At 37.3% G+C, this 262,663-nt stretch overlaps 2 protein-coding genes across 8 annotated transcripts; one reads left to right on the top strand and one right to left on the bottom strand.

The window, feature by feature from the left end:
* The first annotated feature begins 23,878 nt into the window (after window positions 1-23,878).
* SERPINA7 (serpin family A member 7) lies at window positions 23,879-52,541 on the top strand. The gene is made up of 6 exons (XM_082377335.1): window positions 23,879-23,956; window positions 25,260-47,330; window positions 48,891-49,526; window positions 50,595-50,868; window positions 51,572-51,719; window positions 52,265-52,541. The coding sequence occupies exons 2-6, from the start codon at window positions 47,279-47,281 to the stop codon at window positions 52,460-52,462; spliced, it is 1,308 nt and encodes a 435-aa protein (XP_082233461.1). The 5' UTR covers window positions 23,879-23,956; window positions 25,260-47,278; the 3' UTR covers window positions 52,463-52,541.
* Window positions 52,542-91,383: 38,842 nt separating this feature from the next.
* NRK (Nik related kinase) lies at window positions 91,384-235,873 on the bottom strand. 7 transcript variants are annotated; one of them, XM_082376999.1, is made up of 29 exons: window positions 235,353-235,873; window positions 228,287-228,352; window positions 173,374-173,430; window positions 171,981-172,052; window positions 163,389-163,514; window positions 160,192-160,302; window positions 158,604-158,694; window positions 155,831-155,961; window positions 153,781-153,835; window positions 149,579-149,657; window positions 148,332-148,507; window positions 140,727-140,790; window positions 139,146-140,313; window positions 136,925-137,032; window positions 124,707-124,774; window positions 122,818-122,912; window positions 120,270-120,367; window positions 118,843-119,207; window positions 116,965-117,301; window positions 114,098-114,284; window positions 113,496-113,651; window positions 111,190-111,333; window positions 109,125-109,283; window positions 105,447-105,545; window positions 103,666-103,811; window positions 103,226-103,375; window positions 100,303-100,462; window positions 97,453-97,592; window positions 91,384-95,733 (listed from the first exon to the last, which is right to left on the bottom strand). In XM_082376999.1, exons 1-29 carry the CDS (start codon window positions 235,407-235,409, stop codon window positions 95,638-95,640), a joined length of 4,761 nt encoding a protein of 1,586 aa, XP_082233125.1. In that variant the 5' UTR covers window positions 235,410-235,873; the 3' UTR covers window positions 91,384-95,637. The 7 variants fall into 7 exon arrangements, with proteins under 7 accessions (XP_082233125.1, XP_082233127.1, XP_082233126.1 ...); XM_082377001.1 differs by having other exon boundaries at window positions 124,707-124,738; XM_082377000.1 differs by having other exon boundaries at window positions 100,303-100,438; window positions 235,353-235,872.
* Window positions 235,874-262,663: the final 26,790 nt, after the last annotated feature.

Here is a 262,663-nt window from a genome sequence, read left to right as displayed (position 1 = left end):
TGGGGGTGTTTGTGGCCTTATTATGATTTTAGGCAGCCTCTCTGCTAATGGATGGGGCTGTGTTCCTGTCTTGCTAGTTGTTTGGCATAGGGTGTCCAGCACTGTAGCTTGCTGGTTGTTGAGTGAAGCTGGGTCTTGGTGTTGAGATGGAGATCTCTGGGAGATTTTCATCGTTTGGTATTACGTGGAGCTGGGAGTTCTGTTGTGGACCAGTGTCCTGAAGTTGGTTCTCCCACCTCAGAGGCACAGCCCTGATGCCTGTCTGGAGCACCAAGAGCCTTTCATCCACATGGCTCAGAATAAAAGGGAGAAACAATAGAAAGAAAGAAAGAAAGAGGATAAAATAAAATAAAATAAAGTTATTAAAATAAAAAATAAAAAATAATTATTAAGAAAAACAATTTTTTTAAGTAAAAAAAAAAAATCAAAACGGATGGACAGAACCCTAGGACAAATGGTGAAAGCAAAGCTATACAGACAAAATCTCACACAGAAGCATACACATACACACTCTCAAAAAGAGGAAAAGGGGAAAAAATAATATATCTTGCTCCCAACGTCCACCTCCTCAATTTGGGATGATTCGTTGTCTATTCAGGTATTCCACAGATGCAGGGTACATCAAGTTGATTGTGGAGCTTTAATCCGCTGCTTCTGAGGCTGCTGGGAGAAATTTCCCTTTCTCTTCTTTGTTCGCACAGTTCCCGGGGTTCAGCTTTGGATCTGGACCCGCCTCTGCATGTAGGTCACCTGAGGGCGTCTGCTCTTCGCTCAGACAGGACAGGGTTAAAGGAGCAGCTGATTCGGGGGCTCTGGCTCACTCAGGCCGTGGGGAGGGAGGGGTACGGAGTGCGGGGCGAGCTTGAGGCAGCAGAGGCCAGCGTGAAGTTGCACCAGCCTGATACGCGCCGTGCGTTCTCCCGGGGAAGTTGTCCCTGGATCACGGGACCGTGGCAGTGGTGGGCTGCACAGGCTCCCGGGAGGGGCGGTGTGGATAGTGACCTGTGCTCGCACACAGGCTTCTTGGTGGCGGCAGCAGCAGCCTTAGCATCTCATGCCCATCTCTGGGGTCCGCACTGATAGCTGCGGCTCGTGCCCGTCTCTGGATCTCCTTTAAGCAGTGCTCTTAATCCCCTCTCCTCATGCACCAGGAAACAAAGAGCGAAGAAAAAGTCTCTTGCCTCTTCGGCAGGTCCAGAGTTTAAGGTAGTTAATGTAGTTTAAGGTATAAGTTTAAGGTATGATTTATTTACATACATCATGAAATGATTATCATAGTAAGTTTAGGTAACATCCATCATCTTATATAGATAGAAAAAATGTGCTTTTCCTTGTGATGAGAACTCTACTATGTTTATTACTTTCTTATATAACACACACCAGTGTTAACTATAGTCATCATGTTGTACATTACATTCTCAGGACTTATTTATTTTATAAGTGCGAGTCTGTGCCTTTTGACAATCTTCATCCAAATCCCCTACACCTACACACTCCCACCTCTCGTAACCACAGATCTGGTCTCTTTTTTCTATGAGTTTGATTTTGATTTTGTTTTTAATTCCACGTATAAGTGAAATAATACAGTGATTGTCTTTCTGTGTCTGACTTAGCATAATGTCCTCAAGGTCCATTCATGTTGTTGCAAACAGTAGAATTTCCTTCTTTTTTTTTTAATATGGCTGAGTAATAGCCCATTGTGTGTGTATATATACCACACCTCTTTATTCATTCATCCATTGATGGATTTTTAGGTTGTTCCCATGTCTTGGCTGTTGTAAATATTGCTGCTATGAAAATGGGGGTGCAGATATGTTTTTGTTTCCTTCAGATATGTCCCCAAAGTGGAATTGCTAGATCATATGGTAGTTCTATTTTTAATTTTTTAGGAACCTCCATACTGTACTGTTTTCCATAGTGTTTGTACCAATTACAATCCCACCAACAGTGCACGAGGGTTTCCTTTTCTCCACATCAGCTGCCTGCTAGCCCCTCCATCACCTGGTTGAAGAATCACAGTGCTGCTTGCTTCTTCCGGGTGGGGCATGAATTAGCTTCCTGGCCAGCCCCACTGACACTACCAGGTAGGGAAATTAGAGTGCAGCTAATTCCATGGGGTGGGTATATAGGATGGATAACCCACTTTCTGTTCACCCCACTGAAACTGGGAGAGGAGTGTGGTTTTATCATTTGTGTTTCACTGGAGTAGGGTGGGTATTGTCAAAAAGTTTTTCTGTTGTTAAGCCACTCTTATCCAGGATCTGGCCAGGGGGAATAGACTTTCACTGGAACTTTTATTTATTTACTTTGTCTGTGCCTGTTGGTGTTTTTGAGTTGGAGGATTCTGCAATGCACTGTCTGGGATATACAGGAGGCAATAAGGAAACCAAAGTAGCTAACTTGCTGTGTTCTTTAAATCCCAACTCCCTAGCCAATCTGTCTCCTCCTTTCTAACTTTCAGAATTTTCTTTGCTTGTTTGCTATGTTATTTCTTAGGTTTTTTAGTTGTAGGGATAGAGGAGGATGATCATCCTCATTAAATCTCTAAATATGCATGTGCAAAAATGATATAAAAATCAATGTATGCTTATCACTTTTGCTAACATTAAAAATAAACTATTACCCTGACTTAAAGTATGTAGAAAAAAGATACACTGTTGGTGGTATTATACCTTGCTACAATGATTTTGGAGTAAATATCTTTAAAAATTTTAAAGTACTTTTCACAGCTATCACTATTATAATAGTTTTTATTTCACTACAATAGATGTATTTATATACTATCTTTGGTTCTAATCTTTAAACTTGTTTAAAGAGAAAAAAATTGAGATATGTGTATCGAATGGTCGACCCATTTACATACATGAAATGTATTGATTTTAAAATCAGAAATTTTATTTTTCCAACTTTTTTCCCATTGTTTTTCACTTTTTTAGTTGAGACATACTTTTCACAAATTAAAATAAACAAATATTAATTGTACAACTCAATGTCATTTTATGTATATAAACACTCCTATAATCACTACACAGTTCAAGATACAGAGCACTTTTCCCATTGTAGAAAGTTTTCTTGGGTTTCCCTAGTGGTGCAGCAGTTAAGAATTTGCCTGCCAATGCAGGGGACACGGGTTCGAGCCCAGGTCCGGGAAGATCCCACATGCCGCAGAGCAACTAAGCTCATGTGCCACAGCTACTGAAGCCCACACGCCACAACTACTGAAGCCTGCACACCCTAGAGCCCATGCTCCACAACAAGAGAAGTGACCACAATGAGAAGTGACCCACGCACTACATCGAAGAGTAGCCCCCACTTGCCGCAACTAGAGGAAGCCCGCGTGCAGCAATGAAGACCCAACACAGCCAAAAAAAAAATTAATTAATTAATTAATTATTTTTTAAAAAAGAAAGTTTTCTTGTGTCCTTTTCTAATCAGTAACCAGACTTCCTAAGCCAACAGTTTTTCTGACCTGTATCAACATGGATTAGTTTTTTCTGCTCTTGAACATCATATAAATGGAATCATATGGCGTGTATCCTTTTGTGTATGATCTCTTTCAATAAACATATATGTTAGATTCACCCATATTGAATTTATTGATAATTCCTTCTTTTTTTATTGCTGCATAGTATCCCATTGTATAAATCTCACATATACTTCAAGAGAATTGAGGGAGTGACATAGGTCTTTCCCGACCTAGTCCCTCTCACAAGAAGATCAATTAGCAAATATCCATAGACAAGACACCATTGTGAAAATCCCAGAATCTGGGAGGTGAGACTGAAGCATACTCCTAGACCACAGAGACCAAGAGAAACTACATTAGAAGTGTCCAAAGAGCAGCTTTACTTTGACCACACTGCCCCTCCATGAGGCCAGTCCAGTGTCACACTGACAGGGCCCCCCTTGGATTTATAGTTTCTCCAGTGGGAAAAAAAGAACCAAAGATGAACATTCAGCTTCCCCAGCATTGTGGGATGCTTCTTGGAGGCCCATTCAAGTCTCACTTCATGGGGATCACTGGGGCAATCTGTGGAGTTCGACCACTGGGGATCAGATAGAGGTGGAGAAGGTGGGTGGGATTTATAGCAACCAGCACTCAATCTTGGTGGGCCATGTGCCTGCTTGCAGTGGTGCCTGAGCAGGAATCCCAGCCAGTGATTTTGCTCTACTATAGAGTCAAGCCTGTAGCTCTCTGTAGCCAGGGAGCTCTGTTGGCAGTTCTGAATGGTTTGGATCCTCAGCTAACAGATTATACCAGCTGTGGAGCCCATTCTAAGGCTCTGCTCAGGCAGGGGAGCAGATCTGCACTGCAGTCTCATCCAACTGTTAAGCACAACTTCCAGTCCTGCCACTCTGGAAAGCATGGCCACAGATGGCCAGCAGCTGTGGAACACATCTTATGGCCTGCCTGGCAGGAGAGCAAATTTGCAGTCTCACTAAGTTGTTGAGCATAACCTCCAAATCCTGCCCCTCTGGGAAATGTGGCCACAGACATCTGGAAAGTGCAGAGCACATCTGATGGCATACCTGGACAGGGAGCCAAGCCAGCAGCCCTACCCAGCTTGCCCGAACTGTTACCATGAGCAGCCTCAGAGCACAGCCTATGGTACCACCAAGCCATGGAGCTCAGCCTAAAACCCCACCCAGAATTGGAGCAAAGCCTATAGCCCTGCCTGATTACTGAACACAGCCTGTGGCTTCACCCAGGCAGGAAGCTGAGCCAGTGACTCCACCCAATGGGGAATCATGGCCTGTGAGCCCACCTGACCAGGGAGATGGGACATCAACCGAGCATCAATGTAGAACACCGTCTCCAGCTCCACCCAACTGTGGGGTACAGCTGGAGTTCCCACCCAATCAGAGAGCCTGGCTAGTGTCCTTGAACAACAGCAGAGCATAGCCAAGAGCTTACCCAATTGCAAAATCCAGCCTGTGGTCCCATTCAACTCCAGGGCACAGCCTGCAGACCCCTGCTTGATCTCAGAGCACATCTGAAGCCCCATCCAACTGTGCTGCCTGGCTTGTGGTGCCACATGAATGTAGAGTCCAGCCAGTGGCACCATCTGTTTGGTTGGGGAGCACAGCTGCAGGTCCAATCCAACTGGATGTAATTGCAGAGACTAGCTAGTGGCTTCACCTGATTGCAGAATGCAGCCAGCAGCCCTGCCCAACCAGGGAGCTCTACTTGGACAAGGAGCCCAGCCAACAGACAAACCCAACCATGGAGCTCAGGCAGTGATACCCTGCCCTCCCAGAGTACAAGCAGTGGCCTTGCCCAACTGGAGACCCTGATAGCAGGCCCTGCCTGCCTTTGAATGCTACCAGCTGACCTGTACAGTACTCCAAGTCAAGCTGACTGGTGAAGCTCTTTTCCTGCTGAAGCAAACCTGTAAAGTCTGGAAGAGGAGACTGCTCATTCAAATGTGCAGATACCAATGCAAGGATGCAAGGATCATGGAGAATAGTATAAAAATGACACCACTAATAAAGCTCTAGAATCTGACCTTAAAGAAATGGAGACCTGTGAATTGTCTGGCAAAGAATTCAGAATAATCCTCTTAAGGAAGTTCAGCAAAATACAAGAACGTACAGACGAGAAATGAGGAAGGAAGGAACAAAGGATCTATAAGACAGTCAGAAAACAATGATCAAAATAGGAATAACAAGTTCTTGCCTATCAATAATTACTTTAAAATAAAAATAGATTAAATTCTCCAATCAAAAAACATAGAATGGCTGAATGGATTAAAAAAAAAAAAACAAACAAAAAATAAAATCCAATAGTATGCTGCCTTAAACAGACACCTTAGTTTTAAAGACAGTCTGAGAGTGAAGGGATGGAAAAACAGATTCTAAGCCTATAAATAGTAACAAAAAGAAAACGGAGGCAGCTATACTTACATCAGACAAAATAGACTTTAAGCTAAAAATGGTCACAAGATACAAAGAAGGTCATTATATAATGATAAAGGGATTAATTCATCCAGAAGATATAACAGTTGCAAATATTTATGCACTCAACATCAAAGCAGCTAAATATATAAAGCAAACACTAACAGAAGTAAAATAAGAAATAAACAGCAATACAATAATAGTTGGGGTCTTTAGTATTCCACTCTCAAAAATGGATAGATCATCCAGAGAATCAATAAGGAAACAGTGGATTTGAACACTGTAGACCAAATGAACCTAACAGACATATACAGAACATTCCATTCAACATTAGCAGAATACACATTCTTCTCAAGCACACATGGAACATTTTCTAGGATAGGCATATATTAGCCTAAAAAACAAGTCTGAACATATTTAGGAAGGTAGAAATTATGTCAAGTATCTTTCCTGACTAAAATTGTATGAAACTAGAAATTAATGACAAGACAAAAGTTGAAAATTCACAAATTGACAAAATTCAACATCTATTCAAGATAAAAATTTTCATCAGAGTTGATATAGAGGGAACATACTTCAACACAATAAAGGCCATTTAAGACAAAACCACAGCTAACATCATACTCAATGGTGAAAAGCTGAAAGCTTTTCCTCTAAAATCAGGGACAAAACAAGGATGCCCAGTCTCACCACTACTATTTAACATAGTATTGGAAACCCTAGACACAGCAATCAGACAAGAAAATGAAACAAAAAGCATCCAAATTGGAAGGGAAGGGAATCCCCAAAGAAAGAAAGCAAAGAGGTGAGACCAAAATTTGGCAGGGTGTTTTCCCATAAGACATTTGTTGATTTTTAAAGTAGTAGCTGAGGTTTTGGAGCTGAGCAGAGCTTCCAGAAGCATCTTGGGGCTTGAAGAACAAAAACTGGATTTTTCTCTGATACGGAGAAAAAGCCCTTTGCATGCCCAAGGACTTTAGTAAGGAATTATGAAGGGCTAAGAACAAAAATCAGCCCTCCCAAACATTGAATCTCAGCTTTGAATCACCTGTCTGAATTAAGGTCCTCTGCCTTAACAGACATAACCACCTTGATGCAAAGGACTAAAGGATGTGTAATTGCAGTTGCAGAATGAGAGGGGATACAGAATCAATGAACGAAATATTGTAAGTAACATAGCTGGGAATTTTTAAAATATTAAAGGCATCAAAACATACATTCAAGAAATGCCACAAACACCAAAGGGAATGCAAAGGACATCACATTTAACCACATTATGGAGAAATTACTGAAAATCAAATGCAAAGAAAAAAATAACACACATCAGTTATTTAAATAGATTGAATGATGAATTGTTTTAAAAAATTGGAGGGCTTCCCTGGTGGCGCAGTGGTTGAGAGTCTGCCTGCCAATGCAGGGGACACGGGTTCGAGCCCTGGTCTGGGAAGATCCCACATGCCGCGGAGCAGCTGGGCCGGTGAGCAACAATTACTGAGCCTGCGCGTCTGGAGCCTGTGCTCCGCAACAAGAGAGGCCGCGATAGTGAGAGGCCTGCGCACTGCGATGAAGAGTGGTCCCCACTTGCCGCAACTGGGGAAAGCCCTCGCACAGAAACGAAGACCCAACACAGCCATAAATAAATAAATAAATATAAAAAAAAAGAAAAAAAAATTGGAATATTGAAAGGGACAGAAAAAGAGAAGGAAACATTGAGACAGCATACAAGAAGCAACAGCAGGAAGCAGCTACCATAATTAGAGACAGGATGAAAAGTGGGGAAGAGATTGGGGTTATTCAAATATGTTTAGGAACCTCTCTTTCTAGAACTCAAAAGTCACAAGACCATCCAATCGCAGGCCTCTGTCATCTTAAATCACAGAATAAGAGGTATATGGGCACAGCTGGAATGTCAGTCTTTTCTCAGCGGAAGCAACCGGCTTCTCCCACACAAGAGGATAGATCAGATGGCACTTATCCTGAGTTACATCCTCCCCCTCAAAAAATAGAAAAGCTCATAATAATGGTAGACAAGCAATAAGCCTGTTGTTGATGGAAGCATTCTTCCATCTATTGTAAATATGCTGCTAAATATTTCTGCTTCCGGGATATGTGGGCATAACCCAGGTATCATAGAAAGCAGAATGCCATTATAAAGTTCTAATTGTTGTTAGGTTTCTATGGAAACTGGAAAATACAAATTTATTCCCAGTGGTACCCCCTTAATCTAGACATCAGCCATTTATTGCCCACCTAATCCAATTAATGAATTAGTAAATAAAATATTAAAGGCAATATCAGCAACCCTCAAAAAAAAACATTGAAGAAAAAATCTTTTCAAATAGTGAGTTATGGAGGACACAAAGGAACAGGTTTGTCTTTTCCAGTAGACACACAGATGTAGATAAACAGGGTGGAAAAGATCTCAAAGTCCACAAAGCCCCAAATTCAATCACAACCCTCGGTTGCCATGATTGATCCCAAGACCCAAAGATGGAGAGAATGGAGGCATGGCTGAGATATGTCTGATGACCTTCCCTAAAGATCTCAGGTTTGAGTCACTTACCAAGGGGCTTTAGGCCCTTAGTTTCAAACCCCAAGCAAACACACACATTAAAATCTGCAAAGATTGGGTCTTTAGGGATTCCGGATATCATATCTTTGTATACAACATATAATTTCAATGCATAACTGTATTCAATAACTGGACCTCCAGGCATAAATTACTTCACCCCAGGCAACAGAAAAATGAAAATGCGATGGGTCACGAGACTAATGTATACATGGGTATAAATACATGGGTTGCAAGATTAACATATACTTTCTATGGCACATTCACAAGCACTGCCTTAAATACTTCTCAATGATCACACATTCCTCCCAAAGCTAGGAAGGAATGAATGGAAGAAGCAAAAGTGAAAAAGTTAGAACCTGGAGATGAAGACTCAGGCGAGAAAGGAGAACTTAAATAATATATCTAAGTTTCTTATAAGAGATCCATATAAAGAGTGAAATTTGCCCAATTATAACAGTCACCAGGACTCTAATAAGGAGGAGAGAATTTAATGAAGATAACCTCCACAGGTTCAGAGAAAATAACCCACATTGAGGCAATGCCAGGGCCAAACATGTAGCTAATCATTGGACAAACATGTACAATGATATTGGAGAAAAATCAAGCTCCCAGAGAAGAGAAACAAACTCTAAAAAGTATCTTATGTCCTTGTGACCACAGGGAGAGAAATTGAGCCTGTCATATTTGGGAAATTGCATTCCTCAGGAAATGCTAAATCGACACCCTGCAAATGTATAAAGATGCCTGGAGTTAAGGAATTTTTTTAATCATCCTATGATGAAACAAGCAGGCAAAAAAGTAAGTAGCTTTGCAGAGACCTCACATCCTCATCGTCAGAGTACATAAGGAAGGACACTCTTACACAAATTCAGGATATTCCAGTTAGAGAGACAGAAACATAGTATGGCCTTGATTGATTTGGGGAGATTAATAACAAAATTATTTTTAATTGTAATTGTTTATTAATAAGAAGATTAATAAGAAAAAGCCCTATCTGTTCAGGCCTAGATATTCTAAACAAGATGAAGCCATCTCATACCTCTGGGGCCCACAAAAGAAGAACCATCTAGGACAAGATTATACATGTAGCCAAACAGGATTGTTTTCACTTCTCTCAGAGAGAAAATGTAAATAAAAAGAGAGACGTCTTCAGAAATAAAATACTGAGAGAATAAATAGAAACGTGATTCCACATTTTAAACCTGTTTTGAATGACCTACTAGGCCATTAGCATGGGTGTGAGGAAATGGTCACTCTCAGGCATGTGCCCAAAGTCACACAGATGAGAAGCAGAGGAGCCCATATTGGACCCAGGTCTGTGTCCTCCATAGCAGTCAGTTGTACTCTCTCCACCACTCTTCCCCACATCCTATGTGAGGAATCAGGCTTTGTTTTAGCAACCAGGGTGATGTTCATCCATAGAATGATAAAATTGATGATTACAATCCCAGCATATGTTTTGTTTAATTCTATGACCCTGATGGACAGTTTTGGAAAATTCTGGCTGTTTTCAGTAAACCTATCCATATTTTTTCACTCTCCCTCACATTCTCATACTTTCATACTATCATTGTCACATTTCACACTCACTCACAGACATTCACATACTTCTTGTTTGTTTGTTTATTATGTCTTAATATCCCTCACCTATTTCTGTCATCTTCTCATCCCCTTCCCCTCTGGTGACCACCTGTTTGCCCTCTGTATCTATGACTCTGTTTCTGTTTTGTTATGTTTATTCATTTGTTTTGTTTTTTAGATTCTGCATATAGGTGAAATCATACATTATTTGTCCTTCCCTGACTTATTTCACTTAGTATAATAACCTCTATGTCCATTCATGTTGTTGCAAATGGCAAGATTTCATTTTCTATGGCTGTATAATACTCCATTGTATATGCATGCCACATCTTCCTTATCCATTCATCTATTGATGGGCACTGAGATTGCTTCCATATCTTGACTACTGTAAAAAATGCTGAGATGGATATAGGGGTACATATCTTTTCTAATTAGTGTTTTTGTTTTCTTTGGATAAATACCCAGTAGTGGTATGTAATGTCCTTCTTTGTCTCTTGTTACAGTCTTTGTTTTAAATTCTATTTTGTTTAATATAAGTGTTGTTACCCTGGCTTTCTTTTTTATTCCATTTGCATGGAATAATTTTTTCTATCCCTTCACTTTCAGTTTGTGTGTATGTTTAAATCTGAAGTGAGTCTCTTACAGGCAGCATATAGATAGGTCTTGTTTTTATATCCATTCACCACTCTATGTATTTTGATCAGAGCATTTACATTTAAAGTAATTATTGATAGGTACTTATTACCATTTTGTTAATTGTTTTGGGGTTGTTTTGTAGTTCCTTTTTGTTCTTTTCTTCTTCTTTTGCTCTCTTCTCTGTGATTTGATGATTATCTTTAGTATTATGTTTGGATTCCTTTCTCTTGTGTGTGTGTGAATCTATTATAGATTTCTTGTTTGTGGTTATCACGAGGTATATATATATATATATATATATATATATATATATATATATATATATATATTAAGTTGATGATCTCAAGTTCTAACAACCCTGAAGTTTTAATCCTCCCCACAACATTTAACGTTTTTGACACCATACTTTTTACATCTTTCTGTTTTGTATATCCCTTAACTACTTATTGTGGACATAGATGATTTTACTACTTTTGTCTTTTAACTTTCCTACTAGCTTTATAAGTGGTTGATCTACTACATTTACTGTATATTTGTCTTTATCAATATTTTTCCTTTTGTAATTTTCATATTTCTTGTTGTGGTCTCTTCTTTTCTGCTTAGAGAAATCGTTTTAACATTTCTTGTAAAGCTGGTTTAGTGGTGCTAAACTCTTTTAGCCTTTGGTTGTCTGTAGAACTCTTTATCTCTCCTTCAAATATGAATGATAACCTTGCTGGATAGAGTATTCTTGGTTGTAGGTTTTTCCTTTCATCACTTTAAATATATCAATATCATGCTACTTCCTTCTTGTCTGCAGAGTTTCTGCTGAAAAGTCGTATGGGAGTTCCCTTGTGTGGAACTAATTGCTTTTCCCTTGCTGGTTTTTAATATTCTCTATTTATCTTTAATTTTTGCCATTTTAATTACAATGTGTTTTGGTGTGGTCCTCCTTATGCTTCTTAGAACTGGATGTCTGTTTCTTTTTCTGGGTTAGGGAAATTTTCAGCTATTATTTCTTCAAATAAGTTCTCTGCCCCTTTCTCTCTCTCTCTTCTGTAAAGTGAATATTAGTATGCTTGATGTTGTGTCAGAGGTCTCTTAAACTGTCCTCATTTTTAAAAAATTCTTTTTTCTTTTCAGCTTGAGTGATTTCCACTACTCTGTCTTCCAGTTCACTGATTCATTCCTCTGTATCACCTAACCTATTGTTGATTCTTTCTAGTATATTTTTAAGTTCAGTTATTGGATTCTTCAGCTCTATTTACTTCCCCTTTATATTTTCTAACTCTTTGTTAAACTTCTTACTGTGTTCATCCAATCTTCTCCCAAGTTCATTGAGCATCTCTATGATCATTACCTTAAACTCTTTATTGGGTAGATTGCTTATCTCCACTTTGCATTGCTCTTCTTCTGGGGTTTTATCTTGTTCTTTTGTTTTTCCAAAAATTTTCCTTTGTCACCTCATTTTGCCTGATTTTTTGTTTTTTATTTCTATGCATGAGGTAGGTCAGGCATGTTTCCTGATATTGGAGAAATGGACTTATGTAGGAGATGTTCTATGGGTCCCAGCAGCACACTCCCCTCTGTTCACCAGAGTTATATGCCCTAGGGGTGACCCCTATGTGTGCTGCATGGTCCCTTCTTTTGTAGTGGGACCAACTACTGTGGGTGTTCTGCTAAGTGTGGCTAGCCCCCAACCTCATTGGTTGCCAAGTCCTGCCTAATGTGGGAGCTGCTGGCCACTAGTGGGCAGGGCTACATCTTAAGGTGGCTGGCTACAGATCCCTGGGGAATCCCAGGCCCAGTGCCAGCCCACTGTTGGGCGGATCAAGTTTCTGGGGTTGGGTCATGGGGAGGCTGGAGTGCTCAGGAAGACCTACAGCTGCTGTTGGCCTTCTGATGGGTGGAGCTATGTCCCTGCATGGCTAACTGCTTGGCCTCGTGGGTCCCAGAATTGAGGCTGACTGGCTGGTTGGCATGGCTGGGTCCAGGTGCCAATAAGATAGAGGAAGGACTCTAAAATGTCCTCATAGTAGAATAAGGTTCCCCAAATGGCTGCTGCCAGTGTCTGTGTCCCTAGGGTAAGTCCCAATTGCCTCCCACTTCTTTAAGAGGCTCTCCAAAATCAGCAAGTGGGTCGCTTAACTAGGGGTGTGGGTATTGACTATACTGTGTCTCTGACCATCCTACCCATCTCATTGTGGTTCCTTCTTTATATTGTTAGTTGTAAAAGATCTTTTTTGCTAGGTTTCAGGTCATTCTCATCAACAGTTTCTCTGTAAATAGTTGTAATGTTGGTGCACCTTTGGGAGGAGGTGAGCTCAACGTCTTCCTACTCTACTATATTGGCCACTCCTTCTGGGAGGATGACATTCACATATTTCTAAACTGATTCTCAACCTTAAACAGAACATACACTCACACCTATTTATGACCTTTCATTTAACCTTATGTAAGAGCCTTTGTCCTGATCTTAGAATGATCTAAGTCAGTGGCTCTCAGACACTTTCAGATAGACAAAACATCTTCTAAGAATCATAAAATTATAACTCAAATTAAATTATAGGATTTCTTAAAATTTCAAAGGTGTATCCTATAAGAGTCTCACAGAATTCCAAGGTAGAGAAGAAATTTCTAGGTGTGGTTTTGTTTAATGGGGTAGATTATAAATTGATATGCAGGAAGCCCCCAAAGGTTTTAAAGGAACTACCTCAGTTTGAACTGAAAAGGATAGGGGTTATACAAAATAAAAAGAGGCATTTTGGCACCCAAACTTCTCTGAGAGTGTAGAAGACTGAGGTTACTCCATTTTAAACACAGGCCACTTCTTAGGGAAAAAATAAAGATGACTCAGAGAGCAGAAGCAAGACACACAGTGCAAAGCCAAGAGCCTCAGAGAACAGATCCCAGGGAGTAGTACTACTACTTTATCAAGGAACTGCAGGAAATTACTAGTTGGATTTTAGAATTGCCATATTCAGTGGCTAAGTGCCTCTTATTTTCCCGTTTGAATGGGAGTGTCTATAGTAGTTTTCCTGTGCCTGTCTCAAATTTTATGTTGGGAGGGAAGGAGAAATTACTTGTCTCATTAATTCACAGATTTTCAGATTGAGAAGAATGGTACTCAAAGAGGCAAAATTGAAGAACAATAACCAAAGAGCATTATGTGCACAGGGACCTGATTGAGATGATGAGATCCAGGTCTTGAGCAGAATCTTTAACAGCATGAGATTCCTGGGGGGTCTTGAAGGAGATGAGTGTAATTTGCATGCTGGAAGAATATAAGTAATTGTTGCTAGAGAGCAGACTGTGGAAGATTTTATTTTCCAAAGATATCTATGACCTCGTCTTCCATCCCACATGCTGCTCAAGAACATTGCTATATCTCATTGAGAATTGGGGCCTATGTCCCTAACCCTTTCATCTGGGCAGGTTTGGGGGGAATGTTTCATTTAATAGGGTTTGGTGAAGGTGACACTATTTGACTTCCAAGGATAGACCCTGAAAGTCAATGCAACTTTCATGTGGTCTTCTGTAACACTTGTCTTTGAATTCTTGAGCTGCCATGTAATATGTCTATCCTGAGGCCAATATGCTCTAAGGAAGCCAAGCCATCTAGAGAGTTCACATGCATGCATGTGTTCTGATTGGCAATCCTAGCTTTTGCATCCTTTCAATCTGGGCATCGTATGTGTGAGTGAATGTACCTTCCTATTATTCCATTCCCCAGCTTATGAAAGACTCCTAGATTTCAGGTCTATCCAGCTGAAGCCCAAGATATAATGGAGCAGAGATAAATCTTTTCTGCTATGCCGTTTCAGAATTCCTGACCTAAAAAATCTGATAGCATAATAAAATTTTTGTATTATACCACTATTTTGGGGATGATTTGCTGTGCATAAAAATAGCCAGAACAGATATCAGGAGTGGTTCCAGAGGATCTGCTTTAAGGATGGTTTCTCTGAATTAGTTCTCTGATTTGATTATATTTAAAGACATTAATAGCTTTTTCCATTGGTAAAGGGCATAGTATAGTTTACGGTGTACAGCAGCAATACAGTTTCTTATATTATCACCTGTAGACGCCTTGAAGCAAATGCATATACATGGCAAGACTTTGAGTGTCTGAAAAACACTTGCAGCCATAAAACACTTTATTGAAATAAGGTTTAAAATGAGGTTGGTTGTTTGCTTCTACATGTTTCAGAGAACTTGGGAAAGAGAATGATGAGTTCAGGGTTTTAAATTCCCAGATCAAGTTCCTGGTAGGGAAGCAAACCACATCTATGACTGCTCTAAACAACAATTGTTATCTCATGTAGTCATAAGGCTGATATTTCTGAAAAGCAAAACTAAAGTATAATCTTGTGGGGGACTGAAGTACAATGAAAATTTATTTTCCAAACTTATGGATTCTCTTATATTAAAGTTAGAACATTGATAGGAAAGTAATTGAACAATGAAAATTTAGAGAGGAACATGCAGGAAGATCATCATGAAGCTGAAGTCCTTGAAACCATAAATTCTGCCAATCTGCCTTTGCTATTAGTAGCAGTCTTTACACTTGTGTCTGAGGAGATCAGTCTTCCTTAGTATGAAAAACCTGTAATGGCCTTACCTGAGGCAACTGACTTTCAAGGGACTACTGATCCTCCTCAGCACTTACCCACACCATGTATCATTGCTTTATTTTTACTTTCCTACCTTTATTAAGATATAATTGTCATATAATATTATGTAAGTTAAGGTATACAATGCATGATGACAAAATGATTACCACCATAGTGCTAGCTAACACCTCCATCATATCACATAATTACCATTGCTTTTAGATCTATAACCAGACTCAAGTCCTAGCAGCTTCCAGAGCATGAGGTAAAAAGTGTAGCCTATGGGAAGGTGTGATACATATCAAAAGAGTTATATGATTTTGTCCACTTATATTAATGAAATCTGGGGAACAAGTGTGGAAATAGATCCTAAAGTTGTTGGATCATGACGTAAAAAGATATGTTGGATTGGGCCATATTTATTGATATGGTCTCACTAAGTGGAGAGAATTTAATACGTCAACTTCAGTGGCAAGAGTGAACTTAGCAATTTGCTTAATTGGTTGACTGAAACACGGACCCAAAGGTATCCTATAGGAAATGAAGTCAAATTGTCAGTACTTCCTTAGAACACTGGAGATGAAGGTATCTAAAGGTTTAAGGAGTCTGAAATGGTAGAGTGGATTTATCGCTTAAGACCTACTCTCAACACCCCACTGTGACATCCAGAAAAGTCCAAAAGACTCTTTCTTTACCAAAGCTGTTAGAAAAACATCCAAGAGGGGAGCCTCAGCATCATTGAATGCTCTGTGATGTATAGTCTTTGTAGGGCAGAGATGAGAGTGGGAACTGCTGCCATCAAATTGAGCTTCCTGCATCAAAAGGGGACATTGTGTTCTTGGTTTGGAAGGAGACAAGTGGGGACATGTATTTGCTAGAGACAAGATGGGTATGGTTGCTATAATAGGTGGCAGAGCTTAAGCAGTAATGAGCATTTTCTGACTCACAGTGAGCTTTGGTGTTGACAAGTAGATTGTGGTGTCCCTAGAACTAAAATAGATGAGCAGCCTACTAAATTCTACTTCATCTGTATAAACTAAACAGCTCTATATCTAATAAATAGAAATCTGACTTGAATCGCTATAATAAAAAGTCACAGACCTTCTTGAGCTCAACTCCCACACTTAAGCCACTTCACAAATTCCATGCCCTGTGAATAAAGGGGAGGCCAGATCCCCCTGAAAAAGGACTCTGCTACCCAACCAAAAGAAATATTGTAAATCTTTATTTGGTCTTCCCTAAAGGAACTTGTATCCATTTATCAGGGAAACTGCATTGAGAAAGGAGGGAAATAATAAAATTTTTCAGAGATTACTAGACACTGACCCTGAAGTAATCCTAATTCCCAGAGACTCAAAATGCCACTGTGGAGTTTTGACTCAAGTGAGTGACACATATCCTGCTACGCTGTTGTTATTCTTATTACAGAATGCATAAATGAAATAGACGCACTCAGAAACTGAAAGAATCCCCATGTTGGTTTCCTGCTCCATAGAATATGGACTATTACTGCAGGGAAGGCCAAGTGAAAAACACTAAAACTGCCTCTGTCTACAAATACAGTAAACCAAAAGCAATATTGTACAGTAAGTCCCCTGCATACAAACAAGTTCCATTCCGAGAGCGTGTTTGTAAGTCCAATTTGTTCATAAGTCCAACAAAGTTAGCCTAGGTATTGGACTAACACAATCAGCTATATAATACTGTACTGTAATAGGTGTATAATACTTTTCATACAAATCATACATAAAAAAACAAACACAAAAAATAAAACAGTTTAAATTTTACAGTACAGTACCCTGAAAAGTACAGTAGTACCAGCTACATCACTGCTGCTTTTATGCTTGCTTCCGGACATCCTGGGCTTGAAATAAAGGTACTGTACTACTCTACTCTATACAGTAAAGTACACAAAAGCACAACTACCTGTAGAGGATGCACTCACGTGACAATGTACACCGGACACGTGAACTAACTTATGTGACTGGACATGCAAATGCACGTTCGCATCTTTGAAAGTTCGTGACTTGAAGGTTCGTATGTAGGGGACTTACTGTATTCCTGGAGGAAACTTGAGATTAACACCACCATCAAGGACTTCAAATATTCAGGGAGTGGACATTCTCATCATATCCCCATTCAACATTCCTATTTGGCCTGTGTAGGAGAAAGATGGATTTTCAAGAATAGTAGTGGATTATTATAAAAGCAGTCAAATGGTGAACACAATTGTACATGCTATTCAAGATGTGGTTTCTTTGCTGGAGAAAAGCAACATATCCCCTGGCACCTGGTGTGAAGCTTTTTTCCCTCTGTATTTGGAAATAAAGACCCTATGAAGCAGTTTGATTTTAGCTGTCAGGGCCAGCAGGTTACCTTCACCATTCTGCCTGAGGGCTCTATCAATTCTCCAGACTTATGTCAAAAACTAATCCTTCGGGATCTTGATCACTTCTCCATACCACAGGAAATTACACTGTCCCATTACATTGATGATATCATGCTAATTGAACCTGATGAGTAGGATGCAGCAACAACCCTAGACACCTTGGTAAGATGAACGTATGCCAGAGAATGGGAAATGAACCCCACAAAAAAATTCAGGAACTGGCCTCCTTGGTGAATTTTCTAGGGGTTCAGTGGTCTAGAGAACATTGAAATATTCCTTCAAGGGGAAGGACAAGTTGCTGCACCTGGTCCATACTAGTGGGCTTCTTTTGACTTTGAAGGCATCATATATCTTACTTGGGAGTGCTAATCCTACCCATTTACTGAGTATGCTAAAAGGTTGCCAGTTGTGAGTGGGGTCCAGAATGAGAAAAAGATCTGCAATATGCATAGTGGAATTTGCAGTGACTGTGGCAAATCAGGATGTTGTGTGGAGCACTTTTCATACTTTTATAAGTGATAGTTTGCTTATATTTCCTTCAACTGCCCATAGCAAATAGTTTATTTGGGTTTATACCCTTCCCCGAGATAATTGTGGCATGCTACACCTCCCACTCCTTTGTTTTTTTCTCAGAGGGGACCAATATAAAGTTATTCTCACTCTGACAATTCCTGCATTAATATTTTATTTTCCAAAACTAACAATATAACTTTTTTAAATGAAGAGGCTAAGAATTTCTAAATTCACAGAGGCACATTTTGACAAGTTTCCAGCTTTTATGTAGCTTACTTAGTATTTTGCTCTGTGAAAAACTACCCTTACAAAAATAGAAACTGTTCTGTAGCTCATCACAATCTATGATTAACAGAGAGAAATCAAATAGGATATTGACAGGTCAGATAGGAAGGCTGTCAGGGAAGCAAAATGTTCTTAAGAAGGATTGTTCTTAAGAATGATTGTTCTGTATGATCTTAAATGGGCTCCATACAAGTGTGTATGAACAAGTTGATGGCTGTAGCCTCAAGGCGACTGTTTGCATGGGGGAGAAGTGGTTTTGAGTAAGAGAATTTATGCACCCAATATGTGTGGAGAAAGTGAGATATGAATGGGAGAAAGGGTGTATGTGATTGGGCATGGAAAGGGGAGCAAGAAGATGGTTGGTGATTATACTTTAGCCTTGCCCAGGGCCTAGGTCCATAGGTCCAATCTTGTAGAATGATGGACTATGGGATCCAGCTGCAGAGACCATTTCCAAAGCAAGGAGCAGCACTGTTTCTGTGCCTAGGTAACAAAGTGTGACAGGGAGTGAGGATGGGGAAGGGGTAATAGGTCAAATATTTAAACTGGACCACCTGTAACATTTGAAATATTTAAAGGTTTAGGGCAAGAGTTTAACTGGGGGCTTACAGGCCATATATAAAAATATGTGAAAAGTTTAAATCAACTAATAGACTGTTAAACAAAATATCTTGACATTAACCTGAATGGTCAGGTTTGCATTTGAGTAGTCTGTGTATTGTGTTGTTTTTCTTATATAGTTGATTGAGGAAATTTAAAAACAAAGCTGTCAGTACAAGTGTATGTCAGGAATGGTTCGGTGGTACTCAAGATCACACATCCAGATACCTATCTCCAGGGCTGTCCTGTGCTAAATCCAGTGTATTAATTATCTATTGTTATATAACAAATTACCACACAAAGGATCTCTCTCACCTTTCCATATTCTATTGGTTAGAAGGAAGTCATTAGTCCTGCCAAACTCCAGGGCAAGGAATTTTGCAAGAGTGTTAATACCAGAAGGTGGGGATTATTGGGGGCCAGCTTTTGGTCTGTCCACTATACTTGGACACCTTTAAGTTCTGTTCCAGTGATGTGGGGAGAATAGAGCCACCACCCTAGGTCCATGGTCCTCCTCCCAGACCCCAGCCTCTCCTCTACCTCTTCTTTACACTCACTGAGCTCCATTCCTCACCTCAAGAGGCTTCATATGCATATATGCAGATAATGTAGCTAACTTGTCCTCTGTTCTCTGCCTACAGCCATTACCTCTTGGTCACTTCTCAGTCCTGGGAGTATATATCTTGGCTGTGAATTCAACTCTCAGAAGCACAGGCCCACTGAAGAGGACGATGCAGGCCTCTTGGGCCTTAGGACTTAGGGCTACATGGTGAGCAAATTTCGGGCCTCAAATAGGTAGGGAGGCAAAAGTTCTGAGCATGCACATCCCCTTAACCCCACACACTGGACTCTTGGCCGTTTGCAGAGTTGAAGCCCACCATGTAACCCTTCCCAATTAAATTTTCTTCACTTTCTCTCCGCTCGATGTAGACACTATCCTAAATAAGTTGTTTATAATTCTCATACATGACTTTTTGTGTGCTACATATGCATGCATAATTCTTATGCATTCCTTTTATTACATGTGTATTTACCCATAATCAATTTCTGACGATTGTTTTGAATGTTTTGAAACTTCGTATACAAGGCATCATAATGTTTGTATACTTCTGAGACTAGATTTTTCCTTTATCCATGTTTTGTTTCACTGTTACCACCCAATCTTTGTACCTGGTCTTTCTCTGTCTCTCCATACCTGAGAATTCTGGTCTCTTTCCCAGTTCAGCCTTTATTGTCCCGTTCAATTTACTTGAAACAGTCACAAGTCAGTGAAGTAAGACTGGTCATCACATAGATAAAGCCTAAGCCAGTGGTTTTCAAACTTTAGTGTGCTTCAGATTCACCTAAAGGACCTGTAGAACTCTGATTGCTGGACCACCTTCAAATTTCCAATTCAGTATGTCTGGAATGGGGCCTGAGAATTTACATTTCTAACAAGTTCCCAAATGACACTGATGCTGCTGCTCCATGTCAGCCCAGTACCAGCCCAGCACCATCTGGTCTCGAGGTAAGCTAAGTCATCCATCAGGTTCTTCCAATAAAATGCAGTAGGACCTAGACCTCCATGTCTCTTTACATAAATTGTTTATAACTTGATATTTCAATTAATTGAAGGATGCAATAAAAGAACTTGATCTCTTTCAATGACAGTAAGGTGGGCCAAAACAGAAAGAAAGATAAAGGTGAATCAGAGTTATTTATCTAAAAAAATCTTTCAGATTATTCATTTTAAACAAAGTTTTATTTTCAACTTGAACAAATGCTGTCAGATATATCTGAATAAAGAGAAAAATCAGATATCATTGGATGTTACTTTTTGGGTGATGAACTTTGGAACAAACCCATGTTGATAAAATTTCCCACGGACTCCTGAAAATCAGAAAATCTCAAATCCGTGAAGAACAAATTCACTGTTTCTCCTTCATCCATGTCTTTCTATGACTTCAAACTGTAGGAAGAAATAAATGAACAATTGAACACAATTAAAATACACCAGTGACTTTCTAAATCTAAGAATAGTCAATCATACATATATCTGTTGTCTCAACAAAAGAAAACACAATTTTCCTCTTGTAACCCAGACCCTTGGGTATCAGGGTGGTTGTCCATCATTTGACGCCTTCAATCATCTGATCACACCAATATCATTTCCCACTTGCCAAACACCAAAAATGCTTGTTATTTTTTTTGGGGGGGGAAGTAGGATACTACTCAGGGATATAAATATATCTTTCCACCTTAAAAGACTGTGCTCTTTCCATAAACCATAATCTCTTAATTTCCCAGACCCTCAGTGTCCATATCTGTAAAAGGAGAAAGAAAAAATAGAGGGAAATAAAAGAATAGAAGAGATGTAAGTTAAATTAACAATTCAATGATAACCAAAATCTTAATATGACTAATTTTCTTTTAAGTGTCACATGCAATACCAAAGTTTAAAACTAAGAAAATACTTAGGTATAAGTCATTAAATGTGGTCCTACTTGAAATTCTTAACTTTTTACAATTTTTAGGTAGTCACATTATCAAAGGCATTGCCTCCGAGTTAGTACAAGAGACCACATATAATTGGCCACCGAATGATGAAGTCCCATCTAATGTATGTTCCAGTCACTTTAGCTACTAGTTCTGGCAACTGTGTTCTAAACAAATAATCTCAGTTACCAGGTCTGATAAATTTCCCACCTATAGAAGTCTTATAATTACAGCTCAAAGAATGTGTGCCTGTGAAAGAAGTACAATTCAGAATAAGCTGCATTCTATATGATGTAGTATATATGTATATTATTAACCCTAAAACTGGTTTATAAAAATTTTAAGCAATTTATTATTGTTTATTCAGAAAATTTAAGACTATGACATGTGTATGGCAGGAATGGTTGGATGATATTCAACCTGGATTCTTCCAGGCTGCACTCTACTGTATTTGGATCTTTCTCAGGTCCTTCTTCTGGTTCTTCATTTTCAGCTTCTTTCTCCTCCTCGCCTTCAGATTCTTGGACCTCTTCAACAGAGTTTTCATACTGATATTTAATTGCTTCTTTCATGAAGAGTAATATGGACTTTGGGATGAGAACTTCACGGAAAAAATAGCCCAACTTATAATCAGTGGCGACATCCAGAACTCTACCCTCCGGAGAATCAGGAGGGTAGAAGTAGGTGAAGAAAGAAGAGCTGGGCACCTTCCTACTGGTTGGTACGACACCTCCAGGGCCCTCACAATTCTGCAGCTTGAGAGTTTTCACGGTGAGGTCTTTCCCGTCTTTCCAGTAGATCTCACACCCTGTGCTGCTGACTATTTCTGGCCCTTTGGAGAAGAAGGATCAGAATCATCTGGGTCTGATCGCATTTGGTATGTTTTTGTCAGAACTTTGTTGAAAAAGTATTCATTTGACTTAAAGAGAAATTCTACAGTGAAGCTCATGGGTTCCCAACCCCTGAAAATCTTATTTTTACATCTTTCAGGTGCTCCAGTACAAGTTCATCATTTCCCCAGATCACACTACTGAGAATCTTTACATTTTTACAAGCTGTCAACCAAAAGCGAGGTATGCCATTTGTTTGCCCCTTTCCTTCAGGCTCTCTTTCCATTTCCTCCCAAGCTCCTTCCTGAACACCTACTTGCCACTGACTTCGACTTCTGTGGGCTCATGTATTGCATTGATGATGTCAGCTTTCTTATCAAACAGAGGTTGGTAGAAGGCAGCATACTTTTTCTCAAGATCATAAAGGTCTTTATAGAATTGGGCTTTTACCTTGTGCATATCGTGCCTGAAGGTTTTTGAGAGCTTTGACCCGCTGCTTAACCGCCAGAGGCCAGCGCTGAGCGCGGCCTGCCTTTCAGGCCGATGCCCCAGCAGGGGCTGCAAGGGCCTGAGGACTGGGCCGCCCCTCGCCAGCCTCGGCCCCGTCGTCAGGTCCACACGCCCCAGCCTCCCAGGACTCGGAGGCATCAGCCAGGACCTCGCCCACTCAGAACTGGGCCTCCGCCGCCGGTTCCTCTGCCTTCTGGGATGCCGCCTCCTCTACAAGTTCCTTGGGCACTTGCGGGGAGGTTCCCTCTGCCAGGTCCTCGCCCTCCCGAGATATGGGTCCCTCTCCCGGATCCTCGGGCTCTGGGGAACAACTCCTGACCACTATGCGGCCTGCATGAGGGTGATTCAAGACGTGGTCATTTTAATGGATACAGCGTGTATGGGACTGGATCAGATCCCGGAAAAGGGATTGAAACCCTGCCATGGGTAACTAAAGGACCCCTACAACGACTACTGCACCCTCCTCCTGTACCTCCTCGTTATGGTCTTCCCCTTCATACTCATCTTCCTCCTCGCCATCGTAGTCCTGTTCCTCTTCCTCCTCCTCCTTCCCCTCCTCCAGGTCCTCCTCTTGCTCTGCTGACCGGACATCCCTGTCCTCCTCGACTGTGGGCTGGGAGGCCTCCTGCTCACCCTCCTCCTCCAGAAGAGCTCTGGCGACTGCCTGGGAAGCCAGAAAGGCTGCAGCCCCCACGAATTCATCTGACCCTTCTGCAAGGGGATCCACGGGGGCCTCGACGAGTCCAGGGTCACGGTCTGCCCCACCATCAGCTCTGTCCTGGTCACCTTGAGTTGGGTCTTGCTCCTCTGTGGCAAACATGGCAGGAGGGATGCACGAATCCCTGCCTGGACCTAAGCTGTGATCCTGTGCAGTGATGACTGTGGTGAAGATGGCAGCCACCAAATTGACTGCCACTGAGGGGATGCTGTTGTCATTGGGGCCACTGGGAGGTGGTGGAGGCACAAAGAAGATGACTACACAGGGGACAAGAGTCTGCGGAGGTGCCTGTGGGGGATCCGTGACAGGAAGCGTGGAGTGCAGCCCACCAAGACTGCACCTGCAGTGGCAGTGGACAAGGTGGGAAAGAATCCGAGGGGCGGTTGGTGGGAGCGGAAGCTTGACGGGTCAACAAAGGACCACTTCTGTCATCGCCGAGCTCTAAGCTCATTTGCTGAGAAGTGAGGATTGACATGCCTGTGGTCCAATGAGTGATCAAGACCCCTTGGTTCTGGATTGCTTAGAATCTCCCTTTGAACCTTAGAGTCCTTGTTCGCCCTTTAGGCCCACACGACTTCATAAGTCCTGTTAATTTCACCGTTGTCAGCAAAACTATAGTAGTCCAACATGGCTGCACCCTGCAGCACAGGAACTGTAATCCCCTCCCCCCATTTTCATCTAAGGACAGCTCATGTCAGTAGGGACAAAGTCATAAAAAATTGTATAGCTCAGATCTCAGCAGTGGCAAAAGTCTCCAAGAAGAGAGAGAGAAAAGATTTTGGATTTACTAATGTTATTAAAACTCCTTAAAAAGAACATATAAAGTTAAAATGAAATCAGTCAGAACAAAGGGTTGAAGAAATGTTAGAAACAGGAGCTGGAAGGAGTTTAATAAATGCTGCCAAAAACACATCAGTCCTCTAAAGAATAAATATAGAAAGGAGGACACTTATTTAAGGCAACCGTAAAAGGCTTTAAAAGGGCAGCCTTCTTAGGATGATCTGAGTTAAACTAAGGCTTTCTGTTGCATTCTGACCCACTAAACCAAGAAATCAAGTGTAAAAAAATTCTTAAAAAAATGGATAGATCACGTTTTTGGTATTTATTCTGAAAATTAAAATATTTTGTAACTGAAAAATATTTTAGAAAAAAGAAACATAGGAAATGAATTATGAAATATCATATATCAGAAAAATAACACTGATAAATCCCTTTCATCACTCCAACAAAATTTCAATAAATTTTAAATTAAAAATTTTAATGATTTTTATTGAAGTAATATTAGTTTATAATATTATGTAAGTTTCATGTGTGCAACATTGTATTTTTACTTCTGAATACACAACAGCATGCTCGGCACCAAAAATTTACTTTCCATCCATCACTATATTGAAACAGAGCAGGACCCTATGGGGCCTTCCCAGAACAGACCCACCCCCGCCCCCGTCCCAACCATGTCCTCTGCCTGCCTTTTGTTGGTGAAAAAAACGTTAGCCAAAAAATAAGTTTAATCTGAAAAGTGAGAAAATGCAGAAACAAAAGAAAATGGTCCAACAAGACTAAATAATAATAGTTTAGTCATTAAGCATAGTCAAGGACCTTTAGTTCCTTCTCAAGGGCTATAGATAATATTCTGAGCCATATCCTTTGAACTGTTTTATAGATACTGAATCCCCCACCAGGTGGAAGAAGTTAACTACATGATGACCAGACTGTAGCCATGACATAAGCTGCCATAATTCTGAGAAATGGCCTCAAGGAAATGGGACAAACCCACCCTGGAACCGAAGATTAACTGTATTTAAAACAATCAAGATGACACTGATTAGACCACTGCATGACCAATTTCAGGATGATTGTCAGAGCTGACTGTGCTGTTTCTGCATGCCCCCCTCTCTCTGCCTATAAACCCGGAAACTCCCCCTTAAAAGCTATTCCCCACTGATTGTCAGGAGAGAGTTGGCCTTTGAACATGAGTCTGCCTTCTCCCCCAACTGCCAGCCTCTCGAATAAAGCAAACTTTCCCTTCTGCCAATCTTGCCTCTTGAGTATTGGCTTTTGAGCAGTGAGCAGCTGGACCTGAGTTTTGTTACCCATTTTGCCCTCCTCCTCAGTGGTTACCCTCTGGTGACCACTACTCTGTTTTCTGTATCTAGGTGTTTGTTTGGATTGCTTTGGTTTGTTCATTTATTATGTTTGTTTGTTTGTTTGTTTTTTACATTCCAGCAATGAGCGAAATCATATGATATATGTCTTTCTCTGTCTGACTTATTTCACTTAGCATAATTTCACTTAGCATACCCACAAGGTGAATCCATGTTGTTGCAAATGGCAAAATTTCATTTTTTAAATGGCTGAGTAATATATATATATTATATATAAAGAAGATATATATCACATCATCTTTATCCATTCATCTATTGATTGTCACTAAGTTTGTTACCATATCTTGGCTATTGTAAATAATGCTGCCATGAACAAGGGGGTACATATATCTTTTCAAATTAGTGTTTTCATATTCTTTGCATAAGTACCCAGAAGAGAGATAGCTGGATCATATGGCAGTTAATTTTGTCTCTGGTCTCACCTCAAGAATGGAACATGTCATTGCCAAAAAACACTGATTTAAATTTGAAGGGAATGTAGCAAAGTAACTAACCAGACACAGAGAAAATCAATGTCCCAGAGCACCTAATTGGCTTGTCGAAGGTCACGCAAATTAATGGCAGAGTCAAGTCTCCATCCAAAATTTCCTGATGTCTAATCTGCATTTAAACAAGATTGCTTTTTCTATCCAGCTTGGGGGGCAACATGACATCTGAAGGTTAATTAGCCAGCCACAGAGAAAGTCAGTGACCCCAATTAAGGGAATCTGAAAGGACCAGACTAAGTTATCTCCACCACTCTCCCTCCACCTTTGACCAAAAACATTGCCAGGGACTGAGAAAGAGGTGCCACAGTCCCCCAAAATGAGAGGCTCAAAGTCTGGCTTGGAGAAAAGACTGAATGTGAATTGGATCTATAAAGTATCATTACACATAATACATTTACTACTGTGTAGCCGAAAGGATCAGGAGGGGTCACATTGGGTGGGCTTTTCTCAAGAAAGGAGGAGGAAGGACTTAAGGTGGGCACCAAAAGTAAGGCATCAGACACCTGACTTGGTAGGACAGTTTTTGCTTTGCCCCTTCACAGTGCCCTAGTCCTCTCAGAGTGTCCTTGACTTTTTCTCTCTGGAGGAAGGAAAATATAATGGAGATTTGACTTTACGTTACTGTAGGAACTGGCAAAACAATTTTGGTTCAGCTGTTACCTTCACATCTGGTGCTGATCCTCAACTCACAAGACACATGGCTGGGAAGGAAGAATAAATATGAACTGGGGAAATGCACGGAAAAATTGAAACATGCAAACAAGATGGAACCTGTATCATTCCTTTCTTTCATTGGCCCCCATGTCAGAATTTGTCTAACATCAAGCCTAAAAATTTGCTGCCATGTATGACCTGCAAGAGAAATGCAACTCCTGCCACAAAGTCCGTCTTGAACTTGGCCCAGAAGTGATAGAAGCTAGAGGAATATGATCCTGGAGGCTGGAGTTGTGAGCCTGGCTACTGCCATTGTCAACAAGTGGAACCAGCAGATGTACAAGAAATTTTGTGATCTACAACATGGTACCTGACCTGCATCATCCTTCCAACAATAAAACATGGCTACTGTTTCATTTCAGCTTTCCAGATTTTAGGCACAATTTTATGGTGACAAACCCTAACTTGTAACATGCAAAGTAAACAATTCTGGGAAATGTAGTTTGGCTTAGCCAAGTTGACACAGAACAGTGCTTTCACAGTCCAGCCCTTGTCAACTTGGCATCCATACACAATTCAACCAAAGGAAAGAGCAAAGCCATGCTTCAGCCTATCATGATGCAACTCTCCCATGTAAAAAGCAGAACATGCTAACTCTCTTCATAAAAGAAGATACAATCCCCTTTATCCATCTTGGGATCTTGGGTGATGTCCACTTTTCCTCTCAGACCACTTTGACATCTGGTAACTTGTACACCAAAACAAAAATTAACCATAAGTAGCACATGTTATATAAATAGGGAGGAATAAGGGAAAAGGAAGGTAGAAGAAAAATGGTTAATATAAAGACAGATATATTGATATCAAAATAAGGAAGAAATATTCATAACTATTACAGCCCTGGGGTTTGCAACTGGTCTGGTGATCATAACTGAGGCTTTCACCTATCTTCTTCTACTACCCATTCCATAGTCTCATTGCTGTCAGCAAGTCCCTTAGCTGGGTGAGTTTCCTTGCTTGGTGGAATGACCCAATTTTTCCTTTCTGGAGGGTCTGGACCATTAGCAGTTCTGTTTGTATGGGCTGCTATAGTTTTCCATTGATTTTGTTCACAGGACATGCGAGTGTTAATGAACCAAACTTGAGTCCGCTTGCCTGCATGCAATAAAGCCAATCTACTGACCCGAGGTTGTGGTGAAGGACAGTGTGGCGTTTATTGCCAGGCACCAAGCAAGGAGTCCAGGTAGCTAGTGCTCAAAAAGTGTGAACTTCCCTACGGCTTTCAGGGAAAGGTTTCTAAAGGTAGGGTGAGTGATTGGGGTGGGGGGGGGGGTTGTGGGGTGTGTGATCAGCTTGTGGACATTCTTCTGATTGGTTGGTGGTGAGGTAATTGGGAGTCCACATTATCAACATTCTGGTTCCAACCAGTCTGAGGTATATGTACTTGTGGGCAGCATGCAGTTAACTTCTTCCACCTAGTGGGGGGCTTTCAGTATCTTCAAAACAGCTCAAAGGACTTGGATCAGAATAATATCTATAGACCTTGAGGAGGAACTAAAGGTCCTTGACTTCGTTTAATGGCTAAAGTATTGTTACTTTGTCTTGCTTGACTGGAACTCAGGGAAGGCCTAGGAGGCTAAAGTTTTCAACAGACAAGAGGCAGGCAAAGGACATGGGGGGAAATCTGTCCTGGGAAGGCCCCACAGGGTCCTGCTCAGGTACAGGAGTAGTAAGAGGCATCCCTGGGAAACTCCTGCATTACAACCCCCCATTTTGTGTGACAATGCCATTTCTTCTTGATAGTCAGGATCTACCACCCCAAGCAGTACTCTAACCCCTCTCTTTTCCTGTTCATTCAGTGGCATGAGTAACCCAAGGTGGCCAGGTGGCAATCTCAACTACAAGTTCAGTGGACCCATTGTTGTACCCCTCAGTGGAAGCACTCATCCATTTGAATCCGGAGAGCCTAGTTCATAGGGACAGGAAGCCAGAATTGTGCTAGTGGATTAGTAGGGGAGTAATGAGAGGATCCACACTCATTTTCACTCCTTGATTCCCCAACCTGTGAATCCAGGCTATGGGAGAAACAGCACCACATCTTGGATGCTGATTTAGAGCATATACCACATCACAAAGGACATTGTCCTACCCTACAAGGTGTTGTCATCTAGCTGGCACTGTAACTGAGTTCAAAAGGCCTTTTCACTCTCTATTAGGCCAGCTGTTTCAAGGTGATGGGAAACATGGTCAGACCAGTGAGTTTCATGAATATCAACCCATTGCCACATTTAGTTTGGTGTGGAACGAGATTTTTTTGTCAGAAGTCATGCTATGTAGGGTATCATGATGGTAGATAGGGAAGTTTGTACGTCCATGGATAGTAGTTTTGGCAAAAGCATTGTGGGAAAGGAAGGCAAAGCCACATTTAGAGTCAATGTCTATTCCTGTGAGAACAAAGCAATGCCCTTTCTAGAATGTATGGGGTCCAATGTAATCAAGGTAAAACCAAATAGCTTGCTAGTTCCCCTGAGGTATAGTGCCTTACTTGAAACTCAGTGTTGGTATCTGCTGTTGTTGTGGTCGCATTGAACTTGTTGAGTGGAGGTCCTCATTTCTGAGCCCATGCATAAACTTTATCTCATTTGGCATAGCCACTTTCTTCATGATCTCATCTGGCAAGGACAGGAATATCTGGGAAAAGTCACTGATTGACATCCACAGATTGCATCATCTTTTCCACCTGATTATTAAAATTTCTACTCTGCTAATATTGCTCTTCGCTGAAGATTTGCATGGGACAGAAATATCTTCATGCTCCATGGTCATTTGCAGAGAGTTACACACATACCGCTTCCCCAGACCTCCTATCACTTGCTTTCCATTCATGTCCTTTTCATGTTCCCAATCATTCAGGCCAACCATTAACCATCGTCCATGAATTAGGGTAGATGCATAATTCTGTTCATGTTTGCTTTCAGGGAAAATGAGCAATCTGGTGCACTGCTTGAAGTCTTGGCCACTGAGAAGATTTTCCTTCATCACTGTCCTTTTAAGAGCAGCCTATTTTTTGATCTTGAACTCTAGAACAAACTAATGTTTGATGGTGGGCCACCAAACACTCATGTAACCTGAAATGCCCATTGATGAACTGAATGTTGCTTAACCCATTAAACCATAAAGTTGGGTGTGAACAATAGCATTTCATCAACACATGATAGTGGTATAGCTGGGAAGTGGAAGATTTGGCTTGAGCAAGTCCTGAAGGGACAAGCAATTTGCACAAGTGTGGTATAATGGGAAATATATATTTGGTCTTTGTCCCCAGTTCCTAACACAGAGTTCCTAAAACCCTTGGAATTTTCTGAGTCATAGGGGTGATCGAAACTTCTTTTGTTATTTATAACAAGCCTCTTTAACCTTTAAACCATACCTGAGTTTATGCTAATGAGGTGACTCTTGGCTGGACCCTAGATAGCTTCAGGATTGGGGTTGGTTGCCAGAAAGACCAAGCCATTATTAGAGGTTTAGAACTTTCAGCCCCATGTACTAATCTCTAGGGAGGGGAGAACTGTTGGAGACTGATTTCAATCACCAATGGCAAATGATTTGATCAATCATGCCCACATAATTAAATCCCCATTAAAAATCCCTAAACAACAGGATGTAGGAAGCCTCTAGGTTGGTAAACACATCAAAGTGCTGGGAAAGTGGCATGCCTGGAGAGGGCATGGAAACTCCATGCAACTACCCCATACCTTGGCTTATGCATTTCTTCCAATTCACTATTCCTGAGTTGTATCCTTTATAATAAACCAGTAAATGTTTAATTGTTATTTCGATTTCCCATCTATTTGGGTCTTTAGAAAAAGGTAAAAGGATATGGAAGGCCCTTGCAGGGTCTACTACGGAGACCAAAGTGTCAATACTATAAAAGAAGGGTACACAGTTGAAGGAAGGAAGTAGACAGTGTGATCAAACATATGGCATAAGGGCTTTTTTGGGGGAATTATTGTGTTGATACCCCAGACTACTCACTCGAGATATGTAGTCCAAGCTGGGATTATTTTGTCCCATCTTGTCAGCTGCTTAAGCTTGTCCTTTAATTATCCTTTAAATTTTCCAATTACCTCTGTGGCTTGGGCATGATATGAAGCTTGGAGATTGTGTCATATATCCCATTATTGGGTCCACTGATGTGTACTTTGGACCACAAATTTGAAGCCATTATTAGATGCAATGTGTTCAGGAAACCTGAACAGGAAAAAAAGTGTTGTTTTGTAGGTCCAGGATAATGTGACCAAGTCAGTGAAATACATATAAGTGACTAGGCCAAACCCCAGAGAAAATGTCTGCACTAGTTAGGATCCAGTGAACCCCTCCAGATGTGACCAGAGGCTCAATGTGATTAACCTGTTAAGAATGTCCTGGCCCATGGCTTGGGGAATATTGGGCAGTGTTTTAAGCTTTGACCAGGGTTTGGCAGGTGTAGTAGGTTTTCTGTGTTGTTTCAGTATTTTCTAATGGCACTGGCAGTGCATGTGTGTAGACCAAGTCTAGGATTGTGTCTGAATTTCTATGGGCTATCTCTGGTGGATCCCAGGGGCAAGGTATCACAAATCTACCTGCTTTAGGGTAGAAGACACTTCAGTCTCAGCATTTAGCAGACAATCACAGTATACTCATTGATTATGTTTTCCTTCACCATTATTAGAGGCTTTCTAGTGAGCATCTGTATGGGTAACAAAAAGTTTATTAGGAGCAAAACTGATTTTTATTTAAATGTTTCTGCCCTACAAGGGGCCTTGTTTTATAGGCCAGTCTGAGGCTTGCAAGTGGCCAGATCAAATTTACAAGCCATTAGCTATAACCTATGAGTCACATAGGTTTTTACGGTTTTCCATATGTCCCACTAAAATGGCCCTAATTGTAGCAATTCTCATCAGGGCCTGAGGGCAAAAGCTAGCAGAGATGTATGTAGACAATATGTCAATACCAATAACACATTAAGTTGTGGCAGTCATAAAAATAGAGATTTGTAGGAGCTCTAAGGGACCCTGCCATAGTCAAGCTTAGGTAAGGGTATTAGTGGTTGTGGATTTAGACTCCAAATCAGAGGTTATTATCTACTTTTCTCTCATCTTGGTGCCAGTGGTTGTGTGGAGCACAGTAACCTATGAAATGATACTTAGAAAGCCAAGGAGTTTAATTTTTTCACCTCTCTATTGAATTTTAATCTTTGCATAGGAACTCTGGTTCCCTGGTAACATAGGGACATTGGCTTGATCCCAGTCTTATTTGTATTTGAAAGCTGAGAGGTCAGATTCTGGTTCAAGATGGCTATATAGGAAGATCCTGAACTCACCCTCTCACATGGACACACTGAGTCTATAGCTAGATGGAACAATTTCCTCTGAAGGAAACCTAAAGGCTGGCTGAGCAATGACTACACATCAAGCAAACAAGAAAAAAAAAAACCTCATAGAAGTGGGTAGAAGAGACTGGGACACAATCTTCCCATAAAACCCACCCCTAGCATGGTGACCCACAATTGGGATGGAACTCAAAACCTAGAGCTTCTCCCTGAGTAGCAAAGGATTTGAACACCACATTGGGCACCCAAACTTTTAAGACCTGCACCTGAGGGGTGAACCCCCAAAACATCTAGCTTTGAAAACCAACTGAGCTCACAGCCATGAGATCTACAAGACTGTAGCAATATGAGAAGTGGCTTTAAAAGGGCTTGTGTGCTTGGGCTCACCACCCCCTAGGGCCTAGCTCAGAGGTAGCCAATTGCACTCAGAGGCTAAGTGAAAGAGGTTTGTGTGTATTAAAGTATTGGCTTTAGGGGCAGGCATCTAATTTAACACACATATCTAAGAGCCTGCTGGAACACTCTCTGGGAGCAGACTATTGGGCGCCATCTTTGTACTCTCCCTCTGCCTTACTCTAGCCAGGAGGTACCATCCTTTTATTTATTTATTTTATTTCTGGTGGGAACCATCTTTATGCTCCCCTTCTGCCTCATTACTGCTGGTGGGCACCATTTTCACACTCTCCCTCTGCCATGCTCTGAAGCACCAGTATCTCAGGGAGGGGAGCTTTTACACAAATCTGGTGCCCTGATTTTTGCAGCTACCACCCAGGGTATGCCCCTTGATTTCCTGGTTCTGGAGGCCAAGAGAAATTGTATTCCTGGGTACCATGGAACTGTATCAATCAAAGAGACAGTTCTTGGCAGTCTACCACCCCCAAGGCATTGCACAGACAGTAGACTGAAACACACCCTGATATTTATATGAAAGAGTCCTATTTGCTTGTCCAGGAACTTTGGCCTCAGGGGCAGGCTTCTGGTTTAACACACATCTGGTGCCCTAAGAAGTGATTCCCGGGAACAGGGACCAATGGATGCAATCTTTGCACTCTCTCTCTGCCTCACTACAGCTCATTGTTATCTCCCAGGAAGGAGCTTATACCCTTGCCTGGTGCCCAGATTCTTGCAACTGCCACCAGGGGACACCTCTACATGGCCTGGCTCTGGTGACCAGTGGGGCTTATGCTTGTGGGTCCCACAGGATTTTAACCAACAGAAAAATAGTTCTTAAGTAGTTACCATCCCAAGGGCACAGCAAGAGACAGCAGATCCAGGAGCTCAGTCTCTATGAAAGAAGCCTATTAGCTAATCATCATAGATGCAGACTGAGGGGCAAGCTTCTAATTAAGCACACATCTAAGGCATGACTGTAATCCTTTCCACAGACCTCAGAGGGTGGGTGCTATCCTTACACTCTCCCTCTGCTGTGCACAGGAGCAACAGTATCTCCCAGAGGGGCACTCTTATACATGTCTGGGGCCCTGATTTTTGTGGCTGCTGCCGAGGGGATGCTCCTTGACTGCCTGGGTTTGGTGGCCAGAGGAGTTTGTTTTCCTGGGTCCCATGGGACTGTAACAATCAGAGAGATATTTCTTCACAAGCTAACACCCCGATAACACTGCAGAAACAATGGACTGAAATGCACCCCCAGTCTTTCTGTGAAAGAGGCTTATTTGCTTGTCCTGGAGCATTGGCCTGAGGGGCAGGCTTCAGGTTTGGCTCATACCAAGGAGCCTATGGAACTGCTCTCAGGGAATGTAGGACAGTGGATGCCATCTTTGTGCTCTCCCTCTGTCTTACTAAAGCTTGCCAGTATCTCCCATAAAAGAGCTTATATACTTATCTGGAGACCCAACTCCTGAAACTGCTGCCCAGGGGACACCTGTAAATGGCCTGGATTTGGTGGCTAGAAGGGCACACGCTTGTGATCCCACCAGACTGTGTATACTTGCATACTTTAAAAGCTGCTGCCTGAAGGTCTGGACTTCAATCAGCCTGAATCTAGGAGCTGAATGAGACCCTCCCCTTTGGGATGTTAACAGGTCTTAGCACACCCTCAACTACTTGGAGCTATTAAAATTATAATAGGCTGCTTGGACAATCACAAAGGTTTGAGAGATAACCAAGAGCTATGGAAGGGTTGAATGACAAGGTTCATCTCCTACCTAAAACCACTACTTCAAGGCTGGGAGAGGTGCCTGGTTCATCTAATGCATTCAAACCAACACAGAGGGTCAAGCAGAATGAAGAAACAGAGGAATATGTTCCGAATGAAAAAAGATGAAATCTCAGAAAAAAAATCTTAATGAAATGAAGATAAGTAATTTAAACCTGATAAAGAGTTAAAGGTAAGGGTAAAGTAAAAGTAAAGATGTTCACCAAACTCAGGAGAAGAATGGATGAACAGAGTGTGAACTTCCACAAAGAGATGGAAAATATAAGAAATATCAAGTAAAAGAAGAAATCAAAGAAAAAATTGAAAAATACATCAACACAAACAAAAATGGAAATACAATGAATTGAAATTTAGGGGATGCAGCAACAGCAGTTCTAAGAGGGAAGTTCATAGCAATAAATGCCTATCTCAAGAAACAAGAAAAATGTCAAATAAACAACCTAACTTTAAACCTAAAGGAACTATAAAAAGAAGAAAAAATAAGCCCAAACTTAGTAGAGGGAGGAGAATAACAAAAATCAAGCAGAAATAAATGAAATAGAGACTAAAAAGACAATAGAGAAGATCAGTGAAACTAAGAGCTGGTTCTTTGGAGAAATAAACAAAATTGACAAACTTTTATCTAGACTCACTGAGAAAAAAAGAGAAAAAACTCAGATAAATAAAATCAGAAAAGGAAGAGGGGATGTTACAACTGATACTACAGAAATACAAAGGATCGTAAGAGCTTACTATACATCAACAAATCTGAAAACCCAGAAGAAATGAATAAATTCTTAGAAACATACAACCTACCAAAGACTGAATCATGAAGAAATAGAAAATCTGGACATATTACTAGTAAGGGGATTGAATCAATAATCAAAAACTTCCCAAGAAACAGAATTCCAGTCTGCACTGATAAATTCTATCAAACATTTAAAAAAAGAATTAAGAGCAATTCTTCTCAAACTCCTAAAATACAGAAGAAGAGGGAACTCTTCCAAACTCATTTTACAAAGTCAGCATTACTCTGACATAACTAGGCAAGGACATCACAAGTAAAGAAAATTATAGGCCCAAATCTCTGATGAGCATAGAGGCAAAAATCCTCAACAAAATAGTAGCAATCCAAAATCAACAATAAAGATATTAAAAGGATAATGCACCATAATCAAGTGGGATTTATTCCAGGGATACAAGAATGGTTCAACATCTGTAAATCAATCAATGCAGTACATCACATTAACAAAATGAAGGATAAACATCATCTCAATAGGTGATCCTCTCAATAGAAGATCATCTCAATAAATGCAGAAAAAGCATTTGACAAAATTAAACACCCATTTATGATAAAAATCTCAACAAATCGGGTATAGAGGGAATGTACCTCAACATAGTAAAGGGCCACATATGACAATCCCACAGCTAACATCATACTCAATGGTAAAGAGCTGAAAGCTTTTCCTCCAAGAGCAGAAACAAGACAAGGATGCCCCCTCTCACCACTTTTATTCAACATAGTAGTGGAAGTCCTAGCAAGAGCAATTAAGCAAGAAAAAGAAATAGACATCAAAATTGGAAAGAAAGAAGTAAAACTGTCACTATTTGCACATGATAAGATGTTATATATAGAAAAACCAAAAGACTCCATTAAAAAACTGCTAGAACTAATACAAGAATTTAGTAAATTTGCAGGATAAAAAAATCAATATACAAAAATATGTTGTGTTTCTATTCACTAATAACAAACTATCAGAAAGAGAAACTAAGAAAACAATCCCACTTACAATTGCACCAAAAAGAATAAAATACCTAGGAATAAATTTAACCAAAGAGGTGAAAGACCTATATAATGAAAGCTACAAGAACTTAATCAAAGAAATTGCAGAAGACACAAATAAATGAAAATCTATGCCATGCACATGGATTAGAAAAATTAACATTGTTAACATGTTCATACTACCCAAAGCAATCTACAGATTTACTGCAATCCCTATCAAAATTCCAATGACATTTTTCATAGAAATAGAACAAACCATCCTAAAATTTGTATGGAACTGTAAAAGACCTCAAATAGTCAAATCAATCTTGAGAAAGAAGAAGAGAGTTGGAGGCATCATGCTCCCAGATTTCAAAGTATATTATAAGGCTATAGAAATCAAAACTGTATGGTACTGGCAGAAAAACAGACACATAAATATCAGTGGAACAGAATAGAGCACTCAGAAATAAACCCACATATAAATGGTCAATTAATCTACAACAAAGGAGCCAAGACTATACAATGGGGAGAAGACAGTCTCTTCAATAAATAGTGTTGTGAAAACTGTATAGTCACATGCAAAAGAATGAAACTGGACCATTATCTCACACCATACACAAAAATTAACTCAAACCATATTAAAGACTTAAATTTAAGACTGGCAACCATAAACTAGAAGAAACATAGATGGTAAGCTACTTCACATAGGTCTTGGTGATAATTTTTGAATCTGACATCAAAAGCAAAAGCAACAAAAGCAAACAAACAAACAAAACCAAGTGGGACTACATAAAACTGAAAAGCTCCTGCACAGCAAAGGAAACCATTAACAAAATGAAAAGGCAACCTACTGAATGAGAGAAAATATTTGTGAATCATATATCTGACAAGGGGTTAATATCTAAAATATATAAAGAACTCCTGCAACTCAAGAGCAAAAGAAAAATGCAATTAAGAATAGGCAGAAGATCTGAATACATATTTTTTCCAAAGAAGACATACAGATAGCCAACAGGTACATGAAAAAGTGCTCAACATCACTAATCATCAGAGAAATGAAAATCAAAATCATAATGAGATGTCACCTCACACTTGTTAGAATGTCTATTATCAAAAAGAAAACAAATAAGTGTTGGTGAGTATGTGGAGAAAAGGGAATACTTGTGACTTGTTGCTGGGAATCTAAATTCGTGTAGCCACTATGTAAAAGAATATGGAGTTTCCTCAAAAAATTAAAAATAAAACTACCATGTGATCTAGCAATTCTACTTCTGGGTATTTATCTGAAGAAAACAAAAACATTAACTCAAAAAGATACATGAACCCATGTTCATAGCAGCATTATTTACAACATACATTAGCCAAAGTATGGAAACAGCTTACATGTCCATCGATGGATGAATGGATAAAAAAATGTGACATACGTACATATGTGTATATATATATATATGTATATACACACACATATATATATACATATGTATATATGTATACACATATATATTATAATTCAGCAATAGAAAAGAATGAAATCTTACCATTTATGACAACATGGATGATCCTTGAGGGCATTAAGCTAAGTGAAAAATGTCAGATAGAAAAAGACAAACAGAATGACCATCATTAAAAAGTCTACAAACAATAAATGCTGCAGAGGGTGTGGAGAAAAGGGAACCCTTTTACACCGTTGGTGGGAATGTAAATTGGTACAATCACTATGGAGAACAGTATGGAGGTTCCTTAAAAAACTAAAAATAGAACTACCATATGATCCAGCAATCCCACTCCTGGGCATATATCCAGAGAAAGCCATAATTTGGAAAGATGTATGCACCCCAATGTTCATTGCAGCACTATTTATTTACAATAGCCAAAACATGGAAGCAACCTAAATGTCCATTGACAGAGGAATGGATAAAGAAGATGTGGTACATATATAAAATGGAATATTACTCAGCCATAAAAAAGGACGAAATAATACTATTTACAGCAACATGTTGGACCTAGAGATTGTCATAATAAGTGAAGTAACTCAGAGGGAGACAAATATCATATGATATCATTTATATGTGGAATTAAAAAAAATGATACAAATGAACTTATTTAAAAAACAGAAACAGACTTAGAAAACAAATTTATGGTTACCAAAGAGGAAAGGTGGGAGAGAGCAATAAATTAGGAGTTTGGGATTAACATATACACACTAGTATATATAAAACAGATCATCAACAAGGACCTACCGTGTAACACAGGGGACTCTACTCAATATTCTGTAATAACCTATATGAGAAAATAATCTGAAAAAGAATGGATATATGTATATGTATAACTGAATCACTGTGCTGTACACCTGAAGCTAACACAACATTGTAAATCAACTATACCTCAATATAAAATAAAAATTAAATTTAAAAAGAGAAAGACAAATACTGTATGATATCACTTATATGTGGAACATAAAAACAAAAACAAAACTTAAAATAAAACAAAACCAGAAACCCAAATTCATAGATACAGAGAACGGATTGGTGGTTGCCAACAGTGGTGGGTGAAGAGTGGGAAAAATGGGTAAAGGGGATCAAAAAGTATAAACTTCAGTTATAAAATAAATAAATCATGGGGATGTAATGTACAGTATGGTGACTACAGTTAATACTCTATTTCACATTTTAAAGATGCTAAGAAAGTATGTCTCATCACAAGGAAAAAAAAATTTTTGTAACTATGTAAGGTAACAGATGTTAACTAGACATTGTGGTGATCATTTCACAATGTATATGCTGAATCATTATGTTGTACACGTGAAACTGATATAATGTTATATGTCACTTAGACCTCAATTTGAAAAATATTTCTTTTAAAGAAGAAGAAAAAAAAATGCTGAGAGGTCTAGACAAAGCTTCTGGGCCTTTTGATATATTCCCAGGTCCACAGGGAGGGGTGGACCTGCATCAGTCACAGGGGCTGACAGCATAAAGACCCCAGCAAGGCAACCTCCCTGGATTTGGCCACAGTTTCTCTGGAGCAGGAGAGGGAGAAGGAGCAGAGAGTGGGTGAAGCAACAGACTAAGGTGGACAGCTGTTTCCTGGCTAGGACTCCTGGGGGCGTGCAGGGTGGGCCTGTTCAAGCAGAGCCCAGGCTTCCCTGGAAGGGGATGGCAACCAGAAGGCTGCAGCTGCTGTTGCTGCTGCTGTTTGCATTCTGTTATCCTGGCAACGGCTGCCGTAAGGGCACTCTGAATGACAGAGTTTGTAGTAATGCACCCCACACTGTGCCACTCTCCCTTTATTAACTTTAGCTAGATTACCTCTGGTGGGATCTAATTAAGTTTCTAAGGTCTCTTTGGGGCTGCTGGACAAAGTAATCTTGAGGGGTACTACACTTTTTTTCTCTCTTGAAGTTTCAACAACTTGCTGACAGCAGGGTGTTTATTGGCACCAGGGACATAGAGTACAAGTTACTCAGCTTGCGTGACAGCACCCCCCCCCATCTCATTGTTGGAGACCCCTAAACAGTGGCTAGGATATTGCTTCCCTAGCTTTCTTTGAACCCCTCTGTTGGATCACTTGTCTGACTAGCTGGGTGAGATCTGCCAGGGAGTCAGGAACTAAGGAGGACTAGAAATTGCCCTCAGAGCTGAAAACTTTATATAAAAATACGCTAACACCCTCTAAGAATGCCCCATGGCTCCCTCTAGCATTCCCCAAAACGCATACGCATGGCTGGCAAAGTGCCCCATGGGACTTTTAGACTCTTGCAAATAATCCACTAGCAACCTTTTAATATGCCCTGCAGACTCTGCTAATACCTCCCAAAGGTACTGCGGGGGATCTTCAGGCTTTGTGATTTTCCAGGATAGCATTGTGGTTAATTGACCGCTTGGCCCTCTGCACCAATTTGTCAGGAGCTCAGTTGAGCTGGAAAGAAAGCTGATCTGCCAGATGTCAGAGTAGCTGCTTAAGACAACAAACCAAAGTGAAAGTAACACTCAAGCCTTACTTAAATCACTTACTGCAATAAGATAAGCAAAAAGCTAAACTGGGGAAATTGCTGAGTCCACTCTTTTCCATTTTGCCCATGGACCAGTACCAGCACAGGGTCAGATGGATGAACACAGACATGGAGATTGTCTCACTGTGGAAGGAGCCCTGAACAAAATGCTCCCGTGGTTTTACGGTCCGAGGAGCTGGAGAATAGGAGAGGGAGAAGAGCTAAGAGTGTAATGAGTACTGATTTAGAGAGGAGAAAAAGTGTCTTCAAGGTTCCTTCCCTCTCCATCCCCCACCCAAGGAGATTTCAGCAGAGGCACCTGAGGAAGGCCTCTGCCCAAGGCACCTGTTAAAAAGGCCCTCAAGTGGAGGCACCCAGGCTAGGAACGCAGCTATGTGTAAAAGCATGGCCAGCCAGGAGAGGCTGATTCCTTGACAGCAACGCCCTCCAGAGACTTCAGTGCATTGGTTGAACAAGACATCTGGTGTAGGGAGAGCAATGTTCTCTTGTGACGTCTGCCAGTTAAAGCCTTTGTAATTGCCTATGGTCAGGCCTGAAAATCACACATAAGTTTTTACCCACGAGCCAGACTCTTCATTTTCATTATATTTTTTAGTGGGTTTTTTTTAAGTGGATGCTCTAGGGCTCAACATATACATCTTAACTTTTTAATATCAGCTTCAGATTTATACTAACTTAATTCCAGTTAGATATACAAATACTACTTTTATATAGCTGTATTCACTTTAACCTATTTTGTGGTATTATTGTTATACATGTTAACTAATAAATGTTACAAACCCAAGAATACATTGTTATAACTATTACTTTATATAATTTTATGTTTCTTGAAGAATCTGAGAGGAGAACAAGTACATGTTTATAGCTTTTGTTACATTAACCTTCTTATTTATCATAGCTGGTTCTCTTCATTTGTTCCTGTGAATTCAAGTTACCATCTGGAGTCATTTCCTTAGTCCAATACAGCTTTGCTCCTACCTTCCTCCATTGTGCTGTTTTTGCTAAATATATTACATTTCTATATGTTATAAGCTCTACAATATATTATGTACATATTTTTAATACAATTGCCTTTTAAATCCGTTAAGAAAGGAAAGGAGAGTAAATATGCTTGTATACAGTCTTTTTATAATTACATAGTTACTGTTGCTCTTTCTCTGTGTGTATGTGTGTGTGTGTGTGTGTGTATTCAAATTACAATCTGGGGTCACCCATTGTCAGCCTGAAGAACTTCCTTTAGTATTTATTGTACATTGAATCTGTAGATTGCTTTGGGTAGTAGAGTCATTTTCACAATGTTGATTCTTCCAATCCAAGAACATGGTATATCTCTCCATCTATTTGTATCATCTTTAATTTCTTTCATCAGTGTCTTATAGTTTTCTGCATACAGGTCTTTTGTCTCCTTAGGTAGGTTTATTCCTAGATATTTTATTCTTTTTGTTGCAATGGTAAATGGGAGTGTTTTCTTAATTTCACTTTCAGATTTTTCATCATTAGTGTATAGGAATGCAAGAGATTTCTGTGCATTAATTTTGTATCCTGCTACTTTACCAAATTAATTGATTAGCTCTAGTAGTTTTCTGGTAGCATCTTTAGGATTCTCTATGTATAGTATCATGTCATCTGCAAACAGTGACAGCTTTACTTCCTCTTTTCCGATTTGGATTCCTTTTATTTCTTTTTCTTCTCTGATTGCTGTGGCTAAAACTTCCAAGACTATGTTGAATAATAGTGGTGAGAGTGGGCAACCTTGTCTTGTTCCTGATCTTAGTGGAAATGGTTTCAGTTTTTCACCATTGAGGACGATGTTGGCTGTGGGTTTGTCATATATGGCCTTTATTATGTTGAGGAAAGTTCCCTCTACAGCAGGTGTGCTAGCAACAAATTCTTTAAGCTTTTGTTTGTCTGGAATGTGTTGATTTCACCTTCATTCTTGAAAGATCACTTTGCTTGATATAGGATTATTAGTTGACAGTTTTTTTCTTTGAACACTGTATTTTGGCCTCCATTGTCTCTCTCTCTCTCTTTTTTTTAAAATTGAAGTATAGTTGACATACAAAATTATATGTTTCAGATGTATGACATAGTGATTCAACATTTATATACATTACAAATTAAAAACCACAAGTGTAGCAAACATCTGTCATTGCAATATTATTGCCAATTATTGTTACAATAACTTGTAATAATGTTATTGCAATATTATTGACAATATTCCCTATGCTGTATATTATATATCTGAGACATTTATTTTATAACTGGAAGATTGTACCTCTGAATCTCCTTCACCTATTTTGCTTAGTCCCCCACCACTCTCCCCTCTGGTGACCACCAGTTTTTTCTCTGTATCTATGAGTCTGTTTGTTTGTTTGTTTGTTTATTTATTTATAAAATATTCCACATATAGGTGAGATCATACAGTATTTGTCTTTTCTGACTTATTTCACTTAACATAATATCCTCAGCGTCCATCCATGTTGTTGCAAATGGCAAGATTTCATTCTTTTTTTATGGCTGAGTAATATGCCATTGTGTGTGTGTATATATATATATATATATATATATATATACATATATACACATATATACCACATATTTATCCATTCATCTATCGATGGATACTTAGGTTGCTTCCATATCTTGGCTATTGTAAATAATGCTGCAAGGAACACTGGTGTGCATGTATCTTTCAAATTAGTGGGTTTTTTCTTTTTCTTTTCTTTTTTTATAAATACCCAGAGGTGGAATTGCTGGATTGTATGGTAGTTCTATTTTTAGTTTTTTGAGGAATCTCCATACTGTTTTCCACAGTGGCTGCACCAATTTACATTCCCACCAACAGTGCACGAAGGTTCCTTTTCTCCACATCCTCACCAACACTTGTTTTTTGTTGTCTTTTTAAAAATTTTTATTGGAGTATAGTTGATTTACAATGTTGTGTTAGTTTCAGGTGTACAGCAAATTGAATCAATTATGCACATACATATATCCACTCTCTTTAAGATTCTTTTGTTTTTTGTTGTCTTTTTGATAATAGATATTCTGATAGGTGTGTGGTAATATTTCATTATAGTTTTGAGTTGCATTTCCCTGATGATTAAGGGTATTGAGCAGCTTTCATGTATCTGTTGGCCATCTGTATGTCTTCCTTGGAAAAATGTCTATTCAAATTCTCTGCCCAATTTTATTCAGATTTTTTAATATATATTGAGTTGTGTGAGTTTATTATATATTTTAGATGTTAACCCCTCACTGGATATACTATTTGCAAATATCTTCTCCAATTCAGTAGGTTGCCTTTTGCTTTTGTTGATGGTTTCCTTTACTGTGCAAAAACTTTTTAGTTTGATGTAGGACCATTTAGTTATTTTTGCTTTTGTTTCTTTTTCCTGAGGAGACTGATCCAAAAAATGTCACTATGACTGATGTCAAAGAGTGTACTGCCTATGTCTTCTTCTAGGAGTTTTATGGTTTCAGGTCTTACATTTATGTTTTTAAACCACTTTGAGGTTATTTGTGTAGATACTATAAGAAAGTGGTCCAGTTTCATTCTTTTGCATGTGGCTGTTCAGTTTTCCCAACACTATTTATTGAAGACACTGTCTTTTTCCCACTGTATATATATTCTTGGTTCCTCTGTTATAAATTAATCAATCATATAAGGATAGGTTTCTTTCTGGGCATTCTATTCTGTTCCATTGATATCTATGTGTCTGTTTTTGTGCCAATGTCATATAGTTTTTTTTAAAATTAATTAATTAATTAATTTATGGCTGTGTTGGGTCTTCATTTCTGTGCGAGGGCTTTCTCTAGTTGTGGCAAGCGTGGGCCACTCTTCATCGCGGTGCGCGTGCCTCTCACTATTGTGACCTCTCTTGTTGTGGAGCGCAGGCTCAGTAATTGTGACTCACGGGCCCAGTTGCTCTGTGGCATGTGGGATCTTCCCAGACCAGGGCTCAAACCTGTGTCCCCTGCATTGGCAGGCAGATTCTCAACCACTGCGCCACCAGGGAAACCCGGTCATACAGTTTTGATTACTATAACTTTGTAGTGTAGTTTGAAATCATGGAGTGTGATACCTCCAGCTTTGTTCTTCTTTCTCAAGATTGCTTTGGCTATTCGGGGTCTTTTGTGCTTTGTACAAATGTTAAGATTATTTGTTTCAGTTCTGTGAAAAAAATTTTGATGAAATTATGAAACTTTGAAATTGATTATCTAGTCTAGTAGGGGTAAAGGCAGTTGAAAACCCTATAAGGGGAATATCAAATGAAATGACAAAGTAATTAAGTGGTCCTCTGAATTATAAGGGAGATACGTATTTTTAGATTTGGTTGAGTTTACTGATATGGCTGCACTTCCTAAAGATTCTGTATTCAATGTACTAGCTCCAGCAGCTTTACACGGGACTGAAATAATTATTTTAAATATAAGAACTACCATACGACCCAGCAATCCCACTACTGGACATATACCTTGAGAAAACCATAATTCAAAAAGAGGCATGTACCACAATGTTCATTGCAGCTCTATTTACAATAGCCAGGACATGGAAGCAACCTAAGTGTCCATCAACAGATGAATGGATAAAGAAGATGTGGCACATATATACAATGGAATATTACTCAGCCACAAAAAGGAACAAAACTGAGTTATTTGTAGTGAGGTGGATGGACCTAGAGACTGTCATACAGAGTGAAGTAAGTCAGAAAGAGAAAAACAAATACCGTATGCTAACACATATATATGGAATCTAAAAAAAAAAAAAAAAAGAAAATGGTCCAAAGAACCTAGGGGCAAGACGGGAAATAAAGATGCAGACCTACTAGAGACTGGACTTGAGGATACGGGGAGGGGGAAGGGTAAGCTGGGACAAAGTGAGAGAGTGGCATGGACATATATACACTACCAAACGTAAAACCGATAGCTAGTGGGAAGCAGCCGCATAGCACAGAGAGATCAGCTCGGTGCTTTGTGACCACCTAGAAGGGTGGGATAGGGAGGGTGGGAGGGAGGGAGATGCAAGAGGGAAGAGATATGGGGACATATGTATATGTATAGCTGATTCACTTTGTTATAAAGCAGAAACTAACACACCATTGTAAAGCAATTATACTCTAATAAAGATTTTTTTTTTAAAAAAATATGTTTTAGAGAAGATCTTACACATTAACAGTCAATCCATCAATTTCATCTTAGGGAGAATGTTTTTGCAGAAAGGAGAACTGAACAGTAGTCTGGAATGGGAAGGAGGTGGAGTACAGGGACTGTGGAGACTTGGAGTGAGGGAAGAGAATCAAGATAGTAGATGAAGGGGAGGAGAATTAACAGTTTCTGGATCCCTGCTATGTGCCAGGTACTATATAGGAGCTATATATATACCACCTCTAAATTTTACTTGATACTCCTGATAACCACATGATGTGGGGATTGTTATCATTCTACTCTAGAAGAGAGGAAACTTAAGTTCAGGGATGTTAAGTAACTTGCCCCAAATTACACAGTTTTTACATAGCAAAGGCATGACAGGAGCACAGGACTCCAGAGCACAGAACAGGGGAGTCTTGGTGGGGGGGTGGAGGGCTGCCCTTCTTATTTGTCAGCAACAGATCTTGCAGTTGCTACCTGCTAGCAAAGCTCAGCTGAATCAGATATAGCAGAAAATAAGCTGTGCCATTGTCTGACTATGCCGCCAGAGGGCACAACTTTGGAAGTTTTCTTTCTAGACTGTCTGCCTGTTTCGTCTGAAGCAAATACTTATAACTGAAAGAGCAGACTGTGTGTTGTATACCAAGAGTCAGTATGGACTGACCTCAGTGTTGGGAGATCTGAACTCTCCATTGCCTTGCTGCAGGACAAATACACCCATGACCATCCTATATGTGAGGTGTGCCCTCTCCTGTTCGGTTTGGGCAGTGGGTGTCAGGTAGTTGGAAAGATCCTTTGGGTTCAGGACTGATAGCAGCAGTAGGATTTTGAAATCCCATTGTTAAGTGTGGTCATTTCCACACAGTAGGAGCTCTGTCTATGTTTGCTTGAGAAGAAACAATGTCACAGTACAATCATCCTCTATCTAGTCACTGCTTTGTCAAAATCCCCCAGCGGCTTTCTAATGCCCTCAAGGTAAAGTTTGCACTATTTAACCTGGTTTCCAAGTCCTACCATAGACTGTGATCTAAGCTTATCTCAAACTAGCTCTCATTTCCTCAACACTCACCCCAATCTTAACATACACACATCCTTAACGTAGTCCTGAAGCAGTGAGTGTCTGGAATTAGATGCTTCACATCACGCCCTGCACATGGTAAATACTCAAGAAGCAGGAGTTTCTACTACTACTACTACTAGACCTAGAAATTGGCAGAGGCAAGGTCGAACTCAGGTCTCCTGACTGAGTCCAGTGCTCTTTGCTCCCACTGCGCTTTGCAGCACACAGTTCAGTACATAGTGAATGCCGAACAATGAAATCTTTGATTCCACTCTCCTTGGCTCCTTCTGTGTTCTCTTTTGGGGTCCTGTGGCACAGGCAATGGCACAGGTGATTTTAGTGACCAGAGGACAGGACTGCTTTCCCCCTGAGCAGACGTAGATGTGTACAGCATCAGAAGTCTAGAGTTGGAAGCTACCTTTGACATCATCTCCTCCAAGCCAATGCATAAATAATTTCTACAGCACCCATTAAAAGAGATTCACCCAGCCTCTGCCTGTGTATATTTTTCCCTCAAAAGGCTGCTGATCCCAGCACTGTTTGGCTGTGATGGGGAAACTAATCTTTGCCCTGCTGCCTTTTGGCACGTTTGCCCTTGGTTCTCATCCTGCCTGGTGAAAAGACACATTTCCTAGCATGAACATGGGCACTGCCTGCTCTGACAATCTTCTTCCTCTCTTGTTATAGATGAAGGATGTGGCAGCAAAGCAATCATTCAAAGTTCCATCCTTATCATTTTTCACTTTGTTCTTTTTGGCCTTGGTTTTGTACACCAGCTTTGAAACTATCACCCCAGGGCTAACGCCTGGGGTTAATGAGTAACTAAGAACACTCTACTTTTGCAATACAGGGCATGTTATAAAAATGGAAAGATTTTGCTTTCTGAGAGATACAAGTGGCTTCTTGGGCATACGCTGTAAGTACTTTTTTTCTCTTTTGGAACCTTGAGCATCTCTATCAGCAAGACAGAATCCCAAATAACCATGAGCTCCAAATTCTTAACTCTAGAGGCCAAGGTCTAAGTGTGATCATCTTATAATTGACCTCCTACCAGCCTCCGTGACTTTTTCAGAAAAAGGACTTTGGTGACAATGTGGAGATTTGATAGAGGGGTAGAAGCAGGGGGATTGGAGTGGGAGAGATTGAAGGTCGTGTGACCTGCTAGGAGCTGGTGAAGTAGTTCAGTCCATGAACGGAGGCAGTGACAGTAGAAAGGGAGAGAAAGGAACAGTTTTGAGAGGTATTTAGAAGGTAGTACTCATAAGGCATCATGACTCATTAGATGTGGGGAATGAGAATGAAGAAGCCCCTAGGATGACTCCCAGGTTTCTGGCATGGGAGCCTCAATAGACAGTGATGTGGAATGAAGATGAAGGAGCAGCCTTGAGGGTGAAAAAGATGATACGTTTACTTTAGGAAACTGAGATTTCCAAATTGAAACTGAGGTATGTGTGGAACATTCTGGTGGCTATATGCAGTAGGCAGCGGGACAAATGGCTGGGAACACAGGAGTACACTCTGCAATACAGTATGTAGTTTTGTGCAATGGCAGTTTAGTTCCTGGAAGTGGATGAGATCACTCAGGAAGAGAATGGAGGGCTATCTCTTCCTTCCTATCACTCATGTCCATTGTCACTGGATTCCACAGCTGACTCCCTTTCTCTGCTGCCTCGTACTCTTACAGGCTCGGAGAATCTTACATCATATTTTCTGGCTTCTGCTCTAATAATTAAAAAAAACCTGAATGAGCTTAAGAATAATAGTGATAAGATGTCTTGCAACTTAAATATGACTCTTTAGATGATACTGATGGTGAAAGAGATCTGAAATGCAAAAACTATACTTTCATCTTCCTGTTGTTTAGAAATATTCCTGTGACTTCCATATGTTGCATGAATGCATTAATTTCAGATCATGACCTTGTACATGGCTCCATAAACTACCACCCTTCCATTCCAATTAAACATATCTTGTGAAAATTATTCTCCTTTTGTCTTTTATCCAAAGAAAAGTACAAGTATTCTCTCATCCCATCTCTCATAGATTTTACCTTAAGAAAAACACCAAATTAAAAAATTTTAAAATTCTTATCTATAAAAAATAATGTAAGCAGAGAGAGTGCTAATTTTATCTAAAGAGTCTTCCTTCTCCAAAAGGTTGCCTCTGGTTCAAATAAAAAGTAATTCAATTTCCATAAATTTGATTTATTCCCAGAGTTTTCATATGTCACTATTACATCTGAATGACAGTCCTTGCCATTATTTCTGTGGCCCCAGGAGGCCACTTATTTCCTGTTCCTATTAGATGTGCCATCAGTTTTTCAGGGGAGAAAGGCCTCCCCACAGGCCCTGGTGAGCACACCAGTAAATATTTTCTACAGTTTTACTAATCACGATGGGTGAATATTATATGTTTCTGGTTCAGAGTTTTCATCCAGCTAAGATCCCCAATGGTTTTCTCACCTCATCTCTTATAGATTACCCTCCTTCCAAAATGCCACTGTTCTTCTATCTGGTTGTCTTGGTACTTGGGCTTCATTGTGCACCACCTAACAGCTGTGAAGGCAAAATAACCTCCTGCCTTTCCCCCCAACAAAATGCCACTCTCTATAAGATGTCATCTATCAATGCTGACTTTGCATTCAACCTGTACCGGAGGTTCACCATGGAGACTCCAGATCAGAATATCTTCTTTTCCCCTGTGAGCATCTCTGCAGCTTTGGCCATGCTCTCTATTGGGGCCTGCTCCAGCACCCAAACTCAAATCCTGGAAAGCTTGGGGTTCAACCTTACAGACACCCCAATGGCAGAGATCCAGCAGGGCTTCCAGTACCTGATCTGTTCACTGAATTTTCCAAAGAAGGAGCTGGAATTACAGATGGGAAATGCCCTTTTCATTGGGAAGCAGCTGAAACCACTGGCAAAGTTCTTGGATGATGTCAACAACCTCTATGAGACTGAAGTCTTTTCTACAGACTTCTCCAATGTTTCTGCAGCCCAGCAGGAGATCAATAGTCACGTGGAGAGGAAAACCAAAGGGAAAATTGTGGGCCTCATCCAAGACCTCAAACCAAACACCATTATGGTTCTCGTGAACTATATTTGCTTTAAAGGTAAGGTTCTAAGATGTCCATTTCTAGTTCAGTGTTCCAATAATTTAATGGGGCACTTGGGGAAGCTCGTGGTGTCTTCTCACTGGCATCAGTAGGTGTCCCTCATACTACAGTGACCTGCTTCACTGGACATAGCTGTGTGTAGTTTTGGATCTTCCAGGAGGGACACACAGCTCGTGGATGAGCCCAGGAAATTTCTAGGGAGAGGGAACTTTCAGAGAGGTTAGTTACAATGGTATGAACACCTTGCTCACATCTAGCTACAGAATCATGGTTTCCAAAGGATTTGGTGAGGTGAGACAAGCTTGCACTTGGCAGGTAAACAGAATTAGTTTTAAATCTTAAAGTGACCCTCACTTGCTGTTCATTCTTGGGCATGTTACATAAAGACCTCTATCATGTATTATGTACCCACTATATACTAAGCACCATGCTACATGTGTGGTTTACACACATTGTCTCATCTAATCTTCACAAGTGCCCAGGTTCACACAGTTAATAAGTTTCAGAGCTGGTATTCCCACCCAGGTTTGTCTGATTCTAAAGCTGGTGCTTGTAACAACAAGAATCATGTGACTCTTTCCTGAAGGTGCTGTGCCCAAATGATTTCTGCTGGTTCTACAGCACATGTCAGCCACGTTTGGTGGAGGAGTGAACGATTCTTGGCCACAAATCACACACTTGTAGACGGATAAAACGGCAGAACAGATCTGTTGTCTCATTTCACCCTGTGTGTTGGATGTGCTTATGCCTTTTTACGGAAGAGGAAACTGTGGCTCTGATGGGTTTAGTGTAAGTATAGTGGTTCTGAACACAGATGGAACATCTGTTGAACATGGAGTCTAACAACCCTGGGTGTGACTCCTGGCTCTGCCACCAGCTACCTGGGAGAACATGTAAAGTCACTTTCTCTCCCTGATCCTCAGTTACTCATTTGTAAAACTGGTTGACAGAAGGTACCTACCTCTGTGGTGGTATTAATTACTAGATTAGATGACTGATAGAGAAGTTCATATTGGCACAAATACTGGTTTTAAACAAACAACTCTCTTCTCTTTGTATTTTAAGCCCAGTGGGCAAATCCTTTTGATCCATCCAAGACAGAAGAGGGTTCCAGTTTCTTAGTGGACAAGACCACAACAGTGCAAGTGCCCATGATGCACCAGATTGAACAATACTATCACCTGGTGGATACAGAGCTGAACTGCACAGTGCTGCAAATGGACTACAGCAAGAATGCTCTGGCACTCTTTGTCCTTCCCAAGGAGGGCCAGATTGAGTGGGTGGAAGGGGCCATGTCATCTAAAACACTGAAGAAGTGGAACCGCTTACTGCGGAAGGGGTAAACATCTTAGATGATGTGAGAAGTGGAGGGTGGGCATAATGGCACAGAGACCGAATTCAGCAGAAATCCAGAGGCAGGAGAATCACTCTGAACCACTTAAGAGCTGTGTGTTGAGCACTACAGTATAGTGAGGACATACTCTTTGCCAATCCCTTTGTTGGGCATGTTACATACTTTATTTCATCCAAGCACATCAACAAACCTGCAAAGGAGATAGTATTACAGGCATTTTTCAAATGAAGAAATCAGGACTAGAAAAATAAAATGAGCTATCCAAAGTCAGCCAGCTAGTAAATTGGTTCCTTCCCAGAGTCCAAGTGGAGCTTGGGGAATGGGTAGGATATTGATAGATATTTCATACTGAGCTGGAAGTGCTAGATGGAAAACCATGAAATTCCCCCTGGTACTACCCATTGACATTCATGCCACTGGCTTCCCAACCTTCATGAACACCCCCAGAGATTATAAGTGGGTCACATCTTCCAACTTCCATTGTTGCAGTCCCAAATGGGCTGAACCAGAGAGCATTCCTTCCAGGATAACTTCTGAGGTTTTGGTGCCACGTGTTGACCTGCATAGTAGTGGTTGTCAATACCTAGGAGAGGAGCAGCACCCAATACAATAACATGGAGACAGAGAGGGAGGGAATCATGAGCTTGGTGTGCTGATAGCCATATGTCCCCTTCCCCTTTCTCCACAGGTGGATTGACTTGTTTGTTCCAAAGTTTTCCATTTCTGCCACATATGACCTTGGAGCCATCCTTTTGAAGATGGGCATCCAGGATGCCTTTGCTGACACTGCTGATTTTTCTGGACTCACAAAGGACAATGGTCTTAAACTTTCCAACGTAAGTTGGTAAATTAGAGTCCTTTAATATCCTTTAGATGTAAGGGCCATTGAGAGTCAGTTAATTCAACTCTCTCATTTTATCAGTGATGATTCTGAAGCCTGTGGAGGCAGAATGACTTCTCCTAAGCCAGGTTTACTCCAGGGCCATTCTCATTACCCCCAAACAAGTCATTGTAACAGTTACTTCCATCCTTGACCTTCATGTCCTAAATGATTCTGTTAGAAGAACTTAATCATCAGAATTGACTCTGATGTGATACAGTTCTTGAGGAGGTGGCGGGGGCAGGGGACAGCTTAATAAGTGACTTCTAGAGGCAGAAAGCCATGGAAAGAGTGGTGGTTCCTTGACAGCTAGCTCTAAAATCACCAGAGAGTCATTAGCTACACTTAGACAAGTGTCCTTCATATTCAAGCACCATCAACACAATACAGTAAAGGGGTGGCCCCATCTTTCCTTCTTCTTCCCTGCTTCTAAACTGTTCCAAAGATGTTTCCTGTTTCTTCAGGGGATCAGCAGTGTTTATTCTCCCCCCCCCTTCACAGGCTGCCCACAAGGCTGTGCTGCACATTGGTGAAAAGGGAACTGAAGCTGTCCCTGAAGTCAGATTTCTGAATCAGCCTGAAATAGCTCTTCTTCATCCTATCATCCAGTTTGATAGATCCTTCCTGTTGTTGATATTGGAGAAAAACACCAGGAGTATTCTCTTTCTAGGGAAAATTGTGGACCCAACAGAAGTGTAGTTGGGAAAGAGGTTGTTGGCTAATTGCATGTGCTTATTGCAATGAGAAATAAATAAATAGTATAGCCTGATGTGATCGATGTGGGCTTGGATGTGCTTTCCTTTGTACAGGGGTGGAGACTGGACCCTAGCCGAACTGCATTGGGTGTGAAAGAGGCCACTCTTATGTTCAGATAGTCAATGAGTGACTCATTACCCAAAGCACAAGAAGGCCCCATGTCAATGCATTCTTCTTTGTCAGAACCCCAGTTAGTTAGCTCCCAGTTAGTTAGCTCCAACGAATTTTACTGGGCTGACAAATGTCTTGTCTTCTGCCCTCTTGGAGAATAGTTGAAATGCAGGTCAGGTCCTCCTAATCCATTATTTTCATAATAAGTACAATGAATATTAAGCAACATAAATGCAGTAGATTATATATGAACTTCTCAACCTCCTTCCTCCCACCCCATCAAAATTGTTCTCTGTGTTCTTGCCAGAACTGCCATTGGTGGGTTGTAAAAAGATATTTTCACTACAGGGCTGAGTCACAGACTGAGAGCTACTGCTAGGGATGTCGCTTTTGTGACCTAACAAGCATGGGACAAAAAAGCAAGAAAGACAGAGATGAACTTCACTGTACAAGCCCACCTCGCCCCTAAAAATGTTTCCTTATTGGTAAGCTATAAGCTGGCAGTGGAGAAGGAAAGTGATTCATTCATATTATATCTCATGGCCCTTCCTTTTCTGTATTCTAATCAGACTCCTTTCCAAATGTTGTACCTCGGTCTCACTTGCTCAAGTATAAATCTCTTGGTTAGTTTCACTGAAGTTTGATGCCTCCCTATCCTCAGATCCTTCAGCAATTTTCCCTTGTCTGTTCATGCCCTTCTACCCCCATCCACCAAACTAGACTTCATCTCAGACAATACGTATTCAAATCTCCAATATTAAAATTCAGTACACATAAATAGTACAATGACTGTTAATGATGTACTGTCTGAAATTCCAGCCCTAAGGCGAAACTCTTCAGTGATAGGGAAATAATAACAAATGCATAAGTGCTTTTGCAGATATTGTGCTTCCAGATTGAAATAAATATATATGTTTAGAAAAGTATGTAGCCCACAAACATTCTAGTGTTTTATTAGACAATTTGCACGGAGGTTTGCTTACTCCTGGTATAGTTTGCATTTTGGCTTTATGGATAAGAAACTGGAAGCCCAGGGAGGGAAAGTGATTTATAGCACAGAAAAGTCATCACTAACACGCAGTTTGGTTTCACTGAAGTTACAATACAATCCTGGCTTTGCTACTTATACTGTTTTGTGATCTTGGACAAGGTACTTAAACCTTGCACCTTGTTTTCCTCATCTGTAAAATGGGAACACTAATAATATTCGTGTCAGCAGGATTTTGTGAATATTCCTTGCTACAGAATATGTAATGTTCTCATCACAGAGTCAGACATCTGATAAAAAACCTTGTAAATATTAATTGTTTTTCCTGTTGGTCAACATCAGCCAGGAGCCTAGTGTCAGAGCCAAGGTTGTAGTGTGGGTCTCCTGGTTTGCAGATTTATGTTCTCTGGCACAGACCCTACATCCAGAGGCCAGAGTTAATGTTATACAGGCACCTTCCTAAACCTCCCCAAATGAATTGGATCAGAGGTTGTTCTCAGAGGAATATCAGTTTCTCCAGGGGGAAGTCGGGAATTACCAAGACACTGTCTTTCAAGCAGAGACTAAATCTCATTTAATCAGTCATTCCTGTAGCCAGATCACGAAGAACTACCACTATTAACCATATAAATCTCAGCTTATTCTAGCAAACTAGGACTAGAAGATAACTTCCTTAATTTCATAAATGTTAACCATAAAATACCTATACCAATATTTCAGTAGCAAAAGTTCACAGCAGAATTTTTACTAAATTGGGAAAAAGACGAGTATTTTCTCTATCATTGTTTCTATTAAACATTATACTGGAGGTCCTAGTGAATACAGCAAGATAAGAAAAAGAAGTACACATTATAAAAAATGTAGTGGAAAGGAGGAAACAAATCTCTCTACACAGAAAAACCAAGAAAAATCTATAGGTAAACTCTTAGAACAAAAGGGAGAAAACTTGTTGGGGGACAGGGTACAAAAGAGTAGTGGCATACATTGTACGAAGTTCATCAGCTCTGTTTTCCTTTCTCCATTATAATAGAATCATAGCCACAAGGCTTCCCTGATATACTGCATTTCCTAGCCTCCCTTACAACTAAGTGTGACCATGAGACTAAGTTCTCATTAATGGAATATGATGAGGTGTAGGTGTGGTGTGACATTTACTGGTCAGGGCATTACAATAGTTGGGTACCTCCTTCACTCTTTTTCCATCTCCTTTGAACTGGATTGTGAACTTACTTATGATCTAGTTTGACCACCAAGCAGATGAAGAGCTTTTTGGCAGTGTGGTGTAATGTATGTGCCTCTTTTCAGAATATTTTAAATGCCAAAAAAATTTAGGATTGCAAAGGCCATCAGTAACATTGAAATATAATTATAAAAATGATACAATTGAAATGACTGATATAGTAATATGTATGCTTCCACCACAACATATTAATTAATAAGATTTTATAGCTGGTATAATAAATACATTCTTTCCAAAGTAATAGGAAGTATAAGTGCTTTGAAATTATGTGAACTTTGTTTGTGACAAAATCACAGGTATAGTTGTCACTACTGTGGTTTGTGGCCCACAGTTATAAATGAACAAAATGCTAAATATTGGTTGGAGGCTGGCAAAATTAAAGATGAATTTTTTTCATAAACAAATTTATAGATTCTCAGAATTTTGTCCTTAGACATCCTTGAAGTTTCTTTGGACTCCAGGTTAAAAATTCTGCCTTTGCAGAAAAACAGGATGGAAAAGACCTGATATCTAAATACCCACATGGAAGAGAGGTGGCCACTGACCTAAAATTCTTATCCCAGATGATTAGGTGACCAGAAATAATTTTCTGTCTTCTTTCAGAATTAGACTTATTGCTGAGTTTATTTACTAATCAGGCTGCCATAACTATACTACAAACTGATTGGCTTAAAAAAGAAATTTATTTTGTCACTGTTCTGGAGGCTAGAAGTCTGTGATCAAGGTGATGGCAAATTCCATTTCTGTTGAAATCTTTCTTCCTAGCTGAAGCCTTTGTGCTATGCCCTCTCATGGCTTTTCCTCCCATGCATACATGTGTGTGGAAAGAGCAAGTGAGCTCTCATGTATCTCTTCTTATAAGGATACTAATCTTATCAGATCACGGTCCCACTCTGGTCACGTCATTTAACCTTAATTACTTCCTTAGTCCGTATATAGCCACACTGGGGGGGGGGGTAGGGCTTCAATGTATGAATGGGGGGAGCAAATACATTCAGTCCATAACACTAGCCTTATTCCAAGTCATACAGAAATTGGTAGCACTTGTGGAGATGTTGCCGGTTATATTCTCCAGGAAGCAGACAGAGTTCATCATACAGGATGTTTACAGGGAGTTTCTTTGTGACTGATGCAATGAAATGGATGGGCCTTCACACACCCACCTCAATCAGTCATTGGATATGGGCCAGACATCTCTCTACAGCTGAGGCTATCCTATAAAGGTCTAAAGCTGAAGACTTTCTATTGACAGGACACCTAGAATCTGGAAAAACAAGTTCTTTCCCTGAAGAGGAATATGTATGGTACATCTCCATGTCCAACACAATCTATTTCTTACGCTGCTTAAATCTACTTCTTCATATAAGTCCAAGAAGCAGATCCTCCAGAGTCCTCCACTATCTGTTCTAGATTCCTATTTTTCTCAGCTGGCCTCTGTACCTCACTTCGTGACATGACTGAGACCCTCATCCCTGACAAGTCTTGAACACTTCTCTGGCCAAGGTTGCTACATATGTCTATTTCCCATCAAAACTGGTCAAAGGAGTATCAAAAGGCACCATGTGGATTGCTTTGGTGCCAAGCATATTCAGCTTGCTCCCACTGTGTAACAACATTTCTTCCTCCTCCTGATAGAGAGGGTCAATTGCCTTTGCCTCAGATGGTGTAATAGTCTGAATCCATTTTTTAATGCTTGATTGCTAACACCTTCTAAGCCTCACCCCTCCCTATTCCCCTTGTGTACCACATCTGGGCAAGCTTATAAGAAACTAAGGTGTTCCCTTCTTTGGTGCTGATGGGAGGTTCAAATCACACAAGCATGCACAAAAGAATCTCCATACCCTACTCACCATAAAACCCCAAGCCAGTTTCATTTCCCTGATCTCTGAAGTCATTTTTGGACCAGCATAAGAAACCAGCTCTTTTGAAAAATCCTTACTATGTAAGTAATAAGACTTTAACACGTGTGTGTGTGTGTGTGTTTACCAGTCTTGACGTCTGAAACAAATTTTGAGCAGGGGTCCATTCTGTGTCTGTAAGGATGGCCACAACAGATGGTGACTCCTCTTGTTGTTTGCTATTCCCTGAACAAAAGAATCCTGAAGTGTCCATGCAACATCCATAGCTTATAGTACAATGGGACTCTTGCTGGTTGTCATGGGAGAAGTGTTTGTCTTTTGGGGATCATGACCTGCAACCCTAAAGAGCCCAGAGTTGTAGGAACAGAAAGAAAAATTTCATCTCTGGACTGCCTTTAGATACAAGACTACAACATCAACTCTTCCCTGGATCTCTGCTCTGTTAGCACGCCCTGCAGATTTTGGACTTGCCAGCTTCCACAATCATGTGATCCAATTCCATAAAATCAATCAATGAATCTCATATACATTATATGTGTTGCTCATTTCCAGCTGACGCCTCACTAAAGTCACCTTAATGTCCATATTTCTAGATTTCACTGTAAAACTCTTCCAGCCTCTACCTATTACCCAGTTCCAAAGCCATTTCCACATTTTTAGGTATTTGCTATAGCAGCACCCTATTTCTCACTAACAAAACATGTCTTAGTCTGCTTGGGCTGCCATAACAAAATGTCATCAATTGGGTGGCTTACATGACAGAAATTTATCTTATCATAGTTTTAGAGGCTAGGAGTCCAAGATCAAGGTGCAGTAGGAATTATTTCTAACAAGTATTAGCCTCCTGCCTTATAGATAACCACCTTCTCACTCTATCCTGACATAGACTTTCTCAGTGTGTGTGTGTGTGTGTGTGTAGATAGATCTCTCTCTCTTCTTCTTCTTGTAAGGCCCCCAGTGTTATCAGATTAGGACCTCACCCTTATGGCTTCATTTTTAGCTTAATTACAGTCTAAAAGCTCTATCTCCATATCCCGTCACATTGTGGATTAGGGTTTCAGCACATAAAATTTGGAGGGACACATTCAGTCCATAGGAGTGGTCCTGCAGCATTTAAAATGCCAACAGTATACTTCTGGACTCTAAATAGAAAGACTTCGGGCTGAAAAAGTCTTCAAGAAAAAAGGCTCATTACTATTTACAATAGCCAGGACATGGAAGCAACCTAAATGTCCATCAACAGAGGAATGGATAAAGAATATGTGGTACAGATATACGATGGAATATTACTCAGCCATAAAAAAGAACGAAATAATGCCATTTGCAGCAACATGCTTGGACCTAGAGATCGTCATACTGAGTGAAGTAAGTCAGACAGAGAAAGGCAAATATCATATGACATCACTTATAAGTGGAATCTAAAAAAAATGGTATAAATGAACTTATTTACAAAACAGAAATAGAGTCACAGATGTAGAAAACAAACTTATGATTACTAGGAGAAGGGGGGAAGGATAAATTGGGAGATTGGGATTGACATATACACATTACTATATATAAAATAGATAACTAGTAAGGACCTACTGTATAGCACAGGGAACTCTTCTCAACACTCTGTAATGACCTATATGGGAAAAGAATCTAAAAAAGGGTGGATATATGTATATGTGTAACTGATTTACTTTGCTGTACACCTGAAACTAACACAACATTTTAAATCAGCTATACTCCAATATCATTTTTTAAAAAGTCTCATTAAGTCTCTTCAGTTAGAGAGAAAATGGTAGAATAGAAAACCTTAAAAGCCCATTCTTCCACAAAAATAGTAAACTGGCAAAACCTGTCAGAATCAACTTTACTAAACTCTGGAAAGTTATTAATATATACACACCTAACATAGGAGCACCAAATATATAAGACAGTTATCAGCAGACCTAAAGGGAGATACTGACAGCAACACAATAATAGTAACAGACTTTAACATGCCACTTACATCAATGGATAGATCATCCAGACAGAAAGTCAACAAAAAAACTTCAGCCTTAAATGAAATACTAGAGCAGATGGGCTAATAGATATATACAGAAAATTCCAAAATGCTCAGGCCCAGATGGCTTCACTGTCAAATTCTACCAAATTTTTACAAAAGAATTAAAATGAATTATTCTCAAACTCTTGCAAAAATATAGAAGAAGAAAGAACACTTCCTAACTTATTCTATTAGGCCAGTATTACCTTGATACCAAGGCCAGACAAAGACTTCACACACACACACGCAAAACAACAAATACCAATATCATTTATAGATATAGATGCAAATATCCTCAACAAAATACTAGTAGGCTGAACCCGGCAACATATATTTATTTATTTATTTTTGGCTGTGTTGGGCCTTCGTTTCTGTGCGAGGGCTTTCTCTAGTTGCAGCGAGTGGGGGCCACTCTTCATCGCGGTGCGCGGGCCTCTCGCTGTCGCGGCCTCTCTTGTTGCGTAGCACAAGCTCCAGACACGCAGGCTCAGTAGTTGTGGCTCACGGGCCTAGTTGCTCCGCGGCATGTGGGATCTTCCCAGACCAGGGCTCGAACCCGTGTCCCTTGCATCGGCAGGCAGATTCTCAACCACTGTGCCACCAGGGAAGCCCCCCAGCAACATATAAAAAGGGTTATACACCATGCCCATGGGAGATTTATCCCAGGAAAGCAATGGTGGTTCAACATACAAAACTCAATCAATATAATACAGTATATTAATAGAATGAATAAAAAAAGCACAATATCATTTCCATAATTGAAGAGAAAGTGTTTGAAAAATTAAACACACTTTCATGATATCAACAATCAACCAGGTAGGAATAAAAGGGAACTTCCTCAACATAATAAAGGACATTTGTTAAGAACCCAAAGCCAATGCCATACTCAATAGTGAGAAACTGGCAGCATTTCTCCCCAAATCAGGAAAAAGACAAGGATGCCCAATATCACCACTTATATTCAATATTTTACTGACATTTATATCCAAAGAAATTAGGCAAGAAAAATAATAAATATACTACAGACTGGAAAGGAGGAAAAATTATTTCTATTTGTAGATGAAAACACTTAAGAATCCATAGGATACTACTGAAACTAATAAAGAAGTTCAGCCATATTGTAGGATATAAAGCAACATACAAAAATCAGGTCTATATCTATATACTAGCAATAGATAATCTTAAAGGAAATTAAGAAAACAATTCATTTACAAAAGCATCATAGAGATTTAAATATTTAGGAATAAATTTAACTAAAGAAATGCAAGACTTGCACATTGAAACTATACAATATTGTTGAAAGAAATTAAAAAATACATAAATTAATGGAAAGTCATCCGGGGTTCATGGATTAGAAGACTTAATATTGTTAAACTGGCATTACTCACCCAATATGGATCCACAGATTAAATGTAATCCTAGTCAAAATTCCGACCACTTTTTCTTGCAGAAATGGAAAAGCCGATCCTAAAATTCATAAGGAAGTACAAGAGACCTTGAGTAGCCAAAAAATCTTGAAAAAGAACAAAGATGTAGAAATTACACTTACTGATTTATAAACCTATGCCAACCTATAGTAATCAAAGCAGTGTGGTACTGGTATTGATAGACATGTGGATCAATGGAGTAAAATTTAATTCTAGAAATAAACCCATACATCTATGGTGAGCTGATTTTTGGCAAGGGTCCCAAGACCATTCAATGAGAAATTATAGTCTGTTTGACACATGATGTTGTGACAACTGGATATCAACATGAAAAAGAATGAAGTTGGACCGTTATATCACACCATATACAAAAATTAACTTCAAATAGAAAAGGTTCTAATTAACTCAAGTAGATAAAGGTCTTTGAAAGGCTTATTAAGACTTCATTTAAACTGATATACTCAGTCTTTCAGCAAAGATCAGATTATAGCTGTTTCCTTCTCACCCAACCCAACAGATTTAGATGGCCTCAATTAAGAAAAGAGGTTGGCAGAGAGTGAGGAAGCAAAGAAATAAGGTAGACTTAATTGTGTCTAGGAAAAAAGTTGGATATTGTTGCTGTCGTATGGGACTGAATGAATGAAAATAGACTGAAAGCTTATTGAGTTTTGAGGCAATTGCATTGACAGAGAAACCACAAACTTGTTGTAAAAGAGTTTATGACTGTATAGTCTGGTCCCCAAACCTGTACCATCAGGAAGAGGGGTGTGGAAAATTGTGTATCCACCAAGGAAGGAAATATCCCCCAAACCCACTTGAGATATTACTATGGATAGCAATGGACAAGGGAGTTTCTCACAGAGAGAAGATTCACTATCTAATCAGGGAACCTCCCTCACTACCAGGGCAGAGTGTCTTCAGACCTGATCAGTAAGATTCCATCATTGCTATGAACAAGTGATCACAGTATATCTTTCATTCCTCCATTTTTATAATGGAAGTTTTTATTCGGCTTACTCTGTCCCTATTCTACCATTGTCTATTGGGGACGTGGGAGAGACTGATAATTTAACTTTTAGTTCAAAAGGATCTACATGTGGACCTGATGGAGAGGACTGCACATCACCCAGAGATCCTGGATTTTGAACTGAATGTAGTAACTGTTTAGAACATTGGCTTATCTTCTTTGGAGAGGGAGTCAGTATATTCTAGATGTGAGAAGGAAGATGCATACAGATATATATAGCTAAGGAAACACTATAGATGAGGGAATAAAGGCTCAGGGGCTTAAGGAACTTTCCCAAACTTAAATGGCTTTTTTAGTGTTGAGACAGGATTCTTACTGCCATCTCACTCTGGAGCCTTTGCTCTTGGCTAGGACATTACTTGTCTCCTGGAAAAAGAGTAGAAATAAGGGCATTGCCAGTAGTACTGATATTTGTACAGTTACTTCCTGCTACAGCAGGAGGCCACCCACAGGTAAATAGAAAGCAATAAGCAAAAGCAGTCAGAAAGCTTCATCATTTTTCAACATTTCCAAGAAGTTAGTTGGAAAGTTGGAGCTTGGAATTAAAGGCCCAGAAGCAGAGGGGGACCCACAAACCTTCCTGATGCATTCATTCATTCATTCAACAGACAAAATGGGCCTATCATGTGCCAGGATCTGTTCCAACAAAACAAAAATATTCATGGAGATTACAATCCAAGTGTGGAAAGACTGACAGTAAACTAAGTAAGTAAAATATACTAGGTCTTACATAGTTGAGTATCATGGAGAACAATAAAGCAAGGAAGAAGGAAAGTACAACAGTTCAGATATAATGGTCCCTTTCTGCAGGTTGGAGAAACAAGGGTTACTCTTTCTGTTTGATATACCACACTTCCCAGAACCTGAGATGAAACACCCTCACAAGGTCTAAGTTGATTTTTGCTCCCCCCATCACCTATTTGTTTTATTTCCTTGCAAATTATTAACTTTGCAAGGTATGATTTTGCAAGGGTTTGTCTCAGTCCGCACCTCCCTTCCCCTATCCTGTGGTGGCAATTGTCTTATCTACTTTCCATCTCTCTACTGCCCATCCAACAGGCCTGTCCTTTGCTGATTGTGGGCCTATGACTCCTGATGTTGTTCCACTTATTTCCTGCTTCTTATCTCAGTCTTTTCTTATTCATTCAAGGAGCCAGACTAGCACCACAAGTGTGAGTTTTGGAATCAGAGGAACCTGAATTTAAACCTTGGTTCTATCACTTACTGGGTATGGGAACTTTGGCAAATCACTTAATGCCTGAAGAGCATGAAATGAATATAATGCTAGGAAAGCAATCTAAACTTGTTATTTAGATTGAAAAGTTGGCACCAGAATGTAAATTAATGCAACTCTTCTCTGGCAGCGCATCCGAAGGCTCAGATCAGGCAAGAATTAAAGTTTGAGTATACCACTGAACAATGAAGCCCAACTGCTAAGGTGCTGGTAAAAAGAAAAGGGTATATTAAATGGTGAGTGGAGGAAGGAAGTCATAAATGCTAAATATGATCTCAATACCAGCTAAAGAAATATGGGCTTTGCAAATAGGTCTTTACAAATAGGTTCTTTCTTCCTGGTCATGGATTTATACGTATATATTTTAATTAATATAGTCCCTTTCTTCCAAAACTGTACGTAAACTGTGTTTATGATGGTGAAATTTAGTCCACAAGTTGAGGAATATTGAAGCATAATCACAATAAATCTAGAGGAAGTATGAGCATTACCCATAGATCCTGGAATTGGAGCTCAGTGAAGTGACTGAAGAAATGTTGGAAAGTGACATAATTTATTTTGGATTATATATAAGATAATTGTATCTTTTTGGGCAAGAACATTTTTGGAAGAAGGTATTTGGGAAGAAGGGGATGTAGATGTTGGGTAGCCCTAAGCATGGATTCTAATAGACATGTATTACTTTTTAGCAACCCAGCATCAACCTTCCCAGTCCTTATTGTACTCCAGTTTCCTTTTAAAGAAGTACCCTTGCCTTTTATATTAAATCTACTTAAATCAATGGCACTTCTCTCCTCTAATGAAGAGGCAGGCATATCTTGACCTAAGTTAGAATAATCTAATGCTCTGTGGCTAGATTTTGGATCTTAATAACAGGGACACAAGAATGAAAATGTCTGAGGTCTAAGCAAACCATGTGTCAGTATCCTCATCAGACCAATCATGCTACATCACCACTTTTGGTTATTCCTAGCCCAGTTGTCCAGTTTCCTGTTGGTTCTCTGAGCTCTTAATATCATTATAGCAAATTCACTTTTTAAGTTTGCCTGAGTTATTTTCTATTTTTTCTAACTTTAAAAAATTTAAAGAATTTCAATATGATAAACCAATGATGTACATGGGTACTATCATTAGAGAATGGGTTTAAATTCTGGTCCCACAACTTATTTAAACTCTCTGGGCCTCAGTTTCTTTAGTATTTGTAGAAAGGAGATGATAAAAATGGCACCTACGTCATAGTTATTGTGTGATGTGTCCAATAAATGTTAGCTTTTACTATCATGTAACTGACTAAATTTTCTTAAATTAAGTATTCCTACCCTTTTGTCCTTCATTGCCATGTTATAAGGAGGAATGCCCTGTTGCGTGGGCAGCTCCCAGACATGGGATTTTATTGTGCTGATTGGAATAATGAATAGAGCTGCAGAACTGAAGGACCCTAAAAAGATTAGCTCAGTTTACCTTTGAAAGGGAAAGGTAAACTGAGCTAATTCTTAGGAAGAGGTGACTATTCAAAAGACTGGAGTCTTTTGAATATAACATTGTGATGTAACTAATCAGAGACAACAAGCTTTACTTTGTATTAATTAAAATAAATTAGGTGTGTGTGCGATGTTATGGGGGAGGTTCTTCTCCTGATATGTTCCTGGGAGTTTCAGCTGAAGCATTCTGTCTTGCCCCCTCTGCCACATAATTTCTTTTTAGGCAATGTCGATCAATACTTCCTCTATCTGTGCTCATTTTCCGATTGTCTTCTATAATTAAGTCTTCATCACCAACATGCATATAGTTAAGTTTTTGACCTGAATATTCCCTATGGTTCATAATATTCCCATTGGCCTGCCTCAGAGTTCTAAAACACTTTGTCAATATTATTTAACTAGTGTTTACTTTGAAAACACTGAGGACCTTTAAACTCTCCCCATTAAGTACTTTACCTTTTCCATCTGTCAGCAACAAGTTTTGCTAAAGACAGGGTTCAAATGTCTCTTTCCCTGGTGCTAGAGCAGGACTACTTGAGAAAAATCTCTGCTTTTAATAAAAGTGACTTTAACTATGAGAGGAACATCTTTTCCTATTGCTTATCCTAAATTATATTCCCAGAATTTGCTAATTCTGTGGGAGCTTGGATTTATTTATTTGTTTATTTATTCATTCATTCATTCAGCCGTGAATCTTCCTTTTTATGGGAATGTAGCCCTTTTACTCCCCAACAATGCTGCATTTGTAGGGAGAGGCTTTGAAAATCAACTACATTTTTGATGTTCAGGCATACATACAAAACATTTAATAGTAGTTGGCCCTTAGTAGTGGGGGGTGGAGGTGTGGATTTTGGGTATTTAAATTTTTATTTTATACATTTCTTTTTTTAAACAAAAAGGATCATGTGATGCTTTTATAATTACACATTTTCCTAAACTATAGATCCTTCCTTATGAAGCCATTTTCTAAGGAAATCTATTATAATAATAGTCTCTATATCTGGGTATTTTATCCAGCTCAAATTCATGCTCAATCATGAAAATTATTTTCTTGCATATGCCCTTGACTCTCTTGCTCTTCTTTCATTTTGGCACACTTACTTGGGAAACTGGAACCTTGATTAAATCCACCTTTCTCTCATACTTGCACCTGAAAAGCTGACCATGACTGGAGAAAAAATTGCACAACAATAAATTAATGACCACATACCTAAACTACGCTTTTAATGCTGCCAGATACCTTGTTATTTGTTTTAAATCCATTAAATCTCCCATCCACAAAGGTGACTATTTCACAGCTTCTTCTCTCTCTTCAAACCTCTAATACCATCTCCCCCATCTTCTATCTCAGCTGATTTCTTTGCTTCCTACGTTGGAGATAAATTGAAACAAAGGGGAACTTCCACATACTCTTATCACTACTTCTATCCACTTAGCAGCATCTGCACCCATATACGCTAACTTCCTGCTTGTACAAAGATGATCTTTCCTTACTTTTCTCTAAAATCAATCTTTTTTGCACTAGATTGCATATTCTTTTAACCACTTTTGCTTAAGCCCCAGAGATTCTTTCTTCACTCTCCTATAAATTCTTATTTTTTGCTCTCTAGTGGATCATTCCAATAAACATATAAATTTCCTATTACTTCTTCCTTCATAAAAGAAAAGTTCCCTGATATCACTTTCCTGTTATCTGGCACCAAATTCTTTTACTCACTTGCACAGTAAAACAAAAATTTTTACTAATACTTGACATATACAATTTCTCTCATCCCATTCTCTGTTCTCTCTCTCTCTCTGCCCCCTCTCTCTCACACATGTGCATACACACTCATCTTTAATATAATTCACATGTAGTGAAATAATTATATTGAAAGTGTACCGTTCAATGAGTTTTCACAAATGTATACACCCTCAAAATCCATCCTCAAATGGAGACATAAAATATTTGCATCAATCCAGAAAGTTTCCTCATGTCCCTTTGCAATGTCTCCACATCATTTATAGTTTCCATTTCTATTGCTATAGGCTAGTTTAATCTGTTCTTAAATATAAATGTACTTAACAGTCCATAGACAGATGCTTTTATGTCTAGCATTTTTACCTCTGTATTGTAAGGATTGAAATTCCATGCACTGCCTTGACATCTTTGAGACTCACGTAGCCCCAAATGGTTAGCTGTGAGTTCTCCTGCTCTCACCATGTATGCTCCACATCCAGCAGGGAAACCTTCCCACCTAGTTAGTCTCTTTATCAGTGGGTTCAGCGGCACCCAATCTGGTCCTGAACCTAAGGTGTTTTACTTCCATGGCAACCCGTGAAACTATTCAAACAAATTACAGGTTTCTTTAAAGGTACTGTTTTTCACACTTCTGTATTTTTTATATGCTTCATTATAATATTTATATAATTTTATAGTAATGATTTGGGATTTGGGCAGAATTATAAATTTCTGTAATGGATGAGAATATCTTGTTTACTTTGTACCACCAGGCCTCAAGACTGGATATAAACAAGGGAATGAGTATAGACAGAGAAGGGAAATAAGGACTGAACCCTGGGGAATGCCAGTGTTAAGGGGTTAGCTAGAATAGGAGAAACTAGAAAGGGCAGTGAGAAGAAGCTGTCAATGAGGTTGGAGCAAAAAACATAAGAATGCCATTTCTGGAAATCAAGGAAAAAAGGTTTATCAAAGAGAAGGTGTAATCAACTGTGTCAAATGCTGTTGCTAGGTTAATTAATATGAAGTCTGAGCCACATATGATGCACCTCAGCCCTGGGGTCTGACACTGGGAACACAAGCCCCCTTAGCTGCTTGAAAAACAGTGGGACTTAGTAAATGGCTGTAAGAAGCCAAGACTCTTCTTGAAGAGCATGTGCATAGACTTGCACACTCACAGTCACAGCTCAGAGGCAGCAGATTGAAAACTGCCTAGAGCTCTGGCCAGTTTGCCAGGACTGCTCCAGCACACACCCAGCCCACACCAGGCTCCTGCTCCAGCCCCTCTTGCTCCGGTGTTGCTCCCCACTGAGACGGAGCCTACCATTGCCAATGAGAATGCACACACTTGAAGGGAATAGAGGCAGCTCAGACCTGGCCCTGCCTCTGACCAGAGCTGGGCAGCCATTACCAGCTTGCATGTCCCTGTACACACTCCAGAGAAAGTGAAGCTAGCTCCAGGGCAGAGACAGCCACTGCAGGAGCATGCATTCCTCTACACACTTGGGAGAGGGTGGGGGCTGCTCAGTGGTGTAGTACCCATCCCTCTGGCCAGGACCCAGCCTCTAACTAAGGTATGCATACCAGGGGAAAAGTGAAACCAGCACCAAGCCCTCAAGCCCCAGTCATGTCCCAGATGTCCAAGATGGAGACTGCCTTTATACCAAGGAGAAACCCAGTTCCCTGAGGGCTCCTGCTCCAGCTCCTCACCCATGATAAGGGGGTGATGGCCACTAAGCTTAGGAAAAGTCCTGACTTGCACCTGGCTTTGGCTCTAGTCCCTCTGACTCCAGCCCTACCTCCCACCAAGGTGGTGGCTGTCAGCACACCCCAGGGAAAGATGCAGCCCATGCTCATTTCAGGTCCAGCTCTTCCACCAAAGCCACTGTGCACAAGCAGATTGCATAGAGATACTCCCACACAAGGGCACGCCTTGAAGACTGGGATGGGTAAATGTTTCACCTAATTTCACAGAGACAGAGAAAGTTAAACAAAATGAAAAGACACAGGGACATGTTTCAAATTAAAGAACGGGGGGGAAAATCACTGAAAAAAACCCCTAATGAAACAGAGATAATTACCTGATAAAGAGTTCAAAACAATAGTAATAAGAATGCTAACTGAAGTGAGGAAAAGACTAGATGAACATAGTGAGAATTTTAACAAATAACTAGAAAATATATAAAAGAAACAGCCAGAGCTGAAGAATACAATAACTGAAATGAAAAATACTTTAGAGGGAATTAATAGCAGATTAGGTGATACAGAAGAGTGCATAAGTGATCTGCAAGATAGAATAATGGAAATCACCCAATTAGAACAGTAAAAAGAAAAATAAATTTTAAAAATGAGAACAGTTTAAGGGACTTCTGGAACAACATCAAACATATTTGTAAAAATTTTATTTCTTTATTTTTGGCTGTGTTAGGTCTTTGCTGCTGTGAGTGGGCTTGCTCTAGTTGTGGCAAGGGGGGGGGCTACTCTTCATTGCGGTGTGCAGGCTTCTCATTGCGGTGGCTTGTCTTGTTGTGTAGCATGGGCTCTAGGCATGAAGGCTTCAGTAGTTGTGGCTCGTGGGCTCTAGAGCACAGGCTCAGTAGTTGTAGTGTATGGGCTTAGTTGCTCCATGGCCTGTGGGGTCTTCCCGGACCAGGGCTCAAACCCGTGTCCCCTGCATTGGCAGGTGGATTCTTAACCACTGAGCCACAAGGGAAGCCCCATTAAACATATTAACATTCACATTATAGGGGTCCTGGTGGGAGAAGAGAGAGAAAAAGGGGTAGAAAATTTATTTGATGGAATTATGGCTGAAAATTTCCTGAACCTGAAGAAAGAAACATATATATCCAGGTACAGGAAATACAGAGTTCTAAACAAGATGAACCCAAGAGACCCACAACAAGACATATCATAATTAAGATGGCAAAAGTTAAAGATAAAAAGACAATTCTGAAGGCAGCAAGAGAAAAACAAACAAGAGTCACATACAAGGGAACCCCCATAAGTCTATCTGCTGAGTTTTTAGTGGAAACTTTGCAGGCCAGAGGGGAGTGGCATAATATATTTAAAGTGCTGAAAGGGAAAAGCTTACAACCTAGGATACTCTGCCTAGCAAGGTTATCATTCAGAATTGAAGGTGAGATAAAGAGCTTCTCAGACAAGCAAAAACCTAAGAGTTCGTCAATACTAAACTGAACTTATAAGAAGTGTTAAAGGGTCTGTTTTAAGTGAAAAAGATAAGGCTATAACAAGAAAAAAGAATTATAGGAAGGGAAAAATTCTATTGGTAAAGGCAAATGTATAGTAAAGGCTGTGGATCAGCCACTTAAATAAGCTAGTACAAAGATTAAAAGACAAAATTGTAAAATCAAATATAACTACAATAAATAGTTAATAGATAGACAGTAAGATGTAAAATATGACATCAAAAACACAAAACATGGAGGGGGGAGTAAAAAATGTAGAGCTTTTAGAATGTGTTTGAACTTAAATGACTATTAGTTTAAAACAGGTAGATATGGTTATAGGTCAACACATATGAACTCCGTGGTAACCACAAATCAAAACCCAACAGTAGATAAGCAGAAACTAGAGAGAAGGAAACCAAAACATAACACTAAAAAAAAATCATCAAACCACAAGGGAAGAGACTAAAAGAAGAAAAGAACAGAAAAGAACTACAAAAACAACCAGAAAACAAATAACACAATGGCAATAAGTACTTACTTGTCAATAATCACTTTAAGTGTCAATGGACTAAATGCTCCCATCAAAAGACACAGGGTGGCTGAATGGATAAAACAACAAACCATCTATATGCTGTTTACAAGAGACTCACTTCAGAGCTAAGGCCACAGACAGACTGAAAATGAAGGGATGGAAACAGATATTCCATGCAAATGGAACTGAAAAGAAATCTAGGGTAGCAATACTCATATGAGACAAAGTAGAATTTAAAACAAAGAAGTCTATAATGAAAGACAAAAAAGGGCATTATATGGTGATAAAGGGATCAGTACAAGAGGATATAACTTTAGTAAACATATATGCACCTAATATAGTAGAACTTACACATATAAGGCAAATATTAATAGACATAAAATGAGAAACTGACAAGAATACAATAATAGTAGAGGACTTTAACACCCCACTTACATCAATGAACAGATCATCCAGACAGAAAATCAGTAGGGAAACAGTGGCTTTAAATGACACACACATTATAGCAGTTGGACTTAATAGATATCTACAGGACATTCCCTCCAAAAACAGCAGAATACACATTCTTTTCACATGCACATGGAATGTCCTCCAAGATAAATTACATGCTAGGCCACAAAACAAGTCTCAACAAATTTAAGAGGACAGAAATTATACCAAGCATCTTTTCTGACTACAAGGATATGAAAATAGAAATCAGTTACAGGAAGAAAAATGGGAAAAACACATAAATGTAAATACTAAACAACTTGCTACTAAACAACCAATAGGTCAATGAAGAAATCAAAGGAAATCAGAAAATACTTCGAGACAAAAATAAAAACACAACTTTCCAAATTCTATCTGACTCAGCAAAAGCAGTTCTAAGAGGGAAGTTTATAGTGATAAAGGCATACCTCAAGAAACAAAAAAACCTCAAATAAACAACCTAACGTACCATCTAACGAAATTAGAAAAAGAAGAACAAACAAAATCCAAAGTTAGCAGAAGGAAGGAAACAATGAAGATCAGAGGGGAAATAAAATAGGGACCCCTGCCCAAATAGAAAGATCATTGAAACCAAGAGCCGGTTTTTTAAAAAGATAAACAAAATTGATTAGCCTTTAGCCAGGTTCATTAGAAAAAAAGAGAGAGGACCCAAATAAACAAAATAAAAAATGAAAGAGGAGAAGTTACAACTGATATCACAGAAATACTAATAATCATAAGAAAATACTATGAACAGTTATAAGCAAACAAATTGGACAATCTAGAAGAAATAGATAAATTCATAGAAACATACAATTTTCCAAAACTGAATCAGGAAGAAATAGATAATCTGAACAGACTGATGACTAACACTGAAATTGAATCAGTAATCAAAAAATTCCCAACAAACAAAAGTCCAGGATGAGATAGCTTCACAGGGGGATTCTACCAAACATATAAAGAAGAGGTAATACCTATCCTTCTCAAACTATTCCAAAAAATTAACAGAAGGGAACACTCCCAAATTCATTCTATGGGGACACCATTACCCTGATATGGAAACCAGAGAAAGACACTACAAAAACCCAAAATTATAGGCTAATATACCTGATGAATATATATGCAAAATATCTTCAACAAAATATTAGCAAACTGAATTCAACAATATATACAAAGGATCATACACTGTGATCAAGTGGGATTTATTCTAGGGATGCAGGAATGCAAGATCAGTATCTGCAAATCTATGTGTGACACATATTAACAAAATGAAGTGTAAAAATCACACGATCATCTCAATAGATGCAGAAAAAGCATTTGACAACAGGCAACATCAATTTATGATTGAAACTCTCAACAAAGTGAGCATAGAGGAAATGTACCTCCACATAATAAAAGTCATAAATGACAAACCAACAGTTAACATCATACTCAATGTTAAAAAGCTGAAAGCTTTCCTCTAAGATGAAGAATAAGACAATGATGACCACTTTCATCATATCTATTTTACATAGTATTGGAAGTACTAGCCACAGCAATTAGACAAGAATAATACATAAAAAGCATCCAAATTGGAAGGGAAGAAGTAATACTATCACTATTTGCATATGACATACTATATATAGAAACCCATAAAATCTCCACCAAAAATATTAGAACTAATAAATTAATTCAGTGAAGTTGCAAGATGCAAGATTAATATACAGAAATCTGTTGAATTTCTATACACTAATACCAAACTATCAGAAAGAGAACAATCCCATTTACAGTAACATAAAAACGAATGAAATACCTAGTAATAAATTTAATCAAGGAGGTAAAAGAGCCATGCTCTGAAAACTATAAGATATTGATGGAGGAAGCTGAAGGTGATAAAGTAAATAGAAATATATCCCGTGTTCATGAACTGGAAGAATTAATATAGTTAAAATGTCCATACTACCCAAAGCAATCTACAGATTTAATGCAACCCCTATCAAAAAACCATGAAAATTTTCATAGAACTAAAACAAATAATCCTAAAATTTGTAATGGAACCTCAAAAGATCCCAAATAGGCAAAGCAATCTTGAGAAAAAAGAAGAAAGCTGGAGGTATCATGCTCCCTGACTTCAGACTATACTACAAAACTATAGTAATCAAAACAGTATGGTACTGGCACAAAAACAGATACATAGATCAGTGGAACAGAATAGAGAGCCCAGAAATGAACCCACACAATATGGTCAATTAATCTATGACAAAGGAGGCAAAAATATACAATGGAGAAGATAGTCTCTTCAATATGTGGTGCTGGGAAAACTGGATAGCTACATGTAAAAGAATGAAATTAGAACATTTTTCACACCACGTACAAAAATAAACTCAAAATAGATTTAAGACCTAAATGTAAGAGTAGAAATCATAAAATCCCTAAAATAAAACATAAAGTGCACAAAGTACACTCTTTGACATAAATCTTAGCAGTATTTTTTTGGACCTATCTCCTCCACCAAGGGAAACAAGAGCAAAAATAAACAAATGAGATCTAATTAAACTGAAAAGCTTTTGTGTAGCTAAGGAAGCCATCAATAAAACAAAAAGACAAACTACTGAATGAGAGAAGATATTTGTAAATGATATGCCTGATAAGGGGTTAACAGCCAAAAAATATAAAGAGTTCATCCAACTCAATATAAAAAAAAACAACAACCTGATTAAAAGTTGGCAGAAGATCTGAATAGACATTTTTGCAAAGAAGATATACAGATGGCCAATAGGCACATGAAAAGATGCTCAACATCACTAATCATAAGAGAAATGCAAATCAAAACCACAATGAGATATCACCTCACACCTGTCAGAATGGCTATCATCAGAAAGACAGCAAATAATAAATGTTGGTAAGGATGTGGAGAAAAGGGAACCCTAGTACACTGTTGGTGGGAATGTAAATTGGTATAGCCACTTTGGAAAACAGTATGGCGATTCCTCAAAAAAAGTAAAAATAGAACTGCCATATAATCCAGCAATCCCACTCCTGGGCATATACCTGGAGAAATCTCTAATACAAAAAGATACATGCACCCCAATGCTCATAGAAGCACTATGCACAATAGCCGAGATATAGAAGCAACCTAAGTGTCCATCAATAGACGAATGTATAAAGGAGATACACACACACACACACATACACACACATATATATACACACAATGGAATATTACTCAGCCATAAAAAGAATGAAAATTTGCCATTGTGACAACATGGGTGGCCTGGATGGTATTATGCTTAGTGAAGTCAGACAGAGAAAGACAAATACTGTATGTTTTTACTTATATGTGGAATCTAAAATATAAAACAGTTCTTGCTCTCCTACAGTCTATTTTCAAAAAGTCAGAGTAATCCTTTTAATATTTAAGTCAGTTCATGTTTCTTCTGCATAAAACCATCTAATGACATCCTCTCAGAATAAAATCCAAAGTCCTTTAAGTGGTTTAGACTTTAACTTTATGTATTCTTCTTCTACTATTTGTTATCTCCATCAACTACAGCAACTCTAACCTCCTTGCTCCTTGAACATACTAGGCATGTTCCAACCTCAGAGCCTTTGTACTTGCTATTTCCTCTCCCTGTAATGCTCTTTGTTGAAATAGACACATGACTTGTTCCCTCACCTATTTCAAATCTTTGCTCAAATATTAACTCAGTGAGATTTACCCTGACCACCCTCTTTAAAATTGCAGCCAACAATTCCAGCACTCCTCCCCTTCAGCATGTTTTATTTTTCTGTAATATTTCATCTTCTAAAATACTCTATACTTTACTTATTAATTTTCCTTATTTAGTGTCTCACTCTCCTAGAAAATAAGTTCCACGAAGACAAGGATTTTGTCTCTTTTGTTCACTGCTATGTCACCAGCATCTAGAAGAGATACTAAAAAAATACTAGATACTCCAGAAAAGCTGGTAAATTTTGAATCAAGCTCCACCTGGACTGCTTTTAAGGCTATTCTTAACTTGACATGTGTCATATCTTGAATTCATCCATTCTCACCATTGTTATCTTGCTGCCACTGCACAGATGCAGGTGATTCCTATTGCTGATTGACACACTCCACCTATAAGTGCTAGTTACTGCTGCTACCATTTGGGGCAAACTTGACCAATGTCCAGCTTCATGGATCTCCTGTCCAAATGCCACTGGTCATTTATGAAACCTCAGTACTCCAAACTACAACTTAGAGTTTGCCTGAGTCATTATCTTCACCATCACAATGTGCTTTTGATATAATCATTTGTTATAATCATCTCTTGGACTTAAACTTCTTGGAACTATAAGGAAATGCCTTTTTATCACATCTCTGTGCTGGTTTAGAAAGGTCTAACAGTAAATATGCAATAACTCTTGTGCTATAACGCATTTTGTTTTATGCTCACAGCTATTTTTTCTCCTAGGACACAAGGGTGCTTCTTGGGAGTGGGGTCAAGGTGAGTTCAATCGTCTTGGACTGAGTATGCCTTAATGTTGTCAGAAGGCCACATACTGTACTGATACTTACTGTTCTCTAACTTCTGTCTCTGTTACGTGGGTGACTCATGTTGCTAGACTGGGTTCATTTGCAGGGCCCTGAAGTCTCTTCTGTCATACTCTCTGCATATAGTTTGTCAGATATACTTCTATACAGGGCACATAAACCTTTAGTGTTCAAGGTTAAGTTCTTTCCTAGGAGATGAATTGCATCTAATAAGGGCCTTGATCAAAGATGGCACTGCTATGGTCTAGTCAACACAGACTCAATCTCCTCCACATATCTGTCAGATGTGTTTAGAAGGGTGTTTATATGACAAAATGAAATCAGATTTAGTTTTATGGAGTCAAGATTCTTTTACTGAGACTGTGTATCTCTTCAGCTGTATCTGGGGCAATATTGTTGGGGAGAAGACACCATAGATTTGAAGACTGGGTGATCCTGTCTGGGAAAGCAGTGCTCTGATATAGTCGATAGGGCCTAAGGCCTGACTGCATTCCTGGCCTTTAGTTCTCGTTTTGAAAAATACTTTATCCTTATGATGTTTAGGATTAGAATCTGCGGCCAGTGACTAAAAAATTCAAAATTTCCATTGCTTAAATATTTTAGAAATGTATTTCTCTCATGTAAAATCTGGAGTTTCATATGTCAGGGGTGATATGGCAGCTCTGACCAATGAAATCTTAGAGAACTTAAGCTCCTCCAGTTCATTTTCTACCTTGCTGAGCGGGGCCCTTACCCTTAGGTCTAAAGCGTCAACCACATTCCAGGCAGCAGGACAGAGGAAAAGATGAAGAAAAACGTGCAACATGCAACCTTCAGCACTTTTATAAAGAAGGTTGTTGGAAGATGTCATGTGACACTTCTGCTTTCATCTCATTGGCCAGAACTTAATCACATGTCATATGTAGGGAGGCTCAGAAATTTATTCTTTATTCTAGGGAGCTACATTTCCAACTAAAAATACTATTATTTGGCTGATTGAATCGCAGGGTTTGTAGCAGGCTTGAGAAAAATGCATATTAGGAGCAATCTCTGCTACCACACTTCTCAATTACATATATATGTAGTGCAGTTAGCATCTATAGGTATATGTGTGTGTATGCGGCTGCTCATGTGTGTAATGGGAGTAGTCTTTATGTGAGAGGTGGTATGAGATGAGATAGTGGTTAAAAACATGGACTTGATTCCATTTAATTTTGCTGTAAACTTAAAACTTCTCTAAAAATAAAGTATATTAAAAATAGGAAAAATAACCCATGATCTTGGGTCAGCAGACCTTAGATTTAAACCCTGATTCTTCTACTTATAAGCCCTATGAACTTGGACAACTTATTTCACCATCCTGAACCTCAATTTGTCATCTGTAAAGCAGAAAATATATCAACTTTTGGGGCTATTGCAATTTTAATATCAGTAATATATATAACTTGCTTAAGCACAGAATTTGACACATAGTAAGTTCAACAAATAGCAGCTCATATTATTTATATATATGTATGATTATTTACATAAAAACTTACCTATATATCCATGTGGAAGCCATTCAAACAACAATTTCAAAATTGTTGTAGCATTGCGTATTGATTTTCAAAGAGATAGTGCCGTTTTCTGAAAGGGCCCTAAAGTCAGAAGAGCTTTTAACTCAGATGGCCTTAGGCAATTCACTTACTATTTTTTTTCGTTTCCTTCCTCCCTTCCTTCCTTCCTCCCTTCCTTCCTTCCTTCCTCCCTCCCTCCCTCCTTCCCTCTCTCCCTCCCTCCCTTCTGTCTCTCTCACTTTTTTTTTTAACATCTTTATTGGAGTATAATTGCTTTACAGTGGTGTGTTAGTTTCTGCTTTATAACAAAGTGAATCAGCTATATATATACATATATCCCCATATCTCTTCCCTCTTGCGTCTCCCTCCCACCCACTCTATCCCACCCCTCTAGGTGGTCACAAAGCACGGAGCTGATCTCCCTGTGCTATGCAGCTGCTTCCCACTAGCTATCTATTTTACATTTGATAGTGTATATATGTCTATGTCGCTGTCTCACTTCATCCCAGCTTACCCTTCCCCCCTCCCCGTGTCCTCAAGTCCATTCTCTACATCTGTGTCTTTATTCCTGTCCTGCCCCTAGGTTCTTCAGAACCATTTTTTTTTTAGATTCCATATATATATATATATGTGTTAGCATATGGTATTTGTTTTTCTCTTTCTGACTTACTTCACTCTGTAGGGCAGACTCTAGGTCCATCCACCTCACTACAAATAACTCAATTTCGTTTCTTTTTATGGCTGAGTAATATTCCATTGTATCTATGTGCCACATCTTCTTTATCCATTCACCTGTTGATGGACACTTAGGTTGCTTCCATGTCCTGGCTATTGTAAATAGTGCTGCAACGAACATTGTGGTACATGACTCTTTTTGAATTATGGTTTTCTCAGGGTATATGCCCAGTAGTGGGATTGCTGGGTTGTATGGTAGTTCTACTTTTAGTTTCTTGAGGAACTTCCATACTGATCTACATAGTGGCTGTATCAATTTACACTCCCACCAACAGTGCAAGAAGGTTCCCTTTTCTCCACATCCTCTCCAGCGTTTATTGTTTGTAGAATTTTTGACGATGGCTATTCTGACTGGTATGAGGTGATACCTCATCGTAGTTTTGATTTGCATTTCTCTAATGATTAGTGATGTTGAGCATCCTTTCATGTGTTTGTTGGCAATCTGTATATCTTATTTGGAGAAATGTCTATTTAGGTCTTCTGCCCGTTTTCAGATTGGGTTGTTTGTTTTTTGATGTTGAGCTGCTTGTATAATTTGGAGATTAATCGTTTGTCAGTTGCTTCGTTTGCAAATATTTTCTCCCATTTTGAGGGTTGTCTTCTAACTTTTTTTTCTTCTTTGCATTGTAGTATCAAGGATCACAAAAGGTAATGGAAATGAATTAGTGAAAATATAAAGTACATCCTCTTTAGCATCCCTGGTCTCTACACACTACATGCTAGTAGCACCAACCTCACTCATTTGTGACAATGCAAATTGTCTTCAGACATTGCCAAATGACCTCTGGGGAACAAATTTGCCCCCAGTTAAGAACCACTACTGTAGGCAATAAGATATTGAGAAAGTAATGCTAAGTGTTATCAGTTTAGAATAGAATCATTTAATAAAAACTGTATTAAATACGAAATAAACTTAAAGCATTTTTCTTTTATAGTCTCCTGGTGTGTAAAGTTATTAAGTCTTTCCGTAATCACAGGTTCATAGTGGAATGGCATGCAGGAAGGTGGAATTTTAAAAGAAAAAGACAAAATTATATGACACTAAAATTGTTGTACGTTCTATAATACTGCAATTGTTTTTAATAATCTGGTATGAAGTAGAATAATGAAACAAGTGTCACCTGTATAACCCACCCCTAGGCCTTCTAGTGAACTCATCCAGTCCTTCAACATCTCAGCTTCTGAATACTCATTTTGAGCAAAGGAGTAAAATTTTGGGAGGAAAATCGGCCTGAATGTTTGTCAGTTTTCTTGGAAGATTCCAAAAACATCACTATATCTATTTTCATAAAATAATTGAACTTGTCCCTTATTTCTCATACTTGAACCTATAGCGCCACTTAGTGGCTAGTATGGTTCACAGGAAAAGCAAGTTTAAGAGTAGTTTTCTTCCTAAAGTCTAACAGGAAAACAGGTGCTATTCCTATTTTCTGATTTTGTTACAACGCTTATTTAAAATAACCAAGTGCAGCAGAACTATAATACAAATATCAAACAGCTGTAATTTCATCTAATCTCAGGGAAAAATTATATTCCCCCTTGATATTGCATTAGAGGCCTAAGCTCAAGTCCAGGTGAAGGAACTCCTTTTCTCTCTTGTGCTGCCTGATTTTGCTCCAAAAGCAGCAATTAGAGCAAGGTAGAGGAATAAAGGGAAAAGGAATAGCTGGTAATAGCATAAAGGAGTTTTCCAGTGAAGAGGGTGATGGTGCCGCCCAAACATGCCATGCAGAGCTTATGAAAATATTTTTTTGAGGGGAGAGGACTTTGTTACTTTATTATTAAAGTAATACAAACAATTCAGAAAAGTATGAAGAATAAATAAGATAATATATAGTCCTACCTCTATGTAGATAATTACTTTTAGCATTTTGGTGTGTGTGTGTGCATTTGTGTGTGTGTATGTGTATTTTCTATGCACAAGAGCTATAGAACAAATTGTTTTTCTTTCTGAAACTGATACACTAAATTAAACTGAAGATTAATTTCAATTACAATTGAGGAACACAGCATCCATTATTTGGTTAATTTTTTTGTAATTGAAAAAGTAATATACAGGCATGAGTAAAAATTCTAAGAGTACAACAGGATAGAAAAATAGATGTTTTACCTAATCAGAAACTATTTTTCCTTTCTCAGAGACATTGTATGTTAATGTTAAAAGTTATTATGTAATATAGTAGGTAATATAAATAATATGATTCTTAATTATACTATGTACATTTTTGCACCTTGTGTAATCCCTTTAATGAATCTGATTTTCCATATTGGCCCACATAGATAAGCTCCATTTTTGTTAATGGCATATTTTCTGCTGTATAGGTTTACTATACTTTTTAAACCAATCACCTGCTGATGGAAATTCAGTATTTTTTCCCCAGTCCAGTACTTTATTACAACCAATCCTGCAACAAATATTCTTGTGCATATAACTGTGTCTGAGTATATCTGTAGTATATATTTCTACAAGTAAAATTGCTGGTTCAAAGGGAATGTGTGTGCTGAATGCTATTGTCAAATTGCCTTGCAAAGAGATTGTAACAATAGAACATAAAAGTGGCATAATATCAAAATCTTTAACCTTTGCTAATCTGACAGATAAAAAATGGTTTTCTTTGTTCTCATTCCTGTTTTTTTTTTCATTATGAGTGGGCCAAACATATTTTAATAAGTTTATAAGTTATTCATATTTCTTTTGATGACCTTATTGTTCATGTTTTTAGCCTATTTTAGTCTATTGGGTTTGTCTTAGTTTGGCACTGAAAGGAGAACTTTATACAAGGATATGGATTCAGATAGTTTATTTGAGAGATGATCTCAGAAAGCAGGAGTTGGAGAGTTGGTAGAGTGAGAAAAAGAAGAAGGAAAGACAATAAAATGATGTATGGATGCATTATTTAGGCCACTGCAAGTTTTAGGGACAAGATGGAACAGACTCATTTCTCCCTGCCCCTTCCCACCAGGTACAGCTATAAATTCTGAATTTACAGTGCATTTGGCAACCAAAGAATTCTAAAAGGTGGTAATAGGAAGGCAAGGTTGTTGGGACTCCCAAGACTGGAGAAACAAAACAGTGGCAAGTTATCATAAGTATTCCCAATCCTCAGCTGAGTAAAAAGAGGTAGCCCAAATAGGACCATTTCTCCCCCAGATTTAATGAGAGTCCCTCTGACAACATCAAGAAAGCCCAACACTACTAGAAAAGGAAATTTATCAGTAACCTCATGAGGAATAAGTGGCCAAAGGAGGCACTCTTGCACCCCGCTGGGCCAGAGACTCCAATCCCACACTGGAAAATACTGGGGGTAGCCTGGTAACACCAGCAAGAGGGGTTCCACCACAATAGTCAGCCCAGCCTGGAAAGCTCCTTTGTCTCCACTAGCATAAGACTCCCCTTCCCAGCCCAGAGACATTAGTTCACCAGTAGATGAGATCCTACAACAACTGACCAGCCAGAGATATATACTCCATCATCCACAGACAGAGGAAACCATGCCAAAACAACCTCACTGCCAGGGAAGCCTCTTTGGCCCATGGCTTGAGACTCCCCTCTCCTACCCAGAGAACCAGGTACCTAGGACTAGGGAAACATCTTCCACCCCAGCAGCAGGTACTAGTGGGAGCTACAGCAGCACCAGATAAACCAAACAGACCAAAATAATACTGAAAAGACTCTGAAAATAAATAAACTGTCATTGTAACCACAGATCACAAAAGTAGACCAGGACTTTGGTGTTAAATCTAAGCATGGTGGCTTCCTGCTTAGAAAAAAGATTTAAATGCGAGTCTCCTAACATAATCAATAAAATGTAGAGGAAATATAAATCTGTCATACCAAGAATCAGGGAAACCATAACTTGAATAAGAAAAGATAAGTAACAGATGCCAAAAGTAAGATGAATCAAATGTTGGAGTCATCTGGGCATCGCTATCATGGTACCATAAGTCGTCCTTTGTATTTGTCCTCCCACTTCAACAACAACACTTTGACAACCATCCATGAACAAAATCGCCTCTCTGAGAGTTCTGAGATCCAGCACCATATGCCGAAGGACCTGGGAGGCGTCTCACCCACCTGTGCATTGGAGAGCAGTCAGACAGACCTTGGTACTGGTTTGGAATTTACAGGAGACAATGAACTGGTTCTAGTCCCTATCAGCTATGGTCTGCAAACAACTGGAGAACGCTGACTTGGGCAGACAACTATGGATGAGAGTCATTTCAGCACTCCCTTGGAGCAAAAAAATTACAAGTTTCTACACATTGGAATGGGCAAAAGAAAAAACTTCACTTCACTAGCATCACCCTTCCCCCAAGGCAGGACAGCTTAGGGCTAAATAAATAAGCCTGTGATCTCTCCCAGGGGAGAATGGGAGAGTGGGTGGGTAAACACCTGGCTTTCCCAGCTGTGTGGGACACTGCCAAAGAGACTCATTTCTCCCTCATAGCATCTAGAGTATTAGCTTGTGAGCTCCACTACTGGGAGGAAGAAACAGATCAGGGGAGTGTCATAAAAGATTCCTGGAGGGTATTAAAAGGACATGATTCCTACTGACAGCATTCTGGACTCCATTAGGAAATCTACCCAGAAGCTGTAGGGAAAATCTCAACCACAGATCCCCTGGACTGGCCCACAGACACCCACAGTGTATTGCATACCAAATCCACACCTCCTCCAACTCTGCAGCTGGTTCCCTGTGGTGACCATGGGAGCGTGATTTGGAAGAAGACTAGGGAACATTCACAGAAAGCAGGCCAGGGTCTGTGGGCAAGGGAGAAAGCACAAACTTGAGCTGTAGTATCTCCTTCAAGAAAGCAAAAGAGAGACTATCAGCAACTGGCCTGATGCACTGTAGGATCAAGAGAAGCCATACAAGCTTAAGAATTCTGCCACAAGAAGGAACATGAAGCAGGGAGCAGCTGTACCCATACAAGGTCTGAGAGACTCTCAGAATTTACAGCAGGACTGATTAAAGGTATTTCTACCCTGAATGCAGTTAGTAAAGATTGGAGGTGGTAACTGTTATTTCAAATGTGAAAACAACAACACAAAACTCCAAGGAACGTGAAAAATCAAGGAAGCATGACAGCACTAAAAGATCACAATAATCTTCCAATAACCAAACACAAAGATATGGAGATCTATGATTTATACAATAAAGAATTCAAAATAGCTGTTTTAAGGAAACTCAGTGAGCTACAAAAATCCCACAGACAATTCAATGAAATCAAGAAAACAATACACAATCAAAATGAGAAATTTAACAAAGAGAAATCATAAAAAAGAACCAAACATACAGTCAGAGCTGAAGAATTCAATGAATAAAATGAAAAAAAAACTGCAGTAAAGAACATAAACAGCAGAATAGGTCAAACATAAGAAAGAATCAGTGGAATCAGCAAGATAGAGGATAGGGACTTTGAAATAACCCAGTCAGAGAACAACAAAAAGAGTGAAAAAATCCTATGTGATCTATCAGAGACCATAAAAGAAACCAATATACAAATCATTGGAATTACAGAAGGCAAAGAGAGAGAGAAGGGGTCAGAAAGCTTATTAAATAAATAGAGGCTGAGAACTTCCCAAAACTGGGGAGAGATTTAGACACCCAAATTCATGAAACTAATAGGTCACACCATTATTTCAATCCAAAACAATCTTCTCCAAGACACATTATAATAGAACTGCCAAAATGACAGACAAAGAAAGAATTTTAAAGGCAGCAAGTGAAAAGAAGTTTGTAATCTACAAAAGAACTCTCATTAGACTATCAGTGGATTTCTCAGCAGAACACTTACAGGCCAAGAGAGAGTAGGATGATGTATTCAAAGTGATGAAAGGAAAAAAAAATTTGCTAACCAAGAACGCTCTATCTGGCAAAGTTATCCTTCAATGAAAGAGAATAAAGATTTTCCCAGACAAACAAAAGCTTGGGGAATTTATCCCCACTAGACACGCCTTACAAGAAATGCTGCAAGGAGTTCTTCAAAAAGAAATGAAAGGCCACTATTTAGTGACAAAAACATGTGAAAATATAAAATTCAGTGGTAAAGGTAAATACACAGTTAGATTAAGACCACTTTAATTCTGTAATATGATGATGTGTTAACTACTTAACTATAGTATAAAGGTTACAGGACAAGAGTATTAAAAATAACTATAGCCACTATAATTTGTTAATGAATACCTAGTATAAAAAGTGGTAAATTGTGACATTAAAAACATAAAGGGGGAAGTAAAAGGGTACAGTTTTTGTATGTGATTGAAGTTAAGTTTTTACCAGCATAACATAGAGTATTTAACTATAAGATATTTTATGTAAGTCTCCTGGTACCCACAAGCTAAACTCTATAGTAGACTCACAAAAATAAAGAGAAGGGAATCAGAGCATACCACAGTGGAAAATCACCAATTCAAAAAGGAAGGCAGTAAGAAAGATAGCAAGGAACAAAGGAACTACAAAACAGCCAGAAATCAATTAATAAGATGATATTAGTACATCCTTATATATCAATAATTATTCTAAATATAAATAGATTGAATTCTCCAATAAAAAGGCACAGAATGGCTGGATGGATTGAAAAAAAAGATCCAAGTATGTGCTGCTTACAAGAGAATTGCTTCAGCTTTAAGGACACAAGTAAGCTCAAAGTACAGGAATAGGAAAAGATATTCCATGCAAGTGAAAACCAAAAAAGAAAAGGGGTAGTTGTCCTTATATTAGGTAAAATAGACTTTAAGCCAAGAACAATAATGAGACAAAGAAGGTCGCTATATAATGATAAAGAGGTCAACTAAACAAGAAAAGATAACAATTATAAATATATACACACTCAACATCAGAGCACCTAAATATATTAAGCAAATACTAACAGATCTGAAGGGAGAAATAGACAATATAAAATAATAGTATGGAACTTTAATACCCCACTTCTAGAAATGGATAGATCATCCAGACAGAAAATAAGCAAGGAATCACTGGACTTGAACCACACTTTAGAACAAATGAATCTAACAAACACATACAGGACATTCTACCATCTACCAACAGCAGAATACACATTATTATCAAGCATGAATGGAACATTCTCCAGGATACATCATATTATAGGCCACAAAACAAGTCTTAGCAAATTTAAGAAGACTAAAATCATACCAAATATCACTTCTGACCACAATGGTATGCAACTAGAAATCCAAACCAAGAAACTGGAAAATTTACAAATATATGGAATTAAACAACATTGTCCTGAACAACCAACGAATCAAAGAAGAAATCAAAAGGGAAATTTAAAATATATTAAAGAAATTAAAATGTAAAAACAACATACCAAAACACACGGGATGCTGTAAAAACAGTTCTAAGAGTTTAATCAGATTCTTGAATTGTCAGGCTTATGTCTTTCACCATATTTGGACATTTTCTGTCATTATTTCTTTATATTATTTTCCATACTACCCTCTCTTTCTCTTCTCTCCATCTGGGACCTTGATGGTACTCAAAAGTAATTAATCCAAAGACATCCACTCCAAGGCACAGAATAATCTTCTGAAAACAAAAGGCAAAGGAAAAATCTTGAAAGGAGCCAGAAAGAAAAAATGTATTACCTATAGAGGGTCATCAACTAGAATGAGAGCAGATTTTTCATCTAACACCATGGAGGTCAAAAGGAACTGGCACATATTTTTCAAGTGCTGAAAGAGAACTGTCAATTTTGGATTCTATATCATGTGAAAATAGTCTTCAGGAATAAAGGTAGAAATACATAAATTCATTCTAGGATTAAAGAAAACTAAAAGGATTGGTCTCTAGAAGAACTACACTGAAAGATTGGTGAAGGAGTGTTTTTCAAACAGAAAGGAAATGATACGAGAAGCAATCTGGAGACTCAGGAAGAAGAAAGAAAAAAGGAAAGAGCCAGAAATATAATACAATAAACTATCCCTTTCCTCATGAGTTGTATAAATTATAATGATATTTACATTCCATTATCTAAAAATGATAGTTGAAAAGACTAAAGCACAATCTGATACTCAAGTTAAAGATATTTTAAAATGGAGAAGGTAAAGGGACCTAAATGGAAGTAAGGTTTTCATGTTTTACTTCAAGTGGTCAAATGTTGATATCATTAGGCTGTGATGAATCCCATAAGTATATATATAATTTAAATTTTTTTGAAGTATAGTTGATATACAATGTTGTGTTAATTTCTGCTGTACAGCAAAGTGACTCGGTTATACACATATATTTTTCATATTCTTTTCCATTATGGTTTATCACAGGATATTGAATATAGTTCTTTGTGCTATATAGTAGGACCTTGTTGTTTATCCGTCTTATATATAATAGTTTGCATCTGCTAATCCCAAACTCCCAGTACTTCCTTCCCCCACCGCCCTTCCCCTTGGCAACCACAAGTCTACAAGTCTGTTCTCTATGTCTGTGAGCCTGTTTCTGTTTCATGGATAGGTTCATTTGTGCCATATTTTAGATTCCATATATAAGTGATATCATATGGCATTTGTCTTTCTCTTTATGACTTACTTTGTTTAGTATGCTAATCTCTAGGTCCATCCATGTTGCTGCAAATGGCATTCTTTCTTTCTTTCTTTTTGATGGCTGAGTAATATTCCGTTGTATATATGTACCACATTTTTATCCATTTCTTTGGAGATGGACATTTAGGTTTTTTCCATGCCTTGGTTATTGTAAATAGTGCTGCTATGGACATAGGGGTGCATGTATCTTTTTGAAGTTTGGTTTTTCTGGGTATATGCCCAGTAGTGTAATTGTTGGATCATATGGTAACTCTATCTTTATTTTTTTGGGAAGGTCCATACTGTTCTCCAAGTGGCTGCACAAATTTACATGACCACCAACAGTGTAAGAGGGTTCCCTTTTCTCCACACCCTCTTTAACATTTATTATTTGTAGACTCTTTAATGATGGCCATTCTGACCAGTGTGAGGTGGTACCTCATTGTAGTTTTGATTTGCATTTCTCTAATAATTAGTGATTATGAGCATGTTTTCATGTGCCTATTGGCTATATGTATGTCTTCTTTGGGGAGATGTCTAGTTAGGTCTTCTGCCCATTTTTCGATTGGGTTGTTTGTTTGTTTTTGTTATTGAACTGTATGACCTGTTTGTATATTTTGGAAATTAAGCCCTTGTCAGTCACATTGTTTGCAAATATTTTCTCCCAGTCTGTAAAATGTCTTTTCATTTTGTTTATGGTTTCCTTTGCTGTGCAAAAGCTTATAAGTTTGATTAGGTCCCATTTGTTTACTTTCGCTTTTATTTCTATTGCCTTGGGAGACTGACCTAAGAAAACATTGGTACAATTTATGTCAGACAATGTTTTGTCTATGTTCTCTTCTAGGAGTTTTATGGTGCCTTGTCTTATGTAAGTGTTTAAGCCATTTTGAGTTTACTTTTGTGTATGGTGTGAGGGTGTGTTCTAACTTCATTGATTTACATGTGGCTGTCTGACTTTCCCAGCACCACCTGCTGAAGAGACTGTCTTTTCCCCATTGTATATTCTTGCCTCTTTTGCCAAAGATTAATTGTCCATAAGTGTGTGGGTTTATTTCTGGGCTCTCTATTCTGTTGCATTGATCCGTATGTCTGTTTTTGTGCCAATGCCATGCTGTTTTGATTACTGTAGCTTTGTAGTATTGTCTGAAGTCTGGAAGGGTTATGTGTCCTGCTTTGTTTTTTGTTTTCCTCAGGACTGCATTGGCAATTCTGGGTCTTTTATAGTTCCATATAAATTTTAGGATTATTTGTTCTAGCTCTGTAAAAAATGTAATGGGTAATTTGATAGGGATCGCATTAAATCTGTAGATTGCTTTGGATAGTATGGCCACTTTAACAATATTAATTCTGCCAATCCAAGAGCATGGGATATCTTTCCATCTTCAATTTCCTTTATTAATGTTTTGTAGCTCTCAGCATATAAGTCTTTCACCTCCTTGGTAAGGTTTATTCCTAAGTATTTTATATTTTTGATATAATTTTAAAAGTGATTGACTGTTTACATTCCCTTTCTGATATTTCATTATTAGTGTAAAGAACCAATAAGTATATTTTAATACCCAGTGTAACCACCACAAAATTATACAAAGCAATATACTAAAAATCATTATAAATAAACTGAAATGGCCAAGTAGCCCACAGGAAGTCAAGAAGAGAGAACTAGAAGAAAGAACTAGAGGAAAAAAATAATACAATGACAGAATTAGGTTTTAAATTACTTATAGCACTAGATACTTGCACTGTAAACAAGGAAATGTCTCAAACCAATAATCTAAATTCCTACCTCAAGGAAATAGAAAAAGAAGAGCAAAATGCATCTATAAAAAGTAGAAGGAAGAGAATAACAAAAATAAGAGCAAGAATCAATGAAAGTGAAAATTGGAAAACTATATAGAAAATCAACAAAACAAAGACAAGGTTTTCAAAAAATCAATAAAATTGATAAGCTTCTGGCAGGACATACAAAAATAAAGAGATAGAAGACATAAATCACCACTACCAAGACTGAGACAGGGAATATCACTAAGGATCCAGCAACTTAAAAGAATTGGACCACTCCTCAAAAACAATACACTACTAAAACTCAACCAAGATGAATTAAACAATCTTAATAGCCCTATAACCATTAAAAATGTAATTCATAGTTTCACAGCTACCCTCCAAAAAGAAATCTTCAGGCACAGTGGTTTTGTTGGAGAATTCTGCCCAAAATGAATATATCATATAAGCTGTAGATTACATGAGTTTGGAGCTCTGAAGGGTGGTTCAGACTGGAGGTAATTATTTGGGTGTTGTCTATGTATAGATGACATTAAAATGCACTAGAATAGATGTTATCACCTAAGGAGAAATTGTAGATAGAAGAGATATAATATACTAGAACTGAACCCTGAGGTGCTACAACGTTTAGAGATCACAGAGATGAAAAGAAATCAGAAGAGGAGACAGGAAAAAATGAGACCAGTTAGCAGAATTGTTCATGACTGTAGAGCCACAATCAACTGCACAAGTGATGTAGGAGACAAATCAGGAGAGAGTGGTATCCCAGTGGCCAGAGAAGAAATTATTTCAAGGAGGAGGGACTGATCAATTTTGCCAAACATTGCTGATATGTTAAATGAAAGAGGACTGGGAAAAACTGGCACTGTATTTAACAATGTAGAGGTCATTGATGACCTTGCAAAGAGCTCATCAGCTCTTTCTGTGGAATGGTGGGAATGAAAATCTGACTGGAATTAATATAAAAATGATTTGTAGAAGAGGAATTGCAGAGAATCAACTTGATACATGGGTGGATAAGATGGTGGGAGCTACTGATTGCTTTTATTTTCTCAGTGAAGTAAGAATGCAGGTCATTAGGTGAGAAGGAGAATCAGTGGAGGCAGGTTTTAGAAGATTAAGGACAGAAGAGAAAAGATGAATTTTTCATCTTCCCATATGTGAGTGGGAAGAGTGAGTGGAATAGGGAAATGTTGTATAAATTACTGAGTTGCATTGCCAGCCCACTGGTGGCTTTCAGGAATGAATTCAAAATGAGACCAGTTAGCACAATTGTGTGTTTTCTTTTTTTTAAAACCTGCAGTTTATTTTATTTTATTTTTTAAAATTTATTTATTTATTTTTGGCTGTGTTGGGTCTTAGTTTCTGTGCGAGGGCTTTCTCTAGTTGGGGCAAGTGGGGGCCACTCTTCATTGCGGTGCGTGGGCCTCTCACTATCGCAGTCTCTCTTGTTGTGGAGCACAGGCTGCAGACACGCAGGCTCAGTATTTGTGGCTCACGGGCCTAGTTGCTCCGCGGCATGTGGGAGCTTCCCAGACCAGGGGCTCGAACCCGTGTCTCCTGCACTGGCAGGCAGATTCTCAACAACTGCACCACCAGGGAAGCCCAGTTGTGTGTTTTCTATAGCCACAATCAGCTGCACTGATGTGGATGTGAAGGAGACAAAGAATTTGATTCAAGGAAATTTATAATTTTGCTAAGCTAAAGAAAGGCAATGACGTTAAGGGCCCATGCATAGGACTGATTATGTTGATATACCACGAAATGTTAGCTGAGCCAATAAGGGATTGAAAACTTCTCTGAGTGAGGGTGAAGGGCAGTAAAAAGATGTTAGGATCATTGAATTGTGGGTCCATATGAAGTCAAAGAATTTTTGGAGTCCAGTGATAGAGGGAGTCAGTTGGAAAATGAAGGTGGTGGTCTGAGACTGGAACAATTGAATCTAAGCTTGTAAAAGTATAATTAATGGTAATGATACAGTCTAGAGTGTATTACTCTGGGAGTGGGTGGCTGAGATAATGTGGCCAAGTTTAATTGGATAGTAAGTCATGGATTACAGGCCGAAGGATATTGACAGAATCATCTAAGTAGATATTAACTTTATCAAGAATTAGAGGGCTTCCCTGGTGGTGCAGTGGTTGAGAATCCACCTGCCAATGTAGGGGACACGGGTTCGAGCCCTGGTCTGGGAAGATCCCACATGCCGCGGAGCTACTAGGCCCGTGAGCCACAACTACTGAGCCTGCACGTCTGGAGCCTGTGCTCCTCAACAAGAGAGGCCGTGATAAGTGAGAGGCCCACGCACCGCGATGAAGAGTGGCCCCTGCTTGCCACAACTAGAGAAAGCCCTGGCACAGAAACGAAGACCCAACATAGCCAAAAATAAATAAATAAATAAACTGAAAAATAAAAAGAATTAGAAATAGTGTTGGAGGAAATGACAGCAAGCCAGCGTTAAAATTTTTAAGGAATGAAGAGGAATGATGTGGAAGTCTATACATGACTGCAACAAGGATGAGTAATGGATAGTATGGTCTGATAGCAAGAGATTCAACAGTGGAGACTATCAAGGAAAGAGAGACAATGACTTAGAAGGGACAATTGTTTGGAAGCTGCAACAGGGCACAAAGGAAAGTGTCAGGGTACTAGGGAGGGGACTGTAGAGAGAGTAATGAGAAGTGATTAGACATTTCTGGACTTCCTTATCATTGCAATGATAATGTTTCACTCTTCAAAATTTTCGTTTCTTTGATTACATTAAGTTGAATTATTTTTTCATATGTAGGTGACAGGATAAGTAATTGTGGTTTAATTTGTTCTAACTGAATCTACTCTCCCCAAGTTTATGGATGGGTCCTTTTCCTTGGGCAGGTACAGAGGTTATACAGTGGAACTCAAGGCAAAAAGTGTCTCAAAATCTCATGCTGGATTTTTGTTTGTTTTTTGCTTAAGCTCTTTGACACAATTTTCATAAAGGGAAAGGAAAGAGGTAATTACATTTTATATGGGATGAGGTGAGGACAGAAGTATAAGAGCTTAAGAGGAGAGAGAGAGAGAGAGAGAGATTCACCAGGAATAGGAAAGGATATGAGGAACTGTGGTTACTTAAAGCAGCAGGGACCTATGCCCACCCAGCACCCAGGGAGGTACTGTGACCACCGTGGATATGAACCTAGGTATCGGGGCTCCCTGCTTTGACAAAGATTTCCATAGCTACACAAGACACAGAAGTTGCAGAGTCACCACAAGAAACTAAGTGAGCAATGAGTGTAACAATCTTGACCAGTGTAGACTATAGATCGGTGGGGTACCCCTATTTTTTCTGATCCCTCAGACCTTCGTACAACCCTAGTAGATAAATAAGGAAAGAACAAATAATGATTAAGTTTAAATTTCCTCTCAGACTGGTGGGATAAGAGTTGGAGTTCAAATAACCATTTTTTGTTTGTTTTGGATTGATTTTTGCACATACAGGTTTGTGGAATAAAATTCATAAATACTCTCTACATTGTCAAATGAAGTGCCTATTTTCCCAGCCTGTCATGTAATATTAATTTTCCTTTTAGAGAGAAGATTTTCATTTTTGTGTAGTCCAATTTACTTTGAACTTCATTATATTCATTTCTATCTGGACTTGTGAGACTCAACTTCATGGTGTTAAAAGTTTGCTTTTAGAATTTTGGAAAGATTGTTCCATTTGACATGCATTTTAATGGCTACCTGCAAGTCAGACACACTCTTTCATCAGCTAAAAAAGTACCTTCAAGGGATGCCTGGAATTTGATATATCAGTTTATGGGAACATAATTTAAAATTATGGGATCAATAGTATATTGACAAACTTTGATGACCCTTAAATATGTCTCAGGATGCTGCAACGTTGAGTCATTCTTGTGAAAAAGAATCAGATTCAAACCAAATGTTTGTACAAAACAGACAGTTATATAGCTTGTTTTTGTGCTGTTTTTATGTTATTAAATAACCTTTGTCATTTCTCATGATCCTTGGGTAATTACTAAAGGGGCATAGTGGTCCCTTATGTGTTGCTTTTAAAGGTAAACAAAACTTTAAAAGACACTATTTTAATTTTATTTTGACCTACCCTTTGTTACATTTCAGGTTTGTAGGGTAAAGTAATTTGAAGTTACCCAAAATAGGTCATTACCCTTTGGTCACTGGAACCCAGATGGTACTTTGATGAAACAATTGGATTTGTGAGTTTCCATTTCAGGCTGTTGTAAATTAAATAGCACTAAGGACAATCAAATCAAAAAAGACTCAGTTTCCCCTTTAAACTCATGTTTTTATTGGGTCTTTGCTGTATAAGCACCAAATGAGGCACCTTGACGTATGGGATGGCAACATTATAAGAAAAAGTTAATCCCGAACCTGATTTTGTATTTCTCTACAAAGTAGGCTGTGCACTAGCTGCTGAAAATATAAATCCATATAGAATCAATTTTATTCCCTTAGGAACTATTCTTCTTTAATCAGTTGACATGGTTGTAAACAATATAAAATGTAATATTGACAATGTTTTTTGAAACATGTTGGCCGTTATTACATTAGCTGTCTATTAAAGAGCAGGCACACTCAACCTGACTATCCTTAGGTGAGGGTTAAAGGACCTATTAAGGAAAAAGTGTTACTATACTGGAAAAAGATTGCTAATAGACTTGCAGTGTTGGAGTCTGTAAACCCACTGCTCCCTTTGAGAATGATAAAGTTACCAATAGCGATTTCTACTCATGACCTACACTATCCCATCCTTTGGTAAAGGATCCCCAGGATAATGCCATCTTTCAGCCTTGGGGCATCACCCTGCCCATTCTAATTCCAATCTGTGATGATATTTTCATTCCTTGGCTCATAACACTGTCCCTTAAAGTAGTTGAAGTCGGTGGGTCCTATGTATCAAGCCGAATGAGTCAATTTGATCATAATGAAGTATTTTGAATTTAGCCTCTAAAAGCCTGAGCAAGCATGTCATGTCCAGCTAACCCAACTCCTGAATGTCTGGCCATACTTGACAAATTAGGACCACACCAACTGGCTCTAAGAGGAAAGTCTGATGAACATCTCTCCAGAATGTTCTGAGACAATAGGATCTTCATGGGACCAGTCCTCTAACGCTTTTGTGACCTGCTGAGAGAAGTGCTATTCCTCTCCTGACCCTACCTGAAGAACTTGGCTTCCTTGACAATCTTCCATGTTTATCTTCCATTTTCCACCATCACTCTGCACTAAACCCTTTCTTGAATGTTAATAAACTATAAATCTTTACTCCACTCTTTGGATAAAGTTTCTCCTCTTTTTTCTCCACTGGACTTCAGGACGGACACTGGGATGGGATGGGAAGGAAGTCAACATTAAAACTTGCTCGGGTTTTACCCATACTCTGTGAGTCTGTGTGTCTGTTTAAAGTTCCACACATTTAGAGGAAAACTAATCCCACCACTGTACCCAGAAAGATTTTACTTTCTAATTCCACCACTGTACACAGAAAGATTTTAGTCAGGTTAATATACCCCTCCTTGGCTAGAATTCCTAATGGAACAATAGGCAGAACCCGTAACACCTCCCAATCAGTGCATTATTATATACTTTAAAGAAATGAATATTCCTTGAATGAGTCTTAACTCTGAGGTATTAAACGAGCGTATTTCAAATAATGACATCAATCAATACATTTAAAAAATTTTTATTTTTAGAGGTTGAACAATGATTCATTGCAGACTTTCTGATGAAACAATTAGCAGTCTCAAAGATTATTTCAATAAATTTTAAAGTTAGAGCACAGATTGAATATAAATCGATTTAAATAGGCACAGTTTTGAAAAGAACTGAAGAGTACTTAAAAGATCCCATTGAATTCATGTGGCACTATTCCTAGTTTTATCGATAGTGTCTCAATTAAATGTCCTGGCAGAAAACACTTAGTGATTAATTTATCTAGAAACTGGTAGCACTGAAAATATTAAAATTTATGCATTCCAATGGTTTGCGTGTGTGTGCTTCTATGTACACATGTGTGATTTCTGCTTTGCCTATTTTACTATCTTAATGATTATCCTTTCTTACTGTTTCCTCTGAGGCTCTTACCTTACTTCAAGAGACCTAATCACACTGAACTTTTCTTGTCAGCCCTTTGCATACATCATTTTCTAGCTTTTGAACATTTTCAATAATTCCTTCTATTTTGGACAAGGGCTTTGGTGAAAGAACTAAAGTACACTAAAATAACACTGTACTCTGTCCCAATGCTACTCACAACTTGCCAGCACTTTCATGCTTCAACTCACAGGACTCAGGAATCTGGCTTTTCAGAAATCCCCCTCAATGCTTCTGTGGTGGGCCAGGGCTTCCAGGTACTGCTGCTACAAGGTGAGGTGTAGTTATAATTTTTTCTGTCACTGTGCACTGACTGTGAAATTTAATCGTCCCTTCACTTTCTTGTTTCGGCTGGCAAAGGATGTAAAAATTCCAGCTGGATTAACATCTAAATTGGAAATATTCATTACCTACAAACCACTTTAAATATTTTCAGTCCTTCCTAAGCTGACTATCCAACATCTCAATCTCCTTTCTTAATATGTGCCAAGCTTCCTTTCCTCATTAGCACCTTATCATTTAACGCTCAATTACACATTTGCAATGTCTCTTGCTTGTTTACTTTGGGACACCTCTGTAGATGCAGTTCACTATTGTGTATGTTTATTAGAATAACAGCCACAGAGCACAATGGGAGTTGACTTCCTAAAATAGTTTACTGTCTTACTGTGTTAAAAATATGATTTTAAGATAAAACTTATTTTTGAACCTTAACTGAGTAAATATGAAGAAAAAATGAATTCTTAAAAGACTTGATTCTACACGCTACTTAAATGAGAAAATTTTCTGAAATTCAAACATAGCAAGCTCCATTTGCTCAGCGATGAGGTACTTGCACAAAGTTCCCCATGGCCTTTTTGGTGTACAAATTTATAATAATGAAGACTACTTCTAAGGAAATAATTTGACATAAAACTTTTTTTTCTCTTTAAACTACTGCATTTAAAAAGTCATTCGAGTTGTAAACACTCAAGGATAAGCCAGTTTTAAGATCACATTATTGTGTCACAGTAACAGAAATGTGAATCACATTTACCTTTAATTCATGGATTCAGGTTCTCCTAAATTCTCATTATTGAGCTACTACATTCTTGATATAAGTTGTTAGGAAAATCCAAATCATCATTCCTGGCGCCAAGGTGCCAAGAAATAACGTGCTATCTTGAAATCACACATAGTCTGCTTTTGTATTTTGGTTAACCAGGTAGTTTGAAAATTATTATCCCACTAGCACTGTCTTCAGATTTTAGAAGCAGAACTAGAGGAATTATAATGAGGTATACTTTGTGGTAGTTCTGTTGCTTCTCTACTGCTCCAGAACTAACCATGGTATTGAGGATGGATATGCAGAAATGATGCTTTTCACCAGGTAGCAATTACCATAGGTGACCAAACGCCACCTATCTATGGCGTCTATAACTTATTGGGGTGATGGACTAGAATGATTTTTTCACGACTATAAATTTGTAGACCTAGGTATTTGATGAAAGTTGTATTTTCTTTCAAAATCTTTTTTTAACCTATTACATTAAGTCCCTACATGTGGACTTATCACTTTTAGATTAATTTCTGATATTACAGAAATAGAAACATGAAAAACACAAGTATTAGCAGCCAAAACTTTTTGTTGTTACATTTTGTAATTTTTGTTTAATAACTGGAGTGAAATTTTTATATAGTTTAATCTGGAATCAGGAAAATATTTAATGCTGTCTGATGGTCACACTGTTGGCCAGATAAGAATTTTGATAAATCAACCAATCTGTCTTGGGGGATAGAATTTGACGCCTACTTTAAAGTATTAAAAAATACAACTTATTCTACAGTACATGTATATAGGAGTTCAGTCCTGTATTCAGGCTTGCAAGTGTATTATTCGGTGGTTTTTAAAAACAGCTATTGCACATCTTTGGAGTTTCTGAGGAAAATCAAGCATCCGAGGCTTTCTTCCTTTCTTCTTATCAGGAGAAAACCAGCTTAACACGGGGTGAAAAGAACACAACTGTTCTCTATCTGTGGGCTTAACCGTCATGGAGCAATGAGGAAATGGGTGGCCTTTTCCCCTTTATCACTGTAGTTTTCTCCAGGCATGCAGGTTGTCCAGCCTTAGTCTGGTTTATGCTTAGTCCTTATTATTTTCATTTCATAATCTAACCTTTGGTTCTTTATAGGACTTGGCAAATTTGCATATGGTTTGTTGCTATTTTTATTTTTTTCCAAAAAAATCCCTCATTCAGGGCCAACTCTTTTGAAAGCTGTTTGGAATCTAACTTATTACAGGTTTCTTAACTCCATGTTGTAAAATCTGAATATAGATACTGTCCAAACTGTCCAAAGAATAATGTTTGAATTCACAGTAACAAAAGTTACAAGGTTTGTGCAAAAGATATTGTACACCATTGGAGTACATAGAGCTTGCTATAGTTAATTTTATATATAAAGCTGCATTTCTCATTAAAACTATTCTGTGCTACATTAAAAGTATCTGATTTAATTTTCCCTACCAGTAAAACTGAATGCTCATTTAATCTCAGAAATTTAAAATGCAAATTGCATATTTATGATGTTTGTAATTGTTATAATAAATCATTGGAACCTTTTAAACACCATAATTGCTTTGGAGCTCTTCAAGTTTTCCAAGGGTCATGAAGTAAACCCGGCTGTGGCGATTGCGCAGGATAGAGGTAAAGAACAGCTTTAAAAAGAGAGAAAGAGACACCATCAGTAAATATTTAATACATTGCAAACTGATATTTCATAGATACAATTATAACTTCAATTTATCTGCACCAACCAATAAAATATTAAGCCATACTGTTTTTCAGAAAGGGATTTCCTCAGATTAAAGAATACGAATTTAAATTAGTATGGAGTCTAAATTACAATTAAAAAATAACATTTTACCATACTCTATAATTGTACTTCATATAGTTTAAATAAAATTAGATTTTTGTAGGTGGCATTCATCTGCTAAACTTCTTGATTGGTTTGGTTAACAATTCTCCTTTGCTATTTGTTTAAAATCTATTTTTATTCAAGTTGGCTTTCCTTTTTCTTTTAATATATGGAAAATATTACCTTATTTAGATGTTCACATTGTTGCTGGTGTTTAAGTGGCCACTGACATTTTCTACTTGGTGCAAGCTTCTATTTCAGTGGAACAGACCGACATCAATAGACTGAGATTATGAGCTAAACCAATCAGCTTAGAGAGGAACATGTTGTGTAAATATGGTCTGTGCCATAAAGAAAATTAGGACAGTACAATAATATAAATAGCAAACAGAGGTATCCTTGTTAGGACTAAGGTTTTCAACACCCACAATGGATATACTTAGGAGGGTGTGTGATGTAATGATGATGATGATGACAATAACACTAGCTACCCTTGATTTAACACTTTTATGTGCCAGGCAATCTGTGAGATGCTTACTATATACATATTATTAATAATTTTCAGAATTGTTCCCAAAGTAGTTATTAATATTCCCATTTCTGAGATGAAAAAGCTAAGGTTCAGAAGGACTAGTCAAACTTCCAGGTTTTTACACGTAGTTAGGTGGCAAAGCTGGGACTGCATCCTAGATCTATCCAATCTCAATCACTGGTTCTTGCCATTATATCCCTTTATATTACAAAAAAGTACCTTTTCTTGATGCCCAGTGCTTTACCCTGTTTGTTCTGATATTAATTCAAATCCTTTGCAATTTCTTCCAAATGTGAATGTTTCCTGGTCTTATTAGAATTATTTCTTCACGCTATTATTTCTCATAACATGTTGGGACTGTAATGATGTCATGCAATTCATTTTTCCATCTAAACTATCTGAATTGGTTAAAATTGATCACATTACACAAATAATTGCCAAATCTTGATTTTATTTTTCTTTCCTGTGAAATGGACATAATAATGTCCACTTGTGAAGATTAACTATGATAGCTTCTAAAGTATTTAGCACAAACTCTACCATATAATTAGGTGTTCAGCAAACATAAGTAACTTTTTCCTTCTTCTGTTATTGGATTACGTTGAAAACTATAAAAGGAAGATTTACTCAAGCATTCTTTTTCAAAATATCATATTAATAGGAACATGAAAAGAACTATGCATCAAAGATAATAATGGAATTTGTAAGAAATAAAATAAAGGCTAAGCTTTGCTTTGGACACAATTAGAATTTTTACAGTTTTGAAAATGATTTCTTTTGAAATCAAATTTCATGATTTACCAAATCAATGTTTCTAATGCAAATTGCAAAATTATTTTTATTAATTTATTATATTGTTAAGAGTATGCCAATTTGGGAAATATAGCATAAATATATTTATAGCCAGAAAGAAAAGGATATAAATTTCCTTAGTTAATTTTCATCACTTGCTTTATTTTTGCTTTAACTGGGGGATGTAAACTATACCTTGTCACCTCGGGTACACAGAAATCTCAGCTTCTTAATTGACCTGCGCTTCAGTTCACTTTCCAGAACCCTTGACTGCAAAGAGCGGACTTCAACGGCTTTTTGGCCCCATCCTGTGGCTCGCTGTGAACACTCATAAGCTACAATAAAAATTTAAAAATCAGAAAAACATAATATCTTTCTGTCAGTGATAGAAAATTATAAACACAGTCAACATTTGATTATTAAGAGGGACATTATTACAGTTCAGGTAAATACATTCTTTTTTTCCTGCTTATAAGACTGTTGTTTGGCCACTATGCTGCTCAACAGTGGTGTTCAAACCAGCTATGTACTATCACTATTGTGACCAAGTATTCAACATTGTGAATAACTAGATCTCAGTTAAGTTTTGTATTCATATTCTCCAACACCACAGAAAAAGCTAAGAGTTAATCTTACCCTGTTTGTGGAAAGTCCAATCTAGCTACAGTGATTCTTTATTTTATAATCTAGTTGAGGTACAACATCCTGTAAGGGTTTGTACTTGTGCTTAAGTGACATACATGGAAACCTGACTAACTTTTCAAAATTAAAACTGCTAAAAAATGACTCGCTCAAATAATGACTTTAGCAACTCTAATGTAATTCAATTAACTACCATGTTATACATAGAACTAAAGCTAATTTGATACTGCTAAGCCTTATCTCTTGCTCAGGAAATTTTTATTAAGATTTAAACTATTGGACCCTGTTTTATATTACTCAGTGACAATAAAGACTATGACAATTGCTTTAAAGCAGAAAACCTAATTATGTAAATAGCCATATAGTCAGCTGACACTGTAAGGTATTTTCTGACATGGGGAGCAGTATTTTTTCCAACAACTGCATACAGCAAACTTTTCTAAACTTAATGCACAATGTACTTGCTGAGCCCAAGTACACAGTTCACATGGCATTACATAATTTCTACCTTAATTCTAAAACACATTAATCAGCCACTTAACCTAGCTACTGAGCTAGCTTGTGTATGGGATGAAATCCAATGATTTAGTTTGGAATGCTTAATGATACTTGCTGTGATTGCTAAGTCTCTATATATTTGTTTGAAAATCCAAAGCAAAGATCTTATTAGTAAAAACATTCATTATATCTAAAGGAATGTAGATTGGGAAAATCTGGATCTAGGTTAGTTTTAAATAACAAAGCAGTTGTTTTTAGACAGAAAAAGAGAGTAATTGATTTCCTTAATATTAGTGTTATAATGCAATCTTTATATACTCTCAAAATACCCTTAATACACAGACGAAAATATCATGTTTTTATAGTGCTATAATTTATTTTACACATAGAGGGATGCTTTTCAATTTTAGTGACTTAAAATAGCTCTTTGTTTTAGGTCAGAAGTTGTCCTGCCTAAGGACAAGAACTGTACCAGATGACTTTTTAAGACCTCTTTGAGTTCTATCATTGTCTACATGTGGCATAAATATGGCATAAATATAGGGGTTCTGTTTCCCATTTGAACTGAATTTCCTTATTCCAATTTCTGATTAATATATTGATCACAACCACTGTAAAGGTTAGAACAAGATTCATTATTTCAGGGATTTTTTGCCCCAGATCTGTCAATTATATTGTAAGCGTTTACGTCTTGTCACAAAATGGTTTTAAACCCTCTGTGAGTTCTTACCTTTTGAAGAAATTGGAGGAGGTTTTCAGGATAATCCTTAACACTATGTATGCAAAAAGAAAGGATTCTGCAGATGCAATGCAAAGTGCCATCATCCCATAATGGAAAAAATGTCCATTAAAAAGAAGTTCTTTCAAACTGGTCTTTAAAGCCACATGTGGATCACATTTGGCCATTTTATAGGGATTTCAGAAGCTTCTGGCTTCTTTATTGATAAACTATTTTCTCTCTGTCTCTCTTGTCCTCCTTCCCTCCCTCCCTTCCTCCCCTTCCTTCCTTCTCTCTCTCCCTCTCTCTGCCCCCCCTCCCTCCCTCACCCTCTCCTTGTCCTTCTCCCTCTCCCTCTCCTTCTCCTTTATTTGCTTCATTAACCTTATCTTCCTTCCAGGAACATTTATCTTCAAGCAAATCATTCTACTCTCTCTCTAATATTTTTACTGTTCATATGCATTATTCTGTTCCCTATCTAGAATCACCTCTGTAGTCACCAAGACTCAGAGAAACACGAGTTTCAAGTTATTCAGATTGCCCAGATCAGCAGTCCTGCAATGGTCAGGAAGAAAAAAAAATGTCCTGGTCTAATAAAGATGAAAAGGCAGTTTTCTTTATGTTGCCATCTGAGTAGTACCTAATAGGCATTCCAGTCAGTCATATTTATCTCTTTTGTGAATGAAGTTTGATGAAATCTTAGTGACAACCAATATGTCACATATTCAGTTTGTATTTGATTCTTCACAGAAATATTACTTGCTGAACAGAACACTATTGACTGTATAAAATGGAAGTATTTTGCTCTTCTCTTATGACTATTGGGCAGTCTCCTAAGATAAAGGTAAACCCCAAAAATCAATGTGATGGAATGAAACAGTTTCAACATCTGTGTAAAAGCTGCAAGCAAAGGGATTTAAAATAAAATTACAGATTATTGTGGAAAAGAATTACTTTCCTATTTTAATTACATGATTATTGAAAATGAACAACTAAGACAGCCAAAATCAGTCTCTTTGTGGTAGCCTTGTGAATTCATTAAGCATAAGACAAACATACACATTACCTTACAAGGGAATAAGTATGCCATATCCCAAATTAACACTATATGCCTTGAGAAAAAGTGATACTTCAGGAAATAGAAGCTTTTCTGGGATCATCTGAAAGGAGAAAAATTTTATACATACCTACTGAAGATGGTATGTCTTTCCACACTTCAAGGATCTTCTTGAAGAGTTGTTCATTTGCTTCCATGGAAAGGGCTTCAGCATTGAAGGTGAGCATCATGCCAATTCCCAAGGAATCAGGTAAAATGATGATATTCTGTGGTATAATGATTTCCAGGGGCTGGAATTATGTTTCATAAGGATTTACATGTCCAACATTTTATCACTACTACTTTCATTGAAGCAGCTTAGTTGAGCAATAAAGACCAAAAAGGGGTTCAAAATGCAGGGAGGAGAGAAATTTCTATTTCAGTACAAAACAGCATGCTATCCAACACTTGAAAAGAGCCTTCCCTATGTCATAAATCTGTCACTGTTTAATATTCTCCTTTATATTTAGGAGAAAACTTTGTAAAAAACAGAGATATACTTCCAACACAGAGAAATTCGTTGAAATTTCACAAACTATTATGTATAATGATAGAAGAAACATTACTTGTTTGATTTCAGATTCATTTCAGCACACTAATGAATACTTTAGTAAGGAATGTGTGAACCAAGTAACAAATACAAAATCACTGTTTATCAACCAATTCATTCAAATCAGAAATAGAAAATTAACTTTAAAATAGCTTGAGTTTAAATATTTACAAGGGGCAGCTTTATAATATCCTTCACTGCTTGAAATGTATCCTCCCTTCACAAAAATATAGAATTTCTTATCTAATTTATATAATCTTAAAATATCTTCAGAGATGTATTAGGTGACAGAAGATGAAATACCAAGACATATCTAAGAATTTCTAAATTTCATGATGCATAAAACAATGTGACAAAACTTGCCTAAACTACAGATATTGTCACATTAATCATATTTCCCTAAAAACCGAACAATTAATTCCTCTATCATTTTTCGAATTTAGCAAGTTAAAGGAAAAAATGTCAGAAACTATACTTGCCAAACCCAGCGTACTCAGGCCAAGTGCTTGAGGCCATGTCTCAGTCTCAGCAACAACAATTCTTAAAACTAAAATGGGGATCCAGAGGCGAAAAGCAATTTTAATGCGTTCCCTGGGCACTCTCATGAGCAGTTGAATCAGAAAAGAGATGAAGGAAGAGAGAAAAAGAAATTCAAGAAAAAAGATTGTCTCAAAAAATTTGTTTAGAATAGATCTGGGCTGTTGTAAATCCAGAAAGCCTCAAAGGTAATTCTCTTGCTTCTCAGATGATTCCTGAAGTAACCAGATATTCTGTAGCTTTACAGCTTTTGTAATCTAGCACTTTTGGAAAAGTATTATTTTTAGTACATTCTGTTTCAGAAGACACTCTCTCTTCCCTTATATTAGAGTCCTTTCTCTTTTAATGGGTCAAGACACTAGGGCATTTAGCTAAAAATTCTATTTTTTAATACACTTAAGGTATCCTAATTAGGTCAGAAAATGATTTTTTAAAAACCTCATCTTCTCTCATTCTTGTTTCTATAATAATTAACTGATCATTTCAAAAGAAAATAATTCTTCTTGCCTAGTAGTCAAGTGGAACACAGAATTCAATCTTCCTAAATGACTTTTCAAATAAGTATAAACTTGGACCAATACTGTGGTGTTCAATAAGGCACTACCTTCAAAATAAAGGCTATCTGACATGACATAAAAAATAAGATGCAGGAAGTGATGGAAGACACTCCAAGTGAAAAGTACTATAATATTTACACTAAAATTAACCTGAGCTCATTTAAATGGCTTTGGCTGGGCTTGGTTCAGTATTTTGTGCCTTATAAACAGTGATTTCTATATAGTTATAGGTGACAACAGAATGATCAGCTAATTAGATCGTTAAATATGACCAAAACTTTAAAAAAAGTCTCCACTAATGATCTGACAATTGCTCCATGTAATCTGTCAGAGATATATAGATAATTCTGAAAGCTGTGCAAAATATCACATTAGTACAGTGGCTTAGCAGTACATAAAAGTTTTCTCCTGAAATTTTGTATAATGTTAAACTGCTAAAACTTTAGTGATTGACAAAATGGGGAATTCAAAAAGGGTGAAGCAGAGATTTGTTGGTTCAGCCCTTCCTTTTTAATATAATTTTCAATAGGACAAATATAATTTCTACCTTCAAATTTGAGATATAGGAGAATTATATTATGTATGGTACATGTGTGTGAGGGGTATTATGTTTAAGCTCTTTAGACAAATGATGTGTATAGTATTTTTACAACTATCCATATTTTAGATGCTGTGCCATATTTTCATATTTATAATTACTTAAGAGTTAAGAGTTGATGTGCATTAGCTTTTAAAATGCTGAATCCTTTGATCAGAAATTCTAAGTATAACTTATATTGTAAGAGAATACTTTATGATAACTTGCTATATATCACAGTTAAAGTACTACAATCTGGATAAAGAAAGGACATACACATAATAATACTGGTGTAATTAAAAAAAATCTGTTAATGCATTATGAGGTACAGAAGACTAAAGCAAGGGTTGCAAACTCATATGGCTACGAGGGCCAGTTATTATAAATACACAAAGGTGGATGGATAGAGAATGTATAGCGTATGTTCCATCTAAAAGTGGGCAGGCACAAATTGGTTCCAGTTGATTATGGCCAGATAGTAATGTTGGCCTGATATTGTCAGATCGTTGGTTTTTCAATAGAAATCCAGATTTTAAGTGTAAACGATATTCACTTAAAAACAAACAAAAATCACTGTTGCAGACAAAATCTATCTGCGGAACAGACTTAGCTGTCTGGACTAAGAAACCATCAGTGATTTTTGTTTATCCGTTACTACTTTCTGGCACTTTATACTTACCTTTTACGTCTCAGTTCTAATATAGATATTGATACTCATATTTTTAAACCTTTAAGAGTTTTGACAGTTGGAAATACTCAAATTGTGTTATACAGTAATTTCTAGGGATCTTACGTTATTTGGCAGGGTCACATCAGACATAACCTCAGATTCTGCATCAATGATGTGATATCCATCTGCTGAGCTGAAGAAAATCTTTAGTCTTTTTTCAGAACCAATAGCCAGGTCAACTGTCACTGGCTTATGACCAAGTGTTGGAAACACCTGTAGATATAAAACCAAATATGGCCAAAAGGCCAAAAATGACACTCTGTCTAAGGCGAAAATTCCCCTGCCCTTTTGTTTAACAGGTTTATAAAACCCAGAATGATTTTTAAAATTACATAATATATTTAGAGACCTATGTATTATAACTTTTCTTAGGTCTGTTATTACAATAAGAATGATTATATTCGGGTTCTAAATATTGAGTTTTCCTTCGAAGGCCAAATCTCCAAAAATCATAAGAGCCTTGTATGGCCCTGTACTCTGTTTGCTGTCTTTAAATTCCTTGCCTTGAGCTTCAGCAAATGAAGGAGCTCATCTGGTCTCTTAAACCGGTTTGCTGGATCAGCTGCCTGTATTTTTGCCAGTATTCGTATATAGGCTTCATAGGACATGTAGTCTCCTTCGGAGTCTGCTGATTGATCAATGCACACTTGGTAGGGAATGAGAAAGGCCAGACATGTTAACCTACCATAGACTGGTGTACTCTAGGCTCTTATGGTTCCTAGTCCAAGGAAACAAAAAGCCAAACAGGATTCATTGCCAAGTTCAGGTCACAGTAGAGGACTGGGCGTCACAGGTTTCACCACACTGTAGTCATGAGGTGGGATTCAAGAACTAAAGTGAGGACTTGGACCAGGAACTGTGTATCAGGCTACACAGACTGTTGGTACTTACCTTCTTTGCTCTCCAGCTCCATACCAGGCAGCTCTGACCAATCAGCAGACACCCAAGAACAAACCCATATCCAAATACTGACAGCTGACCCAAGGCCCAATTTAGGGAGATCAGATCAGGGATGTGATTTGTGTCAGGACAGACCCAGACTATCTATATAGTAGTCAGTGCTATTTATAAACGAACATATTTATTGTGCAAATAGACATTGAGGAGCAGTCATAAGTATTAACCCATCTTTATTGTATACATGTGATGTTTTGGTCTATAAAATATACCATGTAATCAGATCCTGACCTAAGATACAATAGTATTTCATGAACATGTTGTTGGGGTCTATCATGATATGTCCCTATCAGTGCTTTGTAAAAGCTTGTCCAGGGACCAACCAGTTCAAAATCTCCTGGGATGTTTGCTAAAAATATAGATTCCCAGGCTCCACTTCAGACCTACTAATTTGGCCTGGAGTTGGGTCTGAGATCTAAACTTTTAACAAATGCTCCAGATGATTCTTATGTATATCCCAGATTAGGGGCTACTGGACTCTATGTAATATTGCCAGTTCATTAATCAGTCCTTATTACTATAGAATAAATACAAAATAATCTTATTTATGTTGAATTCTGGAGCATTATAAAAAGATAATGAAGATAAAAATAGTCCCCAGTTTATGAGATGTGATTAAAAATCATCAGCAACTTAATTGTTTGGGACACTAAATGGTTACCTTAAGAGGCTGATCCATAGAAGTTCAATTAAACCATAATAAGGGTGGAAATAGTACTCATAATCCAAATAAGCCTAACCACCATTCCTTATAATAGTTCTAGAGAAAAATGTGTTTAGAGATCCAGCTTGGAAGGAATATAGAGCCATCCTTTCCTCCCCACCCTCATCTACTGTAGCCCTGGTAATTAGAGCAAAGGCTTTCTCTTCCTTCATTCCTCTTCCAGGTTCATTCCTCTACCATTCCTCTACAATGGTAGAGGTTTCCCCCTTTACCATTGTCACACCTTTCCTTACCTTCCCTCTGCTCTCCACCCCCCACTAAGAGAGAACAGGGACTTTCTCAGCTTCAAGTCATTGGGGTGGCACCCAAAGCTTGTGTTTGTGGCTTTAGAAGAGAAGGTCTTCATGTTGACTACAGGAATTGGGAGTGAGGAGCTGGTGGGGAGGTCCTTTAAGGGGAGGGGTCAGGGATTTCCCTCACACTCTCCCTTGGTGTGGTGCCTGTGAATTATCTAAAAAGGGTTAAATGATAATTATTGACATGGTATATTTAAATTACATTAATTGTAGAAGAATGGTATATATTTCTGCTACTCTATTCCAAATACTGTCCTGTTTACAATTTCTCAAAAGAAAAACCAAAGGAAAAGGAGACCACTCACTTTAATGGCAGTGCTTTCATCAAAGGACTTTGGTGCCCATGCATACAGGTGAATTGATGATTTCAAAGCAATTGCAATATATGTTGTTTCTTCATGTTGCACTACAATGATAAAATACAAAGAAGTAACGATGCCACAGAGTTAACAAGAACACTCAAGTATTTGTGTTTGTTGTTGAAAATGTCATAATAACAATGTAAGACCATAGATCATTTATTTTAGAAAAGTTATTTGGTTACAATTTGATGCCCAAAAGAAGATGACAAAAATACTGTATAGTTTTATGGAGTGTATGCATTAGCCTTTAAGAACACTCTAAATTGTACACTGAAAACTACAGAACATTGCTGAAAGAAACTAAAGAAGACCTAAATAAATGGAAATACTTCCTCTGTTCATGGACGGGTAGACTTAACATTGTTAAGAGGTCAATACTATCCAAAGTGATCTACAGATTCATCGCAATCTCTATTAAAGTCCCAATGGCCCCCTATGCATAAATGGAAATGCTGATTAAAATTCACTTGGAATTGGAAGAGGCTCCAAATAGCCAAAACAATCTTGAAAATGAAAAACAAAGTTGGAGGACTCACAGCTTCCAATTTCTAAACTTACTACAAGCTACAGTAATCAAAAGAGTGTAGTACTGACCTAAGGCCAGGCATATACATCAATGGAGTAGAATTGAAAGTCTACAAATAAAGCCATACATTTATGGTCAGTGGTGCCAGGACTATTCAATAGGGAAAGAATAATCTCTTCATCAAATGGTACTGCGACAACTGAATATCCAAGTACAAAAAAATGAATTGGACCTCTTACCTCATTCCATATACAAAAATTAACTTGAAATGGATCAAAGGCCTAAATGTAAGAGCTAAAACTATGAAATTCTTAGAAGTAAATATAGGAATAAACCTTCATGGCAATAGATTCTTATATTTGACACCAAAAGCATAAGCGACAAAAGAAAGAAACAGATAATTTGGGTTTCATTAAAATTAATACTTCTATATATCAAAGGACACTATCAAGAAAGTGAACAGACAAAGTATGGAACGGGAATAAATATCTGCAAATCATATATCTGATAAAGGTCTAATGTCCAGAATATATAAAGAATACTTACAACTCTACAACAAAAAGATAAATAAGCCAAGGAAGATATACAAATGGTCAATAAACACTTGAAAAGATGCTCAACAACATTATTCATCAGGGAAGTGCAAATCAAAACTATAATGTGATGCCATGTTACACCCACTTGGATGGCTAGGATCAAAAGACTGACATTTACAGGTGTTGGTAAGAATGAAGAGAAAAATGGAGCTTTCATACTTATGGCAATGTAAAACAGTTCTGTCAGTCACTTTTAAAAATATTCTGGCAGTACTCTCTAAGAGAAAAGAAAATATTCACTCCAATGTACAAAGACATGTATGAAAATGTTCATAGCAGAATTATTCCTAATAGCCAAAAAGTGGAAAAAGTGCAAACGTATAAAACAATGGATGTATAAAAAACTGAATAAACAAAAGGCGATATATCTATACAATGCAATACTATTCAGCAATAAAAAGGAATACTGATACATGTTGAACAGGTTACAGCATGGATGAACCTTGAAAACATTATGCTAAGTGACAGAAGCTTGTCACAAAAGACCACATAATGTATAGTTCCATTTAAATAAATCGTGGAGAAAAGACAAATCCACAGCAAAGAAAGTAGATCAGTAGCTACTTAGGACTATGAGGGGAATAAGGTAAGAGGAATAAAATATGGAGTGACTGCTAATGGCCATGAGGTTTCTTTTTGGAATGATGAAAATTAGATCATGGTGATGGTTACACAACTCTATAAACATACCCTAAACCCTTTAATTGTACACTTTAATGGGGTATATTTTATGATATGTAAATTATTTCAATAGAGCTTTTTTTTTACTAAAAAAGAGAAAAATATATAAAAAGTATATGCTTGCTCTTGGCTAGACCTTCTGGCTCTCATGAAATATGTTGTCCTACTTCTAGATTTATATTTGCACTAAAGCCCCGCTTCTTTGGCAGAGACACTGCTTCTGTATTCGCTAGCCAGACTTCATCTGAGACTAATATATATGAATTCTCTCTCTCCTCTCCCCTCCCCTCCTCTCTCCTTCTCTCTTTCTCATTCTGTGTCTCTGTCTCCCTGAGTCTAGCTTTGCTTTCTTTTTCTTTAAACTGTTCAGAAGTAGGTCAAAGAAGCATGATTAATAAATCCCCAAGAAGCAAAGGAATTCTTTGTTAAGCAAATAGTTCCAATAATTTTAATATACGACGGTAACTGATGTCGGTCCATTATTTTGTTGACCTTGGAAGGCTATGAAAATACCGTGCAAGTATGGTTATGTTGTTGTCCTCCTATGTAAAGGTGCTACTGTTCCACCTGTCAGTAGGACAAATGTTATTGGTTGTTATGAGAGCTGGGATGGGTTGGAATGTGGTCAGCCAGGAAAACTAGACTAAACTAGTCCATCTGTTTACCAAAAGCACAGATTTGCAAGATGACTATCTTTGTAAACTCTCTCTTATTGAACTAAAAACTCGATAAGTTAGTAAGAGGCAGTTCTGCTATATAAACTTTTGGGTTAACATCTGGGAATATCTTTCACCTCTGGCTACCACATTTATGTAATATGATTTGGAGGAAATTAGTGATACATAAAACTAGAAGAAAGTAGTATATTTATTTGATGCCTAAGTTGTCTAGGTGCTCATTCCTACCTTTATTGGTGTTTGTGTACATATGTACACACGTATGGAAACCTATCCTCGGAAAGGCTCTTTGCATGCAGAACAGAAACAGTCAGTCAGTATAGAAATATCCTGCCTCAACTCATATTATGTGATTCCAGCTATCTCTTACCTATGCCACTAGTTCTGCCTCACAGGCAATTAGTAAAGAGGAAAGAAGAAAACAAAGGCTGAGAGTAGAGGGGATTTGCTTCAGAAACAGAAAGAATTGGATAACATTACTTCCAAGTTGTTGACAGATTAGAGCAGGACTCTAAGACCTTGGATTTATTACTCCATTTCACAGTGGATGGTTGTGAAGAGACAGGGGATATGAAAACCCAGTAATCAGACAGGAAATATTTAGCAATTATACTCATGAGTATCGACAGTGGGAATGAGAGCCAGCAGACAATTGATGAATTTCCTTTTTGACTCATGGTAAAGTTTCCTGGTCAGTATTAAGAGGGATTTTTCTGATTTTGAAAAAAAAGGAATTATTATGTGATCCTATTTTATTGCTGTTCCAAGGAAAGATAATGTCATATAAATCTCCTTGTAGGTTATTGAAGATACATCAACACCATTTATATAATTGAAGTTAGATAGAAGCAGGAAGAAATATCAGTTCATATGAACTAATTAGAGTGACTGGGAAGGGAAGAAAGATGAGAAAGTGAACCAAACTTAACTCCAATAGTTATTGCAGTCAATCTATATTTTCTCAATAACAGCCATGATTGTGACATAAAAGACCTGAAAGGTTTCTCAGTGAAATTCACTCATTTTTGTATTTGAAGTTGCAAATTCTTTTCTTTCTCTACTTTGCCTTTCACAATAATGTTCTTCACCAAACGAAGGGAAGCAAAATTTATATAGCTATAGTAAACATGAAATGAGACTTACAGACACTGAAGTGTTCACAGCCTGTCAACTTATCAATAGCTTTGCAGGCTTCCTCTGTCTTGAGCATTTCCTCTTGTCTTCTTTTACTTTCTGGATCATCATTCAAAATCTTGTTTCTCAGCCAGGTCAAATGATACACCCGAAGTCTGTTCTTATGGCCTGATAGATAAGAAAAGATACAATGTTCCAACTCAGTCTATTTTTTTTATATATTAGAAGAACAAAAAAGGTAAAACTATTTTTGTCTTTTTAACCAAATGTTTTCATTAAAGTAAAAAAGCACTTTTAAAAATCTATGCTGCATCAGAGTCTTCCCTTTAGAGTTTGGAAATATGATAGCAAAGTCTCTCTTAGTCTCTCACTTCCAAGAGATAGCTGAAGTGTCTACCAGCTACCTATGTAGAAGTAAATGTAAAATACTTCTTTGGGACAGGTTAAGACTGCCACTGTGCAGGCAACAGAATCACCATCCATTCATTTGTACCTTAGCTTCTTATCTAAGTCATGACCTTTCTGGGATTCAGAGACCCAGAAGCTATCTCTGGTAGTGTGTATATATGAGAAGGGTGTCTTATGTATTGCTTGTTAGGCATTCTGGGCCAGTGAGATGGGTACTTGTACTCTTTCATTCCAGTATACTTATGAAGTAACTGAACAGTTTCATTATTTTTTCTCAGCCCAATCTACCTTTAATGTTAATTTTCTAACTGTAAGTCCCATCAAATTCCTACAATTCCTTCAGAAAAACAAGCCATTAAAATTACACATTTCTTTTCATATATAGTGACTTTACATTCATTTTTAGGGTTTATGACTGTAAGATTTCTGGGCCCAACAATAAGATTCTCATTTATGTAATTAATCTTAAATATATTTTTACACAACATTTTTGAGCAGTGTTAGAATTCAAGCATCTATATCTATTGCCATTCTATTCTCAAATGGTAAAATAAAATTGAACTCCAAACTATTAGATATCTTTCTATACTGATGTTCTCAGTACTATTTGATGCAAAAATAATCCACATTTAAGAGAAACTTAAGAATTAAAAAGAGAACATTTGGGCTAGAGAAAGCTGGATAAAAAGTAAAGAAATCTGTTATCCAGATGTGCAGTCTGTAAGCCACCCAGATGTTTTCAAAAACTAAATGTTGCTTCTGTGTGCCTCAAGCAACTATAAATGAATGACCAAAAAATCATGACACTTTAGTATATCTGTAGAGGATTTCTCTAACCAAAACTTAAAGCAAAGTTAATCATATTTAGGACTATACATAATCATTAATTAATGTGCAATATCGTTATTAGGTACAGACAGGAAGTATATAAACACATAAAATTACTGTGATTAGCATAATTTTATTCTACAGTCAAACCATTTAAAAAATTTTTCCTAATCTTTCAACAGTCATTTTTTTGCCTAAAGTCAGCATTAATGTTAGTGCTTTCCTGATACCAAGTACTGTTTAGTAATCACAATAATTATTAACATCCATATACTTGTTCTCTCATATGTCAAGGTTCAGGATCTGACTGACCAAAACTAAGAAGTTCAACTACTATGTGGGAAGAATGGAGAGATCTTAGGGGATCCATTCTTGTTACTAGTCCTATCTGTAGGCCCTTATTATACAGCTGTGGCAGAGACAACAGAGTCTCATTTTTATCCAATTATTGTCCTTTTTGTTCTTTGTTGCTTCTAACACAAGAAAGGTATATAGTGGAGGTTAGTGTGGTCGTGTGTGCATGGGTGGGTGAAGCTGTGAGTTGTGAAGATGTAGGTGGCTCCTCAGAAAAGACGTGAAAGGATGCAAATGGCATGGTTTTTCTTGTCACTGACCTAGGACAGGTACATTACAATCAAATATCCAGACACCAAAGGAGAGTCAGAAGTTTAAATTGTAAATAGGTAAGAAAATACAAGTAGGAAAGCCTGGTGTCCTAATTAAAGTTTATATTTAAAGTGCTTTCCTATGAATACTTTCACTTGAGAAAGTCTTTAGCCCAGTTTGCAACCTAATTTATCTGCATAATTACTCAGTTAATTTTAGTTCTTAAACAAACCGGAGATGGTAATCAGCAAATTGAGTGGCTCTACAACTTGAATTTGACGGAATGGTCTTCGCTTTATAAGTTTAGTAATGTCTGCCTTTCCGCTTCTGTCCATCAGATACAGATTTGATCGAGTTCCCAACAGCAAATTCACTCCTGTTCGTATATAAAAAGAAAAGTGCTATATTAGCTCAGATTACATTTTTATAATTGAATTTATACTAGTATTTTTGCTACTCCAGTGTGCTGATCTATGTAAAGGTGACGTTTATCATCTTAGGCTAATGTTAACTTCATTCTGTGTAAAAATGAACTCTCTGCCAACAGAACAAATTTATTTTCATTAAAATATTGAAGATAATACCCTCTGGCAATATTCTACTGGCTGGTGTCTTGTTTGCCATCACACAAATAGAACTTTATGTATATCTCAGCACCTTTTAGTAGTGTCCCAAACTTTATAAAAATCAATCAACCTTTTTGAAAGTTACCGTTAAATATAAAAGATGCCTAGTATATATCAAGTCTTCAATTCAGTTGATTTCTCATTGCTAACTGTAACATGGTTTTAATGCTTTTAGAATAATTGCATGTAAATTGTTTTTAAATTGAGTGATTCTGTGTTCACACATATATTAAAAAAACTTATATTGCTAAATGCCTATAAAATTAGTTTCTACTTTCATGTATTTACACTCCTACACTCTGTTATTTGTGTGCTGGCTCTATTCATTCTAATAGAAGCACTGTTTATAGACTGAATGAAAAGACTAAAATAGATTGAAGTAAAGTTAGAATATACTTCAAATGGGGGTCAGGATCAAGATGGTGGAGTAGAAAGACCCTGAACACACCTCTCTCTATGGGCATACAAAAATTACAACTATTTACAGAGCAACTGTCTATCAGAATGACCTGAAGACTAGCAGAAAAGATTTTCCACAACTAAAGACATAAAGAAGGAGCCACAACAATATGGAAAGGAGTGGCAGAGATGTGGTTTAGTAAAGACCCACACCCCAGGGTCGATGACTCATAAACAAAAGGGATATCATAACCACAGAGGTTCTCCTCAAGGAGCAAGGGGTCTGAAACCCACATTGGGTTCCCCAGCCTGGGGGTCTGGCACTGGGAAGATGAGTTCCTAGAACATCTGCCTTTGAAAATCAAGTGGGGCTTATGTTCAGGAGAGCTGGAGGGCTATAGGAAAAGGAAATTTCGTTCCTACAGAGCATGCACAAAATCTCACATGCTCCAAGTGGCATGACGCAGGGCAGATGCAGTAGTGTGAAAGATGCCTGGGTCAGAACCACTTGTTGTTCTTAGAGAATCCCCCTGGAGAGGCATGAGGCAGCTGGGACCCCCCTGAGGACTGAGACACTGGCAGCAGCCATTTTGGGGATCTCGGTCTACCACATTGACACATATTATAATCTTTTATTTTTCAAAATATAAAATGACAAATGATAAAAATGAGTTACTAGACATTAAATTCATCTCTGGGTAGTTTCCTGACTGAAATGATAATGAAGTAAACTTTGCTTTCTTGTTATCTGATACATTATATTAGTAGAACTTTGAGGATGGCTTATTTTTTCCCAAGTTGTTTAATCCACATAACTATAATGTTTGCTACACTGCTCTATTTTTAATTTAAAATTCTGTCTCCTGTTCAATCATACATTAAGCAAAGTCTATGAAACTGAAGGTAGGAGGTTGGCATTTATTTTGGATTTTTCCCTTCCTTGCATTCATTTATTCTGTTTAATTTATGATTCAGACCCGCTTGAGGTAAAATATTGTCTCAGCATTACCAATGTGGTTATAATTCTTCTGGAACAAAGGGTTGAAAAAGTCTATCAAAGTTAAGATATTACACAAGGAACTTTCTCTACAAATCCACAAGATATTTTAAAAACAAGAACCTGAAGAAATTTCTTGTAATATCTTATTAGGTATTATATGTTGCATTCTGCCCAAATTAAAAATACTAAGCTTGAATTTTCAAATAATCATAACCTAGTCCGATTTTATATTTTAGCCAAGTTAATTCGGGCCGTAAAGAAAAACAGAATAAAAAGGATAGGGAGTAATTCAAACAGCAAACTGCATTGAGTAAAAATAAATCAGCAAGTAAATAAATAAGCAAGTTAACAACTGTGTGTGTGTGTATATGTATGTGTATATATGTATATACTTGGAAATGGTTTTTCAATAGCAAACACATGTTTACATCTATGATTTTTCACAAGTTTGCTATATGGATAAAAATATATTCTTTAAAATATAACAACTCAGTTTTAAGAAACCAAACTCACCCCACAAAGAACCACAGCAGATCTCAGAAGTGAATTCCTTTTCATACATGTGGATTAGTGGTTTTTTACATTCAGGAGAGACATAGAGTGGGTTAACATTGACTTCAGAGGGTTGCTTAGATGATTTCTCAGGTACTTCCACTAATCCAGCATATACTGTGAAGAGAAGATATTGAGAGAACTTACACCATATGTGCTTGAGTGTTTCCACAAATGAGACATAGCTTAGAAAAATTCCTTTTCCTTTATTGTATTTTATTTTTTTTATTGGAGCTATAATTTCTATAAATACTAAACCATCAGGTAACACAAATCAAGATGGTCAGAATACATTTCTGAATATGAATATACTTCAAGTTACTGTGATTAGATTGCAAGTACAATCCAGATGAGGGACCCAATTTCTCAATTGTAGTTCAAATTTAGGTGCCATAAAGACTAAGTGAAGAGTAGATTTAAAAATATATACACATCCATCTGAATTTATGTCAACTGAGTATCAGAATGATTTGATTCTTTTCTGATAATGAACCAGTGGCCAAACACTGTATTTAATATGTGAACAGACTGCAGCATTTGGAGATTATATTAAGTGCACTTACAGATGGCACTGGCAAAGTCAGCATTTGCGGCCCCTTCAGAACCGTTGGAAGGAGATGAGTGGCTGGCAGAAAAACCTGATTCTGTTGATACTTCTGATATGTCCATAGTGTCATTCTCATCACCAGGTGCTGCAGGTGCAGCGCCTGAGGCAACGGCATTTGAGGCTTCACTTCTACCACCTGACTCCTAAAAGATGATTAAAACTTTATTTTGACTTTATTAGGAAATTAACAGTGAGAGAAATATGATATGCCTAGGGGTTATTTGAAAAAGAGAATACAAAATTTGTAACATCTTATAATTCTTTATCCTTATAAAATCCACATTTACCAGTAGAACTCAACAATGTTATCAGAAAAGAAATAACTAACCTATATTGAGACAACTGATGCCAAAGTAGGAATTCAAGGAGCATGAACTCCTTAGCTGTATAATTTACGGACCTAAAATTTGTGGAGTTTTTACTATGCATTAGATATCCTGCTAGGCATCTTATTTACATATTGTTGTGAATCCTTGCAACAACCCAAAAAGTAAGTAAGATTATCTCCATTTTACTTACAAGGAAACTAAAGCTTAGCAGTTATATAATTTATTCAAGGTCATAGAGATAATTAAGAGGATCAGAGTTTGAAGCCAAAGTCTGTTTGATTCCAAAGCTTACATTCAGCTATGCTATGGTAGATTCATTTCCATTTTGTCAAATGACAAAGCTAATGATGGAAAATCAACTAACACAAATTCAAGAGTGTGAACATGCTTCAGTGAAAATTTAGCCAGATTCCATTAACTTACAGAGAAGAAATTCAAGGATAAAAGTCACAAAATGTGACAGAATTTATGTGGGATGCCATATCCTGTGGAAAAACATACCAACAGTTTTTGGTAAGCCTGTTTGCTGATAAGCATTTCTTTGTTTCTAAACAGTGATTGAGACAGTTGTGCTGCCCTGTCAAAGACTTGTTTTTATGACCTTTTCTGCCACAAAAGTGTTGTATGGCAACATGTCCTTTTAAAATTAAAATAAAAAGAAGATCCATTCACTCTGTAAATGTCAAAAACATTTCTTAAGATAACTGGAGATACCCAGGGGTGCTATGAAAACTGTGCTGGGACATCCTGTTTTAATGTCTTTAATTAAGATAAGTACGTAGGCAGTTAGGTAGGTAGGTAGTAGGTAGGTAGGATGGATGGATGGATAGATGGATGGATGGAAAGATAGATAGATAGATAGATAGATAGATAGATAGATAGATAGATAGATAGATAGATAGATAGATAGAGAGGCAGACATAGATACTTTCTCACTGATGTTGCTTTCCCATTGGAAACCATCTAGGGAGTTTCCTCCTTCCTTGTCTTCTTTGTTTCCTTCCTTCATTGATTTCTTCCGTAATTACTGTATGACTGCCATAGACGAAGCCCTAAGTTGGACCCTGGGATTGTGTGAGTAGGTAACAAAAAGTAATCAAGGATGGATTAAAAATAGTTCCTGCCTTTTAAGAGTTTACACTCTATCGTGACAGAAGAGCAAGTAAACAAATAAATAAATTACAAAGTCATAAGTACTAAAATAAAACGATGGGCAAAATGCTTGCAAGTGCAGATGAAGAGGTGTGTAATTCTGCCTTGGGAAGTCAAAGATGATATATGAGTTGAACCATGAAGGATGACTAGTTCACAAGCAGAGAAGAGGTAAGGGGAAGGCTTATAGACAAAGGGAAGTGCTTGAACAAGGTCACTAATTCATGAAAAAGCGTGGCATCTTCTAAGCTAGTTATGATAGGACAATAGGCTGGGAAAGTAAATTGGCATGATTTTTCCTTTGTCTGGAATCTCATCTCTGTTTTCAGATATCCAATACTCCTCATTTGTCAAGAATTAGTTCAAAAACCACGTGTTCCAGGAAATCTCTGTGATAATTCCTATTTATCTAGCATATGTGAAGCTACTTGAGTATTTTAAAACATATCTATAAAGTCTGTAAATATTTTGTGAATGACAAAATAATTGTCTAAACACAGTACACTACTTCTGTTTTAAATTGTATGTGTTAACACTTCCTCAAAAAGTTAAAATAGAAGATAGCAATTCCACTCCTAGGTATATAGCTCAAAGAATTAAAAAGAGGGACTCCAACAACTGACACTTGTACACCAATGTTCACAACAGCCAAAGGTGAAAATGACCCAAGTGTCTATCAACATATGAATGGATAAACAAAATGTGATATATTCGTACTACAGAATATTATTCAGCCTTAAAAGGGAAGGAAATTCTGATACATGCTACAAAATGGATGAACCTTGAAAATATTATGCTAAGTGAAATAGACAGACACAAAAGGACAAATATTGTATGATTCTGCCTATATAAGGTACCTACACAGAAAGTAGAATAGAGGTTATTAGGGACTCGGGGGAGGGATAATGGGGAGCTAATTGTTTGTTTGAGATGATAAAAAATTTCCAGAAATGAATAGTAGTAATGGTTGTAAAACATTGTGAATGTACTTAATTCCACTGAATTGTACACTTAAAAAATGGTTAAAACATAAAATTTTATGTTATGTGTATTTTATCACAATAAAACCTCCCAGAAAAATGTATGTGTTAAGAGACACTATCCCAAGCATGTGATCTGAGTAATAAAGGTAAACAAATAAGATATTTTTGTCCCTGGAAGAAAATAGGAACCATCCAAATTAGAAGAAATAAAGATCTATCTAGAGCTATAATTAAAAATCTTTAAGGCTTTGGGATAGAAGTTTAAAATATATTTGTAATGGCTGGAAATATGACATATCACATGAAGAAACGCATTCACAAGGAGAAGAATTCATTCTCCTTTTCAAATGGTGCATTACCTCTGGTTTATGTTCAAATTCCTGGGATACTGGTCTATCCAATACTGGATCATCTATCTCTGAGCAATTTTCTTCTCCATTGAGTTCAAGGGCTTCACTCTCTTCATTGGTTCCACTGACTCCCTCATTTCCATTACCCTCTTTGCGTCTTCTTCCACTGTCTGTATTGGCTCTGTGTCCTTCATGGTCTCCAATGGCTGCACTGCCCCCAATGGCTGTACTTCCTCCGTGGCTTCTACTAGCTCTCTGGCTTCCATTGCTGCCGAAAGTTCCTTCCCCTCCATCACTTCCATCTTTACCATCTTGCTTGTAGCTTCCACCTCTGCCACAGCTTGGCCTGATAACAAGATCCGATTAATGATAGAAAACCACCCAACAAAAACATATTTGAAAGTCAACAAATGAAACAAAATTAGGATGCCTTACACATATGTACTATCTCCAGGCATGTTTTTGTTCTATGTGAACACTACTGGTATGATATAGATATGAAAAATGTCCCTATGTCCTGTCAATCTTAAATATTGAATTAACACCATAGCCACTGTCAATTCCCTGGCTGCATTTGGATGGCAGATGGAAGAGAACTTGCATCCTTTATTAGGAACATGTGTTAGGTTAGTAGCAATAATATGTTTTATTTTCTTAAACCGTAGACTACTTCATGCATTAGCAACTTCACAGCCACATGAATGATCAAGCCCATATTTTTGGTTCAACCACAACATATTTAAATAATTCTTATAATATATGTAATTTATGTTAATTTAAACACGTGCCTTTATTTTCTAACATGTGTATTGTCTGCTTTGCAACAGATTTCCATTGATTGTTCTACTATTATCACCAGGAAGTTCAGTAATATAGATCTCATTAAGTTAAGATAGTCACTTAATTATTTGTTAAGAACACCAAGCTTAGCAAAATGTCTCAATGATCTTTTGCATAAGGGACAACATAAACATGTACCTATGATAATTCTAAAAGCAAATGGATTTGAGAACAGAATTCCTGGTAGTTTTTTAGTTGGCAAAAAAGAAAAAATGTTGCATGAATTGTAGTCTGTTCTGTCAGGTATATCCCCAGTAACATTTGAAAATTAACAAAACAAAATATGGATTTCAATATTATAAAGCAAACAATTCTCCCACTGTTAATTATTTTTCTAAAAATATACTATATTAATGAATCACCTTTGAGAGCAGTTTAAATACAAACCATAAGCACATGTAAATAAGAACACACTGGCTGCTTATAGAGCAGGAACAAGTAACTATATATATATAGCATACTGATGGTATGCCAAAAACACTACTTCACTAAATATTACCACTTTGAGCAGCTACTCTATAAGAAGATAAAATTGAACGAGCACTGAATTTAGTTACAGCAGTTTTCAGAATCCCAAGGATTATGCTATGTTAGTAAGTTGGAGCTTAAAACTATCAAGTGAGTATCATATTTGCACTTCATTTTTCTCAGCAAATTTAGAGATTTTGTTCACAAACATCAGGGCTTCAACTTACAATTATTAAGAGGCACACTACTTAATTTGTCAGCCCATTTCTCACACTCATTGTGTCTTACAGGGTAGAATGATTCAGTAGCATTAATTTTAACAGAAACACCCAGACAATTCCAGTTATAAAGAACCTAATAAATAGTTGAATGCTAATAAAATATAGTATTACAAGAAATGCAAAATTAAGTGTTTTGCATTAAAATAATTTAAAATGTATTGTTGAAAATCAACCATTTACCAACATGCAAGTGCAATTCATTTGCCCTCTTGGTAATAAATTTTGAAAGTAAACCAAAGATGCAAATAGTTTTGAAATTATAAAATATGGATAATGCAAGTAATCCAGAAAAACCAACCTTGGCCAACTAGGAGCATCATCACGATTATTGCCTTTGTCATCAACAACCTCATCATTGTCGTCATCGTCTTGGTCTTCACCAGCATCATTAGCCTGATCAACCTGGTTATCCAACTCATCACAGCCATTGTCATGGTCGTAAGTATCTTCATAAGCATCATTAGAATCATCATCATCACCATCAGTATCAGCACCAGCATCATAGAGTTCAACATAATCACCATCCTCTTCAGGTGGCTGAATGACAGGTGCAGGAGTTAACCAATCATTCCGGAAGATTTCAGAGAGTGCATTATAGCCTACCCATTCATTTGTCAAGTAAACGGGGGGTGATATTTTTCCTACTTTAAATCCATCTGGAACCTGTGTGCACAAGAAAGGTTAATGTAGTCTCTAGTAGCCTTTCATTTTCTTCTAGATTGGAAAGCTTCCAGGCTGATAATATTTTAAAATGTATTTTCAATTGAAATGAAGATGTTCACTCACTATATAGAGCCAACATTTTTGTGAGGATGAGCTGCCAAAACCCAAACCTCAGGCTATGATCATTAATGGCCTTTCTGGATCACACAGGGCAAAATTTACTCACTTTGTTTTTTATTAGTCCTACTTATCTGCTGAGAACTAGACATTTGGTTTTGGTGCTGGAGAAGAGAACAGATAATTTAACATTCTAGAGAAGACAGTCACTTTTTTCCTTTTGTTTTATGCTTTGATATTGGGATTAGCTCTTAAAATTGATATGTTAATTTCCCAGCTCTGGTTTTATACAACATAGGCTGTATTAAAGTAATGTAAACACTTCTAAGAAGTAAATTAATATAAATTCACCTTTAAGTATGGTATGTGTCCTATAAGCAACCTCTGAGCAATCTGAAAGGGGTGTATGGGTAGTAGGGTAGAGGTAATTACAAAAGTAAAACAGAATGATCTGAAAGCACACTGCAAAAATAATTAGAAGGCCTTTTTATTTATGAAATTAGAAAGCATTTTATTTTTCGCTAAATGTTTTATCTTTATGCATTGCCTTATCATCCACGAAATGATATTAGACAAAAACTGAGCATCTAAACCTTACTCCTTAATTTGAGATTAGTTTCTACAAATAGCTTTTTATCACTCCTCTCCTGAATATGATCTGACACAAGAATGTGAAAGTAAAATATTTTATGATCGATTAAATGTTTTTATATTTTACATCACAAAATATTTTACATTAAATGTTTTTACATCGATTAAATTTAATTTCTAGATTTCATATTCTGCATACTGACATACCAATAGAAATATATATTTGAAAGATTAATTTAAAAACTGAACACTTTAGCCTTTCCCTCGAATGAAGATGAAAATATGTAAGTTAAAAGAAATTGAAAATTTAAAAGAACAGATATAAATGCGTTAAGAGTTAAGATGGAAACCTACATGGATGTCAACCAGCAACCTCTGATCAATAGTAGAATAAGGTGGTGATGACTGGGACCTCCTCCTGGTCACAGGGCTCTCTTCCTCAGAAGAAGATTCTGTGGAATGCCATAAAGACATTAGTAACAGTTGTGATCACAGCCATTGACTTCATTTTTATAGTGTACCCGTTCAATCCCTTGGTATTTTTCTTGTAGCCTCTTTCCATTCTGGAGATATCACTTGATAAATTCTTATGGGGCTAAGATCCTATGTTCTGTTTTCACAGGTAGTGACAGGCTCACGGTTTGTTCTGTTAGACCTGCATGGTTTTTCTGTTTTCAGCATTAAGTGTACATTTGCTAGGTATTTTTCTCTATCTGTGTTAACAAGGTACACAATAAGACTGGTATACAGATAGTCCCATGAAAAAAAGAGAATGTATCAAGAATAGGAAGGGCTGGGTGGTATTTCTGGCCTCCCATACTAATCAGTAGAAAAAGAGCCCAACAGTATATTAGAAGGTGATAGATTAGACAAAACTTTCAAGAGGAGAGTTGACTCTTGAATCTTAATCCCCCAATTTCTAATCAATGATATATCTTCAAGTATTTCAATACAGTTGAGAAGTGAACAACTGAAAAGTGGCAAATCTTAGCCCTTTTTATAAAGCCAGGAACCTTTCTATAGAAGCTCTCTGCAATAGAACTTTCTGCAGTAATAGAAATGTTCTGTATCTGCATTGTCCAATACAGTAGCCACTATCCACACATGGCTATTGAGCATTTGAAATATGGCCAGTGTGTCTGAGAGGTCGAATTTAAAATCTAACTTCATTTTCATTTTAGTTTTAATTTTAATAGCCACATTTGTTAGTTGTATCACAATGCACAGCTCATTTCTATAGTGTAAATACTTCCATTTAAAATGCAAATTTGCCTGGATTAGAAGTCTGGATTTTTGATATTAAGACTTGTGGTATAGTAAATAACATCTGTGGTTAAAATAGAGTGAGAATATTTAGGCTCAAAGATCAGTAGATCTGGGTGAGTGTACTTAGAAAAAGCTTCACTAAGGGGACTCTCAAGTCCCTTTTTATTGTTTTTGTGTGCTTGGAATTTGAAGATAAATAGTACTATCCCTCTTTTATTTGCAGCCTTTGTACTGAACACATCTTACAATTTGTGTTCACATCTTCTGACACTGCTGTACTTTTGCAATTTAATATCTTTCCGTAGGAAACTATTTTCTCTCAGGTCTTTTGGTGTGTCATTAGGCTAAGTAAGAAGTTTGGGTGAATGTCTGAGATTTTGAGGCAAATTTGTAGTAAGGTGTTCTGATTTCCTGCATCATGAAGTATGCAGTCTCATGGGAACTTCAAATCATCTATGTAGCACACACAATAAAATAATAGAATTTTAGAGCTAAAAAGAACTTTAGCTATTATCTACACAGATACTCTCCCTTTCTCCCTCCCACCACTGTTCCTAAATGCTTTGGGGCTTAGTCCAGAGTTTCCTTATTTCAAAATATACAATATGAATAAACCTTAAAGTTTTAGTTGTTTCTTCAGTATTAGCAAAATTAACCCTAGTCAAACCAGAAAGATTCTGGGGAAAAAAGTCCTAAAGTTTCTCTTCACACAGGCTTATCTTATTTCTCACAAGATAATATTTCTGCACAAGGGGACACTACCATTTAAAAGAATTAGGCCATTATCTGAGTCTCCTAAGAAGAAGAATGGGATTTTAAAATTCAGGTCTTCGACTATCTGATTTTCATACAGTGTACCTATATATCCCTTTAATTATTGACATTTTAATAAAATCTATATGCTATATTTTACAGACGACTTGGGGACTCAGTCAGGCATTTTTCCCTTACTTAACTTACTTGAATTGCTTAAAAGTAGATAGTGCCAGATTTTATGACCCGAGGCATAACTTTTCACTTTGTTTATCTGATATTTCACAAATCTATAATTCATTTAAACTCTCTCAAAAGTACATCACAAAATAAAATACTTATTTGAAATTCATATCACAGTTTGTAAAGTTATTTTCTATGATTTTATTGATTAATTTTTCATTTTGAGTAACTACATTAATTTTTAACATTTAAGAGCTACTGTATATATCTTACTTTGGGGAGGTGAAATAACAAACTGATAAATAAAACACATGCCCGCAACTACTCCATTTAATATTTCAATATTCTAAAGATTGCCTATAAATTTTAGCCTGTTGTAGAAGCCTCTCTCAAATTCCTTTCCCAGATTTTTCACACATGGTATAGAAACTAAAGCTGAACCCCCTCTCCCGCCTCCCTAGACACATTTTTAACTACTACCCAACTGAAAGAAGAAACTTCAGAAAAATTACTTTCCATTTCTCAAAGGTCATCACTGATCACCTAGTTGCCAAATCCAATGGCCTCCTGGTCTTAATCCTACTTGGCCTCCCTGACACTATTGATTCATTCCTTCTTGAAATTCTTTCTTAACTTTTGCAAAATAAACTATTAAACATTAACTCCGTTTTGACTGTTTAAACTTTGTGCTTTGAATCACCTGATGCTGCTGGGCAATTTTGAGGATTTTGCGAACTTCTTTGTCTGATGTCAATGGGCTTCTGAGCTTGTTCCAAAAGAGACCGCTGAGGAACACTAATGAAAAGACAGAAAAGCATGTGCCACATCCTAACATTCATAAAGGGAATGTACAACTCCACATCAAGACCAACAAAAGTTTTAAGCATATGGGTATATATCAAACTAAAAAGAAGTAGAGCTTAAGTAATATTTTCCAATTTCCCCAAACCTGCTATTTTATCTAGAAGAGAGAAACAATTTCCAAAATATAAAAAATTGTCTCTATACAAGCATGTTTCCTTCACATATCATATTTATTTCTAAAAATTCCTATGAACTTTCTTTAAGCTAATATTCAGACATTATTACTACCTGGGTAAAACAGCAAGAAACATAAATTTATAGTATATGTGAGTATTTTAACATGATAAAAACTAAGTTATTTTTATGTTAAATATTCCACTATTATAATCCTGATTTCAAATGTTTGGAATTTGTGTTTTTTAATGTCCTGTTCCTAATTTAGATATATGGATAAATAGATAGGACACTTTAGTTTTCACTATTCAAAATCAGGGAATATTTAGAAAGTTTCTTTGGACCAGTGCTGTTAAATTTTATAGCTGCTTTGGAATTTCTATATAGGAAGGACTTTGGTTATTGATTTAGGCCTAGAACAGACAAGAGTCTTTTCTATGACCCCAAATTTCAGGAAAGACTTAAGTTTCAGTTAAATTGATTTCATAAATATAACCATATTTAAAGTAAATATATTTGCAATTCATAAATTCAAAACCCTTTTTGTAATAAGAACAACCAATTCCAGTTTAATAGCAATATTGATTTTTATATACCCCATGTTTATCAGTTATATTGATTTTATATCATACCCCATGATACCAAAACAGATACACAAAACTAAACTGATTTCTCCCCCTTTGTTGTCAGAAGGATCATGACAACTCATTCACTGAACGCGTGGTAAGAGAAAGTTCCCAATCTTGCTTTAAAATTTTTCAAGATTTCTGCACACCAGTTAAATCTAAGGACACAAATACATGGGGGTTTTAAGGAATAATAAGATAAGAATGTACATACTAAATACTATCAGCTCTATGCCATCTGACCATACTGTTCAGAATCTTGAATACAGTAAGTACTCAATAAGTATTTACTGAATGACTGAGTGAATGAATATAGGTTAAGTTCTCTCCACTATGAGTTGGAGTTGGAAGGGGTATGATTTTCAAGGAACATCTAAATTAAAATTTAGCATTCAAATATAACACATTGCATACATCTAAAATATGAAACATGATTTTTGAAAATTACTGAAGATTATCAATATTACAGAGTTAAAAATTACAGTGACTGGTATAAAATATTGCTATAATATTGAGTTTTAGATTTGATTTTCCCTATAGGTTATTTTAGGTTTGCCCATTCTGTGGCATTAGCTTCTGAGGTTAGCGATTGTGTGTGTGTTTTATCATGTAGTACATCACGAATATCGTGTAATTGAAGTGTACATGATACACATGAAACTTCACATCTTTTTATTGTAAATTACTAATTGAACGCTGTCCAAGAATTCACTGTTGTTTCTGTTATTAAATTGTGAATGTTACCAGCTAATCATCAAACTAAATAACACTGAGATTGCAGTATGTCCAAAGGTGAAAGATCTAGTTAATGGATTGTTGCAGTTTTAAGGTTTTAAATAGGGGCCGGTGATATCACTGATGACTATGTTGTCATTAATATTTTAGTTTTGAATTCTCACAGAACTTAGTATCAAATAGATAAGCTTTAATTTCCCATATGACAGTAAATCAGAGTAATCTGAATATAGAAATCAGAGACACATACCTTGAAGAGAACTTGACACGATGTACACGATCCTGGTTGTAAGGAATAGAAATAGATCTCTCTTGGATCTTAAAGATACAATGCAATACTTTGGTAGAATTCTGAATCATACATTTTTTGAGTTATTAATTCATGGGAAAATGTCATTCTTCACAAAGAGATGTTTTCTTAAAAATCCAGCTTATAAAATCTGATTTTCATAAATAGATTGTATTTCATTATTACTTATAGTATAACATTAGAACTACTTAACCATAATTTTTGAATATATCCTTGAATTTTAGTATAAAAACAGATTCTGGAGATCATATAATCAAACACCCTCATTTATTATTGAGGAATCTGTATCCCAGAGATGGAAAATGACTTTTCTAAGAACTTTACATCAAGTCAAAGGATATCTTTAATCAGACTGTAGGTCTCCCACCTGCTAATTTAATGTTCTTTCTATGTTTTCATATTACTTTTTATACCAAGTTCAAACTTCCCACTCACTCACCCTTTCAAGCTAATACTAGATTTTCAAAAGTTGTAACACACATACACATCACTAAAAACCTCTCAAGAGTCTAAAGTGTTCCTTCTTTATTTTTATTGGAGTATAGTTGCAATATTGTGTTAGTTTATACTGTACAGCAAAGTGAATCAGCTATATGTATACATATATCCCCTCTTTTTTGGATTTCCTTCTCATTTAGGTCACCACAGAGCACTGAGTAGAGTTCCCTGTGCTACACAGTAGGTTCTCACTAGTTATTTTATACATAGTATCAATAGTGTATATATGTCAATCCCAACCTCCCAATTCATCCCACCCCCCCTTTCGCCCTTGGTGTCTATATGTTTGTTCTCTATGTCTGTGTCTCTAGTTCTGCTTTGTAAATAAGATCGTCTGTACCAATTTTTTCAGATTCCACATATGTGTGTTAATATACAATATTTGTTTTTCTCTTTCTGACTTACTTCACTCTGTATGACAGACTCTAGGTCCATCCACGTCTGTACAAATGACCCAATCTCGCTCCTTTTTATGGCTGAGTAATATTCTGTTGTATATATGTACCACATCTTCTTTATCCATTCCTCTGTTGATGGACATTTAGGTTGCTTCCATGTCCTGGCTATTGTAAATAGTGCTGCAATGAACAATGGGGTGCATGTGTCTTTTTGAATTATGGTTTTCTCTGGGTATATGCCCAGCAGTGGGATTGCTGGGTCATATGGTAATTCTATATTTAGTTTTTTAAGGAATCTCCATACTGTTCTCCATAGTGGCTGTATCAATTTACATTCCCACCAACAATGCATGAAGGTTCCCTTTTCTCCACACCCTCTCCAGCATTTATTGTTTGTAGATTTTTTCATGATGGACATTCTGACAGGTGTCAGGTGGTACCTCATTGTAGTTTTGATTTGCATTTCTCTAATAATTAGTGATGTTGAGCATCTTTTCGTGTGTTCGTCGGCCATCTGTATGTCTTCTTTGGAGAAATGTCTATTTAGGTCTCCTGCCCATTTTTGGATTGGGTTGTTTGTTTTTATTGATACTGAGCTTCATGAGCTGTTTGTATATTTTGGAGATTAATCCTTTGTCAGTTGCTTCATTTGCAAATATTTTCTCTCATTCTGTGGGCTGTCTTTTCGTCTTGTTTATGGTTTCCTTTGTTGTGCAAAAGCTTCTAAGTTTAACTATGTCCCATTTGTTTATCTTTGTTTTTATTCTTATTACTCTAGGAGGTGGGTCAAAAAAGATCTTGCTAAGATTTATGTCAAAGAGTGTTCTGCCTATGTTTTCCTCCAAGAGTTTTATAGTGTGTGGCCTTACTCATCTTTAAGAAAGTATGTATTTTTTCACTTTACAACTTGACTGTAATATCATAATCAGAGTTCCAAATACTTTTCAATTCTAAATAAATTAATTTTTATTTTATTAACTATTCATTCATCTAATACAGCAAAAAGACTCAAGAAAGAGCACATATAATGAGCCAGCTTCCATCAGTGGTGCAGATTTACCTTCTGCCAACATTAATATATAGGGCCATGGAGTGTTGCCTTGTCGGCTTAATTTAATTTTATCATCTCTCTAGGTTTCTACTCAAAATAGTTTTTAGCTACCCCCCAAAATAGATCATTCTGACATTCAACAAGGCAGTCATATTAGATTCTTTAGAAAGGAAAATTCAACATGTTACAATAAAAAATAAATTTAGCATTTTCATGCTGATAAAATCACGCTATAGTTTCTAGAAACTATAATAACCTTACTACACTTTTTTTTCTCTTATGTAGTAACTTATCAAGGTTGTCTTTATACTCCAACAGACAGATACATAAGAAGTGAAAAATGTTGTCAATCGTTCACATGTTTTGTTAATGAATGTTTCCAAATACAACCAGATGTTTGGCAGTATGCAGGATAAGCATCTGACTGACTTTTTCCACTTTTGATTCAGATAACTGGAATCATATTGACCCAGTCTAGGCCTCCTGGTTCATGAAGCTGATCTCAGAAAGTTTATTGAAACTAGTTTACCAGAGGCCAAAATTACTCAGAAGAGATAAAGGGCAAAAATAAGAAAGGCTAATACCTAATATGAATTGACTGTATTTGTTCTGAAAAATGGGGAGAAGAAAATGATAGTAAGAATAGCATATGTTATGGCAAATGATGTATTCCAAATCAACCAGACACAGCTCATTATATTTTGGGCTTAACGTATCATGCTTATAGTAATAATTCTTATCTGGGAGTAAGAGTAAAGTCATCATTTAATAAGGCAGAGAGGGGGACACATTGCCTCTTGTAATTAAATAATACAATCCAGCATATTTTCCTTCTGCCAGTAATTAGTATTTATAAAGCAGTACTCTGTTATTCATTTCAGAGGACTGTTAGTATCAGAAAGAACATATTTAAGAAGGATGGACCCAGCAATCCCTCTACTGGGCATATACCCAGAGAAAACCACAGTTCCAAAAGACACATGCGGATAGCTTCAAGACGGCAGAGGAGTAAGACATGGAGATCACCTTCCTCCCCACAAGTACATCAAAAATACATCTACATGAGGAACAGCTCCTACAGAACACCTACTGAACGCTGGCAGAAGTCCTCAGACTTCCCCAAAGGCAAGAAACTCCCCACATACCTGGGTAGGGCAAAAGAAAAAAGAAAAAACAGAGACAAAAAAATAGGGATGGGACCTGCACCTCTGGGAGGGAGCCGTGAAGGAGGAATAGTTTCCACACACTAGGAAGCCCCTTCACTGGTGGAGATGGGGGGTGGGCGGGGGGGAATCTTCAGAGCTATGGAGGAGAGCACAGCAACAGGGGTGCTGAGGGCAAAGCGGAGAGATTCCCGCACAGAGGATCACTGCCGACCAGCACTCACCAGCCTTAGAGGCTTGTCGGCTCACGTGCGGGGGCAGGTGGGGGCTGGAGGCTGAGGCTCGGGCTTCGGAAGTCAGAACCCAGGGAGAGGACAGGGTTTGGCTGCATGAACACAGCCTGAAGGGGGCTAGTGCACCACAGCTAGCCAGGAGGGAGTCTGGGAAAAAGTCTGGAACTGCCTAATAGGCAAAAGACCATTGTTTCGGGGTGCACGAGGAGAGGGAATTCAGAGTACCACCTAAACAAGCTCCAGAGATGGGCACGAGCCATGGCTACCAGCACAGAACCCAGAGACAGGCATGACATACTAAGGCTGCTACTGCAGCCACCAAGAAGACTGTGTGCAAGCACAGGTCACTATCCACACCTGCCCTCCTGGAAGCCTGTATAGCCCGCCGCTGCCAGGGTCCCGTGATCCAGGGACAACTACCCCAGGAGAACACACGGCGCGCCTCAGGCTGTTGCAACATCACGCCAGCCTCCGCCACCGCAGGCTCGCCCCGCATTCTGTACCCCTCCCTCCCCCTGGCCTGAGTGAGCCAGAGTCCCCAAATCAGCTGTTCCTTTAACCCTGTCCTGTCTGAGCGAAGAACAGACGCCCTCAGGCAACCTACATGCAGAGGCGGGGCCAAATCCAAAGCTGAACCCCAGGAGCTGTGGGAACAAAGAAGAGAAAGGGAAATCTCTCCATGCAGCCCCAGGAGCAGTGGATTAAATCTCTACAATCAAATTAAAGTACCCTGCATCTGTGGAATACCAGAATAGAGAATGAATCATCCCAAAATTGAGGTGATGGACTTTGGGAGCAACTATAGATGTGGGGTTTGTTTTCTGCATCTAATTTGTATCTGGTTTTATGTTTATCTTACTTTAGTATTTAGAGCTTATTATCATTGTTAGATTTGTTTATTGATTGGGTTGCTCTCTCCCTTTTTCATATATATATATATATTTTTTTTTTCCTTTTTCTCCCTTTGTGAGTGTGTATGTGTATGTTTCTATGTGTGATTTTGTCTGTATAGCTTTGTTTTTACCATTTGTCCTAGGGTTCTTTCTGTTGGTTTTTTGGTTTTTTTTTTAGTATAGTTTTTAGCACTTGTTATCATTGGTGGGTTTGTTTTTTGGTTTGGTTGCTCTCTTCTTTCTTTTTTTTACTGCTTTTTTATTTTTAATAATATATATTTTATTTTTTATTTTAATAACTTTATTTTATTTTTCTTTCTTTCTTTTTCTTCCTTCCTTTTCTTCTGAGCCATGTGGCTGACAGGGTCTAGGTGCTCCGGCCGGGTGTCAGGCCTAAGCCTCTGAGGTGGGAGAGCTGAATTCAGGACATTAGACCACAGAGACCTACCAGAGCCATGTAATATCAAATGGTGAGAGCTCTCTCAGAGATCTCCAGCTCAACGTGAAGACCCAGCTCCACTCAACGACCAGCAAGCTACAGTGCTGGACACCCTATGCCAAACAACTAGCAAGACAGGAACACAACCCCACCCATTAGCAGAGAGGCTGCCAAAAATCACAATAAGTTCACAGAGACCTCAAAACACACCACCGGATGTGGTACTGCCCACCAGAAAGACAAGATCTAGCCTCATCCACAAGAACACAGGCACCAGTCCCCTCCACCAGGAAGCATACACAACCCACTGAACCAACCTCACCCACTGGGGGCAGACACCAAAAACAACGGGAACTATGAACCTCTAGCCTGTGAAAAGGAGACCCCAAACACAGTAAGTTAAGTGAAATGAGAAGACAGAGAAATACACAGCAGACGAAGGAGCAAGATAAAAACCCACCATACCAAACAAACGAAGAGGAAATAGGCAGTCAATCTGAAAAAGAATTCAGAATATGATAGTAAAGATGGCCCAAAATCTTGGAAATAGAATATACAAGAAACATTTAAGAAGGACCTAGAAGAACTAAAGAGCAAACAAACAATGATGAACAACACAATAAATGAAATTTAAAATTCTCTAGAAGGAATCAATAGCAGAAAGACTGAGGCAGAAGAACGGATAAGTGACCTGGAAGATAAAATAGTGGAAATAACTACTGCAGAGCAGGATAAAGAAAAAAGAATGAAGAGAATTGAGGACAGTCTCAGAGACCTCTGGGACAACATTAAACACATCAACATTCGAATTATAGGGGTCCCAAAAGAAGAAGAGAGAGAAAAAGGCACTGAGAAAATATTTGAAGAGATTATACTTGAAAACTTCCCTAATATGGGAAAGGAAATAGTCAGTCAAGTCCACAAGCACAGAGAGTGCCATGCAGGATAAATCCAAGGCGAAACACATCAAGACACATATTAATCAAAGTATCAAAAATTAAATACAAAGAAAAAATATTAAAAGCAGCAAGGGAAAAGCAACAAATAACATACAAGGGAATCCCCATATGGTTAACATCTGATCTTTCAGCAGAAACTCTACAAGCCCAAAGGGAGTGGCAGGACATATTTAAAGTGATGAAAGGGAAAAACCGACAACCAAGATTACTCTACCCAGCAAGGATCTCATTCAGAATCAACAGGAAATTAAAACCTTTACAGAAAAGCAAAAGTTAAGAGAATTCAGAACCACCAAACCAGCTTTACAACAAATGCTAAAGGAACTTCTCTAAGTGGGAAACACAAGAGAAAGGAAAACACCTACAATAACAAACCCAAAACAATTAAGAAAATATCGATAACTACCTTAAAGGTAAATGGATTAAATGCTCCAACAAAAGACATAGACTGGCTGAACGGATACAAACACAAGACCTGTACATATGCTGTCTACAAGAGACCCACTTCAGACCTAGGGACACATGCAGACTGAAAGTGAGGGGATGGAAAAAGATATTCCATGCAAATGGAAATCAAAAGAAAGCTGGAGTAGCAATTCTCAGATCAGACGAAATAGACTTTAAAATAAAGACTATTACAAGAGACAAAGAAGGACACTACATAATGATCAAGGGATCAATCCAAGAAGAAGATATAACAATTGTAAATATTTATGCACCCAACATAGGAGCACCTCAATACATAAGGCAAATGCTAACAGCCATAAAAGGGGAAATCGACAGTAACACAATCATAGTAGGGGACTTTAACACCCCACTTTCACCAATGGACAGATCATCCAAAATAAAAATATAAAAGGAACCACAAGCTTTAAATGATACATTAAACAAGATGGACTTAATTGATATTTATAGGATATTCCATCCAAAAGCAACAGAATACACTTTCTTCTCAAGTGCTCATGGAACATTCTCCAGGATAGATCATATCTTGGGTCACAAATGAAGCCTTGGTAAATTTAAGAAAATTGAAATCTTATCAAGTATCTTTTCCATCGACAACGCTATGAGACTAGATATCCATTACAGGAAAAAACCTGTGAAACATACAAACACATGGAGGCTAAACAATACACTACTAAATAACCAAGAGATCACTGAAGATATCAAAGAGGAAATAAAAAAATACCTAGAAACAAATGACAATGAAAACAGGATGAACTCAAACCTATGGGATGCAGCAAAAGTAGTTCTAAGAGGGAAGTTGATAGCAATACAATCCTACCTCAAGAAAGAAGAAACATCTCAAATAAACAACCTAACCTTACACCTAATGCAGTTAGAGAAAGAAGAACAAAAAAACCCCAAAGTTAGCAGAAAGAAAGAAATCATAAAGATCAGATCAGAAATAAATGAAAAAGAAATGAAGGAAACAGTAGCTGAGATCAGTAAAAGGAAAAGCTGGTTCTTTGAGAAGATAAACAAAATTGATAAATCACTAGCCATACTCATAAAGAAAAACGGGAGAAGGCTCAAATCAATAGAATTAGCAAAGAAGAAGGAGAAGTAAAAACTGACACTGCAGAAATACAAAGGATCATGAGAGATTACTATAAGCAACTGTATGCCAATAAAATGGACAACCTGGAAGAAATGGACAAATTCTTAGAAAAGCACAACCTCCTGAGCCTGAACCAGGAAGAAATAGAAAATATAAACAGACCAACCACTGAAATTGAAACTGTGATTAAAAATCTTCCAACAAACAAAAGCCCAGGACCAGATGGCTTCACAGGCGAATTCTATCAAACATTTAGAGAAGAGCTAACACCTATCCTTCTCAAACTCTTCCAAAATATAGCAGAGTGAGGAACACTCTCAAACTCATTCTACGAGGCCACCACCACCCTGATACCAAAACCACACAAAGATGTCACAAAAAAGATAAATATAGACCAATATCACTGATGAACATAGATGCAAAAATCACTAACAAAATACTAGCAAACAGAATCCAACAGCACATTAAAAGATTCATACACCATGATCAAGCGAGGTTTATCCCAGGAATGCAAGGATTCTTCAATATATGCAAATCAATCAATGTGATAAACCATATTAACAAATTGAAGGAGAAAAATCATATGATCATGTCAGTAGATGCAGAAAAAGCTTTCAAAAAAATTCAACACCCATTTATGATAAAAACTCTCCAGAAAGTAGGCATAGAGGGAACCTACCTCAACATAATAAAGGCCATATATGACAAACCCACAGCCAACATCATTCTCAAAGGTGAAAAACTGAAACCATTTCCACTAAGATCAGGAACAAGACAAGGTTGCCCACTCTCACCACTATTATTCAACATAGTTTTGGAAGTTTTAGCCACAGAAATCAGAGAAGAAAAGAAATAAAAGGAATTCAAATTGGAAAAGAAGAAGTAAAGTTGTTACTGTTTGCAGATGACATGATACTATACATAGAGAATCCCAAAGATGCTACCAGAAAACTACTGGAGCTAATCAGTGAATTTGGTGAAGTAGCAGGATATAAAATTAATGCACAGAAATCTCTTGCATTCCTATACACTAATGATGAAAAATCTGAAAGAGAAATTAAGGAAACACTCCCATTTACCTTTGCAACAAAAAGAATAAAATACCTAGGAATAAAGCTACTTAAGGAGACAAAAGACCTATATGCAGAAAACTATAAGACACTGATGAAAGAAATTGAAGATGATACAAACAGATGGAGAGATATACCATGTTCTTGATTGGGAAGATTCAACATTGTGAAAATGACTATACTACCCAAAGCAATCTACAGATTCAATGCAATCCCTATCAAGCTACCAATAGCATTTTTCACAGAACTAGAACAAAAAAGTTGACAATTTGTATGGAAACACAAAAGACCCCGAATAGCCAAGGCAATCTTGAGAAAGAAAAACGGAGCTGGAGGAATTAGGCTCCCTGACTTCAGAATATACTACAAAGCTACAGTAATCAAGACAGTATGATACTGGCACAAAAACAGAAATATAGATCAATGGAACAGGATAGAAAGCCCAGAGATAAACCCATGCACATATCACCTTATCTTTGATAAAGGAGGAAAGAATATACAATGGGGAAAAGACAGCCTCTTCCGTAAGTGGTGCTGGGAAAACTGGACAGCTACATGTAAAAGAATGAAATTGGAACACTCCCTAACACTATACACAAAAATAAACTCAAAATGGATTAAAGATTTAAATGTAAGGCCAGACACTATAAAACTCTTAGAGGAAAACATAGGCAGAACACTGCATGACATAAATAACAGCAAGATCCTTTTTTGACCCCTCGCCTAGAGAAATGGAAATAAAAACTAAAATAAACAAATGGGACCTAATGAAACTTAAAAGCTTTTGCACAACAAAGGAAACCATAAACAGGACGAAAAGACGCCCCTCAGAATGGGAGAATATATTTGCAAATGAAGCAACTGACAAAGGATTAATCTCCAAAATATACAGACAGTTCATGCAGTTCAATATCAAAAAAAGAAAAAACCCAATCCAAAAATGGGCAGAAGACCTAAATAGACATTTCTCCAAAGAAGATATACAGATTGCCAACCAACACATGAAAGGATGCTCAACATCACTAATCATTAGAGAAATGCAAATCAAAACTACAATGAGGTATCACCTCACACCGGTCAGAATGGCCATCATCAAAAAATCTAGAAACAATAAATGCTGGAGAGGGTGTGGAGAAAAGGGAACCCTCTTGCATTGTCGGTGGGAATGTAAATTGATACAGCCACTATGGAGAACAGTATGGATGTTCCTTAAAAAACTAAAAATAGAACTAGCATACGACCCAGCCATCCCACTACTGGGCATATACCCTGAGAAAACCATAATTCAAAAAGAGTCATGGACCACAATGTTCATTGCAGCTCTATTTACAATAGCCAGGACATGGAAGCAACCTAAGTGTCCATCGACAGATGAATAGATAAAGAAGATGTGGCATATGTATACAATGGATTATTACACAGCTATTAAAAGAAATGAAATTGAGTTATATGTAGTGAGGTGGATGGACCTAGAGACTGTCATACAGAGTGAAGTAAGTCAGAAAGAGAAAAATAAATACTGTATGCTAACACATATATATGGAATCTAAAAAAAAAATGGTTCTGAAGAACCTAGGGGCAGGACAGGAATAAGAGGCAGATGTAGAGAATGGACTTGAGGACACGGGGAGAGGGAATGGTAAGCTGGGAAGATGTGAGTGAGTGGCATGGACATATATACACTACCAAATGTAAAATAGATAGCTAGTGGGAAGCAGCCGCATAGCACATGGAGATCAGCTTGGTGTTTTGTGTCCACCTAGAGGGGTGGGATAGGGAGGGAGACGCAAGAGGGAGGGGATATGTGGATATATGTTTATGTATAGCTGATTCACTTTGTTATACAGCAGAAACTAACACACCATTGTGAAGCAATTATACTCCAATAAAGATGTTAAAAAAAATATGTACAGCTGCATGTAAAGGATGTTTCAAAAAATCTATCATGCCATTCTGTGTGTGTATATGTACAGATATGGAATTAAACACATAAGAATACATAAAAAATAAGTCACATGCACCCCAATGTTCATTGCAGCACTATTTACAATAGCCAGGTCATGGAAGCAACCTAAATGCCCATCGACAGACAAATGGTTAAAGAAGAAGTGGTACATATATACAATGGAATATTACTCAGTCATAAAAAGGAACGAAACTGGGTCATTTGTACAGACGTGGATGGACCTAGAGACTGTCATACAGAGTGAAGTAAGTCAGAAAGAGAAAAACAAATATCGTATATTAATGCATTTATGTGTAATCTATTAAAATGGTACAGATGCACCGGATTGCAAGGTAGAAATAGAGACAGAGATGTAGAGAACAAACATATGGACACCAAGCGGAAAAAGCAAGGGGGGTGGGGTGGTGGTGGGATGAATTCGGAAATTGGGATTGACATATATACACTAATATGTATAAAATAGATAACTAGTAAGAACCTGCTGTATAAAAAATAAATAAATAAAATAAAATTTAAAACAATAAAAATAAGAAGGATGATTGTCCATGACATACATCATAATGGACTACTGTGAAGCATCTTGAAAGAGGAAATATAGTGATCTTGGGCCCTTGTCCTAATTAAGAACAGGAATGAGACTCATGACTCACTATGAGTAAGGCAAGAATTTCTGAGTTCTTCACCCATCCACCTATCTGTCCTTAGTGACCAAAAATTTTTTAGATAGCTAGCTGTAAGGAATGCTGTCTATAATAACACTACCTTATCCACACAGGAATTGAAACTGCTACTCGGTCCTCACCAATACCATGTGCTAAATATCTATTAATAAACTCGTGAAGACAAAAGTCAACCTGGACACCAGGACTGACTTGATTATTCCCATAAATCTAAGAAAATAAGTGACAGATTAAATGACCCAGACCCTGTCATAAACTACATCTCAGAACAGAAATGATCAAGGGAAAAAGTATGTGTGATTGTGTTACAAGCTGAACTACTGAATTTTTCATGGGCAATATTTTTACTTAAAAGAATGACTGATGAGACAAACTGTAGTTATTCAACTTGGGTATCTGGCAGGTATTTTATTTAAAATCAACAAAGTAAGCCTATCAATTCAAGGAAAAAGCAACTGATGTTAGTTGTTAGCAATGATAAAATTGAGCTTTCAATTGAATGTTAGAATTTTAAACTCATCTATCACTGTGCATTTGACAGCTTATCAACACTCAATAATTTTTATGATGAAATTGATGATATTAACAAATGTCATTTTTTGGTGTTGTAAAATAAAACGTGTAAATATTTGGAAAGATCTACATACACAGTGAACCAATATTTTCCGACTGACCAATGCACGAAGATACAAAATTGTGTATGAGCAAAACATCTATTCACAGCACACAACAGACTTGTGGATTTTAATATTACTGAATATTCAAAATTTCACTGATATGGTTTTGGACTCCACTTCTCTAGTTGTGGTATATTTCAAAGAATATCGACAATTATCTGAAAAATCTATGGAAATTCTCTTTTTCCAACCACCTGTATGTGAGATGTCAGCTTTTACTCATATACTTCAACCTAAACAACATATGGCAACAGATTGAATGCAGAAGCAGATATGAGAATCCAGCTGTTTTCCATTAAGCAAGATGGAAAATGGCTATTTTCATTAAAATTTGTTTCTTATATTAACATCTAATAGTTTTCTTACTTTTTAAATGAAGTAATAAATATTTTAAATTTTGGGGGTTTAATTTCTAATACATCATATATTGAATGACACAATCCAACTAAGCAAAAGCTTTTTGGGGTCTTCAATGTTTAAGAGTATAAAGACATCCTGAGACCAAAATGTTTAAGAACCACTGTTCCAGGCACTTATTAGTGTCACAGCAACTCATATAGAGAAACTTACCTCATTTTCTTTAGGATTTGGAATGTATGGCTGCAATGGTTCTATTTGGACTTCAGCCTGAATTGAATGAAATACTTCATCATTATCTGATGATTCATCTTCCTTTTCCTTGAAACAAAAAGGAAAATAAGTATTTTACTTGTTGTTAAACTGTAAATAATATGAGCAATTCCCATCATCTTAATGTTCAATTAAAAAAATAATTTTCAGATATTCAAATTGATTTAAGCCTGTAGTTTCTAATAGTTTTTGGTCCTGGATCCCTTTCAGAATCTGAGTAATGCTACAGATTCTCTGTAGAAAACTGCATACAGACAGACACATGTCTCTGCAAGTATTTTCAGGGGGATCACTGGCCACCTGCAACTCACCTATTAGACCCAGGTTAAAAGTCTCTGGTCTAAAGCTTAACTCATAGCCCCAAACTGTCACATTTAATAAGCGGTTATAACTACAAAGTTTGGCCCTCCTGTGCAGTGGAAGATCTGCAACACAGCAGTGCAAATATTTCTTCTTGATTGACTCCTAGCAGTTTAGGAAAGTTTCTGTTTTCCCATTTAAGCCAACTGATATTTCTCCAACTCAAAGAGAATAATGGGAATGTGTTTTCTTTCCTTCTAGTGAGTTGAAGCACTCACATATGTCTTTAAACTCTAATAAATTTTCAGGTATTGCAAAAGACCTATGACTTTGACTAGAACATCAATAATTTTCTTTTTCTTTATGTTTTCTTTAAGAGTTACACATAAAGGCAGGAATGTCTATACAAGATCCTAGGGTCATGGGATTAGTAACAATTATTTAGTAACTTTTTCTTCCATTTTAGAATGGCTTCTCACATAAATATTTAAAACACTGGATGCCAACAAGTATGGGTCATGCTACTAATACTATGAGTCTTGCAGAAATGCATAAAAGTCTTTTTAAAAAATGCAAAGCCCATTAGATCCAATTTTTACTAAGGCTCATTTTGGAATAGTCATTAGCATTTTAGATGCCTTAATGTCAGGCAAATATCAGCATTCTAGACTCATGCCACCCTTTCTCTATTTGGTTTCTTTTGCTTCTTATCTTCCTGTTTTTTGGGGGACTAGACATTCATTTCCCCTTTTGGGCCTTTCTTTTCTTGTTGCTTTTACCTTTTCTCATGTTAAACATGTCAGGGAAATAGTATTTGCTCAATTAACTCAATGGACAAAAACCAAAAGTCTCCCTTATTCAGACGTTCAGACAAGGTTCATTTGTAATAACTACATTAATTATTATTAGGTAAATTGATATTGATACCAGGGTTTAATTTAGGATCCTCACAATGATTCCTTTTATGTAAATTGATGCTATGAAGTATTAGGAAACAACTGCTCTCCTGGTCTTTTTGACCTCTATAATTTGCTTACGAAGCCCACAAACCCTTCAGGATCAGATTAGATTTGCCAGATTGTATCCATCAACTCCAGCCCAATTATATCCATTTATATTAGAGAATTTTGAAAGAATGAAGTTTTGTTGACTAAACCAAAATAAGATAAAGAGATTAACATATTGCACCCCACATTTCAGAAGAGTGCAGAGATGAATTTGTAACTTGTGTCATGTTCTATGCAGGTACTTCATCAATTATGTAAAATGAGTGAAACGTAAGTGAGACAAGTCATACTTATGGTAACCATGTACAAAATGTTTTAGAAAATGCTTTTCCTTCTCAATTTGACCTTTAACATCCTGATGTACAAAAGCTAGTGCAATTCTCTTAAATAATACATTCAGCATTCTATGGGAAGGAAGAGCAAAATAAACTTAGAGGTTGGAGGAACAAAACCAAATTTGTTTTTGTGTTTATTTTTAATGAATTATATTTGAAATTTTGACCTATGAAAGTAATTTTTAAAGATCCAGTATAGTAACTTTAAATGTGCATATGATGTCCCTTTATTGGTTAAGGGAATAATAGGTAGAAATTTAACTAATAATTAAAGCCATATCTCTACAGAGATATTAAGCAATTACCTGGGTCATTCAAGCAAATTTTTCCTTCTCAAATTTAGTCACAATTATCTGGAAATTTCAGGATAATTTATTTGAAGCACAAATTATTTAGTTAATCTTCTCTGGGACACAAGGAATATTTATTTCATTTGGTTTTTACAGAGGGAACAGTTGAGTATGAACTAGCATATTTTCTCTGCATATTTGACTTAGGAAAAATATCAGAAACTCTTACATTTGCAACTTGTCTCAATTCCTCCTCATGCTGATTAAAGATATCCTCCCATCTGCGTTGGCGCCTTTGCCTATGGGCTTCTAAATCTGATAGCTCATACTCTTCAGGTCTGCGTGACAACTTTGCCCGGAACCTCTTTGGTGATAGTCTTTTTGCCAATGCCTGCCTTAGACTAGAAACTTTTGATTTTTTCTTCTGTGCTTGTTCTGGTTGAGAGTAAAACACGTCTGATGACAGGTTTTCCATCAGGGTTTGCAGTAGACCAAGCGGCTTTGAGTTATGTGAGTTTGGTGCTCGAAGTAAGTCTCTTGATAGTCCCTCTATCAGTGCTTGAACAGAGCCAACTGCCTGCGTGGGCTCTAGTGCCCAGGCCTGTGCTTGAGGTGACCTTTCATTTTGCCCCTCTACTGGAATGAGCACCTGAGTATCCAAATGTAGTGGCAACAGCACGTGGTGGTTCTGTGACAGTAGGGGCAGGAATACCTGGGCATGTACTCGTAATGACTCAGGTTCCTCTGCCTCTGTCTCTGCCTGTGTAGGCTCAGCAGCCTGTTCCTGTACCTCTGGCTGCTCGGGTGCCCTGTTCTGCTCCAGCTGCTGTTCAGGTACCTGGTTCTGTCTCTGCTGTTGTTCAGGGACCTGGCCCTGCCTTTGCTGTTGTTCAGGTACCTGATCTTGCCCTTGAAATTCCTCTGGTACCTGGTCCAGATCCTGCGGCTCTCCTGAGGCCTGGGGCTGGGCCTGATCCTGCTGCTCTTTGGGTACCTGGGCCTCTACCTGTAGAGGCCTAGGGGCCTTAACCTGAGTCTGTAGTGGCATAAGCATCCAGGCTGTCCTCCGTAGTCGTGGAGGTGCCTTCATCTGCATCTGTAGTGGCCTAGATGCCTTAGCCTTAACCTGAGCCTGTAGTGGCATGAACACCCGAGCTGCCCCCTGTAGTCGCTGAGGTGCCTGGGCTTGCCCCTGTAGAGGCCTAGGTGCACTGTCATGAGCCTGTAGTGGCATGAACACCCTGGCTGCTCCCTGGAGATGCTGAAGGGCCTGAACCTGTGGCTCTTCTCGATCAGGTAACCACCTTGGCTGAGAGGGTTCTCCATGCAGGACTCTAAGTGGTCTGCATCTACTGCTGGTAGGCAATCTCAGAAGCTCGTGAGTACAAGAAGGTCCCCTAGAAATAAACATACAAATGACTGCTGCACAATTAGAGTTGTCAGGAGAGTGAAGTCATTCAGGGGAAATGCTTTTATTTTAAAAGATGAACATTTTCTGCAATAAAGGTATTTTCGGTAAATCTTTCTTGAATCATTCCTGTAATGTCTGAAAGTCTTTGCATTACTAATATATTCAGTACTAATGGTCTTATAATATACTTGATCATTCTATTACCAGAAATTAAGGACTCTTTGGGTAGTAATAAAAACTTTTCCTCAACATTTCCACTCAAATATCTCTTGCAAATACAGATCTGTTTTTATTTTATCAGAAAGGATTAAGTTTTCTGAGTCACATACAACAGTATGGAATCAACTGTCTTACATGAATTGCTAACATCAAATTATATATGTAATTTGTCTAACGCACCTGAATCTTCTCATGGTATACTGCTCCTTAATAGCTTCTTCTCTTTCAAAGATCAGAGGTATTCCTTTTTATGAAAGAGAAAAAAATGCATAACAAACAACAGAGATTAAGATAATCCACCTTAGTCAATGTGCACCCTTTACTACTCAGGAAGCTGAGTGAATTTATAAGGACAAGAGGACTGTAACCCTTCACATAATGCCTAGTTGGTGATGGAGACAATATCCTTGTTCCTAGGCCTACTTCTGCAGCACGGTGCAGCTATTCCATAGAGACTAATTTCTCTCAGCATAGGAAAAAATATTTAGCAATCTGATTGCTGCAATTCTAAAGAGGAAAAATTGAGAAAGGTAAAAAGAGAAAGGGCCAAGAGAAACTAGATGGTTGGTGAGCATGGCTTACAGGTGTGTACTCTGGATTTAAGGACTTTATGGCTTGGGCCCACACCTATCTTTGGTCCTTTCAATGAGAAGGTAAAAATCTAAATTCTGGGTTTTACACTTGACACACTGAAAATGTTTGGCATCTTTCCTGTCAGCTGTGCAGTACTGAAATATAGAAGCTTAAAAATAAAAGAGTTTTCTTTTGAATTTCCTATATTAAAGAGTTTAGGAATGCGGCCTCCACTTTTCATGCATCGCCTCGGGGAGCGCTAGCCTCATGAAAAAGCTCAGGGTAAAGGCACAGCTGCCAAAGCAGGAGTGAGAGATACTTGACACCAGGAGGGAGATCCCAAAGAGGCGGCAGCTGCAGGAGGCGGGAGTCCTGGTCACTGTTGGCCTTCCCTGAGGGCTTCGACTGGGCCCCTCAGGCCGTGCACCGGATGAGCACCACACGCCCCATGGACCTGTCCTGCCTCACGTCACCCAAGAGTCGCCCTGTTGCCTAAATGAGCTGAAGTCTGAAAATTGCTCAGCAGGACCAGGCATAGCACGAGCCTCCTATCTTGTGGTTTCACTTGCCAAGGACCACTATCTTGATAATTCCGTGTGTCTGACAGGGTCTTGGTGCTCCAGCCTGGTGTCAGGTCTGAGGCTCTGAGGTGGGAGGACTCAGTTCAGGACACTGGTCCACCAGAGACCTCCTGGCCCCACATAATATCAATGAGCAAAAGCTCTCCCAGAGATCACCATCTCAATGCTAAGACCCAGCTCCACCCAACAGCCAGCAAGCCCCAGTGCTGGACGCCCCATGCCAAACAACTAGCAAGACAGGAACACAACCCCACCCATTAGCAGAGAGGCTGCCTAAAATCACAATAAGTTCACAGACATCCCCAAACACACCACCAGACGTAGCCCTGCCCACCTGAAAGACAAGATCTAGCCTCATCCACCAGAACACAGGCACCAGTCCCCTCCACCAGGAAGCATACACAACCCACTGAACCAACCTCACCCACTGGGGGCAGACACCAAAAACAACGGGAACTATGAACCTCTAGCCTGTGAAAAGGAGACCCCAAACACAGTAAGTTAAGCGAAATGAGAAGACAGAGAAATACACAGCAGACGAAGGAGCAAGATAAAAATCCACCATACCAAACAAACGAAGAGGAAATAGGCAGCCAACCTGAAAAACAATTCAGAATATGATAGTAAAGATGATCCAAAATCTTGGAAATAGAATATACAAGAAACATTTAAGAAGGACCTAGAAGAACTAAAGAGCAAACAAACAATGATGAACAACACAATAAATGAAATTTAAAATTCTCTAGAAGGAATCAATAGCAGAAAGACTGAGGCAGAAGAACGGATAAGTGACCTGGAAGATAAAATAGTGGAAATAACTACTGCAGAGCAGGATAAAGAAAAAAGAATGAAGAGAATTGAAGACAGTCTCAGAGACTTCTGGGACAACATTAACATTCGAATTATAGGGGTCCCAAAAGAAGAAGAGAGAGAAAAAGGCACTGAGAAAATATTTGAAGAGATTATACTTGAAAACTTCCCTAATATGGGAAAGGAAATAGTCAGTCAAGTCCACAAGCACAGAGAGTGCCATACAGGATAAATCCAAGGCAAAACACATCAAGACACATATTAATCAAAATATCAAAAATTAAATACAAAAAAAAATATTAATAGCAGCAAGGGAAAAGCAACAAATAACATACAAGGGAACCCCTATATGGTTAACATCTGATCTTTCAGCAGAAACTCTACAAGCCCAAAGGGAGTGGCAGGACATATTTAAAGTGATGAAAGGGAAAAACCGACAACCAAGATTACTCTACCCAGCAAGGATCTCATTCAGAATCAACAGGAAATTAAAACCTTTACAGAAAAGCAAAAGTTAAGAGAATTCAGAACCACCAAACCAGCTTTACAACAAATGCTAAAGGAACTTCTCTAGGCAGGAAACACAAGAGAAGGAAAAGACCTACAAAAACAAACCCAAAACAATTAAGAAAATGTTAATAGAAACATATATATTGATAATTACCTTGAATGTAAATGGGTTAAATGATCCAACCAAAAGACACAGACTGGCTGAATGGATACAAAAACAAGACCTGTGCATATGCTGTGTACAAGAGACCCACTTTAGACCTAGGGACACATATAGACTGAAAATGAGGGGATGGAAAAAGATATTCCATGCAAATGGAAATCAAAAGGAAGCTGGAGTATCAATTCTCATATCAGACGAAATAGACTTTAAAATAAAGACTATTACAAGAGACAAAGAAGGACACTACATAATGATCAAGGGATCAATCCAAGAAGAAGATATAACAATTGTAAATATTTATGCACCCAACATAGGAGCACCTCAATGCATAAGGCAAATGCTAACAGCCATAAAAGGGGAAATCGACAGTAACACAATCATAGTAGGGGACATTAACACCCCACTTTCACCAATGGACAGATCATCCAAAATGAAACTAAATAAGGAAACACAAGCTTTAAATGATACATTAGACAAGGTGGACTTAATTGATTTTATAGGACATTCCATCCAAAAACAACAGAATACACTTTCTTCTCAAGTGCTCATGGAACATCCTCCAGGATAGATCATATCTTGGGTCACAAATGAAACCTTGGTACATTTAAGAAACTTGAAATTGTATCAAGTATCTTCTCCCACCACAACGTTATGAAACTAGATATCTATTACAGGAAAGAAACCGTAAAAAATACAAACACATGGAGGCTAAACAATATGCTATTAAATAACCAAGAGATCACTGAAGATATCAAAGAGGAAATCAAAAAATACCTAGAAACAGATGACAATGAAAACACAGTGACCCAAAAGCTATGGGATGCAGCAAAAGCAGTTCTAACAGGGAAGTTTATAACAATAAAAACCTACCTCAAGAAAAGAGAAAAATCTCAAAGAAACAACCTAACCTTACACCAAAAGCAATTATAGAAAGAACAACAACAACAAAAAACAACCCAAAGTTAGCAGAAGGAAAGAAACCATAAAGATCAGATCAGAAGTAAATGAAAAAGACATGAAGAAAACGAGAGCAAACATCAATAAAACTAAAAGCTGGTTATTTGAGAAGATAAACAAAATTGATAAACCACTAGCCTGACTTATCAAGAAAAAAAGGGAGAAGACTCAAATTAACAGAATTAGAAATGAAAACGGAGAAGTAACAACTGACACTGCAGAAATACAAACGATCATGAGAGATTACTACAAGCAACTATATGCCAATAAAATGGACAACCTGGAAGAAATGGACAAATTCTTAGAAAAACACAACCTTCTGAGACTGAACCAGGAAGGAATAGAAAATATAAACAGACCAATCACAAGCACTGAAATTGAAACTGTGATTAAATATCTTCCAACAAACAAAAGCCAAGGACCAGATGGCTTCACAGGCGAATTCTATCAAACATTTAGAGAAGAGCTAACACCTATCTTTCTCAAACTCTTCCAAAATATAGAAGAGGGAGGAACACTCTCAAACTCATTCTATGAGGCCACCATCACCCTGATACCAAAACCAGACAAAGATGTCACAAAGAAAGAAAACTATAGGCCAATATCACTGATGAACATAGATGTAAAAATCCTCAACAAAATACTAGCAAACAGAATCCAACAGTACATTAAAAGGATCATATACCATGATCAAGTAGGGTTTATGCAGGGATGCAAGGATTCTTCAATATATGCAAATCAATCAATGTGAAACACCATATTAAAAAATTGAAGGATAAAAACCATATGATATCTCAAAAGATGCAGAAAAGATTTCGACAAAATTCAACACCCATTTAGGATAAAAATCCTCCAGAATGTAGTCATAGAGGGAACTTACCTCAACATAATAAAGTCATATATGACAAACCCACAGCCAACATTGTTCTCAATGGTGAAAAACTGAAACCGTTTCCACTAAGATCAGGAACAAGACAAGGTTGCCCACTCTCAGCACTATTATTCAACATAGTTTTGGAAGTTTTAGCCACAGAAATCAGAGAAGAAAAGAAATAAAAGGTATTCAAATTGGAAAAGAAGAAGTAAAGCTGTTACTGTTTGCAGATGACATGATACTATACATACAGAGTCCTAAAGACTCTACCAGAAAACTACTAGAGCTAATCAATGAATTGGTAAAGTAGCAGGATACAGAATTAATGCACAGAAATCTCTTGCATTCCTATACACTAATGATGAAAAATCTGAAAGAGAAATTAAGGAAACACTCCCATTTACCTTTGCAACAAAAAGAATAAAATACCTAGGAATAAACCTACCTAAGGAGACAAAAGACCTGTATGCAGAAAACTATAAGACACTGATGAAAGAAATTAAAGACAATACAAACAGATGGAGAGATATACCATGTTCTTGGATTGGAAGAATCAACATTGTGAAAATGACTATACTACCTAAAGCAATCTACAGATTCAGTGCAATCCTTTTCAAACTACCAATGGCATTTTTCATAGAACTAGAACAAAAATTTTCACAATTTGTATGGAAACAAAAAAGAGCCCAAATAGCCAAAGCAATCTTGAGAAAGAAAAACGGAGCTGGAGGAATCAGGCTCCCTGAATTCAGACTATACTACAAAGCTACAGTAATCAAGACAGTATGGTACTGGCACAAAAAGAGAAATATAGATCAATGGAACAGGATAGAAAGCCCAGAGATAAACCCACACACATATGGTCACCTTATGTTTGATAAAGGAGGTAAGAATATACAATGGAGAAAAGACAGCCTCTTCAATAAGTGGTGCTGGGAAAACTGGACAGCTACATGTAAAAGAATGAAATTAGAACACTCCCTAACACCATGCACAAAAATAAAATCAAAATGGATTAAAGACCTAAATGTAAGGCCAGACACTATAAAACTCTTTGAGGAAAACATAGACAGAACATTCTATGACATAAATCATAGCAAGATCCTTTTTGCCCCACTTCCTAGAGAAATGGAAAGAAAAACAAAAATAAACAAATGGGACCTAATGAAATGTAAAAGCTTTTGCACAACAAAGGAAACCATAAATAAGATGAAAAGACAACCCTCAGAATGGGAGAATATATTTGCAAATGAAGCAACTGACAAAGGATTAATCTCCAAAATATACAGACAGCTCATGCAGCTCAATATCAAAAAAACAAAAAAAACCCAATCCAAAAATGGGCCAAAGACCTAAATAGTCATTTCTCCAAAGAAGATATACAGATTGCCAACAAACACATGAAAGGATGCTCAACATCACTAATCATTAGAGAAATGCAAATCAATACTACAGTGAAGTATCACCTCACACCGGTCAGAATGGCCATCATGAACAAATCTACAAACAATAAATGCTGGAGAGGAAACCAGCAAGGAACACTCTTGCACTGTTGGTGGGAATGTAAACTGATACAGCCACTATGGAGAACAGTATGGAGGTTCCTTAAAAAACTAAAAATAGAACTACCATATGACCCAGCAATTCCACTACTGGGCATATACCCTGAGAAAACCATAATTCAAAAAGAGTCATGGACCACAATGTTCATTGCAGCTCTATTTACAATAGCCAGGACATGGAAGCAACCTAAGTGTCCATCGACAGATGAATGGATAAAGAATATGTGGCACATATGTAAAATGCAATATTACTGAGCCATAAAAAGATACAAAATTGAGTTACTTGTAGTGAGGTGGAGGGACCTAGAGTCTGTCATACAGAGTGAAGTAAGTCAGAAAGAGAAAAACAAATACTGTATGCTAACACATATATATGGAATCTAAAAAAGAAAAAAAAAGGGTCTGAAGAACCTAGGGTCAGGACAGGAATAAAGATGCAGACATAGAGAATGGACTGGAGGACACAGGGAGGGGGAAGGGTAAGCTGGGACGAAGTGAGAGAGTGGCATTGACATATATACACTACCAAATGTCAATTAGATAGCTAGTGGGAAGCAGCCGCATAGCACAGGGAGATCAGCTCGGTGCTTTGTGACCACCTAGAGGGGTGGGATAGGGAGGGTTGGAGGGAGATGCAAGAGGGAGGGGATATGGGGATATAAGTATACATATAGCTTTGTTATATAGAAGAAACTACCAGAACATTGTAAAGCAATGATACTCCAATAAAGACATTAAAAAAAAAAAAGAGTTTAGGACAACTATATTTACATCTTCCATGTAATCTCCATATAATCGTGTCTTTTCCTGCAGGTTACATTTTGAAAATCTTGCAGCTCTGGTAATTAGCGAATTCTCAACTAGATGTGTGGTCTTCCTGTATCCATTTGTGATTGGTCGGCTTCTGTGATGCTGGTCCAATAAATTCTCCACCATGGGTAAATAAATTAATTCCTTCTGCTTCTCACTCCAAAATAAGATATGTATATTTATGTAGATGGAAGGAGCTCGCTGCAATCAATCTTAGAGTGAATCTGAGAATGGCTGCTATCTTTTTCAGGCTCCCCCTTTGCCATTCCATTACCACTCAACCCTGCCTATGGTGCCCTACGTTAAATGCAGAATATGGTATACAACCTATAAAGTTAGAACTTCCTAAGTAATTTCCTCTGGGTTTGATGAACATTCATCCTGTCATTTTTGACATTAAAATCTAGAAGCTTACTTTTATTTGCATAAATGTGTTCCTTTAATTTCATCTTAAAGTTGGAGATTCATACATAAAATCAACTTTGTATGGTACACTGATATTACTTCAAAATTAGTAGTCAGTAAATGGTTAATTACAAATCCATTTATCTCATTGGAGTTAATTAACATATTAGCCAAAAAAGAACAATAAGATATAGATTTTGTTATCTTTTTGTTTATTTTATTTCTTCAGTTAGGAGTTTTCTTAAAATAAAATTGGCATATCACAAAATTCTTCTGGAGACCTTCAAAGTCTTTGTAAATATGAACACGTGCCAGTTGTAACTGACAAAAATTTATAATCTTATATATATATATATGATCAGGTAAGAGATAATGAATTAAATGCATATGGCATATTAGTGGAAAAACTAAATATCAGAGGCCTCAGAATTTTTACTTTCAACCTAATTCTTAAATATTTTTTCCTGAAAAAAATAAATTAATAAATTTTGCTCTCATTTGAATATATATTCCAGTAAAATGAAGATTCACATATTCTACCTTTTTTCTGTCTCTTTTTAATGATTCCAGTAAGGTGCTTCTTTAATGACTCAACAACATGTCCTTCATTTTTTATATTCCGAACAAATGGGTGATGAAGCATGTTTGCAGAAGTAGGACGAAATAAGAAATTTTTTATCATGCACTTTTCCATGAAATTATGGAACTTGCGGGACCTAAAAGAAATGAGTCAAAGAGATAAAAGAGCATTCTCAGGCCTGCCACACCTCCTCCCACCTCCACCCACATGCCACTCTGAAGGTTGTATTTTTGAAGAGAGTTGTCTCTAGCTATTAATAGTCTTTTCAGTAGCCAAATATTCTGCAGCTTGACAATATACATTACACAGCAATGCCATTCAAACCTCTGAAGAGGCCAGAGTCAATGGCATTTTCTACCCAAATAATAGTAGAAACTTCAATGAGTTCGGAAGTATGTACATGATAAAAAGTCAAGTGGTGTGAAGGCAATTAAGTGGTTGATGTGGTTTATGTAGTCCATGAGACTAGATTGGTCATCCAATTTAGTATTCATCCTTTGAAGCCTGAGTGTTTCACTTGACTATATGCACTTTAAGTTACAAAGGTGCCAATGTAATGATCCAGAAAAGGGTGTTAATAGTACCATGACTAATTAATCTTATAAAATGGCCCATAGAAACAGATGTGACCAGAAAGCCTGAATCTGTGGGAAGGGTTAAATTTAATCACAAGGAAGAATGTCTGCAATCAAATCATAGTAACCACTTCTACCAGGGAAAGCAATAAATACTAAGAACAAGCAAGAGCTTCAGGTACTAGATCAAAAAGCTTCAGGAAGAAAGATTCCCAAGTTTAGTTGGGCTGTAGCACGCTGAGAGAACAAGTCCTCTTTCCTAGGTCTGTGGATGTTTAGTTCAATGGGTCAAACGACTGGGCTATATATCACAATCACTGACTGCCTATCTAGGCTCAGTGAGAAACTTCTCAAATGGCTTCCATTAGTCCATCCCATTACTGAAGAAATAACTGAATATGTCATTAATGCCAGGACAGTAATGTCATCACAATATACTACGGAGAGTATTATTTCTGATTGGCTAGCTAGCTCTTAATGAACACTAGTCATTTAGACCCCCTTACTTAAGGTATTGGTTTTTAGGAAATTTTGTCCAATAAGGATGTTGAAGCAGGGCTGACCAAATGAATTCTTTGCTACATAAAAATGTCAGGTTAATGTGTTTAAGAGATTAAGTCATTCATCTTTACCATCCGCTGGATTTGACTTTGGGAGCAGATTCTCGCAAAATAACGAATAGGGCTTCCAAAGGCTGAAGGTTACACAGGGCTGCAAAGGAAAATAGACAAGCTTCGAATGAGTAAGAAGGGTAACTACAGAACACACTTCTTATTCCAGAGGGGATTCTCAGTGTTCTTTCACATATCATGTTGAATAGATACTAAGGAATAGATACAAAAGAATGTAGTTATAGGAAAGCTGATTTTAACACAAACAGTCCATTATATAAGATCCTAAAGCTTCACTTTTGCCAGGTGTGACAAATAATAATAAATTACACTAGATAAAAATTTTGAAATGTGTGATTGATAATTTATATCTAGAGAAGTAAACAATACAGGTGGAGACAAGCACTCTTCTGTGTTTTTGTACTGCAGGTATCTACAGTTGTAAAATTGGAATATGTAATTATAGACTGAAAAAGTCAACCAGACTAATAACTATGTGCAATAATACATAAACAATTATTTAGTAGTCTAAAAAGAGGAGAATAATCTGTTTTGGAAGCTGACAGTTCTAGGAAAAGAGGTAGATAGAGTAACTATTAAGAACACACCCTCTAGAGTAAGATCACCTGTGTTCAAATCCTAATTCTACCTTTGTGACCTTGGTCAAATTACTTAACCTCTCTGTGCCTTGGTTTCTTCATCTTAAAAACAGGAAATATATCAAGAATTCCTTCAAAGAGTTGCTATGAGGATTAAATGGCAACCTACATATAAAAGTGTCTGGCACAGAGTAAGCACTTAATAAATATTAGCTATTGATATTATAAGATTTTAACTATCTGGCACCTCAATTCTGTGCCAAATTACTAGACTTTCATTCTCTTTCTTTAGACACACAGCCATACAAAGAAACACCTATTACAATATGTGGTATATAAATTCATTACCTCATTGGCTTGGGAATTCTGGGATTTTCTGTAAGTGTTTAAATATGTGTCTCACTTCACTTATTTCCTCTTGTGTTCTGATTAAAGAAAACGGGCAGTGCAATAATTCCCCAAAGGAAAGCCATAGTGTAAATTTCATCTAACACTACAAGTGTGCCATTCATCTGAGGACATTTTGATATGATGAGGCATCCTTCCTCTCCCAAAATACATCTCCAGAGAAACTACAATGTCAAACTGGCCTCTCATAGTAGTAGAAATAAACTCCCCAGGGTAATTTCATTAGAGTAATATAAAGGCAATTGTTCAAAGGTCAAAATTTTGTTTCAATTACATGGGTATAAATTAATAGAAGGTGCAGGTATATAACTGAGGGCAAAATTAGCCCCCAGCTCAAAACATCCAGATAATATTTGATTCTCTTCATTCCTTTACTGTGTCCAATCAATCACCAGAATCTGTCTTTTAAACATATCGTAAGTAAATTTTTACAATATTAAGCAGTTGTCATTTATTAACATCTGAGCATCTCAGTTAACTAACAACATCTTCAGTGTCAAGAGTTAGGGCATAGGCTGGGTAAGTTTTCATTAAAGGAAAGGAGAAGTCCACAAAGGAATGAAGCATAGGGTGGGTACAAGAACCATGTCAAACAGCAATTGTGGAGGTTTCCTATATTGTCTAATTTTAGGAATTCCAGTTAATGTCCCCTTCACCCCATATATCCTAATGTTGCCTAAATTTTCACCATTAGAGGCTCATTCCTTTGAAGTAGTAAATCTACTTTAAAAATACATATCTTGATAGATTAGAAACATTAAACTGGGTTTAGTTTGAATTATTTTAAATAACGTGGTTTAACTCCTACAATACGTTGAGATCCAAAGGAATCTTCTGAATACTGAAGAAATGGGTCTCCTGATGGGACAGGGGTAAAGACACTCAGGTAAAGATTGATTTGGAGTGTAAGGGAAGGACACTACAAGGAATAGAAGTAGGACTATAAACAAGCATGTCTGATAGTATTAAAAACAATCTCTACAACACCAAGGAGAATGCTAACATAGGGAAAGATACAGTTCTGATTAAGGTAAATTGGCTGGTGTAGATCCTTGACAAGGAAGGAGAGTTGGAGTAAACTGTCAATCCAGTACTGCTTCTCCAGGCGACGATTCACTTTTCTATAAAAAACAAAGAAACTAAGAACTACACATATTCAATATTAATTGACCTATGATATTCTGGTGTTTGAATAACTACTAGCAATGTTCTGGCCTTGGTTTAAAGGTCTGCACATCAAGTTTGAATTTCTATCCAGAAGCCAAGGACTTAAAGTCCTGATGTGCAAGGGTCCTGATTCTCTCTCCTCCGAGAGTCCCTACAGCACCCTTTTAGTGAGAAGGAATTCTCTCTTTCTTTTTACTTCCCTGGGAGAGACTCACCAAAGGCAGAAGGGGATTTTGTTATTTGGACCTCAGAGGTAATTATCATATAACTGTCATTTTGGAAGGCCATCCTTTCTGAGATGATAAATATCACAACCTGGAGGATTTCTGTATTTAAATTGATGACAGTCATTCCCATCCAAAATTAATAATCCAGGCAATAAAGGAGACTGGTGAAAGACAAATGTTTTAGCAGTATGGCTATTTCAAGTTGTTCATGACCAAAGTTGCACCATACCAATGACTACTTATCCAGGCATGCTGGTCCTATTTTCTACTGTGAGTTAAGAATCTCCTGGTCCTCATCTATCTTTTGCAAAAAGTTGCCATTTGTGTATTCTGTGAAAAACTCCCTCTCTGTACTTCTTCTGTGAGTTGCTCATTACCCCTCTTTTCTCCAATGATTTAATATTTTAGAATAAAAAAGTGAAACCAAAAAAGGTGAATCAAAAAGTACAAATCTGCAAAATGTAGAAAGCTAGTCTTTTTGGAAAGACACTAGAAATAATATACTACTTGATGCAGTCATTCATCCTAACCAAATACATACATCAATACTCATGAAATGCAATATGTGTATTTAAAGAGTGCAAGAGAGGAGGAGGAGGAAGAGGAAGAGAGGAGGAGCTCAATATAATTTAAGCATGTTTCATAAAGAGAAATAATCATGAGATAATGAGTAATAATATGCACCTTCCCAGTCTCATCTCAATTATATATATGTGGAGTAAACAATTTTTCCATCATTTTAAAACTCACCCAATATAGGTACTTTGTAGTTTTTTGGGCACTAGCAGAGATGCAGCAGTGACCTGATCTCCACATCTGGCTCAGCTTTAATCCAAGCCCGTTCTATGATATGTGATATTCCAAGGGACACCAGGAATTCTTAACAATTATGTTACCACTATTTCTACTCCCATTAGCCTTGAAACACAGTGCTAAGATAGTAGATACTGTGCAGATGAAGCATGTAGGAACATGGGAACCTACAAGATCTGCTTGGAGAGGGAGAAGCAAAGCAATTCCAACCCCTGCCCCCTGACACACACACTCCAGGCATTTCTCTCACTTCTCATCAATACTAGGAATGTATTTATTATTTATATCCTTGGATTTAGGTATTGAGGACAACAAATATGCTCTGCTTATGGGGTCATACATTAGATGGTTATTAATCATTTATACCCAAGTTCACATTCTATTTTCACTTTCCTATCAGAAAGCAGTGTCCTGAGAGAACAGAATGCTGACAGGTCATTTAAATGATGGGAAGGAGGGGGAAACAAGAGGAAATTGAGCCTTCTGAACAATTAGGGGCAATGAAGTGGCTGATAGGAGCAAGGAAGGCACCAATGATGAGCTAGACTGACTCCAAAGGAAAACAAAAAACTTACTTCTCAATGTTGTTGAGGATTGGCTCAATTAAAAGGAACTACTGGGGGATTTTCTCAACTGTCGCAGTCTGAAGTAGTAGCAGTGTATAACTGTAAATGTTTGGGAACCTAAATATTCCACCAGTGAATATGTACTGAATGCCTTTATATTCTGTTTGGTCAGGACTATCAGGATCAAATGTTATTGAGGCTAAATTGAAACAACACTCAATCATCCTAAAATAAGATATCTTAAGAGAGAAAAATACAAACTCTTCTTATAGACATATCTGGCCATCCTGACTGCAGCATTTGGTAATCAGGAAAAGGCCACCCTTTATAGTTTGGCACATAGTGTGGCACCTTTGTGGCCAGTACAAGCTAGCTAGTACAAGTGGCAGATTTGTACAGCATGTTTCCCTAACTTTGAACAAACAACAAATATTTTTACTCACGAGGAGCCCCTTCAGCCATTTCAATAGCAGTGATTCCCACGGACCACACATCACTCTGCAAAAGAAAAGATGACCAAAAAAATGTCACTTAAAAATGGGAAACTGATAGTATTTAGAATCTCAAAACAATCTTTGGCTGAGGGGAGATGTCAATGTTACAGCCATTTTATGGGTTTTCTATAATGGGGCTTCATTATAGACTGATGTTATAGGAAGATCTTATTTGACCTTGTGACCAGCCAGTACTGCACTACACAACCAGTTGACATGGGATGGGATTCAATGTAAGGAAAATTCATCTTGGATGTATTGCTATTGTTACCTTAACTGAAATAACAGAAGGAATTTGTTGTAAAGAAGTCCTATCACATACTACTAGCTGTAAAGAAGTCGCATCTTAGGTAAATGATTTAACTCTTTGTACCTCAATTTCACCCTATGTAGAGATGATAATGGTATACACGTCATAGAACTAGTATAAGTATTAAATGAAATACTATATATAAGCACTTTCAGCAGTTCCTTGAATATAGTATATTGAGGATAGAATTATTATAATTCTAGGAAATTATATTCTAGGAGGCTCTAGGAAATGACCCTCACTACTATTAACTGTACTTTTTTTTTAAACATCTTTATTGAAGTATAATTGCTTTACAATGGTGTGTTAGTTTCTGCTTTAAAACGAAGTGAATCAGTTATACATATACACATGTTCCCATATCTCTTCCCTCTTGTACTTTGTTTTTTAGAATGTGGAAAGGGCACAGGGCTAGAGGTGCACTGTTTGGCTTAATGACTCCTAAGCAAGTTAACTGAATTAAAACACCTGTTTATAGATGTCTTAGCTTCAAAGGGTTGTTGTGATGGTTTAAGTTTTCTTTAAGTTACATGGGACTAAAAATTAAAAATATATAATTAAAACGGGTGAAAGTCCTTGTTAGATTGCCAGAAATTGTACAGCTATAAAACATTATTTTTTACAGCAAGCCACTTAAAGAACATTACACTTCCATTGTCTCCATAGCTCCTAATAGTACTGGGCTATAATAAGCTCTCAGCAGGTCTGCTTGCAGATCAAGCAGGGGGCATTTAAGGGAAAGGGAAAAGAGATGAAACTTGAATTAATCAACTTCAAGTATCGAGTCCTAGGTTCCACACAACGAAACCACAATGAATTGTTTGGATGACTTATGATGTGGAGAGTGAGTGTGGTTTTTCCAGTCTATAGCAAATGGAGAGTTTTCTTTCCACATCAGCTTTTTGAAATGTGTACATAGATGTATATTGTCCAAATTGCAGCTTCAGTGGAAATTTTAATAAATAGCATGAATTGTTACTTAATTTGTCTATTCCACTGATTTTCTGTGGTTTGGAGGTGAACCATGCCAAGGATTTTCTCCATTACTCTGAGTAATCAAATTATTATTTTTTTCTCTCTGGAGCTAAGTTACTGTGGGGATTAATAATTGGCTTTACATTTATTCATTTTTAAGTTTACAAAGCACTCTGTCCCTGGAAGTTAAATTTCCATATAAAGCCACATAATATAATATTTTTACCAAGAAGTTGCAAGCAATATGAACTAGACATTCTTCCTCAAATATGGATAACTCCCAATGGTCTACTTTGTCTACATTCTTAGAAAATATTATTTTTATGCACATCATTAAACCACATATAGGAATAGTGGCTAGCATTTCTTATTAGAGTCTATGTGAAAGAAGGAGCTGCCTGCTTTTTACAGGGAAATCAGCTCGATGCTTTGTGATGACCTAGAGGGGTGGGATAGGGAGGGTGGGAGGGAGGCTCAAGAGGGAGGGGATATGGGGATATATGTATACACATAGCTGATTCACTTTGTTGTACAGCAGAAACTAACACAACATTGTAAACAATTATACTCCAATAAAGATATAAAAAAGAATACATTAAAAGAATCATAAAAAAGGAGCTGCCTGCTTTTTATTCTTTTATTTCATAATTTAAAATAAAAAGTCAAAAGTCCCTTCCAAAATTTGATTCCTACTATCTGAATCCTTACACTTACTCTGTAATCATAGGAGCGTCTGGGGTCCTCGTCACAGTCAATCACCTCAGGTGCCATCCAGTATGGTGTCCCAATGAAGCTATTTCTCCTCCCATTAGTTCTGCTCACCTGGGCACTCACTCCAAAATCCACTGCAAAATTCATTTGTCAAAATAATTAATCAGTAACAAAAAGGTCAATAAATTATTGCTTTAACTTGGAAAGCCAATACAAAAGCCACAATGGATAACAGATTTTCATTCCAGCCCAGCAAACTTTACCATGAAGTCTACTCCAGGAACACTGGGAAATAGGCTTTTGCTGGTATTTATGTTGGAAAGAGAATCAGCAGTGCTATTATAAATCTACAGTAGGTTTGGCTGAATGTTTACCATGAATATTAAAAATAAAGTTCCATCAGTACACCCTGAACCTCTGAAGTGATAACATATGTAGTGTTTGGACCTGCCACCAAGCTGGAGGAAGACCAGCACTATAAGCAACATCTAAGAAATCTAAATCTTATTAGTACTTTATTAGGAAGTCTCATTTATGATATTAGAAAGCCCTACCACACTGATAAAGAAAAAGGAATTTATGCTAAAATTTAGTTTAAGTTCTTCTACAGATCTTCTGAATCAGATGCAAATATTTACTGCAGTATCCATATCTTAGCTTAGACTATAAAAGGTCAGTCTTCTATTCATCTGTGGGATATATTATATGAAAATATTTAGTATGGTATCCTCAGAAACAGACAGAAAAAAGGCTAAAGTAGACTGGGGTTATTTAGTCCAGAAAAATAAGACAGGGATGAAAAATGAAGTAGATTTTCTAATTTAGAATGGTTTCCAGGAATCTAGAGGATGGCTAACAACCTTGACTGAAAAGTAGTTTAAAGAACTTAGGAAAGGAAAAGAAAAATTAAAAAGTTAAGAGTTTAAGGCAGTGTTAAAGGAAGGACTAAGAAGAACAATAACAACAAAATGTCCATAATATATGAAAATCATCATTGGGTGTTGCACAATCTCATTAGCTAGATATTTTTTTGAGAATAGGTTACATCAGAGCTCAGCATTCTCACTACCCCTGAGGGCCAACATTAAGGGCCAAGAAATACCCATGAAGGCCATAAACTGATATATGACATTCAGAGAAGAAAATGAAAGGAGAAAAGACTGGAAGAAACAGTGATGAATGGAAGAAAAGGGAAAAAAGAAAAGCTGAAGTTAAAAGTAGAGATGAGACCCCAGCAGTGGCATCATTCACCTTTTCTTTAAAGACCTAGGTACCAGAATATGAGGATTATTGATCAATTGCAATTGCAACAGAATCACTGTCCAGTCTCTTTCCTTTCTGTTACTCCCTTTGGCTGTCATTGAGTTTGGTTTCTGCAACCTTTTCCTTATCATATGTTGTTTAAAAATATGCTGAGATCTAAGAACTCTAAAACCAAATGTATAAGGATTATGTATATAATAAGCCTGATTCAATTTTAATCTAGTGCTAAAAGGTCTCTCCTACAGAGTCAAGTACATGATCTTTAGTGCATGGACTTTGTGACAGGTTTTTCAGTGGCTTTTCACATATTTACAATTTCTCTTCTGTGTTGCAAATGGTAGGGCTGGCCAGCAACTTGACCCAGATATATGGTAGTGCTGCCACATGTGAACAGAGTGTAGCTGTGTGACATACTATCTACCCTGCACACTGGAATGTGAGATCCAAATGACTCTCATGAATTTTAACACAGTGTCTTAAAATTCTGTTTCTAGCTTTGTAGCTTGTAGACACAAAAGACACAGTACATTTTCTTGAAATTACTTTTCACTTATTTCAAGAACAATTATTGCCTCATGCTTCTTCCAGAAATATTCAGTGAAAAGCATTCTCAGTGAATGAACAAAATCTCTACTTTGGTTATATTTATTTAGCAGAAAAATGGGAATGATCTTAAGGTCATGCTAGAGACATGGTAGGCAAGAATTGATATAATTAAAAAGTAATGCAGGATTTGATACCAGTGATTTTATGTTCTATTGTATGTATCAATGAGGTCATCTGCCATTACAAAGTACTGACATTATTCATATGGCATTATTTAAAAACAAATCAACAATATTTATTTTAAACATTAAAAGGTGCAATATATTGTCCCCTGTGTGCCTGTGAGACATTATGTGTAGTTTTTCAAATAAATTATGCCATTCTGAACCCTGGAATAGAAAGCCAGGAACTTTTTGGTATTTTGATTTCTAATTCTCAATTTGATTTGGATATTACTGGAGCATTATTTCTAACTGATATCAGTTCTTTAAATATTTGAGGGGAAATTCCAATGAAGCAATTTGTGCTTAAGTCATTTAAAAGTTCTTTGATTTTCTTTGGAAAATATGGCTCTGTGATGTGGAAGAATTGTCTTTTTGTTTAATCCTTGTCCATGGCGCAGAAATTTGCACATGGTAAATACTCAATTCAATTGTTAAAATAAATGTAATAGCTGAATCTATTAGAGGGTTAAGCAATGATCAAAATGTAAAACTCCCATTATACTTGAAAAGTTGTTTTTATCTACATGATTTCAGAGAAGCAGTTAAGTGCATCTTTCTCTTGTCCCAACCTCCCTTCCCAAACAAATTTTCAAATTTTGACTTGTTTTGCAGGCAGGGAAGACACGGCCTAAATAAGTAGAGGGGATTGTTAGTGACATGATAGAAAACACAGTAATCTTAAAGGATTTTTCTCTATTAAGATATTTTGGGCCTCACTTAAAGTATTACAAGAATAAACTTACCTAGTTTTACTTCAGCATTATGAGTCAGTAGCACATTCTGACCTTTGATGTCCCGGTGAATTACACGGTGTGCATGAAGATGAGCTAAGCCCTGCATATATATACATATATATATATATATACACATTTATATTAAAAAGCAACATCAGTATATATTTTTCTCTTTTTCTGGTACTCTTCTTAGTATTTTTGGAAAAACTTTTGGTAAGAAAAATGGCCCAGATTTGCATTTTTCAGACAAAATTCTTTCTTTAGGCTGGAATTACTACAACCAGTTCCCAGAAATACTACTTTTGGCTATAAGGAAAGGAAAATAAATCAGGACACCCATGAAAGAAAAAAAACACCGAAAATTAATATTTGTATACATTGGGCCATTTACCGTCCTTTCTAGCCTCCATTTTTCCAACGAACCATATGAGTAAAGACCTGGATATCTTAAATATCATAGCTCGCATTGTTTTACTCTATTCTTCATCCAACCATTTGTTTAGTCCAAAATATTTTCTAGTCAACCTTGTAAGCTGAGAATTTGGGGGAATATGGAAATTCATTTTAAAGCATTTGCCATTTGTATTGGCTTACCATGTTGTCTCCAGACCATTCACCACTAAAACTAACCCGTGACCTGGCTAACCCATGCCCTGGCTTCAGTGAGACTGCTCTAGATATGAACTGGGGATTAATAACAGAAGTAACAGTAAAAACAGCTAATATTTATTGGGTCCTTATTCTTTGCCAAGCACTTTGCTAAGTGCTTTACATGGAGTAAATTACTAAATCCTTATAGCAACCCTTTAAGGAAGGTGCTAATACCACCCCAAATTACAGATGAGGAAAATGAGATTTGGAGAAATTAAGTAATTGGCTCAAGGACACACAACTAACACATGATGAACCAGAATTTAAACTCAGTCCAGAGTTTGCACTCTTAATATTTACACTATTACCACAAGTGAATCCAATTAAGATGACAAGAAAGACATTCTAATATTTTATCAGTGGTGCTGTTCAGTTCTGTTAATATCCTTCTTGGGTGACCCTAAGCACTTAAGACACAAAGAAAAATTTGAGTTTGGTAGATCAAGAAGATTGGCACTTTCATCCAATTTGGTGTTCAAAATAAGGAATGTTTAAAAAGTAAGCCATTATTCAGAGAGAATATCTGTCTGCAAAACAGTTTGTAGATGGTTTGGAGCCATTGAGTAAAACACTGACTTCTCAACTTATCTTAATCTCTAATGACAGTGCTATGCTTTTTTAAAAAAAAGAACTCTAAAAATCATAACAACATAATAAATACTCCAAGTTGTCATATCCCTGATCCACTGAACACTACAGTCTGACTTTGACAGAGCCATTAAAGGCCATGATTTGGAAGGACCTGGTTAGCCATCTGCTGGTGTACCTTAAAGTTTAAGGACATCATCTGAAAATCTGCTTTCTCTAAAGCCTTTTTCAGTATCCTGATCCAGAAGTTATGTTTAGAATTCTAAAATCATCCTATATGAGCAGGTATAAGGTACATTGTATACATTACCACCAGGTTTTTTCAAGACCAGGGGAGAATGACTATATGAATGCTCACCTGGAGGATTTCTCGGCAGATATAAGCAATCCAATCTTCTTTCAAACTCTGATTTCTGGTCATTCTCACTACATCAGTGACTGAGCCTGCTGCACATAACTCCATCACCATCTGCAGGGAAGCCAGCAGAGTATCAAGGTTTAGAAAGTAATTCTCTGAAAATATCTGGAGAGTTTTAGTTCATATGGCTTGTATTTATATGCAACGTTTAGACACTAAGACACTGCAAAGACTGGCTCAGTTGTCTGGTAGAATGAAAAAGAACTGGGAAAACATCCAAAGATCTGTGGAGGGAGAGAAGGCAGGTACCACACCAGGGATTTTTAACCAGGACCTGGGATTTGAGCTAAGCCTTGAAGGATAGGTAGTGTTTGTATATGCTGAGAAAGAAGAACGTGAAGTTTATTGAAAACCGAATGAGACTTGCCTTTAGAAAGAAGCTTGTACAGGGGCAAGCCTGAGTGATGATTGGAATAGAACAAAAAAAAAACAGTTGAGGGAATAGTTTGCAGGTGGAGAAGCAAGATGTGGAAGATCTCAAAACAATTTACACTTCAACATTAAGACTAGATTTGTTTTTTATTGTTGTTTTATTTTTATTTTCAAATTCTAGAATATTTTCCCCAAGAAACTGGCAAAATACAACTCCAAGGGGGAAACTGTCAGTTCCATTACCTTAGGGCATTTTTTTCCAAATAACTTTATTGCTAAGGAAAATCTATTTTAAGGTTAATACTTTGACAGTGTCTCATTCAGATTTTACTTTATTAATAAATGTAATTTCTCAGGAAATTTATTTTTGCCACTAATGAATCAGGTGTCCAACTAGTAAATTTGCTTCCCTATATTAGCTAATTAGAGGACTGACCAATGTGAAGGAGAATGTAACTATTATAATCAACTTCACAAACTTTAAGCACAGGTTTATGCATTAGTGCCCATGTCAATACTACCTTGCCAGTAGAACAAGACATGCCTTTAAAAAAAAAAAAGTGTAGGTAAGTTAATTATTGCCATAGATGAAGGGAAGCAAAAGGATAAACCCCAAATCATGAATATTCAAAAAGTCTACCTTATTTCCTTTTGGAATACTAAGATTTTCTTTTCAGAAAATTACTCCCTTATTTTATATTTGTCCACAACTGATATGTCATGTGTCTTTTACCTGAGTACACTCTCCCAAAAAAGAAGAAAAGAAAAACAGCCTAACAAAACCAGTAATACAGGTAAACCCAAAAGGTTAATTTGCATGTCAACTATATCAAACAGGCACAACATATACACTGTGGTAATGGAAGAAAAGGGGCTCATTTTGAATCACGACAAACATGAATTAAAGCCATTCACTAAGATGAACATTGGAAAATCTTGCTAGCATTACCAGAGTCAGAAGAGCTCTACTATGAAAGGAATGCAAGGCATTCTCATTTTCCTGGCTTTGTAAGCACAGTGCCTGGCACATACATTTTATAAATGGTAATTATTTAGTCATTTACTTCCTCTGTGTTCTGATTAACATGGGAAAGAAAGTGTGAATGGTCCCATGAAAACTCTTACCTCAACAAATAACTTTTGCATGCAGTGCCTATTCATCCTTCAGATCTCAGTGCAAGAACAAGTTTCTCAAGGAAGAGCTTCCCATTCCCTAACTTAGATTCCTTTGTTATTTGCCCACTCAGAAGCATGTTATTTCCCTTCTGACAAATTATACATTTATTTGTGTGATTATTTGATTGATATTTGTCTTTGCAAATAAACTTTAAGTGCCAGTGGGCCAGGGTCATGTCAATCCAGCTTATCATGGTATTCCCAGCATCTAGCAAAGCCTGGCAAGTAGATGGTTTTTGAATGAATAGATGTTGAATGACTGAACAATTTGAGCACTAAGAAACATATCTAATAAGTAGACCGCCATACTGTCAGGAGGAAAAAAACTTGTAAGTAAAAATATATTAAAAGACAAATGTTGTATGCCTCCCCAAAAGAAAAAGAAAAACAGCAGCCATGAAAAATGTGCAGTGATATTTAATAAAATCTGAACTGGAATTGTCAGAGAATAGAGGATTTAGTTAACTGGACATTTGGGAGAAAATAGGGTTAAATCGAAGATCTCTAAATTTGAGGGTTCTCGAAGTGTGGTACCCAGATGAATAGCATCAACATCACCTGTAAACTTGTTAAAAAGTCCAAATTTGTGGACCCACACCCCAGACCAATTGAATCAGTAACTCTGTGGGTGGGGCCCAGCAATATGTGTTTTATCAGGACCCCCATGAAATTCTGATGCAGGCTAAAGTTTGAGAACCACTGTTTCAATTCAATCCCTTGTTGAAAACCTTTCTATGTCCACTATCCTGCTGCCTAAAGTTCACACATAAAATGTAACAGAATTTTTCTTTGACTCTTGAAGATCCTGAAAAGTCTCAGCCATTATTTTTTAAAAAAATACTACTCTTGACTTGGAATAGAAATTGAAATGCAAGCAAGTGTACACCGACCCCAGATTATGTTCTAAATATTCCTTTTTAAATAAAGATATCCTTGATCAAAGCTCATTTTCTTGTGATTTGATTACGTCTCCTATAGGGGGAGGCAGCAACAATTCTGTTAACTGTAGCATGGGTCTCACTTAGCCTCTAAAATTTATATCTTCACTGATTTGTAATTCATGATACTATAGGCAGGAAGCCTAAGAAAAGGATGTCAACTAACCATTTAGAAAACAGTTTCTAGGAATTATGTTTAAACATAAGTGCATATACTTAGCAAACACTTAAATTGCATTCATATGCTCTTCCCAAATGTGAATTAGAATCGATATTTATCCAGTCATTATTCCCAAGTCCATCAGGTAGTCTCCTTAGCTATACCTTTAATTTACAAGTAAATGTAGTAACTACATAAAGTTAAAAGCAACAAAACTCTATTTAAAAAAAAATGTTAGATATTTCCAGTATTCATTTGAGTCTTCTCCCATCCTACCCCTGAGCCCCTTGACAGGCACTTAATTTATTTTTCCATATTTTATCACTCCCATATCCAGGAATCAGAGCACTTTTTTTTCCATACTACTTTGATCAGTTGAATGCTTAAGTTTTCCTGTAGGTGCACAAAAATGACATCTCAGCTTATGAAAGTTTATGCCCTCAAGTGAGATTTAGTCTTATGCAATAAGATCAAGGTAACTGAATACACACCCAAAGTTGATGTCTCTGGCCAGGGGGACTCAGTTTGAAAAATGCACCATAGAAGGACACAATGTTCTTGTGGAAAGAGTACTTCTTCAAAAGGTTGAGTTCAGTCCTGAGATCTTCTTCTTCATCCTGTAGAATAAGAATAGACAATAAAATGCCGAAGCTATGCCACTCAATGACTACGGGACCCTAAACTATAGTAGATCAAAGAAGGAGAATCCTATGGCAACTCATTATATCCCACAGCAATTTATAATAAGATCTCAACTATAATTGTCAGAATGGAGATCTGGGGTTAACTGGGAATTTGGGAGAAAATAAAGGTTAATTAAATATCTTTTAATTAAATGGTTCTTAAAGTGTGATCCCTGGACCAGCAGCAATGGCCACTGTATAAAGTTTTCACTAACTGGAATCACCCAATTAAAGTGTAAAATTCAATGGTTTTTAGTATATTTACAAAATTATTCAACCATCACCACAATCAATTTTAGAACATTTTTATCACCCCAAGAGGAAACCCCATACCCTTTAGCTATCACCCCCAAATTCTGCACACACATCCCAGCTTTAGGCAAACACAAATATATTTTTTATCTCTGTAGATTTATCTATACTTAACAACTTATATAAATGAAAATCATACAGTATGTGAACTTTTATGACTAGCTTTTTTTCCCCAGGATTCATCCATTTGTAATACATATCAGTATTTCATTCCTTTTCATCTACCATTCATCAACTAAAGGAGTTATTTCTACCCTTTGGCTCTTATGAATAATGCTGCTATGAGCATTCATATCAATTTTTTGTGTGGATATGTTTTCATTTCTCTTTGGTATATACCTAGGAGTGAAATTGTTAGGTCAAATGGTAATGCTATATTTTAACATTTTGTTGAAATGCCAAACTTTTCCACAGTGGCTACACCATTTTACATTCCCAGATCAATGATGGTTCTCATTTCTCTATACCCTCACCAACACTTATTATTTTCTGTTTTATTATAACCATCAGAGTGGGTGTAAAGTGGTGTCTCATTGTGGTTTTGATTTGCAATTCCCTAAAGACTGATGGTGTTAAGGATCTTTTTATGGGCAGAGGCATGTCTAATAGAGTATCTTTGCCCCTATTTTTAAATTGGGTTAATAGTCTTTTTATTATTGAAAAGTAAGATTTATTTATATATTCTATATATAAGTACTTTATAGGTGTATGATTTGCAAATATTTTCTCCCATTCTGCAGGTGCTCGTTTTACTTTCTTGATAGTGTCTCCTGAGGAACAAAATTTTTAATTTTGATGAAGTCCAATTTATCAATTTCTTGTTTTGTTGATTGTACTTTTGGTGTCATATGTAAGGATCCATTGCCAAATCCAAGGTCATGAAGATGAACTCCAATTTTTCTTCAAAACATTTTATAGTTTTAGCTCTTACATTTAGGATTTTTATCCATTTTGAGTTAATTTTCATATAAAGTAGGGGACTAACTTCATTCTTTTACACGTGGATATCCAGTTGTCTCAGCATCATTTGTTGAAAAGACTAGTCTTTCCCTATGAATTGTCTTTTCACCCATGTCAAAAATTAGTTGACCACAGATATATGGAAATAGTTCTATTTCACTGATCTATGTATCTATCCTTATGCTTGTACCACACTGCCTTGATTAATTTGTGATTAACTGAATTTAAAGGTATTGGTTTGATTTGCCCTATCTTTTTAAATGATTAAATTCATTATTTTCCTAATCACTACAGTGGTAAATATGTAAAAAATACTATCTATCTATCTATCTATCTATCTATATATCTATCTATCTAGAGAGATAAGTGGTCTGAATTCCTACTAGCTATAAATTTCATTTCATTGTAAATAAACAAAGCTCTCCTACAGCATCTATAAAAGTTCAATTTATATAACCTTTTCAGGAATACTCTTATTGTACAAAGTGAAATATATTTGTAGTATGTAAAAAAAAGAAGACTTTTATTTTTTATTTTTATTTTTAACATCTTTATTGGAGTATAATTGCTTTACAATGGTGTATTAGTTTCTGCTTCATAACAAAGTGAATCAGTTATACATATACATATATCCCCATATCTCTTCCCTCTTGCGTCTCCCTCCCTCCCACCCTCCCTATCCCACCCCTCTAGGTAGTCACAGAGCACCTAGCTGATCTCTCTGTGCTATACGGCTGCTTCCCACTAGCTATCTATTTTACATTTGGTAGTGTATATATGTCCATGCCACTCTCTCACTTTGTGCCAGCTTACCCTTCCCCCTCCCCGTACCTTCAAGTTCATTCTCTAGTAGGTATGCGTCTTTATTCCCGTCTTGCCCCTAGGTTCTTCATGACCATTTTTTTGTTTGTTTTTTAGATTCTATATATATGTGTTAGCATACGGTATTTGCTTCTCTCTTTCTGATTTGCTTCACTCTGTATGACAGACTCTAGGTCCATCCACCTCACTACAAATAACTCAATTTCGTTTCTTTTTATGGCTGAGTAATATTGCATTGTATATATGTGCCACATCTTCTTTATCCAATCATCTGTCGATGGACACTTAGGTTGCTTCCATGTCCTGGCTATTGTAAATAGAGCTGCAATGAACATTGTGGAACATGACTCTTTTTGAATTATGGTTTTCTCAGGGTATATGCCCAGTAGTGGGATTGCTGGGTCATATGGTAGTTCTATTTTTAGTTTTTTAAGGAACCTCCATACTGTTCTCCATAGTGGCTGTATCAATTTACATTCTCACCAACAGAGCAAGAGGGTTCCCTTTTCTCCACACCCTCTCCAGCATTTATTGTTTGTAGATATTTTGATGATGGCCATTCTGACCGGTGTGAGGTGATACTTCATTGTAGTTTTGATTTGCATTTCTCTAATGATTAGTGATGCTGAGCATCCTTTCATGTGTTGGTTGGCAATCTGTATATCTTCTTTGGAGAAATGTCTATTTAGGTCTTCGGCCCATTTTTGGATTGGGTTTGTTTTTTTGATATTGAGCTGCATGAGCTGTCTGTATATTTTGGAGATTAATCCTTTGTCAGTTGCTTCTTTTGCAAATATTTTCTCCCATTCTGAGTGTTGTCTTTTCGTCTTGTTTATGGTTTCCTTTGTTGTGCAAAAGCTTTTAAGTTTCATTAGGTCCCATTTGTTTATTTTTGTTTTTATTTCCATTTCGCTAGGAGGTGGGTCAAAAAGGATCTTGCTGTGATTTATGTCATAGAGCGTTCTGCCTATGTTTTCCTGTAAGAGTTTGATAGTGTCTGGCCTTACATTTAGGTCTTTATTCCATTGTGAGTTTATTTTTGTGTATAATGTTAGGTAGTGTTCTAATTTCATTCTTTTACATGTAGCTGTCCAGTTTTTGCAGCACCACTTTTTCAAGAGGCTGTCTTTTCTGCACTGTATATGCTTGCCTCCTTTATCAAAGATAAGGTGACCATATATGCGTGGGTTTATCTCTGGGCTTTCTATCCTGTTCCATTGATCTATATTTCTCTTTTTGTGCCAGTACCATACTGTCTTGATTACTGTAGCTTTGTAGTATAGTCTGAATTCAGGGAGCCTGATTCCTCCAGCTCCGTTTTTCTTTCTCAAGATTGCTTTGGCTATTTGGGCTCTTTTTTGTTTCCATACAAATTGTGAAAATTTTTGTTCTAGTTCTATGAAAAATGCCATTGGTAGTTTGAAAAGGATTGCACTGAATCTGTAGATTGCTTTAGGTAGTATAGTCATTTTCACAATGTTGATTCTTCCAATCCAAGAACATGGTATATCTCTCCATCTGTTTGTATCATCTTTAATTTCTTTCATCAGTGTCTTATTATTTTCTGCATACAGGTCTTTTGTCTCCTTAGGTAGGTTTATTCCTAGATATTTTATTCTTTTTGTTGCAATGGTAAATGAGAGTGTTTTCTTAATTTCACTTTCAGACTTTTCATCATTAGTGTATAGGAATGCAAGAGATTTCTGTGCATTAATTTTGTATCCTGCTAGCTTACCAAATTCCTTGATTAGCTCTCGTAGTTTTCTGGTAGCATCTTTAGGATTCTCTATGTATAGTATCATGTCATCTGCAAACAGTGACAGCTTTACTTCTTCTTTTCTGATTTGAATTCCTTTTATTTCTTTTTCTTCTCTGATTGCTGTGGCTAAAACTTCCAAAACTATGTTGAATAATAGTGGTGAGAGTGGGCAACCTTGTCTTGTTCCTGATCTTAGTGGAAATGGTTTCACTTTTTCACCTTTGAGAACGATGTTGGCTGTGGCTTTGTCATATATGGCCTTTATTATGTTGAGGTAGGTTCCCTCTATGCCTACTTTCTGGAGAGTTTTTATCATAAATGGGTGTTGAATTTTGTCGAAAGCTTTCTCTGCATCTATTGAGATGATAATATGGTTTTTCTCCTTCAATTTGTTAATATGGTGTATCACATTGATTGATTTGCATATATTGAAGAATCCTTGCATTCCTGGGATAAACCCCACTTGATCATGGTGTATGATCCTTTTAATGTGCTGTTGGATTCTGTTTGCTAGTATTTTGTTGGCGATTTTTGCATCTATGTTCATCAGTGATATTGGTCTATAGTTTTCTTTCTTTGTGACATCTTTGTCTGGTTTTGGTATCAGGGTGATGGTGGCCTCGTAGAATGAGTTTGGGAGTGTTCCTCCCACTCCTATATTTTGGAAGAGTTTGAGAAGGATATGTGTTAGCTCTTCTCCAGATGTTTGATAGAATTCGCCTGTGAAGCCATCTGGTCCTGGGCTTTTGTTTGTTGGAAGATTTTTAATCACAGTTTCCATTTCAGTGCTTGTGATTGGTCTCTTCATATTTTCTATTTCTCTCTGATTCAGTCTCAGAAGGTTGTGCATTTCTAAGAATTTGTCCATTTCTTCCAGGTTGTCCATTTTATTGGAATATAGTTGCTTGTAGTAATCTCTCATGATCTTTTGTATTTCTGCAGGGTCAGTTGTTACTTCTCCTTTTTCATTTCTAATTCTATTGATTTGAGTCCTCCCTTTTTTTTCCTGATGAGTCTGGCTAATGGTTTATCAATTTTGTTTATCTTCTCAAAGAACCAGCTTTTAGTTTTATTGATCTTTGCTATTGTTTCCTTCATTTCTTTTTCATTTATTTCTGATCTGATCTTTATGATTTCTTTCCTTCTGCTAACTTTGGGGATTTTTTGTTCTTCTTTCTCTAATTGCTTTAGGTGTAAGGTTAGGTTGTTTATTTGAGATGTTTCTTGTTTCTTAAGATAGGATTGTATTGCTATAAACTTCCCTCTTAGAACTGCTTTTGCTGCATCCCATAGGTTTCGGGTCCTCGTGTTTTCATTGTGATTTGTTTCTAGGTATTTTTTGATTTCCTCTTTGATTTCTTCAGTGATCTCTTGGTTATTAAGTGAAGACTTTTAAATTAAAGATACAGTTAAACTCCTGTTCTTAAATCCAGTGAAAAAGGATACCTTTGGCTTATTTGGGGCGATGAATTAGAACAGGGCCAACTGGCATTAAAAGCAATTAATGGGTGGACCTCTAACTATCTTTAGTTCTCCTCAGCATTTCCCTCAATTACCTTGACTTGAAGACCTGGAGGTAGGGGAAAATACATCTGTAGAACATTTTTTAGCATTTCCCTAGGATTTTCCGGTGGATTTATCCATAAACATTCAATTACTATAAAACAAATCTAGACACCTGTATGTCTTTGGGGGAGGTGATGGAGCCGTATTTCTCCAGTTGGAAACCCCAATGACAGGCTCTATTTGTACTTATTGTGTAATAAAGGCATGAATGAATAAAACAATCACTTGTAGCATGAGAATTATATGGAAGTTCAGGATCCAGTTTCATCCCAGCCTCCCAAGGAAGCTTGGTTAATAAGTTTCCTTCAAATCCCCTTAACCTGTTTTCTACAAAGCTAAAGATTGATACTTCTGGCTTTCATTCTTGCCATGTAGGACCCTTAAACTTTCTGCCTCCCTTGTGATGTTGCCCTTCTTTGAAATTGTAACAATATCTGCAATCATATAGGAATAAATCTCAGAAACTAGCAATTCTGTATGTACAGGGGCACTTTCAGTTCCTAGCAAGGCACCAAGGTTCTGCTGAGAGAAATATGAACTCATAAAGAGTGCAATAAATAAGAATGAGATGATGGTGTGAGGATAAGAACACAAAGAACAGGTTAAAAAGAAGCACAGGCTAGATTGAGTCATTTAACTTGTTTGGTAGTTTGATATCAAAGAACTTCCTTTTCTTTCTGGGTAAGAAATCTCATGTCCTCAGGCAGGAAGAGGAGAATGGCTGGGCTCTAGGCAGCTCTGTAGTTACATTTAACCATACTTTTAACCTTGTTATAGGCAGGTCAAATATTCTGGTGCCATTCTACCTATGAGAAACCTGAAGCCTAGAGAGGTAAGACTACTTTTCCAAGTACTCTTGGCTATTTAGTGGTAGACTTGGCATTTGAACTCATGTTTCTGGACTTCCACATTATTGCTCTTTCCATAAACTCCTGACTTAATGAGATGTGTGTGCAAGTCACAAACTCCTTACCCCAAAGGATTCAGGGTGATTTAGAGACGCTAACTGGCCGATCACTTATTTTTCTTACTAAAATATATAATCAGAGGATACAAAGTTCCCAACTAGAAAAACTTTTAAGAGTGGGTTTCCCATATAAATGTAAACTCCCCCAAAACCAATAGACCAAGATCAGATATGTTTGGAAAGCATTAGTATGTTTGTCATTCTCAATTAACAGGAAGTTGAGCTTGTGAGAAACACATAAGTACATTATATCCATCAGGCCAAGTGGGTAATTTAAAACTGTCACATATATCCCAGTAATATGATGCTATAGCATTTCCTGGCTCAGGGCCAGTTGATCCCAGAGTGGCCTGAATATCCTGCTTTTTGTCAAGAAGAGGCAGCTCAAGGATGCCAAAACTTGCTTTGAAATTTCACCCAATTCTAGAATCAAAATGTTTTTCCTTATAAAAGAATATCAGAGAGGGTTTGGAGATGAACTTTAAATGAATTTATTAACACAAATGTTTGATGAAACCAAAATTGGTGAAACAATTATAATTTTCATATCTTACCTTTCATAGCTTCTTTTTTTTTTAAAGAATGTGATCATTTATTATTACTATTATTTTATTTATTTTTTTGGCTGCATTGGGTCTTCGTTGCTGTGCACAGGTTTTCTCTAGTTGTGGTGAGTGGGGGCTACTCTTTGTTGTGGTACGTGGGCTTCTCATTGTGGTGGCTTCTTTTGTTGCGGAGCACGGGCTCTAGGAACGCGAGCTTCAGTAGTTATGGCATGTGGGCTCAGTAGTTGTGGCCCGAGGGCTCTAGAGCGCAGGCTCAGTAGTTGTGGCACACGGGCTTAGTTGCTCGTGGGGCAACTAAGGATCCCAGGATGTGGGATCCTCCTGGACCAGGGATCGAACCTGTGTCCCCTGCATTGGCAGGTGGACTCTTAACCACTGCGCCACCAGGTAAGTCCCTTTCACAGATTCTTGATCAACCAAAGCATGTTATTAATCAGTACTACCTGTTACTTTTGGATATGCTTTGTCTGCCAAGATACACTGTAAACAAAACAGGAGCCCATTACTTACTAAACCAATCATGAAACTCTTTACCAATACCTTCCTAGTATAACTAGAAAGTTCTTCTGGATGTGATTGTTAATGGAAAAGGTTATTTTAAATGAGCCTGAGAGTATATTTATTAAGATACAAAAGGTTGAAAATATTTGACTACTAGATAGTTAACTGCAGGGGAGACAATTAAGAAAAAAATATATCAATTATATTGTAAGAGCAAAATTCTACATTTAGGCCCAGAGAATATTTTGATAGATCCTTAACATCGATCATCAACATCTACTGAAAAAGAATTTCCTTTGCCAGCACTTATTCTAGAGTCAGCAAAGTATCAGAGTAATAGAGACTGCTTTGTAAAGCAGTTAAAAAGCTTCAAGTAGAAAGCACTTTCACACTCCTTCATGTATTCAGGTACTGTGCCAGATGTCTGAACACTCTTAGGCTGGGTAGCCTGTTGGTTTTCTGTCTGCTACTGGTCTCACACATACAAAAAAGTATTCATCATTGTGCTCATATATGATGGCAATGTTTCTTAGAATCATAATGGGGGAAAAGCCAGTCAGTCCGGAATACCATGTAAAAGGTGTAAAAAGGACCTTGCCAAGGCCAATTTTAGGCAAAATTCACTCTTGTTCCCATCATCTCTTTTGTTATTACTCAGCTAAAGGGCATAGAGCACTGTGAATTTACTCAGTCCTTCATCTGCAGTCAACACTTACCTGTTCAGGGAACCATTTCTTCTAGGCCCTGCTTTCTGATAGATGCTAGTGTTCACATATAATGAATGAAACTATGTGAATATGTTAAAAACATAAATACGTTATCACTTTTAGGCAAGAACATTTTAGTGGTGGCCTTCTAAAGATAGTGATATAACAAAAAGGGACTAGTTTAACTTGAATATTAAAGGAAAGACAGCTTGGGGGCTAATGAAGACTTTCAGTACTTACACTGTATCTCCACCCGACAGACTTTTGATATTTATTCACTCTCACTCGCCTCCCTATTTCAGGTAAAGGGGTCTGCAAAGCCAAGAACAAAATGTTATTAAACCCACTGGTACATTCTGAAAATGATTTATTCTTATGTGCTTTGTGCTCTTCTAGTACTAAATGGAAGAGTAACATAATATTATTCCTCTCTCAATTTTCACTAATAGTTTTAATAAAAAATCAGATTCTTATATATACAGAAACTTGGCACGAAATTCATAGTAACAAATTTAACTGCCATTAATGGGATATTACAATTTGACGTTAGTAAAGTGCTATTTCCCCTAAAAAATAAACAAGGTAATTGACACTATCTATGGGCTGAACATGATTTTTAACTATTTCAAGTTAGAGTATCTAAAATGTAGATTAAGTGTGGATCAAAGTCTCTCAAGTTAAAAAAAAGAAATAAGTATTTTAGAGAGTCTCACTCAGAAAGCACCAGGCTGATTATTTGGAAGTCATGGTTTATAGGGCAAAATAAATCCACAAAACCTCAAAATTCATTGAAACTCACGTTGGTTTGCAACATTTGACATTTACTGGCAAAACAAAAAGCATGCAACTCTTTAAATAGTTTCAGCAATTCACTTCCTGCACAAATTGGAAAAGAACAGTTTATGGCATTGATAACAACTCAGTGAACATGTACAATTTTTCAAATATAATATTTGAGAAGTTTCCTTTAGGGTGTAGTGAAGTGAAAATGTTTTGACCTTTGCTATGCTCATGCTAATATTATCTTGAGAAAGTGAGGTACTCATGCTAAAGAAAGAGGACAGAAATCAGGGCTTAACAAATTCTATGACAATACGTTATGAACCACGACACAGCTTTATGAATGTTAGCAGGAACAGTGCCAATTAAACTGTCTCTCTCGCGCATCTGTCAGAAAATACATGAAAAATGTGCATCTCAGACAAGTTATTTTCCTTCTACCTGTCATTGAAAATCTAGTGGCCTCAACTCTCAAAAGGAATGGCTGGGGAGGGAAAGAAATATGATGAAACAGAGGATTAACACAACATTAGAGGAAATCTACTTTTTACTATCCCTGGAAACAGATAATCAACTAGAAATAGACATGAGTACAGATATTTTTTCATTTTTACAGAATACTAAAATATATAGCACTTTTGTTGTGAGTAAAAGTTTTTAATGTGTAAATGTAATAAATAATAAAAATAATATACTAATGATAGAAATAATATTAAATTATAAATATAATAAATGCAGATTAAGATAATTATATATAACAATGATGAAAAAACAAATACAATATTTTCTGAGCTGTTTATCACAAGACCATAGTCCACTAAGGGAACAGAATACAGATAGGAGGTAATATTACCTTACGAGCATTCATCACTTTAACAGCTGTAAGTGCACCAGTCTTTTCATGGAGTCCCTGAAACACAGGATAGTAATAAACATCAAATGCTGGCTATATAATCTAGCAGTCAAGAAGTAAATAAAGTAAAAAATATTAAAATTAAATAAGGTTAAACATTGTAGCCTATTATGAAATATAAAATATTATATAGAGATTAACTATAAGGTATTACATAGAGGACAGAAATATTAATTTATGAACATTTTAAAGAAACCCCAACCATGTCACTCAAAAAATCAAGCAAATTTATGCAGTTTTGTTTTTTATGTTTGATTTGAGTAGTGGACATGATTGGCCATTTGAAGGCATTGCTTTCTTAGTATCTTTAATCTAGGTTTACATGGCACTGAAGCACCCAGATAAAAAGTAAAAATTTCAGACTGGAGATAGGGAAAAAGGAAATACTTTATTGAGCATTTTTCCAACTGATTATGTGGTATTATGCAGACAGATATTTCTATTGACCCCCTCTTCACATACTAAAAAAGTTTTTTCCATAATGACCACAGATAAGAGTGATACATAATTAATTCAATGGCCTTTAAACCATTTAGTGTGCCCTCAATCATATGAACCAAAAATATTTATGAACAGGAGTTCTGAAAGATTCTTTCTTATTGAAAACACTCTGAGTTCTAAGAACTTGGACTTAGAAAATGTGAGTACAAGTTACAGGTTTATAATTTTCAAAAATGAACACAGAGGTTTGGAACAACAGTTCTTATTTTGTGGCTGGTGCCTTTTAAAATATTTCAAGCTGTAGTCATAGAAAAAAATCAGTCTGATATTGATATGAGTAAGGCTTGAACTTGAAACAGAATGTCTTTTCTGATAGTTCTCCAGCAGATTTGATTCTTCAGCTGTACTGGGTTAGACAGTATCTCCACAGAATTCAGGTTCACCCATAACCTCATATTGTGACCTTCCTCGAAAGTAGGGTCTTTGCAGTTGTTATCAAGTTAAATGAGGTCATACTGGATTACAATGGTCAATGACTAGTATGTTTATAAGAGAAAAGGGAGGGATATTTGGACACACACACACACACACACACACACACACACACACACACACACGCACAAAGGGAAGATGGTCATAGGAAGACAGGAAGAAAGTGGAGTGATGCAGCTATGAGTCAAGAGATGCCAAGGATTGTTGGCAACCACTAGAAGCTAGGAAGAGGGAAGGAAGTATTCTTCCCTAGAGCCTTCAGAGGGAGAATGAATCTGCAGACTTATAGCCTTGAGAACTATGAGAGAATAAATTTCTGTTTAAAGCCACCTAATTTGTGGATTTGTTACTGCAACTGTAGTAAACTAATATAGGGGCTAAACAAAGGACTGTCACTAGTCACAGATCTCATGGGAAAAACAGCCACACTTTTTAACTTATAGAATGATCAAATGAGGGGTGGTATTTCTGTATAATATTTTAAATATCTTGGGTAACCTGTCAAGTGAGTAACTATGCAAAAGATCTAGATTCCTTGATTTCAGGACAGTGATACTTAAATATATTGTTAGTTTGTTGTTAAACCTCTCTTATAAAGCATATGCTTTGAAGTATATGAATACTGTTTTTAGATGATTCCTACAAGTTTTCTCATCAAAATAAAGCCAACTGATCAAAGAAGCTCAAAAGAAAAAGAATCCCACTCTACCATTACTATCAATGTTACATGCTACATGAGTGTCAAAACTCCATTTTCTCCACTGATATGTTTGATAGGATTTAATCCCGTACATTTAAGGTTACTCCAATCCTATTGAGCAAGCCACTGTTTGTAAATGAAGCCGTGTGTCAGAAATGGATCAGAAGACTTTCAAGGAAATACAGTAACTCTAGAAACACCAGCACTTTGATTTAACTGCAGTTCATGCCTAAGCACTAGCATTAAACAGCTATACTGGTTAGATTGTTGTAGCACTGATGGAGAATGGCATGGATTGTTGGTTTCAGTTTATGGAGTCAGGCCTGTGAGAGCCACGTCAAGGTGTTTTGTGTTCAGTTGTGTCCTCCAAAAAATATGCTGAAGTTCTAACCACTGGTACCTGTGGGTGTGACCTTTTCTGAAAATAGGGTCTTTGTAGATGTAATCAAGTTAAGATGAAGTCATACTCAGTTAGGGATGGCCCTAAAGCCAATAACTAGTGACCTTATAAGAAGAGGAAAATTTAGACACAGATACCCAGGGAGAATGCCATGTGATGACAGAGGCAGAGATTGGACCAGTGTGTCTACAAGTCAAGGAAAACCAAGGATTGCTGGCAATCGCCCAAAGCTAGAAGAGGCAAGGAAGGCTTCCTCCCTAGTGCCTTCAGAGGGAGAATGGCCCTACAGACACTTTGATTTTGGAATTCTAGCCTCCAGAATTGTGAGGGAATAAATTTCTTTTCTTTTAAGCCATCCAGTTTGTGGTAATTTGTTACAGCAGACCTAGGAAACTAGTACACAAGTCTAGAAGGATAGAAACTAAGCAAGGGAATAGGACTGGACTTGGGATACAGTTCAGAAACTAATGATCAAGGTATAAGGAAATGTCTAGGATCAGGCGAGCAGTTTTGGGTGGAGCGTGACAGCTACCACAGACTAGAATTTTTAAAGGAAAGGAAAATGTTGTAGGTTACTGACTGATCAGAGAAAAGTAATTAATATTCTAGATATTAACCCCTCATCAGATAGATGATTTGCAAATATTTTCTCTCATTCTGTAGGTTGCCATTTCATTTTGCTGATTGTTTCTTTTGCTGTGCAGAAGGTTTTTTGTTTGATGTAGTCCCACTTAAGTTTTTGATTTTGTTGCTTGTGCTTTTGGTGTCATATCCAAAAAATCCTTTCCAAGATCAACGTCAAGAAATTTTTCCCCCTATGTTCTCTTCTTAGGAGCTTTACAACTCCAAGTTAAGTCCTTAACCCATTTTGTGTTAATTTTTGTAAGTGGTGTAAGATAGGGGTCCAATTTCATTCTCTTGCATGTGGAAATTTAAATATGTTGGAGAGTTCCACATTTATTTACAACTCTGGGAGAAAATATATATTAACATTTTTATCTATTTAGCCCATATCATGACGTAGAAAGTATTGTTTTTCTAATTATTCCCATAAACACTTTTTAGTCAAAATTTACTCACATCTGTGTGCACAAATACAACATGTTGGAAACTGGTTCTCACACACCCTTTAGAGGAGTTAAAATGTTTACTTCCTTGATTCTAAGAGGTTTTTGTGGGCCAAAATACTATCCTGTGCAACACAAATATTCGGCTTGTTAGCAAAGGTATTAGCCATAAATTGCATTATTTGATCTATGGTTAGTAAACCACAAAAGTTTTTAAAGTCTGGAATACACGGCCATCATACTCATGACACATATTAGTGAGATAACTGAATATCTTTAAAAGGTGCCACCAATTGCCATAGAACAGAGAAAATCCATTTGGTTCCATCCTCATTGTCTGGGATTTATTCTCTCACTTGAAAACTGCACAAAATTATTTTGACAGACAAGGAATCCTAATGTGGGGTTTTAAAAACATGCTCACTGTGTCTATAGAGGAATTAAACCCCAGATCTTGGAACCATATATGGCGTTAATATGCCTAACCATTATGCAAGCTTCCATAGAAGTCTAGAATATCCAGATAATAGATAAATGGAAAACTGCTTCCTGTTAACTTAGTATTTCAGAGACTATCTTCTGTATCTTGACTTTTAAACTATTTTTATTTTAAATAATAATTTCAGACTTAGAGAACAGTTTCAAAGACAGTACAAGAGTGTTCCTGTATATCCTTCACCCAGCTTCTTTTAATGTTAACATCTTATATGACCATGGCACAATTGTCAAACTAAGAAATTAATATTGGTCTAATACTCTTAACTGCATTATAGTATTTATTAGGATTTCCTCAGTTTTTACACTAAAGTCCTTTTTGTAGGACTTGCATTGGGAACCTGCATTCCATTTAGCTGTCATATCTCCTTAGGCTCTTGCAATCTGTGACAGTTCCTTAGTCTACTTTTCTATTTTTCATGAACTTGAGACTTTTCAGGAATACTGGTCAAGTATTCTATAGAATGTCCCTCACTTTGGGTTTGTCTGATGTTTTCTCATGATTAGACTGAGGTCATGGGTTTGAGGAAAGAACACCACAGAGGTGAAGTGCCCTTCTCATTACATCATGTCAGGAGTACATGGTATAACCATGACTGATCACTGGTGAAGTTAACCTAGATCACTTGGTTTAAGTGATGTCTGCCAGGTTTCTTTACTGTAAAGTTACTATTTGCCCCTTTCATACTCTATTCACTCTATCAATCAGAAGTGATTGATGTTGCTTTTGAAGAGGGATAACACTATTCTTGAGCATTTATCTAAAGAACCTAGAAGTCATCTTGAGATAAACAATATTTGTTCAGTGGTGCCATCTTGTGGTTCACTGACTACATAGAAGCTGTTTTGTGATCTTAGCTGAAGGTCATGTTGTCATAAACAGATTGTCTCCCAAATGAGACGTTGAATCAGCACCAGCAAATTCAATTTCTAGAATGTGCCTTTTATCAATTACAATGTATGTTTTATGAAAATTTAAACACCATTTGTTGAAAACACACATAGAGAATGCTAAGAAAGGAGTTTGGCTTTGAATTCTAGATTGAATGTTAAATAATCTCACATTTCCCACTGGTCTTAGTGACTATTATACAGGAAAATCACAAGGAAAACCTTAAACTATAAATGTGGGTTTTTTGGGTCTGATTTTCCTACCATCAGTAATTCCAATAATATCATGCAGGAGCTACTAACTGCACTGGATTAGCAGTGCTCCCTTAAATAGAGTTTGTGTGCAAAGAATGACCTTTTAATTCTCAAGCATCACAGAGCAAGAAGAATATTTTCCTAGCTCTCATTCCTACCATAAGAAAAGAAGCCTTCTCATATTTTTAAATTAATTTTTATTGGAGTATAGTTGCTTTACATTGTTGTGTTAGTTTCTGCTGTACAGCAAAGTGAATCAGCTATATGTATACATTTATTCCCTCTTTTCTGGATTTCCTTCCCATTTAGGTCACCACACAGCATTGAATAGAGTTCCCTGTGCTATACAGTAGGTGCTCATTAGTTATCTACTTTATACATAGTAGTGTATATACGTCAATCCCAATCTCCCAATTCATCCCATCCCCCCTTCCCCCCAGTATCCATACATCCATTCTATGTCTGTGTCTCTATTTCTGCTTTGCAAATAAGTTCATTGGTGTCATTTTTCTAGATTCCATATATAAGCGATATTATACAATATTTCTTTTTCTTTCTCTGACTTACTTCACTCTATATGACAGTCTCTAGGTCGATACACATCTCTACAAATTGCACACTTTTGTTCCTTTTTATGGCTGAGTAATATTCCACTGTATATATGTACCACATCTTCTTTTTTCCATTCTTCTGTTGACGTACATTTAGGTTGCCTTCATGTCCTGGCTATTGTAAATAGTGCTGCAGTGAACATTGGGGTGGATGTGTCTTTTTGAATTATGGTTTTCTCTGGGTAAATGCCCAGGAGTTGGATTGCTGGGTCATATGGTAGTTCTATTTTTAGTTTTTTAAGGAACCTCCATGCTGTTATCCATAGTGACTGTATCAATTTACATTCCCATCAACAGTGCAGGAGGGTTCCCTTTTCTCCACACCCTTTCCAGCATTTATTGTTTGTAGATATTTTGATGGTGGCCATTCTGACCAGTGTCAGGTGATACTTCATTGTAGTTTTGATTTTCATTTCTATAAAAATTAGTGATGTTGAGCATATTTTCATGTGTTTTTTGGCCACCTGTATGTCTTCTTTGGAGAAATATCTATTTAGGTCTTCCACCCATTTTTTGATTGGGTTGTTTTTTGATATTGAGCTGCATGAGCTATTTGTATACTTTGGAGATTAATCCCTTGTCAGTTGGTTTGTTTGCAAATATTTTCTCCAATTCTGAGGGTTGTCTTTTCATCTTGTTTATAGTTTCCTTTGCTGTGCAAAAATTTTTAAGTTTCATTAGGTCCCATTTGTTTATTTTTGTTTTTATATTCATTACTCTAGGTGGTGGGTCCAAAAAGATCTTGCTGTGATTTATGTCAAAGTGTTCTGCCTATGTTTTCCTCTAAGAGTTTGATAGCGTCTGGCCTTACATTTAGGTCTTTAATCCATTTTGAGTTTATTTTTGTGTATGGTGTTAGGGAGTGTTCTAATTTTATTCTTTTATGTGTAGCTGTTCAGTGTTCCCAGCACCATTTATTGAAGAGGTTGTCTTTTCTCCATTGTATATTCATGCCTCCTTTGTCAAAGATAAGGTGACCATATGTGCGTGGGTTTATCTCTGGGCTTTCTATCCTGTTCCATTGATCTATATTTCTGTTTTTGTTCCAGTACCATACTGTCTTGATTACTGTAACTTTGTAGGATAGTCTGAAGTCAGGGAGCCTGATTCCTCCAGCTCCATTTTTCTTTCTCAAGATTGCTTTGGCTATTTGGGGTCTTTTGGGTTTCCATAAAAATTGTAAAAATTTTTGTTCTAATTCTGTGAAACATGCCCTTGGTAATTTGATAGGGATTGAATTGAATCTGTAGATTGCTTTGTGTAGTATAGTCATTTTCATAATATTGATTCTTCCAATCCAAGAACATGGTATATCTCTCCATCTGTTTGTGTTGTCTTTGATTTCTTTTATCAGTATTTTATAGTTTTCTGAGTACAAGTCTTTTGCCTCCTTATGTAGGTTTATTCCTGGGTATTTTATTCTTTTTGTTGCGATGGTAAATGGGATTGTTTCTTTAATATCTCTTTCTCATCTTTCGTCGTTAGTATATAGGAATGCAAGAGATTTCTGTGCATTAATTATATATCCTGTTATTTTACCAAATTCATTGATGAGCTCTAGTAGCTTTCTGGTGGGATCTTTAGGATGCAAACAGTGACAGTTTTACTCCTTCTTTTCCAATTTGGACTCCTTTTTTTCTTTTTCTTCTCTGATTGCCATGGCTAGGACTTCCAAAACTATGTTGAATAAAAGTGGTGAGAGTGGACATCCTTGTCTTGTTCCTGATCTTAGAGGAAATGCTTTCAGTTTTTCACCATTGAAAATGATGTTTCCTGTGGGTTTGTCATATATGGCCTTTATTATGTTGAGGTAGGTTCCCTCTATGTCCACTTTCTGGAGTGTTTTTATCATAAATGGGTGTTGAATTTTGTTGAAAGCTTTTTCTGCATCTACTCAGATGATCATATGGTTTTTCTTCTTCAATTTGTTAATATGGTGTATCACATTGATTGATTTGTGTATATTGAAGAATCCTTGCATCCCTGGGATAAATCCCACTTGATCATGGTGTAAGCTCCTTTTAATGTGTCGTTTGATTCTGTTTGCTAGTATTTTGTTGAGGATTTTTGCATCTATGTACATCAGTGATATTGGCCTGTAATTTTCTTTTTTGGTGATACCTTTTTCTGGTTTCATTATCATGGTGATGGTGGTTTTGTAGAATGAGCTCAGGAGTGTTCCTCCCTCTGCAAATTTTTGGAAGAGTTTGAGAAGGATGTGTGTTAGCTCTTCTCTAAATGTTTGATAGAATTCACCTGTGAAGCCATCTGGTCCCAGACTTTTGTTTCTTGGAAGATTTTTAATCACAGTTTCAATTTCATTACTTGTGATTGGTCTATTCATATTTTCTATTTCTTCCTGGTTCAGGCTTGGAAGGTTGTACCTTTCTAAGAATTTGTCCATTTCTTTCAGGTTGTCCTTTTTTTTTTTTGCATATAGTTACTTCTAGTTGTCTCTTATGATCCTTTGTATTTTTGCAGTGTCAGTTGTAACTTCTTCTTTTTCATTTCTAATTTTGTTGATTTGAGTCCTCTCCTTTTGTTCTTGTTGAGTCTGGCTAATGGTTTATCAATTTTGTTTATCTTCTCAAAGAACCAGCTTGTAGTTTCATTGAAATTTGCTATTGTTCTTTTCATTTCTATTTCATTTATTTCTGCTCTGATATTTATAATTTCTTTCCTTCTAATAACTTTGGGTTTTCTTTGTTTTTCTTTCTCTAATTGCTTTTGGTGTAAGGTTCGGTTGTTTATTTGAGATTTTTCTTGTTTCTTGAGGTAGGATTGTATTGCTATAAACTTCCTTCTTAGAACTGTTTTTGTTGCATCCCATAGGTTTTGTGTTGTCGTGTTTTTATCGTCATTTGTTTCTAAGTATTTTTTTATTTCCTCTTTGATTTCCTCACTGATCCACTGGTTATTTAGTAGTATATTGTTTAGCCTCCATGTGTTTATGTTTTTTACAGTTTTTTTTTCTGTAATTGATTTCTAATATCATAGTGTTGTGGTCAGAAAAGATGCTTGATACGATTTCAATTTTCTTAAATTTACTGAGGCTTGATTTGTGACGCAAGATGTGATCTATCCTGGAGACTGTTCTATGTGCACTTGAGAAGAAAGTGTATTCTGCTGCTTCTGGATGGAATGTCCTATTAATATTAATTAAGTCTATCTGGTCTAATGTGTCATTTAAGGCTTGTGTTTCCTTATTAATTTTCTGTCTGGATGGTCTGTCCATTGGCATAAGTGGAGGGTTAAAGTCCCCCACTATTATCGTGTTACTGTCGATTTCCCCTTTTATGGCTGTTAGCATTTGCCTTATGTATTGAGGTGTTCCTATGTTGGGTGCTTAAATATTTACAATTGTTATATCTTCTTCTTGGATTTATCCCTTGATCATTCTGTAGTGTCCTTCCTTGTCTCTTGTAATAGTCTTTATCTTAAAGTCTATTTTTCTGATATGAGTATTGCTACTTCAGCTTTCTTTTGATTTCCATTTGCATGCAATACCTTTTTCCATCCCCTCACTTTCAGTCTGTATGTGTCCCTAGGTCTGAAGTGGGTCTCTTGTAGATAGCATATATACGAGTCTTGCTTTTGTATCCATTCAGCCACTCTGTGCCTTTTGGTTGGAGTATTTAATCCATTTACATTTAAGGTAATTATCGATATGTATGTTCCTATTACCATTTTCTTAATTGTTTTGGGTTTGTTTTTGTAGGTCTTTTTCTTCTCTTGTGTTTCCCACCTAGAGAAATTCCTTTAGCATTTGTTGTGGAGCTGGTTTGGTGGTGCTGAATTCTCTTAGCTTTTGCTTGTCTGTAACGCTTTTGATTTCTCTGTCGAATTTGAATGAGATCCTTGCTGGGTAGAGTAATCTTGGTTGTGGGTTTTTCCCTTTCATCACTTTAAATATATCTTGCCACTCCCTTCTGTCCTGCAGAGTTTCTGCTGAACAATCTGCTGACAACCTTATAGTGATTCCCTTGTATATTATTTGTTGATTTTCCCTTGCTGCTTTTAATAGTTTTTCGTTGTATTTAATTTTTGTTAGTTTGATTAATATGTCTCAGTATGTTTCTCCTTGGATTTATCCTGTATGGGAATCTCTGCACTTCCTGGACTTGGGTGACTATTTCCTTTCCCATGTTAGGGAAGTTTTCAAGTATAATCTCTTCAGACCCTTTCTCTTTCTCTTCTTCTGGGACCCATATAATTCAAATGTTGGTGCATTTAATGTTGTCCCAGAGGTCTCTGAGACTGTGCTCAATTCTTTGTATTCTTTTTTCTTTTTTCTGCTCCGCAGCCATTATTTCCACCATTCTACCTTCCAGCTTACTAATCCATTCTTCTGACTCAGTTATTCTGCTATTGGTTCCTTCTATTGTATTTTTCATTTCAGTTATTGTGTCGTTTATCACTGTTTGTTTGTTCTTTAGTTCTTCTAGGTCCTTGTTAAACATTTCTTGTATCTTCTCGATCTGTGCCTCCATTCTATTTCTGAGATCTTGGATCATCTTTACTATCATTACTGTGAATTCTTTTTCAGGTAGCTTGCCTATTTCCTCTTCATTTATTTGGTCTTGTGGGTTTTTTTATCTTGCTCCTTCGTCTGCAACATATTTTTATGTCTTCTCATTTTGTCTAACTTACTGTGTTTGTGGTCTCCTTTCTGCAGGCCACAGGGTCATAGATCCTTTTGCTTCTGGTGTCTGCCCCCAGGTGGGTGAGGTTGATCCAGGGGCTTGCGTAGGCTTCCTGGTGGGAGGGACTGGTGCCTGTGCTCTGGTGGGTGGAACTGAGTCTTGTCCCTCTGATGGGCAGGGCAGCTTCAGGTGGTGTGCTTTGGGGGGTCTGTGAGCTTAGTAAAAATTTAGGCAGCCTGTCTGCAGATGGGTGGGGCTGTGTTCCTGTCTTGCTGGTTGTTTGGCATGAGGCTTCCAGCACGGGAGCCGTCTGGGTGGCCGTCTTGTCACAGAGACACCTGAGGGGTGGCCATCCTGTCATTGGCTCCTCCTCCAGGTGCAGTCATCTGAGGGCCAGGCACCAGGTCTGAGGCATGTGGGGCGCTGGGTGCTCGGGTCTGGTGGGCTCCATCTCAGCTCCAGAGTGTAGTGTTAGCAGGCTCAGCCAGTGCCTGGGGTCCAGTTTATGTCTCAGATCCGAGTTTCACCCTCTCATATTTGAGTAACAGAAGATATGTAGTAACAATTTTTTGTAGCCATTCCTGACTCTAGGCTCAAGCCTATTGACATTTGGCACCAAATCACCTATATTTTCACCTCAGGCAACTGTCTGTCTTGTCAATAAGCTCATTTAATTTATTTAAGTTTAGTTATTAATAGATGAAGCTCATATGATATGATTTTTAAGGGCAACAGAAGGTCAACTACTCAAAAAATCTCCCCCTCCAATATACCTTACAACCCACTACAAAGTATAAAGTCACTATTATGGCCTCAATTTTATTAAAGGAATGATACTCTCTGATTATTCAAATGTTAGCTGAGAAAAAGACACATTGATTTATCATTTGTCATTAACACTTTAGCATGAGTTATAGGATCAGATTAAATAACTGCAAGAATGATAATGAACAGTTAAGTGTTGATGGAGGAAGGAAAGGGCTAGAGTCTGAGGAGTTCCAGGAGAGGTTGCTCCTCAGCCATAATGAAGGTAGGAGGTGCCTAGAATGGGTAAAGGTGGCTGAGAAGGCATTCTCAAAGTGTGAGGGAGTAAAAAAAAAATGGGGGCGAGGTGGAGAGGTGAAGAGACAAAATGCACCAAGTCACAATTTTACTGGAGAAATTTACAGTATTTAAGATGTATTACCTGAAACAATTACAGAAAGAAACCAAGTACAAAGACTAGTTAACAACATGAACTCGTTGGTCCCAAATATAGTCTAAGTACAGTTTAAAGGGTTCAAGAGACTAAATATATGATAAAACAAGAAGGTTTTAAATAAAGTCCTAAGAAACGTCCCTTACTAATTTATGATTGTACTATTTTCTAGGATTGTACTCCAAAATATAGTAATTAGGACAAACTTGTATTCTTTTTCCAGGACCATTTGAAATTATCCAGGAAAGAACATAAATTCCTCAATGTGTTGATTTCAATTTGGCAGTGATTTGTGTTCTTATTAATTAATTAATTTAGATAATCAAATAAGCAGCATTATTTCATCTGCTTCCCCCAGGAAAAACAGAGTTTATTACTGTGCTGTTGCTCTTCCATGGCTCCAAGCTGAATATAAGCATTGTGAATCTGTCCTATGAACATATAATGTGACATGTCCCTGAATTTAGGGCACTAGTTACATATAAAACATTGTTAAAAGGTATATGTGTCTGCTTTAAACAAAAAACATTACAGGAAAATCTTTACATACATAACAAAATAAATGAAGTAATGGCCATAAAAGAACTCTCTGGTTTACAAATGGACTTATACTAGCTTTCATTAAACACCAAACTCCTCAAATTTATTTTTGGAAAGTCAAATTACCACATTTCAGATTATTTCCAATTTGAGGGAATACATCAAAAGTAATAAAGCAAGGTCAACTTGTAGATTGGGAATCCAGAATCAAACTATAGATTACCTAATGATTACAGAAGAAAATTACAAATTTTCAGTATCCTGATCACTTGAAACTTAGCCTTATTGACTTCTAGCGGACCAACCAGTCCATCATACTTCCTATTGGCTCACAGCATCTCAAGATTTCCATTTTTGTTTGATTGGCTTATCTTCTGCCTTTGGACCTATTCAGATGGTGATAAATAGCTATTCCACTTATTCATTATGATTTCTGTTAGGAAATCTAGAAGATAGATGTAGATATGGAAGGAAGAGTAGGGAGAAGAAGGAAGAGTAGGGAGAAGGACAGTAGTAGAGCAGGGAACAGGTGACTGCCCCAGGCAGGGCCCAATCTTCTCAAATCCTTTATTATACAGAACCACATTGACAATGATAAATAAGATATATGGGTAAATTAATTACATGCAGACAATTACAATGGAAGAATAAATTAAGGCAATAAAGTCTAGTTCTCAAGCACATAATCATATCAAGGATTTAGTCACTCCATCAATAAACTCAGGTAAAAAATAAAAGTTCCTGAAATCTGGGAATATACGTCTTATATTTTGGTATCTCTAGTGCCTAGCACAATGGCTAGTATATAAGACCCTTTTAACGAATACTAGTTAAGTGAATGATGAATAGAGTAACTGGGAAGGCTTCCTAGAAGAGGTAGAATATCATTTGGACCATGAAGATGGCATAGCATTTGAACAGATTCTGAAGGGCAGGATGGACCAGTGAGTGACACACCATGAACAAAGACTATGAGGTAATACAGATTATGAAGACACAGCCACTGAAGAAGAAAAGAAAAGGAAAAAGTGGGAGTGGCCATAAATAGAAGAGAGATGAAAAGGAGAGAATACAAGAGTGCACCTGTTTTTGTCATGCCAGAAATTTCAGTGTAAATTTTTAAAAAATAAAATCTTGTTTAAAAGAGGACAGAAGTGATCACTGAGAAATTAGCCATTAGTAGTATAGTACTTTATGACTGGCTTTTGTTAGTTAATGGTCTAATGCAAAGCTCAGGGTGGTTAAGGCAATGAAAAACCAGCACTGAATTGCAGTAATGATCAATTTCTTGGGGATTACACATTTTAAACCATAACAAATGATTTAAAATAGCAGTTGTGACAGCTGTGTTGGAAAAATCCATCATTCTGCAGCAGTTAATTACCACGTTTTTTCCCCCAGAAAGAACACAAGACAGTCCTCGATGGCCTTGTAATTTTGATTAGGCTAAAAACTTTATTTTTAATAATGCAGTTAAGGAAACTGTTGTGGAAAGACTGCCAACTATTCGGCAGTTCCTACATAGTCCTTCTAGTTATTTACTTTGCCTTCTGTTGGCAAATCTAAACCACATAATCCCCAGGGCATTCTTTCTTTCTTTTCAATTGGTTTTGTGGTGGCAAAAGGCCACAAGGCACTCACTGCACTCATGTCCATTTGGTAACCTTGTTTTTCATTCACACAGTTTTGTCCTTCTAGTCATTTGTTTGTGTGCCAGCTTTCTCCTAGCAAACAAACCAAGTGAGGCTTCAAGGCCACCAAGAGAGCAGCCCTAAACAGCATTGACCTAGTACTTCATGCTGTGCTGTGGAGGGATAAGACAATGTGGCTAACAGGATAGTTTTTGTCAGCATCGTGTCTATGCAGAAAAACAAAGACATGGGTCTCAAGAGAACTTTCAAAGGTTAGCAAGCCCATAACCCTGCCTCCAAGCAGGGACTTTCCTTAACCAATGTTTGAGATGGGAAGTAATGGTGGTTTGGTCCTTGTTCGAAAGTCTTTTCCTTTGCTTCCCTTTTTAGTCTTCATCACTACCAACAAGCTCAACGATGCCAAAGGAACAGAGAATTTGGAGCAGTCAGGGTTTGGAGGTGTGGCCAAGATTGGAGAGGATCTAGCACAGACTGGTAGTAGTGGTGAGTGGGTAGAGTTGGGGAACGTATAAGGGAACATGTTAATCACCCTACACCTCACCGCTTATCCATCAGGAAGATTTATTTATTCTAAAGATTGCCAAAGGAAGAGATGCAGCCTGTTCGGGGAGCTCCTTAAAGGAATTCCATAGACTTTAACTTTAGATTTGCTTTAAAATGTTGTAAGGAACTCACAGATGTGTAGATGTTTGAAAAGCACAATTTGATAATTGACAAGATTATTAAGACTCACAATTTTTATAACTCCCACAAAGCCTAGTACAGTGCTAGGACACAACAACTGTGTTCATTAAATTTGATTGAGGGGAAATAGTTATTTAACTGACAAGGGGCACTAAAAAGACTCTTTGATTTGATATTTGCATGAGCACCCCATCATCACAAAAGTCTTGATACAACCAAATGTATCAAAGTTGGAAAATTCTTTTTGGATGTGACTTTCTCCTTTTGGAGAGAATTCAGAATAAGCAGGAGCAGATATTTCTGGCTTTGAGCAGATGGAGCCTGGAGATGAATAAATACTATTTTAACCTTGACACCTTAGGGTAGAAGTCTTCCATAATCAAGTTGCTACAACTTGCAGAACTTGCAATTTGGGGGGAAACAGGAGCTACACTTCCTTCAAGAATAGTAACAAACAGATTGTTGCTGGACTTTATATTTTTTATGACACAGTTGTCACTTTTAGGTCCCTATGAAGAAGTGTCATATCCGTATAAATATATCATGAGATTTAATCTGCATTCGTGTTGTTTCGGCAACATAAATGAAACTTACATTATAGGTTGGTACTTTATATTTCTGAGGCTTCATAAATTCCTTTTACCTAATTAGTCTATTTACCTATCCATCTCCACTATTAGACTGGCAGCTCTCTAAGGACACATTTCCTCTCTGTATATGTTTATAGTCTAGCACAAAGCCTGGCATATCACCATCACACAGCAAATATGTGTTAAACTAAATCAAGTCAGTCTCCATATGGAGCTCTAAATAGGGGAGGACAACGCATGGGCAAAGGTGTGTATGTATGTGTGTGTGTGATGGTGGGGGAGTGTGCAGAGATATGCCAAGTTATGTGGGTGAAGATTTGGAGAGAAGCCAGAGTCCAATGTGCCCTATGATACACTGGGTTTTCTGACAAAGAATGAAATGCTGAACTGCAGCAGGCTACTCCAGGAACTCAAAGATTGTTACTTGTCCATAGATGAATTTCATTTTTTGACCCTATAATCACCTTTGTGGTTCCACTCTGAGGCCACTCAAAGTTCCTCACAAATCTTTTTGGTCAGAGATCCTCAAGGGAGATGATATGTGCTAGTCAGAGGGCATGATCTTATATAAATAATAGAAGTACCAAGGCTCTTGCCAAATTGGTACAAGTTTGGTTTGTCAGGTGAAATTACCTAATTCTTATCCATGCTTCCCTTAACCCATGGCTACTATTCCCAAAGCTTCTTCAGTAAAGATCTGCTGTTTATACCCCTTGTGGCTATATCTACTACAACTACATGAGACGGCGAGAGTTCCAAGTTCCTCACTTCTTTTTTTTTTTTTTTTTTTGTTAGCAAACCCCCAAATTACCCAAACCCTGGCTAAATGGAGCCAAAGAATATGTACTGAAACAGAAATTTTGTAGCTGAAAAGCTACTAACCATCAGCATAATCCAACGGAATAATGTTTTTCCTCATCCAGAAATCTGGGACAGTCATAGCCATGCTTATTAGAACTGTGAAAGGAGTCGGAAGAGGGCCTTCATGGTTTAGGTGGCTATGTAGCTTAGAAACTGCCCTGTAATTTGAGGCAGTTATGTATGCTTATACAGCAGCTTCAAATGAGTTTTATTACCCTTGTTATTACTCCTGCAGGAAAAATAGGTCAAAATATGTAGTAACATCATTTGCAAATGGAGCTGCTCTCTATTGTGCTACAGCATTCAAACAGCAAATTGCTCAAAATGGACAATGAAGTTCAATGTTCTTGGCTGCAGGATACACACAACATTTGCTGGAAATAAATGAATAGCTACTAGTAGGCAACTAAGGGAAGCTCTCAATGCACTGCTATGTGGCAAGCACATCAGTGTCCACGGGGGACAAAAGTATAAAGCCATTGAGTATTTGTGCTACAAATGGGTGACATCATGAAAACTCTGATGCTGGTCACAAACTCAGGTTTAAAGTCAGTCTGTAACTATGCTCATGCTGAGTAAACTGTGTAGGAACTCTGTGAGACTAGAGACCACACTATGTCAAATGCTCTGAAAACACTTCCAAACAGCTTTGTCTATAATATATAGTGAAATAATGATCAAGTGAGAGATGATGATTTAGTTCTCCATGTGTGAAGCTTCCCCACAGTGATATCTTCCCCCTCTGAAGGCCCATACACTACAAAAATAAAGAAGGAACTCAGCTACTAGAAGCCACTTTTGTATTCAGATTTTTTTCCTCTCAGTTTCCATTTTCTTCCATTGCCATAGATAGTATCCTTTTTTTTCTTTAAGGTTTGTCTGGGCTTGACCATGGGGTAGTTGGGGAGGGCATGGGCAAGGGCAAAGGATGAAACCCTCTATAAGCAAACAGGCATCAGCATACACTAGATAATGCTTCTTTGCAATGTCACAATGTTTTAACACAGATTGCTTTCTTTATGCAATGCATGAATCAGTTAACACTCATGCAAAATGCATTCCATCTGCTCAGACAGATGAAAGCTGCAGTGTTTTCAATTCCATCAAATAGCACAGCTAGCTGAAAGAAAAAGACAGATGGGTAAGGAAAGAGACTCAACCAAAAGAAGCAGCTTTGCCTCAAAATCTACCCAATCAAAACAGGATCCTCAACTCTCCCAGGTCTGTCTACAGAGGTACAAACACAACACCCTCAATATGAAGCTAAGGTGGAGAGGATGCTGATGCCTTAAAGAAAAAAAGTACTTAAAAACCTAATTGTCTCCATAATCTACAGCAGTGATTAGCAGTTCTCAAAGGCACCTTTGGAGCACCTATATTTGACAGGGATGGACACTAAGACTTAGGGAAATGCCAAGGAGAAGGGAAAATGGAAAAAGAAGGAGTAGTGGGGGAAGTGAGAGAACAGGCAGGGCATAGAAAAGATTGAGAAAGGAGATGAAGAGAGAAAAATGGCTTCCACAGAAGATAGGCCAAGAAACACCAACAGCCTTCAGGGTCTAATCAATGCTCTAAAGCATAGATGTGAAGAAATTAAAGGACATTTTCCACCAATATTAATTTGGTAATTTACCACTAACTCCCCATCTCTGCCAGCCTCAAAAAGTTTCTGAGTCCTCATTCTAGCCCCTAAGATGACTTAAACATACATCTCATTGAACTGACCTTGAATTGACCTTTGTGGGCAGTACTCCATGCCTTATATGTTTACTCCCTTATTACTCTACTCTACTACCCCAATCCTTCAGAATCCTGCTCTGGCCTTTTCAAAGTCAAAGCATTAGCTAACCTTCTCTTACTGATGTATTGGGAAGGTCTCGTCTAATGACCTTCCTTCTCACCGAGGAACTACACGTGCATTTTAACTAGAACTGTCTGCTTTTTGCAGGGCCTTTTTAACTCAAAGGAATTATCTAGGCAAAGGGAATTTCAACACATTTTGGCAACTATAGTGCTGGATTTGCCGATAACAGGCTGTTTACATCAAGTCTGCAGAAATGAAATCTGAAGAGTGTGAAATCAACTAAAAGGCTCAAAGCTAAACCCCTCAGTGTATCTCTCACAGTTGTGTGGCAGACAGAAGTGGGTGGGGAGAAAGGATAGCGGGATATAGCCTCCCAAAAAATGCTGAGTTGAAAATTGTAACAGGATAAAAGGAGAATGGTGCTAGTACACAGGGAAATAAAAGTACAGGAAGATCTTAGATAAGGCTAACCAAAAGAGGAAAGTTACCGAGGCAAGTCAAATCTAGCAATGCAATATGGAAGACTAAGAGACTAAGGCAATAATAAGGCTGAAAACATATGTTTATGCCAAATACCTCATTATTTCAATAAAATCTGTGTGTGTGTGTGTGTGTTCACACACATGTGGGAGGAGCATTAGTGGGGAACAGTGTGTGTGTGTGTGTGTGTGTGTGTGTGTGTGTGTAGCAATGACGACTCCCAGATTTGCAGGAAAGGAACAAAAGAGATCTAAAGGATCATGGGGGAGTATAGAAATAAACTTTGACTTTTACACAATTTTGACTTTTTCCTTTCCTCTTTCAAATAGTTTTGCCATTTTTTCCTGCTGTATTCTCTACCACTAGTCCCCCAGGTTAGCAGCAGAGGCACAATTAAGCCCAAGACTTCCTTCCCAATCTGATGCTCCTTTCACTCCTTCACACAACCTCCATATTTAAGGAATATTTATTAAATGCCACCTATATGCTAGACACCAGGCAATATATTATAAAAATTAGTTATAGTTTCTACTTTTAAAGAATTTTCTAGATAGTAATAAAGGTACACAAACTACCAAAATGAAGGAGAAAAAGTGGCAACTTTTATAAGGGTGCACATGAAAACTTATGAGGTTCTTGAAAGTATCAGAATTATATTTAAGATTTTCCTATTGAAAGTATTTCACAAATCCAGACCAGCATTCCTATAAATCAGTGAGATCCTATATATTTGACTATTTTCAAATTCCTAGTGTATAACTGAAATCATACATAACAGCTACATTTTCTTAGGCCATAGGTTCTATATGGTCTCATATTGAGTGCAATGCCACATATTACTGTTATAATTATAAGCTTCAGGGTGGATTCTTGATGAAATCCAATGGAGCAAACTGCTAATATTTAGAGGACATAAGGAAAAGAACTGATATAATAGGCTATTTGAATTTTTTGTTTTAATTTTTATTTGTAATGGAAGGAAGAGTTTCATCTGTAAAGATCCCTGTGAATTCAAATGCAGACACAAATGTGCTGTTTAAATATTATTTTAACCAGATAAGTGTTTCTTTGACAATGCTGAGACATTAAATAATAGAAATATGTTTGATGAGATTTATTTTCAGGATGGGTTTGTGTAAGTCAGGGACTGTGGCCTAATTCTTAGTCTGGCATTAGGCCACTACGTTTAGGTGACCTATCTATAACCTTAGCAGGCTCATTTTGGCTAATCATCAGACCTTTCAAAAACATGTATCAGTTTTCCCAGCACCACTTATTGAAGAGGCTGTCTTTTCTCCATTGTATACTCTTGCCTCCTTTATCAAAGATAAGGTGACCATATGTGCATGGGTTTATCTCTGGGCTTTCTATCCTGTTCCATTGATCTACATTTCTGCTTTTGTGCTGGTACCATACTGTCTTGATTACTGTAGCTTTGAGGTATAGTCTAAAGTCAGGAAGCCTGATTCTTCCAGCTCCCTTTTAATTTCTCAAGATTGCTCTGGCTATTCGGGGTCTTTTGTGTTTCCATACAAATTGTGAAATTTTTTGTTCTAGTTCTGTGAAAAATGACATTGGTAGTTTGATAGGGATTACATTGAATCTGTGGATTGCTTTGGGTAGTATAGTCATAGCATTGCCCAGAACCTCCAAAAAAACAAAAACAAAAACAAACATATATCACAACTGGCTTAGGATCAGAGTACAGAGTCCAGAGAAGACACTTCACCCCTACCTCACTTGGTCAAAAGAGCATCTGTAAGATGTAGCTTTGGTTGTCATTTTGCCTTTTCAGAAGATTAAATAAGTAGATTATGCTTCAATAATTTAGACAAATTTTCAGAAAAGACATTCTGAATTATTTCAAAATCTAAATTGAAATAACTTCAGTATATTTATCCAGGTTGCCAAATAGACAACATTAGGGAATCTACTTTAATGACTGGGTAAGAATGATTTTCAATTAACTCATCAAGACTATACCAAGGATAGTTTTTCATTAATTTTTACTGCATACAATCCAACAAAAATTAATTGAATGCCTGTTTGCAAAGCATTTTGCTAGGAAGTGTGTGATAGAAAATCTAGTGCTGCCAAAGGACTTGAAAAAAATTGTTATTCTTAACGGATTAAATAATCTTCTTACGATTGTCTATTATATTAATTTGCTTAACACTTTTTTTCCAATCAACCAACAAGTGTTATGAGTTATTATGTTATGTGTTTACTACTATTATTTGATATCCATGGGAGGTTCAAAATAGCCCTTTCCTATTTAATCAAAATTATTGCTGGATTGGATAAATATCTGAGTAAAAAAGTATTTTTGAGTATATATTAAAATATTAATTTCTCTATGAATTATTTTTATATACAAGCTTTTGATTCCTAAATACATGAGGAATTTTGTTACCATTTTGTTGTTGCTTTCTAAATTGTATTGAATTTTGGTCAGATAGTATGTTCTTTAGGATACAGATTTTTTAATATTTAAGATTTTCTTTATAGCCAAGCATATAACCAAATTTTCCAAATGCCTCTTATGTTCTGGGAAAGAATGTTTGTTCCCTAATAGTTGGTTGCAGAATTCTACTTATTTCTAAGAAATCAAGCTTGCTAATTATATTTTCATTAATTTTATTTTTGTCAACTTGGTCTGTAAAATTCTGAGACAGGGGTCAAAGTCTTCCACTGTGATTGGTGATAGACCAATTTCTCCTTGTAATTCTATCAATTTAGCTTCACTTACTTCTGATATTTTAATACTTTACCGATACATTTTAAATTTCATCATTATACAATAAACTTCTTTTAATAAAAATACACTTAAGTCAGGAAAAAAATCCATTTGAGTTCATAACTCAAATTAAAATCTATCATGAAAAAATCCCACTTTTATTACTTACTTTTTGTTTTGGTTTGTTTTAAGCACCTGACTTACACTTTTTGAGAGTTATGCCACCTAGAGTACTTCCCAGGCTAAGGAGTGTCCCTTGGGCCAAACTTTGAAAACAAAACAACTGACTGAACTGGTTTATCCCTGAATTGACTGACAAATTGGCTGTGTTGGCAGAATCTAAAAGAAGAAAAGATTATCTTGCCACAGTAATGCCTACGAGGCTGTAAGACCAATATCTTTTTCCTAAATAAGTGTTCAACAGATAGGGAAATAGAGCTAGAGACCTGCAAAGAAAGGTAGCAAAGGCAGATTTTTTCTTTTATTCCAATTTTATTTATTAATACACAAAGTTCAATTCCTTTCAGGCCCAAATTACAATATTTACATAAACAGTAGCTCAGCAGCCTTCACCACTTGTGTGGGTTTAAATGTTTGTTGCACCCCTTAACAGAGGCTGCAACATATTTCAGGGTTTCCACTTCAGCAAGACAATTATTTAAAAAAAGATTCCACTATCTCTCTAAGTCCACAAGTGGGATTTCACAAAACCAAAATACTCTGGTTCCAAGGGTCTTTGCTGGTGATATGGTCATGAGTCACCCTCAGTGAGGTAATACAGAAGTTGCTCTTATTTATCATATAGTGTACCTTTATTCCACTGTGAATTATGAGAAGTCAGAAAATTCCTTGTCTTTGTGGGGCAGTACCTGAAAGGGTGTGAACTCAGGGGCCTCCTCTGGGAGGACACTGTACCTATGAAAATTGAGCCTTCCCTCCAAGGAATAAAATGCTATCTGGTATCCTCCATTATCTCTCCTCCTGTCTTCCCCAAACTACCACTCCAGGCATAAGCTTAGAGAAATAGTGAAGTTGTTTTATAATTGTCTTGCTGAAATGGACCCCTGTAATATGTTTCAGCAGCTGTTAAGGAGTGCAACAACATTTAAGTTCAGGGGAGATTCACAAATTAAAATAAACATCTGGGGCAATCATGAAGGGGAAAAATATTTCTGAAGAGGACCCTGAAGAGGAGCTGTGTAGAAGAATGGAGTAGACCCATCCACTTTGACTGGGTGAAGGTGGGAAACTGGGGGAAGCAGGGAAGGGGAGGGAGGGAAGGAAAGAAAGAGGGAGGAAGGGGGAGGGAGAGAGAGAGAGAAGGAGAAGAAGGAGAAGGAGAAGAAGGAGAAGAAGAGGAGGAGGAGGGAGGGGGAAGGGAGGAGGAAGGTAGAAGAGGGAGTGGGGAGGAAGATGATGAAGGCAGGAAGAGAAAGAGGTGCAGGAGGAGCAGGAGAAGGTGGAGAAGAAGGAGAAAGAGGAGGGGAGGAGAAGGAGGGGAGGGGAGGCGATGAGAAAGACTGACTCTCTTTGAGAGTAGGCAAAGTGTGCAGCCAAAGCAATTCATTTTACACGTCCTTTCTGCTTAGTATCTGTGAAGTTTACTAGTCTCGCAGCTAAATTCAGACACCTTAAATGACCTAGGTTTACTCTTTCAAATTAACTCTGGCCTAACCAACTCTTGCCTCACAGAAAGCCAAATGGAAACTAGTTTTCTACCTTGACAAGTTTAACTACCAAATTACATCAATAAGATTATTCAGGTATTGAGAACCATATATGTGTGTGCACGAGCATATGTGTGTTTCACTTATTAGGTATATATTCATTAAACTTTGGATGGTTTGGTACGTTTGCCACCAGCTAAAATAAATGACAATTTTCTATAAAGATCAGATTTCTTCCTCTACTTGGTACATTTGATGGTTTCAGTTTTCCCACTAATATATATTTTATTCCTTTTAATTTAAAAGGATTTCAAAACTTCTAGCTCAAACAATAGGGAGAGATTTTTCTAATCAATAGGGTGAATAAATTTGCAAAATTGGCCGGATATAACTGGGCAGTGGCCTATAGATATGTTAAGATCTCCCCTATACTTACAAGGTAATGAGATGTACTACACCACATTACAGACTAAATATCTGTCTTTTGTCTGTGTCCCATTTAGATTTTTGAAATTAAGCAGCACCGAGAACTGCGGGATCCTTTCTTTGGGGATTTGTAACTCTATGCTCTGCCCCTTCGGATATATAAATTAAACTCAGCATGTCCTTGCAGTATACATTCTAAATATACTTATAACAATAGAGAAAAACCTTTTTAATCCTTTTTTAAAAGTTTCCATTCAAATTACAACTTTATATTGTTATGCATGACACTGAATGACCATGGATAAAGAAGAACTTAGAAGATCATCCTCTTGCAAAAAGTGACTCAGTTTGGTTTAAACACATTGTTCTCCTGCATTAATGACCAAATTGACTCCAAAGGCAGAGTATTTGAGAGATGCTTTGGCATAAGGTTTTCTTATATAGTTTTCAGATATGACCACACATGGTGAGAAACAACAGTTTGAGAAATGTCAAGGTGATAAATGAAAGTCTCCTAAATAGAATTCTGAGATTGTTAGGTTCCCTCTTTCATTTGAAAAGTACAAAAAGTGCAGATGCTCCTGAAGAGACTCTGCTTAAGCCAATTTGAGCATTATCATTTTTTAAAGAGAAGAATATTCTTTTACAAAGAAGAACAGAAATCACTGAAGTGATGGTAAGTGAATCTTTCCAGGAAAGTTTAGAGGTATTAAAGTTTTAAAGCTGAGAGAAGGTTCAATGGTAACCTGGAAGACTGTCTTCAAATATACATATATATACATACACACACACACACACACACACACACACACACACACACATATATATATATACATATGGTGTGACTACAGGAAAGTGATAAAAAGGAAATAGGCTTTAATTAAAGCAGGAAAGATTTTTTTTGAATTTAATTTTATTTATTTTTTTATACAGCAGGTTCTTGTTAGTCATCCATTTTATACACATCAGTGTATACATGTCAATCCCAATCTCCCAATTCATCATAAAGCAGGAAAGATTTTGACTAAATGGCAGCAAGAATTCTTTGACAATTAGAATGATAACACATGGGAATGGGTTACCTTCTTTTCACAGAGACTTTTAAAAACTGTGTGTGTGTGTGTGTGTGTGTGTGTGTGTGTGTAACTAACTTGAAAGTTTGAAGTTTGGCCAGTCTAAATATAGGTTTTGGTGTTGGAACAAAACTCTCTATTCTCTGATATTAGTAGTATTCAATAATACAACTGCCTTCTTACCTTTTGCGACTTTAGCATCCTTAGAATCATCCCTAGTGTTTTCATAGTGGCTTTCCTTCTTGCCTTTCAGGAAATGTAATCAATGTAGTACAAAAGACTGGGCTAAGGTTTCATAAAAATCATATATCATACCATCCCATAGCTTAACTATTATTCCTTGTCCACCATTTACACAATATTGCTTTTGTTTTTCCCAGGCCTATCATGCAGGATAAATAGAATATAAACGCCCCTGCTAGTTCCTAATTTTTTGGTGAATACAATTCCTAATTCTCAAATCAGTCACTCACCATTCAGAAGATTTAAGGACAGTTAAAGTATGAATTTGCTAAGTACTATGCAGGGCATCTTTCGCCCAAATGTATTGCCCACTGGAAACAAATTCAGTCAACTCTTGATGTTGCAATGCATCAACAGCATAATAAGCACAAGCCCCTCCACCCTGGTTTTAACATCTGCCATTAATTGTATCCATCATAAACGTTGAGTTAGGAAAGTTAAAGCTACAAACACATGCATTTTATATTTTAAAATTTTTTCTTCCAGTTTTACTGAGATATAACTGACATATAGCACTGTATACATTTAAGGTGTACAGCACAATGACTTGAACTACGTACATCATGAAATGTTTACCACAATACGTTTAATGAACATTATCTCATAGATACAAAATTAAATAGCAAAAATATTTTTCTTGTGATGAGAACTCTCAGGATTTACTCTCTTAACAACTTTCATATATAACATACAGCAGAATTAATTATATTTATCATGTTGTACATTACATCCCTAGTACTTACTTATCTTACAACTGGAAGTTTGTAGCTTTTGACCACCTTCATCCAATTTCCCCTTCTCCCACCCCCACCTCTGGTACCCACAGATCTGATCTCTTTTTTCTATGAGTTTGTTTTTGAAGTATAACTGACCTACAGCACTGTTAGTTCCTGTTACACAACATAGAGATTTTACCACCTGTTTTTATAAATAAAGTTTTATTGGATTACAGCCATTTACATATTGTCAATGGCCGCTTTAGTACAAACACACGCATTTTAAAACCAACTTTTTCTCTGTATACTTTGTACAACAAATGATCCATATCATAATACCAAAATATTCTGTCCTCCATTGCTATTTTTTTAAACAAATCTATGAATAATCTTCTTAGCCAAATGAAAGTTCTAAGGAAAGCACTTTGGAGACTATAAAATATATTTCTTCTTCATTTTGGAGATGTGTGACAACTTTCCTTTTATTCTGATTTTTTAGTGTCTTATGATTATATTTCATTTGTATAGGATAATTACCTGGCTGTGTTTTTCTTTTCCCCTTTGTAATTTTAGTGGTTAACCGGTAAAAAATTCTTCTTGCATTTAATAGAAGGCAGTCAATGATATTTATATATTACTGTATTCAAAACTAGCTCTTGAGTAATCCATTTCACAGTTAAGGTGAAACTACAGTAGAGAATAATTTACTGTAACAAAGACCGAAGTATAATTATTTTCAAAATTAGAAGCCACTCACTTTTTCTTCCTTGATGACAAAATTCTTTCAATAACTATTTTAGAGCAAGTAAGTTTGTATCTTATCACTGTTTCATTGTGTGCAAAGCTCAAATATCTAAATTAAATTCATGGCAGACATCATAAAAATTTGATAATATATGAAAATAATTTTTTTAACATTTTTATTGGAGTATAATTGCTTTACAATGGTGTGTTAGTTTCTGCTTTATAACAAAGTGAATCAGTTATACATATACATATATCCCCGTATCTCTTCCCTCTTGCATCTCCCTCCCTCCCACCCTCCCTATCCCACCCTTCTAGCTGGTCACAAAGCACTGAGCTGATATGAAAATAATTTAAATTATTTTAAATTATGTCTATATGTCTATATTTATGTTCAAATGGTTGTTGACAAGAGTGTCAAGACAATCGTGGAGAAGTAATAAATTTTTTTAACAAACGGTGTTGGAATAACCTGCAAAAGAATTAAGTTGTACCCCTCCCTCATACCATATACAAAAATTAACCTGAAATGGATCAGCTACCTAAACATAAGAGCCAAAACTATAAAACTCTTAGAAAAAAACATAGGAGTAAATCTTTGTGACATTGGATCAGGTAATGGTTTCTTAGAACAACTAAAGAAAATATAGATAAATTGGAGTTCATCAAAATTAAATGAAAAGAAGAATGGGAGAAAATATTTGCAAATCATGTATCTGATCAGGGACTTATATCAGCAAAGGATTTGAGTAGACATTTACCCTAGGAAGATGCACAAGTGGTCAATAAGTACATTAAAATATACTCAACAACATTGGTCATTAGGGTAATGCAAATCAAAGCCACAATGAGACACTACACTGTATCCACAAGGATGGCTATAATATATTTTTTTAATGAAAAAGAGTGTTGGTGAGGATGGAAAGAAAGCAGAAATTTTATATACTTTTAACAAGAATGTAAAATGGTGCAGCCATTGTGGAAAACAGTCTTGTAGTTCCTCAGTTATATACTTATCATGTGATCCAGCAATTCCATCCCAAGGTGTATACACAATAGGATAGAAGACATACATCCATGCAAAAACTTGTACATGAATCATCATAGCAACATTATTCATAATAATCAGAAATGTTGAAATAACCTAAATCTCTATCAAAACTGAAGAATGGGTAAACAAAGTGTGGTATATCCATACAATGAAGTATTATTCAGCCATTAAAAAAGAATGATGCACTGATTCACACTACAACATGATGAACCCTGAAAATAGTATGCTAAGTGAAAGTACCTGGTCACAAAAAGGTCACATATTGTATGATTCTATTATATTTATGTAAAATTTCTAGAATATGCAAATATTTTGAGATGGTATATTAGTGATTGTCAGTGGCTAGGGGAAGGGGGAATGGGGAATGATTGCTAATGGGTACAGGATTTCTTTTGTGGGTAATGAAAAGGTTGTGGAATCAGATAGTAGTCATGGTTGCACCAATTTGTGAACATATCAATACTGAAAAATACTGAATTACACACTTTTAAAAGGTGAAATTTATGTTAATTTTATCTCAATAAAGCTGTATTGAAAAATGAAAATAAGTTAAACAATGACTGTAGGAACATTAAGTATGAATCTCCTCTAGTCTTAACAGAACAATGTAGCAAAAGAAACAGCTTAATAATAATTGCTAATATATTAGAATGGCACAGAAATATATGTTTAATCTCTTTGGACAGTGAAGCAAGCTCTGGTATGGTAAAAAGAGTATGTTGGTCTTTGAATTTCAGATGTTTACCATTACATAATTATGTGACCAGCTATTAGGCAAGTTACTTGACCTTTCTGAATCTCAGTTTCCTCATCTGTAAAATAGGAATGATGATACCTTTCTCACAGGAATGTTTTGGAGGTCAAAAAAAATAACATACATGAAAGAAGTAGCACAGTGCCTGACACAAAGTAAGCCACAAAAAAAAAAAAAAAGAAAAAGAAAAAGAAACCAAACAGAACTAATTCATTCAATGCAAGGTGCTGGGCTTGAGCTTTAAAAACAAATTAAGTTAAGGACTTCACCTTCAAGAAGTTCAGGGTCAACTAGGCTATTAAAAATTACCATAAACCAGGTTTATTATTCTTTCCAAGCTTTCTGTGTAGCAAGGGCTACTCAACTGCCCATTTACCCCCTCAGAAGATTTCTGTACCCTCCTACCCCCACTGTCACACATGATTATGGAAACATCAAGTAAGTTAGTGCAAAGAATTCTACTTGTGTATGTTGTTGTTAAATGAACACTATAAAGCAGTTATTTTTCACTGGGGATATCTATAGTATATTTTTAAAAAGTAGTTTACAATAGAAGCTTGGTTTCCATGCACTCTGTTGAGAAACACATTCCAGTGTGTTTCTGAGATATATGAAGACTTCTCAGTTGCTGCTGTTCTCTAGGTTCAAGCCACATTTTATCTTAACCACACCCTTGTTGGGTTATGAGTAACTAAAATAATGCTGATACTGGCTATATATAATTGTTTGACAAGTCACTGACATAAAAGTACTCTAATTTATCACTGGGGATTCTTGTCTCATAGGTTTCATTTATAGATGCTCTTTATAGGTTGAAGACAACCAAGTTCAACCAGAGAGCATAGTTTGCCTTGGCTCCTCTTATTTCTTTTTCAAAATCATCATCTTATCAAGTTTACTATTTTAATAGGTCTATTTGTGCTTGGAAATGGAAGTCAGGTCTCCCAAACATAATTAGGTTATATTACAGCATATATTGCTCAATATTGCTCAATGAATTATTCTTTCACGTTCAATACTGATACAATCAATGATACAGGTTTTCCTCATTTCTCTAACTGAAAGAGATATTTTTGAGCAAGCAATTACAGGAAAGCAAGACAGTAAAATGTTCATAAAATAATACCCACTCCTCTTAGAGGCAATCTTTACTCTTCTAAGATGAGTATAATTCTCTTACACTGAGAATAACTGTTCATTAATTCTTTCCCTCTTCCCCCATAGCTTAAAAAAAAAACCCGACAACAATTCCTAATGAGAGTGAAAATAATCCTAAAAACTGTAAAACTGATAATAGTCTTTTTTACACTGGCCAAAATGTCTTGGGTCAATTAGATTCTGATTTCGGCAATCTGATACATCACTTTGACCCAGGTGACTCCATCTTGACCCAGACACTGCTATAGGCTAACAGATGTTTCTCAAATTTCGCATGACATTATCCATTCCACCTGTTTTTGTGACAGATGATTTACTTTCTGACACTTAAATAAATCCCCCCTCCTCCCACCCTCCCCCCAAATCAGGTCACCTCAACAGAGAACGAGGTGACCTTAATGAGGTTCTAGTCCAACCCCTTAGGCTTATAAGAGGCAGAAACAACCTCCAGAAAGTGTAAGTAAACTTAGCGGTGTCACTTGGAGGAGGGGTGTAGCCAGTGGTGTGGCTGAGCCTGAAATTATGCCTCTGGGGTTTCAGTCTCAGTGCTTTCCTATAACTACATAATTTTATCTCTATAGCATTTTGGATATCTATCCATTCATCCATCCAGATATCTTTTAAATCTCTCCCTTTCAAAAATCCAAGGAGAAAAAATTTGGAGATGGAGCACATTTTTGGGGGCCGGGCTTACTGAAGTAAAATTTACATTAGTAAAATTTACTTGTTTTAGTGTATATTTCTATGTGTTTTGACAAACACAGTCATGTAACTACCACCACAATCAAGATATAGAGTAGTTTCATTATCCTGGAAAATTCCCTTGGGTGGCACTTTATTCTTACTCTATTGACAGTGCTGGTAATGAACTTAGCAGTCAATGGAAAGTTCTGTTTGACTAAATGTTTAGCTTAACTGTGAGGTAACCATAAACACTTTTGGTTCCACTTTTGCTGAAAAGCTTTCTAAAATGCCAGAGCACATTTGCTGCCTTATTATGTAGAAAAGAGAAAGGCAGGAGATACAGACCAATTTACTTGATCAAGTAGGGTTCCTCAGGTGACAAGTCTGGGAGGGATTCTACCAAGTTAAGGAAGGAAGGAAGGAAGAACAAAAGAGGAAGGGGAGATGGCAAAGGAAATTTTGCTTATTCATATATTTTGCAGACAGTCTTAAAGGTTGATATAGACAGAAGATCTGTAAAACCATGGGGAATGTGTGCTTGCCTGCCAGCAAATGCCTGGAAATAGCTTTTTATGCTTATTTTGTTATTTTCCTCCTTGTCCTACAAGTTATTTATGTAACAAAACCCCAGTAAATTAAGGCTCCCTTAGGTTGGGATTAACCAATCAAGATAGGATTGTACAAAAAATTAGTTTTCTTTTTTTTAAATATAGTTTTCTACAAATTGATATAAATGCCATCAGGATTTTTAAAAAAAATTTTTCCTTTTCTTGGCCTCAGATGCCGAGAAATCCAGATCTTTATTATTCAACTAACTCATTTTCTGATGTTAGATTACTGGTATAATTATCTTTATTCTTCTCCTAATTGGTTTCTGATCTCTCACCTTGATCTTAACAAATGTATATTAACATTATAAATTACCTCAACATTATAAATTACCTAATATTATAAATTACCTTTTTCTCTGAAAAAGGTGAGGTTTAATTTACATATTATTTACATCCGGTTGCTTGGAAACTGGCTAAAAAGAGTCATGTGGAATCTAAATCTGTACCAACCTTTTGCTTCTTAACTGACAGCCCATATTTTATGAGGAGTGTGATTCTAATCAAAGATTATAGAGCAATACTATTTTGTTAATAGTAGATTAGAGCAATAAAAATAATGATTGCTTTAAAAAGGAAATAAATCAATCTCAATTTCTTCTACATGCTGGTTATTGTTTCACTATTACTGCAGGACAAAGAGCCATTAGACTCAAATAACTAATGACAACGATAAAAATTAAAATTTTATATGGCTTTCTATGCACCGGGTTTTGTTCTAACAACTGTTACCATATATAAGCCCAGTTAATCCTCACTACTACCTTATTGGGTAAGTAGTATTATTACACCCACTGTGCAGATGAGAAAATTAAGAGGTCACATGCCCAAGATCACATAGGTACTTAAGTGGCAGAGCCAGGATACAAATTCAAAACTCCAGATCCTATGTTTTGAATGATTATACAACATTGCCTTTCACTATTTGTTGAGTCAAATAATTTTCTTAACTGAACCCAACAACCCACTTACTGATCAAACCTATTTGATTTAGCATCTATTTGAAACAGCCTCATATACATGGATAGTTAAGTTTAGATACTATTTTATGTAAGAAAACCAGGCCCTTTTATCTCTATAAGTGGTCCTGAGGTACCTATTTCTGTCCCTAAGTAGTCAGTGATCCTGTGGTGGTGGTATCCTTAGCTTGGTATATTGTTTTTTTCTACTTGGAATTGCCTACAAGCGTAATAAACATTGATGTTGTTTTCTACTGCTATTGTATCCATGAAGAGCCTTAAATAAGGATCACACACATTGGCAATATTGATGTGACGCTGCAATCAAACATCTAGATGTTTAGCATCTTATGTACATAAGCACTAACCCTATGACATAGTGGACTACAATGAGACTTCTCTTGGCATCCCAGGAGCATTAGTGTTACTTTATTACAGACTGTTTACATACCATTGAAGATGAAGTGGCAAAAGTGGAAAATAAACACACTCCCAGAATTTGGAATTCCTTTAAGAACAAGAATTCTAGTGAGAGTTGTTAGATACCTAGGTATTTTCTCAGCAAAGGTTTCTCATAAATTTCTTGATTTTCAAATTTTTTGTAAGCAACTATTAATGTATCTAAATAAAATGATTAGATATATTTTCATAAGGTATCAATTCAAAGCTTTGACAAACTGTCCCAAAATATTTCTTTTTAATTAAAGAAGGAATGATTACAGGACATAGATCAATAGAAGCAACAAAAAAGTTACTACCCCAAATTTTTCTTTTGAGTGTGGTTGATAAACATAAAACTTGAAGAAAAATGGTAAACATTAGGTGAAAAGTATTTTCATGGATCAAATGGCTCAGAGGAAAACTATCAATATAATGACTGTTGATTGACTAATAGCTATAGAGTGACTACTCATCCTAATGACCCTTAGTTTATTTATTAAATTTGTTGTTCTGTTAATGTTAGGTACATTAGAGTGGTGTTTAAAAGTGAGGCATGAACAAAGAAGTGAGGCCTAAGTTAATACCTTAATTACATATTTTATCTTCCACAAAAATATAGTATCTACAGTGGTTTAGTCGATTTCACGTTATCTTCTTTCTGTCAGAGTCAGACCACAATTAAAAAATATTACTGAATATAACTACCATACGACCCAGCAATCCCACTACTGGGCATATACCCTGAGAAAACCATAGTTCAAAAAGAGTCATGTACCAAAATGTTCATTGCAGCTCTATTTACAATAGCCAGGACATGGAAGCAACCTAAGTGTCCATCATCGGATGAATGGATAAAGAAGATGTGGCACATATATACAATGGAATATTACTCAGCCATAAAAAGAAATGAAATGGAGGTATTTGTAATGAGGTGGATGGAGTTAGAGTCTGTCATACAGAGTGAAGTAAGTCAGAAAGAGAAAAACAAATACAGTATGCTAACACATATATATGGAATCTACGGAAAAAAAAAAAAAAGGTCATGAAGAACCTAGTGGCAAGACAGGAATAAAGACACAGACCTACTAGAGAATGGACTTGAGGATATGGGGAGGGGGAAGGGTAAGCTGTGACAAAGTGAGAGAGTGGCATGGACATATATACACTACCAAACGTAAAATAGATAGCTAGTGGAAAGCAGCCGCATAGCACAGGGAGATCAGCTCAGTGCTTTGTGACCACCTGGAGGGGTGGGATGGGGAGGGTGGGAGGGAGGGAGATGCAAGAGGGAAGAGATATGGGAACATATGTATATGTATAACTGATTCACTTTGTTATAAAGCAGAAACTAACACACCATTGTAAAGCAATTATACTTTAATAAAGATGTTTAAAAAAATATTACTGATTCACTTTATTATAAAGCAGAAACTAACACACCATTGTAAAGCAATCATACTCCAATAAAGATGTTAAAAAAATATTACTGTCTCAATAAAAAGTGAGGCATGACTATCTATGGGTCTCTACTGCCAATAATTTTCCTTCATTCTTTTGTTTTATAAGATAAAGATCATCATTTAGGAGGTAGTCACCTGAGGAGATAATCAATTATGTATGCTGCAAATGCAGACTTGTCTCCCAGCTGGGGGAGGTGAGAGGGCGTGAGGAGAAAGCTTCCAGAAACTCCCCCACTTTCAATCTTCTCAATCAGAATAATTTCAATGTCTTTCCCTCCTTCTCTCCCACAAACCCCCACTGTCATTCACAGCTCCTTTTATAGTACTTATTACAATATGCACTGTATTACAATTATTTCTGAATTCTCTCCTGGTTGAATTATGAAGATACATTTCCCCTTCTCCCAATTCTAGTTTTTGCTTCTTCCCTGAGATCCGTACTTCCATTTTACCATTCAATATTGTTTCTTCCATTGAATCAAAACTCTTTTTTATCCTTGTTATTGAATCAAAGCACAGAGATGCCAACCTCAGGCCCTTTCACCTTCTCTTTCCCTCTGTTCAACAGCTTATGTATTACCATGTGCACAGTTCATGATTGATTCTGTCAGGAAGACAAACAGTATACTCCCTTCAGGTCACTAGGACAACTCAGTGTTTATGCCTCTTAATTAAGATTAGTTTCTCAAGTGTAGATTCCTGTGTCCTGAAAGGTGGTAACTAACATTTACTGCGTACTTCTTAAGTATCAGGTACTGTATCTTGTGAGGTAAGTATTATTATCATTAATTTTGCAGATGAGGAAACCTGAGGCTCAGACTGGTTAAGGAATTTGCCTAAGGTCACACAGAAAGTGGCAGAGTTAGGATTAAAACCCAGGTCTGAGTGACTCCAAAGCTCATGCTTTCTGCAATACACTATGCAGCTCCCGAAGGCAATCCAGGAGAGCTAGTACAACTGAGGATTCCCTTGCAAATACTGAAACTCAACCTCAGAGAGAGCAGAACATGTATCATCTGACATGTGCACTTAACGATGTCATGTACCAGACCATAGTGAACCTGGGTTTAGTCAACTTGGGTGCAGGTTAAAAGAATCACAGGTGAAGTGTACTTTACTATAAAAGGTTTGGTGCTTCCTGCGACTCAAATGATTAAGTTTCATCTGAAGCCCATCAACCAAATATAAAATTATATTCATGTGGCTTGCAGATGTTAGTGTTTCCTCAGTTTCTTTCTGGGAATATATCAAACGTAGGCTGTGTCTTGAGGCTATTGTGTCTTGAATGAAATAGCCAGCCATATAGTTAATCAGGAGTTAATTTAGCCAAACAACTGGTTTGACAATGTTTCTTTTTCATTGTTAAATTGATTGACTAAGTTGACGGGAATAGACCAATCTGTTTGGCGGCAAAACAACAAAAGTTCTAAAATCATTTGTAAAGTATTTCACTCTGTAAATCTTACCAGGAGAGGGGATCATACATCTCTCTCCATTACCATCCTCAACTTCTGTCCTTTCTGAGAAATCTTGCACTGGTTTACAGATCTGAAAGTTCTGCAGAAACATTTAGTGAATTCTAGCCCATCATCACGGGGAAATTTACTGCAGAATGCTGTTACAGTACTCCAAACCATGGCACTAAGCTGCCACCACTAACTTGCCAAGAAAGAACTTTGCGAAGACAGCCCCAAAATGCTACTCGACTGTGTATTAAGATATAAGGAACAAATTGCTTAAGTTTCCAATTCACTAACAGGATACATATGCAAAGCAAGGAAAAGTAACTAATTCTATAATCAAAACCAGGGCTACATGTATTTCTAAACTTTTAGGGATTTGCGGTGTGGGAGTAGAGGAGTGAGGAGATTTGCTTTTATCAATGCCCAAGGACATGCTTGCATAGTTTATAGTTTATTTTTACTGTGAAAGAGAGTCTTAAATACCTTCCTCAAGTCTATATCCTCTAAGAACTTAATCTGAAGGATAACCTATATAAATGCATGTGCTTGACATGGGGACATAGAGTATGTGCAATAGAGGGACAAAAGAGCACCTACAAGGATGGTATATAACTAAGGAATGTACTAAGGCAGTGGCTCTCCAGGTTGGTGCATGCATCAGAATTATTTAATCTGTTAAAACAAACTGCCTGCCCGCACAGCCAGCACTCCTTCCACAGAGTTTGAGTTTCTGATTTAGTAGTTCTGAGGTGGCAACCAAGAATTTGTACTTCTAACAAGTTCCTGAGTGATACTGATGCTGCTGGTCCAGATGCCAAACTTTGGGAACCACTGTATAAGGGTATTAACATGTGAAAGTAGAATCTGTGAATCAACCGCTCCAAAAGGTCATAAAAATAAAAACTAAAGAGTAATTCCAAGGACCACTGGGACACTGCACTGAACTTTACAGGAAGAACCTGGTAAACCAGAGGAGGAAAAAAACTAATTTCATTACTCAATTGACAGATGTGAAGTTCACAAGGGTGTAATAGGGTATTCAAAAGGATTTTTAAGTCATTATATCCCACCTTCCTTTGCCACCAAGGCTGTTAAGGTCTTATGGGTTTTGGGCAGTTGAGCATATTTCCAGTAAGTCCATATTGACTAGATTTTAATTCTACTGTATGATCTGGCAAGACGTCAGTACCAGCTTCTGGGCTCCCCATAAAGAAAGTGGTCCCCACTCATGCCACTTCAGCTGGCTTCCTTAATTAAAAACATTGGTGCTGCTTTAGGGAATAGATGCTAACTTGGGAGCCAGGGGAGTAAAAAAGAGTTCATGTGCTTGGCTTGGTTTAAATCCTGCTGCTTAGATTTGATATGTGCTTTAATCCCTGTTTTACATGGCCAAATACTAAAAAGGAAAAAAAAATAATAAAAAGTCCAAGACTCAAGTCATCTGACCAAAGAGCAACGAAAAAATCCAAGAGCAGATGAATTAAAACCACATTTTTTAAGGGAATGTAGTCTCTTAACTATATGCTGCTCAGGACGTCTGGACAAATGGGCTTTATTGATATCTGGAAAGAAAGATAAAAGTCATGGTAGAATTCATGATTACCAATGTCCCCAAACTTCTTTTTAACCAAACCAGAACTTTCAATATTTCACTATTTTTCATTTAACTTAAAACAGCCTAATCTACATGACCATTTTCCCCATCCCCTCTAACCAGCCTTCAGCCAAGATCCCTGTGCTTGCATTTTCAGCATATTGAAAGGTTCTGACAGGTCTTCTGAAAGGTTTCTTTCACCTAAGAGTCAGTTCCCCTATCTGCCAGAGGACGTAGTAGGACGCACAACTCTGGCTGAGGTTCACGTGAGCAAACAGAAAATGGCATTTCAAAATGATATGACATAGTTTAATTAATTTCCCTGAATTGACAAATATATTTAAAGTTGCTTTGAATATGTGTTTGTGCCTGCGTGTGTGCATGCGTGCATGCGTGTGTGTGTCTGTGTGTTTCTCTTCACTGAATAGGCCACATCAATCAGCTGTTAAATACTGTGTAACCTAAATGGTAGGGTTAAGTCCCTCCAGCCTTTCTCCTTTTGTTGCTTTGCATTTAAATGAACCAGGGTCAATGGAGGGTCATTCTAAGCAAAAGTGACTTGAGCCTGTGAGAGTAAGAGAAACAGGCTCCCTCCATCAAGGGCAAATGGATAACCTCTGGCCAAGTGTATTTTGCCTTCATCTCCTGCCCCGCTTTCACTGGCTCCTCCCATGTCGCCCTTAAGGCTCTCTTTTACAGAGGTGCTACATCTGGCTTTGCTTTCCTTGGGAACAACTCCCATGTTACAAAACTCTCCCTCTCCCCTCTCTCATAGCCACCAAAAATAATTTACCTGCCTTGTGCCTCATTTCCCTTGGGATTAGGGTGAGAACTAATCTCATCTGTGCTAAAGTGTTAATTAGTAGTTTAATGTATTACTTAATTTATAATATGCATGTAAATAGGTGATTTCTGGTGAGAAGTCCAAAGAAATGACTCTTTAATAATGGGAATTTTCAGGAATGCAGTAGGTTTGTCTTTGGGATATATATTCGGTCTGGGATATCTTTCCTGAAACTCATACCATACTGAGTCAAATCTCTGCCCTCCCAGCGCATATGCTTAATTTTTTCCACTTATGAAAAAAGTAATATACCCTCTCTGAGATTTCTAGGTTACACGTAGACTCTCAAGTTCACCTAGGCAGTGGTTCCCAGTCAGAATCTCTTTTTGTGGGTCTTGAACATTTGCATTTTTAAATGATTCCTCCAGAGGATTTTGATATGCACTCCTGCTTGAGAACCATGGAAATACAGAAGTAAGGGCATTCTGCTCCATCAGAAGGCATCAAGTCCAGGCCTGATACTGCCTTTGCTCAAAATGCTGCTTAAACACAGTTTCTCAGTTCATGTCAAATTATGAATTGCTCTGGAAAAAATGCAACATTGAAATCCATGAGTATATATTCTTTCAGTCATTCTCTCTCCCTTACTGCCTCTCACCCCACCCCTGCATATCGATTATCAGTGGTTATTTGACCTGCTACGGGGCCATAAGGAACAATACAGAGAGACATTTTAAGATTAGGCAGGCCAGGACTTCACTTAATTTCAGTGCTTTCAAGTGTTCATCGCCATCTAATGTATCTGGGACAAATTACTCAAAATTTTACATAATAATACAAAGCAAATGGAGATAAGCATGGTGCAAAGTGACTCTGGAAGGTCAACTAATAAGTCACTTTTACATTTCTCCAGATTTTGTCCAAAAAAATTAAAGAGACTTATAGCAGTCAAGGTCACTTACCACACTTAGAATTGTCAGTATCTAAAGAAAAAAATGAGGGGGTATATAAAACGAAAATAAAAGAACTTGTCAAGGCAAAGAGATGTAAAGTGGGGCTGATGTGAGTTGAAGATAGAGGATTCATTTTTCAGAGGCTGGAGTAACTGAAGCCTGATTTATGAAATTTCTTTTTCTCCTTGTATTTTTGATAAATACTAATAAGCCTCCTTAATGTAAATTGAATAATATCCTTTATTCCTAGCCGTCACTCAGAAGAGTCTGAAGGTACATTTGAATCATCATTCTGATTTCAAAAATTATAGTTTCACTGGTATAATAAGACAATAATTATAACTATAAACTTGAATTATTACAGTTTTAATTAGTCATAATCTGGTATGAGAGGGAAAATGAGATATTTCATCTCAGCTCCCTATGATGAAGTAGCATACTTAGGGGATGACTATCTGGAAATTAGAGCATTAGCTAATATCTAAGAAGCCTTGAACAACTGAGTATGAGTTAACAAGGGATCGGAACATGGTCCTTCTAAAACAAAGTGAGGCTTTACACCTTTAGATATTTGACCTTAAGCAAGTCACATCTCCTCTCAGGGTTTGAGTTTCATCATCTGTAAAAAATCTGACCTCTAGGGAGTCCTTCCAGCTCTATCTTGCAGTCAAGTTTGATTCTTCCTCACTTGTCTCAGCTTTCTGACTAGCGAATATTAAAATAACTTTTATATTAAAGAAAGGCATCCCTCCATCAATTCCTGCACTCAGTGGTAATAACATTTTTATAATGCTTTCAGTCTTGATGAAAGGCTTTTTGCATGTTCTCTCCTGGGGATAATAACAGATGCACTGAATAATGGGTTTATTATCCCCATTATTTTTGTGAAACTGCTGCTTAGAGATGTTAAGTGACCCACCTCCTGGTCACTCACCTCATGGATTAAATTAAGATCTGTGTGACACCAAAACACATGCTCCCACTGTGGCATGGCAGGGGACTAGACAGACTTGATTATCCAAGGATGGAAGCTGCATACTTCAAACTTGTGTCAAAATAAGTCCCTACATGAATTTTTAGCTGACTAGTTAGAATCTATACTATGAACCTAAACTGAAACCTTCCTGGCCAGGGCTCTCATCAAAGGGATTAGTTTTTTAAACAGTATGTGTCTACTGTCTAGTTTTTTGAGAGAAGAGTTTTTCCTCTTGAAATTGTATAGCACAATATCGATAGCATGTCTAATTTATTTCTGTTCTGGTTGGTTCCAAAACCTATATTGTGCACCAGACACTTTGCTGTTGAAAGATTTTACATAAAATTTATTCTTAAAAATAAAAGCCAGTTCTCAGTGAGAAAATTTAATTGAATCCTTCTTAAATATTTACTATTCAGAATAGGCACTTCATGAATGGCTAATTAATTTCTCATGTAGCTTCTAATGTTCCCCATAAAATATACCATGTAATTTGGCTTTGTCAATTGACTGAAAAGATAATTCTCTAATTCTCTCTGTCTTCATTAGAAAGGCTCTCTGAGACTGAGTGGAAGAAAACAATAATGCTTGAAACTGGGAGAATTATATACACTGGAGCCTTATCCTAAACACTCCTTTGGGGCTTGGTGGAACCACCTTCTAGGTTCTCATTGATCCAACTATATCATGTATCAATACAAAGGTGTTACTTTTTGTACTTACCAATCCTCTTGTGGTTTTATATAGCATAGTTAAAGTGAGGGCTTTGAAGGCCAGAGAGATCTGGTTTCAAACCTGGCTTGGCCACTTACTGCCTGACTTTAGACGGGTTATTTAACTGCTCCATGCCTCAGTTTCATATACAAAATGAGAATAAGATTTATAAAATCTACCTCATGGGATTTCTATGAGGCTCAAGTCAGTTAATGTCTATAAAGAATATAGAATAGTGTCTGGTATATAGTAAGCAATTAATGGTAACGAATTGTTTTGGGCTAGGGTTCAAGACTGATTTACTTTGTATCTATACATTACAGTGCATGGCCTTCCCCACTTATTATTTAGGAACTACTTTTTCCTGAAGCACTAGAAAGAGTTGATGATGGCAGAAGGTCCAATAAGTGAAGTCACTGAGAAAGCTGGGAGATTGTGACATTGTTTCAGGCTCTATTTCTCTCTCTACTGGGGACTCTTAGCAAATCCAGAGAGGGCATAACTAACAATGTCACAACAAGTAGAGGCCTCCAGTATACCACTGCCCCTTTTGGAATCTTCTTAAAATCTACAGAAGCATTCTTCCTGTGTGATTATCAGTTGTCCTTGAGGACATTCTCTGGGCCATCCTGAGGGAATTAGGAGCAGAGCGAGATGATGGTTGGATTTAAACAGTTCTGCTGGCAATGTCTCTATTCTGCACTGTAGATCAGTCATGCCCTATGTATCCTTCTTTAAGGTAAACTCCCAGTATCACAGGCAAAATGATTTAACTCACAACTCTTAAAAAGAAATGAACCACATGCAGCGGGGCTCTAAACAACACAAATGGTCTTCCTATGAAGAAACAACTCTGTAAATTGAAGCCAGTGATATCCTGGCCTGTGAAACAGAATAACGAAGACTGTTTACCGAAAAACAAAACAAACAAACAAACATCACTGACTGATATTGGCTGAAATCACATTAGGTGCTTGGGTCCATATTAGGCACAATAAAACTGGAGAGTGACCAATCAAGTCATCAGCTCGGTGCCCTTCCGCTTTTAGAGAAGGAAAAAAAAAAGTGATATTGATTCTCTTTTTCGGCCCAGGGGACTGAGTAGTCAAAATGTTCTCCTTGGCATGTCAAAGAGAAAACTCTCCTTTCCTCTACTCAGCCTCTCAGCAAAGAGAAAATTACACACTTGTACTAGGTGGGCCCTACAGCTACCAGCAAAGCAGCCTTGCTACGGAGCCTGAAAGCACACCAAACATTTGCCAGAAGAAGCAGGGAGGAGTAGCAGCTGTTCTAGGACCAGAAGACCACTCCTATCTAGACATTGGCAGCTTCTTAGTAGGCTGAACTGGCACTCTCTACCATACCACAGCAGGTGGGTGAGATAATCTCCCTCTTACTTCTTAACACAGGGTTGGTGGATGGCAAATCTGTGACCTGGGGAAAGCTGTTCTAGATAAGGCTGGCAGATAAACTATAGGACAGGCCCAGTTAAATTTGAATTTCAAATAAACAAACATTTTTTAGCATAAGTATATACTATTGGGACACACTGACACTAAAAAAAAAATTTGTTCTTTAGCAAAATTAAAATTTAACTGGGCATCCTCTATTTTTATTTGTAAAATCTGGCAGCCTTTATTGTAAGTTCTCTCTTACCGTTCTATTTTTTTTAATTTTTATTTTATATTGGAGTATAGTTGATGTACAATGTTGTGTTAGTTTCAGGTGTACAGCAAAGTGAATCAGTTATACATATACATTTATCTATTCTTTTTCAGATTCTTTTCCCCACATAGGTTATTACAGAGTATCGAGTAGAGCTCCCTGTACTATGGAGTAGGTCCTTGTTGATTGTCTATTTTATATATAGTAGTGTGTATATGTTAATTTTTTCCTCTCCATTTCCCCCACTCCCCCATCTGATCATCAGGGCCCTGGAATATAAGATTTGAATAAAGAAAACCACAAAATATAGAATTAACCAATGAAATTTCATTCATCACAGTGCTACTTCAGGGGATATTAAAGAAGCAATGTATAGTATCTAGTCCCTGACCTCATAGCCTATTTACAATGAAAAGTTTGATTGGGGCCAAGTGAAGTTACTTGGGGCCACATTTCATTCTGCAGATTTTAATGCAAATAAAGGGCAAGTTGCATCCTTAAAGGCTCAAGTGACTTTTGCTTCTATATAAACCTGAGATACAACCATAGGCATTAAATCTCTGTTGCTGTAACTCATTCAAACTGCATTGCAATTCTCTACCAAGTACATAATGATATATTAAATGCAAATAAATGGCAAGATAATTCGCAGCACCAACAGAACTCAGAAGAGATAAGTATTTATAAAGGAGTTGATACCACATTACTATATTTACCAATACTGGAGAAAGGCCAATCATTTGCCTATTTTTTAAAAAAATACAAACTCTGCTGATTTGTAGAGAGTTAGGAAGGCTTTACAACTCAATTTCAATGGAGCCATGTAAATAGTTACTTTGATATTTATTTCTTTAAATGAATTATCCTTATAAATTAACTGGCCATATTCTAATTGATTTATGTAAACCCTCTCCCAACCCAACTCACCTATCACTCATGCCACTGCCAGATCGAAAAAGGTGAAGGGAATGGGGGGAGGTTAATCTGAAAAGTGCTGGCCTCATACCGGAGCATCCCATCTGAAGGGCGTCAGGGAGGTAAGTTGACAGTGCGTTATGCTTCTCTAATCTCCCTCCCTTGATGTCCAAGCATTAAGATCTGTCTGAGAAGTCCCTTCTAAAAACCATTTTGGACACAATGTAAAACATCCATGTCCGTCCTAAAAACCATTTTGGACACAATGTAAAACATCCATTTTCCATTTTAATAAGGCTATGGGTACTAGATGTCAACAAACATTTTGGTAATTTCTGTCAAATAATCAGTCAATTAATTCTGTCAGTTTATTTTTGGAGGGGATGGTGGTGGTGGTGAAGAAATCAGTCAAACCAATTTTCACATTGTGCTGGCTGGGGTAAACATAGACTCTGCTCCCTACAAATATCACCACTCTGTTTTTCACTTCTCTTAAACTACTTTGCACCTTTCTACTCCCATCTGTTAGTTCTGCCCTGAGTACTGTTGGGGGAGGATACAACTACCTCTTACTCAGTACAATATGTTGCTCAAGTATGAAAAGGCATAAATCAAGCATATATGTATGGTGTCCCTAACTGATGGGAGTTTCCCAAGACATGGGACTAGAAATGTAACCCAACAACCAAGGTGTATATATATATATGTATATATATATATATATATATATACACACACACACATATATATACATAGATATGTACATATATACACACACACATATATATATATATCAGTGTAGGGCCTTGCAAAATCCACATTACTAAAACTTTTAGAGTTTAACATTTTGGGGCATTTAATTTTTTGAAACTCACTAAAATTTAAGGTAGTTTAAAAACCCATTACCGCAACTGGCAAGCATGGGTAGAAGGCTGAGAGAAGCAAAGGCATTTGAAGGCTCTTATTTATGTGTTTTTCTTTCTAATGGCTGCCAATCTTCCAAGTCAGGAAATATTTGCACATGTTCTAGACATCTTCCTGAAGGTATGAGGCTCTCTTGAAACCATCCTTACACTTGGCTGTGCCAAAGACACTACAGCAAACTACAGTACCCCAAGAAAAAATATACTCTTTCAAGCTTCCTAAATGACTCATTCAGCAGAAAGTAATAAAAAAAAAAGTAAGGCTAATATTTCCATCCTTTGGAAATATTTATCTCTACACAGTGCCACCTTTTTCTAATAGTCAGAGTAGAAATTTACTTAGGTGGCATAATTTTTAAAGGCCAACCTGTCTCCAGCACTGGCTTAACAGGGTGTCATTAATCAATCCTTTCCATCAAGGCACATCTGCAGACAGCCCCTATTAAAATATGTCATTTGGGAGGGGGTCATTTTTGTACACATCTTTTTAGTCCCACAAGAAATTGTGCTAAGCACCCACATGTAGAAGGTATTCTGCTAGTCCCAAAGAGATTATAAAGGTGATTCAGATAGATTTTTCTGGACACACCTAATTTTTTCATAGCACGTACTTGTAGAATGACAACGGTGATAATAAAATGAGAAAATGAATGTAGGCAATAAAAAACATACTAAGACATTTACATTGAATTTTTTGCTTGGCATACATTCCTGATGCTCTTTGTGCCTAGTACGTGCAAGGCACTTTATGAGGTGCTCTGGAAGTACAGCCAAAATGAAAATGTCCTGGTCTCTGCCTCTGAAGAAATTTGTGAACTAGTTTTATTTATATATTTATTTATTGTGAACTAGTTTTAAAGACTAATGAATTCTTAGGCATCAACTGCAAGCTCCGGAACTGGTTTTCTACTGTCATTGCAACACATTATTTTGTGACAAGGTGGGAGGAACTTGGCTGCCTGCAAAATTCTTGTAGAGGTTTACCATCAGGAAAGCCTCAAGTTCTGCTAAAACCTGCATCTCCATCTGAAGCGATAGTATAAGAAGAATTTTACTTAAGCAGCACACCTGGTATACACCTCCTTATCTCAATGCCAAACCTGCCTCCATCTACCTGTTCAACTCTCTTCCTCTGCCAGCCTCTAACCTTCCAAGCTATAGCCACTTAGCCCTTACATGTAATTTATTCCCAGCCTAGACTGTGGGAGAAGTTGTGCTCTTAAGCAGGAAACAAACAATTATCCCTAGAAATGCATCTCTTAGATAATACACAGATTCTTTTTAATTTGTTAATTTTAAAAATACCCACCAATCAGAAACCAATCATCCACAAAGGAAATCCTGAGGTTCTGTTTCATCTTTGAGAGACACTAATTTTCAATGATCATTTGTTGCCTCCCTCTTCCTTAGGGCTCCCAGTAGGAGCAGTAAGTGAGGCAAAATACCTCTGGCCCTGCTCACTAGAAGAGAGTAAAGCATTAGCAAGCACTTCTTTGCCTTCCTAGGGTTTCTAAGGGTTTGAGTAGGGATTTAGTCATGAGCTTCAAGTGTCCTATAAAGCCCATCTGCTTGCTCCAGTCCACTTCTGGAATTCTACTAAGTCCCTCAGACTAGAGTGTGCCTTAGTGCCCATCATGAAGGAAACAAATATGCCAGAGGGACAAATCATAAATAATCTTCATCACTGACCTCAGTTCACCAGTTTCCTGTAAATTTTTATATTTGGGCAGATATATTTTTCAACTGGCTGATGTAGTTTAGTGGTTTTTGACTCTGGCTTGTATCTGTTGATCTGAATATAATGTAGTAGAGTTAAGAACACAGACCTAGTGGCCAGGCAAATTTTGGTTTGACTCCGGACTTTGCAACTTAACAGCTTTGTTTAGTAACTCAAATTTTGGATCCTTAATTTCTTCTTTTATGAGATGGGGGAGATGATAACAATGGTACCTACCTCAAAACACTCTTATGAGATATAAATGATACAGTGTAAATTAAGCACTAGGCGCAATGTAAGCACTCAGTGAATGTTACCCATTTTTTCTTTAATGTTACCAATTCTGAGGACACTGAGCTCACTATCTCTAAAGTGACAAACATTTCATTCTCCATCTTTTTTTCTCACTCAATTTGTGTACCAAATAATTTTATTTAATTTTAATTTTTTTCTCAGAGTTAGGAAAAGCTGTCCTTCTCTGAGGACTCTCAGACGTGTCCTTTTTGATCATGGTGGTGTTTTTGTTTTGTTTTGTTTCTCTTCAGAGTTAATGATTTATACAAAATGTTACTGGCAGTGCTTAGAATATAATCAATCTTCTTTTCCCTCAGGGGAACCTGAATAATCCAACCTCCTTTTCCTAGTCATAAAGGAACTCTGCCTATAAATGACATACCTAAAAGGAGCTTTATTATTTTTCCAGCACGAATTACACATAAACCACCTCCATATTATTATTTCTCCAATTGAAAAGACACATAATTTATGCCTTATTGTTCCTCTCTTTCTCCATGCTCTGCTAGAGGAGGAATACAAATTACTGAGTGTAGCTGAGCAGAGAAAAATAAGAGTACTGGTTAAATAACTGCTTAATATTCTGACATTCTTTGATATTTTAGCATTATTTTACTCATAGCCTCTTTATAAGAGCCTGCCTTTAATGTAGCCCCAGCAACATAAAAGTTTAAGAGCTTCTACTTTTGCTTTGGCACCTCCAGAGAGCTACAGTGGCACATTAATTTCTAAACGCTATTTTGGCATCATCCACAAAACTACCTTAGACACAGATACACAAGTATGGTATAATGTTGAAAAGTCCTAAAACCAAGGTAGGGCTCATTGTTATTTTCAAAAGTTAGAAATGCCTAAATGCTATTTTCCAAAGTGTCTGTTTCATGAAATGTGGTGAGGACCTGGCCAACAAATTTTTAGTGGTCAACTATTAGAGGATCAAGGAAAGAAAGAACTTTTGATACTTCAACCACCTTCACCGAATTTACTGAGAATCTGACCACAGTGTCATATATATATACATATATATATATATATATATATACACACACACACACACACACACATATATAATATTCTATGTAGTATAAATATATAGTATGTATATACATATACTTGCATTTTGTATATATATGTATATACAAACATATATACATTTATATGTATATTCCTATACATAAATGTACATATATAGTATATATAAATATATATGCATATATATGCAAAATAAAACAAAACTTGATTTTCAATATATTAGACAAAGAGCACATTAGTATTTTTAGCAGTACTCCCACTACTCTTTAAAATGGGCTTTTTCACATAAATTTTCCTAGGACTGACATATTTAAAACATCTTTAAGTGTAAAATCGAAGCATCAATTTTGCAATTTTGTATATCAATTTTAAAAAATTTATTTAAAAAAATTTTATTGGAGTATAGTTGCTTTACAATATTGTGTTAGTTTCTACTGTACAGCACAGTGAATCAGCTATACGTATACATATATCCCCTCTTTTCTGGATTTCCTTCCCATTTAGGTCACCACAGAGCACTGAGTAGAGTTCCCTGTGCTATACACTAGGTTCTCATTAATTATCAATTTTATGCATAGTATCAATAGTGTATATATGTCAGTCCCAATCTCCTAATTGTACATCAATTTTTAAGTAACTGTATTATTTCCTCTTACACACAGAGATTTATATTTTATTAAAAATCTATAATTGGGATGCTTTTCTCTGATTGAACAAAGCCACCATGCTATAGTTTATTAGTCTTGGCTTTTGTTTAGAAATATGTATTTGTCTCCATTCATTTAAATTTGTCTTTTCTGCTCATAAAACCCATTTGTAAAATCAACTGGATTAAGTATATGAAGACATGAGACCATGATTTTTGTATTACCCCAACACACCAAATATAGAATTTCAATTTCTCCCCATATATATCTGTGAACTTATAAAATAGATGAGTAGTTGTGAAAATTTTTAATTGTGGCCTCTAGAGAGCACAAATTCTACATATGACTTTTACTTTCACCTTTCATTTCTATCATGCTATTGCTTCTTCCTCCCTCAAGTTTTATCAGGAGGCAGAAGTAAATTTTGGTATAACACAAAAAGAAAAAGACAAGCCTACAACTCAGAGACTGGGTTATATTCCACAGTTGGAGAGATGTCATGGCTAAGATAGAAATATTCCACTTTCTCCAAGGCTGCTAAGCCTCAGCACTTTCCACTAATTTGGTCCCCTGAGTCTCAATTTATTTAGTTCATGTTGGTTCTTTCACCCCCATTGCAAATATTCAAACTCAGTTCTCTTGTTGAGGAAAAACTTGTTCCTGGAGGGTGAGTTAGAAGGGTCATTAGACTTTCCACATCCAAAAAAAAAAAAGGACATCTCTATTTTCTCCCTCCTTTTGCCCAATCTCACTCTAGCACTCCCTTTCCTTTCTGTTACTCATCATTCCCTCCTCAATATAGAGCTACAGTCATAGGGAAAATAACCTCCTTCTTTATGTCTACTAAAACTAAATCAATAAAAATGACCATCCCCCCCAAAGAAATGGTTTCTGGTAATTCTAACTAGCACCTAGTACTTAACATATTGCTTGGGACACAGTGAACATTCAATAAATATTTTTTAATTGTATTATGGAAAATTAAACATTCAAAGCAATGTTTTTACTTAATGGATAAATTGATGTTTCCTATGTTAGAGAAGCCAGAGGGTTACTTAAGAAAGACCAACCTCTACTTTTGAGGCATATAATCACAAGGGGGTGATGTCATAGGAAGAAGGAGGAACCAAGAGAGGGATCTGGTCTTATGGTACTGCACCAGGAAGGCACAACAGCCTCGTAAGCCTGTGGCCTCAACTCAGCTACAGCTTCAGTTCCTGCTTCTGAGGCTTGCAATGTATAATGAAATGCACAGTGTTATGCACTTTATGGGTGCTTAAGCAATATTTGTTGGCTAACTTAATTGAGCTATATTTGCAAAATGGCAAGGATGTGAGGAAACTTTCCTACCTAAAAAGAAAGCATTCACAGTGCTAGACATTTGGTAGGCAAATAAACAGTATAATTTCAGCCTAAAAGGAAAAATATTCAAACCCCTATCCAATAGGCCTAGTGGCTAGGCAATCCAAATGTCAGCACCATGTTTCTGAAACTTAATTTAAAATATCATAAATTGTATGTCATCAACTTTGAGGACGTTTCTTTCCTGCCTTTCTGTTCCCGTTCCCTGTCCTAACAGCAAATCCAGAAAACGTAACTAGTAAACCTAAATCTCACCTGTCTGGTGAGATTTCCAAGTAAAAGCAGTGTGTCAAGCAGTGATTTAAAAAAAAAATCAAATTTAACAGGGACGCATTGGACAGTGTTTTAAAAAGAAATTACCATATTCAACAGTACACTTCCAGAGAGCAAGAGATTCAGGAATTTGCTCATCATTGTAATGACACACCTTCTATATCTGACTTAATCTGCTGAGTGCCAAGGGGCAGATGACACCTCTAATATATCTCAAGGACAGATGGTTACTTATGCCCAGGGTATGTTTTTTGTTTTTTTTGTTTGTTTGTTTGCTTTTTTTTTCCAGGGTATGTTTTTAAGTTTTAGAACAATAATATATTTGGCCCAGTCCCTTCCTTCCACCAGCACTAATTGAGTTCCAACTAGGCATCAGGGACGTGTGAAAATTAAGCTCTAGACCCAACTGTAAAGTTTTACCCTATTTCAGGTGAATTTTTCCTTTGCTTGAACAGTTGCCTTGAACCTTTTCCCACTTCTTTTTCTGCCTTCACCACCTGCAAATGGCAACGTGGGAATAGGTGATTAAAGTTAGAAGTACAGTCAAGACGTCATGAAGGGCAAGGCAAACTGGTTCACTCTGGCGATTCAGTTCATTGTCTTACCCCAATAGTATTCCACATAAGAAAATGCTGTTAGATAACAGTAACACAGTTTTACCTTTGCATTGGGCATCATAGTAGTTACTGAGATAAATATTAGGTCTTGCTATCAGGTAGTAAAGTGGAGGAAAGAATGGAAAAACATGATGAGAATAATTTTATTTGGTGAAATGAGGAACTACTTCACCTAATAGCCAATAATCAACTTCTATTTTGCAAGGTGGTGAAAGAACTATAAGCTAGTTATTATTATGCTGGTGACAGTAAGAATAAGAATAGTTTACATTTTACTGAGTTCCAGGCACTGTGCTAGGTGTATAGTTGAAGAGCCAGAAGAACGCTGGAGATTATCTAGCGAAACACATTTATTTCATACTTGAGGAAACAGGCCCAGAAAAGTCAATTTATAAGTATTGTGTCAGTTAATGGGAGAGTCAGGTTGCCACCCACTGAGCCAACCTAAAGGGCCTTGGTCTCTTTCTTAATATTTCATAAAATAACTGTGGTCTCTCCGTGTATATTGCTCTTCGGGAAATTGTTTATTTTTTTAATAGTAACATTAAAAAACAAGTTTCAAACTATTTTCTTTTTGTTTATTTGGTCTCACATGGGCAAATTCTAATTCAAATGACAATTCTTAAGCTATGAGACTAGCATCTAAAGGTGAAGAGGAAACTACGTTTTATAACTCTACTAGAGGAAAAAAAAGAAAGAGCAGTACTTTCTCCTAAAAAGAGAGAGAAAAATAAAACCCACAATTTTAAGTGAGGTTTGTACTGGCAGGAGGTGGGAGAGGGTAGAAAGACAGGCATTTAATTAGAAGAAAAAGAAGTAAAGGAAAAGGGTTTCAACGTGGAATGTGCAACTCAGCCTTCATTTCAACGTGCACAGACCTCAGTAGATAGCTGGAAACCTGCCAGAGAACGAGGCCTTGGAAACAAGCTGGAAGACATTGGAGAGACTTTAACCAAAACAAACACCAGCAGGGGATGTGGTTGGCAGAGCTGAAAAAGCAAAGGACTCTATGAGTCACTCCGACATTAATTTTGAATGGTATGATGCTTCCATTTTGTTGTACAGGGTATCTATACAGCATTATATATGTATATATATATATACACATATATATATATATAATATACATACACACATACATATATATTATTTAGGTAAAGAACATATAACATTACAGTCATTAGAAATATACAATTAAAAATATAGAGTAGAAAAGTACATCCAGTATCTCACTATTCTAACCATTTAATTCACCATTTTTCATGTGCAAGTTTTAACAGAACTGTAATAGAGTATACAAATAATATGCAATACTTTACTAAACATCATAAATATAGTTCTATGCTGCTAGATATCTTCATAAACATGGCTTTTCAGAGAAATAATATATTAACTGAGTTAAGATAATTCACTTCATCTTATTTTTTACTATTTAGTATTTTGCTGAATTTGTCTTCCTACAAGTAATAGGAACAGTAATAATGATATCAGTAGCTATCTTTTAAAGATAGCTATCATGTGCCATGTGCTTTATAGGCATTGTTTCTAAATTTTATAAAATCTTGCAAGGTAGGTATAATAAGGAAATTTATACTCAGAGGTTAAGTGACTTGCTCAAGGTCATAGCTAATTAATGGCCAGGTAAGCACTGAATTAGGTCTGTCTCATTCCAAAGCAGGTCCACTTTTCACCACAAAATGCCACCTTTCTGCTAAAATTAATATCTTTATGCTTTTTCTATATTTTTGTGTTTATCATAGATTTCCAGAAGCAGAATTATTGGTGTAAAGAGTATGAACATTTTAAAAGCATTTACTACATACTCAAGGTTGTTTTCCATGAAGGAGGTATTTATATAAAGTGCCACCATCCCAAAATTTTTACAGAAGGAAATAAATTTGAGGTAGAAAAAAGAGGTCACATCAATGAGTGACAAAGGAAAATCTGTCTAATGTAAATAAAGCATCTGTAATCATTCACCTTCTGTAACACAGAGGTTTCTAGTTTGAAGATCTGATGGTAGAAAGTGTCCTCTATCTCTGGATGTGAATAGGTACATATAAAAGTCTTAGGAATTATAAATGTGTACAGGACCTAGCATATAGTAGATGCTTCATGAAGATTCAGTTTGACATGGACTTCTGGCTCCTGATGAAGATGTGGAAAGCTGGAAGGAGTGCCACCTCCACCCTAACAACAATCAAAACGTGAATAACCTACGAAATCATTAATTTTCTTGAGCCCAGAGAGAAGTCTCAAGGCAACCAGCTAGCCTGAAGTCTGAAAAAAGACAAGCACTTGCAGGGAGAGATGGGACATGAGCACTGGTTCACCTGTGGCTACAGAGGGAAGACAGGATCACATAGAAGCTGGTATAAAGAATTCTGCTGAACATGGTTGGACCTGGAGATTATCATACTAAGTGAAGTAAGTCAGACAGAGAAAGACAAATATCACATGATATCACTTATATGCAGAATCTAAAAAAAATGATACAAATGAACTTATCTATGAAAATGATACAAATGAACTTATTTACAAAACAGAAACAGACTCACAGACATAGAGAACGAACTTATGGTTACCAGTGGGGGAAGTGTGGAGGGGAGGGACAGATTGGGAGTTTGGGATTGACATGTACACACTGCTATATTTAAAATAGATAACCAACAAGGACCTACTGTATAGCACAGGGAACACTGTTCAATATTCTGAAGTAACCTAAATGGGAAAATAATTTTAAAAAGAATAGCTACGTGTATATGTATAACTGAATCACTTTGCTGTACACCTGAGACTAACACAACATTGTTGATCAACTATGTTTCAATAAAAAATAAAAATTAAAAAAAAGAATTCTGCTGAAGTTTTAATGAACTGCTAAAGGCCAAGTATGGGCTAGCATAAGAGTACAGTACTCTCATGAGCCACAGATACAAGAGGAATATATACACAGTCATAAGCTTTTCTCCACAGATTTATGGTACTGACCTGATGGAGAGAAGAAGCCCTTGCAGTAGGAAAAGCGTGAAACCATATGCAATTTCTCTCCCCACCCCCCATGGAATAAAAGCCCTAAGCCTTAGGGGAAGGGCATCAAACCCTATTCCCCGCAGGTTGCAGAGGAAGACCTGATATAGCTGGGGGAAATGTAAAAAAAAAATAATTCACTCCTCTATTTCTGGGGGTAGCGCAGGAATTAGTCCTGGGTCCAAAACATTTAGGATGTCTTACCACTAATAGAGGGGCAGGGTAAGTAAGAAAGTCTCACTCTCATGACCTAGAAGCACAGTATCTGCCTAAGACCGGGGTTGAATCAGGAAAACAGAGAACTCCTCCCTGCCCCACACCATCAGGCTAACAAGCACTTAAAGGAGCGATAGCAGTATACCACTAGGGGAGGCAGGAGAGCATTGAGCGAGAATCTTTGAAGCACAGAAGCACAAGGAAGAACTAAAGCTCATATCCCAGAAGCTCAGAGAAACCCAAGGATGGTAAATACCCCACCAAACACACACACACACACACACACACACACACACACACACACACACACAATAAAAACAAAACCCCTAGACATTTCATATTTAAACTGCTGAAAAACAAAGATAAGGAGAAAAATCTTAAAGGCAGCCAGAAGATAGAAGGAGGAACGAAGATGACAGCAGACTTCAGAAACTATGCAAGCCAGAAGACAATAGAGTGTTATCTTTAAAGTGCTGAAAGAAAATACAGTAACTGTCAACCCCAAATTCTATATCCAGTGTAAATATCTTTTAAAAATGAAGGAGAAATAAGGACTTCTCACACAAAAGCAGAGACTTCATTACCAGAAGCCCTGCACTATAAGAAATGTTAGAGGAAGTTCTTCAGGCTTAAAGAGTATCATACCCAGATAGAAACTTGGATTTACCCAACGAAATGAAGATTCCAGAAATAGCTCAAATGAGTATAAATATAAATTTTTCTTCTTTTTAAATTGCTCTAAAAGATAACTGACTAAAGAAAAAGTAGTAGTATTGAGTAGAGGGAAAAAAGTAGTAGTAGTGTAGGTTCCTATCATACGTAAGAGCAAAATGTATAACAACCATAAGCATAGTACACAAACTAGGACACCACACAGTGAAGTGGTAGAATATTACTTGAAGGTATACTGTGTAATTTAAGATGTATATTGAAAAATCTTGATTGTGGTGGTAGTTACATGACTGGACATGTTTGTTCAAACTCATAAAATTCTACACTTAAAAGGATGAATTTACCAAGTGTAAACTATACCTAAATAAGCCCTAGTTTGTTTATTTTTTTAAAGATTTTTTTGATGTGGACCATTTTAAAAGTCTTTATTGAATTTGTTACAATATTGCTTCTGTTTTCTGTTTTGGTTGTTTTTGGCCACGAGGCATGTGGGATCTTAGCTCCCCAAACAGGGATCGAATCCATACCCCCTGCATTGGAAGGCGAAGTCCTAACCACTGGACTGCCAGGGAAGTCCCCTAAGCCCTAGTTTTTTAAAAAAGAGAATTATCATGCACAACTCACCTTTTTACCCTCTTGACTTTTCTTCTTATGGCATCACAATTCTGATGACTGCTGATGAGAAACCATCTTTTTGTGTTATCTAGCCTTACCTTTGCTTTTTGCCTTATATAACTGAGGTTTTTATTCCTAATATCTGATGGTGGAGAGAGCTCTATACCTTCAAATCAAGCCAAGTATACACACACACACACACACACACACATGCACACACACACTTAAATACACACCCCTCAGGAATTAAAATGTACGTGGAGCCATGGAGATTATAAATGTGCCATAAAGAAGAGAAACTTCTATGTATAAGATGTAGGTATCTATGCACAAAGTGGCAAAATTTGCTTAGATCACACAAATGTTAACTAATCATTTAGTCTGGAATGCAATTGAAGTAACAGAAACAATATATTTGTGTCTGTATCACATTTCCATCTATAGCTTATTGTTTCTGTTAATAGGTCAGGTCAAAACGGCTTGAAAAAACTTTTGTCATGAATATTGACACTCTCTCTGTTCCTTATACTCACCAAGGTTCTTTCTGCTTTTAGGATCCTTCCACAATGCTATTTCTACTACTCAATGTCTGTGCTTTAGGCACATTTGCACAACTTTTAAAGATCTCCCCACCCTACCTGGGTAGATGAATTTTAAAAAGAAGCTACTTCTGGGCAGATGCAGCCTTAAGGTTACAAGGCTTGGCAGGCAGAGGGCACCTTTGTCTGAACTAGAAAGAAGCCCCTTCCACTGGACCCATTTCAAGACACTTCTACACAACCCATACGTAGAGGACCTGTGGTCAGTCGACAGTAAGGATCAGCCTAGGGACAGTGATCTGGTTTTTGAGGGACATTCCTGGGGAAGAGGAACCCTGCATTTGTACATAACATTATACAAGATTGAGAATATGTCTATTCACCATATTAGAGAGCGGGGGAAGGGCACCTTATCAAGGTGATAGGGCCACTAAAGCACCCCCCCCATCTCCAATCCAGCCCTTACCACTGCCCCTGCTCTACCTAGAATGAATCAACATCATTCTCTACAACCATACCTTTGCTTGGTTATCTCATATTTGTCCTCCTGATGTCATTTTAACAGTGATTCCCCCAGGGAGACTGACCTTTCAATCTAAATTAAGCCCCCCTGTCCTTTACTTTTACATCACTAGTAATTTTCTTACAGAAATATATTACAATTGCAATTATATAGTTATTCATGTGCTTACTTATATATTTGCCTCCTCCAAGCCCCCACGCACCCACACACAAATACACACATTTAATCACTTACATATTTCTAGACCATAAACCCTGGAAGAGTAGGGACTATCTGTTTTGTTCACCACTTAAGACTATCACAGTGCCTGGCATATATTTTGTGCTTAATAAATATCATTAAACAAATGCAGAGATTTTCTTGTTAGATTATTTTGGAAGCTATCATATACATGTGCACATTCATATACATAGTATGATATAGAATGCTATGGAAACTTTTTGTAACATTCAGCTTAAAAGTTGAATGTCAGTAATTAGAATGGTATGGACATCTAATATCAAACAAGTGATATTTTTATTTGGGTACATATTATTTGAATTAGCTCTCTTTTCCTTTAGTGATTTTATTAATTTTCTGCTAATAATGTTTAGATCTTATGTTTTGTTGGTTGGTTCACTATAGCTTTCCAATCCATTTTTTTGTAATAATTCTCACAATTGTCACTGAACTATCTTAATTTGATTGTTCTCTCAAAGTGAAATGTATTTTGGCTTTATTTGATTTGCAGTGTAGGGTTTCAACTTAGCAATCACTGTTGTTATTAGAAAATGCAGAATGAATACCTAATGTAACTCCACTTACCAAATAGATTCTGCCATAAGTACCAAGGCCAATGGTTTTATCCAGTGAGAATATTCCAGTGGGATCCTGCAAAAATGTAGGATAAAACTTTTCAATTTTCTTGGAAAAACAGCCAAGCATTAAATTATCTAGAGTGGTACTTCTATTCTGCCTTGTTCCCTTAGAATTTCCATGGGAAGAACCTAAGTGTTATTTACCAAAAGAATAGCATTGTCACAATCTCCCTGGACTGAGTGTAGTCATTTATAAAAAAGAAGCAATGGTGTGAACATTAAGTAGTTGTATAATTATCATAAAACTGTAAAATGCATACAATTATGTCTAGTTGAGGCATATTCGTAAGTTAATTAGAAAGGCTATTAAAAGTAGAAATAAATTAATTTACTTGCAATTGAAATACTCTTTTGATATCCATCTTTTGAGTGCTAACCAGACAGGCAGAAAGTTTACCATATAGCAATGGTAATATTGAGTAGATATGTAATGATGAGTAGGTACTGGCTACAAAGTCTAGATTGTTTATATAATAGTAATTGTTAAGAAAGAATATTGCCTCTAAATATGAATAACAAAATAAGATCATGGCATTAAAAGAGCATCATTTTTAAAAAAAAACTAGACAATATAACATGTTTATCAGCAGATTCTTAAGGCTTCCATGTTTATCCTTAAACATTGTTTCCTTACCTTAAAATATGGATATTCATTTCTTGTTCACCACAAAACATGGTTTCTTGAATTTTATCACTATTTAAACTCTTACTCTAGCAGCTTATTTTGCTATTTTAGCAAAACAGATATGAAGTATGAGTAGATGCCAATTTATACACAAAGTAATAGGAGCATTGGCAAATTCTTGGAAATTCACATGCCTTATAGAAAGCACATTTTATATATACAAACTTTGTATAACCTTGTTTAAAAATATTTTTATCACTGTGACAAATGTGAGCTAAACAGAAAAACTATTGAGCAAATGCAATGTATATGACTGAAATTATAGATTCCTTTAAACTGGTGTGATATTTGTGTAATCTAGCAAAAGTGTCATAGGAAAATGACACAGCTCTGGGATTACTTCAGTCAACAAGTATTCAACTGGACAGAGTCAGGAGACTGAAGTTATAGCCCCAGTTCTGCCATTAATTAACTATATGACTTTGTGTAAGTTATTTACTCTCTCTGGGACTCAGTTTTCACATATATAAAATAAAGGTGCTGTGTTAAGTGATTTCCTAGCTCTAAAATTCTTTAGAAAAAATCAGATTCTGACATTCTAAAATCCAGATATTTCCAATGCATTGATATGACAATTGTTAGCAGCCTACTTTCTTAAAATTAGCATTAAAATCAATGTCACAATATGCACAGTATTACTGTAGGAAAATAGTTCAGGGAACATACTCCCAATGAAAATACAAAAATTTTTTTAAATGATAATTTTGAGGATTCAAGAAAACTAAAAATAGATTGTTATAGTGAACTTTGATAACAAGCATATCATTGCTGTTATAATTCATTGAAAAATTTATGGGAAAAAGCCAACAAAGAAGTTCCTAAGGTTTGGCTTGAAGCGTTTATCAATTTAGCATATTTCTTTAAAGGAGATCTTTGAGGAATTTATATGAGACATTATTAATTCTGGAGAAACAGTCTCTGGTCATCTGTCAAAAGAATCAAATATGTTAGCTGATTCCTATCAGTAAACCATTCTTTGTTATAGTTGAGGCTGCATTTTAGCTAAAAACAAACAAACAAACAAACCTGATACCATATATCAGAGAATTACTGTATTATCTGAACAAGTTTATTTCCAAATCTTTGAGCACGGTCTTTAATTTCTGTAATCCTTTTTCTAGCCCTCAATAATGTAAGTACCTTACTCATATTTGAACCCAGGTATTTACATACTTAAAAAAGACACCAAGGAAATGAATGGGACAATAAAATGCTGGTGGAATTCTTGGAGGCCTTATTTTATCTATATTCATGTTGTTTGGAAAATTTTTCCTGCTCACAAATGACCAAAACATCTTAATTCTCCTCATGCTCACATTTAATAATAAAAGGTTTTAAAAACTTTTTTTTCTGTTCTTAAAGGCAGCTCATTTTGGTATTCATCTAAGACTATTTTTTTCATTAGTTTTATGCAATATTTTTTTGTTCCCATCTCCACACTAATCTCTTTCAAGACTAAATGATTGTCAAACTCGGCAAAAAGAGGAAGGGAACTATGCTAATTACTAGGGTAATATTACTCAATTTCTTGTATCAGATTTTCCACTGAATTATAGTCAGAGAAAGCTTATTCTGGGCTCCCAAAGAAGGAAGTATTGAGAAGTCAACTTTTTTCGGTCACTGTGAAATTAAAGTCCTCACCAAGGGGGTCTCTATGATTACTTGGTCCTCTCCTCTGCCCTGCTACTCGGAGATAAGAAAACCAGAAGAGCAAAGATTTGTATATTTATGACTGCTATATCAATTTAGAGAATATTTGGTGGTTCATCATGTTCCAGTGTTCCATTTGGTTAAAAGAATGGTCAGTTAACAAGAAACCTTAATTTGTGAAAGTTTTTTTCAAAAGATATTACTAAAAGTCTAAGTTTTAAAACATTTTTGAACCATAAAATGTTGGGCAAATACTCTATACTTCGTTATATTTTTCTATGTATCTAAATTAACTCTTGCAATTTAAAAGTCCTAGTCTGCCCCCTGAAATCCTGAATTTGGGGAGTTGTTTCTGTCTTCGGAATTCAAGAAGAGGGGGGAAAATGGGAACTTTGATGGGTAATTTTATTAAAGGCAGGGGGTTGGGGGTAACAGGAAGAAAAAGAACCACTAGAAGGCAGTGTTTGCTGGCCATGGAAGAGATGCAAAAGCAAAGGCTGATCTACAGGACCAAATACAGCAGAAATTAAGAACAAAGTGGAAATGATAAATGGTCATCATAGGTAGCAATACATTTCAGATTTAGGGCAGTAAAAGAGAATCATAGAACACATTCCAGTAGTTAGACAGCTAAAGGAAGAAAAGAGGTTGCACAGTACCTAGAAGAAATAGCAGAGGCTACTGTTCTTTTGTTTTAAATATTAGAAAATGTGATTTTATGAAAATAGTTTATGGAGAGAGAACCTGAAAATGGCAGATAAAACAAAATAAGTGTCAGAGTAAGTTTCAGAGATATTTGGAGGAATGGGCTTCACAATTCAAGTAGAAAATTTAAAAAGGACAATCTCTTCCTTTAGACTAGTGTTTCTCAAACTGTGGACTGCATAGACTCTCCTTACATGAGACTCATCTGGAGAATCTTGTTTAAAATACAGATTCCTTGTCCCAACCATGGAATTATGAAACCAGAATTTCTGTGGATGGGTCTCAAGATCCAAGATCATTCTTGGGCACTGTTCTGGTGCATTAACATAAAACCCACTGCTCTAGATATTGAGGGGAAAAAGACTGAGAAGACTGATTGAAGTACAATGTCATTTTGAGGTGATGCTCTAGAATACCTTATGGAGGATATGCTGAATATTTCAATCCTTGTGGACTAGAAGGTAAAACTGATTCAAAATAGGGGGCTAAGGGACTTGAGAAAGTGAAAGTTTCTCATGACTGAGTGTGGAAAGCAGGCTTGGTCTGGGTGGTGGAAGACTGGGAGAGCTGGCAGTTATATTTAAATATAAACCTAATGTAATTCAAATATAGTTTTTTGGATCATGTACTATTTCAGATCACCTCTGCCACTACTGTCCTCCAGGCCTGTCTAATCCTGACCCCAATATAGATTAGGACTACACACGGCAGTGTCAAATACCAAGGCCAGAGTTGTGAGGAATGTCATTACCATACTGGGCACAGAAGGCAAAGGGGACTATCATAGTGAAAGACATGCCAGATTTGGAGATGAAGAAATAGTTTCCAGTCCCAAGGACTGAGTGACATATGCATAGTAGGGAAAAAAACTTACATATATATATATATATCTCCCCAGGTATTGCTGCTGGCAGACAATGTGCAACACACACAGATTTTATATATATATATATAGATATATATATATATATATACACATATATATATATACATATATATATGTGTATATATATATATATATGGTTTTGCTGTTCTCTTTTTCAAAAAGGAAGCACAAACCATGAATCTCTGTACTTTCTTTTCTGTTTTGTCACCTATAGGAAATGTTTATTAAATAGTAAGTCAGGAAAAATGGAAAAATGACATTAACCCATTAATTAACAAAGAAAATGTAGCTTACCCACCTGTCAGTCTCTGGTTATTATGTTTACTCTTTTATTTTATGTCTTTAACTTTAGGGAGTTATGCAAAAAAGAAAGTACAATTCTCTCTCCCCTCTCCCTGCTTCCCCAGCTTTCACTATTGCTTAATATTTTAGGTCTTAAAAGATATCTATCTAATAACAAAAATGCCAAATAACCTTCTATTACTTTCTTTAAATCGCAATTTGCACAGCCAGCTTGGCCTCTCTCAAAGGTCCTTGTCTTGTGGTCATTTAGCTGGCCAGCCCTAGAACGGACATAATATATCAATCTTAAACTATACTCGTATTTAATCATTCTATACTCTTCAAGATTCTTGTTTTGCTCAATGTGAAACTCCAAAGTCTGAATCCCCCCTCATTATCTGGCTGTTGCCAAGTTGGTATACTTGGTGTTGACAGATGCCAACTTTCTGACCTCATATGTATCCTATTGAGGATAATTATCACAAGGGATCTCACCATATGCAGGTTTCTTTGCTTGCTTTATCATCTCTACTTTGCATCAAAATGCAAACTTCCAAACAGATAACTTAGATATCTCTTGACCTTTTCATTTACTCTTATTTCTTCAGCAACTTAGGAAATAAGTCTAATGCAAAGAAATCCAAAATCACTAATCTATACCTCAGTGACCAAAACAACAGTGAATGTTTTGAATCTCTAAAAATTTGATGTAAAAAAAAAAAATTCTAAAGGGGGGGTGCTCTTCTTCCACTTGATTTCTTAGGGTTTAGACCCTGATGGATGTTCAGGAAGAGGGGAAACATATGCATAATTTGCTCACATGGTGAAGCTCTCCATGATGTAAAATATCTCCTATGTAATAGAAATTTAGAAATTGTTAGACGTTGAGGACTTTACGAGACTTTCATGAAGTCTGTAAAATGAGGCCAAACATCATTGCCCTGAAATTTTGTCTTCTTCCTATCCCTATATTAAAAACTAACCTCATCTTTCTCCCCTCCACACCCCCACCAACCCCCAGAAAACTATTTCAGTGAACTGCAATGTAAAGATTGTAGCCTTTCCCCTTATCTTCTTGGCTCTCACCAAGTTCTCATGTCCAGGGCCATGACCGGGTCAGTTAGTCTGGGCCATTTCCCCCCATTTTTTTTTTTTTTTGCAGCAATCAAACCTTTTCTCCTTGCTTTTGGAATTCCTTGTTCTATCATTTCTAGGAGGTCTTTCCCATTCCTCCCTTCAGTCAATTTAAAAAAGAGTTTATTTCAGTTTGCCTATGTGTGGTTTCCATACTTGCCCTAGTTTTTTTTTTTTTTCTCTTTCCCCCACCGTACACAGAGAATGTTGGAGGAGGGTAACATTTCATTCATTGGTTTTACACTTGGGAGCAAATCTAGTCAGAATATGAAAGTGCTGTTCAGAAAGGAAACCACCAATTGAGGCCTCCATATTCCAGAAATCTCATGTATACACTGAGTGGAAAAATATTTAACTTTTAAAAATTCTGTGACTTTATTTTATGAAGCTGCATCAATAACCACAGTGCTGATTATCTGTAATTCAACACGTTTACATTGAGGCTCCTTTGAAAAAAAGGCTGAGAACAATTTGCTAAAATGTTACCCATGTGCATCACCTCCTCCTACACATTGTTTTAGTGTAAAATTATATAGGTGAGGCTTGGGGAATGCCCCATTTTTGAGGGGGACAGGTGTCTGCCATCATCAGGAAGACAATATTTAAATGTAAATATGTATAAAATTAAGGCACTGCTACTTTGAATAGTTCCATAACCTCAAGGTTAATATTTAGCTTTTCCCAAAGCAAGCAGGCCACTGCCCTGTACTACAGTTGCCTGGTGATCATTCCAGCACGGTGCATGCTTATTCCCTTTAGAGAGTCCAGGGGCCCTTTGCATTCAAGAGAGGGTGCGAGTGAAATGCCAATCTAAAAAGGGAACTTGAAAAACGGATTTGGGTGGGATCCAATATCTGCCAGAAACCAGATGCCAATGAAATAAACGGTGCTGCTAAAATAATAAGTCTACTAATAACGACGGCGATAATAACTCACCAATCAATTACAACTCTGGAGGAAAGCTGGGCATTTGGGAAAAGGAGAATCCGCAAACGAAAACCACGAGAAAAAGCTAAATCTGGTTAGCAAGTGAGCGCAATACATTTTTTTAAAAAAAATTGGGGTGTGCAGAATTCACTTCTTCCCCAAGCGGCGTCGAGTTCTTTAGCTCCGGCAATACTAAATCGGGACCAGTGCCCTGGCAGAGTAAGAAGGTGTTAGAAAGTGCTATTAGAAAGTGAGACTTCAACGCTTTAATTTTCTGGCTGTCACCTAGAAGGAAAGGTCACGCTGAGAGTGGGCATCTCTTCTGGCAAAAGAAGAAGCAAACGACGGGGCGGCGGGGTGACAGAGAGGCGTGCTTTCAGGAAGCCACGCGTCGTCGCGCTCTTTGGCCTCTCCTTGGGCCCCGCTAGGACAAGTACCCGAGCGCCGCCAGACCAAACGGGCCACATTTAGAAAAGATCCCGCTGTTTGTAGCCCGCACCAACCTACTGCCACCTCTTCCCACCATCCCTCTTCCCCCGGCCCTTTGCCTTTCCGTGAGTTTGGAGCAACCCGGGTGCCCAGGGGGCGCCTTTCCCGCAAGCCCACTCCCGGGGGGTCCCCTCCTGCAGTCGCGGTCTCATCGAAGTCCTGGCCTAGCCAGGCTTTCGGACGTCTGTCCCCTCCATCGATGCTCAGAACTCGCAGAAGAGAGCACTTCGGGGGTGACGGGCGTCCTCTACTCACCGGCAAGTGGCCCAGATCCGTGACCTCCTTGTCCCTCCAACCCCCAGGTCCCGCCATGGCTTCGAGCGGAACCGGAGCGGGCGACTGAGTTAGGCACGCTCGGGGAGTCTGAGGTGAAAGCGGACAGAAGTCGAAGGAGGAGAAGGGAAGGGGAAGGGCCGGGGAAAGCAACGGGGACCAGGGTTTGCGGCGTGGGAGAAAGAGGAGGGGAAAGTGGAGGGAAAAGAGCGAGGAGTGGAGGGAAGCCGGAGTCTGAGAGGCGGGAAAACGAGTCTGGCTAAGGCGAGAGAAGAGTCTGAGCGTCCGTCCCGGAGACCAAGGAGTGAGAAGGGTGCTCCGAGGGCGAGAGCGCAGCGTCTGTCCCGGCAGGGTGCGCCTCTTTCAGGGTGGGGAGGGGGGCGGTGCAAGGAGGGGGCCCGGGAGCAGCTCGAAGGGGATTGGTGCAGCGTCACGTCGCCAGGTGGGCAGCCCCGCGGCGGGGAGGCGGGCGAGGGGGCCACTGGCCGAGAGAGGTGCTGAAGGACTATAACGGTTTGCGAGCCGGCCCCCGGCGCCCGCCCCCTCCCACGTCCACCGCTGAGCCCGCCGCCCCCGCCCCCGCTGGCGAGTGTTCCACAGGAAACTTTTTCGAGGCAGCTGCCAGCCCCGGAAAACCGGTCCCGCTCCGCGCCGCTCCCAGTCTGGGCCCCACAGCTCTGCCGCAGTCCAAACAGCCCGCGCCCTCACCTCTCCACGAAACACTTGTGACTTTTCTAGTTGTCTATTTTCTCTTTCTGCTCCTCTAATTTTATTGCTCCATTTATTGCAAAGACCCATCAAGATAGATAAGGAAATGACTTACCACTGGGTTAGGGATCAGACCTAGGCGAGCCCCTGTGCGGGCGGGGCGGGGAGAAAACACCAAGTGCGCCGCAGGGCTACCACAGCTTGGTCTTCGAAGCCACTAGCCTAGGGCAGCGCAGCGTGGACAGGGCCGCTGCGAAGTCCCCTCGAGGGGGTCTACATCTCTTCTAGCCCCGGGCTGGTTGGTACTAGGCCCGGACTGCCCAGTCGGAACCGCACCTGTTCACAGGTGCTGGGAGTTAAGAGAGACTGAGTCTCAGAAGCCCTGGTTACCCCGGGTCCTAAGTTTGCAGTGCGCCGCATTCGCAAAGCTCAGAGAAAGTTCCTGCGTCCTTCCCAGTCTCCAGCTCTTGGGCCGGGTTTCATTCATTCGCTCCTTTGTTGCAGAACATTTCCGGGTGCCCAGGCTGTTCGCCTCCGTTTCCCCACAAAGCGCAGGAGGTCCGATACACGGTTTAAAAGAATCTGACAGAGGCGATTTAACCTTGAGAGGTAAGGCACCTCTCGAAGAGTTTATGGGAAAGGGAGTCGGTGTGTACAACTAACCGCATTCTAAGCTCTTGCACTGCAAAGAACACTTTAGAAAACGTCCCAAGGCTGCTTACTTTCCCTTGAGCTCATCGACTGCATTCGCGCACCCGCACTCCGGAGTCAGAACGCGATGTGGGGGGTTTGTTTCCGGTTTCTTTCTTTTTTAAGTAAAACATTTCTACCTCCACTAGGAAGATTTACAGGAATAATTCTTCCCACAGACCTGGAGCTCACCATTTCTGACCCAGGCTTCTAACTTTGTTATTATTTTCTTTATATGTTGGTGGATTTGTTTTATTTCGTGTCTGTTTCAACTTCCGAGTTTGACCCCTTTACATTCCTTAACCTCCGAGCCTCAGTGAGTTCTGTAATCGCCACAGTCTGAGGAACCCGGTCTCGCTAAATAAAGAAAATTCTCTGTGAACGGGTGCGGGAAAACCAACTACCGCCTCCCCCCAAAAAGAAACTCGGATGTTCTGGATCGAATTTTCGTGTTAATTCAAATATGATGTAAACCAAGCAAATTTTATTTTCCAAGAATTCAAATCTTGACAACTCCACCGCACAAAATCTTGCCTTTTTAAAACACAGTTTAAGCATTCCTGAATGATCAGAAAAACTCTTCTAGATCTTGTTAAATATTAATCTGAAAATAACATTTCATAACTACAGCTGGGCAGGTGAGCTAATTAATAGAAAGTTACACTTTTTAATACATATCTAGTTTTTAGAAATCAAGAGAGTCAAGAAATACAACATTTAAAGGAAATCTGAAGAGAATCTTTGCTAAAGGGAACAAGTGTGGAGACTTTTTTTTTTTTTTTAACAATGCAGTTTGCTGACGGTAGGGTGTGGGGAAATGCCCCGTGGCCCCCGATGGCAGAGAGTGTTTTAGCCTGTCTAAGGGGACAAGTCCAGACCAGGCAAAAGAATCCAGGCTAGATCGTTGGGCTCTCTAGTTGCAAGGCTCCGTGGGAGGCTAGCAGCTTCTTGACTCCATGGGGATTAGCCGCATCGCCGGGTGGAACCCCCCTGGTAGGGGGAGGGGAAGCTAGGTGTTTGATCAGAACTTGACAGAGAACCTACACATTTTTAAAGTTATTATTATTTTCAAGGAAAAAGGAGTCATGGAAGAGCGTGGAAACTTTGCCTTGTAAGCTGCCATTATAGGGATTTTTGTGGCCAGCTTGGGGAAGGTCAGCCCGGCTAGCCGACCAGAAGGCAAATAGATGGCCCCCAAGCATGAGGCTGAGACAAACCCTGAAGTAGGGCACTTGTTTTCCAACTTCAGGACTTCTTTTCCCCTCACCCCACAACCATCACTTCCCCTTCTCCCTTCCAAAGTGTTCTTTTTTCTCTCTTTATTTCCTGACCTCAAACTGCGTGAAAATAACCCTAGTCAATCCAGAGTCTAGGAACTTGTCAGATTGTGTTTTACCCAGAAATAATTTCTTTGCCAACACTTTACGTCCCATATTTATTCCATCCCTTTCTCCTCCAATCCATTCTGTTATCTTAAGGCCCTGTGCACTTTGTAACTTTTGATTGTTGTTATTTTTTTAATAGCTAAAATTTATTGAGTACTTGCTATATGCTCTGGACGAAGTGTTTTGAATATAATTATCTCATTTAATTTTGTCAAAAATTCTTCCAGCTTTTAAATTATCTCTGTTTTATAGGCAAGGAAGTTGAGGCACAGAGAGATGAAGTAACTTTCCTAAAGCCTCACAGCTAGTAATTGGAGGAGCCTGGCTTCCAATTCAGGCAGTCTGACTCCAGAACCCACTTGTCAATGACTGTTGAAGGGCCGGTGCATATTTTGAGACTGTGTGAAGAGGAGCCAAATTCAAAAAAGCTTCAGGGTAAGTGAGATCAGATGACATTAGCTAGGCCCCTGAATATCCAGTTCCCCTTTCCCCGCTTTCAGCCTGCAAGCCCTCCTAAGAGAAATAACAAGGGCTTTATAAGAAGTAATGGAACCCAGCTCTAGCCCAAGAGTAGCCTGTGACCTGCCTGCGCAGAGATTACCAAGTGGATCACCTCACAGGGAAAAATCATGGATTTCAAGCTTAAGAAACTTCCAGAGGAAAAACCCAGCAATTTTCAATGCTTAGAAAATATTAAAATCCATTCCTATTGCTTCTAGAGAGTTTTTTGGCTGAAAATAAACCTTATTCAGTGGAGACTTGAAGGAGGCTGTGTTTGTGAGCAATCGTGCTTAGCAGACCTGAGACGCTAAATGGCAAGGTTACAGCCAGTTAGCTCAGTTGGTAAGAGTACTGCAGACATGGTGCCAAGGGTATGGGTTTGATCCTCCAGAGGGCCAGTGTGCATCTCTCTACTCTTTGGCCCTTGATAGCACCTCACCTCTGGCCAGCCAGCGATGCTTTCATCTTTGTATACAAAGAATTGCATATTTGTTTTTTCATGTAAATTGCTAATTGCCATAATCTGGAGAAATTATACTGTAAGAGCATGTGTGTGTTATGAAAAATACAGATTCAAAAGATTCTAGGCTGCTTTTTCTTCTTTTTTCATTTATACATTTATAACTGGCAATATATATCTTAATCGACACTAAAAATGAATCTCATAAAATGCTTTATTACACATCTGTTAAGCATTTAAACACACAAAATGGTCTGCCATTTATTGTTTTTCCTCCATTCTGACACCTTGGGTATGAAAATGAGTGTCTTGTAAACTTCTGTTAGGACAAGTTTGCCGCCTACATTACTGATCCTGAGTGGGAATAGCAGAATTAGGTTACAGAGCAATCTTCTTGACAAGATACTTTGCACATTTGTGATTGTAAATACTCAAGGTCCAATATCTCCCAGTATACATGTGAGTGGCTGGGGCAGCCTATCTTTAAGAGCCTCAGGATTCCTCTTTGAGGGAGGAACCTCCTTTGGGAACCATTGGGCTAAAGGACCTTCTTATGGTTTTCATTCTTCTTTTTGGAGACAACTTTGAAACTGTAGGATTTCTGCCGCAGTCCCCAACACTCTTGCCACTGATTCTTTGGATTTTTCCTATGTGTCAATCTTCTGGGGACAAAGCAAAAAAAAAACCACCTGATGTTTCTCAGGCTAAAGGTCATGAAATGTGCCTTCTGACCATAGTTTGCAAAGCTTCTGTCACTTGTCATGGAATGCTCTTAAGCTCGGCATGATTTGAGCTATGCTTGTTTCTAAAATGGGGCCCTGGAAATCTGATCCTGGCTGAACATGGGTCTTGTCGCTATTGAAAACTGGAATGCTACTCTAAAAAAAGACAATTGTTTTATAAAGAGACCTAAAACAGGGAGATTAAAACCAAAAGTCAGATGAATTTCTGAAGATAGCCATGGGGCTTCCTTTTTTCTCACTCTTTTCCCTCTTTGAAGGCCATACCATCCTAGTCCTGGAATTCCCAACCCAGGAACTTCAGGCTAGCCAGCCTCCCTCCCTTAGCACAAACACATATAGGAACCCATCTACCAGGATGGTAATGAAGCTTATGCTTCAAGATAACTCACTTGCACTTCTAAGGACCTGGGAGTGGTACTAGTAATTCTGCATTGGCAATTTTATATTCTGTTTTGAAGTGGGCTCCCAAAATTATAAAAGCTTCAGATCCAACAGAACTGGGATTTGGCCCTGAATGCATAATGTATAAAGAACATAGTAAAGTTGAAGTATGTGTGTGTGTGTGTTTAATCTCCATAATATTACTGAGACTTAAAAAAGTGAGTTGCAACTAGCAATCCACAACTAGAGTGTGTGTATTTTGAAAAGAGAGAAAAATAAAAGAAGGAAAAGAGAAATAGCATGGAAGTTTAAGAAATTAAACATTTACGTAGAAAGGAATACATTACATAAGTAGGATGGATATCCTTTTGATTGAGGATTAAAAGGAAAGAGAAAATGGAAGTGGTATTGTTATGAGAGTGTGCTATAGACTGATGAAAGGAAATATATGGGCAATGCTTTCCTAAATTTAGGTCACAGCGCTGCCACTGGGGGAGGAAGTAATAATGATAGAGAGCATATTTTTAATGTCTTATATTATTGTATTAGAAAATATCAACTCATTGTAATGTCAAACAACTCAAAGTTGAATGCAGAAAAAGGTAACAGTCTCTACCTTCTCCATCCAATCACATACTACCACCACAACCCCCTCCCCCAAGTTGTTAACAATTTGGTGTACACCATTCTCTATGACAATAAACTTTAGGAAAACACACACACATGGCATTCTCTCCTTATTCTTTTGTTCCCTTATTTTTAAATTTATATCTCAAGAAGTAGGATTCTTGTTCATGGTTCTGTCTTGTAGAGAGCAACACATACACGCACAAATACACACAGAATCAAGAATGTCCTGAGAGAACATTACTTCAACAAAAAAATATTGTGATACACTACACAATAGTGTTGGAGAAGAGAGAAAATTGATAGAGAGTACTCAGCTGTTGTGCTGAGGGGCAAATCTCTAAGCTCATAAAAATGACAGACTTAAAATTAAAAAAAAAAAACCTGCATATGTGATTGTGGTGATCTTCGGAATATAATAGAAGTGCTGCAAATTTGAAAACAGGCAAAATTCCAATTTTCAAAACAGAACAAAAAGATAGATTCCAGGGACTATAGACCAGTAACCTTGATGTTGGTTCTAAGGGAATTCTCACAGAATATTATATAGATGGCTCCTAAGAGGTACTTCCCAGGAGCAAGCAGGGATACATTAATAAGGTACCATGACAAACCAGCTCATATTTTATTTTGAATGATGTGACATCAACCTTCAAGGTACCCCCCAGTGAACCAGGCATCTTGTCATTCATGACATGACCTTGTGTGGTATCCTCCCACAATTAATGAGGGCTGACCTGTGTGGCCAATAGAATATGGATGAAGTGCTAATGTATGACTTATAAAGCTAGGTCATAAAAGACATTGAAGCTTCTACCTAGGTGTCTCAGATTGCTTGATCTGGTGAAAGCCATTTGCCAGGGTTTGAGGACATTGAAGCAGCCCTGTGGTGAGACCTACATGGAGAAGAACTGAGGCCTGTGGACAACATCCAATACCATCTTGCCAATTATGTAATGAGTTACATTGGATGTGAATTTCCCAGCCCCATTCAAGCCTTAAGATGATAGCACTCACAGGTAACATCTGACTGCAACTTCATGACAGACCCTGAACTAAGCCACTCCTAAATTCCTAACCCATAGAAAACATGAGAAATAAGAAAAGATGATATTTTTACACCACTAATTTTGGGATGAATTGTTACAAAGCAATAAATAACTAGTCAAATGAGTTGCTCACCAAGTAGACCAGGATGCTACTATAGTCAATGTATTTTTATTTCAGTAAAGAATCTTATAATATCCTCTTAGTCTAGATAGGCAAATGTGGGATGGAAAAAGCACAGAAGGGCATGATTAGATGAACAAAACAGTTGACTCACGAATCAATAGCAAATTGAAGAGAATTTGTGATACTGATATAAGGGTATGCTGAGCATAATGAAATATATATTCTGGAGTAGCACTGTTCAGTAGAACTTCTGTGGTGGTAAAAATGTTCAATATCTGCACTGTTAATTAAGTATGATGGCCTCTAGAAACATGTGGCTGATTACTTGAAATGTGACTATTACAACTTAGGAACTGAATTTTAAATTTTATTTAATTTTAATTGAGGTAACTTTAAATTTATTTATACAGTGCATAATTTATACAGTGTATAATTTAAAATTATACAATGGCTAGAGGCCACTATACTGGACAGTGCAGCTCTCTATGATTTAAGAAATACGGTTTGTTAAAATTAGTGGAAAAATAAATAGAATCCTAAGGAGAGAAACTCTAAAAGGAATGTGATACAGATTTTCTGTCCTTGTCTTGGTTTTCAACTTACTTATCAGTGTTTTAGGTGACAACATGAAAGACATGCATATAACTTTTGTTGATGAACCCAAACTGTGAAGAATTATTAATATATAGGTTGACCACTCCAAGGCCGAGCAAGAAGGAAGTAGAGCTAAGGAAGTGATTGGGCTGAGACATAAGGTAGTCTTTAGGGTTAATTCAAAGGAAAGGGTCCCAAGGTCAGAATAGGGTAGAGAAGACAAGCAATAAATTGGCCATAGGTTTGGGAGGCAGTGAAGCAGACAAGCTGAGAAGATAAAACTAGAGATGAGACTGGAGCTGCCAGGAAGCTAGAATGATGAATGAGCAGGGGGTTAGGAAAGGGAGGCAGGGGGCAAACTGAAGTGGAGCAAAGAATAGGCACAAATGAAGGCCCGTTCTGCTGGCTTTTGGCTGTCTTGTTCCTCTGGTTGTTTTTGCTTATGGCATTTTGCATTCCCTCTGGGCATGGACTAGAGCATTAAAGTAGCAGGGGTATCCTGTAGAGAATCGGACTGTGCAAGAACCTAGAAATATTGGCCCAGACCAACCAGGTGACATTTTACAGATATAAGTGTGAATTTTTGCATCTTGGTTTGAAAAACAAATAATCAATTCCATAAGAACAAGAAGGGGAGAAACAACTTTAAAAGGTAACATTAATCTAGTATTGCAGTGATACCAGAAAGACCAGTAAGATAACCAAATCAAGGACAATTTTCTTAATTGTACCCCGGTAAAGACACCAGAAGAGGGCTGATTATTTCAGAATATTATATTTAAACAAATTAAATAGTCTCCAAACTAGGGAAAGTGAATAATGGTGAATAATTTAGAAATTATGACATTTGGAAATGTTGAGGGACTGGTGATGTACAGCCTTTTGAGGAGAAGGCTTAGGGAGATGGAGTAGCTATCTTCACATATTTTTAATGGGAAGTCATAATAAAGAAGGATCAATGGATAGATGTTCCAAGAAGGTAAAACATATAGCAATATAAAGAACATTCTAATAGTTGTCACTATAAAGAATTAGCTGCTTTATGAAGGAAAGAACTCTCTCTAACTGGAAATATTTCAAGAGGAGACTACCCTGGATCATCTGCCCTGGATTTGTACAAAGAACTCATGGATTAGAAGGTAGATTGAACTAAAGCAACTCTAAATCCTTTCCAATTCTGAGAAACTGCAACTACTGTTCTTTTCCCCTATGTATTGTGATGTCTGGCTATTCACTCAGAAGACATTGCTATTCTGTTTCCAACTTAGGGACATGTACTATCCTTAAGTCACACCCATGAAACTACATTTTATATAAAGTCACAGAACAAATGCTACACTTGGTTAGAATTCAAAGACATAACTAGCTATTTTTATATGTGGAGCAAGTGCCAAGCAATGCAAACATTGCCACCCCTCCTTCCCTCTCCCTTTAGCCTCCTCCTGATCCTAGGCGTTACCACACAAAGTGCACTCTCAATCACAATCTGCAAGTATGTACTTCCATTTCTTCTGTTTTTCTCTTTGCAGTATTCAAACGTTAGAGGGTCTTTAAGGTCAGGTTTTTGTATGTGTATGTGTGTGTGTGTTGGGGGGGGGGTAGTGTGTTACTTCTGGGAATGTGTGACTATGCTACTCTCCCAACCATAATTTAGGGAACAAATCCAATCAATTATTCCTCTTATAGTGCTTCCAAGAAGAATCTGTGAGAGTGGTACATGCCCTACATGATATACATTCTCATCCAAGGAGGATACTGAAAGCACAGTGATAGTATTCTTTAATATTTTTCCATTTACAATAACCATACATACTTGCTGTAACAAGTCAAGTCATATATGGATGTGTAAAGAAAAAGTTAATAATCGCTTCTTCTCCCATCTCACATCATTGAGTTAATCAGTGTTAATTGTCTGGGTTTCATCTTTCCATACTTTTATCTTTTCTCATAAAAATATGCAAGCATAATATATTTTCCTCTATTTTTTAAATGAGAAGATAAGATTGTACTATACATATCACTCAGCAACTTGTTTTATTTCACTTAATATTTTATACACAGCAAAGCATATAGATCTAACTTACTGTTTTAAGAGCTTCAGGAAAAGACTGTTAGCTTTTTATTTATTTATTTATTTATTTATTTATTTATTTATTTATTTATTTATTTATTTATTTTTGGCTGTGTTGGGTCTTCGTTTCTGTGCGAGGGCTTTCTCTAGTTGCGGCGAGCGGGGGCCACTCTTCATCGCAGTGCGCGGGCCTCTCACTATCGCGACCTCTCTTGTTGCGGAGCACAGGCTCCAGACGCGCAGGCTCAGTAATTGTGGCTCACGGGCCTAGTTGCTCCACGGCATGTGGGATCTTCCCAGACCAGGGCTCGAACCCGTGTGCCCTGCATTAGCAGGCAGATTCTCAACCACTGCACCACCAGGGAAGCCTGACTGTTAGCTTTGATCACATAAAAACTAAAATAATTCAATGGACCTGGAAAAATATTTGCAACATATATGACCAACAAATTCTTAATCTCACTAATAGGCAAGGAGCTATTAAAAATTGATAGAGAAAAAAATATCCCCAATGGAAAAATGGGCAAAAGCTATGAATAGGCAACTCACAGAAGAAGAAATACAAGTAACGAATAAATATATAAAAACTTGCTCTACTTCATAGTAGTCAGGGAAAATTAAATCCAGAGAAAAAGCATATTTTATTAAAATTATGAAACTAATAAAACTTTATTGTAAAAAAAGGGTAACAGTAAAACTATGAAATAAAAGTATATAAAGTAAAGCATAATAGTATCATCTTCACCTTTGCAGTCTCACTTTCCGTGAGTTAACAGTATTTACTGTTTACCACACAATTCTCCATTCTCTTACAAACCTAAACAAACCCATAACAAAGGCTATTCTTTTACATTATTTTTTTCTTTTTAACTTTTTTATTGAAGTATAGCTGACTTAAAATATTATTTTAGTTTCAGGTGTATGACATAGTGATTAGACATTTATATACAATACGAATTGATCACCACAATGTATAGTAACTGTCACCACACAAAGTTATTACAATATTATTGACTATTCTCTATGCTGTACATTACATCCCAGTGACTTATTTATTTTATAACTGGAAGTTTGTACTTCTTAATCCTTTTCATCTATTTCACCCAACCCCTCAAACTCCTCCTCTCTAAAGACCATCAGTTTTTTCCTCTGTTTCTATGGGTCTGTTTCTGTTTTGTTTGTTAATTTGTTTTGTTTTTTAGATTCCACATATAAGTGAAGTAATATGGTATTTTTCTTTCTCTGACTGACTTATTTGATTTAGCATAACACCCCCTTAGTCTATCCGTGTTGTTGCAAACAGCACAATTTCATTCTTCTTTATGGCTGAATGATATTCCATTATGTATATATACACACACACATATATATGTATATATATACATACATATACATACACATATCACATCTTCTTTATCCATTCATCTGTTGATAGACACTTAGGTTGCTTCCACATCTTGGTTATTGTAAATAATGCTGGAATGAACATCAGGGTATATATATATATATATTCTAATTAGTGTTTTCATTTTCTTCTGATAAATGCCCAGAAGTGGAATTTCTGGATCATATGGTAGTTCTATTTTTAATTTTATGAGGAACCTTCATGCTCTTTTCCATAGTGGTTGCACCAATTTTCATTCCTACCAACAGTCCACATGGGTTCCCCCATCCTCACCAACACATGTTAGTTCTAGCCTTTTTGATAGTAGCCATTCTGACAGGTGTGAGGTGATATCTCATGGTGGTTTTGATTTGCATTTCCCTGATGATTTGTGATGGTCAGCATCTTTTCATGTATGTGTTAGCCATCTGTATGTTTTCTTTGGAAAAATATAGATCTTCTGCCCATTTTTAATCAGACTGCTTTTTATTTTGACATTGAGTTGTATGAGCTTGTTATATGTTTTGATATTATCACCTTATCAGATATGTTATTTGCAAATGTTTCCTCCCTTTCCATAGGTTGCCTTTAAATTTTGTTGATTGTTTACTTTGCTGTGCAAAAGCTTTTTAGTTTTATATAATCTCATTTGTTTAGTTTTGCTTTTGTTCCCCTTGCCTGAGGAAACAGATCCAAAAAATTATTGCTAAGATGGATGTCAAAGAGCATATTTCCTATGCTTTATTCAAGGAGTTTTATAGTTTCAGGTATTATATTTACATCTTTAATCCATTTTGGGGTGGTGTTTGTTTGTTTGTTTAGGGAATAAAAAAGTGGTCCCCCAAAAAAGTGGTCCACTTTCATTCTTTTGCATGTAGCTGTCCAGTTCTCCCAGCACCATTTATTGAAGAGACTGTCTTTTCCCCACTGTATATTCATAGCCCCTTTGTCATAAATTAATTGACTTTGTAAGCATAGGTTTGTTTCTGGGCTCTCTTTTCTTTTCCAGTGATCTGTGTATTTGTTTTTGTTTTGGTGTCAGTACCATACAGTTTTGATCACTATACCTTTGTAGTAAAGTTTGAAATCAGGGAACATAAAACCTCCAGCTTTGTTCTTCTTCTTAAGATTGCATTGGCTATTCGGGGTTGTTTTTGTGGTTCCATACAAATTTTAAGATTGTTCCAGTTCTGTAAAAAATGCCATTGGGATTTTGATAGTGATTGCATTGAATCTGTAGATTGCTTTGCATAGTATGAACGTTTTAACAATATTAATTCTTAAAATCCATGAGCACAGTGTATATTTCCATTTGTTTGTTATCTTCTATTTCTTTCATCAATGCCTTATAGTTTCCAGAGTACAGGTCTTTCACTTCCTAGATTAATTTATTCCTAGGTATTTTATTCTTTTTGATGCAATTGTAAATAGGATTGTTTTCTTACTTTCTCTTTCTGATAGTTTGCTATTAGTGTATAGAAATGCAAATGATTCTGTTTATTGACTTTGTAACTACAACTTTACTCAATTTATTTATAGGATATAACAGTTTTTGGTGGAGTCTTTAGAGTTTTCTTATATAGTGTCATGTTGTGTGCAAGTAGTGACAGTTTTACTTCTTCCTTTCCAATTTGGATGGCTTTATATCTCTTTTTTGGTCTGATTACTGTGGCTAGGACTTCCAATACTATGTTGAATAAAAGTGGCAAAAGTGTGAATCCTTGACTTGTTGCTGATTTTAGAGGAAAAATTTTCAGCTTGTCATTGTTGAGTATTATGTTAGCTGTGGATTGGTCATATATGGCTTTTACTATGCTGAGGGATGTTCTCTCTATACCCATTTTTTGGAAAGTTTTTAACATAAATGGATGTTGAATTTCGTCAAATGCTTTTTCTGCATCTATTGAGATGATCATATTATTTTTATACATTGTTAACATAGTGTATCATGTTCGCTGATACACGGATATTGAAACATCCTTGTATCACTGGAATAAATCCCACTTGAACATGGTGTATGATCCTTTTAATGTATTGTTGAATTTGGCTTGTTAATAATTTGTTGAGGACTTTTGCATCTATGTTCATCAGGAATATTGGCCTGTAATTTTCTTCTTTGTAATGGCTTTATCTGGCCTTTGTTTCAGGGTAATGCTAGCCTCATAAAATAAATTTGGAAACATTTCTTCCCATTTATGTTTTTGAAATAATTTGAGGATAGGTATTAACTCTTTAAATATTTAATAGAATTCACCTGTGATGCCCTGGACTTTTGTTTGTTGGGAGTTTTTTTTTTACTGATTCAATTGCATTACTAGTAATCAGTCTGTTCATATTTTCTACTTCTTCCTGATTCAGTCTTGGAAGATTTTATGTTTATAGGACTTTATCCATTTATTCTTGGTTGTCTAATTTTTTGGTGCATAGTTGTTCATAGTTATCTCTTATGATACTTGGTTTTTCTGTGGTATATGTTGGAACTTCTCCTTTTTCATTTTTGATTTCATTTATTTGGACCCTGTCTCTTTTTCTCTTGATGAATCTAGCTAAAGTTTTATCAATTTTGTTTATCTTTTCAAAGAAGCAGCCATGAGTTTCATTGATCTTTTCTATTGCTGTTTTTTTTTTAAATCTCTATTTTATTTCCACTATGATCTTTGTCATTTCCTTCCTTCTACTAACTTTGGGCTTTGTTTGTTCTTCTTTTCCTAGTTCCTTTAAATGTAAACTTAGATTATTTGAGATTTTTCCTGAGGTAGGCCTGTATCACTGTAAACTTCCCTCTTAGAACTGCTTTTGCTGTGTCCCATAGCTTTTGGAACATTGCGTTTCCATTTTCATTTGTCTATAGGTATTTATTGATTTCCTCTTTGATTTCTTCAGTGACACATTGGTCATTTAGTAGCATGCTGTTTAGACTCCAGGTGTTTGTGTTTTTTGCAGTTTTCTCTTGTAATTAATTTCTAGTCTTACACCACTGTGGTTGGAAAAAAATGCTTGATATGATTTCAATCTTTTTAAATTTGAGACGTTTTGTGACCTCACATGTCATCTATCCTGGAGAATGTTCCATGTACACTTGAAAAAAATGTGTATTCTTCTATTTTTGGGTGGAATGTGTTATATATATCTACTAAGTTTATCTGGTCTAATGTATAATTTAAGACCAATGTTTCCTTATTAATTTTTATTTTTTGGTCTGGATGATTTATCCACTGATTTTTTTAAGTAGGGTGTTAAAATACCCTAATATTATTGTATTACTGTCAATTTCTCTCTTTATGTATTTGCTTTATGTATTTCAGTGCTTCTATGTTGGGTGCATAGATATTTACAAGTGTTATATCCTCCTTTGGGATTGATACCTTTATCATTATATAATGGCTTTGTCTCTTGTTGCAGTCTTTGTTTTAAAGATTATTTTGTCTTATATACATATTGCTACCCCAGCTATTTTTGGATTCCATTTGCATGGAATATCTTTCTCCATCCCCTCATTTTCAGTTTGTGTGTGTCTTTAGCTCTTAAAGTGAGCCACTTGTTGGCAGCATATATATGGATCTTGTTTTTTATCCATTCAGCCAACCTGTCTTTTAATTGGAACATTTAGTTCATTTACATTTAAAGTAATAATTGATAGCTATGTACTTATTGCCATCTTGTTAACTGTTTCTTGGTGGTTTTTATATTTCTTTTTGTTTTTGTAGTTCTTCTCTGTTTCTTTCTTCTCTCATTTTCCCCCTGTGATTTGATGACTTTCTTTAGTGTTTTGTTTGTATTCCTTTCTTTTTGTTTCTTGTGTATCTGTTATAGGTTTTTGATTTGTGGTTACCATGAGGTTCATGTATAAAAGGTTCTATGTAATAAAAGGAAAAATTCTTAGAAAAGCACAACCTTCCAAGACTGAACCAGGAAGAAATAGAAAATATGAACAGACCAATCACAAGCACTAAAATTGAGACTGTAATTAAAAATCTTCCAATAAACAAAAGTCCAGGACCAGATGGCTTCACAGGTGAATTCTATCAAACATTTAGAGAAGAGCTAGCACCTGTCCTTCTCAAACTCTTCCAAAATATAGCAGAGGGAGGAACACTCCCAAACTCATTCTATGAGGCCACCATCACCCTGATACCAAAACCAGACAAAGATGTCATAAAGTAAGAAAACTACAGGCCAATATCACTGATGAACATAGATGCAAAAATCCTCAACAAAATACTAGCAAACAGAATCCAACAGCACATTAAAAGGATCATACACTATGATCAAGCGGGGTTTATCCCAGGAATGCAAGGATTTTTCAATATATGCAAATCAATCAATATGATGCACCATATTAACATATTGAAGGAGAGAAACCATATGATCATCTCAATAGATGCAGAAAAAGCTGTTGACAAAATTAAACACCCATTTATGATAAAAACCCTCCAGAAAGTAGGAATAGAGGGAACTTTCCTCAACATAATAAATGACAAACTCACAGCCAACATTGTTCTCAGTGGAGAAAAACTGAAACCATTTCCTCTAAGATCAGGAAGAAGACAAGGATGTCCACTCTCACCACTATTATTCAACAGAGTTTTGGAAGTCCTAGCCATGGCAATCAGAGAAGAAAAAGAAATAAAAGGAATACAAATTGGAAAAGAAGAAGTAAAACTGTCACTGTTTGAAGAAGACATGATAGTATACATAGAGAATCCTAAAGATGCTACCAGAAAACTACTAGAGCTAATCAATGAATTTGGTAAAGTTGCAGGATACAGAATTAATGCACAGAAATCTCTTGCATTCCTATACACTAATGATGAAAAATCTGAAAGAGAAATTAAGGAAACACTCCCATTTACCATTGCAACAAAAAGAACAAAACACCTAGGAATAAACCTACCCAAGGAGACAAAAGACCTGTATGCAAAAAACTATACGACACTGATGAAAGAAATTAAATATGATACAAACAGATGGAGAGATATTCCATGTTCTTGAATTGGAAGAATTAACCTTGTGAAAATGACTATACTACCCAAAGCAATCTACAGATTCAATACAATCCCTATCAAACTACCACTGGCATTTTTCACAGAACTAGAACAAAAAATTTCACAATTTCTGTGGAAACAGAAAATACCCTGAATACCCAAAGCAACCTTGAGAAAGAAAAACGGAGCTGGAGGAATCAGGCCCCCAGACTTCAGACTATACTACAAAGCTACAGTAATCAATACAGTATGGTACTGTCACAAAAACAGAAATATAGATCAATGGAACAAGATAGAAAACCCAGAGATAAACCCACACACATATGGTCACCTTATTTTTGATAAAGGAGGCAAGGCTATACAATGGAGAAAACACAGTCTCTTCAATAAGTGGTGCTGGGAAAACTGGACAGCTACATGTAAAAGAATGAAATTAGAACACTCCCTAACACCATACACAAAAATAAACTCAAAATAGATTAAAGACCTAAATTAAGGCCAGACACTTTAAAACTCTTAAAGGAAAATAGAGGCTGAACACTCTATGACATAAATCACAGCAAGATCCTTTTTGACCTACCTCCTAGAGAAATGGAAATAAAAACAAAAATAAACAAATGGGACCTAATGAAACTTAAATGCTTTTGCACAGCAAAGGAAACCATAAACAAGATGAAAAGAAAACCCTCAGAATTGGAGAAAATATTTGCATATGAAGCAACTGACAAAGGATTAATCTCCAAAATTTACAAGCAGCTCATGCAGCTCAATATCAACAAAACAAACAACCCAATCCAAAAATGGGCAGAAGACCTAAATAGACATTTCTCCAAAGAAGATATACAGATTGCCAACAAACACATGAAAAGATGCTCAACATCACTAATCATTAGAGAAATGCAAGTCAAAACTACAATGAGGTATCACCTCACACTGGTCAGAATGGCCATCATCAAAAAATCTACAAACTATAAATGCTGGAGAGGGTGTGGAGTAAAGGGAACCCTCTTGCACTGTTGGTGGGAATGTAAATTGATACAGACACTATGGAGAACAGTATGGAGGTTCCTTAAAAAACTAAAAATAGAACTTCCATATGACCCAGCAATTCCACTATTGGGCATATACCCTGAGAAAATCATAATTCAAAAGCACACATGTACCCCAATGTTCACTGCAGCACTATTTACAATAACCAGGACATGGAAGCAACCTAAGTGTCCATCGACAGATGAATTGATAAAGAAGATGTGGCACATATATACAGTGGAATATTAGCCATAAAAAGAAATGAAGTTGAGTTATTTGTAGTGAGGTGGATGGACCTATAGTCTGTCATACAGAGTGAAGTAAGTCAGAAAGAGAAAAACAAGTACTGTATGCTAACACATATATATGGAATCTAAAAAAAAAAAATGGTCCTGAAGAACCTAGGGGCAGGACAGGAATAAAGATGCAGACGTAGAGAATGGACTTGAGGACACGGGGAGGGGGAAGGGTAAGCTGGGATGAAGTGAGAGAGTGGCATGGACATATATACACTACCAAATGTAAAATCAATATCTAGTGGGGAGCAGCCACATAGCACAGGGAGATCGGCTCGGTGCTTTGTGACCATCTAGAGGGGTGGGATAGGGAGGTTGGGAGGGAGACACAAGAGGGAGGAGATATGGGGATATATGTATATGTATGGCTGATTCACTTTGTTTTAAAGCAGAAACTAACACACCATTGTAGAGCAATTATACTCCAATAAAGATGTTAAAAAAAACCTATGTCTATAGCAGTCTACTTTAATTTAATGGTTGCTTATGTTCTAGCATATTTTAAAAGCACTACATTTTTACTCTCCTTTTCTCATTTTATGTTTTTGACATCATACTTTACATATTTTAATATTGTGTATTGTTTAATTATTTTAGATATAGATGATTTTACTAATTTTGTCTTTTAACCTTCATACTAGCTTTATAGGTGATTGACCCACTACTTTTACTATATGTTTGCCTTTACCAGTGAGAGTTTTTCTTTCATGATTTTCTTGTTTCTAAATATGGCCTTTTCTTTTCTGTTATGTTCTGTTTAAAGAAGTCCCTGTAATGAACTCCTTTAGCTTTTGCTTGTCTGGGAAACCCCTGATCTCCCCATTTCTGAACAATTTTGCTGAGTAGAGTATTTTTGTTTGTAAGTTTTTTTTTTCTTTCAGCACTTTGAATATATCATCCCAGTCCCTTCTGGCCTCTAAAGTTTCTGCTGAAAAATCAGCTGGCAGTCTTCTATTGGTTCCCTCATATGTAACTAGTTGTTTTTCTGTTGCTGCTTTAAGATTCTATCTTTATATTTAACTTTTGACATTTTAATTATAATTTTTCTTGGTGTAGGTCTCTTTGGGTTTATCTTGTTTGGGACTCTCTGTGCTTCCTGGACTTAGATGTCTGTTTCCTTCACCAGGTTAGGGAAGTTTTCAGCTGTTATTTCTTCAGATAGGTTTTCTGTAGTTTTCTCTCTCTCTTTTCCTTCCTGGACCCTTACCATGTGAATGTTAGTATGCTTGATTTTGTTCCAGAGGTCCCTTAAACTGTCTTCATTTTTAAGTCTTTTTTCTTTTTGCTGCTCTGATTGGGTGATTTCCACTACCTTGTCTTCCAGATCACTGGTCCATTCTTCTGCATACTCTAATCTGCTGTTGATTCCCTCTATTGTATTTTTCATTTCAGTTATTGTATTCTTGAGATCCATTTGGTTCTTTTTTTGTATTTTCTATCTCTTTGTTGAAGTTCTCACTGAGTTCATCCATTCTTCTCCTGAGTTTGGTGGGCATGTTTTTGACTATTGCTTTGAACTCTTTTCCTGGTAAACTGCTTATCTGCCTTTCCTTTAGTGAGGTTTTGTCTTGTTCTTTTGTTTGGAAGGTATTCCTTTGTCTCCTTTATTTTACCTAACTCTCTGTGTTTGTTTCTATGTGTTAGGTATATCAACTATGTTTCCCTATCTTGAAAGAGTGGCATTATATGGAAGATGTCCTGTGGGGCCCAGTGGTACAATCTCTCCAGTCACCAAAGCCAGCTTTTCCAGGTGTGCTGTGGTTGGGCTGTGGTTGCTGTGGGTACACTGGTGGGCAGGGATGGTCCCCAGACTGGCTGGCTGTTAGGCTTGGCTGATACTTCTGTGGGTATGCTGGTGTATGGGGCTGGCTCCCAGCATTGCTGGCTCTGTGGGTTGGTCATGACTGCTATGGACACCCTGATGGGTGGGACTTGTCTCTGGCCCTGCTGACTATGAGGACTGGCTATGACTGCTGTTGGCATGCTGGTGTATGGGGCTGGGCCCCTGGAGTGAGAGCACTTTTGGAGGGGCACTGGTGCTGGCCAAGGTGGCCCACTTGGTGGGGCAGGGAAGAGCTGCTTTGGAAAGGCCTGTGGGGTGGGGTCATGGTGTTAGCTAGGTTGGTGGAGAATGACAGAAATGGCACCCATAACTGTCAGGCCAGCTAGGTGGAAGATTTTTTTTAAAAATGGCACCTATTGGTGCTTCTATACCCAGAGAAAGTTCCACCAGATTCCCTTCTATCACATGCTCTGAAATTAGTCAATTTATCTCTTTCTCATATGACACAGGGACTCTGTAAGCTGCTGCCTCTGCAATTGGGCCTTAGAGTAAACGAATATGTACATGAACCCTTCAAGAGTACAGTCTCTGTTTCCCACAGCCCTCTGGCTCTTCTGGACATAAACCTGGCTGGTTTCAAAGCCATACAATATGGGGACTTAACTTCCCAATGCAGTCCTCTGGGCTGGGGAGTCTGACATAGCACTCAGAGCCCTTGCTACTTAGAGCAGACCTTTGTAGTTTTGATATTCCTCCTGCTTGGGGGTTGTTACACTAGGAGAGTGGATTCTGACTAGACTACCTCTCTGCCTCTCTTACCTATCTTGATGTGGCCTTTTGTTTGTATCCTTTGTTGTAGAAAATCTGTTCTGCTTGTCTTCAGGTCATTCTTGGAGATAGTTGTTCTATAAGTAGTGGTAGTTTTGGTGCATCCATGGGGGAGATGAGCTCACGATCTTCCTACCACCGCATCTTGATCTGGACCAACAAAAGCTATATTAAATAAAATTGTGACCTCCTAAGTATATTACCTTGAAACCTGCTTTTTTCATTTAACAATTTTCATGGCTATCTCCCTGGTCAATGTGCGAAGACTCAGCCCATTGTTTTAAATAGCTACATAGTATTCCATAGGTTAGATCTATCACAATTTATTCAACCTATTGGTGGACTTTCAAGTAGTTTCCAGATTTTATTCCCTTATAAATAATCCTTCAATAAATATCCTTATAGTTATACCTTATGTACTGTTGCTTATATTATCTATTACAGATTTTCAGAACTGAAATTTCTGTCTCAAAGGTTATGTGCATTTTAAATTTTTAATAATATCGTCACATTGCTTTCCAAATGTTTGGTGGTAAACACATTCTTACCAGCAGTTTACAAGGGTTCTCATATTTCTACACATTTGCTCCAATAGATGATTCCAATATTTTTTCTTTTTCTTTGTATTTAATTTAATTAATTTATTTAAACATCTTTATTGGAGTATAATTGTTTACAATGTTGTGTTAGTTTATGCTGTACAACAAAGTGAATCAGCTATACATATACATATACCCCCATATCCCCTCCCTCTTGCGTCTTGCTTCCATCCTCCCTATCCCACCCCTCTAGGTGGTCAGAAAGCACCGAGCTGATCTCCCTGTGCTATGCATCTTCTTCTCACTAGCTATCTATTTTACATTTGGTCGTGTATACATGTCCATGCCACTCTCTCACTTCATCCCAGCTTACACCTCCCCCTCCCTGTGTCCTCAAGTCCATTCTCTATGTCTGCATCTCCATTCCTGTCCTGCCACTAGGTTCTTCAGAACTTTTTTTTTTTTTTTTTTTAGATTCCAGATATATGTGTTAGCATATGGTGTTTGTTTTTCTCTTTCTGACTTACTTCACTCTGTATGACAGACTCTAGGTTTTCTTTGTATTTTAAAATAACAATTGTTTTTCCATGCTGCTTGGTTCATGACAAAATATAAGCCTACAAATGTTCATGCATATCAATAATTATTCTGATTTTTAAGGAAATATAATGCATATACATATACCTCATATAAAATAAAAGGTATATACTATTCGACTCTGTGTGCCTAAATTATTTTGTGGGACCTTGATTTTTTAAAATTAAGACTTTATATTTTTTGAGCAGTTTTAGGTTCACAGCAAAATTGAGGGGAAGGTACAGAGTTTTTCCAGATACCCCTGCCACCACACATGCATAGTCTCCCCCATTATCAACATCTCCCATAAGAGTGGGATACTTGTTACAATTGATGGACCTACACTGACACATCATAATGACCAAAGTCAATAGTTTAATATTAGGGTTCACTCTTGGTGTTGTACATTCTAGGGATTTGGACAAATGTATAATGACCTGTATGTATCATCATGGTGTCATACAGAGTATTTTCACTGTCCTAAAAATCCTCTGTGCTCCGCCTATTTATTCCTCCCTCCCCAACTGCTGGCAACCACTGATCTTGCTGTCTATAAAATTTTACCTTTTCTAGTAAAGGTAAAGTCATATAGCTGGAATTATACAGTATATAGTCTTTTGAGATTGGCTTTTTCACTTAGTAATATGCACTTAAGTTTCCTCTATGTCTTTTCACAGCTTGGTATCTCATTTTTTTTAGTGTTGCATAATGTTCCATTGTCTGGATGTACCACAGTTTATTTGCACATTCACTTACTGAAGGAAATCTCAGTTGCTTTCATATTTTAGCAATTATGAATAAAGTTGCTATAAACATCTGTGGGCAAGTTTTTGTGTGGATATAAGATTTTAATTCCCTTGGGTAAATACCAAGGAGAATGATTGTTGAATTATTTGGTAAGAGTATGTTCAGTTATGTAAGAAACCACCAAACTATCTTCCAAAATGTTTATAACATTTTGCATTCTCTCCAGTAATGAATGAGAGTTTCTGTTGCTCCATATCCTTGCCAGCATTGTGTTTCCAGTGTTCTGTATTTTGGCTATTCTAATAAATGTGTGGTGGTATCTCATTATTGTTTTAATATGCATTTCCCTGATGATATATAATGTGGAGCATCTTTTCATAAGCTTACGTGCCATCAGTATCTCTTCGTTGGTGAGAGTTCCATTAAAATTTTTGGACAATTTTTAAATTGGATTTGATTCCTTGTTGTGGAGTTTTAAGAGTTCTTTGTATATTTATATAACCAGGCTTTTATCAGATGTGTCTTTTGTAAATATTTTCTCCCATTCTATGCCTTGTTTTACTCTCTTGACATTGTCTTTCACAGAGCAGAAGTTCTTAATTTTAACAAAGTCCAGCTTATCAATTATTTCTTTCATAGGGTGTGCCTTTGGTATTGTATCTATAAAGTCATCAGCACACACAAGGTTTTTTTTTTTAATTTTTAAATTTTATTTTATTTATTTTTTTATACAGCAGGTTTTTATTAGTCATCAATTTTATACACATCAGTGTATACTTGTCAATCCCAATCGCCCAATTCATCACACCACCATCCCCACCCCCCCGTGGCTCTCCTCCTTGGTGTCCATACGTTTGTTCTCTACATCTGTGTCTCAACTTCTGCCCTGCAAACTGGTTCATCTGTACCATTTTTCTAGGTTCCACATACATGCGTTAATATACGATATTTGTTTTTGTCTTTCTGACTTACTTCACTCTGTATGACAATCTCTAGGTCCATACACGTCTCTACAAATGACTCAATTTCGTTCCTTTTTATGGCTGAGTAATATTCCATTGTATACATGTACCACAGCTTCTTTATCCATTCGTCTGTCGATGGGCATTTAGGTTGCTTCCATGACCTGGCTATTGTAAATAGTGCTGCAATGAACATTGGGGTGCATGTGTCTTTTTCAATTATGGTTTTCTCTTGGTATATGCCCAGTAGTGGGATTGCGAATCATATGGTAATTCTATTTTTAGTTTCTGAAGGAACCTCCATACTGTTCTCCATAGTGGCTGTATCAATTTACATTCCCACCAACAGTGCAAGAGGGTTCCCTTTTCTCCACACCCTCTCCAGCATTTGTTGTTTGTAGATTTTCTGATGATGCCCATTCTAATGGGTGTGAGGTGATACCTCATTGTAGTTTTGATTTGCATTTCTCTAATGATTAGTGACGTTGAGCAGCTTTTCATATGCTTCTTGGCCATCTGTATTTCTTCTTTGGAGAAATGTCTATTTAGGTCTTCTGCCCATTTTTGGATTGGGTTGTTTGTTTCTTTAATATTGAGCTACATGAGCTGTTTATATATTTTGGAGATTAATCCTTTGTCCGTTGATTCATTTGCGAATATTTTCTCCCATTCTGTGGGTTTTCTTTTCATCTTGTTTATGGTTTCCTTTGCTGTGCAAAAGCTTTTAAGTTTCATTAGGTCCCATTTGTTTATTTTTGTTTTTATTTCCATGACTCTAGGAGGTGGATCAAAAAAGATCTTGCTGTGATTTATGTCAAAGAATGTTCTTCCTATGTTTTCTTCCAATAATTTTATAGTGTCCGGTCTTACATTTAGGTCTCGAATCCATTTTCAGTTTATTTTTGTGTATGGTGTTAGGGAGTGTTCAGATTTCATTCTTTTACATGTAGCTGTCCAGTTTTCCCAGCACCACTTATTGAAGAGACTGTCTTTTCTCCATTGTATATCTTTGCCTCCTTTGTCATAGATTACTTGGCCATAGGTGCGTGGGTTTATCTCTGGGCGCTCTATCTTGTTCCATTGATCTATGTTTCTGTTTTTGTGCCAGTACCATATTGTCTTGATTACTGTAGCTTTGTATTATGGTCTGAAGTCAGGGAGTCTGATTCCTCCAGCTCCGTTTTTTTCCCTCAAGACTGCTTTGGCTATTCAGCATCTTTTGTGTCTCCATACAAATTTTAAGATTTTTTGTTCTAGTTCTGTAAAATATGCCATTGGTAATTTGATAGGTATGGCATTGAATCTGTAGATTGCTTTGGGTAGTGTAGTCATTTTCACAATATTGATTCTTCCAATCCAAGAACATGGTATATCTCTCCATCTGTTGGTATCATCTTTAATTTCTTTCATCAGTGTCTTATAGTTTTCTGCATACAGGTCTTTTGTCTCCCTAGGTAGGTTTATTCCTAGGTATTTTATTATTTTTGTTGCAATGGTAAATGGGGGTGTTTCCTTAATTTCTCTTTCAGACTTTTCATTATTAGTGTATAGGAATGCAAGAGATTTCTGGGCATTAATTTGGTATCCTGCAACTATACCAAATTCATTGATTAGCTCTAGTAGTTTTCTGGTGGCATTTTTAGGATTCTCTATGTATAGTATCATGTCATCTGCAAACAGTGACAGTTTTACTTCTTTTCCAATTTGTATTCCTTTTATTTCTTTTTCTTCTCTGATTGCCATGGCTAGGACCTCCAAAACTATATTGAATAATACGGGTGAGAATGGACATCCTTGTCTTCTTCCTGATCTTACAGGAAATGCTTTCAGGTTTTCACCATTGAGAATGATGTTTGCTGTGGGTTTCTCATATATGGCCTTTATTATGTTGAGGTAGGTTCCCTCTATGCCCACTTTCTGGAGAGTTTTTATCATAAATGGGTCTTGAATTTTGTCAAGCTTTTTCTGCATCTATTGAGATGATCATATGGTTTTTATTCTTCAATTTGTTAATATGGTGTATCACATTGATTGACGCGTATGTTGAAGAATCCTTGCATCCCTGGGATAAATCCCACTTGATCATGGTGTATGATCCTTTTAATGTGTTGTTGGATTCTGTTTGCTAGTGTTTTGTTGAGGATTTTTGCATCTATATTCATCAGTGATATTCGTCTGTAATTTTCTTTTTTTGTGCTGTCTTTGTCTGGTTTTGGTATCAGGGTGATGGTGGCCTCATAGAATGAGTTTGGGAGTGTTCCTTCCTCTACAATTTTTTGGAAGAGTTTGAGAAGGATGGGTGTTAGCTCTTCTCTAAATGTTTGATAGAATTCACCTGTGAAGCCATCTGGTCCTGGACTTTTGTTTGTTGAAAGATTTTTAATCACAGTTTCAATTTCATTACTTGTGATTGGTCTGTTCATATTTTCTATTTCTTCCTGGTTCAGTCTTGGCAGGTTATACCTTTCTAAGGATTTGTGCATTTCTTCCAGGTTGTCCATTTTATTGGCATAGAGTTGCTTGTATTAGTCTCTTAGGATGCTTTGTATTTCTGCCGTGTCTGTTGTAACTTCTCCTTTTTCATTTCTAATTTTATCGATTTGAGTCCTCTCACTCTTTTTCTTTATGAGTCTGGATAATGGTTTATCAATTTTGTTTGTCTTCTCAAAGAACCAGCTTTTAGTTTTATTGATCTTTGCTATTGTTTTCTTTGTTTCTATTTCATTTATTTCTGCTCTGATCTTTATGATTTCTTTCCTTCTGCTAACTTTGGGTTTCGTTTGTTCTTCTTTCTCTAGTTCCTTTAGGTGTAAGGTTAGATTGTTTACTTGAGATTTTTCCTGTTTCTTGAGGTAGGCTTGTATAGCTATAAACTTCCCTCTTAGAACTAACTGCTTTTGCTGCATCCCATAGGTTTTGGATCGTCGTGTTTTCATTGTCATTTTTCTCTAGGTTTTTTTTGATTTCCCCTTTGATTTCTTCAGTGATCTCTTGGTTATTTAGTAACGTATTGTTTAACCTCCATGTGTTTGTGTTTTTTACATTTTTCTCCCTGTAATTCATTTGTAATCTCATAGTGTTGTGGTCAGAAAAGATGCTGGGTATGATTTTAATTTTCTAAAATTTACTGAGGCTTGATTTGTGACCGAAGATGTGATCTATCCTGGAGAATGTTCCGTGTGCACTTTAGAAGAAAGTGTAATCTGCTGTTTTTGGATGGAATGTCCTATAAATATCAACTAAATCTATCTGGTCTATTGTGTCATTTAAAGCTTCTGTTTCCTTATTTATTTTCATTTTGGATGATCTTTCCATTGGTGTAAGTGAGGTGTTAAAGTCCCCCACTATTATTGTGTTACTGTAGATATCCTCTTTTATAGCTGTTAGCAGTTGCCTTATGTATTGAGGTGCTCCTATGTTGGGTGCATATATATTTATAATTGTTATATCTTCTTCTTGGATTGATCCCTTGATCATTATGTAGTGTCCTTCCTTGTCTCTTGTAACATTCTTTATTTTAAAGTCTACTTTATCTGATATGAGTATTGCTACTCCAGCTTTCTTTTGATTTCCATTTGCATGGAATATCTTTTTCCATCCCTTCACTCTCAGTCTGTATGTGTCCCTAGGTCTGAAGTGGGTCTCTTGTAGACAACATATATATGGGTCTTGTTTTTGTATCCATTCAGCAAGCCTGTGTCTTTTGGTTGGAGCCTTTAATCCATTAATGTTTAAGTTAATTATCGATATGTATGTTCCTATGACCATTTTCTTAATTGTTTTGGGTTTGTTTTTGTAGGTCCTTTTTTTCTCTTGTGTTTCACACTTAGAGAATTTCCTTTAGCATTTGTTGTAGAGCTGGTTTGGTGGTGCTGTATTCTCTTAGCTTTTGCTTGTCTTTAAAGCTTTTGATTTCTCCATCGAATCTGAATGAGATCCTTGCTGGGTAGAGTAATCTTGGCTGAAGGTTCTTCCCTTTCATCACTTTAAGTATATCATGCCACTCCCTTGTGGCTTGTAGAGTTTCTGCTGAGAAATCAGCTGTTAACCTTATGGGAGTTCCCTTGTATGTTATTTGTCATTTTTCCCTTGCTGCTTTCAATAATTTTTCTTTGTCTTTAATTTTTGCCAATTTGAGTACTATGTGTCTCAGCGTGTTTCTCCTTGGGTTTATCCTGTATGGGACTTGCTGCGCTTCCTGGACTTTGGTGGCTATTTCCTTTCCCATGTTAGGGAAGTTTTCGACTATAATCTCTTCAAATATTTTCTCTGGTCCCTTCTCTCTCTCTTCTCCTTCTGGGACCCCTATAATATGAATGTTGTTGTGTTTAATGTTGTCCCAGAGGTCTCTTAGGCTGTCTTCATTTCTTTTTATTCTTTTTTCTTTATTCTGTTCCACAGCAGTGAATTCCACCATTGTGTCTTCCAGGTCACTTATCCGTTCTTCTGCCTCAGTTATTCTGCTATTGATTCCTTCTAGTGTGGTTTTCATTTCAGTTATTGTATTGCTTATCTTTGTTTGTTTGTTCTTTAATTCTTCTAGGTCTTTGTTAAACATTTCTTGCATCTTCTCAATCTTTGCCTCCATTCTTTTTCCGAGGTCCTTGATCATCTTCACTATCTTTATTCTGAATTCTTTTTCTGGAAGGTTGCTTATCTCCATTTCATTTAGTTGTTTTTCTGGGGTTTTATCTTGTTCCTTCATCTGGTACATAGCTCTCTGCCTTTTCATCTTGTCTATCTTTCTGTGAATGTGGTTTTTCTTCCACAGGCTGCAGGATTGTAATTCGTCTTGCTTCTGCTGTCTGCCCTCTGGTGGATGAGGCTATCT

This window comes from Balaenoptera borealis (assembly GCF_965194805.1).
Source record: "Balaenoptera borealis genome assembly, chromosome: X".
NCBI classification, from domain to species: domain Eukaryota; kingdom Metazoa; phylum Chordata; class Mammalia; order Artiodactyla; family Balaenopteridae; genus Balaenoptera; species Balaenoptera borealis.
Note: the sequence above shows the minus strand (reverse complement) of the source record. Positions and strands in the feature narration are given on the sequence as shown.

Coding starts and splice junctions, on each gene's coding strand:
- SERPINA7 (XM_082377335.1), top strand. CDS start 47,279: ATGGAAAGATTTTGCTTTCTGAGAGATACAAGTGGCTTCTTGGGCATA. Junction 49,527..50,594: donor GAACTATATTTGCTTTAAAG/GTAAGGTTCTAA, acceptor TTGTATTTTAAG/CCCAGTGGGCAAATCCTTTT. Junction 51,720..52,264: donor ATGGTCTTAAACTTTCCAAC/GTAAGTTGGTAA, acceptor CCCCCTTCACAG/GCTGCCCACAAGGCTGTGCT.
- NRK (XM_082376999.1), bottom strand. CDS start 235,409: ATGGCGGGACCTGGGGGTTGGAGGGACAAGGAGGTCACGGATCTGGGC. Junction 172,053..173,373: donor AAGTGATGAATGCTCGTAAG/GTAATATTACCT, acceptor TTGGCTTTGCAG/ACCCCTTTACCTGAAATAGG. Junction 103,812..105,446: donor TGATGAAAGCACTGCCATTA/AAGTGAGTGGTC, acceptor TCATTCCCTACC/AAGTGTGCATTGATCAATCA.